Below are 288,358 nucleotides of genomic sequence, written 5' to 3' on the forward strand. Positions count from 1 at the left end.
ATAGGATTTTTTTTTTTGGGGGGGGGGGGGGGGGGGACCAGCAGTTATTTGAATACTCACATTCTTCAAAATATCTACTTTTGTGTTCATTAGAGCAACTTTTTTTAAAAAAAATTTTGGGTGAACTATCCCTTCAATGAATAATATCTAGATTTGTTTAGATGTATGAATCTAGCGCCACCCAGTGGTTATTTTCTCTACCTCTCCAGTTGCAAACCGACAAAGTGTTTTACGGTCATGTTGTTTTTTCCACATTATAATACAAAGACTCCGTGAATGGAGGAATTACACGAGAGGAATGAGAAATAGAGACTTTTGTTGCAGCACAGGTTGTCCAAAACTGTTAGAGACTCGACATACTGTAGTATATATTGCATTGCCAAGTATATTGCCAAATATGATAGATATGTATATAGTTATTTTTTTTATGTTTTTACAGTTGTAAATAAATTGCCATTGTAAAATTTTGTATATGTACAGTACACATATAAAACCCAATTTTATTCATAATTGTTTGTCTATGTTATTTTTTTCTATTATAGGCAATCTATTACAATAACAAGTAAAAGTTGTGTAACTCATCCAGTGTTGTTTGTGCTACAGACATTGATGAAACCTCTAAAATACTTGAGATTTCTCACCTGGTGGACAATAATGTAGGCTAAAAAATCATTTGGGTGACCTAGCAATGCCTTGGTATTATGTTAGAGAGTTTTGCATATAGGAATAATCTACCACTAAACCCCGGTCATGTTTTATTCAGCGTACATTGCTTTAATGTATATACTTCCTCACAGACTGGCAACTGTGGAAACTAGTGTATTCAAGACCAAACTGTGGTTCTCCTTGCTAGAACATCCATTACACAGACCCCCAGCACAAAACGCAGTTTAAGATGAAAGTCTCTTTAATACGAGGCCGGAGGACAGCCTCCAGTGGGGGATCAATATTATTAGCTGTTAACAGACTTTAGGAATCAGAGAAGTTTCTCTTCAGGAGCTGATTTATTATTGATGATGCTGTTTTGATGGATGCTGTACTTCCACATCAATATTGCAGTGTAGAGCGAGCTGCTCGGAGTAAGTCTTCAGTAAGCCGCAGTCGGTTTGTTGTGGGACTGGTTCAGGAAATCTGGTTTTCATCTGTAGCTCATTGAGTAATCACGTGATTTTTTCAGAATTGGAGCAGATGATGTAAGTATTTCTATTATAATGTACAAGCGCCCTTTTGGACACAGTAACACCATTGAAAACCAGTTAGGGAATATTGGGATGATTTTCATTAAAATAAACAGACATTTTGTTATTGTTATTAAATTAACTTACAGTTTTTTTAACATATATGTATGTGTATATATGTGTGTGTGTGTATGTTTATATGTATATATGTGTAGGCCTATATATATTTATATATGTGTATATAGATATGTGTGTGTATGTATGTTTATGTGTGTATATATATATTTGTATATATGTATATATATGCATATACATGTTTATATATATTATGTGAATATGTGTATAGATGTGTATATGAAGAGTTCAGATGCAAAAGCCTCTAAATGCCATTTGAAATTTTCTTCTTTAATGATAATTTTTATCAAACTTGTATATTTAAGTTCAGTAATTTCACTTAATTGGCAATGACAATTACCTATTAATTGTTATTTAAGTGAAATCACTGAACTTAAATATACAAGTTTGATTAAAATCATCATTGAAGAAGAAAATTTAAAATGGCATTTAGAGGCTTTTGCATCTGAACTCTTCATTTGTTTATATATTATGTGTATATATGTATATTTTTCCCATTTATTTCCTTTTTCAAAAAAGTAATATTAAAATAGTTTATTTATATGAATGAATTCAGTATTTGCCTGTAGCTAAAGCTATTAATTTACTTTTTACTATATATAAACATTTATTATAAATATTTCTGTTTTATTTTCAATGTCTTTTTGATGCATCTTGTTTTACCCTCATCACAGACAGACTTTCAGTTTTGCAATATGAAAATCCAAGAAGTTGAGCATTCTGCTGACAACGGCAAGTTTATGGGTTCAAATTCCCAGGTAATGCATGATAAAATCTGTTTAGATCGACCGCTAAGGCAATGTATGTCACTTCCGATACATTTTGCATAAATCTAAATCTATACCCATTTTTACACAGATTGCATCCCTCAGTTTAGTGCATCTTTCCATCACAGAATAAATAATAAATTGTGGGATATTGGAAATGAAATTGTGTGTTTTCAGAAAGAAATAGTTTTTTTTCCTGTGATGCATGAATTGGCCACTGTTGAAACAAAATGAAATAGTTTGTAAGTTTGTTTTCTAGAAGTACACAGTTTGCAGAAAGCCTATAGGTGCTCAAGGCGAGTCATTCTCGTATGTGTTCTCCATTCTTATCCATCCCTGTTGTGAAACCACAGCATTATGATTATGAGTAAGCAGACAACAGAGATAGAGATGTTTGTGGGAAATGGCTTGTTTGTGCTGTACTCTGTGACAGGAAATCCTGACATCAATTTGAGGCAGGGAAGCAAACCGACCATTAACAGCTCGCCTTTTCTTAAATCTAAAGCAAGCTATGAATGAGCTCTGATAGTACTTTGCTGCTCGCTTTCATAATGAACACACAGTGTTGCACTGAAGATACTGACTGCGCTGCAACTGAGATGCAAGTAATGAATGTAAACCACAGGACCTCAGATTTTCACACTGAAACTAGAGAGATAAACAAGGTTTGCATTGATGTCGGTCAACCTCGTAAACTGCTGATTCATAAATTCTTGTTCTTACTGTAAAGTGTGGACAGGTGAGGAAGGCATCCTTATTTCTTTTAGTGATAGAGTCAGTGCTGTTAAATGTGTCTTGGCACAAGTCAAACCACGAGCACCAGAATAACTCAGCGAGAAGGTTGGTGGTCAAAGGTCAGCTTCTGAAGTGAGATGTGTGAGGCCAGTGTTGGGAAATGTGGGTGCGTGACGTGAGTAAAGGTGAAAACACAATTACACTGGCATGCTTTGACAATAATAAGGACAATAATTTAGTCAGGCAGTTGACCTGTCCTTTTGCACAACGCTTGTATGGCCTACAATAATGCACGCTAACACACACACACACACACACACAATATCAGAAATAATATAAAAAAGTTAGAAAAGATTTTACATGCATTCTTTACAAAGATTACACATGCATTCTTCAAAATATCGTATTTTGTGTAAAATACGAAAAGAAGAAAGAAACTCATACAGGTTTGAAACGAGGTAAGTAAATACTCGAGCGCTTCAAAGCGGAAGTGATTCTGATTGGCTGTCATTGTTTATATCGGTCAATCGTTCTAAAAGTGATTTATGCGTGAACTATGATATTCTTTTATATTTATAATATTTTTTTTTTTTAGATCTACATCTTTATTGTTATCGTCTTTGGGCTTTAAAATACTTGTTTCTATATCTATGTTCAATATAAATGTTTCCATGGGAACATGAATTAAAAGCAAGACAAATTCTTCCATGATGTATACATACTTTTGCATTAATTGCAGTAATCTTCTTCTATCTTCTTTATACAATATTATTATTATCTCCCTGGAACAGGCTTCATGAGATTATTGTCATTATGTAAAATCGTAATGCACTTTTGCCAAGTTACACTGAGGTCTATGACAATTGTTGCGTAACAATAAACTAAATTAGTTGCTTTAAATTTTTTTGGATTGACTTTAAAATTTCTTTAAATAACTGAATACTATGTTGAACTCATTGTTTAAAAACACATTCGTGTTTTGTGTCCAATACACGCCAGCAGAGTGCGAGCAATCACCCTGATATTATCATATGCCTGTGATGAGGAAGCCGAGCTGTACCATCATAGCACCGGGAGGGATTCACCATTCATCCGTGAAAAATTTTCCTTTATACTTCACGAATCCAGCCCAGGTGAAAAACACAAATTATAAATGTGTAATATTTGTAATTTCCTTACAGCACGAGTAAAAGTCCAGACTCCAGAGAGAGATTTATTAGCGTGTCATCTATTTGTGTGTCCCCCCCCCTGCGTGGAGTTGGTTCGTTCCGTTGCTGTGCGCCTCTGGAGCGAGTTTAGAGCTTTGGGATTGTGAAGAGCTGCGCGTGCGGTCGGTCGCTTCAGCTTTGAAGGGTCTGACGTGATGAAAATGTCTAATTAAAACAACGAGTCGTTCTTCTAATTATGTGACAGTCGGTTGTTTCTAGTGTATAACGCGTCAGGACCGTTTGGGGTAAGTGAATGAACTGATAATATCATTTTTTTCAGAGGATTGAATACATGGAAAACCTGTTTACACGTCCTGCTAGCTGGCTAATTATTTAGCAGCCGGCTTTGATAAACACGAAGAAAAAATTGAAAAAGGGATAAGAAATTGTTTAAAAGCTGCTTTTTGAAACAAAACAGTGATGTTCATAACTTTCGTGAAATTGCCATGATGTAACGTTACAGAGTACAGGAGCTTTCTGATTTATATACCGCTGATTTAAATGGACTTGATAACATCCCAATTATGATTATCTTCAGTCTGGTGGCAATCTGTGTGACATTATCGTTACGATTCGAGGTGTTTCATTACCATTTGCAGATTGATTTTGATAATTTCAGTTGTTTATATTCTTAAAAATTCATTTGAAAATGTCTTATTAAAAAGTGTTTGGTGAATGAGTGACAACTTGTATAAATTAACCTGTTTAATAATGTCTTTAATTAGCCAGTAGCGTGGAAATGTCATTCTGAATAGTTTTAGAATTTTAAATGCAATATTTTTAATAACTTGATTTGTTCTTGACAAGATTATGGAATCCCAAACCTGCAAAAAATGATTAATGTAATGTCAGAATAGAAAAATAAATAAATAAAAAGAATAAAAGTAAATAAATAAAAATACAGGACTAAATCAAGTCATTTATTGTTTCATTTTCCTTTGTTCTTTTGTTATTTGATTATGTTTATTTCATTCATTCATGGATATTTCCATTAACTTACTTCATCATGCTAATTCATGTCATTTATAAAACCATGATGAAAAGGAGGCAGGATGAAGAATATCTTATATTTCCTGCCCCCTCCACAAAAGGATGAAAATAAAAAATAAACTCATCATATCAAAAAGACTCAACTTATCAAGTCCCCGTCAATACATGATGATAACTAATGAAACAAACCAGAATCCTGAAACAGATTTCCAAAGCAAAAGCGAACCATGATCAGAACCATCATCATCATCATCAAGCTATTATTATTATTATTATTATTATTATATATTTTTTCTGCCGGTTTGGACGTCCATTCAAGGTTCCTTTGTATCCTGGTTTAGTAAATGGTGACTGAGTGACAGTCTGCAAAAACGGAAAAAAAGAAAACTTTTAGAAATGAACGTGTTTAATTAGCCTGGGAATATCGTTTCCGATTGTTAAGTGAAAATGTAATTATATTTTTAATGGGCTTGATAAGGTCCTATTGAATCCTGCAGAATGAGGCCAGTAAATAATCAGATTTTCAGGCGAGTCCCTTTTAATTAAGGAATATCAACATTTTCTTGTCTAATTTCAGAAGATTTATCTGCATTCGCTCATCAATGCATGATAATTTAGGGCAGCATTTATACCTGATCTTCCGAATGTTAGACTTGGTGTACCTGTTGCAGAATCTTGCTAATCCTCTCTGTTCCTGCTTTTCCTTTTCTAGAATCCAATTCAGTTGAGGACCACCTCATTTAGGAAGCCCGTCTGGTTTATAAGCTCAGGGTTAGTGCGTCCAGCTGCCCGCACAGTGCATGACCGACCCCTCCATAGATTCAAATGGCTTGCTGTCTGAAGGACGAGCTCTTGTGTTCCATTTGTCTGAGCATTTATCAAGACCCAGTCAGTTTCGGCTGCGAGCACTACTTCTGTCGTAAGTGCATCACTGAGCACTGGAGCAGACAGGAGCGTCACAGCACACGAGACTGCCCGGAGTGCAGGAGGACCTTCACGGATCCGCTTTTGTCCCCGAGCCTCAAGCTCTCCAACATCGTGGAGAGGTACGCCGCTTTCCCTCTGGACGCCATCCTCAACGCCCAGAGGAACTCGTACCCATGCAAGGACCATGAAAAGGTCAAGCTCTTCTGCTTGAGTGACAAGAGCTTGGTGTGCTTCTTCTGTGACGAGCCCGCCTTACACGAACAGCACCAAGTCACCTCCGTCGACGAGGCCTATGAGGAAATACAGGTCTGTTTTTATTTATTTGATTATTTTTTTTAAACAAGAAGCCCTTACTGTCTTCTAGGTCACCATGAAAGCTCTTATTGTTTCCATTGCCCATTATTATGGGATGATAATCCCGCGGTTTTATGGTTTTCTTACAGGTTGAGCAATTAAAATGTAATGAAATAAACAAGGTGCCGGGCTTTAAGTTACAGTGTTTATCGCAATCAATGTTGGGTAAGTTACTCTAAAAAAGTAATGAATTACTAGTTACTAATTACCTCTTCAACAGTGTAATTAGATTACTGTACTAATTACTCTCTCTTAAAAGTATCTAATTACTTTCAAAATCCCATATCAATCTCAATCAGCTGAATAATACAGGGATAGACATGAATCTGTTTTAATTCTTTAAAAAAAATACTATAAAATTGCATGAATTATAAAATATAAATAAGATAAATAAATATAAATATATATTGGTTATAATATATATATGATAAATATAAATATAAATAAGAAATATAAAAAAACATACTTTTTAACATCAGACAATATATTTTGATGTTAAACCCACTATTGTTTTATGTCTGATCTCATGAATACATATTTTACAATAATTCATACGAATTTGTACGAGTGCGGTCGTAATATTTAGACACCTCATAAAATGCATACGAATCGCTGTAAGATCGGATTGATCCATACACAGTATTTACCTCAATTACATCAGAAGTAACTGTAATTGGATGACAGATTAAGTAAGATTGAGTAATCCCTTACTTTACATTTTCAAGGGAAAAGTAATTAAATTACAGTACGCCCAACACTGATCGCAATAAACTAAAGATGACATAATTTGAAGTGTTGAGAGTCTGAAAACCTGCTGTTGTCATTGGGTGGGTTTCTGATTTCTGTGATCAAGAATGAGGTGTGGGATTAGTGGCCTAACCCACATTGCATTTCTTTAAAAGTGTCGTAAGTCACTGATTTAGTCTTTTGTCCTTGAGTCTCATAAACGTGTTCTAAACCTCGAAATTCCAGCGGTATAAACATTGTTTGCTTTTTCTGTTCAGTTTCTCCATCTCTGTTTTGAGATACAAAGGAAAATTAGTGCAGAAATATGTTATTGCCATTTGTATAGAAGCCAGTAATATCTGTTTGTTTAATCCAAACAGCTGTTATGGTGAGATATTAATGAAGCGCGTCCCATTTATTTACTTTACGGCCTTGAAATTGCCTTGAAAATGTATTTTCCTCCCTCACTATACCAGTGTTGTAATGATTCAGTTTTTGGTTGTTTAAGAGGTTTCTTGCCTCGAATGCTTTTCATGCATCTTATTTGTCGACGCAGGCCTCTTTGTTCACCATACTTCCTGGTCTTTACAACCGAACATCGCCTACCGACCGTACGTGTATAATGTAAACACTGTTCTCAAAAGTACTATGCCTTGATAGACGGCCTTTCTATTATAAACCTTTCTATATTTTTAGTGAGTTTTTTTCTCTTTGAAGCTTAACACATCATATTTGTTCATGTGCTTTGTTGTTCTGTGCCAATGTACATGTTGAGCTGGACATTTTCATTGCACAAGTTCATTACATTCATTTCATTACACAAGTATCATGAGCTGTGCCCCTTATTACGGAGATCTACTGAATGCATAACTTTGCATTTTGATCTTTCATTATTTTTATTTTTTTTTTGTAGCACAATTAGGGGTATAATTTGATTTATGAAACATTTATATGGTCCTAATTCACATTACTGAGTGTGAGCTTTTGTGTTTTTAAATGCATGGAATAATGCATGGTTAGAGGATTGCAATAAGTTAGTAATTGCATGGCCGTTGCCTGACATAAATAGACCGGCTCTTTATCTCAACTGATAGTTTTACATATTGGTCATTCAGCACCTACTCATATTGTCTGATAACACACATCAGAGGTGGCTAAAAGTGACGCTTGTATTTAGTGCAACTTGGCCTTATCAGAATAGGACTGTTTAATTGTCTGGAAGTGAGGAAGTACTTGAGAAACAGATAGAAAACAGCAGTTACACAGATGACTTTTAAGATAAGTGAAGTGTTTGAGTGGAGCAGATTGTTAATACATGAGCTAACATAGAAAAACATTAGATGACATCATAAATAACATGGTGTATTTATTATTCGTGCCGATATCACTTTTGCAGTGCACGTTTACTTTCTTTATGTGCTGTTTTTCATGTTTTGAGTCCTTAATTGGAGTCCTATAAATGGACATTGTGTTGTAATTTCTCCCATCTAGCGGTGTAAATATATTTGCGGTTTTCCACTACACAGTACCAGCTCGACTCGGCTCGCCTTTTTTGGTTTTCCACTGTGTAAAAGTTGTACCTGTTCCTGCTTTCGGGGGCTTTTTTTCTGTATCACCTCCGGCGAGGTTCTTAGCGAGCTAAGGCGATACTAAAATGTGACCAAAACAATGCTGACTGCTGATTGGTCAGAGAGAATCGTCACCATTCACTGCGTCAGGTTGAGTATCCATTCCAGAATATCCCTGACATTTTTAAATAGTTTGTCCAGAGATAGTTACTAAACTGACTACTGTTATTATGGCAACTGGTCAAACGAGGAGGTGCAGACTTTGCTTTGTTTGTTTGGTGGCCGAACTGCTCTGCTCCTCCGCTTCTGCTGCGTTCAGTCACATGACTCTGGCTCTGAACGAAAACGTGCTGTGGAAACGCGTTGGCGTAGTACTTTTCGTCCCTCTCTGCTATTATAGTTTTTCAAGATGGCGAAACTACATGGAAGCCTCCGTGGACCGACCCGTCCCATGTATAGAGAGCCTAAGTCCCCCCCTCCGCTTCCGGCTCATGGGACCTTATTTCGGAAAAAAAAAATATGAATGGTAGTCAATGGCGAGAGACAACTTATCTTTTTATTCCGTCTGAACTGTGCCCTCAATTACACATATGATGTTTGTCAATTTAAAAGATAATTCTGAAAGTCAAAAACGGCGCAGTTTGTCATAAAACAGAAGAGTAGCATTTAGTTTTATGTGAAAATCGCTCAATGAACTACATCTCCCAGAAGCGAAACAACGAGTGAGATCCGCTGCTCATGTGGTACAAAACACTCAGGCGTGACGGCGTAACGTTACGATTATAACGTAAGACTGTAGAAACAATGACAGACGTTAGCCTCAGTAAAGTTAGCTTCATTCACTGAGAGAAAATGTGCGCCTTTGGGGTTTGTAGTCTTTGTAATTACGTATTTTCACGGTCTTATACCTCAACGGTTTTACATCAAACTGCGACTTTTGTTTCTTTAAAATGTATCTTTTAAATTTACAAACATCAAATGTGTAATTCAGGGCACAATTCAAACCAGATCAAAATATTTGTTGTCTCTCGCCATTGACTACCATTCAATATTTTTCCAAAATACGGTCCCATGGTGGTCGACCGGAAGGGAGGGACTTAGGCTCTCTATATAAAGATAAATTCTTCGTTTACGAGGATAACTCAAATAATTGTCAGAGGTATTTGTACACCATTGAGGACATACTTATGAATAAAAATATTGATTTTAAATTATAAAATACATAAAGTACACATTGTCCCTTTAACTTTCTGCAGTCAGCGGTATAGAAGAGCTTCTAAACTGCTGTTGGGGAATTAATAGGAGCAACACGCTGCGGTTGTCAGACAATTAGCAGTGGTCTCTTTAGAGACTCTCGAGGGACAGACTTTATTCCACTTCATGTCTTTTGGGACAAATACAAGACTCATCTCTCTTCGGGACTTTGCTCAGAGATACACACTGACTGAACTCCTCTGTTAATAACAATGAGATATTGCCAAGTGTGTACTTTATACGCATGTTTTTTAGCAGTTTACTCTTTAACACAACAAAGAAAATTGCCAGGGAATTCCCGGGCTGCTCTTGGGTGCAAATGAAACTGTTTATCCTCAACAAAGCCCTTTGACTAAATGAGGTAATGTGTTGGATGGGGACTCGTGGTACATGTGAATCTATAAAGCCCTTGTAAGGTTTATTTAGTTAGCACTAACATGAAAAAGCTAGTTGTGAAGCTTATTTCTTTCTGAAACACTATTTTAGTTTTGTGCTAAATTATGCATGTTGATTTAAAGTCATGCTAGTGTTTGATAGGCAATGACTAGTGTTGATTAATTGTACAAGTTAGTCATTGGTTGGGGAAATTGACAGAATTTGGTATATTTTACAGAAATAATTCACACTACATTAACAGTATACTATTATACAGTATACTACTATATACAGTATACTATTACTATTAACAGTATAACAGTATACTATTTGATACCCTTTCAATATTATTATTATTTTTTTCCCCTCTCTTTTTAAAGAACTGTTTATCTTTTATTGTTTTTAACCTGTAGCATTTTGAGATCCTTGGATGAAAAGTGCGTTATAAATAAAACGTATTATTATTATTATATCCGAATTCACAAAAAAGTAAACATCACAAATAAACATCACAATTTTTTTTTTACATTTGATATTATCTGGCCTTGTATATTATTTTTGTAAATGATTTTTTCTTTTTTCCAATAAGCTCCTTTTCCTTTTGCTCTTATGAGCTTCTGTGAAAATATAGTGCTTTTTAAGCTCATGTGTCTTTGTTGTTGTTTACGGTCTGCTGTTTCCGGCTTCCAGATGTCTCTGGTTTTATACGACACTAATTTTAGTGAGCTTGTGAATTAGAAGATTTCATGCACAGATCTGACCGTCAATCAACAAATGACTTAATAAGTCGACAATACATCTCTCTACTTATTCTGTGAGAATATAGGAAGCCTATTGTACTGAAACAGACTCAAGGGGTCATTTTTTATTTGAAGTGCCACGGTTCAGTGCTTTTATTAGATTGAATAAATAGTCGACTGTCTGCAGATGTCCGCACTGGGAGGACAGGAACATGATAATGTAGTCTCTTTTAGAGCACTTTGGTTAATTACATCATTATTAGTTTGTATGATGATATGTATAGATCTTCTCCGTTCGATTTTCTTGTTCTCATCCCCTTGTTTCTTTAGTCTCATACTTCATCATCAGTCAGGGAGACTATCTTTTGCACATTTTTTTGGTTGTTCTTATTCATGTTGTTGTAATGACACCTTTCGAGTTCGTACACCTCTGTTTCAGACAGAGATTGAGTAGAGGAATGAGGAAAATAGGCTGCTGGGAAGGGAACAAAAAATCTGTTCGGGTGTTCCTGATCCATCAGCTCCCCAGACAGGGGATAAGGAGCAGATAAGGAACAGTTATTTAGGAATGACCATGCAGGTTTCTCGTTTTATGTCATACAATTTTGACACGATGCTGCTTCTCATTGAACATTAAAGGATTAGTTCACTTTTGAAAAAACTTTTGCTGATAATTTACTCACCCCCATGTCATCCAAGATGTCGAAAAGAAATTAAGGTTTTTGATGAAAACATTCCAGGATTTTCTCCATATAATGGACTTCAATGGGGTCCAAACGAGAGTTTCAGTGCAGCTTCAAATGTCTTTAAACGACACCAGACGATGAATAAGGGTCTTATCATGTGAAACGATCGGTTATTTCAAAACTTATTCCAGAAACGTAACTTTTCAAAGGACAAATGCTAGCCTTGCTCTATTCTGTGAGGCGCGTTTGTAACGTCACGTAATACGTAATTACGTTCAAAAGGTCACGGGCGACGTAGCCGTGAGTACAGAGTCAGTGTTTACAAGTTGAACGCATAGGTTGAACGTGCAAACCAACTCAAACGCCGTTTACAAAAAAAGGAATTAAAAGGTAAAACAACAATGTCGGACGATTTTGATTCTGTACTTCCGGCTACAATTCAATTTGTTCGTTTCTTTCGCCGAATGAACCAAATGACTCTGAAAAAGATTTGTTCATTTTGATGAACGAGTTCGAACAGGAGTGCGTTACAGAACACAGAGCAAGGCTTATGAGCTTATAAAACTTAAACTTTGTTATTTATTTATAAAACGAGCGATCGTTTCGCTTGATAAGACCCTTATTCATCGTCTGGAATCGTTTAAAGCCCTTTAAACAGTTTGCAGTTTGTACTTAAAGTTTCTTTTGGAACTTGAACCGTTTGGACCCCATTGAAGTCCATTATATGGAGAAAAATCCTGGAATGATTTCATCAAAAACCTTCATTTCTTTTCGACTGAAGAAAGAAAGACATGGACATCTTGGATGACATGTGGGTGAGTAAATTATCAGCAAAAGTTTTTTCAAAAGTGAACTCCTTTAATAATACAAATAAAATAGTTAATGTCGAGATTAATGGTGCTTTCCAGTTTCATCTGGGTTCGCTTGACAAGGGTTCAGTTTGTTTTGATGAAGTGAATGCTGTTTTCTGTATACGAGTCTGCATAAAAAAGAGTGGTCTGGGGTACGATTCATGTGAACTCTGGTACGGGTCACTGCTCCAATGCAATCATACTAAATAAACTGCTACAGGGGATGGGAAGGGGATGGGCAAAAAATCCCACTTAGCGCGTTAGAGACCAAAAATGGCCACCTATTAAACATTGCCTATTGCCTAAAATAAGGTGCATTTCCACCCATAGGGAATAAATATATAGTGACGTCATCTGGTGAAATACACTATATAATGCAAATATAATGCTTTTGCTTCAAAATGAAAGGATGTTTGTGCAAAAATCATGTTTCATGTATTACTGACAGCCTCAGATTTAAACAACGTTTTAATGGGTTTCAATGGGCCATTTTTGGTCTTTATGGTGCTGAGTGTTACTATTTGATCTACACAGTGTGTGTTATACATATTTTGCAAAATGGGATCACATTTTTTACATGTATCCAAAAAGTCACAATTTTGCCAAATTTCATACCATTTGCATTAAAACAGCCAAAATGGTCAAAGAAATTAAACTGCAAAAGACCAAAAATGTCCCTAATGCAGCAGGTTAATGCTGCTTACGTGTTGTTGTTGTGCGAGTGAGCTTTTCACGCATCTAAATGATAACGATTTTGAGGAACTGGGAATGAGTTGCTTGTTTTGATTTTATTCCCACTGGAACTGTTCGTTTCATTTTATGCATGTAGAGGACCACAATGGAAATAAGCCTGCGGCTTTATTGTGTATTTTATCCTCAAGAATTGTATTTAAATGTATATGAATCGCCTTTGGCATGTTTGTATATGCTGTTTATAAACATTGTGAATAAATCAAATCAAAATCACCAAGTACGTAATCAAGGATCCTGTTGCAGGCAGGTCTAATTGGAGCGTTTTTTCGGCCAGCTCGAGCGATAAACATATGTCGGCTCTCTCTGCTTGGCCACACAAGACACACACAACGCTGCTGTGAGATTTGGATTTTGCAGTGTACGCTTGCCGCAGAATGTTTGTGTAATCTACTTAACTTCGCATGTCTCACCCCTTTGACCTATCAGACATGGCAACAGCATCTGTTGATGGACGTTTACTTTGCTCACGCCACTCTTCTCCGTCCTTTCGTTTTCCTCCCAGGTGATAATGTTATATTCCTAATGCACTTGAGCGTCGACCAGCCCAGCGGCTTCATTCAACATGCTGTGTGTGTGTGTGTGTGTGTGTGTGTGTGTGTGTGTTTTAATGCAGAGGATAGGAATGGATTTGTTTAGAGCTCTAGTGTTTGCTTTCGGAGAAAGTGGGATTTCACCGCAAACTAATGCACTCTTAGCCCCGAGGGACAAGGCTTTTCTCAATGTCCTTGATGTGGCCCGTCAACCATCGGCAGCGCTTGCGCTCTCTCGTCTGTTTCCTGTCTGTAAACCGATTATTAAACACGAGTTTTGACCTTTTGCAAATGTTTCGATTTAATCGGTAGTGTATTTCTTAAACTACTGCCTCAAAGTTTGGGTAATACAGTAAGATTGTGAAATATAATTTTCAGCATCATTACTCCAGTCTTCAGTGTCACATGATCTTTCAGAAATCATTCTAATATGCAGATTTTCTGCTCAAGAAACATTTCTTATCACTGGCGAAAGCAGTTGTGTAAAAAACATATTTGTTTTCATGATTCTCTGATGAATTGAAAGTTCAAAAGAATAGCATTTATTTGGAGTAGAAAAGCATTTATAAATGTTTTTACTGTCACTTTTGATCAATAATTTGTCCCTGTACATTAGGGATGGGCAATGATTAATCACAATATATATGTACATAATATATGTGTGTGTAGTGTGTATAATTAATTTGTATATATAAATACCCACACATGCATGTATATATTTCAGAAAAATGTGTTTATATTTATATATAATATTAATTGTGAATAAATATATATAAAATAAATACATGCACACATTTCTTAAATATATACATGCATGTGTGGGTATTTATATATACAAATTAATTATACACACATATTATGTAAACACAAACTTTTATTTTGGATGCGATTAATCGTTGCCCATCCCTACCGTATATTGACTTGGTGAATCAAAAACTACGTATGAAGCTAACTGGCATTTATTCTAAATTGCATAAATACTTCAGTGTAAAATAATTGTTATTTTTGCTTGTTAAGTCTTCTAAATTATCAGTTTGCCTTTGAGGAGGTGAGGCTGTAGTGGATTAAATTCTTTGCTCTATACAAAACAAAGTAATGCTGTGTTTCCTGCAACACTATTTCCTATAAAAACAGTATTCTGTTGGAAACACTGTTGTTATGTCACATAACCATGTCTGTTCCTGTTATCCTCATGCAGATATAGCTATATATTGTAGTTGGACTCAACATGAATTGAAAAATTTGAGATTAATAACCACACAGTATTTGAATTTCCATGCAGTTTTCCACAATAAGACACATTTTTGTGTTTTTAAATATTTAATAATATTTTTTATTTCAATTTGATGATGCTTGCCACTACCAAGAGAATTAGTTCATAGGCTCAGCTTATTTTTTTAGTGTAAATATTTTTAATCTGTACTGTAGGGGTGCACGATATATCGGCCACCATATCGGTATCGGCCGATATTTGCTCATTTTTATGTTATCGTTATCGGCCCGATAATAAAACTTGGCTGATATATTAAAGCTGATAAGGGCTGGGCATTGAGACAAATTTCACAATTCGGTTCGATTTCGATTCACAAGCTTGCAATTCAATTCGATTTTGATTACGATTTGATTCAATATCGATTATTTTGGATATGTTGGATATGTATGATATCTTTTATCATTCATGTTTATTTGGCGCTGTGACTGGTATTATTAAGCCGGAAGAGAGATCAGCGCTGCTACTTCTCCAGAGCGATCTCACGCCACAGCGCCAAAACGCTATTTATGTTTTTGAATTTCTAAAGAAAATGGACGTAATTTGAAAATTGAGACTTTGTTTCATATCAATAGTAACAAAGGACATAGATTATTGCGATTTTTTTTTTTTTTTTTTTTTTTTTTTTTTTTTTGGATGCGCGCAGCCACGATACAATGTCCCATTCATTCAAATGAAACAGGATGACTAATCGATTCTTGAGATTTAAGAATCGATATCGGTTCGTAAAAATGAGAATCGATTAATATCGAGAAATCGATATTTATTACCCAGCCCTAATTTCCTTTAACACTAGACACCTGAGACACTTAAGATGCACACTGTTCAACATGATTGATCTTAATTGCTTGAAATATGATTGGAATCAAAAAGGAATATGTAGTTTAGTGCAAAATGTGCTGTCATATCGGCTACATGAAATTATAATGAGAACATCATTATAATTGTGTTAGGGGATGGATTTTAATTGTTAGACTTGTTTTTACAATCAGGCTTTCAAAAATTATATAAAAATTGGATTTAGATTTATCGGCCAATATATCGGTTATCGGCTTTCAAATATAAAGAATTATCGGTTATCGGTATCGGCCAAAATGTTCATATCGGTGCATCTGAATAGTCCATTGTCATATGTGCTCCTAAAGAATAGTTTTTTAAATGCTTCATTTTCTTTTTTCTGCAACGGAGGAGTCTTTAATTTGGATCTCAGCTTTGAAGATGTGTGGGTTGAAAATGTTGTAAGGGAGCTGACTGTCTTACAAATATGGCTTTTACTTCTCGCTGAGGCCCTATTAAGTGAACCCTGGTGAGTCTGTTGGGGGTGGCTTAATTTGAGATGCCTATGGCAGGTCTGTTTGTTCTTTATCTTCTATAACCCTGAGGCCCTTTTTACTTCATACAATGTGTGTTTTGTAGGTGTGTGCGTGGTGCTTGCAAGCGAATGAATCTAAAAGGAGTAATAGTGAGTGAGTCATAATGGGAATCAGCTTGAAACATCAGCTTGAGGCAGTTAGTTTGTGCTCAAAACTATTTGCTGTCAAGTTCAACAGGCTCTGAATTCAGGAATTTCAGATAATCTGGACAATTCTTACATGTAGGGCTGCAACTAACGATTATTTTGATAATCGATTAATCGGACGATTATTTTTTCGATTAATCGATTAATCGGATAAAAAAATTATATTCCATTTTTTTGTTTATTATAGCAAAATAAAACCCTAAAAACCACACTCTTTTGTGTGTTAAACAATCAACTTAATACAGACAACTTCATTATAAAGAAAAACAACAAATAAAAAAATATATATGACCATAACCTATGACAAAAATGCTATTGTAAACTAGATTAGTGGATAACTCAGCAAAACTTAGCCTAGAAATATCACAAGTGCACAATAATTTTATAAAATCTGAACATTTAGTGAAAAAAAATTCCTTAGTGGGGAACAAATAAGAGACAATAAGTGTAGCACTAACTCTGGTAAAACGTACACATTGCTCTTTGTATTGTTGTTATACATTCATGAAAAACATCGTAAAAATCAGATGCACAACTGTTTTAAATGTAAAGCACAGCTGTTTAGTGAGGAAGCAAAATATAATAGATAGGACAGAACAAGAAAGGCTATTAATAAGCTTTCATTGCGCAAAAGTATTATGACATGATCATGAAAGAGCTGTGCTTATGTGCTTAAGTGCTTATGCTCATCGCGAGCGCTGAATGATGCGCTTGAAGCAACACGGAGTCACACGGCGGCGCGCAGCTCTTCAGTGTCCGCCGCATTAAAGTTAAAAGCATCAAGGAAAGAGAAAGACATATTGACTGTGTATTATACTGTATCTATGCAATAGTTTATTAAGTCTTTTCTTTTAACAGTTTTAAATTTCAGTTAGGCTACTGTGCACGTGAAGAACAATTATAGTGCGCCGAGTCTACTCTAGTGTTGTGATCTAACAGACACTCAGTAGAAAGTGATTAAGTTACAGCAATAAAAGTCTAGCAAGATAGAAAAACCATCATAGACCTTTATCTACGGATCAATTATAATAATAACATTGAATCATCTTGGAAAGAGTTTCATCATGTTAACTGTTGTAACGCGACGCGCTGTTTGAACACCGAATAGAGAATGACTGACAGCCGCAGTGGAGGGAAAAGCTTAGGTTAACTTGAATTTAATGACTTAAATATACATTTCTATCTCACATTATACTATAGTATGGCTTCATAAAGTATACACGATTAACGTAGGTCACCTATTTTGGTTTCAAAACGGCGAATTTACCGAAAGGTGACTGATTTTCGTGTATGCTGCATATTGATAGCGGTTTCCTGATGCCCGCAAATTAGTTCAAACTCACTGAATCAAGAGTGCGCATGCGAGACAGAAGATAATGTGCTCCAAACCGTCCGTGTTGCGCGCGCGAGGCAGGGTAGAGCGGCGAGGGAGAGAGACTGCATGTGCGCCTCATGAAGCGCATGTAAGAAGCGCATGTTCCATGTAAACAATCCCCGTGACGTAATCAGACCAACTAATCGATAATGACATTCGTTGACAACGATTTTCATAATCGATTATAATCGATTTAATCGATTATAATCGATTTTATCGATTAGTTGTTGCAGCCCTACTTACATGCCCGTCCAAAAAAAGAGACCAAAACTCACATCGTTGTCATACCCAAGTTGAGTGCCGGTAGGGCTAGAATAGATCATATATTGAACAATCACCCTCAATTTTTGGCCTATAGTCTATGTTGGTCAATATTAAGGTTCGTTATATTGGTGCATATAAGTATAATTTCTTGTGTTCATTTGGGGAAAATCAGTTTGGACTACTTTTAAATAAAATTTTTACTTCTTGCATTAAACATTTTGTATAAGTTTGACAGCAATGGCTGTTCATTTGAAGTTATATTTGAATGACACTTAAATATCGAGACGTTTAACGTTATTCACCAAAAATATACTGTAAAAACAAATTCTAGCTACATCATCCATCTCTAAGATCTGTTTTTGATGTTTTAGTCCCTTGCTGTCATGCAGTTTTCAGATAACCTGTGATCAACCTCGATACCTTTGCGCTTTTTCTCTTTGAACTGGCAATTTTCTCTCTCCTTCAACGGCATCTCACAACTTCCTTTTGAGAAATACCAGCTCTGTTAGTTGGTAAAAGTGTTTTTTAGTTGCTTCTGAGATTTTTACCAAGTGATTTATTCACCCTCAGGAATGCTAACGAATGAAAAGGCAGCGGGTGGTCGGTGAGGAGTTGTCACGTTCACAGTCTTCACACAGAATAGCGAACGGCAGAACGGTCATGTTGCATTAGACACATTACAGGCTTTACATGTTTGTCGGAAGGCTAATACATGGTGACAAAGCATAAAGCATAACATTCTCTCATGCTGACTGCTTTGCATGACGACAGTAGGAGAGATTGTGACCTGATGCAACCTTGAACAGAGAACAAGCTGGGGTTCGTTACATCTTTGCCTGTATTATTGGATATAAACTCAATGGGCCTCTATTGAAGTAGTTCACAAGTTCAAACTTTTGCTGATAATTTACTCACCCCCATGTCATCCAAGATAGCCATGTCTTTCTTTCTTCAGTCGAAAAGAAATTAAGGTTTTTGATGAAAACATTCCAGGATTTTTCTCCATATAATGGACTTCAATGGGAACCAAATGGTTCGAGGTCAAATGACAGTTTCAGTGCAGCTTCAAAGGGCTTTAAACGACACCAGACGATGAATAAGGGTCTTATCAAGCGAAACAATCGATCATTTCAAAAATAAATTAAAAAAACTAAGTTTTATAAGCACAAATGCTCGCCTTGCTCTGTTCCGTGATGCGTGTTCGTGACTCTCCTGTTCGAACTCGTTCATCAAAATAAACAAATCTTTTTTCGAGTCATTTGAATGAAATGGCTCGAAAAAAAGATTTGTTTATTTTGATAAACGTGTTCGAACAGGAGAGTCACGAAACACGCATCACGGAACAGAGCAAGGCGAGCATTCGTAAAAGCAACTGTAAAACCGTAAAATTTCTAATTATTGTTTTAAATGAGCGATCGTTTCGCTAGATAAGACACTTCTTCATCGTCTGGTGTCGTTTAAAGCCCTTTGGAGCTGCACTGAAACTTTCGTTTGGACCCCATTGAAGTCCATTATATGGAGAAAAATCCTGGAATGTTTTCATCAAAAACCTTCATTTCTTTTCGACTGAAGAAAGAAAGACATGGACATCTTGGATGATATGGGGGCGAGTAAATTATCAGCAAAAGTTTTTTACTACTCCTTTAAAGATAGTCCCATTTAACTCCTTTCTGCATTGCGCCATCTTAAATCACTCCATATTTGTGTGCTAATTAGATTTATAAATGATTATAAATGAATGTTTAAACTCAAGTGCATGCTTTTATTTGAGCTTCCTGTACGGGACACTGTAGCCGTCACATGGTTTAGCAGCTCAGGAAATTTCTTTGTTTGCAGTGCAACCGGATTGTTTGGAGATTCCCGTCTTACGCTTCCTGAATGAAGTGGATTTGTATGTCGTCTGAGGGAGGATGTGAAAGTGGTCTATTAAACCTCTAAACCTTTTGAAGTCTTTAAACACGTTCTTATGCTGATCCTCAGATATGGGATTGGTTCATGAGGACAGGTGCTTACGAAAACTATTACGACCTGTCACTAGTTCAGCTGAGATAAGACCACGCTTTCCCATATTAATCTTTTTATAGGGTTATCAGAATTAACGTTATCTCTCTTAATGTCATGGGACATTAACGGCACAAGATCTTCCAGCAAAAGAAATGTACTGTCTTTGCACAATAGTGATAAGCATTTTAGCTGCTAATTTATTTTATTTATTACCTATAGTTCAGGTTTTTACTTTCCCTGTAAACCAGGGATGGGCAACGATTAATCGCATCCAAAATAAAAGTTTGTGTTTACATAATATATGTTTGTGTAGTGTGTGTTATAATTAATTTGTATATATGTATATATTTAAGAAATATGTGCATGTATATATTTTATATATATTTATTCACAATTAATATTATATATAAATATTTGATATATTAATAACACATTTTTCTTAAATATATACATGCATGTGTGGGTATTTATACGTACAAATTAATTATACACACCACACACACATATATTATGTAAACACAAACTTTTATTTTGGATGCGATTAATCGTTGCCCATCCCAACTGTTAATTTTTTTTATTTTTTTTCCGTTTCAAAGCACATTTTAACATAAAACCTATTCTTAAAAAATGTGTTTTTTATTTTAATATTTATTGTCTTCATATTCAAGTTTCTAGGCTGTAAATTAGCTTATATATTATACATTGTGTATGGTTATGTATCCTCTTTTTTGTCATTACATTGAGCCCTGTTTTTAGTGTCTGTGCCCAGTGTGTCTTCGTGCATGTTTTCCTAACCCCGGATCTGTATCTCCTCACCCCTGATTGGGTTTGAGAATTAGCAGAGATTATTGACCATTGTTCTGAGGCCAGCGCTAGACTAGGATGTAATCTCCTCTAATTCCTGCCCGTGATTAGCTCCAAAGGACTCAATTAGATGGCCTGGTGATGGGCAATGTACATCAGAGCATCTCTGTGCAGACATATGTTTGCAGATTTTTGCCACGACCCTGCCTGGCAGATGGGTACTGGAATGAAGCGATGTGTGTTGCCCTCAGTAAAGGACCTTTTACTCCTCTGTTTGGGTTGGGTGAAGTGTTTTTGCCACGGGGAAATCATGCCAGACCGCCTGCGGCGAGCTACAGGCTCTGTGTGTTTCATCTGTGCCCCAGCTGCCCCCTTCATCGCTCCGCACTGGGCTCTGGCATCCATTTGGTCCGTGAGGAGCCCGAGCCTATTTTCAACTTCAGATTGAGGTGATCTGTTTAATAGCTGAAAGCCCACCGCTGAGACTCGTCTAGAGAAATGTCCCACCATTCAATAAGCATGACCTTAGTAGGAAGAAAAGGGTTGGATTGCACCTTGCGCTTTTTGCAAACGTTTACAGCATTTGAGAACCTTTTCTCATTTTACCAGCTGAGTTTGTCAAACGTTGATATGAGATCTCTAAATTTCTTCATGCTCATGTTCAGGGATTGGATTCTTGATAGAAGTTCAGTTGTTCAAGTAATCGACCTATGGCTAAGCCACGCCCCCAAACGCGATGAGCCAACCACAGTGCACACAGCTAACCCAATACACTCGGACATAATCTGCTTCCACATGCATTGGAATGCATTGCATTAGTCAGTTTTTACTTGTTTTTTCTAGGCATTTTAAGTTTAAAATGGTCAAGCGGTGGTCATGGGGTACATGCAACTCTGACACTAGGTATCCCGAGAGGCTGGGCGATGGTGTGTGTTTTTTTTTTTTTACTCTTTCCCAAGCTTTTTCCGAAGGACACATCTCAACCAAGATAAGTGTCTGCTCTGGATTAAGTAATGCAATTAAGCTGTGCAGTAGACCACAACACCAACACAACACAAACAAGGGTGTCTACATCTGTCCTAAGTCAACAATGTATTTGAACGTTATCTTTAACATCTCTAATGTAACGTTAGGCTATTAAAGGGTTAGTTCACCCAAAAATGCAAATTCTGTCAGTATTTACTCACCCTCATGTTGTTCCAACCCCGTAAGACCTTCGTTCATCTTCGCAACACAAAGTAAGATATTTAAGATATTAAGATCGCTCCTGCATATAGTCCATAGGCTTCTTGAGGGAATGACTCTTCTGGCATCGAAAAGTCATTAAAGACATCGTTAAAATAGTCCAAGTGACTACAGGGGCTCAATCTTAAGTTTATCAAACGACGAGAACACTTTTGTGCGCCAAAAATAACGACTTTATTTCAACTATTGGTTTATTTCTCCCTCTGCGCGAGTCAGGTTACTAGTTTAATAGCGTAAGCTTCTGTTATTGTACGTCACACGCATCACACACACATGACCAGCGTCGGCCAATAGTGAGCCTACGTGTGACGTAGCTTTACGCAATCACACTACGTTAACTGACTAGCGGCCCATAGAGAAGGAAGTGAATAGTTGAAATAAAGTCGTTATTTTTGTTTGTTTTTGCGCACAAAAAGTGTTCTCGTCGTTTGATAAAGTTAAAATTGAGCCACTGTAGTCACTTGGACTATTTTAACGATGTCTTTAATGACTTTTCGAGTCATTCCCTCAAGAAGCCTATGGACTAGAATGCAGGAGCGATCTTAATATCTTAAATATCTTAATTTGTGTTGCGAAGATGAACGAAGGTCTTACGGTGTTGGAACAACATGAGGGTGAGTAAATACTGACAGAATTTTCATTTTTGGGTGAACTAACCCTTTAACATTAGAAAACGTTAACGTTAGCTTCTAGCTGCGTCGTACATCATGCCACTTATCTTCATTAACGTATAGGTAAATAACCGAGATGACAAACGTTAAGAATGTTGTGCTGAATGATTCATGTAAATACATGCAATGATATGCAGTTTATCACGTTAGCCTAACGCTACGGTAGAGATTTTAAAGATAACGTTCAAATACGTTGTAGACATCCACGTTTAGTTGGTCTTGTGACTTAATCCAGAGCAGACACTTGTCTCGGTTGAGATGTGGCTTGGGAAAAGGTTAAAAAAACACACACCGTCGCCCAGCCTCTCGGGAACCTAGTGTCGGAGTTGTACATGTACCCCATACACACCGCTTGACCATTTTAAACTTTAAAATTACAAGAAAAAACTAATGAAAACTGGCTAACTGCAATGCATTTCAATGGACGTGGAAGCAGAGAATGTCTGAGTGTATTGGGTTAGCTGTGCACTGTGATTGGCTCATTACCGCGTTTGAGGGCGTGGCTTAGCCAAAACTCTCAAAAAGTTCTCAAATATACTCTTAAGCCCACAAATTGATAGTGGCTCCCAGATGCCTGCAAATTATATACCGTACAATATCGTGCTGTTAGCGTAATTCTGGTGTTGACGCAAGTCTCCTACTGGGAAATGGATTCACAGCTAAAACATTTCAAAGGCTGTTTTGATTTCAACACAGCGTGATGTTAATCCATGATGCATGACGTTAATAACTGTCCTTAAGGGTGAAGGATGTCATTTTGTTTGGTGCCGCTACTGGAGAAATTACAAGGTTCACCTTGAAGAACCAATTTAGGGTTTTTCTTCATCCCGCAAGCAGCCGTAGATGGAGCTGTTGGTGCCAAGGCTCATTGGACACATTAGAGTCTTCAGCAGCTCCGTAAACGGGAGCTGCTCGTCCATTTTGATGTTTGTTTGAGTGCTGTGTTCAACCGCCTGCCTAAAGCCATTTATTGGCAAACAGTTGTCGCTTTGTCCGCTGTAGGACCAGAATGAGATGACTCTGCTGGGAGCTGGAAGAGGACACTTGGAAACAGAGGCCATTTAAGATTGTTGAATCAAGATTGGGTTCATTGTTAATTGGTTCGGTTCTACTTGTGGCCATGTGTTAATGCGAAAAGTTAGATTAAGCTGTTCAAAGTGCTTGACGAGTGCAAATCCCACACACTTTCTCCTAAACTGAATTTATTTTTGTGTAAACAATGGGCAAATATTTTACATGTTTCAGAAATGAGTCACCAATGCACCATCCTTAAAGGGATCCTTCTAGGGCTTGGTAATAAATATCAATAACTCGTTACTCAGCTAGAAAAAATAACTCTAGACAGGAGCATTTTGCTAAATATATAAACCATATTACACTACAATTTTAATGTTTTTAAATATTTAATGCACATTTGAATAAATCTGGCAAGTTTTTGACAGCCACCTTTTAAATGTTTATATTTCATATGATCTTCTTATTATAAAAATAAATAAAAGTGTAATTTAAGTGTTTGTATAGCTACAAAACAGTTCATTATTACCTTCATATTAGGCTAATGAAGCCCAACTAGACTCTCATAGTTTACAGCATTAGTTAAGAGATTTGATTCCCTTGTGAAAATTTGCCATTTATTGTAACTGATATCCAAAATAATAAATACTGAATCGAATCAAATCGAAATCGAATCGAATTGTGAAATTTGTGTCAATACCCAGCCCTAGATATTTCACCTCCGGAAAGATGAATGTGTTTGTAAAATTGGTCATTTATGTTGAAGAAATGTGAAATTATTTGGAGCTTTCTAGACAAGCAAGAAAATTTATTTTTGGCTTATGTGGATGAAAGATTACAACTCCCAGAATGCACTTGCTTTGCTGCCCTACCGGTAATATAGCGCAATAGTCTAGGCTACTAGTGAGTCTCAATGATGAGTCTGCCCAAAAATGTGTTATAAAATATTCTTAAAAAAAATATATATATATATATATATAAATATATATATATATATATATATATAATTTTCCACTAATAATCAATGACTGTCAGTTTTTTTTATAATTGTAACATTTCATGCGATTACATCATTAGTAATAGGCCTACTTGATGAGATGCTTAGTTAATTTTCTCATTAAAGACATAAGTCTTTCACCATTTTATATATATATATATATATATATAATAGCATTGCTGCTTTTTAAATAAGCAACAAGCCGAGTATCAGAGGTTTTATTTAATCCTAAGAAGCTTTTTTTTAAGACGACGTCGACATGGTTATATATTGGGCTTTGCCATAATCTCCCCAGTAAAATATATTTTTAGTTGCAGTTTCATGCAGGCACGTGTTGCTTTAAAACAAATGATCTTTTCACAGTTACTGAGACAATTGGGGTGAAAAAAAAGCTAAAGTACCATCAGTCTGAGCCAAAAATGAATAAACCTGAGGTGTCGTCGTAATCTTGTGGACACTTTACATCCTCCCAGCTAACTACATCTCATCAGGCGAGGCGACCTCCCTTTCTCTATACTTCAGTTCCTGCCAACAGTGAAGGAAGCCTCTCCCTGTCCCTGTTCCAGTGAAGTGCTGGGATACGGCATGCATGATCTAATATAGATGGTATCTAATGTAGATGGCTTGAATACTGTCTGTGTAGTTTGACAGTACACCATGCAAGGCGACATGTGGGTTGTTCCAAACCCCTGTTGCTTTTGAATGAAGTGCCTAAGTGATTAGCTAAGTGGCTAATTTTCTGTTTTATTCCATGTTCCCTGCACAGAAAGTTCAAACCGCTTGGAGCTCTGTCTTTTTCTCGCTCTTAAAGGCCTTCGTGGCTTCAACAAGTCCTTTTGGCAGCTTTCAGCAGAAGCAGCAGGCAATACACACAGTGCCTGCCAAAACCCAGGATTCTTCCTAATGTGGCAAATCAACAAGGCTCCCCTCATACCAGATTCAGTTCTGCTTTATTGATGGATGAATGCAGGTGGGGGTGGATTTTGCTTTTTGGTAATGATATATACTATATTTATATTTATTTTTTGGCAGGAAATTCAACCTTAAAATGTTTTATATATTGCATAGTATTTTAATGACATAATGATAATATTTCTTAAATATTTAAATAATAATGAATATTTTTTAATAACATTTATACATATATTATGCATCCAAAAGTTTGTGTTTACATAACATATGCGGGTGCACTGTGTATAATTATTTTATATAAATACACACGCATGCTTGAATATATTTAAGAAATATTTTAATATATATACTATATATACATTTATATATATAATCTATATTATATATAAATATAAATAATTCTTTTTTACATAAATATTTAAAGAATATTTATATGTAAATGTAAAATAAAATATGTAAAATAAAAATTTATTTTACATATAAATAATTCTTAAATATACATGCATGTGTGTGTATTTTTATTTATATATATATATATATATATATATATATATATATATATATATATATATATATATATACAAAATAATTAAACACAGTGCACCCACATATATTATGTAAACACAAACTTTTATTTTGGATGCGATTAATCGTTTGACGACCCTAATATTATTTCATAGAAGTTCTACTTAAAAAAAAATATTGATTTATTATACACTGAGCATCTACTACATTATTTATTAATTTAATTATAAAAATTGAATTACAATATAATTGTTTTTATTTTGTGAAATATTTTTATACTTGTATACATATTTAAATTTATTCATATTATTTCAAAAATAACATCTAATTTTGTTCATTTTATTTATTTATTTATTTCTAAATTGCAGTTCTACATATTATTACTACAATTGCAATAGAATACACATTTTAATCACATTGTATATATTTTATTTTATTTATTATAGTTTTAACGATTTTTTTTTTATTTATTAAACATTGCCCGTCTAACAGTTCAGTCATGCAGTCATGCAATTGTAAAATATCCGACATCAGGCAGAAAACCTCTCCGCAAGCGAGTCCATTGGAGCAAGTTTGCAGGGTAGACTATAATGTTCGCAAAGCCATTTAAAAAATGTGCCAAGTCTTAAATCCAGGTCTCAGTCCTGCGAGGGCAAATCTCTGAGTGAAGAGCCACCTTTCTTGATACTGAAATGCCATTGCATATCCATTTTGTCATGGTCCAGACTCCATACGGAGGGATGGGGAGAGTTTGCTCACACCGTATTTAAACTCGGAAGAGGAGGTCGCTCGCTGCATTCATCATTCACACGACATGTCCTGAATTCTAACCTCTAGAGGAAACTCTGCTCGATACAACCCGCTTCCCTCATTTGCATTTGCCTGTTTCCTCAACACTGTTCCTTCTCAGTCATGACAGGGTTTTTTTACTCGATTCTGAGTAACTTGTTTACCCGCAAGGGAAATTTACGAGGTAGATTCGGCGAGGCAGCCGGCATCGAGGTGACAGTGACGGCTCGCCGATTGCTTCCTATACGATTACGCTTTAGTCCCGATTCAAATTATTATGCATTGACTGTTTTTGTGAATCTAAGCAATAATTCAAACCACTTTTGCTGCCGACCTTTCCTGGTGATCCACACAGCTGACATCCATCAAACCTGCAGCCATTCATTTTCCTCAATGCACTGGACTGAATGAATGGGAGGGCTGGATCAGCAGGAAAAAGGTCAGATTTGTTTGTTATCGGCATCTAACGTGTTGCACAAACCTTCTCAGGCTGGAAGTCATGACAGCGATAGACACCAAGTCTTTGTGCTTGACTGTATTTGTTGGTGCTTTTGAAACACAAAAGCATTCGGGCACCAGGTGCAACCACACAATCTGTACTTGCAATTGGAGTTTTGAGAAACCAGTTGAATGTATGCAAATCACGCAGACACACAACGATGCATCCTCTATAAACGATCTGCATCTCGGCTGCATTGTCATGCTGCTGCAAGCTGTGTCAGTGTGCGGTGGCAAAGATGACGTGCTTAGACTGCAGGGTACAGGCCCTCCCTCCTCTCACACAGCCGGCCGGGAGAATTCAGTCAGAAGCATTTGTGCCACAGTTTGAGCATTTTCATATGTAGAAAAGAGGATGAAAAGCTGTGAGATCTCTTTGGCTTTACTCAGCAGCCCGATTTATGCACAGGCATACTGCGGTTTTTTCTCATATTTTCTTTCTTTGGGATTGTCTGCTGAACCATTTTATTCCCCTGGTGATCTTTCCTGAGATATCACAGTAATGGACAGCATACATGGCAAGAGCAGCTATAATAAACACAAACTAGCGTTTGCAAAATTATACAGTGTGATACTGCAGCTCTGCACAAACAACAGAATTATTTAATGAAGCGCCTCCTCATGTATCTCAATCATGAGTCAGAATCCTCTCAAATGCATTTGTAAGAATTAGGGCTGGGTAATAAATATCGATTTTTCGATATTAATCGATTCTCATTTTTACGAACCGATATCGATTCTTGAATCGATTAGTCATCCTGTTTCATTTGAATGAATGGGACATTGTATCGCGGCTGCGCGCATCCAAAAAATCGCAAAAATCTTTGCCCTTTATTACTATTGATATGAAACAAAGTCTCAATTTTCAAATTACGTCCATTTTCTTTAGAAATTCAAAAACATAAATAGTGTTTTGTCGCTGTGGCGTGAGATCGCTCTGGAGAAGCAGCAGCGCTGATCTCTCTTCCGGCTTAATAATACCAGTCACAGCGCCAAATAAACATGAATGAGCATCTGAAAGTGTGTTAAAAGATCGAGTACAACTTATCCAAATCCGTATCGTCACATTGATTCGCTCAATCAGCGTTTCAACCGTGGAAAGACGTCAGTTAAACAGCTTGTAATCAATGTCATGTATCGTCATATTTACCTCGGAAAATAAACTCGTTAGTCAGCTCTAGAGAGGAGCATTTTGCTAAATAAATACACCATATTACATATGCATTATAATCTTAATGTTCTTCAATATTTAATGCACATTTGAATCAATCTGGCAAGTTTTTATGACCGTCACCATTTAAATGTTTATATTTCATATAATTTTCTGATTATAAAAATAAATAAAAGTGTAATTTAAGTGTTCATTATTACCTTCATATTAGGCTAATGAAGCCTAGTAGGGTACAACTAGACTCCCATAGTTTACAGCATTAGTTAAGAGATTTGATTTCCTTGAGAAAATTTGCCATTTATTGTAACTGATATCCAAAATAATCAATATTGAATCGAATCGTAATCGAAATCGAATCGAATTGCAAGCTTGTGAATCGAAATCAGTACCCAGCCCTAGTAAGAATAATTATGGGTCCTTTTCATTGACCGATTTCCACATTTATTAAAATTATAAATCTAGCAACGTTTTTTTGTTTTTTTTTTACGTACATATTTACATTACTATACTTTGTGACAATTTATATAGAAACATGCCACATCCTCAATCCTCAATACAACTATATAGGGAAAAATATTCCGACTCGAGCACAACCACATGTATTAAACTCGGTGGTTACGTTACAATGCAAGTCAAAGATACTTGCACCACATCTAGGCCTATTGTGTAAGAACACCCTTTTTAGTAGTAGAAGATTTCATGGTGATGGGTGTTTTTTTATTAATTCAGATATCTTGACATCAGAAACAACCAAACTGACATGTTTTGTCCTTGCGAGTTATTCATGGCGATGGCCAAATGACTCACATGTGGCCACTATGCTTATGATTCATGTTTGTTGTGTGTGGTTGAGTTGGTTTGATTGGACCCTGTTAAAGAAGGAGTGGAGATGACACATTTGCTGTCCTCTTCAGATGTGATTTACACACGAGTCCTAAAGAGGGATGACAGAACCAGCCTTGTGCACCCAGGCTGTTTATTACTTCGGATCCTGCTGCCTCGCAGAATTACGACACCAGCGCCTACAAGGTTAGGCCAAAGTGTCCTTGATCTTGCACCCTTCGGGCTGATGAATGCTGGAGTTGGATTATTTGGCACACTGTTTCCTCATGGCATCAAATTCTGCATTTTTTTGTCTTCTGAGAGACGGTGTTTTTCAGGAATCAAAAGACGTTCAATAGGGCTGGGTAATAAATATCGATTTCTCGATATTAATCAATTCTCATTTTTACGAACCGATATCGATTCTTAAATCTCAAGAATCGATTAGTCATCCTTAGGGTGACCACCCGTCCCGCGTAGCGCGTGCACGCACAGCGTTTGAAGCCCAATTCATGCGTCCCGCAAATTGAGACCGTGTCACGCATAATCAATGCTTGCTCAAAAAAAAAAAAAAAGTCGGTCAGTCTATATCCTCGAGACCCAGGCAGCCAAACGTTGTGCCTGAACACGTTCACGGTTCATGAACTTGTTCATATTTTGGGTGAACTGAACGTATTGTTTAACTGCCTGTCCTGATGAACGTGTGAACTCGTTCATTCTGGTGTCTGTGAACGCACGCTCTCTCAGTTTAACTTCGTTCAATGGGGTGCCAGATTTCTATAGAGCCTTCCAGGCGAAAACCCGGCTAAAACTCACCCTAAACAGGGCTCAATATGTAGCGAAAAAAACACCCAATCTGGCAACACAAGCCACCAGTGTCGCACCGCGGCCGCAGTCGACTAGGCGTCGTATGATAATTTAAACGGATTTTATAACGAGGTCGGTGAAGATGGGAAAAATCTTACATTTCTGTGCAAACTTTGAACTGAACTAGTTCATTTTAAAATGTGTGAACTAAACTTTGAACTAGTTCATGTAGAAAGTGAACTTCCCCAACACTGGTTGATGTCAACTTTTTCATTGTTGTCATGACAGCGCACCTTCTCGTTCCGTGAACCTCTGAAGTTGTGAGTTTAGACTTTTTTTCGACTTTTTTTAAACTGTTCCTGTGGTGTTCCTGTGAGCAACTATAATTTTATATTTTTATTTATTTAAAGTGAATTAATTGTAATAAAAAAATAAATAAAATTAAATAGCTAAAGTAAATCGTAAGTGGAAGTGCATCTGTCAATTCATTGAATGTTCAAAATATTCATCTTTATTTAGAAAAAAAATACACATTGGTTGGCCTATTCATGAGCATATATCAGCAATTACACATGTTTAGGGAATAGGGCATTATTAATGTATGTGCTAAGGTATGTGCTTTTTTTTTTTTTTTAGCAATTATTCATGTAAACAGTAAGGCAATAGAATAGTAACAATTCTAGATATGGGTAAACCACTATCAGTGAGTCTGCCCGTGGGGTGGGGGCACAGCCGCGCCAAGCAGTGTCCCACATTGTCCCTCAGAAACATACCCCTTGTCCCCCCTTGGGCTTATTAACAGGTGGTCACCCTAGTCATCCTGTTTCATTTGAATGAATGGATCATTGTATCTGCGCGCATCCAAAAAATCGCAATAATCTTTTGTTACTATTGATATGAAACAAAGTCTCAAATTTCAAATTACGTCCATTTTCTTTAGAAATTCAAAAACATAAATAGCGTTTAACATTTAAATAAACATGAATGAGCATCTGAAAGTGTGTTAAAGATCGAGTACAACTTATCCAAATCCATATCATGTCACATTGATTCGCTCAATCAGCGTTTCAACCGCGGAAAGACGTCAGTTAAACAGCTTGTAATCAATGTATCATCATATTTACCTCAGAAAACCCACATAAACTTATTAGTGTTCTTCAATATTAATGCAAATTTGAATAAATCTGGCAAGTTTTTATGACAGCCACCATTTAAATGTTTCTATTTCATATAATCTTCTTATTATAAAAATAAATAAAAGTGTAATTTGAGTGTTTGTATAGCTACGAAGCAGTTCATTATTACCTTCATATTAGGCTAGTAGGGTACAACTAGACTATGTATATAGACCATAGTTTACAGCATTTAAGAGATTTGATTCCCTTGAGAAAAATTGCCATTTATTGTAACTGATATCCAAAATAATCGATATTGAATCGAATCGTAATTGAAATCGAATCGAATTGTGAAATTTGTCTCAATACCCAGCCCTAGTTTTAAGGTTAGCTGTTGTTTTATTAATTGCAACTTGCTAAACCTGTCAAACCTAAGCCCATTCCCAATACTTTTTAACCTAAATTAATTTTTTAATTTTTCTTCTTTTACTAAAATTGACTAAACGTGACTAAAACCTTTTTGTGTTTTCGTCGACTAAAACTTGACTAAACTATTACGTTTATAAGTGACTAAAATGTGACTAAAACTTAAAAACATTTTCGTCTAAAAGACTAAGACTGAAACTAAAAGGGCTGCCAAAAACAACACTGCTTTGAATGCATTTGTTCTCAGGGTTTGAAGGGATGCATGAAGTGAAGTATCTTGAGCACGCCTGCCGAATGTCATTATTCATGCACCCTGATTATCTCCTTCAGTCTCATCAGTGGCAGCAGTTCGAACGCATCTTTAGCTCATAGCCAGGTGGTGGTTTAATGAACCTTTGAGGAAGTTTATAGAACGTAGCTGAATGGCGCTCAACAGTAGGGTTTCTGAAGCAAAAACGCAGTTTCTTTTTGTAACAACAGCTAAACTTTAGAAGATAGATGTTATATACTTCCACAAAAGTCTTTGTATTTGTTTGCTTGCTAATTTTCCAGTGCAATCCACCAGTCAGAGAGGTTTCTGTCGCAGTTGGAATGGAAATCAAAAGCGTTGCACTTAGGTTTTTGAGGTGTAGCGTGGACTGGCTTGATGACATAATCTGATTGAGAAGAAGAGAAGTTCATACATTCTTTCTTAAAGGGACAAACAGCGATCGTTTGTGGTCACCGTTCACTTTCATTACATGGTAAATAGCATCGTGAACATATTCGGTTTTTGCTCCAAGCCATAAAGGTCTGGATTGAGTAAATGATTTACATAGTTTTGTTCTGATTTTCAAATATATTTGGCTTTGTCTCATATACAATTACTTCAGAGTTGTTGGATTGGTGTAACGCCAGACCCAATTCTCGTACCCGGGTACCATCTTCAGCCTGGCCCTGATGGCCGCGGGTTCTGACGTGTGTGAAATTTCAAGAGCATGTTAAAGGGATAGTTCACTTTGAAATTAATGTTTGATATGTTTTATCTTACCTCAAGGGCATTCAAGATGTAGGTGTCTTTGTTTCCACAGTATTTTCAATTTTGACATTTTTCAGTCAAACCGTTGTTGTCTATCAGTCATATAATGGAGGTCTATGGTCACCACCTCAAAGAGCAGCACAGAGAAGTCCAAATTAAACATGATTTAATGACTCGTAAATGTAAGTACACATTGATGGCCTAAGACACGAAACGAGCGGTTTGTGTGAGAAAACCAACAGTATTTATATCGTTTTACCTCGTGTAATCACAGCCATGACAAAATGATCTGACGGCACGGGCGCTTCGGTCTGGAAGTGATCGCTCGCGCGCCGACGTCACTCTTTGTTTATACAGAGATTTGGGAAGTTTTACCTTTCACTAAACATATTTAGATAAACGGGAAACCGCAATGGAAGACGATTTCGGTATATCTAAATATGTTTAGTAAAAGGTAAAACTTCCGAAATCTCACTGTAAATATTGAGTGACGTCACACGCAAGTGATCACTCCCGGCGTAACATTGAACTGATTCAGTTCGGTTCAGTTGGACATTGAACAAATGATTCAGATCACTGTGATTACACGAGGTAAAAACGATATAAATCCTGTTCGTTTTCTCACACAAACCGCTCGTTTCGTGTCTTAGGCCATCAGTGTGTACTTACATTTACGAGTCATTAAATCATGTTTAATTTGGACTTCTCTGTGCATGCTTTTTCCCTTAGCCTCCAGTGTATGACTGATAGACAAGAACGGTTTGACTGAAAAATATCAAAATTGAAAATACTGTGGAAACAAAGACACCTACATCTTGGATGCCCTTGAGGTAAGATAAAACATATAAAAAATTCATTTCAAAGTGAACTATCCCTTTAAGGGCCCCAAAAGTGCCCGAAAAGTCGTAAAAAATAGAAAAAAATAATCCTAAGGAAAACACCCTTTCAGGGCTTGGGCCCTAATTATATAATTAAATGACGTAGACACTCGCACTTCCATTTTCTTTTGAATATGTTGCTCAAATGCAAAGATGATGAATCAGAGTGAAGTGAGTTTGTCTTGCAATCGGCCTTCAATGAACCTCTTCCCCCTGCTGTGTTGCATCCTGGGGAAATGTCATGTCAGACTTCCTCTCGCCCGCTCAGATTGATATAAACGTGGGCCGCCTCTGACCTCCGTGCTCAGCTGAAACCAGCACACTCAGTCCTTGTTTTCATGCAAATGAACCCAAGTTCATGTCTGAACAATCACAAAGACGCATTTTTTTAAAGAAGTTGTTAGTTCTCTGAATACACTTTTTAAAGGTGGAAGTAAATGGCGCATAAAAAATATATGTTGTATAATGATCCAATAATAACCATTTGCTGCTTTACTCCCGAAGTGCACCGGCTGGTTATGTTGCTTTGACTTGATCTCATCTCATCTATCAGGTATGCATACTGAAACCAGGCGGTTTGGATGCTGGGAAGGGTATTTAGATACTTGTAGAGCACAGGCAGCATTTCCCTGAAGTAATGAGCTTTATAAAGAACGTAATTGTATTCTCTGCTCCTCGTCCTGGATATAATTTAGAGCTTATTTCAATGCTCGCGTGTATTTGAGTCTAATAGCTGTCAGATAATAATAATGTTTTTTCCGAACATATTGACTTTTTAAATGTTAGTGAACTGGGTCGTTAAAATATAGTGTGAGAAATGGATTACAACAGCATTTCATAGTCATATTGTTCCTCTATCGAAACAACATGGTGCTGGAATATCAGATGAATATGTTTTTCAGGATAATCTTGTTTATAAAATGTGTGGCCTAGACTCATTGCTGTTTATTTCCCTCTGGAACAATACGAGTTTGAGTTAGTGGTGTTTCTTGAGGCTAGCATTGAGTATTGCTCACACGTATTAAACTTCATTCATTGTGTAAAGGCTCACGCCATATTAAAGAAATGACATTTGTTATTTGAATTTCATAATAAAATCGACAGATTTACAAATTCACCTAATTTTAAAAGTAACAAAGCACAAAGCTTTTTGTGATAATTAGATGGTGGGCTCGCTTAGTGACGTTTTGTTAATGCTGAGCATCTGAACGATTTTAGATTTAAGAAACCAAGTTTCCGATTAAAATCAAGAAATTAATATTATCAAGCTTGTCCACACAGCTGACATGTTTTGCATGAAACAGACACTAAACACAGTCAAAAAATAACACTCTTTTTAGCCATATTGATATGGGAATTACAATGCTATTTTTTCCTCAAATTTTGCAGCACTATATTATATATTAATATATGTATATTAATCATTAGATGAGCTCTGGTGTATTGTATAGGGGCTGGTGCATTCTGCCTCTAGGCGAGCAAACATGGCCCGTCGTCCCAGTTCTGCCACGTCCACTGCAGCAGAGACCCACTTTCCCTGACACAGACCTTTCTGGAAGCTCACTGTTTATTTATTAATTTCTGCTTTTTTGCCTGTAACTATAAAGCCACCGTTCTCTGTACCTTTCTTACAATTTGAAACTTCCAGTCTAGATCAAACTCATGCATGAAATGATTATTGTAATAGAGATTATTTCAGTCATAAAAGTTTTTTTTTTTTATGAGATTAAGTCAAATTCTCATTGTTAAAGGAGTAGTTCACTTTAAAAAAACTATTGCTGATAATTTACTCGCCCCCGTGTCATCCAAGATGTCCACGTCTTTCTTTCTTCAGTCGAAAAGTAATGAAGGTTTTTGATGAAAACATTCCATGATTTTTCTCCATATAATGGACTTCAATGGGAACCAAACGGTTCAAGGTCCAAAAGACAGTTTCAGTGCAAACTGAAAACTGTTCAAAGGGCTTTAAATGATTCCGATTCGATGAATAAGAGTTTTATCAAGCGAAATGATCAATCATTTAAAAAAATAAAGTTTAAGTTTTATAAGCTCATATGCTCGCGTTGCTTTGTACTGCGATGCATGTTCGTGAATCGTGACTCTCCTGTTCGAACTCGTTTATTAAAATGAACGAATCTTTTCCCGAGTTCATTCAATCAACCAAATGACTCAAAAAAAGACTTGTTCATTTTGATGAACGAGTTTGAACGTGAGCGTCACGAACGGGCATCACAGAACAGAGCAAGGCGACCATTTGAGCTTATAAAACTTATAATTTATTATTTATTTTTTTAAATGAGCGATCATTTCGGTTGATAAGACCCTTATTCATCGTCTTGCATCGTTTAAAGCCCTTTGAAGCTGCACTGAAACTCTCATTTGGACCTTGAACCGTTTGGACCCCATTGAAAAATCCTGGAATGTTTTCATCAAAAACCTTAATACTGTAAGAAAAGTGCACTTTCAATCTTATGTCTGAGTTGCCCAATGATTTTTATTTTGGGTGATCATCCAGTGAAGGATTGTGTGTGTTACTGCTATCAGAGTTCTGGTATCTCTCTCCGGAAGGCTTTGGATTGGTTCAGAGTAATTACTGTGGGTTAGAGGTTGCCAGATTAATGGGCAGTAATGACATGTGTTGCGCTGTGGTTTTCTTGCAGAGGGAGATGAAGGAGCAGCTGGTGTCTCTACAGGACAGTGAGAAGGGTCATACAGAGGCTTTGCAGCTACTGCAGAGACAGCTCACCGAAACCAAGGTAAACTTCAGCACATGCCTTTTATCAGTGTATATTATTCTGAAGAGAATAAAAAAAACATTTCCTTGGATGTCCATTAAAGGGGCAACCCAAGCCACATAACGATTAAAGTGAATGCTGTTTGCTACAACGCTCCTCCACTCCCTTGTAATCAGATTCACTTTATGATTTGCAGTAGTTATAGAAGTGTTTACAACTAAACGTTTTAAGCCGGAGGACCAACAGTGGTTTATATTTATCTACATATTTGGCTGGTTGATTGAAATCACCACATTGACATTTCACTTCTGAGGAGATTCAATTAAACCACATCTGGAATCAGGCCGCATAAAAATAGACAAACCGTGCATACTGCCCATTACGGATTCATGGCAGATCTCTCACTGTGTCCGTTGCTCATCTCTCTCGCTCTCGCTCTCTCTATTCTGTTGACATTGAATTCCCAACAAGCAAATTGGTTTATTGAACAGGTCTTTAATCTTGACACCTTGTTTTAATCAACGGAGAGAGACTCCACAGTCGATAATACAACTTTCTCGTCTCCCTGCTTTCTTCGCCCTCTTTTTTTTTTTTTTTTAATTAGCGTCTGTTTGGGATTGGGGACTAATGCAGAGAAAGAGCTTCGTGACACTGTGGATCTCTGGTGTCGGTCTTATTGCTTCACAATTGATCTTTAGCCTTCATTATATGCAGCACTGGTGTGTTTGTGTGTGTGAGGTATGAAATATAGATAATATAGATAATTTTTTATTTTAGTTATCCATTTTATCTGTCTGTATTTTAGTACTTTATTTTGATGTATTTATTTATCTATATATTTTATTTAAATATATATTTTATTTTCTTGATCTAAACATTTTTATTTATTTATTTTTTAAAATTGAAATTAGAGGAATTTCATCTAATTTTAATTTTCAAAAAATTGAAATTAGATTAAATCATATATATATATATATATATATATATATATATATATATATATATGAAGAGTTCAGATGCAAAAGCCTCTTCTAAATTTTCTTCTAGAATGATCATTTTTATCAAGCTTGTATATTTAAGTTCAGTGATTTCACTTAAATGGCAATGATAATTACCTATTAATTGTTATTTAAGTGAAATTACTGAACATAAATATACAAGTTTGATAAAAATCATCATTAAAGAAGAAAATTTCAAATGGCATTTAGAGGCTTTTGCATCTGAACTCTTCATATATATATATTTAAATTTTTAAATTTTCCCTTACAGGTTCAAATGATTTAATGTAATCTAATTCCTCTAATTTAAATTTTTAAAATCCCAAATATCCCAAAATATTAATGAAAATAAATATCCCAAAATACGATTTCTAATTTTAAAGTGTATAACACATAATAGACCTACTCTTCATAGTCTGATCTATTCCTAATGCACAAAAGTATTTTTTTCAATTGAATATCCTGTTTCAAATGATTTATATTACAAAGGTACAATGGATGGCAGACCCTGTTACATGTTGAGTTCAGAACAACATATTTATTCTCTTAAATCAAGTTAATCTCAGACTTGTATCCCTGTGATTGCAAACCATGTTTTCGTCTCTTTGATTTTGCAGATTGCATATTTATCTTTGAAAGTATCTTTCAGTTGTTTCCCAGTGTATCCTGTGTGGATTCATTGATGCAGTGATTTAAGATGCTTTCAAAGAGCCAGACGCTTGACATTGACATTCAGGACCATCAATGCTAAATGCCTCCTGCAGCCCTGACTTTCCTGTAGCGATAAGAGGAAGGAAGGTTATTTTACATTCGCTGTGTCACGGCAAGAGAGCTGTCACAGCACAACCTTTTGAGAAGTAGATTTATGGAGTAAACCATAAATAAAGTGGGCTCATGGCTTCTAAATGATAATAAACTGGGCCAACTTTTAACTCTTAAAAACCTGGCTAATTCAATTCTGCGTTGTTGTTGTACAACACCTTTGATCTCGTAAAGTAGCTTTATCATATCACTAGAGGTACATATAACTTATCTATTATTATTATTATTGCTCATACACTACTGAAGAGTGCAGTGTGTATTTAGTGCGCTTGTAGTGTATTTAAAGTATCTTATGCTCACCAAGGCTGCATTTATTTGATCAGAATTTTCAGTATGAATTATCTATGTTGAAAACACAATATTTGTGGAAACCAAAAGAACAGCATTAATTTTTTAACCTTTTTGTAACTTTATAAACGCCTTCACTGTCTCTTTTGGCCAATTGAATGCATCCTTGCTGAAAACCTTTTGAGCAGTCAAACCTAGGGATGGGTACCGAAACCCGGTATTAAACGGGCCCCGGTACTGAATTTTGAAAGACCGCTGTATCGATAAGCTCGGACGTTATCGGTTCTGCTGTCGGTACTGAAGAAATTAAGTAAATACACTAAAGTTGGGCTACTATATATTATTCCTATTTAGACGTTATCTTGAACATGTATATATCGCCAGCCATTTCTATATATAAACTATATTTTAATTAAACCATTTGTCTGTGATGCAAATTTGCAATTCGCAGTTCAGAAGAGAGAGAGAACAGAGAGAGCGATCTCTCACGCAAATCCACAGCACACGCACACGACAGCCCTGCTTAATGAGTGACAATGAGGACAGAACTAAACATTCAACGTGGTTGCAATTTTAGATCTGGGATATTATTCTAATATATTTTGTATTTCGGCTTCCAAAGATTATAAAAAGAAGATATTTGCGATAAAACCGTTAAAAAATGAGACGATCTGTCCAGCTTAACTTCCTTCATAGCACTGCGGAGCGCGGTCAGTTCTTCCTAAACCCAAACGTAACCGTCAGAATCAGCACGATCGGCGATTGTTGCAAAATGCTGTCTTCTACTCGTGCAAGATCAAAAGATGGCTATTAAAAACACAAAAACCTGCGCAAGAGACGCGGTGCGCGCTCCGAAACGGACTGCAACAGAAAATTAGCCTATACTTGGGCTTCGTGCGTCCTTAACTATCAAATATACATAAAAATGTCAAAATGACTAGCTCTGAGATTCACTTAAACACAGTTTATTCACTTAAACACAATTATGTCTTAAATGGACGTAAATAATAGGGAGAAAATGATGGTGCATCAGTCCCCATTATCTGCACTCGGTCTTAAAGGGGCAGCAGTCTAATAGCCTAAACCTGCTGACGATTCAGCCATTAATGCAAATCAAACAACAAAAGGCAGAGAAAATCACTCACAGCTTTTGAATGAGTAACTTTAGATTTAATAAGCATTATTCTATCTGTGATAAACTATACCGTGCTATTTTATATTTGATTACTAGGTTTCTTTTCAGACAGAAACAATTACCTGAAAAGATATGTTAGTAGACCTTCCTGAAATTAAAGCACTTTGTATATAATTTGTATCTTTGATTAATTGTATTCTTGTGTTTGGACTTGTTTTTTTCTTGTCCTTTTTGTATAAACAAAAAAAGCCTGCACACTGCTGCATAACAAAAATATATTTTTCTTCGTTTTGCTTTTTCTATTTTACATTTCAAAATATAAAGTTTAATTATGTTCTTAATTCTTAAAATACATAAATAAATAATAAAAAACACCAAAAAGAACCGATAAGAATACCGTTAAAGTACCGGATCGATAAGCGGTATCGGTAAGAGTAGTAATACCGATAAAACCTTAACGATACCCATCCCTAGTCAAACCTCTAACCCTAAAAGTTAAACTTGAGCATGTAGCAAGTCAGTGATACCGCTACACTCTTAGAAAAAAAGGTACAAAAGCTGTCACTGGGGCTATACCTTTTCAAAAGGTACACTTTTGTCCACTTTAGGTGCTAATATGTCCATTTCATGAGCTAATATGTACATTCTAGGTGGTAATATGTCAATTTTAGGTGTTAATATGTACATTTTAGGTGCTAATATGTACATTATAAGTGTTGATATGTACATTTCATGAGCTAATAGGTCCATTTTAGGTGGTAATATGTACATTTTAGGTGGTAATATGTCAATTTTAGGTGTTAATATGTACATTTTAGGTGCTAATATGTACATTATAAGTGTTAATATGTACATTTAGGTGCTAATATGTACATTTTAGATGCTAATATGTACATTTCATGAGCTAATATGTCCATTTTAGGTGGTAATATGTACATTTTAGGTGCTAATGTCCATTTCATGAGCTAATATGTGCATTTTAGGTGCTCATATGTACAATTTATGCGCTGATATGTCCATTTCATGAGCTAATATGTACATTTTAGGTGGTAATATGCCAATTTTAGGTGTTAATATGTACATTTTAGGTGCTAATATATACATTTTAAGTGTTAATATGTACATTTTAGGTGCTAATATGTCAATTTCATGAGCTAATATGTGCATTTTAGGTGCTTATATGACCATTTCATGAGCTAATATGTCCATTTTAGGTGGTAATATGTACATTTTAGGTGCTAATATGTCCATTTCATAAGCTAATATGTACATTTTAGGTGGTAATATGTCAATTTTAGGTGGTAATATGTACATTTTAGTTGATATGTACATTTTAGGTGCTAATATGTCAATTTTAGGTGTTAATATGTACATTTTAGGTGATATGTACATTTTAGGTGCTAATATGTCAATTTTAGGTGTTAATATGTACATTTTAGGTGATATGTACATTTTAGGTGCTAATATGTCAATTTTAGGTGTTAATATGTACATTTTAGGTGATATGTACATTTTAGGTGCTAATATATACATTTTATGTGTTAATATGTATATTTAGGTGCTAATATACATTTTAGGTGCTAATATGTCCATTTCATGAGCTAATATGTGCATTTTAGGTGCTCATATGTACATTTTAGGTGCTTATAAGTCCATTTCATGAGCTAATATGTACATTTCAGGTGTTAATATGGACATTTTAGGTGCTAATATGTACCACTAAGGTACCAATATGTAGCCTTTGGATACAAAAGTGTACCTTTTGAAAAGGTACAGCCCCAGTGACAGCTTTTGAGTGTAGTTCCTGTTTACCTTGTTGGTTTTTTAGTTTTTTAGCATGCTCTAGATATATCTCGGCGGCAGACCCTCTCATCTGAAGTGCCGATGTTGAATCTGAATGGAAGACCCCGGGGAAACGTGTCTGATTAGCAGATGTCGAAGCAAGCAGGCTGCTTGGAGGCCGGGTCATGCTAGGCTCATAGGAGGTGTTTACTGGCTTTATATAGACCCGATGTGAGCCAGCGCAGCCCATGGGGAGAAGGGTTTCGAGAGACCCAACACCACTTCAGCATCGCTGAGTCCAACTCGTACATCATGCGACACCAGGCGGGCTGACTCAGCCCATGCAAATAACAACAGAGCAAGACGTGATCTTAATAGGATTTCATCTTCCCAGTGGCAAGGAAATCACATTCCCTTTGGAAAGACAGAAGTGGAACAAGTCCTTTATTGAATTTGTTAGTAGGAGTAATCTTGTAATCGGTGAAGTCTATTTTTCCAGCTCTTTTTATAGGCGAAGAAAGAAATGGAAACATAACACGGTTCTGAGCTCGCCTTGTTTGTATGGACGGCCATCTTCTGCCCTGCCTCGATTAGTCCTTGAGGTTTCAGATCTGATCCGTCGACTGAACCTGATGTTCTTTACGCTTTAGTGGAGATGACCGGCTTCCTCGGAAACATCTCGTTTTATCTCTTTGACTTTTATTCTTTTCTTCACGGTCAATGACGAGGTTTGTTGGCTAGTTTCGCAATTGTCTTTTGCGTTCTGCATAATCCGCTCCGCTTTTATCTCGTTGCTCGTCTGCATGTGTAATGATGTATGCTGTCCTACAATAACCCTGAAGATTGAGGAATGAGCAACATGCCATTTCCAGTTACTATTAGACCGTGTCCCTGTCTCTAGTGATGCATTCATATTAGCAGTTTCCACTCGCTTCATAGTTCATTACATCTAACTGAGCCTCTGCAGAAATAATAATAATGATAATTATACATATAAAAATAGTACCGGTATAATTATGATGATGTGCACCAACACCTGTGAAGAGAAAGAGATTGTGTACATATAAATACATTAAATATTTGAAACGGCATGCTTTAACTTGTCACTTGCATCACTTTTTCCTCGTAGTTTCAGTTCACACTCCAGTTTAAAAATCAAATATGTTGTTTGTCTTTGTTTATGTGCCTTATGTCAGACACACTATTTCACCAAGGCTCCATGTGTTTGATCAAGAATACAGTTAAAAAAACTTACAAATATATGTTGATGAATATCCATGCAACAGGGTTTTTATGAGGATTTTTTGAACAGAAAGTTCAAAAGACAAAAAAAAATTGAATTAAATTGAATGTTTTTGTAATTTCATGTATCCTTATTTATTAATTTCTTAACCCCTTAAGTGTCACCCCCCCTTTTTTGAATATAGATGAAAATGCACATTTCGAACTTAAATGGTTGTAATTCAAGAACGCTCTGGAATATAGACGTAAAAATGGTCTCGTTTTAAAGAAGACATTTGGCAGATTTTTGTAGAAGTGAAATAAATTAAGAATGTGAAACTGAAGAAAAGTTATAGAAGTTAGAGTTCATGAAAATGTACAATATAAAAAATTTAATTATTCATATTTTATATAAAATATATATTTTCAAAACCTGGCAACTCTAAAACTGCTAAAAAATCAAAGCCAAAAATCTGAATAAGTTGTGTTTCAAATTTTAGGTTGAAATCTTAAAAAATGAGCTTTCAGTGAGATTTTGTTTGGGCGTAGTACCAAACTTTTTCACTAGGGCACAACCAGACTCCATTACTGCCCATATAAGGGCGCCTCCATTTCCATATGAAGTAATAATTATTATAATTATAAAATAATTGAATGGAGGCTTTCTTTTGATCTCTTGGCCTGAAAACAAACAGGTTTCTACCCTTCTTTCATGATTTTTCATGTTCATCACAATTTCAAAATAAAGGTTAGATTATGAGTATGAAAGTATGAAAGAGTATGAAAATATTCTTGTTGCAAATTGATAAATTACGGCTCCTCTGTAATATATTTTGAAAATCAATCACCAAATATGAAAACTAGAAATTCTAAGCTTTCAAATGATATATAGTTTGTCAAGATTAGTTTAGATTTAGTATAGGATAATACTGTTTTAAAAATGTAATGGATTTGGGCCCACCGGTGTTTTTTTTTTTTTTTTTTTTTTTCAAATGAACTTTTGAACAGTGGTGTATATGACTAGGGATGTAACGATTCACGATGCGATGCGATTCACGATACGATTTTCTCACGATTTTTTTAACAAATGAGATTTAAGATAAATTATAAATGAAAATGTGTCTCTTTTATTATTTCTCAGACAAAATGCTGCACATTTTTTTTCCATTTTGGAATATATTTGTCAAATAATAAAACTACAATTCCCTTCAAGGTTGTTTCTGTCTGTCTGGTCAAGAGACTGGACACTGGCACCTTCACACACACTTCAAACACTGACGGGCTTTTTACATTGTAATAAAGGAAAGATTTTAATTTTGTCATAATTTGTATCATTAAACTAGATAGAGTTAAAAGAAAAAACAGAACACGTTTAGCAAAATATTCCATAACCATCAACAAATTATTTAAAAATAAATAAATCCATGTACACAACATTTAGAGAAAGAGATTAAAATAAATATACAACACATGGTTGCCATGGAAACACTGACGCACCTTGTGATCTCCGTAGCTCTCAAACTTGTTGTCATACGAATGATTTTTACGTGAAAATTTACGTGATGTGCTTCTCACGGTGGTGATTATTATTAGTCTACGAAGAGTCGCTACGAAAATGCCGCCACAGCTCCGATTTGAACTAGTCGACATCTACGCTTGCCGTCGCCATGTGTTTGACAGCACGCGCACACTGGCGCGGCCTGAGCGGAGCAAACCAAGCGTTTTCAGTTCATTACTATGAGTGCTCACACAAGCTCAAGGTCCTTAGGAATGAAGTGAAAACACTCGCTAGTGTGTGCTCGCTGCTGTTGTTCCTGTAAAGCGAGGTTCACAACTTCACAGTAGGCGATTCAGTTAACGCCCCTGCTGTTTAAAACGTGTATTGCGATTCGTTTAAAATTTCAACCGACTTGAATCGACAGTCATTTTTATTAGAGCCCGAACGACCGATAAAGGATTTTGAAGGCCGATACCGATACAAATATTTTCGGGTTTTAAAATCCGATATTCCGATATATCGGCCGATATTTTTATTTATTTATTTATTTATTTATTTTTTAAACTGGACATGATAGTCACAAATTTTGTGATTTTGTACCTGATGGGGATGTTCTTTTAATTGTTATTCAAGCAATGCATGCATCGTGACAAACTCAACGAGTGTTGCCAACAGGAACGGTGTAGAGCGCCCTCTGGTGGACAAACTATACAACTCCAACACTCATGACATGGTTCAAGCGTGTTTCGTCCGTTTTTATTTTATTTTTGAAATATTCATTTATCCGCCATTACAACTGCCGATATCGGCCGATAATATCGGTCTGCCGATATATCGGTCTGGCTCTGATTTTTATCGATTGCGAGTGAATCGTTACATCCCTTGTGAAGACTCATCTCAATAAGTGCATGAACTGAACAGAGTCTAGCCTACTAAAAGTCCTAACTTTCTTCTCTACTTTATAGTCGTCAGCGAAGAGCCTTCGTGCCACGATCGGCGATGCGTTTGAGCGACTGCACCGTTTCCTGCGCGAGCGGCAGAAGAGCACGCTTGAGGAGCTGGAGGCGGATACGGCTCGCACGCTCTCCGACATCGAGCACAAGATCCAGCGCTACAGCCAGCAGCTCCGCGACGTCAAGGAAGGCATCCAGATCCTTCAGGAGCGACTCAGCGAGACCAGCCGGCACGAGTTCTTGGAAGGAATAGCCGTGACGTCAGACAGGTACTGAGGATGCGGCGTGACTCGGAGATGAGTGGATGCGCGGATGTTGCGGTAGTTTGAGATTCTCTGGTCTAAACCGTTTTGTCTTTTTTCTTGTAACCGCTGGTCAGGGAGCAAGTGATTCGTGGAGGGTATTGCTGGTGGAAGCTACCAAGGCAAGTCAGGTTATTTGACTTATGTATGTGACCATTTGCTGTATGTCACAGAAACCCAGTCAGAAAAGAGTCTAGTCTGCAGAACAAGGTTAAAGATAGCTAGGGCGTAGAGAAATCTTAAAGGGTTAGTTCACCCAAAAATGAAAATTCTGTCAGTATTTACTCACCCTCATGTTGTTCCAACCCCGTAAGACTACTGTATTTTATTTTTATCATAATTTTTATTTTTCATTATTTCTTATTTTTTATTCCAAACTGTTTTAATTATTCTGATTTCTTTTTTGGATTATTTTAATTTCTTCTATGTAAAGCACTTTGAATTGCCATTGTGTATGAAATGTGCTATATAAATAAACTTGCCTTGCCTTGCAAGACCTTCGTTCATCTTCGCAACACAAATTAAGATATTTAAGATATTAAGATCGCTCCTGCATACTAGTCCATAGGCTTCTTGAGGGAATTACAATTGATGGCCTCAAAGTCATTAAAGACATCGTTAAAATAGTCCAAGTGACTCAATTTTAACTTTATCAAATGACGAGAACACTTTTGTGCGCAAAAAAACAACAAAAATAACGACTTTATTTCAACTATTGGTTTATTTCTCCCTCTGCGCGAGTCAGGTTACTAGTTTAATAGCGTAAGCTTCTGTTATTGTACGTCACACGCATCACACACACATGACCAGCGTCGGCCAATAGTGAGCCTACGTGTGACGTAGCTCTACGCAATCACACTACGTTAACTGACTACAGGCTCATGGAGAAGGAAGTGAATAGTTGAAATAAAGTCGTTATTTTTGTTTGTTTTTGCGCACAAAGTGTTCTCGTCGTTTGATAAAGTTAAGACTGAGCCACTGTAGTCACTTGGACTATTTTAACGATGTCTTTAATGACTTTTCGAGTGTCATTCCCTCAAGAAGCCTATGGACTAGAATGCAGGAGCGATCTTAATATCTTAAATATCTTAATTTGTGTTGCGAAGATGAACGAAGGTCTTACGGGGTTGGAACAACATGAGGGTGAGTAAATACTGACAGAATTTTCATTTTTGGGTGAACTAACCCTTTAAACAGCATAAATATGTACGTTTTAGAAATGCGGCTCTCTCAGAATGGCTGTGTAGCAGTGTAGGGGAATGAGTTAGCCATATGGGAAAGGAATAGCATGATTAATGATTAGGTTGAGCTAATGAAAGTGATCTGCAGTGTTGCCCAGATTGACCTCATTCCCAAAGGCGAATTTGAGCTGTTTGTCTTTGCAGGGGCAGCACAGCGATGTAGGAAAGAGTAGGATTCGAAAATGAGTGTTTGGAAACAGGATCTAGCCATTGAGGAAGAATCGTTTGCTTGGGTTTTAATGGGTTGCCAGTGTTGAATTTGAATAATGCAGTTGTTGTCCTGTGTCTACACAGAATAAAGGGAAAGATCCATGAAACCAACCTCACCTACGAAGACTTTCCGACATCCAAATACATGGGGCCCCTACAATATACAATCTGGAAGTCCCTTTTTCTGGATATATCACCAGGTAATGTTCCATAACCAACGTTTTTATTGAGTAAAAATGACGGCAAATAAAGGAAATTACGTGTTTTCACTGTTTATACCTGGAATTATCCACATACAAAAATACTAAACAGGGTTTATGAATAATCTTGGATGGCTTAATGAGATTTCCCTTGTGAATCCTTGCTTGATCTACCAGTTTGTTTGTGTTTACAAAATACTTTCCAGCATCTCAAGGTGAATGCTAACATTATTATGTGCTTTTATTCCAAGGCAAGCGTCCCCATTAATGTTACACGTATTTGAGGTTCAGCCAAGCACACACACTATAATAGGACTGAAGTTTTGCCCTTTCTATTGAGTGAAGACACTAATTTCAATCTTATTTGCTGTCATGTTGGAGCTCATTTTACATCACTAATTGTAGACTATGTAGGTCAAAATTATGGTCGCTTGGTTTCCTTCAAGAAACTTTAAAATTAGCACAGGGCAATTAGCTTCTGTCTTGTATGCACTGGGCCTGACAAATTTAAAAAGAGGTATATTATTACTTTTCTAAGAGATCAGATTAGTGTTATATTAGTATTATTTATATACTATTTTTTTATGTATTTTGAATTAGCTTTTGTATTTTTAGATAATTTTTATTTATGTTTTAACTTCCAGTTAGTAATTTTAGTGATTAAAATATTTGCAAAGGCATTATTTATTCATTTCATTTAACTTTTTAAAAATTAAAAAAGGTTTTTTTTTTTAGCAGTTAGACAGTTTGCTAAAAAAAAATCCCATAGACTCGCATTGCAGGACGAGACTGAGTCTAGAGACCAAAATATCATTGAAACTTTTGACCTCGGGCTAAGCAATCGAATAGCAACAACCTAGCATTATGGCAGTGATTCTCATTGTGTTTAGAAAGAAATTGCATTCAATTATTAATCTCATTAAATACCCTTTTGTTTGTGCATCTGTTGTACATTAATATAGTAATCATGTCCAATGATCTAATACTTATTGTGTATTTGTTAGTGCATCCAATTAGAGATGATCTAATCAACACAAACACAACCTGCATGTTTACAGCCCTGTGAATGAGATAATATGCATCTGATTGAGATCTGTACGGCCCATTTTAATAGCTGCGACGAGAAGGCCTCCTTCATCTGTATTCCCTCTCAGGCAGAGCATTATTTAAAATAACACAGCAGGGAATATCTTGCTCTCTCAATCAATTGTCCAGCGTCTTTTACACCGACAGAAATAGGCAAGGAGCGACATGAAACGACTCCAGCACTCCCCGCCTTTTATTCTGTAATTTACTGGCGTTTAAAAAAAATATAAATATATATTATCGTTATTTGTTTTTCCTCCCAACTTGAACAGCAATATTGCCTCTTTCTGAATCCAAAGCCTGTTACTGGTGCTTGTTTTGTTTGCGTGACTCAGAGAGAGAGAGAGGAGAGGCAGAGACTGATCGAAAGCAAGGCGACAGAGGTTAAATTATTTATAGGTTACCTGAAGCGCAAACTGCCAATGTCAAAGAGTGGAAATGTCGACATCCTATCCTCCGGACTGGCTTCTGGCTCTGCCATTTGTGGCGAAGGTTTTAAATAGCCAAGATAAAAATATTTCGAAAACTTCCTCTCATGGCATGACTATCTATGGGCCTCTGGAAAACGTACGACCCTTGGAATTCACATAGCATATTATAATCACTTATTAGGCCTATATTAATTTATAGAATAGCAAAGTATGCCTAATCAATGACTGTACCACATATTCTAGATATATGAAGGCTATCGTGATCATTTTGCCAACAATGAACCATGGATTTATTTAGTTTATCATTTTTATTTTTTTTTTAGTTGAATTAATCACCCGATCAGCACGGCTATCTGTTTTCTCCTAAATAAAAGCTCAAGGGTTTATTTCTTGTAAGTGTAGAAATAGTTCAAAAAGTATTTTAATTTTCCTATATTATAGTGTAATGTTGATTAAAATATACTTTTGAAATAATATAGTAGCCTATATAGGCTATATGGATTTTACGTCATAGGAATAATTATATAAATCATTATTACATTATTATGTTGATTGTTTGGCATCCGAAAACACCATTGATAATGTAATGTAGACTGAGACTCTCACAACTAAAAAGATGTTTGAGCCCTCTTTATTGTCCTGGTACAAATCAATGCTTTATCTTTGTTTAACTGGGCTGAAGCTCTTAATTAAAGGGGCCACAAAGCAAACAAGCATGTCAGTCGTTATTTTTGCAGAAAATTGATCGATGGAAATAACTTTAAAATTATAGTGACATGTTTGCTAACGAAATAACCAAATTAAAAGCCATACGTGTGTGGTGTGGCTTGTGTGTTCATGGTTAAGTGCTATTATAATTTGCATTTTCGCTAAAAAAAAAAGTGTTCTAGCACGAAAATCTTGCCTATAAATTAGGGGTGGGGGAAAAAATCGATTCTCGATGCATCGCGATGCGGACGTGGACGATCCTGAATCGATTCACAAATGTCAAAAAATCGATTTCAAAATTTTTTTTTTTGATATGTATTTATAATAACGTAATATTGACGGAACGCGAAAGACGGAAGCGCGGAAGTGCAGTGGCGGGGGACCGTCTGTGGCGTGCACATAACAGAGACCCGATGGAACGCGAGATCCAAACACTTTCCTTGACCTTGTTAGGTTAAAAGCTGACGTGTGGAAATATTTTGGCTTCTGAAGATGAAGGGGGAAAGGAGCTGGACAAGAGCCGCACTAGTTGTACGCTTTGTGGAATAAAACCAACGACGGAAACACGACAAATATGATAAGCCATATGACACCTTTCCAGCCAGAGGAGGAAAAACACTCGGCTGCACCAGTCGTTATATTATTTATTTACTACAAGTATGCTAGTTCAAGCACACATTTATTTTCCTGGTCGTTCTTTGTAATGTTAATAAAATATATTGTGCATTAATTCTTTATGGGTCATCAATTTGTACTTTTAAAGCAAATTATTTATAGTCACACACAAAAGATTCAGATAATCGATTTGTAACATTATAAATGTCTTGTACTTTAACTTTTGATCAACTTAATTTATCCTTGATGAATAAAAGTATAGATTTCTTTTTTCTTTTGCCCAAAAAATTTAATAAAAATTCTTACCAACTCCAAACATTTGAACGGTATTGTTTAATGTTACAAAAGCTTTCTATTTCAGATAAATGCTGTTCTTTTGAATTTCTAGGTGATTCTCTGAATCGGGTGCCCTTCAAGTCCCCCAAACTTGCTTCAAATATTTTCAATTGAAGGAAATCACAAAATACATTTTAATGCTGTCAATTAATAGAACCAGATGCATTTGCATTATAATGCAACAAAATTGCTTTTGAAAAAAAAATGTAAAGTTAATAAATGTAAAGATAATGAGTTGCCTAAGTAGTAGATAACAAGCATGTTTGCATGTCCCCACTAACCATCATTATATTTTCAATGAATATCAAACAAATAAAAAGTGCAATTAATACCAAAATGTTGCTGCTGCTAATATAATCATATGTTGATCTAGTGTATTTTCGTTTACTGTTGTGAAATGGAAAATCAATAATCGGTAATCAAGAATCGTTAATAATCGAAAATCGACTGTAATCGAATCGGGACTTCAATAATCGTAATCGAATCGAATCGGGAAATCAGACAGATTAACCACCCCTACTATAAATAGTGTTGCGCGCCCTCTTATCAAATTCAAATTATCGACCTCCTCTATTTTGCATGGGAACTAATGTGGCTGGAACCAAAGTTTACAGGACCGCGTTCTCTGGGATTCTCTCAAACGGAGCACTGCTACATTCCAATTGGTTGGCTCTGACTCCAGTCCTGGTTTTGCGTCCGCGCCGTTAGAAGCTCAAACTCGCAGGCAAGATCGCTCTAGATTAGAGGATATTTTAACTAATTTGCGGTAAAACTAGTCGATCACGAGTGGAGTGGCTCAACTGGTGAGGTCTTCATTCATAGTCTGTCTGAGATATATTAGAAGATGTGTCTGTCATGCATTTGCACTGAACTGATTCTCAAAAATACGGAACAAAGTGCGTTCCGGATCAGTTCAATACGGAACAAGACTTTTATGCGACAAATACGGAACGGTTGGCAACCCAAATACAGGAGCACTAAAGAATGCACAACATAAGTGATTGCTTCAGATAAGCATTCTTTACCCTCAGCTTCATTTTCTCCCCACATGCCTTATAAACATGATATATAGTTAATCATAGCTCGGCTTTCCAGAATTATATCTTTGGCGTCCTGCATGTCGTAATGTGCTGCAACTGCTTGGCTCGGGTTTCTCTTTCAGGTCCAGGCTAGTTTGGACTCTTTTCGCTAAGTGGCATGTGTCCATTGTTTTTGAAGCTTGTTCTTTCTCCAGGGTTTGCTCTTCTCTCAGTCCATAGTTTGGCACACTTGCTCGCCATTGAACCCACGGCAAGCTGGCACCATAATGGGCACTGCAGACGGTCTGCTCCAGGCAGCGGTTGATGGATGGGTGGTTTATTTACCCTTTTTCAACAAAGTACTCAATGCCTGGCAGAAGCGCCAGTACTGAAACCCACACTGCCCTGTACGCTTATTCCGATTACTGGATGCATCTGAAAGTGTTTGCGCTTGAAATGACCTGACGGTAATGAATTAGAGGGAGTGTGTTTGTGTTTCAGACGAGTATTATTCCACCAGCTCAGGTAGTGATTGTGTCAGCGCTTTTGATTGACAAGAATGACCTCCGAAACCATTCATTTCAAGCTGCTTATTTAGCATGCATTGAGCCAGTTTCTCATTGATAAGTCTGGAAGAGAGAGAGAAAATGAAATAACAGCCCACTAAGTGCTTATGGTGTATCTCTTATGATTAAGAGATCTGTACATCTGGAAAGCTTAAAAGACCAACTATTTGGCCAGCTCACAGACCCAAACAAGTGTGTGCGGCGTGCCTGTTGTTTTGTTTCCGGTGTTCTGGCGATTCATGCTACCCATCGAGATTTGCTAGTTTCCGGTTATGTGCATGTGCATTGTGCAGACTCACATTTTTTTTATTACAAAAGGTATATTTTCCTGTTATAATGTATAAATTCCCTTTAAAGAATGCTTACTACCATATGAATATTTGTACGGTCAGCCAGCTGACAAATAATAACTGAAAGTTTCCGTTGCTATGAGGAAAGGTGTACTTTGACAAGTCAAAGATGAATATTTGATGATAATTTTTACTTTTCACACCGTTTTAAAAATAAAAACAGTAGTCTACAGTAGGGCTGGGTAATAAATATCGATTTCTCGATATTAATCGAGTCTCATTTTTACGAACCGATATCGATTCTTAAATCTCAAGAATCGATTAGTCATCCTGTTTCATTTGAATGAATGGGACATTGTATCGCGGCTGCGCGCATCAAAAAAAATCGCAATAATCTTTGTCCTTTGTTACTATTGATATGAAACAAAGTCTCAATTTTTAAATTACGTCCATTTTCTTTAGAAATTCAAAAACATAAATAGCGTTTTGTCGCTGTGGCGTGAGATCGCTCTGGAGAAGCAGCAGCGCAAATAAACATGAACGAGCATCTGAAAGTGTGTTAAAGATAGAGTACAACTTATCGAAATCCATATCATGTCACATTGATTCGCTCAATCAGCGTTTCAACCGTGGAAAGACGTCAGTTAAACAGCTTGTAATCAATGTATCGTCATATTTACCTCAGAAAACCCACATAAACTCGTTAGTCAGCTAGAAAAAAATAACTACAGAGAGGAGCATTTTGCTAAATATATAGCCACCATTTAAATGTTTATATTTCATATAATCTTCTTATTATAAAAATAAATAAAAGTGTATTTTAAGTGATTAATTCATTATTACCTTCATATTAGGCTAATGAAGCCTAGTAGGCTACAACTAGACTCCCATAGTTTACAGCATTTAAGAGATTTGATTCCGTTGAGAAAAAATGCCATTTATTGTAACTGATATCCAAAATAATCGATATTGAATCGAATCGAAATCGAATCGAATTGCAAGCTTGTGAATCGAAATCGAATCGAATTGTGAAATTTGTCTCAATACCCAGCCCTAGTCTACAGTATACAGTAGCTACTCATAACTTAGAATTGTATTATAATTGTATTTCATACGACTTTAATCGGCATTCTGTGGTCCATTCGCGCTACGGCAGCATTTTTCGACAAGGCAGCAAAAATCGACAGAACGCCGGTCTAGCTAGATCCGCTTGCGCTTTGGTCGACGAAGCAACAAAACGTCCTCGCGCGACGCAAGCCATTGAAATGAATAGGTTTCATAGCGCAGCGCCGCGTCCTGTTGCATAAGCATGTGAAAAAAACGACAAAGTTTACTAGGCCAAAAAGACGTGATAAGTTAATCGCACGATAAAAAAATTGGTTTGCGTTAACGCTAACGCATTTAACTGACATCCCTAATTTATTTTTATTATGTCTCTCATATTATTCGTTTATTTGTTTTGATGTGATGTAACAAGCTTATTGGATGCACTGATCTTCATTTCGTCTCTCCTGATGTTCACAGTGCCTGCGGCTTTAACCATGGACCCCATCACTGCTCACCAGCGCCTCATACTGTCGGACGACTGCACCATCGTCGCGTACGGGAACCTGCACCCACAGCCGCTTCAGGACTCGCCGCGCCGCTTCGACGTGGAGGTCTCGGTGCTGGGTGCCGAGGGCTTCTCCGGGGGCGTGCACTATTGGGAAGTGATGGTGTCCGAGAAAACCCAGTGGATGATCGGTGTGGCCAATGAGACGGTGAACCGCAAGGGCAGCATTCAGATCCAACCCAGCCGAGGCTTCTACTGCATCGTCATGCACGACGGTAACCAATACAGCGCCTGCACCGAGCCCTGGACGCGCCTCAACGTGAAGAGCAAGCTCGAGAAAGTGGGCGTCTACTTGGACTACCCCAAAGGTTTGCTGGTTTTTTACAACGCCGACGACATGTCCTGGCTCTACACCTACCGAGAGAAGTTTCAAGCCAAACTTTTCCCATACTTCAGTCCCGGTCAAAGTCACGCTAATGGAAAAAACGTGCAGCCCTTGCGAATTAACACCGTGCGTTTATAGATACCGAGAAGTTTTTGGGATAACTGTAACAAAACTAGGGTGTATAATAGAGTTTCTTTCTTCCAGCTCGCCTCCTAAGGCCGACGTTGTACTGAATGAGGCGATCTGACTGATGGATTGTGAACGCCTGGAGTTGGAGAGCCTTGCACTTTTCTGAGAGGTGCCTATGGGCGTTTTGTACATTCACCGTTGCTGGTCATTTGTAATCTTGCCTTGCCCGAGATTTCCCAGCTGCTCGTACACAATACCGTTCCCTCAGCCCCTGCTGGGTCCAAACGCTCCTTTCATGACTCAAGTCTGGAAAAAAGAGCGTATCTGTGCTGACGGAAACAAGAAATGATGCCTGTTTTGGGTTTGGTGTGTTTGTGGAGTGTGTCCAGCGTCAGATTTGACACTGAGGTACTGCCGTACGAACTTATTACTTAAAGGGATTTTAAATTAATGTTTGATATGTTTTATTTTACCTCAAGCGCATCCAAGATGTAGGTGTCTTTGTTTCCACAGTATTTTCAATTTTGACATTTTTCAGTCAAACCGTTCTTGTCTGTCAGTCATATAATGGAGGTCTATGGTCACCACCTCAAAGAGCAGCACAGAGAAGTCCAAATTAAACATGATTTAATGACTCGTAAATGTAAGTACACACTGATGGCCTAAGACACGAAACGAGCGGTTTGTGTGAGAACGAACAGTATTTATATTGTTTTACCTCGTGTAATCACAGCCATGACAAAATGATCTGACGGCACGGGCGCTTCGGTCTGGAAGTGATCGCTCGCGCGCCGACGTCACTCTTTGTTTATACCGAGATTTGGGAAGTTTTACCTTTCACTAAACATATTTAGATAAACGGGAAACCACAATTGAAAACGATTTCGGGATATCTAAATATGTTTAGTAAAAGGTAAAACTTCCGAAATCTCACTGTAAATATTGAGTGACGTCACACGCAAGTGATCACTCCCGGCGTAACATTGAACTGATTCAGTTCGTTTCAGTTGGACATTGAACAACTGATTCAGATCACTTGGACGTCACCGTGATTAAAAACGATATAAATACTGTTTGTTTTCTCACACAAACCGCTCGTTTCGTGTCTTAGGCCATCAGTGTGTGCTTACATGTACGAGTCATTAAATCATGTTTAATTTGGACTTCTCTGTGCATGCTCTTTGAGGTGGTGACCATAGACCTCCATTATATGACTGATAGACAAGAACGGTTTGACTGAAAAATGTCAAAATTGAAAATACTGTGGAAGCAAAGGATGCCCTTGAGGTAAGATAAAACATAAGTGAACTATCCCTTTAATTTGTTTCCCGTGTAACTGCATGAACGCCGGTGAGTGGAATATCGTGTTCCTCAGGTCATGCTTGTGCTTGTGACGGTGGTGGTGTTTGACCCCCAGCCATGTGGGTGTGTTTCACGCGTGAATGACTGGTGTACGTTTTTATTCCCTTTCAGTCGAGATTTAGGGTTCGAATGCCGCTAGCGCATCATAATAAAGGGACCATGCGCATTTGTACATATCGCAGGACAGCGGTAAAGTGCGTCCCCTGCGCCTTGCTTTTCCCTTTAGCTTGCTATGGCTTTTATTTATTCATCCCGGGACGTCTCATCAGGATGGCCGAAGTGTTAAATTGGACGCTGGGTCATCTGTCAGCTTCAAATCAGGTGTTAATAGTGCTGAGATGGTTAAAGGCATTTCCATTTGTGAGAAACTGCATCCGTTGCTCTTTATAAAAGTGTTGAGTCTGATGTATGTCTAAATGTATTTTTCCTAACGAGTCAATGGCTTTTTTTAAAGGATCTGTGTGACATACATACATACATTTTATAGTACATATAATTATGAATGGAAACACCCTGTCAGAACGCTCTCGTAAATTGTCCTTGATTGTTCAGATGTTTTTCGAGGCTCGGTTTCTGATAGCTTGTTTCTCCAACACACCAGTTTCTCTCTTCAGGTTCGGAATCCATTCCATGTTTTATTCTGTGCTTGAACTTCACTCCACTTTGGTTGTGATGTTACCTGTGTGTTCTGTCATTTTGTTGTTAAAGGATAAAGGCGTAACCGAGACCTCTATGGGGTCGGTGTTACGGCACACACACGGTCTTTGCTTGTGTTATGAGGCAGTCTGATGTTTATTATTATTATTGTTATATGATGGTGACGGGTTCTTTAAGATATATAGATATATATTGCTGAGGATTGTTGTTGTTGGTGTTGATGATGATTTGTGTGTGTGTGTGGATGAAAGCTGCTTTACACTCATTGTCTACATGCACTCTGCTGAGTCTTGAAGCTGGAGGCTCATGGAAACGTGTTTTAATGTTCAATTAAAAAAAATGGTAAAACCAAAAACATTTCTGACTCTTCATTATGTTTGAAGGATAGTCCAATAATAGTCCAACACAGGTGCCAAAATTTACACTCTCGACAAGTGCCAAATGAGACAAAAATAGTTAGATCCAGTTGTTCATGAGGATTTAGCCTTCAGGACCGTCCAACTTTAGGAGGTTTTGTTCTGTTTAAATTATTCTCCAGAACCACAGAGACACATTTTGGCCGTTAAACACACACAGACATGAATATGTGAACTGGAGCAGTGTTGTTTTAGTATTATTTATATACTGCTGTATTCATATTTTGGAAGTAGCTTTTCAGCTTATCATTTTTATTTTAATGTTTCTATTTGGCTTTAATTTATCAAATTATCAAATTATTATATGATTTTACTTTTAGTCATTTTAGTACTTCTATTTTTTTTTGTTATTTGCCAAACCGACATTTCTCATTTTTATTTAAGTATTTATATGTTATATATATTATATATTATACTATTTAAAAAAAAAATATATATATATATAGCTTAAAAGCTATGGAAGACCAGATAAAATAACTTAAATTAAATAAATATATATAAATGTTAAAATATTTAAATAAACAATAATTTCAAATACTGGAATACTTCAAATACTGTTTTTATTTAAATATTTTAACCTTTATTAATATATTTATTTAATTTAAATTATTTTATTTGGCCTTCCATTGCTTTTTTATTTTATATATTTTATATATATATATATATATATATATATATATATATTTTTTTTTTATATAAATGAAAAAAAAAAATATATATATATATAATATATATATATATATGATTTGCATTACGTCTGTTGCTCTGCAGAATGTATGTATTACTGCGAAATTCCTGTTCATACACGTCCGTGTCTTTTCCAAAGAGCAGTTGATGATGCATCACAACAAATCGCTCTTGCCATCTGAAAACAATGTGTTACAATTTGGCTGCAGAAAAATGGCTTGTGTCCGAGGAGAAGAATTGATTTTCCTTGCATTTTTAATGAAATCATTGCATCAACCTGTGTCCAACAAGACAGTGAAACTCTGGAGACTTCCAGAGGGACACTGTTTCTGTTTATGGATTTTACAATGCACAAGCTTTTTATGTTATTACACAATACCTGTCGCCTGCATCATTGCTGGATTCCAAGCAAAGAGTGTAATTGTGCAAGTATCCCTCGGGACAAGTGTCCTGTCAAACAAACCTATAGACTTACCTAAACCGAAAGAGCTTTTGTTCAATGCACCTCTACAAGAATAGATGCTGTCATACCAATATAACTACTGTAGGTGTGGGTGGTATGAGGTTTCAGTGGGGATACAGGCTTTAGTCTTAAAGAAACCTCACCATCATTTTAATGAAATGTTCACTTTCTCACACACTCGATGCGATCAATTTAATACTCAAAAGATCAGGCAACTCGATATGTTTGGAGACGCAGTCACTTGTGTATCTGATTATCTAAGTTGATCTTGATCACATGACAGATGCAAACTCATAATGAATTGTTCATCCTATCCAATATGCTGACATTTGTATAAGCCAAATTGTTATTGCTAACCATTATATTGAGATACTGAATTATTTTTTATAGTTCTGGTCCTTGATTCTGATTGGTTGAGCCGCGTTCGAAGCCGTCAACACACTTTGTTGCGGCCGCAACCTAAATTGCTTGGCGGAAGAATAAATTTGCTATTTTTTGTTGCTGGTGTTTATTTTGTGAATATTATAATTATTTTTATGAAAAATTAATCTTTTAATGAAGTAACCGTTTTATAACACATCTTGTCTATACAAACCTCATCTGTTCTAATCTAAATTCACCGTAAATCTGCTTTATTTGACGTATTTTCCATTTTCATTTAAAAAAATGTAAAATTGTGTTTTGAGTTATTCATTTTCCGCTTTAGTTTATTTATTTCAGTGCATCGTTAAACTAAATGAAAATAAGAAATAATCCTGCCATAGCAACTACACTGTAAAAAATATTTTCAAGATTTGTTATCACAACATATTTTCTTTTGTCAAATCAACTTTATAATAATTTATTTAGTTGAGATAACTTATTATTTTGAGTTTCTGATGGTTAAATTAATCTCCTTCATTGTATTAACTCACTTTTTCCAGTTCAATCGACTTAAAATTTTAAGGCAACCCAGGTTACTTACTTTTTTAAGTTAAACCAACAATATTTTTTTACAGTGTAGTAATCACAACATTTTTTCTTTTGTCAAATCAACTTAAATAATTTATTTAGTTGAGATAACATAACATTTTGAGTTTCTGATGGTTAAATTAATCTCCTTCATTGTATTAACTCAACTTAAAATTTTAAGGCAACCAGGTTATTTAATTTTTTAAGTTAAACCATAAATATTTTTTTACAGTGTAGCTTAGTGTGTGTATAGTTACTGTTTTTGTTAATTGAAATAAACATTAAAATAAGAAATTTTAATTTTAACAACCCACTGAAATTAAATAAGTTTTAAGTTTATTATTTCAGTCCAAAAAATGTTTTTATAGTTTTAGTTTAACCCTACTGCTAACCAGTGTTTTTATTAATAACCAAAACTAAGAAAATAACTTGCGTTAAATGAAGCTGATATAAACTAACACATTAGATTAAAATTAAAAATGTCACTAGCATCTAAATAGAAAAAAAATATGTTTAAGTTGAAGTGCTAAATTTACAAATAAATAAATAAAAACACTTAAAACAAACTAAAAATGTAAATACTTGTTACTATTAATCCGTTTTATCACTGTATATAAATAATGCTAAAATAACACAGTTTCAAATGCATTTGTCCCCCAGGCCTGGTGTGATCAGACTTGTTTGTGTTCACAGAGATTCAGCTGCATGTGTCTGTGCGAGTGGTTTATGGGTAGCGCTGCTTCTCCTACAAAAGCTTCTTGGGTTTCAGCATACGGTGTGAGACGCAGCGCAGGGAGACCTCTGGTGGTGAAATGTAGACTTCAAGAGCTGCAAGCCCATCCAAGAGGTTCGTCTTCTCCTTCAACTTGTGTGATTATTCTTATTTGTACATGTTCGGTCATGAAAGCGTCTTCTCTTGGCCAGGTTGCGAGGGACTTCAAGCACGTCTGTACACATAAATACTTTATTGCACATTTCATGTTAACTGTAAATGCCACTGCTCATATGTGACTATTGTTCTGTGAAGCACAGCACCCCTCGGGCCCAGTTGCTTTTTTAGGGAACCGTAAACTGGTTAGGGTTTAAAAATAACACGACTATCTCATATGAAACCAGCTGGTGCTCTCAAAATGAACCGTTTCTTTATTTTGCAAAGAAGTGCTCCTCATAAACTCATGAATTCCTCACACATCTGTTTCTGCAACCTTAAAGGAGAACTGCGGTGCAAAATATAAGGCCAAATAATGAGGGTCCCTACATGCAAAACAACATGTCCGGACCCTCATCATGTCACTGTGTTAGTGTGGGGCTATTTTGAGCCTTGTTAGTGGTATTAACTATTGGTATTCTTTTTACTTATTATATGCCCCTATATACTAGCGTTATAATATAAACATAAATAAAACTCTTTACATTTGATTATCATGAAAACAAATATCAGAGAACGGTTGACTAGGTACCGATGTTTTATTAGACCAAAGGTTCATTTTGCACCGGAGTTCTCCTGGTTATCTTCGGGGACTTTTAGGCCCGCAAATATCTTTTAAAAAATGTTCTCTTTGTCCAAATGGTATGAAAACTTCTACGCCTCTTAACACTGTCTAGATCTACCAAGAAAAAAAAATAAATAAAAAAAATAAAAATAAAAAAAAATATATATATATTTTTTTTTCATTTTTAAATATATATATATATTTTTAAATATATATATTTTTTTTTATTTTAGCGTGAAAAAAATGCAGACACTAAACAACGCAGATCACAGACAGAAATAAAGTGGCACACTTCCAACAATGCAAAAAAAAAAAATCCACAATGCACACTCTCTCTCTCTCACACACACACACACAGTAATACATTTGTAAGGCTATACTATGCATACTGCCTGCCGTGCACTGACGCATAAACACCTGCCGTGCACTGTAAACGAGACTGTATGAGATGACCAATTATTGTTTCTAGTTGTTTGATTTTTTTTTTTTCCCCATTCACTTTTTTTAACTAACTAGTTTTTTTTTTCCACTGCTTTATTTGCTCATTTGTTATTGCTGTTCAGTTCATTGCATTTTGATGTTCATGTCATGTATTTTTCCTCAATATGTAATATAACTGTTAATTTCTGTAATTACAGTTACAGTTAGTAAAATTGTAGAATTATATTAAAAACAGATGATTAAAATAAATGATAAAATCTAAAGACTCCAACATTGGGACTGGGAGTCTTGCTCAGGTTTGATTAAAAGCATAATGTAACACTATTGAAGAACTTTTGTCTGTACAAAAAAATGCTAAACTTTGACAAACTTGTGATAAAAATTATAATTGTGATTTTATAATATTTAGATATGTATCCAACTGGAAAAACTTGTGAAAAGATAAGTAGTTTGGTTAATCACATGACAAATAGCTTATGGTGGAGGTCTATGGCCATCTAGTGGTTAAAGTGAGTTATTTTATTTTAAAACCTTATCCCCCCCTCCCAAAAAAAGGGCAAATTTTGACTCTTACAATCTTACATTAAATCATTTAAAATGATCAATGTTATCCCCATAAATGAAAGTTAGAAATCTGGGTCTTTTATAAAGTAAATTTGCAGTTTTTTGCAAAAAAAAAAAAAAAGTCTATTTAAATAAATATTTATTTATTTATTTATAGAAATTTCAAAGATATCACAAATCCTCCAAAAACAGCACAAATGTAGAGTAAAAACATTAATAAACAGACTAAAATTACATTTGTGAACAAAAAAAATAAAAAATCCGTAACAAAATTAAATGTTATCGTCTAGGGTCCCTGGATGTAGACACGCATGAACATAACCCCAGGCTTCATTTGAATTTGCGTCAGATTTTGCTGCGGTACGCGTGCAAGGCGATCCATCAAATGTATTTGCATGGACAATAACATAGACATATACACTAGACCTCACCTTGGATACGGCAGTTCATTAGAACGAATGCGTCAATAGAGCCGCCATCTTGAAACAGGGGAGCCCCTCCACTTTAATGCAATGTAGTAGACACAGGTCTAACGCAAATAAAATCACCATAAATCATCATGAATGCGATTTTTCTTGTTTTTTTGGTTTGTTCCAACGGTCAGACATGTATTTATCATTGATTCCAGAAAGAAATTTTATTTATTTATTTATTTTTTTAAACATTCTTCCTAGTTCATATTTCATCCGTGAACATCATACGCTGCACAAAAGTCCGCCACCATCAATGAATTCGAAGTAAAGGCAGAGATAGCAGCGTTACCTAGCTACTTCCTATGACAAGACCCCTGTTCCAAGATGGCGGCGGTTTTGACGCATGCTTAGAACCCCCAGGTGAGGTCTAGTGTATATGTCTATGTGACAATAACAGGTCGGCCATCTCGTTCTGCAGTGTTCGGCTTCACAAACCTCATCTATCAATGTTATCCCCATAAATGAAAGTTAGAAATCTGGGTCTTTTATAAAGTAAATTTGCAGTTTTTTGCAAAAAAAAAAGTCTATTTAAAGAAATATTTCTTTATTTATTTATAGAAATTTCAAAGATATCACAAATCCTCCAAAAACAGCACAAATGTAGAGTAAAAACATTAATAAACAGACTAAAATTACATTTGTGAACAAAAAAAAAATAAAAAATCCGTAACAAAAGGGTCCCTGGATGTAGACACGCATGAACATAACCCCAGGCTTCATTTGCATTTGCGTCAGATTTTGCTGCGGTGCGCGTGCAAGGCGATCCATCAAATGAATTTGCATGGACAATAACAGGTCGGCCATCTCGTTCTGCTTCACAAACCTCATCTATAATCAGACTTACGGGAGTCTGTTGACCGAATGAGATAAAAGTTTGAATGTGTTCACCACCATGTTCTCCAAGTTTAAGATAAGGAGAATATTCCCACTGACGACTGTGGGAAAAACGCAAACCAGAGCCGTGCATACCAACCCTGTGAGCACGTTTAGCCTAAAGCGGGGACTTTCCCTTTCAGGAATACAACACCGTTTGTTAAAAACAGCCAGCGATGTGACCTCCTGTAGAAGATCGGTGTTAGACTGTGCAAACGTTGATAGGTTTGGTTTGTCTGCCAAACCGGTTTGGACATCGTTCCCTGGACAGGACCATCGTTGCTCACCGTAAACACACCCGTCCCTGTGAACGCCACAGCCGTCCTTTATCTGTGTGTTTCTACACGAGTCAGACCTGAGCCGACCCAAACTCAACAGGACCAGCATTGCCGGAAGAACCCAGGACGACCCATCCGTGTCGGGAATGCATGTAACGAGACGTCCGCCTCTTGTCAAACAGGCCTCCACAGCGAACCCTTCCAGCGTCCAGTCATGACTGCTGTAGATCCCACTCACAACCCACGCTAGCAGACATCCCAAACAGCCAATCGTCCTAGAAAGACGCTTAGATTCATTTTGCTCCGAGTGTCCCGTGGCCGTCCCGTCCAGCAGATCGACCAGCAACTCCACCGCGATCAGGAGCGGCGTCAGCAACAGCACGGCTCCGTAGGCCTGACCGAGAAACAGCAGGAATCGAAGGGCCACCACATCCGAAGACACGCTGAAAGGCGTCACCCAGATCTCCGTGAGCCAGACGGAGAGCAGAAACACTGGAGGAACACAGAAGAACAGACGTCAGATCCACGAATCAACGGAAAACCAGGAGAAGGTGTGCGTCTGCTTACGGGTGACGGCCAGGTCCGTGAATAACAGCAGGCAGCAGCAGCAAACACTGACCGCTGTGACGGCGTGTGTGACCACAGACGGACACAACAGCGCACTGAACGTCAGTTTACACACACACACACGGAGCGCAGCGTCCAGAACTCCTTCCATCTGCACGGATCAGACGTTAAAGGGTTAAAGAGTCATAATGCACATTCTCTGGGAGGAAGACGATCATAAATGCACTAGATTTTTAAAAGAAAGTCTGATTATGCAGGAGTGTGTTCAAAGCCCAAGATACGTTAAACATGTTTGTTTAAAGGAGTAGTTCACTTTTGAAAAAACTTTTGCTGATAATTTACTCGCCCCCATGTCATCCAAGATGTCCATGTCTTTCTTTCCTCAGTCGAAAAGAAATTAAGGTGTTTGATTAAAACATTCCAGGATTTTTCTCCATATAATGGACTTCAATGGGGTCCAAATGATAGTTTCAGTGCAAACTGCGAACTGTTCAAAGGGCTTTAAACGATTCCAGATGATGAATAAGGGTCTTATCAAGCGAAACGATCGCTCGTTTTATAAATAAATAACACAGTTTAAGTTTTATAAGCTCAAACGCTCGCCTTGCTCTGTTCTGTAACGCACTCCGGTTCGAACTCGTTCATCAAAATGAACAAATCTTTTTCCGAGTCATTTGGTTCATTCGGCGAAAGAAACTACCGGAAAAAGATTTGTTAATTTTGTTCGAACAGGAGAGTCACGAACGTGCACCACAGAACAGAGCAAGGCGAGCGTTTGATCTTATAAAACTTAAACTTTATTATTATTTTTTTTAAAAGAGCGATCGTTTCGCTTGATAAGGCCCTTATTTATCATCTGGAATCGTTTAAAGCCCTTTGAAGCTGCACTGAAACTGTCTTTCGGACCTTGAACCGTTTGGACCCCATTAAAGTCCATTATATGGAGAAAATCCTGGAATGTTTTCATCAAAAACCTTCATTTCTTTTCGACTGAAGAAAGAAAGACGTGGACATCTTGGATGACATGGGGGTGAGTGAATTATAAGCAAAAGTTTTTTGAAAAGTGAACTACTCCTTTAATACATGGATCTGGTCTTATTGTGGAGGATTCATAATGGCATCTGATCTTACAAATTTGAAATGTCTTAGTCATAAAAAAAGTCACTTTTTCCACTTCTGTAATGTCTTCTATAACGTGTGTGTGTGTGTGTACTTGTACAATTATCTTTGTGAGGACTGGTTTACGCATGCTTTATATTTTTGTTTTCATATTTTTATTGCCCTAATGTGGGACACCTGAGGTCAAGTCTTTGTAGGTCCCCCATAAATACACGAATGACACTGAACTGTGGGTCAATGACCCAAATGCAAACTATGATCAAAATCATATGTCCAATCATATTTGAGGGTGTAGCAATCATCAAACAGGAGACACCTTGTGTGAAGACCATCCTAAGTTTGTACATCAAAAAATAGTGTATAAACTATATATTTTATATTTTTATCAAATTTCCTAGGAGATATGGTTTCCAAATCCGGGCCTAATGTGGGACAGTATTTTTTTTTTTTTTTATAAAAATATTAATAATGTTTATATTAGAAAAATATTAAAGAAAAAATGTTTCACCTAGGCCTTTTTTCAGAATCTGTGGTCAGATATTAATACATATGTAATTCCTAATAAATACGTCAAAGAAACTCGCTTTAAAATAATAAATAGATATAATCCATGTAACAATTTTATCAGTAAGTTTAAAGAAGGGGTTTCTCCATTATGCTGTTTTGGTAAAGAGGAAACATAAACAATGCTTCCTCTTTTTTATACGAAATTATTTTGCTCTTAAGTTTATCCGTTTATTTTTTAGGTATTTTACAAATGCATCACTATAATTGATATAATAGTCTTGTTTATGGATTGTGATCTATCTAACTAAAAATGTTTCATTCATTCATACAAAGAAAATGACTAACTAAGATTTAAGAGAGAATCTAAAATAAAAATACGATTTTACTATTTTATTATTTAATTTTATCATAGATTTTTCAGTGTCTCACATTAGGAAGCTGCAGATTGTCTCAGACAACTAATAATTTCTCTTATGAATGGTTTATCTGAATTTTCTCTTAGGGCTGTAAAACGATTAATCGCATCCAAAATAAAAGTTTTTGTTTACATAATATATGTGGGTGCACTGTGTATAATTATTATATATATACAAATGCACACACATATTTAAGAAATATTTATATATATATATATACTAAATGGTATTGGGTGTGGATTTACTGTTTTGGTTGCACATCGTAATATATTCACAGAAGTCTGAAGTGCAAAAAATGTCCCACATTAGGGCAATTCGCCACATGAATCTAACAGCATAAACAACATCGAATAAAATCAAGAGCATTTGGTTAATTGCCATAATCGCAGGGCCAGTCCAAGATGATTCCTCACTCACCAGAAAGATGAAGAAATGCAGTAATGAAGCCTGTGAGATCTGAGGTTCTTCACGTGATGAAGATCAACATTAGTCAAGGCACTGAGTGAGGAGACACCTGAACACAGCAGCAGTCACTCATTCTGTGTGTGTGTGTGTGTGTGTGTGTGTGTGTGCATTTCTCTTCACCCTCCCCCAGTGGGACGTGTCTAAACAGTCGAGAGTATTCCTGTCTCACCTGGACTCAAAAGCACGTGTGTGTGTGTGTGTGTGTGTGTGTGTGTGTGTGTGTGTGCAGTGGGAGTGTTTGACTAGAACCAGTCCATCTGCTTCCTCCTCAGTGTTCAGATGTGTGTAATGTATGATGCAGATCTCGTGACACTGACAGCACACGACACGGTTCGTTGACTTTTATTCGACTGATGGGGAACACTAAAGAGCTCCTGCAAGAACACTGAAGGGTGTTTGTGTATCCACACACACTCGTTTAAAAACCCTTGAATCAAGCAGACTGTGCTCCTGCTGCCATCTAGCGTTCAGTTAACAGAACGACAAGCAAATAACGTACTAAAGAAACGAAATGCTTTACTTTAATTTCAATGTTGCGCATTATCATAAAAACCATTTAATCTGAAGGCTTGAAATTGGTTTTATAGACAATTACAGATTGAGTTCACAAATTATAAAACAGGTTGTCAACATCCTAAATTGTTAAAAAATTAAACATCAAAAATTAAAATTATCCCATAATTTACTTACCCTCGAGCCATCCTAGGTGTATACGACTTTCTTTCAGCCGAACACAATCAGAATTATATTAAAAAAATATCCTGGCTCTTCTAAGCTTTATAATGAGAGTGGATGTTACCCCCCAAAAGCGCATCCATCCATCATAAAAGTAATCCATACGACTCCAGGGGTTAAAGGTGTAGTTGACTTTTAAAAAAAACTTTTGCTGATAATTTACTCGCCCCCATGTCATCCAAGATGTCCATGTCTTTATTTCTTCAGTCGAAAAGAAATTAAGGTTTTTGATGAAAACATTCCACGATTTTCTCCATATAATGGATTTCAATGGGGTCCAAACGGTTCAAGGTTCAAACGACAGTTTCAGTGCAAACTACAAACTGTTCAAAGGGCTTTAAACGATTCCAGACGATGAATAAGGATCTTATCAAGCGAAATGATCGCTCATTTAAAAAAAAACAACTAAGTTTAAGTTTTATAACTACTAACTACTAAGTTTTAAGTTTTTTTTCTTTTTTTAAGTTTTGCTCTGTTCTGTGATGCGCGTTTGTGACTCTCCCGTTCGAACTCGTTCATCAAAATGAACGAATCTTTTCCCGAGTCGACTCTTTCATTTCGTTCGTTGAATGAACCAAATGACACAATGAGTAAATTAGCAGCAAAAGTTTTTTTAAAAGTGAACTACTCCTTTAATAAGGCCTTCTGAAGAGCAGCGATGTGTTGCGAGTCTAGTTCGGGCAGAAGAGTGACGCATGACGAGTGACCCCTGACCTGACGCATGACATATGATGTTGGAGGTGAGAATAGACGCCTCTCGTGGCTCAAACTAATAAAGCCAGGCAACAAATTCAAGCTTCTCCAAAATTTCTCTTTAAAATAATAATTTTATACTTCTAATTCCACGTTCGTCAATACATCATGTGTCGGGCCTCCACCAGAACTAGACTCCGGTACGGATGTCACTGGAAAAGCCAGTGATTCGAGTTTATAAAGTGATAAACATGGATATTTTGATTACACAAACGCTTCACTTCAGAAAGCCTGTATGCGCTAAGCTGGAAAGAGCCAGGATGTTATTTAATAAAACTCTGATTGTGTTTGACTGAGAGAAGATAGTCATGATATACACCTGTGGTTTAACGGTATAAATCATGAGATCATTTTTATTTTGGGGTGAACTGTCCCTTTAAGAAAATGTCCAGAGCTGGAAGCTCATTGCTCATTCATTTTTGTTGTTGTTTGTTTAATATATTTAGGTCACAGCATAATTCTCATAATAATGGTATTTCATAGGTCTGATGACTTTATTTAGATATTGAAAACTGCCTAAACAATAGGCTAACTAGTAAATGTGTTCCAACTTTTGCCTGGTAGTGCCTATATTGTTTTTGTTTGCGCATCCTCTCAACTCCAACCCAAACGTGTATGATATCTTGATATTAGCTACATGTATATTATGTTCTAAAAATGCATATTATATGCTGGCTCAGGCAATCCACATCTCATTGTCTTCTTTTGAACTCTATAAATCACTTCTCAGAGGAATTAACGCGAAATGTCATCGAGTCATGATTGTGTGTGTGTGTGATGTTCTGTGATCATATATGGTTCCTCTGCTCTAGCTGTGTCTGCAGCACCAGAAGTGAACGACAGGCGACCCGGAAGGTCTGAACTCCCTCCGAAGGCAAAGCCGAAACAACATCTCAACCTTTCAATAAATCTAATAAATCCGCCGTCGAGCTCTGTAAGGTAGGCGTCTGTTTGTCTCTCTTCATATTCGCGAATGCATATAATTTTTTGACGTTTGCACGATGCAGTGAAACGATGCTAGTTTACCACAGTCATTCGAGCGAGCAAAAAAGTTCAAATAAAAGAAAAAAAAAATCATAAGCAGTTGCGCTTTGCAACAATATCCCATCTGCGCGCGCCTGCATAATCGCGTCATGATAGAAATGTTGTATTTTGTCGGGAGGGATGCGCGTCTGCTTCCATTTGTGTGTGTTTTTCGCATCGCATGATTGTTGTAGGAAGTCTCTCGTTTTTTTTTTCTCCTCTCTGTTTTTTTTTTTTCTCCTCCAGCCGGGCTATTCAAACCTGCAGATCTAAGTAAACAATCATTCACACACTTAATGCAAATAATGCGGCGTTTTACGCGTCGCTCCTTTGATCTGAATTCACGCGCTTTATTTTTGTCGCTAAAAAATTTGGGATCTGCAGAATATGGCGCCCTGTCCTTATAAAAATAAGACAGGCTGCCATTTTTGTTTTCCTTTTGTCTGAAATTTTTAATAAAACTGTCTGAGAATGTGGGAGAGGCAGACACCGGGGACCTGCACTTTCCGTAGCCGCGATTTTGCGCGATTTTCCGAATCTTTTTAATTCGATGTTTGATCAAAGACGACGTCGCTTTAATTGGGAATGATTTCAAGGATGCCGATAGAATAAAAGAAAAAGTTGAGTAAGTTTTATCTCAGTTTATATCAGAGACTCGGAGGCGTGTCATTCCTCGCCAAAATGTTTATTTGATATTTACGTGCTGTTTAAAGGTGCTTATTTGAGTATGAATTAGTTTTAAATGTTATAGTCATCCTGCAACTCAAGACTTATTCCCCTCGGCGTCATTTAAATGAGATAGGAAGAAATAAGTCTTAATTGGCGATTACAAGTGTCTTTATTACAACTATAGCCTATTGAGTAATATTAAATTAGTAGAAATACGTACTACGGGGTTAGTTGCATGTAATTAAGCATAATTTATAGTTATTACTAGTACTACAATGGAAAATGAACCATTTTTATAACTATATTTGTAATACACCTCAGATTAATGCCAATCTACGTGGTATATCATTGTTTGTTTGTTATTTAGAGGACATTTAGCACCATGATATTCTCGGAAATACTTACCAGATGTGAATTTCAGTGCCACATTAGTTGAGATCTTCATAATAATTAATTATAAACTACTTTTAGTGCAGGTAAGCTATTGGTTTTTACAAAACAATTAATTCTAAGTATTCATATTTATATTATTATAACTATATTATATAATATATATATAACTAAGTATTCATATTTATATTATTATAACTTGTTATAACTAACAATCCAGCACTGTATTCACCTCAGTAATTTATTTTTCTATGGAGAAGCGGTTGCATTGAACACTGACGCTCATCCTTCCGCTCAAGCCAATCTTTACCTTTAGAAACGTTTCCATACGGTGTGATTACTTTAGGCGTATCATTTTCATACATTATGTCTGTGACACCGTGCTATGAATGTTTTGGCAGTGCTTATGGGTCTTGAGAGTGTTTGACTAAGGGGCCTTGCAGAGAAACTCATTTACCGCAGCCAAAAATAATAAAAGCGATATGTCCAAATATATGAGGCCAGGCCCTGCTGAATATTTCCTTAATGATGCTGAAAGGGTGTCTGTTTCACTTCCTGCTAAAACTGTGGGGTAGAGTTTTCACTTTTCCATATGAATCAGACGCTGCAGTTGACATTTTTAGGTTTTAACATTCAGAGACACAAATATCATCATTTTCTTTTCTTTTTGTCACAGATCGACTTAATAAAGTGCCTTTTGTTTATAAGCTTTCACTGTAAATCAATATGTTGAGGCAACAGGTTTTTATATTAGGGTACTTTAACTCATCTAAGTTAAAAGTAATACGAGACACCTTGATTTTTAAGGTCATGATTTAAGTTGAAATGACTTTAACCATTTAAGAACTGAAGTTGAAATAGGTTGAAATCTTGTGATAAGACTAACATAATCTGAACAAGTGTACACCAGCACAGCAAAGCATATTTACTAAAAACGTTTATGTATTTTGCCTTAGCAATCCAACAAGCAATACTCAATTGCATTAGGAAGTTACTTGTTTGATTTTCCCAACGTGCGTCATGTTGAGGGATTATATTATTAATCCGCTATAGGTGTGTGAACGGTGTGATTTTGCCCGAAATACTGGTTCTGTGTTGTATCATAATAATATCACTGTGTCATGAATGATATGACGCAGCAATGTACCAATGCATTTAAAGGCACAGTATACAATGAATGTGTATACTTTGTCTTCAACAAAAAGATCAATGGGAGTGATGCTTTATTATAACTCTGTACATGAAGCCAGATCATAGTGTTTGATTCAATCAGAATGGCATATTTTAACTAACCTTTAATTAAGAAAATTATTTATTTTCTTGAAAGTCCTGTTTTATTCTCAAATATGACACTCTATTGTTGTTTCTCAACTGATATCCTGTTTAATTGAATTTTTCTCCTTAGATTAGATCTGCATTTCTTATCAATATATAATCCGGAGAGGTCAGACCTAATCTATGCGATACATATTTTCCTGTTTATTTCAATCACCCTAGTTTCATTCATTCACATTCTCTTAGTATATTGTCTTTCTTCCGGTTTCACAGACAAGGCTGAAGTCTAGTCCAGAGCCGTTTCAACTGAACGCAACGTGCATTGACACATCTTGAAATATGTCACTGCCATTGTTCTCAAAATGCACACCAGTAATGTTTTTTATCTAAGGCACATTTATAAAAGCTACTTAAAGGAGTAGTTGACTTTTAAAAAAGCTTTTGCTGATAATTTACTCGCCCCCATGTCATCCAAGATGTCCATGTCTTTCTTTCTTCAGTCGAAAAGAAATTAAGGTTTTCCTCCATATAATGGACTTCAATGGGGTCCAAACGGTTCAAGGTCCAAATGAGAGTTTCAGTGCAGCTTCAAAGGGCTTTAAACGACACCAGACGATGAATAAGGGTCTTATCAAGCGAAACGATCGCTCATTTAAAAAATAAATAAAAAAGTTTAAGTTTTATAAGCACAAACACTCGCCTTGCTCTGTTCTGTGACGCAGGTTCGTGACTCTCCTGAACAGAGCAAGGCGAGCATTTGTGCTTATAAATGTAAAAAAAAAACTAATAAAACTATTTATTTTTTAAATGACCGCTCGTTTTGCTAGATAAGACCCTTATTCATCGTCTGGTGTCGTTTAAAGCCCTTTGAAGCTGCACTGAAACTCTCATTTGGACCTTGAGCCGTTTGGACCCCATTGAAGTCCATTATATGGAGAAAAATCCTGGAATGTTTTCATCAAAAACCTTATTTCTTTTCGACTGAAGAAAGAAAGATGTGGACATCTTGGATGACATGGGGGTGAGTAAATTATCAGCAAAAGTTTTGTTTTTCTAAGTAAACTACTCCTTAATGTCCTAAATGAACTAAGGTCTAATCCTGGCTCAATCTTAGTCTTGTCTGTGAAACCAGGCCATAATCTGGGAATCTCAGTAGCAACGAATCTAAATTATATATGCAATCCCAAAAAGGATCCATTTGGTTGGTTGTCATCCTAGGATTGGGCAAGTGACAGTGAATGACCTTAAATAAAGCATCATTAATCAAGCATGACTTTGTGTGTTTCAGAATGGCAGAACCTAGATTTAATAATCCATACTTCTGGCCTCCTCCGCCGTCTATTCCTGGTCAGGTAATGAAAATGAACGTGCATCAATCCCCTTTATATTTTTTTTATTTACTTTAGTTCTTCAGTAACAGATAAAAGTGCAATTACTGTATAAGATTAGAGTTTAAGATGCATCTTTTAATCAGTCAGATCTTTCGCTAGTCAGCGAATTCTCTTAAACTCATAAAGACTGACGTGTGAAAAAATAGTTAAAAATCAAATTGTTTTGAAATGGAATGGTTTATTATTGAACCTTTAGACAAAATCAAAAAAAGAAAATTAAGCATCATATTTGATACATCAGAGTTATATATGAAGCTCATAGGAGGTTTTATTCAAAGGCCCAAACTGAGCAAAAATATGCAATTGCTGATATTTACATGGCCACATTTATAAACGGTGTAAAAGACTACTTATATAAAATGCATATAAATATCATTTGCCACACACAATATGTCTTGGTAAGATGATACTTGAATGTTTAGTTTTTATCGTGGAGGGAAATATAAGGCAAAAAAAAAAAGCTTGATGATTCATATTTGATATTCACATTTTCTAATTTTCTAAACAATAATGTATGGATAATCAAGTAAACCTAAGTTTCTTCAGTCCAGTAGGTATTCATTTTAAAATATTACTAACAATATAAAAGTTATTCTTGCATTTACTTTATACGAATCAGTGAAGATTTTACAGAAATGTTTTTAGAATGATACTAAAAGTTGTTTTACCTGCTTAAATGATCGTTTAGACGATTTTTCAGCAGTTTTAATCATTTAAAGGCCTAAAGAAATGCATATCAAACATGATCCAGCAGGCTTTATAGGGCTAAACATGAGTTCTTCTCATCATGTCGGAACCATCAGGTTGATCTCACTTTTTCCCAGCTGGATAATCTCGTGCTGATTAACAAGATCAAAGAACAGCTAATGGCGGAGAAAATCAGACCTCCGCACCTGCCGCCCACTTCTGTCCCTTCCCAGCAGCCCTTGCTGGTTCCACCCACATCCACAGAAGGCGGGCAGCAGAATATATCGACGCCCAAGCTGCAGCAGATGCCAGGACTCCACGTGCACAACAGCTCTCAGCCCGACATCGCCCTGCACGCTCGACCCGCCTCCAGCTCCGTCGCAGGTAAACCCTCCAGGCATGGAGCAAAGCTGCTCACTGACACGCATGCAGACTGCTAACTGCACTCTCAACTCGGGCAGGTCGCATTCTGGGGGACGTCAACTTGAATCTGGACGATAAGGCTGCCATTAAAGCAAGGGGATTGTGGGAAGACTGGCATTTGCGGCAAATCATAGACCAGCCGTCCAGAGCGAATCATCTTTCAGGTATGTGCATGTAAAATATGCTTATTGTTTAATGCAATTATGTTTTTGCCATTATATACTAAACCCACCCCTAAACCTACCCAGCTCCACCCCTGATCCCTAAACCACCCCTAAACCTACCCAGCTCCACCCCTGATCCCTAAACCCACCCTTAAACCTACCCAGCTCCGCCCCCTGATCCCTAAACCACCCCTAAACCTACCCAGCTCCGCCCCCTGATGCCTAAACCCACCCCTAAACCTACCCAGCTCCACCCCTGATCCCTAAACCACCCCTAAACCTACCCAGCTCCACCCCCTGATCCCTAAACCCACCCCTAAACCTACCCAGCTCCACCCCCTGATCCCTAAACCACCCCTAAACCTACCCAGCTCCACCCCTGATCCCTAAACCCACCCCTAAACCTACCCAGCTCCACCCCCTGATCCCTAAACCACCCCTAAACCTACCCAGCTCCACCCCTGATCCCTAAACCACCCCTAAACCTACCCAGCTCCACCCCCTGATCCCTAAACCCACCCCTAAACCTACCCAGCTCCACCCCTGATCCCTAAACCCACCCCTAAACCTACCCAGCTCCGCCCCCTGATCCCTAAACCTACCCAGCTCCGCCCCCTGATGCCTAAACCCACCCCTAAACCTACCCAGCTCCACCCCTGATCCCTAAACCACCCCTAAACCTACCCAGCTCCACCCCTGATCCCTAAACCACCCCTAAACCTACCCAGCTCCACCCCTGATCCCTAAACCACCCCTAAACCTACCCAGCTCCACCCCTGATCCCTAAACCACCCCTAAACCTACCCAGCTCCACCCCTGATCCCTAAACCACCCCTAAACCTACCCAGCTCCACCCCTGATCCCTAAACCACCCCTAAACCTACCCAGCTCCACCCCTGATCCCTAAACCACCCCTAAACCTACCCAGCTCCGCCCCCTGATCCCTAAACCACCCCTAAACCTACCCAGCTCCACCCCTGATCCCTAAACCACCCCTAAACCTACCCAGCTCCACCCCTGATCCCTAAACCCACCCCTAAACCTACCCAGCTTCGCCCCCTGATCCCTAAACCACCCCTAAACCTACCCAGCTCCACCCCTGATCCCTAAACCCACCCCTAAACCTACCCAGCTCCGCCCCCTGATCCCTAAACCTACCCAGCTCCGCCCCCTGATGCCTAAACCCACCCCTAAACCTACCCAGCTCCGCCCCCTGATCCCTAAACCACCCCTAAACCTACCCAGCTCCACCCCCTGATCCCTAAACCACCCCTAAACCTACCCAGCTCCGCCCCCTGATCCCTAAACCCACCCCTAAACCTACCCAGCTCCGCCCCCTGATGCCTAAACCACCCCTAAACCTACCCAGCTCCGCCCCCTGATCCCTAAACCTACCCAGCTCCGCCCCCTGATGCCTAAACCCACCCCTAAACCTACCCAGCTCCACCCCTGATCCCTAAACCTACCCAGCTCCGCCCCCTGATGCCTAAACCCACCCCTAAACCTACCCAGCTCCGCCCCCTGATGCCTAAACCACCCCTAAACCTACCCAGCTCCGCCCCCTGATGCCTAAACCCACCCCTAAACCTACCCAGCTCCGCCCCCTGATGCCTAAACCACCCCTAAACCTACCCAGCTCCGCCCCCTGATCCCTAAACCTACCCAGCTCCGCCCCCTGATGCCTAAACCCACCCCTAAACCTACCCAGCTCCACCCCTGATCCCTAAACCCACCCCTAAACCTACCCAGCTCCACCCCTGATGCCTAAACCCACCCCTAAACCTACCCAGCTCCACCCCCTGATCCCTAAACCCACCCCTAAACCTAAACCTACCCAGCTCCGCCCCCTGATGCCTAAACCACCCCTAAACCTAAACCTACCCAGCTCCGCCCCCTGATCCCTAAACCACCCCTAAACAGGACAGGGAGACAGGAAGTAAACAGAGCGTTACTGACAGACTGGGAAGAGAGGAGCTGCAATAATGTCAAATATGTGAAAAGCTGTTGTAGTAGAGCCACAAACAAAACCAAGAGTTTGTAGCAGTGCATAATATGGCCTATTTAATTGAGGTATATTTTCAGGACTGTCACTGACGTCTTCTCGAAACGCATCAGACAGCGTGACTCCGACCACCCCGACCACTCCAACCACCAGCAGTCAGACTCTTTCCCCAAACCTCATCTCAGGACTGGCCGGCGGGCCCGGGATGGAGGCTTTCAAAAACAGCGGAGGACTGGCAGGACTGCTGGGTCCCCCTCCCAAGAGCATAGGACGGGGTCGCAAAAAGATCAAAGCTGAAAACTCCTCCGGGCCGCTCTTAGTCGTTCCCTACCCGATCCTGGCCTCGGGAGTCGACCAATCACCCAGCGGCATCCCTGCCAAGGAGGGCAAAACATACAGGTAGAAGTTGAAAAAATGAAACGGATGCATTTCAGGATGATTTGCATTTAAAGGAACACTTCGGCCCAAAATTAAGATATTCTCCTCCAGTATTGCTCTCGTTTATTGCATGCATTTCATTTACATAGAATTATGGTGAATCAAGACAGTGAAGGTGCAAAGTCATGGGTTTGATTCCCAGGGAATGCATGAACTGATAAATTGCTTACTTTCTATACGAACAAAATAAAATAAAAGATAAAAGCATCTGACAAATTCATAAATGTTATTTAAAGGGATAGTTCACTTTGAAATTAATTTTTGATATGTTTTATCTTACCTCAAGGACATCCAAGATGTAGGTCCACAGTATTTGTTTCCACAGTAGTTTCAATTTTGATATTTTTTGGTCGAACCGTTCGTGTCTGTCAGTCATATAATGGAGGTCTATGGTCACCACCTCAAAGAGCAGCACAGAGAAGTCCAAATTAAACATGATTTAATGACTCGTAAATGTAAGTTCACATTGATGGCCTAAGACACGAAACGAGCGGTTTGTGTGAGAAAACCAACAGTATTTATAGTAACCACAGCCACGTTCATAACAATTTTATTGCTATTTTTCAGCTAAAGTAGCGATATTAAATACTTGTCTTTTTGCACAATTCTGCCAAATAATTTGTGGTTATGAATTAATTTAAATTTAATTAATTTAAGAAAAATAATAATAAGTCTATTGTACAATACAACTGTAAAATTACAAAAATATATGGCTGTTTTAATTTCAAAAGTTAAACCGTCAAGCTTTTATTTTGTCAGAGCGATTTATACAGCTGATTTATACGTTTGGAAAGATGATTGGTGCATGTTGTGTTGCTCATGTGGATCAGCATTTACTGTGAACACACAGTGCATATATTTATTTACTGTTTACCTGATTTGATAATCAGCCATGTCGTGATTTCATTTTTCATTGCATTGATTTTTGGCTGCAAACAGCATTTGATCTCTTGCTCCAAATCTAAATTGAATTGAATTCCCTTCGCCTGCAAGCCTCTTTCCAGCGTTATATGGCTCCAAACTGCAGTATATGTCATCTATAGAGATTAGCTTCCATAAATTGCTTTTATACCATTTACAATTAGAGCCCGACCGATAAAGGATTTTGAAGGCCGATACCGATACAAATATTTTTGGGTTTTAAAATCCGATATTCCGATATATCGGCCGATATTTTATTTATTTATTTATTTATTTTTTTAAACTGGACATGATGGTCACAAATTCTGTCATGTTTATTGGAGTTCAGAGAACTGATGGGGATGTTCTTTTAATTGTTATTCAAGCAATGACCAACTCGACGAGTGTTGCCAACAGGAACGGTGTAGAGCGCCCTCTGGTGGACAAACTATACAACTCCAACACTCATGACATGGTTCAAGCGTGTTTCGTTCGTTTTTATTTTATTTTTGAAATATTCATTTATCGGCCATTATAACCGCCGATACCGATAGTTTGGAAAATGCCTAATATCGGCCGATAATATCGGTCTGGCTCTGTTTACAATAGTACTAACCACACAAACCGCTCCTGAGTCCCCCACATACCCCTATTTTCAATCGTTTTTTTTTTTCACATTTTGCAGATGTAAAGTGTGTCCGCTGACGTTCTTCTCCAAGTCGGACATGCAGATACACTCCAAATCCCACACGGAAGCAAAGCCCCACAAGTGCCCTCACTGCACCAAGTCCTTCGCCAACGCGTCCTACCTGTCTCAGCACCTGCGCATTCACCTGGGAGTGAAGCCTTATCACTGCTCCTACTGCGAGAAATCCTTCCGCCAGCTCTCCCACTTACAGCAGCACACCAGGTACTGCAAGAGCTCGTGTCCACAAGCGTGCTGTCACTGTGTCCAGGCATGGTATTACCAGGATCAAACGAGGATATTTCGAGATTGTAAGACGTTTAATCTTGTGTTTTGACGTTTTCCGTCACCTTCTGCTTGTTGTTTTGCAGAATCCACACAGGCGATCGGCCGTATAAATGTCTCCATCCAGGCTGTGAAAAGGCCTTCACGCAGCTCTCCAATCTGCAAGTAAGACCCACATATCTCTTCTCTTGTAATCGGTCAGAAAAATTCTGTCATTAATTACTCACCCTCATGTCGTTCCAAACCCATAAGATCTTTCATTTTGACGCTTCAAATAGTTCATGAAGAGATCGTAAGATATGAGGTGAGCGGTTTAGTCCAAGTTTTCTGAAGAGACTCGATCACTTTTTATGATGAACAGATTGAATTTAGGCGTTTATTCACATATAAACAGTGTTGTGCCAGTTACTTCCAAACTGTAATACATTAGGTATTACTTGTTACTGTTATTTAAAAGTAATTCATTACCTTACAATATTACTGTCCCAGAATTGTAATGCGTTACATTACTCATGTATTACTTTTGAGTTACTTTCACCAAAATAACTAAGTAGAACTTAACTTTGGGGCTGCAACGATATGCAATATGAAACCGAAATCGCGATTCGCCACACGACTCAGATCCACGAACCTACAGAATCACGACAAACCTCTTCCAACTCCAGCGTTATTCTCCTTACCGTCCAGATCCAATGCTGCCTTATCTTTAAATTAGGCTATTAGTATTGTTTGAAGTTAACATTTGAAGTTAACCATAAAACTAGTTGAGGATAAATTATTTAAAATTGGGGAAGTCCAGCATTATGGACATGACATTTGCAGTCAAAACTTGAAATAAAAATTCTCAGAAAATACATGTATTGAAGCGTATAAAGGCTTCTTCCTTAAAGGACTCCAGACATTAGACAAATATCAGTCTATGTTTTATTTTTAATATTAGGGAAAAGACACACATTCATGCGTGACAAAAAAATAGGAGGTAAAATATATTTTTTGTAATTACACTGCGCAAATCGGATGAGGAAGGGTTGGCTCTGCAGTCTCCATAGAACTTAAAATATTCATTTTATTTTAGTTTTCGTGTTCGCATTTATGAGGAAAAAACAATGTTACAGACGCGACCGCTCTGAACTGGCACTAAAAGACTGCTTTAAAACTTTCACATAGTCTGTTGCCTTTAAGAAGTAAAAGCAGACAATACACTGTAATACAACTGTAATACAAGCCTCACTGAACATGTAACGAGTAAAATATTACTGAAAATTGATTAGTAATGCCTTACAGTACTGCGTTACAGCAAAAAGTAATATGTTACAGTAATGTATTACTTTTGTAATGCGTTACTCCCAACACTGCATATAAACATTGATCAACTCTCACATCAGTTGTGGTAAACGGAAGCTCAATCATGTGGTTCATTCTCGTGTTACGCTGCACGTTTGAGCTTCAGCAAGAACCAATCAAGTTTCTATGTAAATAAATGCCTAAATTCAATGTTCATCAAATAAAGTGATTGGATCTCTTCAGAAAGTTAGTACTAAACCACTCAATTCATATTGATTAGTTTTACGATCTCTTTATGAACCTTTTGAAGCGTCAAAGTGGTAGTTGCGTAGCTGTCGATGGAGGGGATTTCATCAAAAATATCTTCATTTGTGTTCTTGCGGGTTTGAAACAACATGAGGATGAGTAAATAATGACAGAATTGTCATTTTTGGGTGAGCTATCCCTTTAACCCTGAGCTCTGTCATCTGTGTGTTGGTGAATAACAAGAGCGTTGTGTTTCTGCAGTCCCACCAGAGATCACATAATAAAGACAAGCCTTACAAGTGCTCCAACTGTTACCGCGCGTACTCTGACTCCGCCTCCCTCCAAATCCACCTATCGGCTCACGCCATCAAAAACGCCAAGGCGTACTGTTGCAGCATGTGTGGGCGCGCATACACCTCTGTGAGTACTACAGCTTTCCTCTTCCTCATCCTCTTCACTCTTCTCAGGCCAGTGGAAGATGCTCGGTGTTCTCGAACTGCCAAACCAAGAACGTATGCTCGAAAAATGTGTTTCGAAAAAAAGTCTTTTATAATTAATATTCATGCAGAATTTATGACCGACTTTACATTATTTGAGAGATTAAAAAATGCAGGATCATAAAAAAAAAAGTCTATGCATAAAGGTTATTAAAATGATGGGGGGGGGGATAAATGGTGACTAGTTACAGTACATGCATTTCATATATATATATATATGAAGAGTTCAGATGCAAAAGCCTCTAAATGCCATTTGAAATTTTCTTCTAGAATGATCATTTTTATCAAACTTGTATATTTAAGTTTAGTAATTTCACTTAAATAACAATTAATAGGTAATCTTCATTGCCATTTAAGTGAAATCACTGAACTTAAATATACAAGTTTGATAAAAATCATCATTAAAGAAGAAAATTTCAAATGGCATTCAGAGGCTTTTGCATCTGAACTCTTCATATATATATATATATATATATATTAAAATATTGATTGTAAAGCTATTTTACCAGTTTCAAAACAAATAGAAATATGATTATTTAACCCTCTGGGGTTCTTCGTTTAACAGTCACACTCGGGAACTTCGGGTCAAAATTGACCCAAAGGGTGGGATTCATATTTAAAAAAAGAAAATCATAATTTATTTTTTTTTTTACTTGTTTTTATAATATTTTTTTCTTTTCTTTTTTGGTGTTTTGAGACAATTTCAAAAATACAAAAATTTATAATTAGTATTAATGCAATAATTATGACCAAATTTTCCCCCATTGAATATAATAGAAATTTTTTTTTGAAAAAAATATTTTTTTTAATTTTTTTTAAAGCTGTATTTCATTTTGGAGTCAAGCCTAGGCCTCATAAAAGCAATTTTTGAAATTAGAGGGACGCCATCTCGTGAACAAACTGAGCTTTTTAAAAATGCAAAACACATGGATAATCTGAATTTTTTGGTGTTTTTATGTATAAAGGTGTGTGTGTTTTGCACTCTTGATGTTTTATAGATTCACCCCTTCGCTGTTGTGTGCTTTTTTTCAAGATCGTTGCTGATTTGTAGATTGTACGCACAAAAAAACTCACTATTTTTGCCAATTTCCCATTCATCTCCTATGCGGGTCATTTTTGACCCGAAGGTCCTGAGTGTGACTATTTTTTTACGACCACTTAGACTTTTCAAATCCTGTCCCCAATTGTTTTGGGTGTTCATACACCAAGTACCATTAAAGTCACCAAGTTTCGGACCATTCCGATGAAGCTACGAGTTTTAAAAAAAAATTTTATTTAAAAAAATTGTTTTATTATTATTGACCCGAAGAACCCCAGAGGGTTAAAATACAATGTGGCCATTTAAATATCTTGTTATTTATTTAAAAGATTGTTTTAAAACTTATTTCCACAGGTTGAGATACGCTGGGATGTTAACTATTTTTTTTTTAAAAAGATCCAGAATCAGAAATGTAAAATAAAAAGTGAAGCATTTTACTTTATGAATTTACTGTGTTGGAGGAACGATGATGCGATAGATTTAATGATGCACAGATAAAACCTTTTAATACATAAAATAAAATGTATTGCATTTAATGAAAAATCCCTTTGCCGTGAGAAGAGACGAAACACACGTGAGACCTTCACCTCCAATCAAATACCACCATTGGATCGATTTAGACAGTATTTTAAATATGTATTTAAATGTCCAGTACCAGTTTGAGAACAAACAGGATGTGTCATTTCCGCTCTTTTAGGATTTAGTGAACATATTCATAGTCTTTTAGCGATATTATGCAATCATTGTTTTCATGAATATCTTGGTAACACTTTACAATAAAGTTCAATAGTTAACATTAGTAAATGCATTAACTAACATGAACTGACGATGAGCAATGCATTAGTTACAGTGTTTATTCATCTTTGTTAATGTTAGTTAATACAAATCCAGCCGTTCATGTTAGTTCACAGTCCATTAACTAATACAACCTTTGATTTTAAGAACGTATTAGTAAATGTTGGAATTAATATTGTATTATTATATTATACATGTTAACTAATGAACCTTATTGTAAAGTGTTACCAATATCTTTAATCTTGTGCTATAATGTCCCTTCCCAGGAGACCTACCTTATGAAGCACATGTCCAAGCACACGGTGGTAGAACATCTGGTGAGTCAACACTCGCCGCAAAGGACCGATTCCCCCAACGTTCCCGTTCGCATTTCCCTCATCTGAGCTCCGGGTCCTGCGGTCAGTCTTTCCCAATCTTGGCATAAGCAAGCAAAATCGCCTGTTCTTGGTGGTTTGACTTTTTTTTTTTTTTTGGTGTGTGTGTGTGTGTGTGTTAGTTTGTTTAATTTTTGAGAACATTCCAAAAGGTATTAGACTGTGCGGATAGAGGCTCAAAACACAGCGGCGACTTCGGGAGGTTGAAGTTACACGCGTCACTCTTCTTGAACTCGTTGTTGGGTTCGATACGGAATAATCGGGAAATCCAAAGATGGTTTCACAGCACTTTCAGGCCACGCAGGTTTGGCTTTAAACGTTTCTGGTCTGTTATGACAATAAAGGCATTGCTCTTGGCAGCTAAACGTTTGGGACTGTAGGTATTATGCATTATAAAATCAGAAGACATACTTTGGACCAAGTCCAGTACCTCCTCTCTTATTTTTCTATGCTGTCTGGGAAAAACCCCCTTCTCTTGGGCAACTCCGAGTTGGTTTAGAGACCAATGGTCTTGTGTTTTGATAATGTTTTTCTTTCCTTGCTTGTAGGGAAATTGTATTAAAATACGTTTAGCATTCAAGTAAACTTCTCTGTTATAAACCTGCAGAGGACTTTACTGACAAATCAGCACATTTAGATGTTTTCTTAGTGCTTTACAAAAATGTTTTGTGGTCTGGTGCCAAAAATGAAATATGAAAAATGGCGTGAACACAGAATTCACACTTTAAAAAAGTGTAAACTTGCACCAACTCAAGTCAGCATGCATTTGATGTTCTCGAAACTGTCAGGAAATGTCCACAATCTTATATTTTGCATAAAGAAAATTAAGGTTTAGTTTTTTTTTTGCATTAATCCCCTTATTATTTAAATCGTAGAGTACACTTATTGTTGTATTGGTAACACTTTACAATAAGGTCTCACTAGTCAACTAACAGCGATCAATGTATTTTATTAATCTTTGTTATACTATGGGACGGTTGAATGCTTGAATCTGATTGGTTGGCACACGTTCAGGCCGAATGATTTCTGTTATTTCAAAGGTTTAGTAAATAATTATAGTAAACAATAGGATACAAACAACTGATTATGTACAGAAAGCACATATCAGATGTAATGTTTTGTTAATAAAATGTTAGTTCACAGTGCATTAACTAATGTTAACAAATGAAACCTTACTGTAAAGTGTTAGCATTGTACTAAACTTATTTCATGCTTTTATTTTAATATTAATTTGCCCAGACAGTTTTTATTACTGTATAACAGTAATGTGATTTAATTTTATTTTCCCTCCAAACCAGTAGATTTTTTTTTTTTAACGAGATTTTACGGGATATTACGAGAATTAAAATAAAAAAATACCTTAAACGGTTTCGTTTTGTTTTATTCGTATTAAAAATTCCTATTTTTCTTTTGATTTGGGGTTGAAATATAATGTGGACATGTTCTTGAAATTCAGCCATATGCCGTTTTAAATTTGACACAGGACAGGGGGGATAATATCTGGATTACAATGCAGAGTTGCCCATGAGATTTGTGTAGCTGAATTGATGTCTAGAATACCTCCTTGGCTTATTATACATGTTTATACTTATTACCATGTTTAAATATTAACAACTAACATGTTGATTTTACACATTTTAAGCCTTAACCATTTTATCACTAGTTGTTTACCATCACATTTTATATATTTTATACCATATTGGTGTTTACTTGTGTATTCAGTACTTTTTATGTAATTTTATTTCCTAGCATGAACATGCTGTAAATAAACTATACAGTACTTAAGTGTTAACCAGTTTATATAAAATGACTACATGTCTAGTTATTATAAAATATACCTTTTTAATTGTCTTGAAATGTGGTACTCGATAAGATCCGCCTTGGCTGCTAAATGCAAAGTCAAGACACGCCGATGGAACGGACTTTGTAAAAGTAAGCAAATAAATATATGAGAAAATTCTGCGTCCGTGTGTGTGTGTGTGTGTGTTTGTGCCTGCTAGGTTATCACAAATGCTTTTACCTCTGATTATGACGTTAGTGAGTCTTGCGAATAAGCAGACATGATGTCAATGTTGAAAACTAATCTTCATGTCACTTTGGATGAAGCCATCTTCTGTAAAGAGGAAAGAGGAGAAGCTCCTGTCCCATTAGAGCGGTTCACACTTCCTGTTTGTCAAATACTCTCAGGTAAGACAATTACTGACTAATAATATAAATTAATAATGCTTAGTGGTTTCTAGTATGTTGATATCCAGAGTTACACATGTGTTTTGGTGTTGGTGAAGGGGGACTTAGATTAAACAGAACAATATACACTAATTCTTAGTGTGAACGTCAATGATGAGGAAAAGTGAATGTTTTTTGAGATCATTTAGAAATTGAGATCTTTATTTAGAAATATTTATGATTATACTGAAAATAAAAGTGAAGTTTATGTAGGAAAAGTGGTTTGGTCCTCGCCCTCTATGACACGACTCTCCGTGGTGTCCTCCTGCTGTAAAATATGAACACAGATCATACACAACTTAAACTAAACCAATGTTATATTGTAAACCTGTGAATTTGACTCATACTCACATCACAATTGTTCCCGTCCAGGCGTTCGATGTGCTCGGACGTTTGCGCTGCCGTCTGTCGTAGATGACTGTTTTCTTCTTCAAGCAAATTTATCCTGACGAAGTTCAACCAGAAATGCAGTTTTGATGGATCAGAAAAACACAACGACACAACTGATCAAATGTGTGGTAAGTTCATTTGATAAAAGGCTCCCACTTTATATTAAGTGGCTTTAAAGGAGTAGTTCACTTTTAAATTGACTTTTGCTGATAATTTACTCACCCCCGTGTCATCCAAGATGTCCATGTCTTTCTTTCTTCAGTTGAAAAGAAATTAAGGTTTTTGATGAAAACATTCCAGAATTTTTCTCCATATAATGGACTTCAATGGGGTCCAAACGGGTCAAGGTCCAAAAGAAACTTCAAGTACAAACTGCAAAATTGTTCAGTTCGACCTCGTTCATCAAAATGAACGAATCTTTTTTTCGTGTCATTTGGCTCATTCAACGAACGAGTTGACTCTGGAAAAGATTTGTTCATTTTGATGAACGTGTTCGAATAGGAGAGCCATGAACGCGCATCACAGAACAGAGCAAGGCGAGCATTTGAGCTTATAAAGCTTAAACTTAGTTTTGTTTTTTGTTTTTAAATGAGTGATCGTTTCGCTTGATAAGACCCTTATTTATCGTCTGGAATCGTTTAAAGCCCTTTGAAGCTGCACTGAAACTGTCGTTTGGACCTTGAACCGTTTGGACCCCATTGAAGTCCATTATATGGAGAAAATCCTGGAATGTTTTCATCAAAAACCTTCATTTCTTTTCGACTGAAGAAATAAAGACATGGACATCTTGGATGACATGTGGGCGAGTAAATTATCAGCAAAAGTTTTTTTAAAAGTCAACTACTCCTTTAAGTACTACAGTATGTACTTGCATTGAAATTAATAATTTGATACAGTTGACTTATACATGCTTTTACACTCTATTTATATTTTGAAAATACCTTCATGTACTTAATTTATGTAATTACGTTTGTAATTACACACACCTGACCCTTACCTTACCCGTATCACACCTCAATAGCAGCAAAAGTGTTTTACAAGACATCATAAACACAACAAGTACATAGTATTTATTTTTAGCTTAAAGCCACTTAATATAAAGTGGGACTCTTAAAAAAGTCTCTTATTCTCAGCAAGGCTGCATTTATTTATTCAAAAACACAGTTAAACCTGTTAGTGTGAAATATTATTACAATTTTTAAATAACTGTTTATTCCTGTGCATCATCACTCCAGTCTTCAGTGTCACATGATCTTTCAGAAATCATTTGTGGATTCTGTGATGTTTTTTTTTTCCTTCAGAACAGTGGAAATTTTGTCTTTACTGTCACTTTAATTTCTTTAAAAAATCCTGCTGACCCCAAACTTTCCCACAAATTCAATAGTACCTAATTTGCATGGAGGAAACTGTATCCGAAGCATTTTTCTGTGCCTCTTCGAAGTCGTGCAGCTGTAAAAGAAGACCTCTCTTCTTCTGAAGCAGACTCTCATTCTCAGACGTGACCATCTTCATCATGTCCGAGGTCTGGACCATCGTCACCATGTGTGATGTCATTTAAAAGTCATACAACTTTTGAATATTTTATTAGTATTCATTTTACCTTTTCCTCCTGTTTCCTCAGAATACAAATCTCTTTCTCCAGCTCTTGTATTTTGTCGTCCCGCCACCCCGTCTCTCTCAGGTAAAGCCCTCTGGCCCGGCTCAGCTTGTTTTTGTAGTGGATTCGCTTGTCGTTGTATTTACTGGAAACGTAAAGCACATGCTAAAGAAGAGTGATTTTACTTTAAATCACTCAACAAAAAAGCATTTTAAATTCATCTTTAATGTATGGATCTTTTTGCAGCGCTGCTTTACCATCATTGAGATGCTAACTAAAATATTGTTTTCATTAATATATTAAAAGTTGTTAATTTTTAATTCATGGCCGCTAAAAAGGATGTTCTGTAGTATGAATGATATTCGGAAGTACTATGCCCTGATCACGTGACCCACCAGTGTCAGTTCATTCATAAATCCTCTCCCGTGGCCTCATGGGATAGTAAAGTGTCCATCATATGAATCTCACTGGAATAGATAGGTCATCCGGATACTCTTTTATGAGCACTATGAATTCAGAATTATTTTGTCACATGTTTGACCTACTATATATGATGTGATGCAGCCCTCTCGTCTTCTCTGATGATGTGTTTACCGACTCGAGGGCGGAGCATGAGATCCACCAATAGCAAACCACAACCATCCAATCAATTCCCCACAGACAAAATCAAGTCCCGCCGTACATTTGTTCTTGTTCGAGAAGTCGTTTCACTCAGATACAGTGGTGTGAATAAGTTTGGACAGCCATGCTAAAGTTGCCTAAAAAGAGGAATAAAAAATCATCTTTTGGATATTGATCTTAATGCCTTAATTAGGAAAATGAGGAAAACTCCAACCTTTAAGGACACCAATTTTCTTTGTGAATGAATAATGTGTCATAAATAAATAAATGTTTTTCCTTAAAATACAGGGTGCATAAGTCAGGGTTAAATTCCCATAGAGTCAGGCAGATTTTTATTTTTAAAAGCCAGTTATTTCATGGATCCAGGATAATATGCATATTAATATAAATATTAAAATATCCCCACATTGGCATGGTTTTACTTCAGTTATCCTAATAGCTGGTTTGATTTGCATTGAAAGATGATCTTATGGGAAGTACCCCATGCCAATCTCTAGGTGTGGTGGAAGGTGTGTGATGATGTGGGGATATTTTAATATTTATATTAATATGCATATTATCCAGGATAATTTTATTATATAAAAATTATAAAATAATTTTTATTTTATTTATTAATAAAAATAAAATAAAAAATAAATTTATTTATTTATGATCCATTATTCACTCACAAAGAACATTTGTGTCCTTAAAGGTTGGAGTTTTCCTCATTTTTCTAATTAAGGCATTAAGATCAATATCCAAAAGATGATTTTTTATAGGCAACTTTAGCATGGGTGTCCAAACATATTCACACCACTGTATATGCCACAATAAGGGAGAAAACGCAATCACAACTTCCGTTTAATGTCGACTGTAAGTAAAAAACCTCCTCTCAGTGTCCACGCTAACTAGAGCTAGCTGAAGCTCAGTCCTCAGAGAGTCCGCCTCCTGTTGACTGCTGGTTAGCCTGTTCTTGAAGTCACTGATGTCTTGTTGGAGCTGCTTGTACAGTAAATAAACAGATTTAGAGTTAGTAAACAACATTGCAATCTGTTGACTAAAGCAGATTTACGATTCCCTCAGCCACACAAAAGTCAGGTACCCTGAGGTTCTCCTGCTCCACGTCGCTGATGCGGTGTTGAAGTTGTGTGTTGTTTCTCCGCTGGGACAGCAGCTCTTGTTTGGTGGTGCTGAGGATCTTCTGGATGCCCTGGAGCTCCTTAAACAGCCTCTTCTGCTCCTCTGCGTCCTGCTGAAGCTGGACTTCCTGTGACTGATGCGAATAATGCCTTACATTTATATAGTGCTTTTCTAGGTATTCTCAACCACTGAAAGTGTGTGTTCAGGGTCACAGGAGGGGCCCCCAAACATTTTTGACAGTGGATTAACTTGAAGTACATCCTGAGAGCTATACTCAAAAATTCACGGTTCTCTGATGTCGGTTAATGGTCAAATTATATAAAATATTGAATCTGTTTTCAGTAAATGATTTATTTTGATTGTTTCTATTTTAAAGTTATTTAATATTTCTATATAGGGATTCACAACTTGGCCACAATAATAATAATAAAAAAAAATACAGTTATTTTGTCATGTATGGCAATTTTAACAGCGATATGATGATGAAACCAAGAAAGACTCTTTCAGGGTCTTTATTATTATTATTACCATAATTATTCATAAAAATAATAATTAGTTTTAACCCTAATTATAAAAATATATTACTATTGTAAATTACAGTTGTACTGTAAAAAAAACAACAGTTTTTGTGATAATTATAAAAATAACTATTTTATGTGTTAAATTATTCACTTTTAAACGTCCAAATCCGCTTTTAACATTTAAAATCCTCCAAAGTTTTATTTGGCAGAATAGAAGTGAAATGCTGTCCTCAGATCAGAAGTGTTGGAAATTATGCGAATGCGTAAATAAAGTGAATCAGCTAAAGTGAACGTTATTTCAACTTAAACTGCATTACCCATAATTCTGTACAGAGTCGAAAGAAGCAAACCATGCAGGAATAGCGCTTTAGCTCCTCCCATTCCTGTGACGTATACACAAATATATAATCAACATTTTTGAGTGAGTAGTTTATATGTCTTTATCGTTTTTAATTCGATTATTCTGTTCACAGTGCTTCATGGGATTGTAGTTCTTTCCATCACTAAATACGTTAAGTACACAGCCTTGTACCATTGTTCGATTTTCAATATACTTTCAAATACAAAATGTTGTGAATGAACTTGTGACTTGGTTCAAGAGGTAAAAACACTCGTTTCGTGTCTTAGGCCATCAATGTGTACTTACATTTACGACTCATTAAATCATGTTTAATTTTACTTCTCTGTGCATGCTCTTTGAGGTGGTGACCATAGACCTCCATTATATGAACGGTTTGATTTTTTCAAAATTGAAAATACTGTGGAAACAAAGACATCTACTGTATTGGATGTCCTTGAGGTAAGATAAAACATATCAAAAATGTATTTCAAAGTGAACTATCCCTTTAAGAAAGATTTTTTGAAGTCCCTGTGGGAGAAATGAATAGAAAAAATCCTTTACCTGGACCAAAGCTCTGGCCTGATGGATTTCCATCTGCGTGGTCTTTGTCAGCTGTCTGGTCTTCTCCTGCTCCTCCTGGAGGACAAACTTCAGCCGGCGAACTTCAGCGTCCTAAAAAACTCAGTGATTTAGTCCCTTCTCATAACTAATGACCAAACCAAAGTCAAATCACTCTGGTTACCTGCTTCAGGTGTTTGTCACACTGTCTTTCCACATCCCGCACCTCTAGCTCTCGCACCTTAGATACTAAATCTCTGATCTGTGAATGCACAAGACGCATGCATTGAAGCATTTGTGTGTGTGTGTGTGTGTGTGTGTGTGTGTGTGTGTTTTCCTTCTCAGTGCTCACCTCGAGCTGAAGGCTGCTGACGGTGGTCCTGTAATCGCTCGTCTGCTTCTCACAGAGGTTCTGAAAGTCTCGCACTAACTGCTCCGTCTCCGTCCTCTTCCTCTTCTGCTCTTCACACTCATCCACTGCTCTCCTCCGCAGGTCCGCCTCCATCTCAAACTCCATCCGCAGCTTCAGTGTGACCCGAGTCAGGTCCTGCAGCGTGATCAACCTGTCCTGCATCTCGTCGAGACACCTGGAAAACACCAGAGGTGTGTCCATGTTTTCTCCGCAGAATTTGCCATTGTCTTTCTTTATTCTTATAAAAAATTATGTATATAAATAAGGTCCATTAGCAGGAGTATGTTTATCCATTATATATAGGTCGAACCGTTTATGAATATCCTCTTCCTGGAGCGTCTGGGCTTCGGATGGAGAGACGGTGCTGTCAGGGGCTTCTGCCTGTTACAGTAACATAACATGATCAATTGAAGTAATATAATATGAACGTGTGTGTATATATGAAGAGTTCAGATGCAAAAGCCTCTAAATGCCATTTGAAATTTTCTTTTTTAATGATGATTTTTTGTCAAACTTGTATATTCAAGTTCAGTAATTTCACTTAAATAACAATTAATAGGTAATTACCATTGCCATTTAAGTGAATTTACTGAACTTAAATATACAAGTTTGATAAAAATCATCATTAAAGAAGAAAATTTCAAATGGCATTTAGAGGCTTTTGCATCTGAACTCTTCATATATATATAATATTCAAACGTTTTATAACTTTATTAACACTACCATGTTTAAAAAAAGGGTCTTCCCACCAAGGCTGCATTTATTTGATCAAAATAAAGTAAAAACTATTTTTTTTTTGACGTATTATTACAATTAAAAAATACTCAAATGTATTCTATTTGAGTGTATTGTAAAATGTAATTTATTCCTGTGGGAATAAATCATTACTCCAGTCTTCAGTGTCACATGATCCTTCAGAAATCACTCTGATATGATGATTTGATGCTCAAGAAACTTCTCATTATTAGTTGAAAACAGTTCTGCTGCTTAATATTTTTGTGGAAACTAATAATAAAAAATAATGTTTATTTGAAATAGAAATCTTTATAACATTATAACACTGTCACTTTTGGTCAATTTAATGCATCCTTTCTAAATAAAAGTTTCTTTCAATTCCTTAAAATAATTTTAGTGACCCCAAATTTTTGAACAGTTAGTTATGTATGTATGTTTCTGGAAGAACCATTTCTTTATGCATCTTTAAACAGATGATTATCTTACCATTTCAAGCAAATTCACACGCTCTGCCTGTAGTCTCTTCACACACACCCTAAGATAACACAGTTCTTCTTCCTGTTTCTCATTTATCTCTTTTATTTTTCGCAGTTCAGCCACTTCTAAGAAAAGCAAGTAAAACTATAGGTCAGTTCAGCTGAGAGGTTGATTCTACTAAGATGCACAAGACAGAGAAATGAGGAATAAATGATACCACAGCGTTTCAGTTTCTCCACTTCGTGTCGGAGGAATTCAACTTCCATTTGAGCTTCTTGCAGCTCTGGTTCTAAAACAAAAGCATTAATTTTGATTTATCAGTATGTTTATGAGTGCTCCCACCTTTTAATCCCTAGTGTGAGACCGGTGAAGGGATTTACCGTAAGCCTTCTGGGTCAAGAGAGCAGACTCGAGCTCATCCGTGAGTCTGCGGATCTCCTTGTGGGCCATGGAGAGCCGGGCTGAGGCTTCTTCTACATCTCGCTCCAGTTCTTGTAACGTCCATCCCTTCAGCTTGTCATCCCCACTGCACCGCATGTCAACCTCCTGCTACAAACACTCATATAAGACCACTTGACCGTGCGTATTTTGTGTATTTCATTAACCAGTGCATGCTTTGTAGGCACTGAGCGCGACAGCATCTAAGATGCTACTCCAAGAAATCCTCAACTTGGATGCTTAAGGAAAAAACATTAACAAGAAAAGGAATCAAAGTTAGTAAAAGTGTAAAGTTAGTTCAAATGCAAAGTAAAAAAAGTGTAAAGTAAATTGTAAAGGTGAAAGTAAAGGAAATCAAAGGTTAGTAAAAGTGTAGTTAGTTCAAATGGAAAGTAAAAGAAAGTGTAAAGTAAATTGTAAAGATAGTAAAGGTGAAAGTAAAAGAAATCAAAGGTTAGTAAAAGTGTAAAGTTAGTTCAAGTGTAAAGTAAACGAAAGTGTAAAGTAAATTGTAAAGATAGTAAAGGTGAAAGTAAAAGAAATCAAAGGTTAGTAAAAGTGTAAAGTTAGTTCAAATGTAAAGTAAAAGAAAGTGTAAAGTAAATTGTAAAGATTGTAAAGGTGAAAGTAAAGATATGAAATGTTATAAAAATGTAAAGTTAGTTCAAGTGTAAAGTAAACGAAAGTGTAAAGTAAATTGTAAAGATAGTAAAGGTGAAAGTAAAAGAAATCAAAGGTTAGTAAAAGTGTAAAGTTAGTTCAAATGTAAAGTAAAAGAAAGTGTAAAGTAAATTGTAAAGATTGTAAAGGTGAAAGTAAAGATATGAAATGTTATAAAAATGTAAAGTTAGTTCAAATGTAAAGTAAACGAAAGTGTAAAGTAAATTGTAAAGATAGTAAAGGTGAAAGTAAAGGAAATCAAAGGTTAGTAAAAGTGTAAAGTTAGTTCAAATGTAAAGTAAAAGAAAGTGTAAAATAAATTGTACAGGTGAAAGTAAAGGAAATCAAAGGTTTGTAATAGTGTAAAGTTAGTTCAAATGTAAAGTAAAAGAAAGTGTAAAGTAAATTGTAAAGATAGTAAAGGTGAAAGTAAAAGAAATCAAAGGTTAGTAAAAGTGTAAAGTTGGTTCAAATATAAAGTAAAAGAAAGTGTAAAGTAAATTGTAAAGATAGTAAAGGTGAAAGTAAAGATATCAAAGGTTTTAAAAGTGTAAAGTTAGTTCATGTGTAAAGTAAAAGAAAGTGTAAAGTAAATTGTAACGGATAGTAAAGGTGAAAGTAAAAGAAATCAATGGTTAGTAAAAGTGTAAAGTTAGTTCAAATGTAAAGTAAAAGAAAGTGTAAAGTAAATTGTAAAGGATAGTAAAGGTGAAAGTAAAAGAAATCAATGGTTAGTAAAAGTATAAAGTTAGTTCAAATGTAAAGTAAAAGAAAGTGTAAAGTAAATTGTAAAGATAGTAAAGGTGAAAGTAAAGATATCAAAGGTTAGTAAAAGTGGTCCTCATGTAAAATAAACATAGTATACTGTGAAAGTTGGTAAAAAGTGTGAAGTAAAGGTATAAAGTAAGTGTCAATTTAGTAAAGGGTTAGTAAAAGTGTCAAGTAAAAGAAAATGTCAAGTAAATTGTAATGATGGTAAAAGTGAAGATAAAAGAAATCAAAAGGTAGTCAAAGTGTAAATTAAAAGTGTCAGGTTAGTAAAGTGTAAAGTAAAAGAAAGTGTAAAGTAAGTACACTTTACACACAGTTGTCATAGCAATATAGAAAAGGTATTAAAAAAGTAAGGATCAAGTTAGTAAAAGTGGTGCTTGTGTAAATTAAACACAGTATACTGTAAGATTTGTCGGAATCCATCTGAATTAAGACTAATAAGAAGTGATACTAACGCCTCTTAAATGTAGTTTACGCCTCTATGCTTTTTGTTGTGCATTTCAACTACATGCATCAGGTTAATGGTTGTATAAACATACAGGCATTAATTTCTGTTTACTCTGAGCTGCCTTTCGCAGTCCTAGGAGCCGCTTCCAAGGGCTCTGGACGTGTAGTGGTGATGACACCTTGTGGAAAGACGAGGAGGTTGATTTATTAAGTCTCTAATCAGATGTTTTGCACTTTCATAAAAAACAGAAAACAAGAATTGGGTCAGGAACATATAATATAGTAAAATTGTTGTAAAATATAAACTATATTATGCTATATACAGTATCTTCACGTAAAGTAATACTATATAGCATGGTTGTATCGTTGCAAAATGTAAACTATATTTTTGTCCAGCTTCAATCTGCTAAATGTGACATAATGTTAAGATATTATAAACTCTAACATCATGAATTTTTGTAAAGCTGCTTTAAAACATGCAAATAAATAAAAATTTAACTTGACATGTAACCTGAGAACGGATTCTCTTACTTTGACCCTACTATCTTCACAACCCCGCGGCGTTTGGACACCAGGGTGGCATGTGCTCTTCACATCCACATCCTGGCTCTGTATCTTCTCCAGCAGGGATGCTCTGTCAGCGAGGAGGTAGGCCACCTGTTCACTCAAGCTGATGGGAATAATATCAGCCAGACCTTCCTGAAGTAACATCTCGGAGACCTCGCTCCTCTGAGCCTCTGTACATATAGATTTAAATGTCATATGAGTGTCCTAGAGCGAGCAGGAACTAAAGGAAGGAGAAAACAGAGAAGCGCACCTTGCTGCAGATGGACGTCGTCCAGAGAAGCACGGAGCGTTATGTTTTCTTGTTCGAGATGTAAAGCCACAGAGTCTCGGGTCTTTGTGAGACTCTTAATCTGATTGATGTATTGCTGAACCTGGGAACACACATATTCTCTTATATATATATCTACCTAAACATCTTGTTTTGTGTTCCACAGACACTCATGTGGATCTGAAACAAATACAGGTGAGTAAATGATGAGTCTTTTTTTCTTTAGCCCAACTCACCTTTTCAATCTCAGTGACACGTTCCTTCTGAAGATCTTGTAACTGTTGGTTGAGGGACTTCACAGTACTTTCACTGCTCTTGTAAAGCTGCCACAGCAAAGACAAGCGCTCATTAACGGAGGCCGATGGGTCCAAACCTTCCTCCTGCAGTCGCTGCTCCATGTCCTGCAACATCTTTCCATCCTAAACAGACATAGAGATGCATCTTATGTCTGTCTAAATGTGTATCTTTGATCTAAACATGAACTAATGTGAAATCAGTGTTTAGATGTGTACATCAAACACGTGATGTGCTCATTTTGTTTAAACCTCCTTTGACAGCTGTTGTAGGTGGTGCGCATGCGCACATCTGTTTTTCCTTTTAAACGACTTGCGGTTTTCTAGCATGAAAACTTTACTACTCTCAGTTACAGTTGTTGTTTTTTTCTACGAAAAGAGCGAAAGCAACAGATAGTACGAGGTATATTTGTATGTAACTTATAACAGACGGATATTTACCTCAAAGCCAAATCGTGATGTATTGCCCTTTAAAGAAAAAAGAGTAAAATGAGCGATTCGCCACGGAAAGGTTTACAAAATCAGATCTTACCTGTGCTGTGCACATCTCCTACCGTTATTCAAAACCATTGAAGTTACTTTTTAGTTGTTGTTAAAAGTTATTATTGTTTTAAAAGAGAGATATCGCGCGAAACTCGCACGTACGTCAGCTGACTGAAGCGTTTTTCTTTCGCATGCTAATAATAACAAACTTCCAGACGTTCAAGGTCGTCTAGAAACGCATGTTATATTATTTCACCTTCACGATTTTTCAGCGTTTACTTCAAATGTACTGTACGTTCATCAGCGACAGCAGTCTCTCTCTCCCTCTCTCTCTCTCTGTGTATCTTTGTGTGGGACGTCCTGCAAAAGAACCCCACAAACTCCGTAATAATAATAAACGATGTTCCCAAACAAGTAGGCTATATTCACTCACGAAACGAGTGCATTTTCCACTTTGAATTAGCCCATATAGCATAGACTTATTTTAAAACAATAATGCATCTTTGACAAAAGACAATTTATGCTATATGCGAACTTAGTTTTCCATTGGGTTTGTTTTTTTAAATGTTCATAATGGACACAAAATTGAGGGAAAAAAAACAAAACATTTTTTTTTTATGGAATGAGTTGTTGTGCACGAAGGTACATAAAATTCAATTACTGAACGTTCCTTTCCTCATATTAGAGTATTTAGCCTGTTTATACTAACTCTAAATAAAACCACAAATGTACAAAACAAGATAAAATAGTTCAGTTTGGTTGAGCAGAAAGATTGAAACGCTTCACAGGGGATTTGGGTCTGCGTTTCCTTCAGGAAATAATTGACCAGATTGCTCCAGGTTTTAACCTACTAAATCACACATCAATGAATTGAACAAGGTGTGAATATAATCATTAATCATCAAAGTGAAAATATCTTTGAAATTCAATATAAAAAAAATCCACGTTTTTATAGCTGAAACTACCATATAACATCATTGCATTGGGTGTTGTGTAATTATGTAAAAGACTCTCTCTGGGTTTGGGCGGACACACACTCAAGCCCATTTTTAACTAACCCAAAGAGTTTTTCCTCCTGTGAAGGAAACTCCTCCTCTAACAGAGCTCACATTCCTTGCTGGACCGTTTTTCCCCAACAGTTTGAGAGTGTGAGAGAGTGAGTGAGTGTTGAGGAGATGAGAGAAGGGGAGGAGACCATACAAACACTGGACTTCAGACGAGAGTTTTCAGAAGATTTGCTGGTACGAGCACACACAAGGTAAGCTGCATTTTAATTTCTTCAACAACAGCGAATATCCTCTCTTTAATCAATAATTCCAGACTTACAGTCTGATGGTGGTGCATAAAGAACCTATAGATCTTCACATTTACATTGTTAATGCTCATGACCCGCTGAAGAGCCTATAATAGTCAAACTATTTATTATGTTTGTTTTGTTCATATAGAACAATCCAGAAAAATCTTAGATGTAGAAAAGATTATTATCTGGTCTGTCAGAGATCCTGCGTGATGTGTTTCTGTAGCTTTTATGATTTTTTATTACAGCTTTATAATTTTAACGTCTTAGTAAAGTCTTGCTTGGCAGAGAGAGTGACTAAAGAGCCAGAACTGTCCCAATCTGTTCCAGGAACACATAATGAGCAGCTCCTGCATGTAAACATGAGAGGCGGGGCCCGATTTAATGAAAACCATGAGTTAGAGAATGTTGTCTAAATACGTAATCTTTCGGCCACCGCAAATGGCCTCTTAGTCTCTGATTTGGAAAGAGATCTGAAACGCAGTGCGAGTTATTTTCACTGCACAGTAGGGTGTGGAGTCTTGGGATCCGTGTGTGTCGTTCCCAATCTTCCTTCCCGTCACCCGTCACACAGTCCTGCTATGAATGGAGGTTTTGTTGAATTCAAGCAGAAGTCTCCATTCATCATATGGATGGAAAAATCCTGGAACGTATTGCTAGGAAACATGATGATGCAAAAGCGTCTAGCGATGAGCTGAAAATTCATTTATAGGTCTGACGCCAGTGATATATCCAATCAAAGTTCACACGCGAGTCCTACATTTTTCCCTGGAAAGATTCTGTCAGCAAATGGCATCATTTTGATTAAGTAAACTTCCTCGTGCAGTCAGCGTCACACACCAGATTTGGCATTGATCAAATTGATCACTAAAGACATTCAACATATTTCTATTTGAAAACAATGCTGTTCGTTTGAACTTTCTATTCATCTACGAATTCTGAAAACCAAGTGAATCAGTTCCCACATTGATGATAATCACAAATGTTTCTTGAGCAGCAAATCATGATGTTGAAGGATCGTGTGACACTGAAGACTGGGGTAATGATGCTGAAAATGAAAAATGCTGGGTTGTTTCAACCCAAAGTTGGGTCAAATATGGACAAACCCAAATGTTGGGTTAAAAATGTAATGTTGAAAGTTGAAGTTGGATTACAACTTTAAATTACATTTTTAACCCAACATTTCTGCTTTGTCCATATTTGACCCAGCATTTTTAGAGTGTACATTTTACAATATATTCAAACATAAAACATTTATTTTAACACTTCTACTTTATTTCTGATCATGTAAATGCAGCCTTGGTGAGCAAAGAGACTTCTTTCAAAAACCTTAAAATTTTGTAATGTAAGGATGCACATTAACATTAGATAGAACAGGAGAAAATGTATCTTTCAGTTTGTTTAATCACATTCAATGCTAGAGAACAGACTATACGGTTTACACGGCGCTCATAATGTCGGGCTTTTTTAGACCCAAACGATTCCTCAAGGTCTCAAACAGAACTTTTTCTTCTTCTACCGACAGGATCCGCCAAAATGTCTTTCCTGTTGATGTTTGTGACCGTTCTGCATTTGGTCACCCTGGCCATACTTTTCATTGCCACCATGGAGAAGGTTAGTCAGAAGTGCAATAAAGACACACTTCGGCCCTATGCTGTATAAGCAAATGCATAGTTCAGAGTTCATGCGTGTTTGTCAATCAAATCGTGCTCAAAATTGTAGTGTGAAATCATATTTCTAACAGTATTATGATGTAAATCACTGGAGATCAGGTGAAGCTCATTTTCCAAAATTGGGAAACATTTTAACAAATGTATATTTGAGAAACTCACATTTTTAAAAAGCATCTACACATCATTAGGGGCATTTACACTACACCGTTTTCAACTAACAATGGAAAACCTTGTATGCTTTTTCTAGTCCTGGTGGACTTTGGGAGACACGGGGAACTCGGATCTCTGGTATAAGTGCTCCTATGACAACGCCACAGAAACCTGGTTATGTGCATCTGTCCAGGAGAACGGTGGGTAACTAACATTCAGAAACAACGTTCATAACGCCGCCGACTTGAGCGTCAAAGAAGCTCTGGCTCTGTCAAGGACGCTTAAAGTACGGGCCGGGGAGGCTTGTTGACGCTTTGAACGCTCTGACGTTGCAGGGAGAATAGAAGTGTCACAACATGAAATGTAGTAAACATAAATAACAAGCAATACATTGACAATTAATGACAGCATTTTTATAACCGTTTTGGTCACCTTTGGTCGGGAAAAATAGTAAGCTATTATTATTATTATTATTATTATTATTTGCGGTCAAATCGGTGTAACCATGAGCAAATTAATTGCATTCCCGCTTTAAAACGAACGTTCGTAAATATTTCAAATAAAAGTTGCGCTCAGCAACGTCATGTCATAAATTATAACAAACCATTAGGAAACACAGCAGCAACTTTAATGTTTTATATTGTATGATGCGTTGGAATAATTTGGAGAATATATGTGATTTGTTGTTTCTAATGTATTAATATATAATTTTGGAAATAAAAAAAAATAAAAAAAAAAGGAAACACAGCAGCGGCGATTAGCTTCTCTTCCATTTTCTCGGAATGTTTTGGTAGGAACGAAAGTTTACATTCATGTTTCTCCCGAATCCGCCAGCGTGAAGGACGTCTATATTCCGATTGGTTGCTGGCGTTTGCCGCTACTTGTCCGTTACACTTGCCGCTGAACTTCTTTTAATTTTCTGACTGACGCTCAAAACGCCCAAAACGCGACGCTGATGGATTTGACGCTCCTTGCAGCTGAGAAAAGCCAGCTTCCATTGAAAATGAATGACATCCGGCCGCTTTGAAGCTCAAGTCGGCGGCGGTGTGAACCGAACGTACGGTAAGGCAAGGCTAGATTTTGTTTTTATTACAAACTCTTTCTCCACCAGCGTTTAAAAAAAATAAAAGTTGCCAGCCACCACCAGCATTTATCATTTTCACAAAAAATTGTATGAAGAAATGCAATATATCAAAAGAAAAGAACAGATCCTGTTTTATTCTAGCATCATGCATTCTTTTTTATTTGCTCTCTCTCTATATATATATATGAGAGAGAGATGCAAACAATAACAAGCATCGCAAATAGTGTTAGAAAAATGACACTGACATATAACTTAGCCTGACAACCATCTCATCTGACTGAATTTGTCGCGTGTTACATAAACTGCACCTGACCGAAGAGTCAACCGCGTTCACGACGCGCATGTCTTTCAAAATAAAAGTCTCACTTTAGAAAAACATTCAGAATTATGTTTATTTATTTGACTGCACACTGGGTCGCGACCCATTTTAGAGACTACATTTCAACACTGAGATTGACGAGTAATCTTTTAAAATAAATATCTATATGTGATATTCTTCTCTCAGAATGGCTGCAGTCAGTCCAGGCCCTCATGATATTATCTGTAGTGCTCTCCTCCATCTCCTTCATGGTGTTCCTCGGACAGCTCTTCACCATGTCCAAAGGAGGACTTTTCTACTTCACTGGTCTATGTCAATTTTTTGCAGGTAAGTGTTTTCATTAATTACTTATAAACTGATTATATATAATTTTTGTATTCATTAAGGCAGAACGCTGATGTCATGTTATTATTCCCTGAATACCACATGTGCTGCCCCCTTGTGGCCACCTCTATTCTCACACGATTCACCTCCTCCACACTCGCAGGTTTTGCAGCATTTGCGGCTGTCCTTATCTACACCTTTCAAAGGAGCGAGATTCTTCAAGATGTTCAGGAACTGGAAATGGGTCGTTTCGGCTACTGTTACATTCTAGCCTGGGTCTGTGTGCCCCTTTTACTTATTAGTGGTGCACTTTATGTGCATCTGCGCAAACGGGCCTGATTTTTTAACCCCACCCAACGCATGTTTAGTCTGCTACGAGAATATATATGCTTTTGGCTGTTTTTAGGTCAAATATTTCATGACCTATGGCTTATTGTTATTGTTGTAATTTATTATTATCCTACTAGTTTGTAGGTCCAAACTCCCAACACCTGCTTTGCTGCTTTTGGGAAGTTGACTCAACAAGTGCTGTATTTTGCCATAGTGTGGAAACTGCTGCTTTATAGGGGAGACTTTTGTTCATCTTTGGAACACAAATGAAGATCTTCTTGATGAAATCTGAGAGCTTTCTTGACAGCTACACAACTACCACGTCGACACTTCTAAAAGTTCGTAAAGACATCATGGTAACACTTTACAATACGGGTGCACTAATATACATTAATTCATGCTTAACTAATGCACAGATAATACTGAGTTAATGTATAACTAATGAAGAACTAAACCATTAATTAATGATTACTGCATCAGCAACTAATAAAGAGTCTATATGATTAATATATTTAGTATTACATGAATTGCTATTAATAATTCAATGCGTCATTGTGTATTAATTCCTTAATAACAAATTTTATGAACTAATAGTGTAAATTAATGTGTTAATTACCACAATTAGTCAAAGCTATGCACTTCAACTTCCAGTTGTTTGCTTTAATTAATCATTAGCTAATGATTTGCAAAGCTATCATTATGTTATGACTTTACTTGTTGGGGCACATCATTATTAACTAGTCATTTAGTAATTGTAGAAATTTGCACATGAATTTGCACTAACAATGAAGTAATTAATCATGTATTAATGCATATTAGTGTACCTGTCATATTATCTGGAAGTTGAAATACAAGGCTTTGGCTCATTCTGGTAATTAACATATTAATTGACACTATTAGTAAAAAAAATGAGTTATTATGGAATTAATCCACAATTACATATTTAATTAATAACAATTCATGTATGAACTAATACATTAACCTTACAGACTCTTAATTAGTTCCTAATGTTGTAATCATTAATGAATAGCTTAAATAATCATTACTTGCACATTAATTCAGTATTATTTGTGCATTAGTTAAGAATGAATTAATGCTTATTAGTGCACCCGTATTGTAAAGTGTTACCGATATCATAAACTAATCCAAATGAGTTGAGCGATCTAATAAAAAAAATGTAACAATTTATATGCATCAGATTGAATTTAGGCTTTCATTCACATATAAACACTCATCAACTCACACATCAGTTGTGGTGAACAGAAGCTCAATCATGAGAGCACCAATGAGGTTGAGTTTGAGCTTCAGCAAGAACCAAATGAGGTTAATTTTTGCGCAGGTTTGGTTGAGCAATAATATTAAAATCAATCTGTATCCCTTCAGAAAACTGACCGAAAATCCTTTTTAAATCACGCAAAAAGAAAACTGGAGTTTAAAAAAGTTTCTAGATCAATTCGTTGGATTACCAAAATGAAAATGTCACAACTGGAAACCTCAAACCAGTCCTTTTCTCCCCAATATTGAATGTGTATTATTATATGTTTTATGTATACAAACTCTAATAATAAAATATTTTCAAAATCACAACAATAGTTGCGTTTTTGGTTAGAGTAAACATTGCTTAGAAGAAAAAAAAAAGAAAAGCATCACAAAAATGCTGTAGTTCAAGTAGGATCACTACTGTATGAAGTTGTTTATATAGCCTAGTAGTGAGTTTGAATCAGGTAGTAACAATCTTTCAAATGCTCTCATAAATCTATTGTGTTTAACGTTAGTTGTTGTGCAGGACTTCAGCACTATACGACACACACTCTCTACTTCTAAAAGCACGATTTATACTGTCTACGAGACTATTGGCATTAGACAGATAGAAGAGGAATGTGTGCATAAATGAATGGATATCATGCAGAACCTTAAGGTGAGTTCCCCATTCTTTCTTCATTGGATTAAAACACACGTAGCTTCTCCGGATGCGTCTAAACTAGGGCTGCACAATTCATCGAATTTGTAATCGCGATCGCCACAATTATGTAAGCATTCAAAGGCACAATTATAAAAAGTCCACTTACATTATTCTATGTGCTTAAAATGTGTTTTTTACAGCTTATCTTAAGGGTTTTCCCCCATTGTTTTAATTTTAGTTAGTGTAACATTATAATTATAATTAGCATTAAAGCAACACTATCTAACATTGTTTACTTAAAATAATGTTTTCAAAATCTTATCAGTGGTTCATCAAGTCGTAACAGGGTGAAAGGCACTTCTGGGGTCTGTGTCACTTTTACTGCCGCTAAGTAACTTCGGGGTTCGGGTAGGAACCCGACCACAAAAAGAACTACAAAATTCGACTGCTTTACATCAAGCACTATAATAGTCATTATTTCGGGGGGGGGGTTTCGTTTCTGATGTCGCAATACATCATCCTTTCATGAAATCATGTAAAATAATCTACCTTGTCTGTGGACTTCGTTCATTCTAAAGCCGGTGCTGGATAAACAGCGAGCGCAGTGTTGTAGTACTCGAGATTCGGACTCGTCTCGGACTCGTCTCGAGACCATATTTTAATGGTCTTGGTCTTGTCATGGACTCGTGTGCATTTGGACTCGGAATTGACTCGTACTCGAACATTTTTTTTTTTTTAGGACTCGGAATTATTCCCGAGTCCACTCGAGTTCAATTCAAAATATTTTTCATGATTATTAATGTATGTTAATAAAATATTTCTTTAAATTGATTGACACGCCCAGTGATTGGTGATTTTCTAGTGCGCAACTGCGCATGACAAATTGTAATAAAATTACTTTTAACACCACCTACCTACTATGTGGCCTTTTTACCCTAAACTGATCATATTTTTTTAACTCTAAGTAAATTCAGTAAAATAAAAAAAAGGATTTCTCTAAGTAAATAAAAGTAAATTAGGTAATAACCCTCACTGATCTCGGTCTCGACTCGGACTCGACCGTCTCTGGTCTCGGTCTCGACTTGGACTCGACTCTCTATGGACTCGGACTCGACTTGGACTCGACTCTCTCTGGTCTCGGTCTCGACTAGGCTAAATTATTTACGACAGCGGCAATGGACAATTTCGTTTCCAACCAGTAGGGCGACCGAAGAGGAAAAGTTACTCGGTGTTACTTTAAACCATAGAAAAGCATTGAAAGTTTTTCAGGGGTTTTCAGCCGTTTTATATAACAATTTGCATGCAGTCACTTCGAACAATGGCATAAAGCTGTTCAAAACATTCAATGTAAATTGTGATAATCGTAATTAATAATCGCAATTATAATTTCAAGGCAATAATCGACAATTATGATTTTTGTCATAATCGTGCAGCCCTAGTCTGAAAAGAGACCACTAGGTGTTGAGTTCCAGCCTCGCCCCCTTTTGACTGAGAGGGAAAGAAGGTCTCAATCTCTGTTCCCTGGAGAAGACCGGCTCGGCTGGTAGAACCAGTCACGATAGCGGGTCTGCGACAGAGAGGCACTCTATGTGTTTACTAGAGACACAAAAAAGGCAGAAATCTGATATCAGCCTTACGAGAGAGAGATCGAGGGCTGATGAGTGTTTCTGAACATGTTTTGGGGATGTTAGATGACTTGCTGACTCGGTTGTGCACGATTCACGAAAGCTAAAAATGGGCCGATCGCAGCACTGACTTGTTGCTCACATTGGCTGGTGACGGGGAGTAATTCAACACCAGATTGAGAATGGGTGGAGATAGCAGAGATATGTCAGAACTTGACGCAAAGAGCCGATGGACTGAGGGTGTGTGAGAGAGAGGCACAGGCGGGTGGTAAGTCTCCACTTTTAGTACATAATCTGTTCTTGTGAATTATTACCATAAAATAGATCAATATAAATGCATGGATTTTAACGTGCACCTGTGAAAAAGAAGTATACTTTAGCATACTTTATAATGGTGCGAACTGAATCATGTGATGTTTTAATTACAATTCAATGAAAATGTTTTAATAGTTTAAATTTATAGTAAAATCAGTTGGGTGAACTTAAGATTGTTTTTTGAGCCGCTTAAGATTACGTGCATCTATTATTACTTTTATCTTTTGAAATATGCTTAGGGTGCTGTTGAATGTAATGTCAAGCATTTATTTAAGTCATTTCTATTGAAACTTGTATGTCATTTGTAGTTATGATGATGTTGCAATTTATGACATTTACAACCTACTGATTTTTTACATTACTCATTAAGAGAACAGATAACACGATGCTGTTAAAAGTATGATCATGTACTTTACAAATGCTTTGGTGTGTTGGTCAACATATCAAAATGTAAAACACTACAAAAGATTGTTAAACATGATTTAAAACGTACTAAATTGACATTATTACAAAGTGATTTTTTTAAAGCTCTCTTTAAGTACACTTAAAGGAGTAGTTCACTTTAAAAAAAATACTTTTGCTGATAATTGACTCACCCTAATATCATCCAAGATGTCCATGTCTTTCTTTCTTCAGTCGAAAAGAAATGAAGGTTTTTGATGAAAACATTCCAGGATTTTTCTCCATATAATGGACTTCAATGGGGTCCAAACGGTTCAAGGTCTAAACGAGAGTTTCAGTGCAGCTTCAAAGGGCTTTAAACGACACCAGACGATGAATAAGGGTCTTATCAAGCGAATCGATCGGTCATTTAAAAAAATAAATTAAAATTTTACGTTTTATAAGCACATATGCTCGCCTTGCTCTGTTCTGTGATGAGCGTTCGTGACTCCTGTTCGAACTCGTTCATCAAAATGAACAAATATTTTTTCGAGTCATGACTCGAAGAGTCCTAGAAAAGATCGTCTGGTGTCGTTTAAAGCCATTTGAAGCTGCACTGAAACTCTCATTTGGACCTTGAACCGTTTGGACCCCATTGAAGTCCATTATATGGAGAAAAATCCTGGAATGTTTTCATCAAAAACCATTTCTTTTCGACTGAAGAAAGAAAGATGTGGACATCCACGTGGATGACATGGCGGTGAGTAAATTATCAGCAAAAGTATTTTTTTTTTAAGTAATTTTTTTTTTAAATATACATTTAAGATTTGAAGAAGTGACAATCAAGTGCACTTCTTTTCCACAAGGGTGGTCAACAAACAAATTGATGAGTAAAACGCTGGGAATGTTCTTAAACTATTTTCTCCTCCAGACTGTATTCTAGGACGTCCTAAAGCCTCCAGGATCCACAGCAATGATTCCTCCATGGAGTATCCTGCTTTTCTGACGTATGGCGGCTAAAAAGAGTTAAATAGTTTCGAGGCATGAAGAAGAACCTCAACTATTTGAATAATTCACCGACATCCTCCTCCACGAAACTCAGAGGAGCTGACAGTTATTCTCTACACACCAACATGCACTTTGTTTGGTAGAAGAAGGATATCATTGGGTTTCAATCATGTCAAACTCTCAAGAGCAGAGCCTCAACGAGAACGCCGTCTTCGCTCCGTTGACCGAGTCCAGTCCAGACTTCTTGCACAGTGAGGAAGAGCGCTATTGTGTGGAGAGCCTGGTGAGCTCCGGTCCTGAGGCCTTCTACACCACTCTCCAGCAGGAACAAGTGGGATCGTTCTTGTCCACCGGCGAGGTCAACCAGATCTCCAGCTGGGTCGAGGACTATCGTGAGAGCGATGCGGTCCTGGAGGATGGAAACGGTGAGGTGGAGGTCGGTTCTGAGGGCGATGACTTCTCCGGACATTATTTCCCCACAGAGTCTGACACTCCGGCTCCGTGCTTGGAACTCGGATGGCCGGAAAGGTACAGCTGGATGGACATGGGTCGAGTTGAAGTGTACACCAATCCTCCTGTAGAACAGGAGGCCTCCATACGAGTAGTGCTCAGGAGACTCTTACAAGGAGCCACTAGGGTAAGTCAAGTCACCTTTATTTATATAGCAGCTGTTTCAAAGTATTATAAACAGCTTAAAGCAGCACTAAGTACGATTTTTTTTTTACCTTAACCCTCAGGTGGTCTTCGGTCACGAAAGATTTCGTGTTTTGAATTTTCGAAAAATTTTCTGTTTTGAATTTCTAAAAATCACAGCTTCATCGGAAGGTTATGAAACTTGGTGACATTTATGGCATTATGTATGTGAATACAAAAAAAAATTGAGGTCATGATCCGAGCATGCTAAGTGGTCGTAAAAAATAATAGTCACACTTGTGGTCTTCGGTCAGAAATGACCCCCATAGGAAATGAATGGGAAATTGTGGGAAATTGACAAAAAAAAAAAAAAAAAAAAATTCTCTGAATTTTTGTATGTGCAATCTACAAATCGGCCACAAAAACATCTAGAGTGCAAAACAGACAAACCCACCCACACATACAAACACACTTTCATACACGTACACGCCAATAAATTTTGATTACAAAAAGTATGTTTTGAATTTTTAAAAATCACAACTTCATCTGAATGTTACGAAACTTTGTGACTTTTATGGCATTATCTGTGAACACACACAAAAAAATTGAGGTCATGATTTGTCGTAAAAAAGTGGTCGTAAAAAAATAGTCAAACTTGTGGTCTTTGGTCAAAAATGACCCCCATAGGAAATGAATGGGAAATTGACAAAAACACAAAAAATCGTTTTTTTTTTTTTTCAAATTTTAAATTTTTTTTAATAAAAAATCGTTTTTGAGATTGTTTTAACTATATATTCAAATCCACCAAAAAAATAAATAAAAATGTGTTCATAAACAGCTGGGGAATTCACATGCCTCTCCATAGAGAGCTGTACATGCCATCTAGTGGTCACACCATGATTCTACACTTTTTTTCTATAATGTAACCAGATGGTGCTAATTTTCTTCAAAAAATATATTTTTTCTGAAGGCCTAGACTCTATATTAAACCAAAATACTGCATTCATATTTTTTGAAAAAAATAATATATATATTTTTCCATGGCAAAAATAGACCATAAATATTGCATAAATATTAATAAATAGAATCAAATTGTCTCAAAATACTAAATTACAAAGAATAAATATTATAGAACAAAAATAAATTGCATTGGTTGTACTGGGATGGAGGAAGTTGAATTTTTAGGTGTCCGGTCACTTTTGACCGGGAAGATAACAAGTGTGACTCCGAAACGAAGAGCACCTGAGGGTTAAAATAATAATAACGTTTCCAAAATCGTTTCAAAAGTCGTAACGGGGTGAAAGGCACTTCTGGATTCGCTTTGCGCTCCTATATCTGCTATAACCACACTATGTCAGATTGCCAGATCGGGTCACGTTTCTGTAGTTCTAATGACACATAAGAAAACTACAAATTTGACGTGCTCTAAGTCAAGCGTTACAATAGTCATTATTTCGTTTTTCGTCGTTTCTGATACATCATACTTTCTTGAAATCTTGTCTGTGGACATCGTTCATTTCAAAGTCGGTTCTGGATAAACAGCGAGTGTGTGTGCGACAGTTATTTACAACAGCAGTAATTCCTCTTCCAACCTGTAGGGTGACCGCAGAGGAAAAGTTACTTGGTGTTGCTTTAATCAATTATGAGGCAAATTATGCTGGTCTAAAAAGACCGTCGTGACATTATTCGGCTGATTCAGTTCAATAACTGTGTAAAGTTCAGCAATTGTGAAATGGATTCAATTGCTCTACAAGCAGAAGACAATAGTTTCGTTTTTCAGCTTGAGTCACTTCAATGTTGATTCAGTTCAGTGTTGATGTTGCAAAATGCATCAATGATGAAATAATGTCGATTCAGCTCTAAATCGCAATTATACAGTCGGATTTGATCCTGAATACCATGGATTTGATCAAAAGTGAAGAACAAATCAGCATTTAGTCTGTAAAAGCTGAAACTGACATGAAAATGTTCTTATGCATACCTCAATTGAAACTTTTTGGCCTCCTATACCGGTAATGAAATTATTTTGACATTGTTTATGAAAACACATCAGAATATGCATGGATATAATTTACTGTAATGTTTTTACTGCTTTTAATAATTGCATCCCTGAAATTAATTGATTTTCTAAAAATAATAATAATATTTACAGAAAGTGGCCCGTGCGCTCACACGTTTCGTGATTTCTTTGCACATTGATGAATGGCGTACTTCTGAACTATAAAGAGATATTTGTAGGCATTCAGTAGCTGATGTTGATGCACTTGATTTTAAAGTTGGAAGTTGATCGTTTTTTCAAAAAAAGGGAAAAAAAAGTAGATTTTGTCCATGGGGAATTGATTGGATGGTTGTGGTTTGCTATTGGTGGATCTCATAAGAGACAGGTTGCCCAAGAAAGAGATGTGATTGAAAGATTACAAGGGCACATTATATATAATTAATACAGTAATATTCATTTCGTGTCTTTCAGATGAACTGCGATTTATAAAGAGAAATGCATTAAAGGATTAGTTCACCTCAAAATGAATTTCCTCACCCCAATGCCATCCAAGATGGTCGTGTCTTTCTTTCTTCAGGGGCGTCTTACGCCTACGTCCAGCGTGACCTTTCCAGTGTGATGACGTAATGCCTGACACACACAAGACGAACAATTGTGGTTAAAGTATGTTTGTTTTTATTGATCGTTTCACTAGATAAGAACCTGTTCCTCAGCAGGGAACGTGTAGAGCCTTCTCGTTGAAGCTCTTCAAAGCCCTTTGAAACTGCATTGATTTGGACTGAAATCCTGAAATGTTTTCCTAAACAACAACAAAAAAAATTGTGTTCCACGAAGACAGAAAGACATGAACATATCGGATGGCATTGGGGTGAGTGAATTATCAGGAAATTCTTAATTTGAGGTGAACTACTGAATATTTTTGTGCATACGGATGGACAATGTATGAATCATTCGTAGGAACATTTTGGAAACTGTCATGTGTTGACATTTAGGATAATTATATATGAACCTCTTTACAAATGAGGTCCTTAACCCTCTGATGGTCCGCGGTCACTTCTGACCGAATAATTTTCTGTTTTGAATTATTAAAAATCACAGCTTCATCTGAATGTTACGAAACTTGGTGACATTTCTGGCATTAGGTATGTGAACACACAAAAAAATGGAGTTCATGATCCGAGCATGTTAAGTGGTCGTAAAAAAATTTGTCACGATTTTGGTTTTTGGTCAAAAATGACCCCCATAGGAAATGAATGGAAAATTGACAAAAACACAAAAATTCACTTTTTTTTTTTTTTTTTTTTACAAATTTTTTAATAAGAAATAGTTTTTGAGATTGTTTCAATTATATATTCAAATCCACCAAAAAAAAAAATGTGTTCATAAACAGCTGGGTAATTCACATGCCTCTCCATAGAGAGCTGTACATGCCATCACACCATGATTCTACACTTTTTCTCTATACTGTAACCAGATGGTGCTAATTTTCTTCAAAAAATATTTTTTTCTGAAGGCCTAGACTCTATATTAAACTAAAATACTGCATTAATATATATTTTTTTTAAATAATTTAAATATATAGAAAAATATATATATATTTCCATTGAAAAAATAGACCATAAATATTGCATAAATATTAATAAATTACATCAAATTGTCTCAAAATACTAATTTAAAAAGAATAAATATTATAGAACAAAAATAAATTGCATTGGTTTTACTGTGATGGAAGAAATTTCATTTTTAGGCCTCCGGTCACTTCTGACCGGGAAGGCCCAGGACGTGACTCATAAAGGAAGACCATCAGAGGGTTAAAGTTAAAATAATTTGATTGAATGCAAAAAAACTGAACTAAGCATGAAAGCATTTTTGCATTTGTGTTGGGCAGCTGATTGCCATTGTCACAGATAAATTGTCGGATAACGCGGTGATCGGTGACCTCCGAAACGCTGCATCCCGAGGGGTCCCGGTGTACATCATCCTCAACAGGAGATCCGCGGAGGAGCACTGCTCATCGCACCAGCTTCAACATCCGGTGAGTCAGTGGAAAAAAACACCAAACACTCGAGAATAAAGTCATTTTTTGTGTAACCTTTAAGCCACAAAACGTTCACGCACACCTTGACAGACTGAACTCAGGCTGTTCCTGTAGACAAAAGCCCAGACACACCTTAGTGGAGTATTCTGCATCTGTCAGCAAATGTTACTCTTCATCAGAGTTTGTATGCAAGTATGAATGAGAGGAACTCACAAAGCCACGGTGAACAGGTTCAGCTACATTCGGATGATTGGCTTGTGTGTTTGAGGAATGTTTGTGGTTTGGATAATCGCTCCACATCTCTGAAAGCTGAAAGTTTAGACTGTTGCGGAAACCAACTGCAGTCTTTATGTAGTTCAAGGGAATCTCATTTTCCAGAACATCATGGTGCGCGTTCTCGGAGGTAAAACGTTCCTGACGCGTGACACGAAGATGGTTGTCGGAGAGCTGAAGAACAACTTTGTGTTGGTGGATCTGGAGACGGTGATGATGGGGAGCTACAGGTAAATCAGTCTTTTAAAAGAGCTGTTGAAACTCATTACTGTTGAAAGACTTGCTCCAGGGAACAAGGGTGTGAACCTTCTGGGATTTGAACCAACTTTTGGGTTGCCAGCTCATGCCATTAAAGACTTTAAGCTACACCACCCCTATTATGCTGACAATTAGTGAAATCAACTCTCTGTGGGAATTTGTTTTTGTCTCTTTCACAGTTATCAAATCATACTACGGTTCAAAGGTTTTGGGTCTTAAAGGATTAGTTGACTTTTGAAAAAGCTTTTGCTGATAATTTACTCACCCTAATATCATCCAAGATGTCCATGTCTTTCTTTCTTCAGTCGAAAAGAAATTAAGGTTTTTGATGAAAACATTCCAGGATTTTTCTCCATATAATGGACTTCAATGGGGTCCAAACGGTTCAAGGTCCAAATGAGAGTTTCAGTGCAGCTTCAAAGGGCTTTAAACGATTCCAGATGATAAATAAGGGTCTTATCAAGCGAAACGATCGCTCGTTTAAAAAAAAAAATAATAAAGTTTAAGTTTTATAAGCTCAAACGCTCGCCTTGCTCTGTTCTGTGGTGCACGTTCAACAAAATGAACAAATCTTTTTCCGAATCAATTTGTTCGTTTCTTTCGCCGAAGGAACCAAATGACTCTGAAAAAGATTTGTTCATTTTGATGAACGAGTTCGAACAGGAGTGCGTTACAGAACAGAGCAAGGCGAGCGTTTGAGCTTATAAAACTTAAACTTTGATATTTATTTATAAAACGAGCGATCGTTTCGCTTGATAAGACCCTTATTCATCGTCTGGAATCGTTTAAAGCCCTTTGAACAAGTTTGCAGTTTGCACTGAAACTCTCATTTGGACCTTAACCCTTTGGACCCCATTGAAGTCCATTATATGGAGAAAAATCCTAGAATGTTTTCATCAAAAACCTTCATTTCTGAATGACATGGACATCTTGGATGACACGGGGGTGAGTAAATTATCAGCAAGTTTTTTCAAAAGTGAGCTACTCCTTTAAGTATCTTCTGCTCACCAAAGGCTGCGTTTATTTGCTCAGAAATGCAGTAAAACAGTCAAATTAGGAAATATTCATTTATTGAACTGTTTTCTATTTGAATATATTTTTAATATAATTTAAGCTGGATTTTCAGCATCATTACTCCAGTCTTCAGTGTCACATGATCCGATTTTTTTAGTAATGAGTTGTGCTGCTTAATATTTTTGTGATAATGTTTTGTAACATTATAAATGTATTCAGTGTCACTTTTGATCAATTTTTAATGCATCCTTGCTGTCTGAATAAAAATATTATTTTTTTAAAAAATTCTTAATGGCCCCAAACTTTTTAATGGTGATATACACTCCCCGAAACGAAATAAAATAAATAACGTCGCCATTTGGATTTAAAAAGGCAAAAGGTCTTGGATCATTATTGCTGTGATTATCTTTCTAGCATGTGATATTTTTGGCACCCGTTCTTCTAACCCTAATTGATGGAGCGTGTAGCTTATCATGAGTCTACAAGTGTGTGCAGGACTGTGTGTGAAATAATTCTTCAGGCTTAACCCTTCCCTGTTTGAGCCTGATGAATCTTGACATTGTCATCCAGGAATGTGAAATGTGTCTTCCTACATGGATGTTTAAGAAATGAAAAGCTACACACTCCATCAATTAGGGTTAGAAGAAGTGTTGCCAAACATATAACATGCAAAGCGAACATTGCACATATTGACTAGACTCTAAAAAATGCTGGGTTGTTTTAACCCAATTTTGGGTCAAATATGGACAAACCCAAATGTTGGGTTAAATTTATTAATTGCATTTTTTAACCCAACAGCTGGGTTTGTCCATATTTGACCCAAAATTGGGTTAAAACAACTCAGCATTTTTTTAGAGTGTAGTTTATTTTAGTTTTGTGGTGCTACTTTGCTCCTTTTTGAATTGTTCCATTTTCCGAATCCTTTATAATCTCTTAATTTGTCTTTTTTTGTCTCGGTCAGTCTAACCTGGAGCGATGCTCACCTGCATCGTCAGCTCGTCACCGTTCTGAGCGGCCCGGTTGTGGAATCTTTCGATCGAGAGTTTCGGATCCTCTATGCCGCCTCGCTTCCAATCCCGGATGCATGGAAAACTGGAAAACCAGCGACAGAACCCCGAATACATAAAAAACCCCTCAACATAAACAGCAACAAAATTGAACTTGGCGAGTTCATCTCCAATCCCCCGCCTCCTCCTATTGACAGTGTTCTGGATTGGGAGGCGATGGGGGTCATCCGGAGATTCACGGACAGTCCACCTGATGATGGGGAGTTGCAGTTCTATCATCGACCCCTCTTGGACAGACGTCAGGGAGGATGGGAGCTCCCCTACAATGACTTTAACAGCAGACTTCTGACTGGGCATCAGGAGGAGGGCAAGTAAGTACAACATGACCTCAGGTCTAATATGTGACAATTACACTGTTTCAACCCAAATTTGGGTCAGATATGGACAAACCCAAATGTTGGGTTAAAAATGTCATTCACACTTTTAACCCAACATTTTGGTTTGTCCATATTTGACCCAAATTTGGGTTGAAACAGCCCAAATTCTGGTGAAATAGAATGGTTAAAGGGATAGGCTCATTTTACCACTCTTCCAGTGTTAAACAGTTGTGTTTTACCGTTTCCAAATCCATTCAGCTGATTTTCTGGTATTTAGAAGAATATCAGTAACCAGACAGTTTCTGGTCTCATTGACTTCCATAAAAAAAAATTTTTTTTTAATATTTTTTCTATTATGTTCAATGGGGGGAAATGTTGTCATAATTATTGCATTAATACTACTTATAATTTTTTTTAATTTTTGAAATTTTCTCAAAACACCAAAAAACAAAAGAAAAAATAATATAAAAACGAGTAAATATTTTTTTAAATATGAATCCCGCCCTTTGGGTACATTTGGACCCGAACACCCCGAGTGTGACTCTGAAACGAACAACCCCAGAGGGTTAAACTCTGGAGGTTGGAGATTTAGCGGCTCCACACTAACCTCTGACCACACACACACACACTCAACTAACCTCTGACCTCTCACACTTGACACGCGTCAAATGAGCCGGAGCAACTTCACTCGTTTTACAGATATGACGAGACACACACGGGCGAGTGACGCATGTACACAATTTTCTGTGAAAACCATCCCGACAGGTCTAAAATATAAACACTTCCACATTATTGGCTTACCTTAGTGAATCAGGGTAAGACGAAAACACCATTTGGATGATACAATGACTCATTATTTCAGTTGTATAAATTTCGAACCAAAAAAAGTTACATTGTGTAACTTTTAAATAGAATAGTTATTGTAAATTGTAATGTTTTAAAAACAAAATGTTTTTAAAAAATGTAACTTTTTTTTTTTTAAATGTAACTTTTAAAAACAAACAAAAATCTCGCTAAACCCAAACTTTTATAACGGTTGTGCATATGAAAGGTGATCTCAATTAAAAATGCAAGCATAATTTGAAAATATCCATTTGCATTAATTACTTTCAGAAACCACCATCATTTATATAACTGACCCGAAAGTCTATTAATAAAAAGCTGAATTTGATTATTTATTTTGCGCTATAACTTTGTATATTGCCATAAAAAAAGATATTAAAACTATATGTTAGCTTTGTGTAACAATTATTATTATTAGTCATTATTCATGCTTTCAATTTTAATTTAATTTCATTTTATTGTTTATTTTTACAAGAACAATGCACAATTAAAAGTAATTGCACCAGAATTAGCTAATAGCTAGTTTAAATCTGCTGTCCCTGGGCAGGTAAACAAATAAAATAACATGCATTAAATATACACCACATAAAACATCACAGTACATACATATGTAGAATATAAAACTTAAAATCAGAATATAAAACAATGTGCAGAACTGTATGACATGAAAGCAAGTTTATTTATAAAGCACATTTCATACACAATGGCACTCAAAGTGCTTTACATAGAAGAAATTAAAAGAATCAAAAGAAATCAGAATGATTAAAACAGTTAATTATATAATAATTAAAATAAGATAGAGAAAACAAAGTGAAAAGACAGATGGTGTAACAGTGAAATGACATAATGAACGTATTTTGGGTTTTCATGAACAGCTTGTAGAATTGAATGTAGTTTTTTAAATGTGATGTTTGACTCCATTCTTATTTAATATACTGTATTATTATATATTATTGTGCAATGTGATCACTTTGAAGAGCACAATTCTGAAGCTGCTGCCTGTTGTATTTCAGAAAGATCTTGAACTAAACTTAAACTCATCTGCATTTTAGGTTCAATTCAATGTTTCTGTCAGACTTGAGGCATCCGGAATATCAAATACAAAGGTCAGCATATGTCAAAAGGCTTTTCATGATGTGAGGTGTATTGTTAGATATGTTTGCGCTTCCTCTTAACATGCATGTGCTTTTTCTGTTGTTTTCTTCAGGCGGCATTACTCTCCAGGAGAAACAGTGAACAGGTAAATAACCGGCCCGAAAGAGACAATCATGGAAGCAAATATTTGAATAGATGTCGGCAATCCTCTTAGAGATTTGTGGTTCTCTCTTTCACCCAAAGGCATTTGCAGATGCCTGACAGAACCACGTATCCTCTGCTGAATCCTGAAAACGAGGAGAGGTATCCTGTGTACAAATCCCGCAACATGGCATCAGAGGAAGAGATGAGACGAGAGCCTTTCCTGATAAGAGACTTGACCAATTCAGAAGGAACCACTCAAGCCAATCTGAAGGTCAGTGCTGCTGGAATACGTGAGCAATATAGGCTGATGTACGGCAGGCCCGAAGGACAGTATTAGGCACGACACAAAGCCATGATGGCCTCTCCTACATTACTGATATTCAATAAAACCCACAAAATATTCATGTTGCCACAAAAAACAAAAGCAAAGCCACTCGAGGCAGTTGTTACAGTCATTTTGTCCTTATTTCAGTCTCGTTTTCCTTCACAGAAACCATCAGATCTTTCCCGGAGCAAGACTTTCAGCACTTTGAGTGACATTCTCAAACGGGTCAACTCGCGTCGCACTTCTTTAGGACAGACGAGGACAGAAAACCCGACGCCGGGCATCAGCAAATCCACACTGGAGCTCAACGTACATCGTTCAGACACGCCGTCAAACGCTCGAACCACCGTAAGACCGATGGAGATTTATCATTTATTTATTTATTTATTATGTTTCAAATCTTCTTTATTAAATTGCTTTTAATGCATGTTGGGAAAATAATGATAATAGAATTAAATATAATATATAGAGCTGAAGTTATTCATTGATCAGCAAGGGAACGTTAGCTTGATAGATATAGCTGTCGGCAAGAGGAACAATTCATTCTAAGTTCATTTTGATATTGTTTTTGAAATGTTGATAATATCATACTTATTTTTGTAGATTTATCATTTATATGCTGTTTACTTGGTAGCTGTTGGGACAAAAAAATAAACAGACATTTATGTGTATTTTAGGGCCTAAATACAGCCCTAAAAAGCCACAAAATATAATGCTCATGTTCAATGTTTCCATGATATTTAAGGTCTTGTTCAATATTAATGGAACATGATTATTTTGAATTTGATTTCTGTGAAACACATTGTGGCATGTTGTCAATTATGACATCACTCATTTCTCAGTGTCGTTGCAATGTTTTGCAGTAAATCAAAGTACACTAGAAAAATGTGTAAAATTTCAATTTTAAAAATCTAGATTTAAAATGCACATCTGAATGTCTCAAAAAACTTTTTGTGTTGTGAATACTTGTGTTCAACAGTGTTTTCAACATAATAATGAGAGGTTTTTTATCACTGGAATAGATTACATTTAAAGTAGCTTATATTCAAGTACAGTGATTTTAAATAATAATATTTCACAATATTACTGGGGTTTTTTTTTTTTATCAAATGAATGCAGACTTGATGAGCACAAGAGACTTTAAAAAATGTAAAACTTTTACGGCCCCCAAACTTTTAAACAGTAAGCCCATCATCTGTGCAAATATCTTTATATTGTTTATGCATAATCAGAAGTGTATTGTCCTAGGAAACCAATCACAGTTTTTCTGAAGCCTATATATATATATATGTATTATATATTATATTTTATATATATTAATATATATTATATATTAATATATTTAATATATATATATTAATATAGTAATAATTTATTTTATATATATATATATATATATAAAATAAATTATATATTATATTAATATATATATATTAAATATATTAATATATAATATATAATTTTTTAATTTACACCCCATTTATTTATGCTTTGGTGTTAGGTGGTAAAGACAGCAGGGACAGTAGCAGCTTCACTTTTCATTGTTATTTTAACAATAATATATGCTATATAATAATAATATATATATATAATTGTAATTTTGTATGGATGGGACAGTTCAGTATGAAGATAAACACAATAATTATAGTAGCTCAAATGTATAAAAAAAAAAAAATTTCATTTTTTTTTTATTAAACAGTCAGTCATACATACAAACCAACATAGTGCAGTAGTGAGCAATCTTGTAATTCCATAATTCCAGAAGTGACATAAGAGTGTGTATGTTAGTGAGAGTGGGTATGTGTATGTGTGTGTGTGTCTGAAGCCTATATTTTCTACTATGACATGTATTTTACTCTGATGCATTTCAATACCTTTAAAACACTCCGAAATGCCCCTCTGCTATTGTCTTTCAGAACTGTGATAATCTGCCTCTGACTCCAGCTCTGGCACTTATGAAAAAGAGGAACGATGAAGTCAAGTCTGGACTGTTGAGGAACATGCCCAGTGTGTTTTCACCGGGATTCAGACCTTCCAGCTTCGGCCAGCAGAGGGAGCCGTGGAGGCCTCCGTTCAGGAGCCATAGGAGTGAGGAGGAGCACTGAAGTCGTGCAGGAACCCCCACACAATGACATCAACAGTATTTAAATATGTAAATGTTACTGTAATAAGCAGGGCTGCAGGTACAAAGGGAAATAATGTCACACTTGAAGAATAAGTCTATTAATATATGTGATGGACTCATGATGTATGAACTGTCATGTTTTCTCAATGAAAAGGGAATGTAAATGTCGACCATTTAATATATACCTTCATTTATAAAAATCAAATACCACAAAGAATATAAGAGACTGACTCTTTCTATTCAAAAATACTTCTTATAAGTCATAATTATTCATCATGAAATAGTTTGCAGCCCGTTTTACTTCCGTACATCCGTCAGCTGCGAAGCAAAGTTGTTTCAGAGGAGCAGGTTTTCTTTAATCCTTTGGAATAATGTGCCCTGATCAATCATTCAATATAAGATTAGGAAAGCGCATTATAAAAAAGTCAATAGGATCCAATTTAATTTCATGTTGATTTTAAATCATTAGCCCTGTCTGGATAGGCTGCTAAGAATAAACAAGATTCTTCAAGTATAAACTTGTTTTTACACTGTGTAACTTAATTAACTGTAAGCCTATTATAAGGGTTTATGGCCTGGTTTCACAAATTCACATTTAAGTAGCTTTTATAAATGTGCCTTAGATAAAAACATCACTGGTGTGCATCTTGAGATAAAACAATGGCAGTGACGTATTTCAGTTAAAACAGCTCAAACATTAGTCTGGGACTAGATTGTAGAGCTGTCGGGATGGTGAACGTGAGTGATTTCACCACATGTACCACATGAACATCTTTGTTGATCCTGGATCAACTTTCCAATCACCCAAGCTTAAAAAGTTTGGTTGGCTTAAAAAGGGTTTTTGGACACGTGGTTTTTAAGCTTAGCTTTCAAACTATTTGGATTAAAACTTTTTTTAATCCTGCACTCTCAAAACTCTGGATTCTGATAGAGGGCCATGAGACTTTGACCTGAGTGCAAATATGGAGGCTCTAGACCCTTCCAGAGCTGAGATATTGAGATCTCACGTAGCATTTATGCCATTATAAAAATAGTGGGTTCGTGGACGGTGGAATTATGGGATGGCGCTTGGTGCCACAGACTCAGGGATATAATTATCGTTACTGGTGTGAACGGGCCAAATTAAACTATAAAAGGTTTGACATTTAGGGTGAACTTTGACCTAATAAACTCAGAGATCATGAGCACAAACAATAAAGCTCTGAATGAAATCATCTTCCTCCTGATGTAGACGCACAGGTGGTTTTTGGTGAGCGGTTCCAGATCCAGTCGTTGCAGTTTAGCCTCACGCTCTTCTTTAACCGAAGATGGTGTTTTCTACGGGTGCCGTCGAGTTAGCGTGTCGCGTGATGGTCGAGTGCTGTTTCACCAAGAACCGTTTATCAGAGCTGCACTGCAGACACACACACACACACAGAAGTCTTTAACATTCTAACATATAGTTCAGAAGAAGAAATAGAAACCTTGCATTACTTTAATGAGCATCACTGATCATCATAGTTAAGGTTCTCTGAAAGTTATGAACAGTAACATTAATAGTGCAGTAATCTCTATCCTAAACTCTTATCTATACATCATTCATGGTAAGTTTTTTTCTGAAACGTTTTAATTTGTCTTTTTTTAATGTTAGTACTTGTTTCTACGGAGGCGTATTGCATTCACTTGAAGAAAAATAATCTACTCTGTTTTTCTGAATTAATTTTCATGAGAATTTTTTTTGCCGTTTTTCTGAATTAACGAGTTAATTTTTCATGAGAAATTGTTTTTGCTCTGTTTTTCTGAATTAACGAGTTAATTTTTCATTAAAAAATTTTATTGCTGTTTTTCTGAATTAATGAGTTAATTTTTCATGAGAATTTTTTTTGCTGTTTTTCTGAATTAATGAGTTAATTTTTCATGAGAATTTTTTTTGCTCTGTTTTTCTGAATTAACGAGTTAATTTTTCATGAGAATTTTTTTTTGTGCTGTTTTTCTGAATTAATGAGTTAATTTTTCATGAGAAATTTATTTTTGCTGTTTTTCTGAATTAATAAGTTAATTTTTTGTGAGAAAAAAGTTTTTGCTCTGTTTTTCTGAATTAACGAGTTAATTCAGAAAAACAGAGCAAAAAAAAAAATCCATGAAAAATTAACTCGTTAATTCAGAAAAACAGAGCAAAAACTTTTTTCTCATGAACTCATTAATTCAGAAAAACAGAGCAAAAACTTTTTTTATCATGAAAAATTAACTCATTAATTCAGAAAAACAGAGTAGATTTTTTTTCTTCAAGTGAATGCAATACGTCTCCGTATGTTTCAGATCGTTCATTCAAAAGTAACATCCCATAATGTGTGAAGAATGACACAATGGAATGTTCACTTAATCAAGAAGAAACATTGTTTCACAGTTGTTTTGAGAACATTCCAAACAAACGAAACTGGGATATTCCCTTAAAACACATTTAAACGGCTTTTATTTTGTATTATTATTGTTTAGAACATTCAGAAATAATGCTTTCATAACTAAACATATTTAGATATATCGAAATCGTCTTCCATTGTGATTTCCCGTTTATCTAAATATGTTTAGTGAAGGGTAAAACTTCCGAAATCTCCGTGTAAACAAGAGATCACTTCCGGCGTAGCGTCTGGAGACAGTTGGACATCTGATTCAGATCAATTCGACGGCTGCACGAGGTAAAGACGATATAAATCCTGTTCGTTTTCTCACACAAACCGCTCGTTTGGTGTCTTAGGGCCTAGGCCATCAATGTGTACATTTACGAGTCATTAAATCATGTTTAATTTGGACTTCTCTGTGCTGCTCTTTGAGGTGGACCTCCTAAAACTCCATTATATGACTGATAGACAACAACGGTTTGACCGAAAAATGTCAAAATTGAAAATACTGTGGAAACAAAGACACCTACATCTTGGATGCCCTTGAGGTAAGATAAAACATATCAAACATTAATTTCAACGTGAACTATCCCTTTAACCTGTCATTCTTAGAGCATATTTTTATTAGTGGGATTGTTGGCCAACGCTGAACAGTGTGTTTGTGTTTTTCTTTTAAATCGTCTCCGTTGTTCTACACTCACCATCACCAGCATGTCCTTCAGTCTCTCGATGGCTTTATGGTTCGCTCGGCGGCGGGACACATACGACGTCAGGATCACACTGGAGGAACACGGTAGTGACTAAACATTCATTAGCTATGAGAATATTCCATCACAGCTGCTCCAGATCCAGCAACACACACACACTCACACACACTTACACCTCAGCCAGTATGAGAGCGAATGCGAAGCCCTCTGATGAGATGTAGTTGATGGTGGTCTGGACCTCATCGGGCAGCGTCTTTTTACACACACTCGTCACATTAACCACAGTTGTGTCTTTAAACGGGCCGCAGCATCCCGGAGGAAACCTCAGAAGAGAACATACCACACTAATATAACACTCACAGATTATGAGTGAATACGTTTTTGGTGAATAGGTGTTTTTATCAAGGGTGACACTAACATTAACTAATTCACCATACTTGATTACTTACATTAACAATTGCAAACCAAGTTTTCTGAAATGTTATGTTTAAATATGATGAGGCATCATCTAAATAAATATGCACTAATTTGCATACATTTCCAGCATGTAAATCTAAACATTAGATCAAGCCATATTCATTATTCTTGTTTGATTTTGATGATATATTAAAGGTTTTTCCAAATGGGATTTTGATGTTTGTTTCCATAAATCAGAAAATACTGGCAACAGACAGAAAAATAAAAAAAATTCACGTTTTTAGGAATAAAATGTCCTATAAATCAGCCGAATGATATATGAACAAATCTCCAGATTACATTAGATATGAATAAAACTGTAAAGTTTGGAGTGTGTGAATCTGCTGAAGTGGCGATTTCAGATTCAAACTCAAAGTCTTTATAGATCGACAAGATCAAGTGCACTAAAATAAACACTTTTGGATGTTTTCTTTCCACTAGAATGAAGAACATTATGGAAGCAAAACAGACCAGTGCATGTATAGAGTCTTCCCTTAAACTGTATTATATTAGAAATATGTCCGCATTGACTAGTACCTGTTGATGTTGACCACTAATGTGACCACAGACATTAAGAGACCCAACAACAGCATGAAGTGGAAGAGAACAGAAGAACTGGCGGTCCGGAACATTCTCTGAGCCGGAACACAACAGCGCTGCACTGTGAACTGACAGACGGATGAGATATTTATTATTATTTAGCTGTTTCTAAATCTAAATCTGAAAGCAGGGTTGTTATTACGGAAGCCCTGACAGAAATCCGAAAAAAAAATTATATATCTAAAATTACGAGAAAAAAAGTTGTAGCATTTCGAGAATAAAGTCTTAATATTTTGAGAAGAAAGTCAAAATTACGAGAACTATTATTATGTTTAGATCCATGTCTAAAGAAGTTGGACTTCACAAGCGCATTCCTTACTTAAAAAAAAAAGAACTTCTATGGAACTTCTTTTCTTGTAATTTTGACTTTATTTTTAGAAATATTGCGACTTTATTCTCGTAATTTTATATTTTTTATGGATTTCTTTTTCGAGAATAAATTAGAAATATTTTGAAATTAAAGTTGAAATATTTCGACTTTAATGTCGAAATATTTCTAATTTATTCACAAAATATTGCAACTATATTCTCGAAATATTGCAACTTTATTCTCGGAATTTTATATTTTTTATGGATTTCTTTTTCGAGAATATAGTTGCAATATTTCGAGAATAAATCAGAAATATTTTGAAATTAAAGTTGAAATATTTCGACTTTAATATCGAAATATTTCTAATTTATTCGCAAAATATTGCAACTATATTCTCGAAATATTGCAACTTTATTCTCGTAATTTTATATTTTTTATGGATTTCTTTTTCGAGGATATAGTTGCAATATTTCGAGAATAAATCAGAAATATTTTGAAATTAAAGTTGAAACATTTCGACTTTAATATCGAATTTTTTCTAATTTATTCGCAAAATATTGCAACTATATTCTCGAAATATTGCAACTTTATTCTCGTAATTTTAGATTTCTTGTTTTTTTTACGTTGCGGGTCAGGGCTTCCTTATATTATAGTTAACTAAAAGCATAAAAAAACATTTGTGTTGCTTGAAATAAAATAGAATTTGAGAGATGAAGAGTATGAATCAGACCTTCTTGAGGTAGAAGAGGACCATCAGCCTGACGGCGCTGATGGCCGGCAGCAGGGGGCAGTAAAACACTCCCACCCATGTGACCGTCTGGCTGTTCACCAGGTCCAGCACGTTGAAGGGAATCTCAAACTGCTTCTTGCCTAGTAACCGCGCTAGCGACGAGGATGGAAACCTCTCCACCAAGAAGCTATACGTTAAATAAAGTTTATTATACACTGTATATATATATATAGTTCTGTAACGTGAATCCAAATATCAGAACAAAACATTGCATTCGCTTGCAAAACGTTTACGTTCGCTCATAAAATATGTGGCCTATGAGAAACGTTGTAAAACTTTTGCGTTACACTGAGAAACTTTACATTCGCTCTTAAAATGTCTGCGTTACGAGAACATATTTTGTTCGCAGATAAAAAAATTCCCATTTTGAGACATTTGGTGTTCGCTTGTAAAACTTTTGCGTTCTTAAAACTTTTGCGTAACGAGAAACTTTGTGTTCGCTCATAAAACCTTTGCGTTCGCTCGTAATACTTTTGGATTTGAAAATCAAAATAAAGCAATTACAAAAAGATTAAAATTTGTGTTTTACGAGCATTAACGACATCCGTGAATAAGCGAATGTGTTGTTAAATTATTGAAATGCTAACTAATAATAATAACCTGAGGGGTAAATATTGTAGCTAAACCATGTTCAATAAAGTTGAAGTAACTCACGTTCTTGGGTAAGCCACAAAAAACGCATTGAAGAAACACTCCAGGAAGTTGAAGACGACGAGTTTGTACATCTCCTTCCCGAACGCGTTCTCTCTGCAGGGCTCCTCGCATATCTGAGGCTGAGCACAGTTCAAAGGTCAAAAGAGTTCAAAAGCCCCCATTTGTCTCATGAAATCTCATTGTTGTCTAAGAGAAACAACTATGAACAAACCTCTTGCTTGTTTGGAGAGTGTATGAGGAGGAAGAACAGATAGATGCCCAAAGACGCCAACTTCAGGAAAATACTCCTGTAATATTCACATCGTTTCAAAGCAGATTAACAGAATATCGGTTAATGTTTATAATGCCTTATAGTTGCATTTAGAAGATTAGAGCTGGACGATAGTATAGATTACATTTGGCAATGATATAAACAATCAAACTGCATGTGAATATACTTTATGATTGCGGTAATTTACATTTTGCAAATTGCAATTAAATAAATCAAGTAGTTGAGATAGTGCTGTATTTAATACCACAGGAACATGTAACACACACTAGAGGTCAAAGGGCATGACCTTTCTGACCTGATCAGGGTGAGGTTGAGCTGGATGGTGAGTGAATAATCTTCAAACTCTGAGACTTTACTGAAGATGTGCGGCAGTATGTAGTTTATGGTCGCCATTGTGATTGGAGGAAGATACTCCAACATCAGAGACCAGTTCAGAACCTTACAGTGACGAGAGAGACAATCATTAGGAAACGCTTTACTAAACTCACAAGAATGACATTAATATAAAATGCTCTTTTTGTGGCTTACATCCTGAAACTATCTCACATTTATTTTGGTCTTGTGACTTCACATATAAGTTCTGGAAAGACTTTAATTCATTTATAATTGAAAATATTCTTCCTGATTTCTCCCTGTACTACAAAAATGTCATTTTTGGTTGTTTTAATGACTGTGGGAAGGACAGTAGTGCACTCTTTCTAGTAAACCTAATCTTATTTGTTGCCAAATTCCATATCCATAAGTGTAAATTCAGTAATAAAAACACTCTTTTTTCTGTGCTAAAGGCTGAAATGGAACAGTATATTTCTACTATCTCTTCTATGCAAAACAAAAAAGCTGTTAAAACTGTGGTTATTTGTTCTACTTTTAATGTGTTTATGTGATTAATTGTGTTTTTTTTTATTACTTTAACTGTACTATTGATTATTTTTCGATACTTTTTATTATTTATTATTTATTTTTGCTACTTTGATTGTAATGCTCTTTACTTTTAATAATAAAAAAAATAAAATAATATATACTTTTTTTTATATCAAACTTATTTTGTGTTGTTCAGTGTGTGATGTTGAACTCCTGAAACGCCTCCATTGTAGTCTCGAGTTTCTCCCGGGAACACGTCGCAATATTCCTCATTATAATAATTAATGCGCAGAATAAAGGGGCGGGGCCTGGTTGAGTTAGTTAGTAGTGTGTTAAACTGGTGGTTTAAAAAAACGGGGCGGGCCGCGGGACATTTACTAAACACACTTTAAGCGCTCGACCAATCACAACACGCTGCTCCAGCCGGCCAATCAGAGCACAGTGTGCTTTTCAGGAGGAGGGGCTTCATCGAGGAACTCACCGTAGCATCACTGCCAGACTGGGAAGGGCGGAGCTGCAACGACAGAAAATATGAGGAAAATAATCAACATTCAAGACTATTCGCTTTATCTTTACACATGTTCAGTACCTTCTCTTGTGACAGAACGATGCTGTAAACGATCAGAGCGAATGCGCTTCCCAGAAGAACCAGCACAATGATGTTCAGAAAGACCCGCAGGAGGATGAGTCGAACCCAGAGAGCGAGCGATCGGCGCTGGACCCTCTCGTGAAACTTCTGCTCTTCTAGATCCATCTGGAGAAGAGGTCAGAGGTCATGCACACAATTCAATTCACATTTATTTGTTTGGCGCTTTTCACAAAACCATTTATTTCAAAGCAGCTTTACAGAGAATACACGTTTATGCGTTTCAGAAATGCACATCACATATCTGACATGACAGCTCGTGTTGACCTTTCACCTTCAGTTCGTTTCTGATGAAGTTTTGTTTCAGGGTTGATGCTTGCGAGTCCTGAATACTGAAATCCCACCCACAGAAAACCTTGTAGCTCAGGTTTGAACTGAAGCGGTTTCCAGTGAGCCACGAGTGTTTGTATCCCACAACCGTCCTGAAAGAGAGAAGAGACATCAGTGACCCTAAGGGACGCGGAGATGGACACAATGATGAGGTCGGAGGAAACTTAGATTTGATCGCTTTTGCATTTGTTCATCAAACTTGCATTCAGTCTCAAAATTCAATTCAAAATTCAAACTTTTGTATTCAATAAAAAAAACACATCATTCATTCACTCACATGTTAATTAGGGCTGTGCAAAAATTAATTTCGATTAATCGCATCCAAAATAAAAGTCTGTATTTACATAATATATTTGTGTGTGCTGTATATAATTATTTTGCATATATAATTACCTATGCATGCATGTATTTATTTAAGAATTATTTACGCTTAAATTCTGTATATATATAAAAATACATAATCTATATTATATAAATATTTTATATATGAATAACACATTTTCTTAAACATATACATGCATGTGTGTGTATTTATATATACAAAATAATTATATACAGCACACACAAATATATTATATAAACACAGACTTTTATTTTGGACGCGATTAAGTAAGGGTTAATGCCCGACGAGGTGTCCATTGTCAGGTTTTAATGGACGACGGCGAGGCGTAAACCGGCCGACGCGCAGCGGAGGACGGTTGCCTCCGCCGAAGTCCATTAAAACCTGACAATGGACACCTCGGAGGGCATTAACCCGCTTATACCATGGTCACTTGCCAAATAAAACATTTTTAAAACATTAGTTTATATTTTAATTAGGCTAAATCTAGTTTTTACAAATAATAACTTGACTGACTGTTTATCTAGCAACCGGAGATATTTATAGTCCGCTTAGCTCGTATCCCTTCAGGTTCACAAATGCATTTTTTTTTTTCATGAAACACAAAGGTAGGCATAGTTTTTTTTTTATTACACCTAAAACAATTAATCAAACAACAATAAAAAAAAAACAATTAGCTCTGAGCTCCAGCGATTTGCGCTTAACGTTATAGAGGGCAATAAATTAATCAGATCAAAGAGAGGGTCATTTGCCTCAGGCTCCTTAGGCTTGAAACGCTGTAACGTTAAGCCTTCTCCTGCCTTGGTTGTCTGGACAGCTGCGTAAAACTCCCGCAGGGTCTCATTCAGGGGTGCGTTTCCCGAAAGCATCGTTATCCAACTATGGTCGCAAGTTACGTCGTTACCAATAGAGTTCAATGGAGCAGAGCAGCAGCGGTGTAATTTCCTCCGTTTTATTTAGATTTTTTCTTTCTTCAGCAGCATACCAGTCGTCAAAGTTGCCATATTCTCCATAAATGTTAAAAGAAATAGCACGAAGTCGCTCATTGTTGTATTAGGCTATAATATCTAACGTTAGATGATAGAGCATGTGACTGCCTGTTGCTATGGTTAATACTCACAGCCGTTGTAGGCAGCGCATTTATTTATTCATTTCGAATGGTAAACAGGCAGTTTCACCAGAACTACTTTACTAGGTGTCCTCTATCACTTTTTAACGGACACCCTGCAGCCAATCAGAATCGAGTATTCACCCAGACCATGGTATAATCGCAATTAATTTTTGCACAGCCCTAATATTAATGAATCCATTTACAACAATTAAAGTGAGAAACACATGTACATGTGTGTTGCCGATATGAATGTTCCCCGTTCAATAGCTGTTCAGGTCTATGCACATCATTTACAAACTGAGAGACAATTAGACGAGATGCTGTTGATTCAGTCTGTGGTTATAGCGCCACTTAGCTGTCGAGAGCAGCAAATGCATGTTTGCTGAAATTGCTGAAACTGCTGAAATTTCAATCTGTAAGCTGCACTGAAGCAGGAACATTGGTCTAATAGCTCAGGGTGAATGATCTGACCTGCGGACCACCATGATGATGCTGAGGAAGAGGACAGAGATCATGCCAAGTAGAAAGAGGAGTGGAGTGTTTAAACAGGCCAAATCAAGAGACCCGCGAGTGTAGAAACTGTGAAACACTGGAGAGTTTTCAAGAACACCCTGGAAAACACAGAGAAACGGACCACGAGAGAGAGAGAGAGAGAGAGAGAGAGAGAGAGCATGCAAAGTGTTGAAGACTGATGAAAAAACAAGACAGTGACCTTCTTTACATGCAAATAAACATAAATCTGACTCCCGTAAACCATCAAAACAATATCCTGGTTAACCCTCTGGGGTTGTTCGGCCCAAATGGACCCGAACAATTTAAACAAATTTTTTTTTTAAATCACAGCTTCCTCGGAAAGGTCCGAAATTTGGTGACTTTGTTGGTATTTGGTATTTGAACACCCCAACAAATTGGGGACAGGATGTGAGTAGTCTAAGTGGTTGTAAAAAAAATAGTCACACTTGGGGTGTTCGGGTCCAAATGGACCCGCATGGAAAACGAATGGGAAATTGGCAAAAATGTGAAAATACTGAGTTTTTTTGTGCGGACAATCTACAAATCAGCCACGATCTTGAAAAAAAGCACACAACAGTGAAGGGGTGAATCTATAAAACATCAAGAGTGCAAAACAGACACATCCAGACACACACCAAAAAATTCAGATTATACATGTTTTGCATTTTTAATGTGTTTTCCACCAGATGGCATCCATCTCATTTCAAAAATTGCTTTTATGAGGCCTAGGCTTGACTCTAAAATGAAATACAGCTTTTAAAAAAAAAAAATGTTTAAATATTTTTTCTATTATGTTCAATGGGGGAAATTGAATGAAAATGAAATTTTCTCAAAACACCAAAAAAGAAAAGAAAAAATAATATAAAAAACGAGTAAAAAAAAAAATCATGATTTTTTTTTTAAAAATGTGAATCCCGCTCTTTGGGTCCATTTGGACCCGAACACCCCTTGTGTGACTCTGAAACGAACAACCCCAGAGGGTTAACTGAAATCGCCATACCTTCATTTATATCTGTGCATATGCTAACAAAAACATTAGGCAGTTGTGAAATGTCAGGAAATAGAATAAAAACTGTTTACTAAATTAACAGAAAGGAAACATAACTCAATATAAAGACAAACCACATGACTTTTCATGAATTTTAATTTATGGTAAATGAGTTAATTAAATAAAATCTGAAAATGATGATCAGTGTGGAAATTAAAGAGTGATAACCATAAAATGACTTACTGATCCGACAAAAATGTCTTTATATCCAAAGATTTGGTTTGAATGGCCTAAAAAAATGATTCAATATGACAAATTAGGTCAGTTTTAGTGCATCACGTCCAAAGGCCTGTTCACACCAAAAATCACAACTGTAAATATTTGTATAATTATAACTACATTAGCATTCACACCAAGGACAAATTTCAAAAAAAAATTTAAAAAGAATAGCAAATTATACACAAACAATCAAAAATATCATTAGAATCACTTTCAGAACGACTTTTTCCAGCCGATGAACGATAAAACACTGACAGCCAATCAGAATCCATCCTGATTTAAAGAGCTGGAGCAGCAATTTGTGAGAAACTGTTATTTGAAATCACCAAAACAAACACGCCCCTACCCAACAGGACCACACCCCTGACGGTAAAGCCCCGCCCACAAATCCATGAACACACTATGCAACACAGGCTCCTCCTCCCTAATGCGTGGACACGCCCCTCACTGCTGATTGGCTATTGTGTTTTTGTGTTCCATTTCAAACAGCGTTTCTAATAAACAGAAAGATATTGTGCGCTGATGTGGACACTGATATAGTTATCTTTATTGGTGTGAACGAGCCTTAAAAGTGCATTGCAGTTTTGTTGTCCGCCGCTTTAAATACTTGAGCTTTTAAAGCTGGATGGATTCCAGTTTTATCGTTCATCAGCTGAAAAAACGAATCATTCTGAATGTGATTCCAACAGTATCGTTTTGAATGTATAGTTATAGTTGTGATGTGAACTCTTTTATTGCAATATACAAGAATATGCAACGTTTTTTATTACAATATGAAAGAATTGGCAAAGTTTTTTATTGTAATATGCAAGAATATGCTGTTTTTACTGCAATATGCAAGAATGTGCAACGTTTTTCATTACAATATGCAAGAATATGCAACGTTTTTCATAACAATATGCAACGTTTTTACATTTTTTTGGAAACTTTTTTTATTTTTTTTATTGCAATATGCAAGAATATGAAAAAAAAACTATTTTTGCATTATGCATAAATTGGCAACTTTTTTTATTCAATATGCAAGAATATGCAACGGGTTTTTTGCAATATTGGCAACTTTTTTTATTCAATATGCGAGAATATTGCAAATTAAAAAACTAATTCAAAGGGAACACAAGATTATTGGCAGAAAACTTTCCTTGTTTTAAGCATTAAATCACTTAATTTTGATAAACTTTTCGGTTAACAAGTATTAAAAGTCTCGAGTAGTTGCGCTTGTCCTCGGAGTGAACGGCCGGTCTTAGTGTTGGTACCTGAGTCCTTCCTGAACACCAGCGTTGGTGTCAGCACACATCCAGCGATGATCACGCAGTAAAGCAGGTTCAAGCACAGCAAGTAGCGCAGAAACACAAAGTACGCCTTCACCCCGACACCAAACTGACCTGTGGATCAGATTCAGCTAACCGGTCTAACATACTGTACATCATATACTCAACGGGCACAACATCAACACACTCGTAGAGTCATATTGATTCCAAAACATGAAGCTTCGAAACTTTTAACAATATTTTGCTCTGAATCAAACTGACTGCAGTAAACAAGGCTTCATTACGTCATAACGATTTTGTTATTTAATTATACTGTAATAATACCAATTTAACATTAGTGTAGTTGTAATAGTCTATTGGCTTGTTTAGCTGAGAACAAACAAAGCAAACCCTGACAATTGATAAAAGAACATATAGACACTTGATTATCTTACTTGAAAGAGTTTACTGTTAATAAAAATATTGCATTATATTTGTAAAAGGTGTTTTTGTGCATGTTTTTGGTTGCATTTACCCTGTTCTGACCACTAGGGGTCACCGTGGATTATTTCGAAGCCGCGACACAATACGGCACATTTGCTTCTGTTTCACGAAGCCTCGATCTGCCCGCCACTACATACTGGACACTCACCTTCGATCTTATGAATCGCGTGTCTCCATGGCAACAGTTCTGACAGGGCCCTGCCCACATGCTCCTTTAAGCGCCGCCTTGTGGTTTGCTGGCTCCGCCTCCACGAGTCCCAGTAGCCAATGCTGCGTCTCTGCAGATGCTGCCTATCTCTGATTGGCACAAACAAAACTGAAACTGTGAAACTGACCACTAGATGGCGATGTGTTTGTGTATAATTCACTCAATCCACTACTTATACTAGGCTCCCCAATATAGACTGCAATATTTCTGTATTTATGCTGTAATTATGATAAAGCTGCGAACTTTTAACTGGGAGTACTGAACTATTACATAAAACACAATTTATTTTGTGATTTCAATAGATTGAAGAAGCGTGCGCTTCAGTTCACTTGCTAAAGAAGTACTACTTTCATGTTATCACTGTGAAGCTGCTTTGATACAATCTGTATTGTGAAAAGCGCTATGTAAATAAATGTGACTTGACTTGACATACAGTAGGCTTTATGTTAAAGTCACTCTGAAGTCAATCATTGTATTCGTTAAATCTCATCTTTGATCACCAGTTTTTTCCAATCTTCATGTCTTAAAATATCTTGAATGTGACTCGACACCCTTGCCTCATTTGGTATGCGTTGTGATATGAATATGAAAATAAGCCCCGCCTCCACTCACTCACTCACTCACTTGATCTGATTGGTTACAAGGTGGTTTGTGACGTCAGAAACACCAGCGATTTCAAAGCGTGTTTTTGAGACTGCCTTGTGTAAGCCTGACTCACCTGGTGTCTCTCTTGCCCTGCAGACAGACCGGTAGAGCTCTGAGCGGGACGCTGGGGTTCCAGGAGACTCTTCCGGGATCCTGTGTGCCGGCGTCTGCGTGCGGCCGGCGATGAGCCTGTGAGCTCGGCAACAGCCCGAATATCTCCGTCTGATAGTATTCACACGAGTCGCTGGACACATCCGAGGTGCAGCTCTCATCTGCCGGACATCATTCATATCATCAGAGGATCGTTAAAAAAACAAAAACTGTTTTTCTCTCGTGAAACGTTAAAGACTTCTTGTAAAACACTACAATAATCTTCATTTTATTTACAACTGTGCAAAAATTTTTTTTTTAAATTGCAATGAAATAAATGCTAAATATTTTTCGTCTTGTCTTGTTTTTGTCATAAGCGAGAATTGGCAACGTTTTTCATTACAATACGCAAGAATATGCAACGTTTTTTTATTGCAATATGCAAGAATATGCAACGTTTTTTAATTTTTTTGGAATTTTTGTTTATTGCAATATGCGCTGTTTTTACTGCAATGTGCAAGAATATTCAACGTTTTTTATTGCAATATGCAAAAATATGCAACGTTTTTCATAACAATATGCAAGAATATGCAACGTTTTTTTTTGTTTTTTTTGGAATTTTTTTTTTATTGGAATATGCGCTGGTTTTACTGCAATATGCAAGAATATGCAACGTTTTTTCATTGCAATATGCAAGAATTGGCAAAGTTTTATAGTAATATGCAAGAATATGCTGTTTTTACTGCAATATGCAAGAATATGCAACGTTTTTCATTACAATATGCAATAATATGCAACGTTTTTTAATTTTTTGGGATTTTTTTTTATTGCAATATGCGCTGTTTTTACTGCAATGTGCAAGAATATTCAAAGTTTTTTATTGCAATATGCAAGAATATGCAACGTTTTTATTGCAATATGCAAAAATATGCAACGTTTTTCATAACAATATGCAAGAATATGCAACGGTTTTTTTTAATAATTTTTGGAAAAAAAATTTATTGGAATATGCGCTGTTTTTACTGCAATATGCAAGAATATGCAACGTTTTTTTTCATTGCAATTTGCAAGAATTGGCTTCGTTTTTTATTGTAATATGCAAGAATATGCTGTTTTTACTGCAATATGCAAGAATATGCAACGTTTTTTCATTGCAATTTGCAAGAATTGGCAACGTTTTTTATTGTAACATGCAAGAATATGCTGTTTTTACTGCAATATGCAAGAATATGCAACGTTTTTATTGCAATATCCAAAGTTTTTTATTGCAATATGCAAGAATTGCCAACAATTTCTAAATTGAATATACAAGAATATTGGAATAAAAAACCTAATTCAAAGGGAAAGCATGATTATTGTCAGATATATTTGCTTGTTTTAAGCATAAACTCACTTAATTTTGATAAACTTTTAAGTAAACAAGCCCTGAAATCTCAAGTAGTTTTGCTTGTCAAGTAAATGTATCTTGATTTTTTAACGTTTAGATATTTGTGCTGGAAATCAAGAATCGTTTTTAGTTGTTGTTTTTGCAGTGAACTTTAAAAACTCATTGTTCACAGTGCACATATACGTGCATTCAGACACATGAAGAACACTAAACATACTGTATTCTAACAATTCATGAAAGTTTTTTGTGTTTTAAAAGCTGTTTTGTTGTCATCTGGCTATAAATATAGAACAGAGGTGTGATGCATTTCTGCAAACAAACCACAGAAGAAGGAAGTCAAGTCTCCGTTGAAACTCTAAATCATCAGGAAACTGAAGAATGATTCAAACAAAAAGCCATGATGTGATATATGATGTCCCTTGATCACTGTCACACACACACACACACACACACACACACCTGATAGGAGTCTGTGGAAGTTTGCTATCTTGTCTTCTCGGTCCATCATCATCCGTCAGTGTGTCGAGGCCCTCCACACACACACACACACACGAGCAGAAGACGGAAGACCTCGACTCTTCTCAGTGTGAGAGTCGGCAGGAAGTCATGTGATGAGCGAGTGGGTGTCGTGGAATCTTGGGTGACACAGAGGCTCAGAAGGATCTGGCCGGGTCAGTACAGACGTCAGATGTGTTTCAGACTCTTATTATCAGTTTCAGTGCATCTTACAAACAAACATTTCATTGATATTATGCTTACTAAAAGCTGAGCTGTTTGGATGGTTGCTAAGTGGTCACCGGGGTGTTGCTATGCGGTTGCTAGAGTATTCTGGGTGGTTGCTAGGGTGTTCTGGGTGGTTTCTGGGCAGTTGCTAGGGGGTTCTGGGTGGTTGCAAGATTGTTCTGGATGGTTAGTTGATGGTTGTTATGCAGTTGCTAGGGTCTTCTGGATTGTTTCTATGGTGATAGGCAGTTGCTAGGTGTTCTGTTAGGTTTCTAGTATGTAGCTAGGGTGTTGTGGATTGTTTCTAGGTTGGTGCTGGGCAGTTGCTGAAGTGTTCTGAGTGGTTGCTCTGCGGGTTCAAGGGTACTCCAAATGGTTGCTAAGCAGTTGCTAGGTTCTTAAATTGTTGCTAGGGCGTTGCTAGTTGGTAGTTTTGATGTTCTGGATGGTTACTACTGTAGGTGGTAGCTATGGTGTTTTGGGTGGTTGCTTGGCATGATACCTTGAGTGCTTACTAAGCAGTTACTAGTGTTGCTAGGTGGTTGTTATGGAGTTGCTAGGGTCTTCTGGATGGTTGCTAGGTGATTGCTAGGCAGTTCCTATGGTGTTCCGGAAGGTTGGTAATTAGAGTGTTCTGGGTAGTTGCTAGGCAGTTTCTTTGGTGTTCTGGAAGGTTGCTAGGTGGTATGTTCTGGGTGGTTTCTAAGTTGATTGGGTGTTGCTAGGCATTGTACCTTGAGTGATTGCAGTTGCTAAGTTACTCTGAGAGTTGGTGGTTGCTAGGCTGCTTCTAGGGTGTTCTGGGTGATTGATAGGGTTTGATGGGTAAAAATGCACTATTTAGAAATTTCTAACTTTTATTTGAATAACACTTTCATCCAAAGCAAGGTTTATATAATAACCAGTTCATGCATCACTAGGGAATCGAACCCATGGCCTTGATGTTGCGAGCGCAATGATCTACAGTGAGCTACAGGAATGTGTAAGTGACTTTGTTATTGATTGAATGTTAATATTTCGTTCTTATCAATGATAACATTAGAATTAAAACATTTGATATAAACAAACTGATTTAAATAAATAAATATTACATTTAACAGTACAGCACAATAGTTCCAAGAATTTATATATATATATATATCTCACACAGAATAAATGAGGTATTTACTTTAACATAATTATAGTCCAGGATAGGGGTCACTGGAACACCATCTGAAGACCGAAAACCCCCACAAGCTCTTATTGTACTGTGATGATAAAATGCATTATTTTCTTAGTTGTGAGCTAGTGAGTGCTGCATATGGTACATGATTGTGGTTGATATTTAAACAGTCATTATGGAAAAGAAGCCACTTTACGTCATTACTAAAGAATCTCATGTCACATAAACTTCAGAAAGAAACCCACTTCCTCTATCAAAGCATCATAACTGTTGGGCAAGTTCAACAATAGAGAGGAAGAGATAGAGAGTGAGAGATGAGTAATAACAGAGACCGCAAACTGGCAAAGCTTTACCGGAGAGAAACGCGTCTAAACAGGCACTGAACTGAAGCTAGAACAAGTTATGTGTCTGTTTGGTCAGATTCAATTGAATGGGAGTCCTTAAAACATTCTCATAGTTCTTTATTGTGGAGGAAACCCATTTAAACCTTCGATTTATGTGGGGGAAACTTTGAAGAAGCTTCCAACGGTTTGTTTTGATGTGTTTTTGAGGCTCACAGGTCAATGGACTCTCAACAATGACTTGGCTCATACCATTTTTACATGAGATTATTCACGTGCACTTTTGATTTAATTGCTGTTCAGTCTATTATACTGTGCACATCAAATACTGATAAACAATTAATGCGATTATCAAAATAGCATAGTATAGTATTTTGATAGTTTGTACGAGAAGATCAATCATTACGCCCCCCTACGGAAATGAAAGTGACTCGGTCCTGGTAATACAAACGAATTGTTCATGTGAACCGGCTCATTTTGTTGATTCAGTTAAATCGATTCACAAAGATCGCTGAGAGTTGGTTGAAGTGTTGGAATGAACCCTCCGAGCGAACCGATTTACCAAACTGATTCGGATCTCTAAATTCAACTCATTCGGTGTCATTAGAAGTTTTCTCAACAGTCTCTCGGAGTCGGTAGTCCAACGGACGCATTCGGTGAGTTACAGCTTATTTACTTTATTTATTGATGACCAACATAATCTCGTTTGCGTTTGTTCGAGCGATAGAAAAGAAACTATCGAGATAAAGTTTAAATGAGTTTGAGAACTTGAGCGAATCAATCAGGTTGTGTTTGAGTTCGATCGGCAGGTGTAAAAACACATCATCCGGATCATGTTCGTCACGGGTCGAGCTCATTAATCAAACTTTAGATGTTTAAAGCCTGGAGATTTCAGAAGAACGGAACATCCCGTTACACATGACATGATACAGTGATTGTATGAGTGTTTTGGGTGTCAGACTCCGTCCGTATTAGAAGATTTGTGGGTTATCATCAGAGGATTTTTGATTCTCAAAACTAGCTTTTCAAACAGCCAGAAAGTCTTAACGTTAGATCACAGATTTGTCAAGTCAGCTTTATTTTACAATACAGATTGTTTCAAGGTAGCTTTACAGAGATAACAGGAACATAATGCAACAAAGTTTATTTCCAGAAGAAAATAGCATCACGGTCCAGCTTAAAGCTGCAGTCCGTACATTTTTTGGGTTAAAATTATCCAAAATATTTTAATTTAAGCAAATACATAACCAGCCAGTGTTCGAAACTCTCTGCTTGCCGTAGTTCGATTCAAAAAGCTAAAAATGTTTATAACTCCAGTACTGTGGATTTCTATGGGACATTTGAGCTTGTCTTTGCGTCATTACGTCACAAGTGTACACACACATCTGTACTGTCAAAAACAGATAAATATCTGAAGGTCTTTAAATGTAGTCACACAATGCTAATGTTGGACATTAAAAATTTGAGAACAAAGTATAATTTGCACGTGACGTGATATAATAAGCGATCGTTAGATTTAATCAGTATGATTTACTGCAATGCTGTTGGTCAGAACAGAAGTGGATGTTATTTGTTCAGATTACATTTAAGGGTGAAAATTATTACATTGGTCACTTCCAAAAAGTATAATCTGGGATTGCGAACGCCAGTAATCCACACCGGTGGTGATTGACAGCTGCACACACTCCTCAAAACATCGTATTCATCCGCGCTGTGCCGAGCCGAGGCACAACCCACGTAAAGCTGATAATGACTGCAATTGCAGATGTCGAACAAAGAGGAAAAAATGAGGACTGCAGCTTTAAGTAAGATCAGTGATTAGTTGTAAAAAAGTTATTATTTTAGTTCATTTATTATATATAGTCGCTTTGTAGTAGGGATGGGTAACGATTAATCGCGATTAATCGCATCCAAAAATAAAAGTTTGTGTTTACATAATATATGTTTGTGTAGTGTGTATATACCCACATATGCATGTATATATTTAAGAAAAATGTGTTATTAATACATCAAATATTTATATTTATATATAATATTAATTGTGAATAAATATATATAAAATATATACATGCACATATTTCTTAAATATATACATGCATGTGTGGGTATTTATATATACAAATTAATTATACACACTACACAAACATATATTATGTAAACACAAACTTTTATTTTGGATGTGATTAATCGCGACCCACACATGCATGTATATATTTAAGAAATATGTGCATGTATTTATTTTATATATATTTATTCACAATTTATATAATATATTTAAATATAAATATTTGATATATTAATAACACATTTTTCTTAAATATATACATGCATGTGTGTGTATTTATATATACAAATTAATTATACACACTACACACACATATATTATGTAAACACAAACTTTTATTTAGTATGTGATTAATCGCGATTAATCGTTGCCCATCCCTACTTTGTAGTAAACCGTGATGTCATCATCCAGCTCAGTTCCCATATAATGCTGTCTGTCAGTGCAGGAGATCAATAATAGTGTTGAATATTTAATGAAATGTCGAATAGTGAATTTGAATGGGAGTCTGACATTATGGGAATGGCATTCATCTGAATATGAACGGGTGGGATTGTGTTTCAGTTTAAGTGAATTCTGATGTGAAGTGAGTCATGCGCTGAACTGAACAAAGCCGCTGTGTCGCTGATTGACAGGAATGCTCGTTGTGTTTGGTTGAATGAATGCGAGTGGTTGTGTGTTTAGGAGTGTGTGTTCCTGTGCTGCTCTTTAACTATAGCGTAGAGAAAACCCTCTGAAACCAGAGCTCGTTCTTCAAGATGTTTCTAGTGTTTCTCCAGTTCCAGATGTGCCGGTGAAATCGGATCTCACACACACACACACACACACACACACACTGATTGCCGTTCTCACACAATGACTGTTATATAAATCTGCCTCCTTTGGGTGTGTTTCAGATTGCGTATATTAGTTCCCTAGAGGGTCTTATTCCTTTCCTTCACTACACACACACACACACACACACTCATAATCAGGATGTCGGACGGACACACACACATTGAAACAGCTGTCTTACAATTACATAAATGCATTTGGCAACAGATGCTTTTATCCAAAGTGGTTCACACACACATTTCATTGCACTTCTATAGTGGTGAGCGGGAGACGACTGCGTGTGTGTGTGTGTGTTGTAATAGTTTCTCTGAGCGTTTGAAATGTTTAGTGGAAAGGTTATGAAATATCTTCTGACCACAGGCTGATGGTGATGTCAGTGCCAGGAAAACACACACCTCTCCACCCACTGCGCACACACACACACACTCCGTTTCTCCTTTTCCTCAGTGTTTCCAACACTTTGTTTGCGCCCATTACTCATTACACACACACTCTTGCAGAGGGCAATAATAATGCAAACAGGTGTAATTATTTTCATGATTGTGATCCGTGTCTGTTAATGAAGTCTTTTAGAGCAGTGATGCGCGGGTTGATCCGAAATGAGCGGGTGCCTGCGGTCACCCGCGGTTACCCGCAGTTACGGGTCATCCAAAAATGTTTTTAATGATATTCAGGTCGCGGTCGGTCGGAGATGGTCCTCACTGCGGAACATGAAATCCATGGGGAGGAGTCGGATCCAGATCCAACTCCTCCCACCTTACATACACCTAAACCTAACCAACTCCGCCCCCTGATCCCTAAACCCAACCCTAATCCTACCCATCTCCACCCCTTGGATCGTGATCCGACTCCTCCCCGTGGATCTCATGTTCTGCATTGAGGTGCTACTGGTCGGTCGGGTCGTTTGAAAAAAGATGCCAATTAAACATTTGTATTAATATAGTACTAGACACAATGTTTGATGAAATATACAGCCCTACACATTATTGGCTGCAATAACTGGCACGAAGATAGCACACAAGCTCAGTCTAAACAGTTCTCGGTTCTATACTAGTGATTCGAGAACCGCTGTCCCTGTGCGAATCAGCTGCTCGTGCTCATCACTTCTCTCAACAGTGGCACCAACATGTCTCGGTTCAGTGAACTGTTGGAGTTACTGGAGTAAAATATTATTCTGGATATTGATTTATTTCGATTCGGAGGCGACTGTCAGGCATGTCTGAAAGTGAGTAACTTCAGTAACTTGTGGATCAGCACTGACGCAAGACGCGAACTGTTTCGAACGATTCAGTGTACTGGTTCGACCGGTTCACTAAAAAGAACCGGTTCAAAAGAACGATTCGTTCACGAACCGGCCATGATCACTACAGTCTGCAGAGAGATGGAGGCGGCAAGAGAAAAGGTGATGACTGGGGAGTGGAAGCTCCGCAAATACACAAATAGAAATGGGAGACATTTGCCGAAATAATAAAAGATGATGGCGAAAGTGCTGGCTTTGCCTTTGTTATGTGTAGGCCGACGTCTTCTTGCGATGCTGTGTTGTTACACATCTATGGCCCAATAACGCTCCGATGAGCATTTACTAATTTTTAAAAATGCGGTCAGGAAGCGGGTCGGGTACAATATTTTTTTACTTTTTTTTTTTTGCGGTCCGAGTTGCGGGCGGGTAGTTGAAAACGTCGGTCGGTTGCGGGTTGTTTATACATTGACCCGCGCATCACTGTCTCAGAGTCTTTATGAGTTTTTACCAGTTTAATATTGAAATTATGACATACTCATTCATATCAAGTCATATTAATGATATGAAAAGTCGAAATGATTAAGAAGTCAGTGTTGTGTCAGTGCTGCTCTTCAGGGAATCTGTGTGTGTTGTGAATATTTACTGATCTGTGTGTGTTATGTTCTCTGCTGAGTGTGACTGTGTGTGTGTTCAGTGACCGGAGGGCTGGTAGAGTTGATTCTGCAGACACACCTTCAGCAGTGTGTGTGTGTGTGTGTGTGTGTGTGTGTGTGTGCCAGTGATCTCAGACAGGTTTGAACACGACAGGACTCCGTCTCCTCTCTCTGACATTCCTGTGTGTGTGTGTGTGTGTGTTGTTCAGCGCAGGATGACGGGGGTCCGGGAGTTTCTTCGGGAGAGTGTGTGTGTGTGAGGGATCATGGCCGGCAGAGTCGGGTTCCACTCGGATCTGGTCACCGATATAGAGTGAGTGATTATTATTATTATTAACAGCAACAACACGACAAACAAGAGTTGTACTTGTGATTCTTTCTCAACGGATCTCATTGCGGAGCTGTTTTTGTCTTTGTGATTCAATCGTTTTAGTTTTAAGTCCGTAGTTGTTCACTCCAACTTATAGGATAGCGCCCTCTCAGGCAATGGAAACAAAAACAATTATAAGTAAATTATGAAACCAAATATAAAAGTCAAATGCGGCTCCTACTCTGAGCGTTCAGCTTTGATCACAGGAATAAATGACACTTTACTGTATATTCACATCGAGAACAGATGATCTACACTGGAGGAATATTACACTGTATTACTGTATTTTTGATCAAATAAATGCAGCTTTGAGCAGAAGAGATGAGTGTGTGTGTGTGTGTGTGTGTGTGTGTTGTGCATCAGGAGTCCCGCTGACGAAGAGGGGGTTCATGACTCCTTCTGTCAGCTGATCGAGGAACAGAGTCAGGACCATCATGATGAGATCGAGATGACCTCACTGGAGCTGGAGGAGGAGAGCAGAGGTCAGATCACACACACACACACACACTCTGTCACTCACTCACACTTACTGACTCACACAAACTCACTCAGTCAGTCACTCACTGACTCACTCTCAAACACACACACACACTCACTCACACACACAAATAAAACTGTTTGTTTATTTTATTGACTATACACTAAACTATTTACTTCTCACTTTATCTTATATTCCCTGTTTGGATTGTACCAGATCATATGTATCACCATAAAGGATCCATCAGTTATCTCTGTTATTGTATATTTGTCTGTAAATATCTATAATTTTATTGCTTTTCCGGTGTGATTGAGTATTTTGCGATTTGTTTCATTTTCTCGATTCTACGCGCAAGAAAAGCTCAGATCGGGTTAAAGACAGAAACTGCTTTTTCCACAATAAGAAAACTGGATTTAATTTAATGTGAAAGTCACAATTCTTATCCAAGAATAAAAGCCGGATAGCCTACATCATCACAAGCCTGAGCTGTCTAACTAGACCATTTCACAAGATGTAAACAACACTGGTCCAGAAGCACTTCCTGTTTCAGTTTTTTAACGCTACATAAAGGCTGGGATAAAATACAACCAACAGAACATATAAAACTGAATCAAAAAGTTAAACAAACATCTTTAAGATGTTTTCTTTACATGTGAAATAAAGAAAACAGTTACAAACTGAAACAGGAAGTGTTTCTGGACCAGTGTTGTTTACATCTTGTGAAATGGTCTATATCTAGAGATGGATCTTTTTGTACACCGCGTACAAACCACTGAAACCGGCTGATAAACTTAAACGTCATTTTTTTAGCGGCCAGTTTACTTCCTGTCTCAATGAAGCCCCTCCTTCTGAAAGCACACTGTGCTCTGATTGGTCGGCTGGATCAGTGTTGTGATTGGTCGAGCGCTTCGAATTTGTTTCGGAAATGCCCCGCCCCTTTCCATAACCGGCAGTTTAACACACTACTAACTAACTCAACTAGGCCCCGCCTCTTTATTCTGTGCATAAATTATTATAATGAGGAATATTGTGACGTGTTCCCGAGAGAAACTTGAGACTACAATGGATTTTATTCTCTTTAACACTTTGATTGTGTGTGTGTGTGTCTCAGATGACGTCATGCGTCTGGAGAGTCCGGTGTACCTTCGGTGTGACAGTGAGCAGCCGCAGCAAACGCAGCCTTTGGTTGAAGGACGCTGGTCATCTGACACACTCAAAGTCCTGTCCTCCATGCCCAGCCGCACCATCGGTCAGTCCCGTGTGTGTGTGTGTCTCTGTGATGGGATTTAGGGGTTGTGTGTGATGGGCATGTTTAGGGGTAGGGTTAGTGTGTGTGCTCGTGTGTGTGTGTGTGTGTGATGGGTAGGGTTAGTGTAAGGGGACAGAATATGCAGTTTGTACGAGATATGTCCAGCTGCCGACCCGCAGCACCACCAGTTTCAGTACCGGAAGTGAGGGAGGGGCGAGTTATTATTATTATTGCATTATAGTTATTTTAGCAAGAATGTAAGGACAAAATGGGCCTGAGAGTGAGTTCCTCATTTGATACGTTGTAAGTTAAATTTATACAAGATTGTTGTGATAAAACAGACCTAGGGTTGAATTGGTCATTTTTGTATACATTTTTATTGTTTCGTTTAAAACAATGCCGAATTTTCTCTCTCTTTTTTAGATTTTGACATTATTATTTTACACGGAAAAAAATGCGTGCTGCACGTTCTTATGAAATAAAGTATATTTTATAAAAAATACCCATGCGTTTTTTTATTTTATTAAACAATCAAAATAATCTTACAAATACATATCTTCAATTTCAAAACAGTTTAAGATTTTTGTAAACACACTAAATAGAACATAAAATATCACAGAGGTCTAATGAGTTATCGAATTTTGAAAACCTCCAATGCTTGTCTTGTTTTATATCTTTCAAAGCTTAACAAAGTTAACTCCTTCATAAAAAACAAAAAACAAAGCTCTTACCTACGTAGCCTATGTATAAACTGCTTAGCTAAAATTATTAAACTGTTATACATTAAAATGCCCATAAGTTTCAAGTATTATTTTTTCACCATCATGATGAAGTAGCCTCGATCTAATACAATGAAACGGATAACTGAAAATATATTACACAAAATCAATGTCTTAAAACGCTTAATGTAGCATCATAACATACATACGTATAGAGGTTTCATGTTTAATAAAAGCTGTTTCATGTGTAAATTACGTTAGTTGGGGTTAGGTTTCGAACATAAGCTCCGCCCCTGGTGTTGGTTAGTGCGTAACTCCGCCCCTTGCTTCCGGTTCTGGCCTGAGAACCTGAGGTTCTGAAACTGGTGTGCTGCGGGTCTGCAGCTGATACTATAGGTTTGTACGGTATAAAAACCATAATGTGTATGGAATGTCCTCACAAGTATATCAAAATAAACCTGTGTGTGTGTGTGTGTGTGTGTGTGTGTGTGTGCAGGCCGCAGTCGAGGCGCGATCATCTCTCAGTATTATAACCGGACCCTGCAGCTGCGCAGACGCAGACAGAGCCGGCCCTCCATCCAGCACTTCCCGCGCTCCGCCAGACCTAGCATCCGCGGACACCGCGTGGAGACGGACGCGGACGAGCACGAGGAGGACGGTGAGGGAGTCATTATGATATTTAAGGAGGTTGATATTTATTCAAATAAATGCAGCCTTGAGCAGAAGAGACTTCATCATTAAAGCTCTTAATTATTGTGTGTGTAGACAATAAGAGGGAGCGATTAGTGAATAATCTGCAGAATCTGTCGGCGAGTGATCGTGTGCGAATGTTGAGAGCGATGCCACTGAGTCTCGCAGAGAAGAAAGAGCTCAGGTAAATCACACACACACACACACAACAGAGCTGTGTTGATTAGGTCTCGTAGCACTACAGCAGAATAAATATGTAATCGAGAATGAAATGCAACACAAACTTACACTTCTATGTGTTTCACAGATGCTTTTATCCAAAGCGACTCACAAAAGAGGAATATTTGTAATATACAAAACAATAAATGGACACAAATGGTCTCCTATGAGCGAGTTCTGTTTCATGAAACGGTTCAAAAGACTCACTAATAATGAATCTGTTAGTGAATCACTGTTGTAAAACCAGGATTGTTTTGCTTGGTACACTGTTATTTTATCAGATTGCAAAAACTCATTAATGTTGGACACATTTCTGTTCCTGAAGTCTTGTTTCTCTTCCGATGTTGTGTGTGTGTGTGTGTGTGTGTGTGTTTCAGGATGTTGGTGTTGAATAAAGCCGAACACTCTCTGTCCCAGAGTCAGATTCCCTGCTGCAGTCAGCTCAAGTATTACATCATCATCGTGAGTCCCAACACACGCATGACATCATCATGTGTGTGTATTATTCTCCAGACACACACTCTTTTTTTATACTTTTATATTTTATATTTATATTAGGGCTGTGCAAAAATTAATTGCGATTTCAAAATAAAAGTCTGTGTTTACATTAATATATTTGTGTGTGCTGTATATAATTATTTTGTATATATAAATACACATACATGCATGTATATATTTAAGAAAATGTGTTATTCATATATAAAATATTTATATAATATAGATTATGTATTTATATATATATATACAGAATTTAAACGCAAATAATTCTTAAATATATACATGCATGCATAGGTATTTATATACAAAATAATTACATACAGCACACACAAATGTATTATGTAAACACAGACTTTTATTTTGGATGCGATTAATCGAAATTAATTTTTGCACAGCCCTAATATGTATATGCAGCAATCATGTAGCCTTTTGAGGACAATAAAGTATACTACTACTACTATCATCGTGAGCCATAACACATGCATGACATCATCATCGTGAGCCACAACACATGCATAACATCATCATCGTGTGTGTGTGTGGGAGAGAGAGAGAGAAAGGGAGTGTGTGTGTGAGAGAGAGAGAGATGGAGAGAGAAAGAAAGAAAGGAAGGAAGTGTGTGTGTTACTGTGTGTGTGCAGTCATGTAGATCAGGGTGTGTCAGCAGTCATGTGCTCTTACAGCACAGGCGTGTGTGTGTGTGTGTGTGTGTCAGCAGTCGTGTGCTCGAAGTGTGATCATGTTTGTTTTGAAGGCTTTCTTCCCTAGAAGCTAATAATACACACTCCGTTCAGTTTGAACACACAAATGAACGTTGCCATTAAACTGAGATATGGTGCAAAATAAGTTAATTTCAATATATAATGTTTAAAAAAGAACACTAAACAAAAAGGAACCAATGATGGAAGTAAATCTAATTATTATCACTAACGAGGATAAACTGTGAATATTATTGTGTCTTTCTGAGTTTCCAAGAACCGAGTGTTGTGCTTTTACTGATTATCTTCATATTATTTATCTGTCCTGAAGGTGAAAGTGCATTAGAGACTGTAGATCGCAGAGACCCCAAACTTGTCCCACTCATGCACACACACACACACACTCGTCTGACACTAGGTGGCGCTAAAAGGTCATTTGCATTTTGGATCTATCCAGATTTTTCTTAAAAACATACTTTTTGAAGTCCTAGGCCATTGGTCCAATCAGAATAGGGACGGCAACAGTTAGAGGAACTTATCAAAATATCTTTGATTCGTCAAAGCATCGCAAAGATATAAGTTGATTAACTGGTCCGGCAACACCCATTTTTACGAATTGGTCCATATCTGCTGAACGCAAACTTGACACACTAAGACAACAGGACATTCTGAGGACACACACCAAGTTTAGTACGATTCCGCCAATCAGGGTTTTTCTAAGGCATTTTTATCAATTGAAAAATTGAAATGCCTATTATTGTCACTATACACATGTAGAATGAGAATATTAAGGATATTCAGGGATATTAAGTAAAGATCATGTTCCAGGATGATATTTTGTAAATGTCCTACCGTAAATATATAGAACATGTATATTTGTGAGTGAATGCAGCAGAATCGTGAACATTAATGCACAACTTTAAAGGGGATTTCTCAATGTTTAGATTATTTTGCATCTTCAGATTAGAGCCAGACCGATATATCGGCAGCTATCGGTATCGGTGGTTATAATGGCCGATAAATTAATATTTCAAAAATAAAATAAAAACGGGCGAAACACGCTTGAACCATGTCACGAGTGTTGCAGTTGTATAGTTTGTCCACCAGAGGGCGCTCTACACCGTTCCTGTTTGCAACACTCGTTGAGTTGGTCACGAGACATACATTGCTTGAATAACAATTAAAAGAACATCCCCATCAGTTCTCTAAACTCAAATAAGCATGACAAAATTTGTGACGATCATGTCCAGTTTTGCTGCTGTTAAATAAGCCGAGAGTGAAGCGGAATTAGTAGTTGCGTAACGTTGTTTCAGTGTAGTTGACTGACTGTCCTTTTAACTTTTGACAATATGACTGAAGTATTTCTTTAATAGCACGTGAGAGTTATAGCAATGAGACGTATCATCTCTCCTCGGCCTGTTATATTGAAAATGTATGTTTTACAATTTGCAGTATGACGTTATCCACTGCTAAATTATGGCTCATCATAGACTAGCTAACCATAAAGCTAGCTAACGCCACTATCATCAATCTGTTCTGTTGTGACAATAAAAGAAACAAGTTTGCATTATCATATTATTTTAGTTAAAACTCATAAATAACTACAAATAACTAATGTTAGGGAAATCTGTTAATGTTTTTTTTTTGCGCGTTTCTGAAATAAATTTTTTTTTAAAAAAAATATCAGCCGATATATCGGATTTTAAAACCAAAAATATTTGTATCGGTATCGGCCTTCAAAATCCTTTATCGGTCGGGCTCTACTTCAGATTCCAGGTTTTTACATCATAATAGTCATATTCCAACAAAAATATTATCATATCCTGACACACCATACATCAACGGAAAGTGTATGTATTCAGCTTTCAGATGATGTATAGACCATTTCGCAAGATGTAAACAACACTGGTCCAGAAGCACTTCCTGTTTCAGTTTTTTAACACTACATAAATACTGGGATAAAATACAACCAACAGAACATATAAAACTTTAAGATGTTTTCTTTACATGTGAAATCAAGAAAACAGTTACAAACTGAAACAGGAAGTGCTTCTGGACCAGTGTTGTTTACATCTTGTAAAATGGTCTATACATCGCAATTTAAAAGATTGACCCATGTGACCGGTTTTGTGGTCCATGCTCACACACACACACGTGAGTGTGCCTCTAGGTGGCGCTATAGTAACAGCTGTGTGTGTCCGTCAGGCGGTGCGCCACGGTTGGTACGGCTGGCTGTCGTTCCTGTCCTCGCTCCAGTTGTGGCAAACGGCTCTGAAGTGTGTCGGCGGTCGCTTCGGGACGGGCGTCCTGTCGTATTTCCTCTTCCTCCGAACGCTCCTCTTCTTCAACGTCTTCCTGTTCCTGGTCACGGGTTTGTTCCTGGTGGTTCCTCAGGCCGTCGTGGCTCCGGATCGGGACCAGAACACCAGCGTCGCCAGCTTGTGGGGGCTGGAGGTGCTGACGGGCGCCGTGAGTTCAGAAACACACACGCATATACAATCTCTCAAATGTGAAACTTTAACTTGGTTATTTAACCAGTTAAATCCAACTGAGATATCGTGTGTGTGTGTGTGTTTGTGTGTGTGTGTGTGTGTGTGTCAGGGTTATTTCTCAGACTCTCTGCTGTATTACGGTTACTACAGTCATCAAACACTACAAGCGAAACGCAGGTGCTCTGGAACGGGGAACGGGACGTCGTGTGAATATGGACTGTCCTATAACGTGCCTCTGGTTTACTTCTTCACCATCGGCGCTGCGTTCTTCATCACCTGCATCATCCTCGTCTACACGTGAGTCTCCTGACAACATCAGTTTTACATTCCAACTCAAGTCGGCATGAAAGTCGTAAGTTTCTCTCCTCTATTGTGTCGAATATCGAGCGAAACGCTCCTGAAACAAAAAACTTGTGGGCGGGGCTTGACCGTGTCTGTGGGGAGTTGATTGGCTGGTTGTTATTTGCTATAGAGAGTCTAAGTCCCTCCCCCTTCCGGTCGACCACCATGGGACCTTATTTCTGAAAAATATTGAATGGCGAGAGACAACATATGATGTTTGTCAATATAAAAGATACATTTTAAAAGTAACAAAAGTCGCAGTTTGATGTGAAACTGTTGACTGTGAAAATACGTAATTACAAAGACTACAAACCCCAAAGGCGCACATTTTCTCTCAATGAATGAAGCTAACTTTACCGAGGCTAACGTCTGTCATTGTTTCTACAGTCTTAACGTTATAATCGTAACGTTACGCCGTCACGCCTGAGTGTTTTGTACCACATGAGCAGCGGATCTCACTCGTTGTTTCGCTTCTGGGAGATGTAGTTCATAGAGCGATTTTCACATAAAACTAAATGCTACTCTTCTGTTTTATGACAAACTGCGACGTTTTTGACTTTCAGAATTATCTTTTAAATTGACAAACATCATATGTGTAATTGAGGGCACAGTATTATTGAATAAAAAGATAAGTTGTCTCCCGCCATTGACTACCATTCATATTTTTTCCGAAATAAGGTCCCATGAGCCGGAAGCGGAGGGGCGGGACTTAGGCTCTCTATTGGCTAATCTCATGTGAGTGACGGGTTATAGCCCCGCCCTCGTCATCCGAGAAGAGATGCTGATTTAACATGACGATGTGCACCTGTAAATCATTCGCGGTGTGTATACTGCAAAGACTTCCTGTATTTTTGATCAAATAAATGCAGCCTTGAGCAGAAGAGACTTGTTTTATTAAAAACATTAAAGTTTTGGCCGTTAGTGTATGTAAATGCAAGTTATTTTTTCTTCCTGAAAGACTGCAAAAACCAAATGTGTTTATAGTAATACTGTACTCGCGGTTGAAGTCGCTCTGTGTGTGTGTGTGTGTGTGTGTTCCAGCATGTCCAAGTCCTTCGGCCGGAGCTTTCGCATCGATAAATCTAAAGGCCTGTTGGCCATAAAGGTGTTCAGCTCGTGGGACTTTAAAGTCAGCAAGAAAAGCTCCGTCAGACTCCAGCGAGCGAACATCGGCACACAGCTCAAGGTCAGAACACACACACACATGCCTAAACAATCTCTGTTACTGTAAAGCTGCTTTGAAACAATCTATATTGTTATAGCGCTGTATAAATGAAGGTGATGTAACGTGTGTGTGTGTGTGTGTGTGTGTGTGTGTGTGTAGGAGCTGGTGGCAGAAGTGAACCGTGAGGAGCTGAAGTTCTCGGTTCTCCAGCGTTTATTCCGGTTCTTCATCCACATGCTGGCGTGGATCATGTGTTTGGGAAGCACGCTGGCGTGTGTTCTGGCCGTCTTCTACTTCTCTGAATACATGCATAAGGTACGAGATTATTCTGCAAGCGTCTGTTATAATACATAATCTTCATAAGTTATTAGTTTATATTTAAACTAGGGCTGTCAGTTTAACGCGTTATTAACGGCGTTAACGCAAACCCATTTTAACGGCGTTCATTTTTTTATCGCACGATTAACGGTCTTTTTGTCCTAGCAAACTTTGTAGTTTTTTCACATGCTGTTGCAACAGGACGCGGCATGCGTGCTGATCCATTTCGGCGTCTCACACTCGTCATCCACTCAAAGCCGGCTCGCAAGCCCAAACGTGTGTTTTCGGCGTACGCGCCTGTTGTTTTGTTTACGGTCTAGCTTGATCCGCTTGCGCTTTGGTCAAAGAAGCAACAAAACGTCCTCGCGCGGCGCAAGCGATTGAGATGAATGGGTTTCAGAGCGTAGCGCGAGGACGTTTTGTGCCGCACACTCGTTTCGGCTTGCGAGTCGGCCAAATAGTAACGTTACGTTTTGAGTGGATGACGAGCGCGAGACGCCGAAATGGATGTCCTAAAATTCTAAATGGAAAGTTTACTTTTAAAAAAATGCCAAATTGTCCCATTGACAAGACCATGTGATCTGTGTGTTTTGTCATTCATTGTGAACTGAGCGATCATCATCGCAGCACATCCAGTCTGAAACACCAAGCAAACACACACACACACACACACACACACACACAGATGATGCGAATTCTCCACCCCCTCGTCAATATCAGGACCTCGTCAGTATTTCTTTCACCCTTTTATTGATGGACAGTGTTGCATTGTGTGAGAGATCATTTAAATATGTTAGTGTAAAATTGAACACTATTCCTAATTGAATGTTATTTTCAATAATAATAATAATAATAAAAAACATTTGCACTAAATAAGCCGATCCACTTTTCCATGTTGACGAGCATTAAAATGAGAAAAAAATAATATAACAAAAAGAAATCAAAAGACATTTAGAATAGATAAAAATGTGCGATTAATCGCGAGTTAACTATGACATTAATGCGATTAATCGCGATTAAATATTTTAATCATTTGACGGCACTAAAGTTTTGTTCAATAAAACCCATATGATATTTTTTAAGTCATTTTAAAGGCTGTTGTTCACTTGTTTTTTTTTTTACCACAAATTTGTATGGAATAATCGATAAAATACTCGATTACTAAGATGATGTATGTCTGCATATATGCATGCGCACGAGAGCTGAGATGTGTGTGGTTGCAGGAAGCCGCTAAAGGCGCGGGCTCGTCTGACGGGCTGTTGCTGAAGGAGGCGAGTCTGCTGGCCGTTCCTGTCCTCGTGTCCGCCATCAACCTGATCCTGCCGGGGTTCTTCAACGCCGTGGCCTGGATGGAGGAGTACGATTCTCCCAGCGTGCTCAACTACGTCTCCATCGGCAGGTAGACACACACACACACATGCCCGAAGCACTCCTACACGCCGTCCTGAAGCTTCATGTGTTGTTAAATGTTTTCTTATATTCATCGTGTGTGATGTGTGTCGCAGGAACCTGTTGTTGAAAGTGAGTGTGTTGGGAGTGCTGTGCCATCATTGGTTGGGTCGCGTGGCATCAGACCCCAAGACGCTGGGCTTACAGGTGAGGTTTCAACTAAAAACCTAAAACTTTTTATGTGTTTTGGCCGTTTGTTTACACGACAGTGACAGTGGTGTTTTTTGAAGACACTGTTTGAGAAGATCTTATCACTGTTCACTGGTCATGCACTGGTTGATGACTGTTTTGATGATGGTGGTGATGGTGGATTTTAGAGCCCGACCGATAAAGGATTTTGAAGGCCGATACCGATACTAATATTTTTGGGTTTTAAAATCCGATATTCCGATAAATCGGCCGATATTTTATTTTATTTTATTTTTTTAAAACTGGACATGATAGTCACAAATTTTGGTGGATTTGATGGTTTTGGTGGATTTGATGGTGGTGATAGTTTTGATGATATATTTGATGGTGATGATGATGGTTTTGATGTTGGATTTGATGGTGGTGATGATGGTTTTGGTGGATTTGATGGTGGATTTGATGGTTTTGATGGTGAATTTTATGGTTTTGGTGGATTTGATGGTGGTGATGATGGTTTTGATGGTGGATTTGATGGTTTTGATTGTGGATTTGATGGTTTTGGTGGATTTGATGGTGGATTTGATGGTTTTGAATTTGATGGTGGATTTGATGGTTTTGGTGGATTTGATGGTGGTGATTATAGTTTTGATGGTGGATTTGATGCTGTTGATGATGGTGGATTTGATGGTGGTGTGATGGTTTTGATGGTGGATTTGATGGTTTTGATGGTGGATTTGATGGTTTTGATGTTGGATTTGATGGTTTTGATGTTGGATTTGATGGTTTTGATGTTGGATTTGATGATGATGGTTTTGATGGTGGATTTGATGCTGTTGATGATGGTGGATTTGATGGTGGTGATGATGGTTTTGATGGTGGATTTGATGGTTTTGGTAGATTTGATGATGGTGGTGATGATGGTTTTGATGGTGGATTTGATGCTGTTGATGATGGTGGATTTGATGGTGGTGATGATGGTTTTGATGGTGGATTTGATGGTTTTGATGGTGGATTTGATGTTTTTGGTGGATTTGATGGTTTTGATGGATTTGATGGTGGATTTGACGGTGGATTTGATGGTTTTGGTGGATTTGATGGTTTTGATGGTGGATTTGATGGTTTTGGTGGATTTGATGATGGTGGTGATTATAGTTTTGATGGTGGTGTGATGGATTTGATGGTGGATTTGATGGTTTTGATGTTGGTTTTGATGGTGTATTTGATGGTTCTGATGGTGGTGATGATGGTTTTGATGGTGGATTTGATGGTTCTGATGGTGGTTTTGATGGTGGATTTGATGGTTCTGATGGTGGTGATGGTTCTGATGGTGGTTTTGATGGTGGATTTGATGGTTCTGATGGTGGTGATGATGGTGGTGATGGTTCTGATGGTGGATTTGATGGTTTTGATGGTGTTGATGATGGTTTTGATGATGGTTCTGATGGTGGTTTTGCTGTTTCAGTGCTGGGAGAGTTTTGTCGGTCAGGAACTGTACCGGTTCCTCCTGATGGACTTCATCTTCATGTTGCTGGACACTTTCTTTGGAGAGTTTCTGTGGAGGTGAGCAGCCGATCATATACAGTATGAGCTCATGATTGTTGCTAATAATTATAAAATGTAATAGGACTGAAATAATTTTTGTTGTGTGTTTCTCTCTGTCAGGTTGTTTTCTCAGAAAGCTCTGAAGAGGAAGAGGAAACCCGTGTTTGATATCGCGAGGAACGTTCTGGAGCTCATCTATGGACAAACTCTGGCCTGGTAAACATCCATCACTACCTGACTGTATCTGACTGTTGGTCAGTGATGCGATATAACAGCACCTGTGTGTGTGTGTGTGTGTGTGTGTGTGTGTGTGTGTAGGTTGGGCGTGTTGTTCTCTCCTCTCCTGCCTGTGGTTCAGATTATTAAACTGCTGTTTCTCTTCTACATGAAGAAGGTTGGTTTGTCTGCTCACAATCATCGACATCATTTATTGTGTTTGTTTAGACAAATAACCTGCAGGATTTTGTTTAACAATGACTCGTAAGAATCATTTGTGAACCGAATCACTCGAATTATTCAGAAGAATTATTTGAAAACCGATTCACTAGAATAATTTGTGAGCCGATTGTGGTGTGTGTGTGTGTGTGTCGCAGGTCAGTCTGATGATGAACTGTCAGGCGTCGGGGAAGCCGTGGCGAGCCTCTCAGATGACCACCATCTTCATCACACTCCTGTGCTTCCCGTCGTTCCTGGGCGCCTCCGTGTGTGTGACCTACACCATGTGGACGTGAGTGTGTATGAGTGAGAGAGGGTGTGTGTGTGTGTGTGTGTGACAGTGTGTGTGTGTATGCTGGGAATTTTTATGTGGATGTTGGCAGAAGAACACTGACATTCTGGATCCAGATGCTCCTGAAAATGTTACACTGACCTTCGACCCCATGAGAAACGGTTCCCTTCCGTATAGAGCGCACAGACACACACACGCCTTTCATCTCCAGAACTATTTTTCCATGCATTTTCCACTATGGAGATTTTACAAAAGAGAATCACAACACTACAAACTGTACCTTTAATAGTTTTTTTATTAACCACTTAACTGTCACCGTCCCACAGGTGGGACGTTTGCCACTATATTTTTAAAACAATAATATCTTAGTAAATACCTTAAATAATATTGACAAACTATATATCATTTGAAAGCTTACAATCTCTAGTTTCCATATTTGGTGACTGATTTTCAAAATATATTACAGAGGAGCCATAATTTATCAATATAAAACAAGAATATTTTCATACTCATAAGGCGTGTTCAGACCTTTATTTTAAAATAGCAGTAAACATGAAAAATCATGAAAAAATGGTAGATACCTCAGTTTGTTTTCATGCCACAAGTTCAAAAGATAGAATCCATTCAATTATTTTGGAAAAAAAGGTCTGAAAAGTTTGAAATATCAAGAAAAAAATAATAAATTCACCATTTGTGACGTGGCAGCTAGCTATGACTTACATGCGTGTTTTTTGTATGTGTTTCTAAGAGGTTCAATTCATATCAAAATCTGCCAAACTTCCCATGCTTCTTCTGAATAGGATTTCTACTTCAGAAATTGTATGAAAATTGTGAAAAATAATGGTTCATATCACTCAAAACATGAATGGAAATGCAGGCGCCCTTATATGGGCAGTAATGGAGTCTGATTGTGCCCTAGTGAAAAAGTTTGGTACTGCGCTCAAACAAAATCTTACTGAAAGCTCATTTTTTGAGATATCAACCTAAAATTTGAAACACAACTTGTTCAGATTTTTGGCTTTGATCTTTCTGCCATTTTAGAGTAGCCCAGGTTTTGAAAATATATATTTTATGTAAAATATGAATAATTAATATTTTTACATTGTACATTTCCATAAACTCAAACTTCTATAACTTTTTTTCTGTTTCACTTTCTTAATTTATTTCACTTCTACAAAAATCTGCCAAATGTCTTCTTTAAAACAAGACCAATCATATGTCTATATTCCAAAGCATTCTTGAATTACAACCATTTAAGTTCGAAATGTGCATTTTCATGTCTATTCAAAAAAGGGGGGGTGACAGTTAACAGGTTAATATGGAAATATTAAATACATTAATGACATGATCCTCTAATTAAGAAATAGGTGGGGATGAATGCCTTCATGAGTGAGTCATTCATTCATTCATTTGCTCAAACAGCCGAATCACTCCATATGTAAAGTATAATTAAATTTTTCCCAATATTTCAGTATTCGTTAACCTACATTAATCGTTATTTATGCAAATGTAACTGCAGAGTAATCTACATGTATGCGTCCTCTTACATTTACCAAGATTAGAAAAGCTCCCCTTGTAAAGCACTTCAAAATTGTGAAAGTATGAAAAGGTTATGGAAGTTTACATTTACAGTAAATCAAATATACTGTCTATTATATAAAATATATATAATTACTATAATTCCAAAGCCATATATCTAACCTAGTGTTCCAAATTTGAAGTTGATATCACAAAAATGGAAGTTCTCATGAGACTTTAATCAGGCGTAATACCAAACACAGCCACCGGGCGAGGTGCATTCTGCCTTCACAAATTAATACATTTCTGTCCAAATATCAATTCTGTCAAAACATTTGGAACCTCGAGACTTTGACCTTTTCTGACAATGTGTTTTGAAAAGGTTTTACTATGAAATATGATGATGGCAAGCCTTATACAATTATTTAGAGTATGGTTTCTATGGTAACGCAGCATATCGCCTCTTATTGGCTGTGTATGTCTGTGGTCTGACCCAGGGTGAAGCCGTCGGCCGGTTGCGGCCCGTTCCGTGGGCTGGATACCATGTTCCACGCCGGGAAGCGGTGGGTCCAGGAGCTGGCGGCGGAGAACCCCAATCTGTCCTGGCTGGCCTCGGCTCACACGTACCTGGTGGAAAACCCTCTCTTCCTGTTCCTGTGCGCCGCCGTCTTCCTGTGAGTCTGTGTTTAATCTCTGTTCTCGGCTCAGGTTCATTAGAGCATCAGCTTTGCCGCCTCGTATGGAAAGAAGAACGATGCAAACGAGTCGTCCAGTAAGAGTGAATCGTTTGAGACTCCAGCAGAACTCTCCATTTAAAGGGATAGTTCCCCAAAAAATTAAAATTAGCCCATGATTTACTCAAAATGTTAAAGGAGTAGTTCACTTTTGAAAAAACTTTTGCTGATAATTTACTCACCCCGTGTCATCCAAGATGTCCACGTCTTTCTTTCTTCAGTCGAAAAGAAATTAAGGTTTTTGATGAAAACACTCCAGGATTTTCTCCATATAATGGACTTCAATGGGAACCAAACAGTTCAAGGTCCAAATGAGAGTTTCAGTGCAGCTTCAAATGTCTTTAAACGACACCAGACGATGAATGAGGGTCTTATCATGCGAAACGATCGGTTATTTCAAAACTTATTACAAAAATGTAACTTTTCTAAGGACAAATGCTAGCCTTGCTCTATTCTGTGAGGCGCGTTTGCAACGTCACGTAATACGTAATTACGTTCAAAAGGTCACGGGCGACGTAGCCGTAAGTACAGAGTCAGTGTTTACAAGTTGAACGTGCAAAGCAACTCAAACGACGTTTACAAAAAAAGGAATTAAAAGATAAAACAACGATGTCGGACGATTTTGACTCTGTACTTCCGGCTACGTCGCCCGTGACTTTTTGAACGTAATTACGTGACGTTACAAACGCGCCTCACAGAATAGAGCAAGGCTAGCATTTGTCCTTAGAAAAGTTACGTTTTTGGAATAAGTTTTGAAATAACCGATCGTTTCGCATGATAAGACCCTTATTCATCGTCTGGTGTCGTTTAAAGACATTTGAAGCTGCACTGAAACTCTCGTTTGGACCCCATTGAAGTCCAATATATGGAGAAAAATCCTGGAATGTTTTCATCAAAAACCTTCATTTCTTTTCGACTGAGGAAAGAAAGACATGGACATCTTGGATGACACGGGGGCGAGTAAATTATCAGCAAAAGTTTTTTCAAAAGTCAACTTCTCCTTTAAAATTGTCACTTTTTGAGGGTGAACAAAAACAAGCCGTTTTTGTGTGTGTCCCTTTAAATGCAAATGAGCATCAAGAGCTTTTGTGTTAGCAGCTCTGATTACCTCACACACACTGAACATTTATGTTGAAAGCGGAGTCAAAGATGAGCGACTCTAGAAGTGCCGACATGTAGAAGCAACAGGATATTTCTGAAGGGTTAGTTGATGAGTTCATGCAGCTGATGTGGAGTTACCCATATATTATCAACCACACCTTTAAAGCGATCTGTGGTGATTTTCCTTGTTTTGTGTGTTTGTAGGATAGTGATTTACTTCCACAGTCAGGTGGTCGACGGTCAGCGGAAGATCATCGAACTCCTTCAGGAACAGATCGAGAATGTGAGACAAAAGAATCAAACAATTATGTAACGATTGAATCATCTGTCTGCAGCTGCGTGGTATGACATCACTTCCTGTTTGTGTTGATTCAGGAGGGCGGGGATAAGAAGTTTCTGATCACGCGACTGCAGGACATCCATGAGCGTAAGCGTGTCGTTTCACCTCGCCGCGTACGAGGAGCCAGCGAGGTACTGAATCACTGAAATGTTTCGAGTCAGAATCATGTGCTGAAATGAATCATTGGTTGAAGTGATTCAGTGCTAAATACGGTGTGATGAATCTGCCGGGTTTGTTATCCTTCACCAAAACTAAAGCTGTTACTGAAATTTTTTTTTTAAGAAATAAGATGAAATGAAATAAAATGATGATAGATTAAAATCGTAAAATAAACATGACAAACTGAAATTTTGAGCTAATAAAAAATAAAAATAAAAACGAAATAAGTAAAAGCTGATTCCTCTATAATGTGATAACAGCCGAGTGAGAGGACTGTAGACGTCAGTGTTTGCTCTGGATCTGATTGGTCGTCAGTGTTTGCTCTGGATCTGATTGGTCGTCAGTGTTTGCTCTGGATCTGATTGGTCGTCAGTGTTTGCTCTGGATCTGATTGGTCGTCAGTGTTTGCTCTTGATCTGATTGGTCGTCAGTGTTTGAGGGCTTGTTTGCGTCTGGTTTCAGGACTCCAGTTATTCGTGACACTCATGATGAACTGAAGGAGACGCTGAGGAGTTCCTGCTGATGACCTCGTCTCTCTCACACACACATCATCATCATCATCATCATCATCATGAAGCACATGATGAACATCAGACGGTGTGTAGATTCCCTTTACTCGTGTGGAAGCGGCTCTATTACGGTGACGGGGTTTGCTTGCCGTCTTTAGTCTCGAGACACTTTTAATTTTACTGTGAAAGATGGAAATAATTCACAAAACTGGACCTTCCGTTTTATGTACTGTGATATTTGTGAAATTTTTTAAAATAAAATGTTTTATTATTATTATTAAACTTTGCTTTCTTAATTCTTTTGATTCTGTTATGCAAGTCTGAAATAACTAGTAAACATTAATGCATATTTATATATATATATATATATATTAGTGTTGTCATGATACTTCGATGTAAACGCGGTGTGTTTTAAATGCGTGTCCGCGCTATTCTCCAACATTAACTTCACTTTTGCTATTTAACCAGAGCGAATGAGACGAGTGCGTCACGTGTGGTGTTTGTCAACGCGCCTTTGGAGAGAAGTGAAAGTGTACCGTTCAGATATTTCGGTATCGATATTTATATATATTAGGGCTGTGCAAAAATTAATTGCGATTAATCGCATCCAAAATAAAAGTCTGTGTTTACATAATATATTTGTGTGTGCTGTATATAATTATTTTGTATACATAAATACAAACACATGCATGTATATATTTAAGAAAAAGTGTTATTAATATATCAAATATTTATATAATATAGATTATGTATTTAGAAATATATACAGAATTTAAGCGCAAATAATTCTTAAATATATACATGCATGCATAGGTATTTATATATACAAAATAATTATATAAAGCACACACAAATATATTATATAAACAAAGACTTTTATTTTGGATGCAATTAATCGCAATTAATACATATATATGTGTGTGTGTGTGTATGCGTCTATATATATTAATATTTCTCTTATATATGGATATCAATCTACATCTAAGAGAAATAACTAGTAGATAAAGTAGATATCAACAAAAAGAAATTTGGCCACAATAATGACTGTTCATATTTTGTATGAAATCATTCAACAGGTATGTACACTTTACACAAAATACTTTCATCATAATCACTCATAAATATGTTTTACATAAAATAAATAACCATATAGCTAACGTTTGAACACACTCTACAAATCACAATATAACGGGAGAAGGTGAATGTCAGGAAACACGTCAAGAACACATTCATCCCAAAATAACAGAAAAATAGAAGTCATTTTATTTGCACTTAAAAGCTTATTTTTTTAGGACTATTGTGTTTTATTATTATTATTGTGATGCTTTTTGCACAAAAAAATGGTTTCTTATCGTTTTTTTTTTAACATTTGAGGCACATGTTCTTGACAGGTTTTGTGAGACTCTCAGTCAGTTTAGTTTATAGAGGAGTAGATGCTTGTGTGTGTGTGTGTGTGTGTGTTTGTCCTTCTGTTGATTTTGGTATCCAGATTCCCAGTTTTCGTTTGTGAAGTTGTTAAAGAAGAAGTGCTTCATTATGATGGGCTGAAGCGAGAGACTGAGTGTTCATCGTCGTCATCAAGAGAGGAGGTTATGGTTTAATCACACACACACACACACACACACCTTCAGATTCTGCAGCCCAGTTGATCGTCTGTCTGCTTTAATAGTACATCTTTAAAAATTACTGAAGCCCATTTACACCACATAAGAAAACAATTGTGCTCTGGTAAATCATAATTCTCAGAAAATAAGTCATTTTTCTCAGAATTATGAAACTTTTTAAGTCAGAATTTCGATTTAGTATGCCATAATTATCAGTTAGTTGATTTACCAATGTTTTTATATATTTTTATGTGGTGTAAAAAGGCTTTCATATGAAACATCATCTACGCTCATTTGTCCTCTTTCATTATTGACACGTATATAATTAATAAATTACTGTTCCTGAATTATCTTGCGTTTTTCAACGAATCGGTTGAGTCAGTGATTCAATGACTCGTTCATAAAGAATGTTCCCGACTGAATCAGTTGAGTGAATGAATCAATGACTCACTGATTAAGAAACCTACAACCGAACCTACCTTCATATTTAAAGTATAATTTAATTTTCCCCAATATTTCAGTATCCATGAATCTACATATGGATGCGTCCCCTTACATTTACCAAGTTTAGAAAAGCTGCCTTTATAAAGGTCAAAACGCAAATATCGCCTCTTAATGGAGAAAAGCACACGCTAACTGATCACAAACGTCCTCCAATGCATTGCGCACACGTCACGAGGCTCTCTGATTGGCCGTCCGCGTGTCAGGTGCCGTCACTGAGCATGCCCAGGAGTGTGTCGGGCTCCATGCCCTGCTGATGTGCCATGCGCGTCACGTCGAAGCCCAGGTGTGTGAGGAACTGGACGACGCTCATCTCCTGCCCCGTCGCGTGCTCTCGGACCCGGGGACACGAGGGGTTACAGTGGGGCCACGGACAGCTGTCGATCAAGTGCGCGGGACAGCCCCTGGGCGGAGCCTGCGTGATGCTCCCGTTGCCGTGGTTACGGAGGCTGCGGTCCCAGCACTGAAGCGCTCGGGGAAGCGAGGTACCTTTCACATGGACGTCCATCCAGTCACTGAAGCGACACACAGTGCAGGCAGCAATATGGTGAGTCACGCCTGGGTCGTTATGATGATGATGATTGGATTAATAAATGCTGTAGTATTGTTCATTACTGTAGAGTGTTCCCTTATGATCTGCATAATTACTCACTTTCTGGTGATGATCTCATGAGACAAACAGGCGGGAGCAAACAGAGCCCTGTCAATCAAACAATCACGAGCCAATCAGAGATCAGTGTGACCGGTTCAAACAGGAAGTGACACTTCACAATAACACTCAGTGAACAGCTGGATGATTATTAACTAACATTAACACAGATTAATAAATACTGTGACAGGTTTTGCTCATGTGAGTTAACACAGTAATGATCCTTATTGGAAAGTGTGAGAATCCTTACGGGACGTTTTTGAGTGTGTTCCTGAGTTCGCTGCCCAGGCTCTGGATGTACCGCCACTGGTTCTCCTGGACCGGCCGACCCGTCAGATGGACATCATCCACCATCAGCTGAGCCTCATCGAACAGCCACTGGACCACAAACACCGGGCCTGAGAGAGAGCGGGCGAGAGACATAGACACAGACAGAGAGAGTGGGCAAGAGACACAGACACACAGAGAGAGAGAGAGCGGGTGAGAGACACAGAAAGAGAGAGAGAAAGCAGGGTGAGAGACAGACACACAAAGAGAGAGAGTGGGCAAGAGACTCAGAGAGAGAGAGCGGGGCGAGACAGACAGAGAGAGAGAGTGGGCGAGAGACAGACACACACAGAGAGAGAGCGGGTGAGAGACAAGGACACAGACAGAGAGAGAGAGAAGTGTATGTAAATTAGAGCATGTTTAATTTGATGATGCCTCATTTGCATATTTAAAGACAGCACTTGTTCAGCACTGCTGTGTGTTTGTTCAGGGCACTAGAGGGCGGTGTGGGCTCACGTACTCTTCAGTGTCGGATGAACCTTATAGCCGAAGAAGCAGTTCCAGTCCTGCCCGTGATGTGCTCGACTGCAGAGCTCGGGAACCACACTGTGCCAGAACCTACACACATAATTATAACACTATTACTAATAATGAGATTTAAAAAAAATATGAAATTATGACATTACTAAATTGTCTTAATTAAAACATACTAAACGATATGAGACTTTCAAAATTATGAGAGCCAAATTTATGATAAGGTAAATATAACATTCTAAGTAATAATTATGACATAAAAAGTTAAAATCATGAGTCTTTGTCTGTTTAAAAACTTGAAATTATAAGTCGTACTATGAGTCAATTTAAAGATGAGTGTATCATCATTTTAACTTTTTATGTCAATTACGACTAAGTGATGATTACAAATATTTTCAAAATCCAGTCTAAAGTAACAATGTAAATTATGACAAAACGTAATTATAACAGTATGTCATCTTTAACTTTTTATGTCAATGACGACTTTCTCAATTTTGACAAAGTCATAAACAATGGAAATTAGGACAGTCGACTGACATAAAAATGTGAAAAGGATGACAGTCATTAGTCAATGACAGACTAAAAAGTAAATTATGACAAATCATTAACAGTTATGACATAACAAGTAAAAAATAAGAGATACATTTGCAATTGAAATACAGTCAATTGTGAGATTAAAAATTGTAAGATCATAACTGATATAAAAAGTCAACATTACAACAAACTAAATCATAATTATAACATGCTAAATCATTATTATGTATCATAAATTGTAATTATGAGATAATGAATCCGGCTGATGGGTTGTGTGTGTGTGTGTGTGTGTTTGTAGCGTCCGCTCACCGCACTCCTCTCCGGATGGCTTGTGTCGGTGCGCAGCTCATGCTGTCGCTGCAGTCGCTGTCCCGGGCCGGGCTGTGGTCCAGGAACCAGCCGGAGTCCACCAGTCCGCGGACCCGCACCGCCCCGAGACCCAGTCCCTCCAGCAGCTCCGCCACGCGGTCCACGTTCAGCAGCACACCCGTCCCGCCGGCACTGGCACACAGTATAGAGAACCACAGGACACACTCATGCTGCAGTTATGGTAAAGGGACAGTGCACACAAACATCAACACTTATGATGGACAGATGCACTTTTATGATGGACAGATGGACTTTTATGACGGACAGATGCACTTTTATGATGGACGGATGGACTTTTATGATGGACAGATGCACTTTTATGATGAACAGATGGACTTTTATGACGGACAGATGCACTTTTATGATGGACAGATGCACTTTTATGATGGACAGATGCACTTTTATGACGGACAGATGCACTTTTATGATGGACAGATGAACTTTTATGATGGACAGATGCACTTTTATGATGGACAGATGAACTTTTATGATGGACAGATGCACTTTTATGATGGACAGATGCACTTTTATGACGGACAGATGCACTTTTATGACGGACAGATGCACTTTTATGATGGACGGATGGACTTTTATGATGGACAGATGCACTTTTATGATGGACAGATGCACTTTTATGACGGACAGATGCACTTTTATGATGGACAGATGAACTTTTATGATGGACAGATGCACTTTTATGATGGACAGATGCACTTTTATGATGGACAGATGCACTTTTATGATGGACAGATGGACTTTTATGATGGACAGATGCACTTTTATGATGGACAGATGCACTTTTATGATGGACAGATGCACTTTTATGATGGACAGATGCACTTTTATGATGGATAGATGCACTTTTATGATGGACAGATGCACTTTTATGATGAACAGATGGACTTTTATGATGGATGGATGAACTTTTATGATGGATAGATGCACTTTTATGATGGACAGATGCACTTTTATGATGGACAGATGAACTTTTATGATGGACAGATGCACTTTTATGATGGACAGATGCACTTTTATGATGAACAGATGGACTTTTATGATGGATGGATGAACTTTTATGATGGATAGATGTACTTTTATGATGGACAGATGCACTTTTATGATGAACAGATGGACTTTTATGATGGATGGATGAACTTTTATGATGGATAGATGTACTTTTATGATGGACAGATGGACTTTTATGATGGACAGATGCGCTTTTATGATGGACAGATGAACTTTTATGATGGATAGATGCACTTTTATGATGGACAGATGAACTTTTATGATGGATGGATGCACTTTTATGATGGACAGATGCACTTTTATGATGGACAGATGCACTTTTATGAGTGAGTGTGTGTGTGTAGTCCCTCACCTGCTCCCGGCCAGTAGCAGGACTTTAGCGCGGTCCAGTCCTTCAGACACAAGATCCTTTATGACCTCCTGAATGATCTGAGAACCCATGAACACGTAATCACCTGAATACAGACAGGCACAGCATGTTATTCTCTCTCTCACACACGCACATACATACACACACACACACACACACACGGATGAATGTAAATGATGCAGACGTGTTTGTGTATTTTACTCTGGTCTGTCTTTGGTGATGATCCACTCCACACGTCACTAGAGCAGTACGGCACAAACCTGCAGACACACACACTTATTACTCTGATTATCTCTGTGTGTGTGTGTGTGTGTGTGTGTGAGAGAGAGAGAGTATTGCCCTCACAATTAAATAAAATCTGACTTCTCCTACATTACAAAAAAGTAAACGTACAAAAATCTAAAAATGCTACGTCAGTTTAGGAGATAGAGTACATTATTATCTCCGTATGAAGGCTGTAATCTTACACTCTGTTTGCGTTCCACCAGTGTGGATTTTCCTCCGGCTGAGGAGACAGAATCCCTGTTCCTGAAACACACACACACACACACACACAAGAGAGGTGAGAGGACAGAGGTTAGGTTCAGAGGTCAGGTTGAGAGGACAGAGGTAAGTTTGATAGGTCAGATGTCAGGTTGAGAGGTGATAGGTCAGAGGTCAGGTTGAGAGGACAGAGGTTAATTTGATAGGTCAGAGGTCAGGTTGAGAGGTCATTTTGTTAGGTCAGAGGTCAGGTGAGAGGACAGAAGTCATTTTGAGATGTCAGAGGTCAAGTTAAGAGGTCAGGTGGGCGTGACTAACCTGTCCTGGTTGAAGGCCATTTGCTGGAGCTCATGAATCGCCTCATGTTCTCGTATCTGCTGTCACAGGTCTGTTTGCTGAAGCAGTACCATCCACCTGAACAACACAAACACTGTTACAGAACATACACACACACACACACACACACACATGAACGAATTCACTCACCCTCCAGGAACATCAGCCATCTCCTGCTGCCTCGGGACTCCTTTATGTAGTAACTGAATCATAGAATGACAAACAAGCTCATGTGAGATGAATGTGCTGCTGCTGTGTTTGATCAGATTATTTAACCGCAAGTATATCGCCTTCCAAAAGAAAGAAGCGATTCTGAAACGAGTCTTCAGTAATTCCAGTCTCACTTGAACAACAACATAACAAATTCGCATCTAGATTGGGCCACCTGACCAATCAGAGCAGAGCAGTGCTCAGAGAGGCGGGGTTTAGAGAGACGAATCCTTTATCAAATCGTTTCAGACTCTGTTAAAAAAGAGCTGATGTGTTTCTTATGAGAAAATTAAAGTGTTTTTGACCTTCGATGCATTTGAACCGGTTGTAGGAGACGACAAAACTACATTAGAAGCCTTTAAATTAGCATAACTGGGGCATTTTAAGCAGACAATGTAAAGCAACTGATAAACACAAGTAGATTTGAAAAGTCATGGTAAGATTCTTTTATATATAAAACTTATATTGATTTTTAAGAATTTAAAAAGTTTTTCCGCCCAAATAAATGTTCATATAGAAGTTATGGTTTAGCGACGCCTGCGCGTGATGTCACTCTTCTCACCTGCGGCGCGTGCGCGAGAACAATGGACGTGCGCGCGCGACACACACACACCGTTATTCGCTTATTTTACGCAAACCTCCCCGAAGATTCCCAGACGAACCGAACCGCAACGATTATCCCCGGATCTTCCTCTCTTCTGTCTGGGGATGTCATGTGAGGCATTAATATCTCACCCTAATTATCCGAGATACACACACACACATACAGTCAAACCAACATTTATTCAGACACCTTCAATATTTCTCACATTATCACAGTGTATTCACTATAGTTTAGAGAAAATATGACGAATATCAGAAAACACACTTCCACAGAACATGATCAGCTCAAAGTGGAGAAATCATTTTTGCTCCCATATTTTAATAAATATCACTGATAGTCGCTGTATGAAGAATATTTAGGTATAATATGTCAGTTTTCTTTATTTTGCTCTCCTCACATAAATTAACTATTGTGTCCTACAGACACTAGTGAAATAAAATAGCAAAATTGTCTGAATTAATTTGGTTTGACAGTGTGTGTATATATATATATATATATATATATTAATCACATTCAGATCATCTTCTGCATTGATCTGAGAGTGTGTGTGAAGAACAGTATTGGGTAAGTTACTCTAAAAAAGTAATTACTAGTTACTAATTACCTCTTCAACAGTGTAATTAGATTACTGTACTAATTACTCTCCTTAAAAAGTTTTTAATTACTAATTACTTTCAAAATCCCATATCAATCTCAACCAGCTGAATAATACAAGGATAGACATGATGAATCTGTTTTAATTCTTTCAAATAAATACTATAAAATTGCATGAATTATCCTTAAACTGACCAAGGTGGAGAAGGTTACATTATAAAAACATACTTTAACATCAGACAATACATTTTGATGTTAAACCCACTATTGTTTTATGTCTGATCTCACACATTTCACACTTTTTTCATACATATTTTACAATAATTCATACGAATTTGTACGAGTGCGGTCGTACAATTTAGACACCTCATGAAATGCATACGAATCGCTGATCCATACACAGTATTTACCTCAATTACATCAGAAGTAACTGTAATTAAATTACAGATAAATTAAGAATAATCCCTTACTTTACATTTTCAAGGGAAAAGTAATTAAATTACAGTAACTAATTACTTAGTAATTAGTTAAGAACACGTCAGTGATGGACAGTGAGGTTTGAACCTGCAACCCTTCAGTGCCACACACACACAGATGAGAAGAAGCCGTCACTCACCCCGCAGGTGAGCCGTCGTTACAGGAGACCGAAGCGTTCCTCAGGAAGTGAAGCTTCATCTCGGGGTCCAGGCTCGGGGTCGAGCAGGGGTACAGGGACTGAGCCAAGCTCTTCACCTGACTCATCAAACTCTCCATGTTTCCCTGCACAGCCGTGAAGTCCAGAGGGAAGCTCTCCGGTGTGTGTGTGCGCTGGCCCCGGGCCCTCCTGCCCTCCACGGGCCCCAGCAGAACCAGCACAACCAGCACAGCTCGGATCATCTCCATGCAGATCCACTGGGAGTCATGAACACTCACGGGATCCTCCGCTCCTAAAGAACAGCCGTCTCCTGTTCACATCACCGAGTGTCTGCGGGCCGTCATGAGGGGGTTTTATAGCCGAAGTGCCAGCCAATCAGGAGGGAGGGCTGGTCAAAGGGGGCGTGGCCCAGTGACATGCATGTCCTTTTGATCTCCAGTGTGTGAAGACTTTATATTGCTCTTATTTGATTTTATATTTCGCAGTATTATGTTTATCTTTTGTATACTAACTTTGACATAAACTAAGACATATCAGCTAAGTAAAGTAAGACACACAATAAGAAAATTTGTTTTGCATTAAAGAGGTCAGACACACACACTAACACACGCTCGGAGAGGTCAGAGGTCAGACAAACTTCAAAGAGAGGAGAGAGTTTGAGGTTTATTTCCTTGGCTGATGGTCTGGATGGATAAGATGGAGCTGTTTGTTCAGAGGAGAACCTCACTGACACACACACACACACACACACGGGAGGAATTCATTCCCGGCGCTTCAAAGGGATGCCAGGCACTCAGAGCTCCGGCTCGGACCCGTCACTGATGACACTCTCTAACACACTCCTCCTGTGCATTACTTTACTAGTTACTTCAGTTGAAAAAGTAATAATAATAATAATTCATTACATTTATATAGCGCTTTTCTGGACACTCAAAGCGCTTCACATAGAAGGGGGGGGATCTCCTCAGCCACCACCAATGTGCAGCATCCACCTGGATGATGCGACGGCAGCCATATTGCGCCAGAACGCTCACCACACACCAGCTTACTGGTGGAGAGGAGACAGTGATGAAGCCAATTGGTGTATATGGGGATGATTAGGAGGCCATGATGGACAGAGGCTACTGGGCAAATTTGGCCAGGATGCCGGGGTTACACCCCTACTCTTACGAAAGACATCCTGGGATTTTTTATGACCACAGAGAGTCAAGACCTCGGTTTAACGTCTCATCCGAAGGACGGATGAGTAATCTGTAATCTGATTACTGATACACACGACACTGCTGGAAAGATCCAAACGAACTTCAGAGGTTCAGGTTCTGTCTTCAGTTCAGAGATGTGTGTGTTCATGCAGTCACACTCCACACACTTCACACTGTCTGTCTGTTGATGTCTGTGTAGCTGTTCATGGAAAACACAGGAAGATTTCACTGGATCTTCTTGTTTGTCCACTGGGATTCGACGGCCAGAAGAACCCATCCCTCTGCTCAGAGTTTGATTAGACTGGTTTCCACTTCACTTATCTGGATCCTTTTGAACTTCTCACATCAAAGAGATCCAGGGATAGATCCCGATCATCAAAGCAACAGGGTCATCAGAGAGAGAGAGAGAGAGAGACACTTCGAGGAAAGAGGGATAAAAGCTAAGAGTTTTGGCATTTAGTTTAAAACACTGTCTGTCTCTTTCTATCTATTATTTCTTTTTTATAATCTATCTATCTATCTATCTATCTATCTATCTATCTATCTATCTATCTATCTATCTATCTATCTATCTATCCTAATTTCTCTTATTTTTCAGACTTTCACTGCAACGATTTAGCACATTTTAAATGTTTAGTTTAAAACACTGTCTGTCTCTTTCTATCTATTATTTCTTTTTATAATCCATCCATCTATCCATCCATCCATCCATCCATCCTAATTTCTCTTATTTTTCAGACTTTCACTACAACGATTTAGCACATTTTAAATGTTTAGTTTAAAAACACTGTCTGTCTCTATGCATCTATTATTTCTTTTTTATAATCTATCTATCTATCTATCTATCTATCTATCTATCTATCTATCTATCTATCTATCTATCTATCCATCCATCCTAATTTCTCTTATTAAAACACTGTCTGTCTCTTTCTATCTATTATTTCTTTTTTATAATCAATCTATCCATCCATCCATACATCCAACCAAATTTCTCTTATTTTTCAGACTTTCACTACAACGATTTAGCAGTTCAAAACAACACATGTAGGAACTTCTACATTTTTGTGGCTCATCAAGAAAACACTTTGTGAATCCAGTGGTTTTCAGCCTCGTCCCGCAGATTCCTGAGAGATGGACAGTGCAGATGTTTGGAAAGGCTTTGAGGGTATTTGGGGTCAGTAATGATGAGGTGAACACGAACAGTCCATCAAACTGCAGTTTAACACAAAACTGCGGCTTAAATATCAACATTAGAGTGCAAATGACAGACAGTCATCACGGTGGAACATGAACAGACAAATGACGCATGTTAACAGTGAGAAACGCATAAAGTTTTGTCAAACAAACATCGTGACGTCACAGAGTGTCATGGCGGCGAGCGTTTCAGCTGTGTCAGTTTTAACTCCGAATGGAAGAAGACAAACTGTCAAAGTGTCTCCAAACACACCTTTATTACAGGTACGGACTCACTTACATACTCGCGAATCTGATCCTGAAGACTGTGTGTGTGTTTATACTGGCTAGACCCCTATTGAGATGCTTGCGTTTTGAGTCAGCTGCCTACCTAGTGACAGGACAGCAGTTTCGGCCAACAAAGATGCAGTGAGCTGCTATCTAGTGTACACTTTGGGGACCATAAGTCACGGTTTTAGCCATCATTAGCGCATTCCGGACTAGTGAGCTGCCTATCTAGTGCCCTAAACAGCCTTTGTTTTGGGGCTTAATGTTGATGTTGAGCTGAGCTAGTAGCTCAACCTAATATATTAGTCAACAACAAAACGTCAGTGATGATAAACGCGTACTTGCCTAATTTTAGTTGAACACTTTAATATGAATATTAAATAATGAATTCAATGTTCACAGATAAATTAATATTAAAATGTTTATTTCTGCAGGTTCTTGAGGATGTGTGTAAGAAGCACGGCTTTAATCCAGATGATCATGGACTCAAGTGAGTTTAACCTGTATGTGTGTGTGTGTGTGTGTGTGTGTGTGTGACGGCTCACTGTCTCTCTTCATCTGCAGGTTTCAGAGGAATGTTCTAGATCTGACTCTGCAGTGGAGGTTTGCTGGTCTGCCGAACAATGCCAAGCTGGAGGTGGTGGTGTGTGTACGGCAGCCGGCAGGAGCCGAGAGCGCGGTATGTGTGATCTGTGTGTGTGTGACCTGGGTGTGTATGTGCAGCCGGCGTGTGTGTGTGTGACCTGTGTTTTATTATTTTATTTTATTATAATAAATTACACAACACATCACATGTCACGAGACGACACAACTTTTTTATTTTACAATGATTTTATGTAAGGCTAAATACTTATAGCTATTAATATTAAATCAGTGAACTGAATACAATTAGTTAAACAAATCAAATAAAAGTGTTGCAGATTGAGCCTAAATGAATCGGTCCCTCAGAGTTTGTTTGGAATGAATTTGTAGTTTTATATTTTTGCTAGAACAAACATCTGTGGTGTATAAATGACCTATTTTTCCATTGCAGTTTTGATATAGTTTATAAAAGCCTCCTGGGAACGCACTTCGTTTCCACTCTCCGCTGTAATTAGGCCTGTCGATTATACGTCTGCACGTTCATGCCGTGTTTGTCAGTAAACATCCGTGCAACGCTCAGGAAAAATGAGTTTAGCTGGATTGAACATCCTCACTTATAACATATCAGAAAAATAAGCATGAATCATTCATTCGTATTGTTTACAGTGAGTGTAAATGCATCAACACACACGTGTCCTTCTTCCTGTCAGGCTGGGATTGTGCGAGGAGCTCGTTAGGTTATGACATCATCACACACACACACACACACTTATGAAACACATGTTTGGCACACGAGCACAGATCGCATCTGCTGGTTTTATGGGAATGTGTTTATAGTGCCGAATGTTTGAGCGTTTGGATGAAAGGCAAAATGAACATCACACTCTCGTTTGATTGAAAGATGATTAATGAGCGGGTCGGTCGTAAAGCATGATGGGTAATGGGTCTTCCCGCCAGCGTTTGACGGCCGTTCTGCCTCACGCTTCAGGCATGTGGAGGGAGGGGAAATGCTCGGCGTGTCCAAGTGTGTTTGTGGTTCAGATCGCACACACACACGCACGCACGCTTTACAGGGTTTATCTATCACTGGAGGCTTTCTTGAAATGATTCTGGCTCTAAAGGAGATTTCAGGGTTATTATTTTCCACACTTTCTTTGAAATGCGTTCAAGAGTTTAAGCCCGTTTGGATCAGCTCGATGAGGTTTCAGTGGTAAATGCTCCATTATTTGCTGTAATGATTTTCTGTGCTGAAGATTTATTATTGTGGTTTCGTTGACTTCTGATTACCATAAATGTGCAAAAAGTTTTACACAATTTGCGGTATAACTTCCAAAAGCCAAACATTGGTTTTGATAGAATTCAGATCATTCAGCTTTGATTGAAAATACAAAAACTAACAATCAGAAATATAGATTTTTTTTAGTTAAATGAGACTTTTAATCATCAAGGACTAATTAAATTGATCTTTTATAACAATTAATGTTATAAAAGATTCTATTTTAAATAAACTACGTTCTTTTGAACTTTCTATTTATCAGAGAATCCTGAAAAATAAGATGCATATTCCACAAAATAACTGTAACGTCGCCACAAAAATATGAATCTGTTTTCAACACTGATAATAATATTCCAGAAATCTGTTTTTAGTCTACGTTGTACTTCTGCAGAAGTCTTATTCAAGTAAAGGGCCATTTATTTTCTTTGTTTTGTGTGTGTATGGTGATGCTGAAACCACATAGAAATGTTAAATGCAATGCTGAAATATATATATTTTTTTTTTCTCTCTCTTTCCAAGATTGTACATTAGCAACATGATAATTGTTATTGATACATGTAACTGCTCTGTTAAGAATTAATAAAAAAATGTAAGTTAAAAAACAAACAAACACTGATAATAATCATAAATGATCATCAGATCCTCATATTCGAGTGATTTGTGGAGGATCATGTGACACTGAAGACTGGAGTAATGATGATAATCACAGGAATAAATGACACTTTACTGGATATTCACACAGAGAACAGATGATTTACACTGGAGGAATATTACGCTGTTTTACAGTATTTATGATGAAATAAAATCAGCTTTGGTGAGCAGAAGCGACCTTTCAAATAACTGAATTATTCCAAACTTAAGACCTGTATTGTATTCATTCGTAGTCTAACTGGTCAGTAATGCTGATAAATCGATATATTTTTCTAACACATGTTCCACCAGGTCTGATGTTGTGTGTGTTGTGTGGTTCAGGTGCGGATCGCACTGCAGATGCCGGACGGCTCTCGTCTTCAGGGCTCTTTCTCCAGTGGACAGACGTTATGGGATCTACTGACCCACTTTCCTCAAACCAGGTGTGTGTCTCGCTCAACCACTGAGATTCCACTTGAACTGCATGGAAAGTGAATATGGGTCAGTTGTTAAAACTGTAAACTGGAGTCTCATGTATATCCAGTAAATGCTCACATGTCGTGTCTCAGATCAGAGTCCAGCGTGTGTTTTTGTTTGTTCTCCTCCTGACAGATGTTTTGATCTGTTTCCTTCTCGCAGGACGTCTGATCTGGAGCCGTCCGGACACACACCAGTGTGTGTTTACATGAGAGACGAGGTGAGACCGACCGCTTGATCTCTGCGCTTCGGTACCAAACATCAAAATCACTTCATTTAAGGCCGATAACTATAATGATAACGAAATTCTAACTTATTTACAATTTTGTTGTTTTTTTAACATTATCTTTATTAGGCACAAAAATGTTATGCATGTACTTCAATCTAACAGAAATAATGGTTCAGTAATTGCTGATTTCTTAAAACTAGTGCAAAATGCCCGTGCTAAATAATTGCGCATGACACATAACGTTTATACATGCTAACGTCAGTGCCTTCTTTTAGCGGTATATTTAGCGATATCTTTTGCGTTTCTAATCCAAACAACGTCAAACTCGGCACTGCACTTACTCGTGCCCGTAGCAAGACACTTGTCAAGTTTGAGATCCATCGGACTAACGGTTCGAGAGATATGCGATTAACAGACACGCGTTCCTGTAATTTATAGATAGATAATTAATAAAAGTTCTCAATACTATGTAAAAAGTATCATATTTTTGATGATTCTGTAATCTTTTTCTCTGAAGATTTTTACTTCTGGGAATATATAATATTTTTAGGATTCTTAAATATTAGGATTCTTAAATTATTGCGTTCAGTATCATGGCCAAATTGTATAAATGTATTTTTGTAACAAATGATTATTTCATATCTAAGAAGTAACTAGGTTTTGTGTATATGGGTGTATGTTGGATTTGGATGTAGGTATGTATGAGTAGGGGTGTTGTGTTTTTAATCTTTATTTCTATTTGTGTTTAGTTTTGGAAAATGTAATGCACTGAATATTGGTGTAAAAGTTTTGTAAGCGGCATGTTGGTTTAAATCGACTCCAGGAAGAGTAGCGGCTCGTGTGCAGCTAATGGAGATCGAAATAATTAATAATAAAGGATGATTTCTTTTTGTGGATGATTAAAACACACCAGAATATTCAATTAGTGTAATTAAACAGAAAGAAGTGCACACGGTTTCATGTCTCTCTGTCCTTGTTTAGGTCAGCGGTGAGGAAGCACTGAAGACGACGACTCTGAAGTCTCTGGGCCTCACGGGAGGAAGTGCCATCATACGGTGAGCTCTCGGTGCTGATGTCACATCCCTCTCTGATTTCGTTTCATTTATTTATTTATTTATTATCATAGCAAACAGATTTTTTTTGGTGAGCTCATCCACAATTATATGATATATGAGGATATTGAAGATGTTTCTGTCTGTTAGATATGTGCTGAAAGGCTCTAGCTCCTCATGTCCTGGTGCGACAATGGATACGGTCGCCATGCCAACGGATGCTGTCGCCACGCCGATAGATGCTGATGCTACGCCAACGGACGCTGTTGCCAAGATGACCGTATCACAGCCGCCGCCTCCTCCAGAACCATCAGCCTCTGTTCCCGTGGAAACCCCACCTCCGCCCACTCAGGCTGCCGCCCCATTGAACCATCACCCTGTCCAACAGGAAGAGGAGGAGCCAAACAAGAGCCGAGAGCGAACAGTGCGGCCTAAAACTAGTGAGCATCAGGAGTCGAAGATAACGAGGGACGACGAGAGACCAGGGACGTCCCAGCAGTGCCGTGACTCCGCCCCCTCGACCACGCCCCCTCAGTCCCATAGCTCCACCTCCTCGGTCACGCCCACTGACTTCGTGCCATTTTCGGGAAGCGGACAGCGTCTGGGAGGACCTGCGGGACTGAAGAGCTCGACCTCGTGGTCCCCATGTGTGTCCGGCAGCCCTCCCAAAGCCAAAAAACCCAAAGCCAGCCACGAAATCAAGGTGTTTCTCCAAATCAGAAATGTTTTGAGTGATTTCTGTAGGGTCATGTGACACTGAAGACTGGAGGAATGATGCTGAAAATTCAGCTTTGATCTCAGGAATAAATTACATTCTAAAATGTATTACAATAGAAAACGGTCATTTGAAATTCTAATAATATTTCACAATTTTTACTGTAGTTTTGATCTGATAAATGCAGCCTTGAGCAGAAGAGACTGTTTTAGTGACATTAGAAACATCATAATTATTCCAATCTTTTGAATGGCTTTTTCATTAAAACACACACAGATCTCTCTCTCAAGCTGAAGAGTTTTTGAATGTGTTTCTCGTGTCTTTTAGAGATCGGTCAGCGCCAAACAAGCCACGAGGGATGAAGAGGAACCAGACGAATATCTGGAGGTAAAAACACACATGTCGGTCTATTTAACAGTAGCGTTCAATGGGAGGCATTTTCAGCCCTATTTAAATTCATTAAATTACACAAATAAATATGAAAACCAGATTAAATTATGCAAAATAGGTGCCAAAATTCAAAATTATATTTTATTTCATAATTTCTAATTAATGCATCATCTCCGTCAGATTGCAAAACTAAGAATACTAAAATAAAATGCAAATGTGAAAAAGAAATTGCAAATACGTTTTTGTGCAAAGCTTTTTATCAATGCACACGCAATAACAGTGACAATATTTAGTATATATTAATATATTTTTAAACACGCATTATTATATTTTCCTTATTTTCTTTTCTCTTTTATTACACTTTTTTTTTAAGTCAACTTGTATGCAAATTCTATGTAAATCAGTAGGCGGGGCTGTTTTCGCTGCTTATTGCATGTTTGTCATTAATAGATAATTCTTTATCGCAGTAACGTGTCAATAACCGTGAGTGTGTGTTGAGTTAGTTGGCACATGTTAGCGTGCTCATTGATTGTGTCTGCGTCCAGCCGATCGACAGGCAGCCGCTGGTCTTCCATCTGGACTCAGGAGCCCGTCACCATGACGACAGAGAACTGCCCGACGAGTTTTTTGAGGTCACCGTGGACGACATTCGGAAGAGATTCGCCCAGCTGAAGAGCGAGAGGTGCGAACGACACAAGTTAGACACGAAGAGGCTGTGTGTTTGACGTGTAGTGACCAAACACAACTCCTTTGTAGCAGAGTTGCTGTTGTAGATTAGTTGTTATAGAGTAGAATAGATGAGTTTTAAAGTAGTTGAAGAGTTGTTATAGGCTTGTTGTTGAGTAGAAAATAGTTGTAGAGTAGAGTTGCCATAGGGTTATTGTAGAGTAGTTGTATCTAGTAGAGTTGTCATAGGATTGTTGTAGAGTTGCCATAGAGTTGTAGAGTAGAATAGAGTTGTAGAGTTGCCATAGGGTAGTTGTAGAGTAGAGTTGCCATAGAGTTGTAGAGTAGAATAGTGTTGTAGAGTTGCTATAGGGTAGTTGTAGAGTAGAGTTGCCATAGAGTTGTAGAGTAGAATAGTGTTGTAGAGTTGCCATAGGGTAGTTGTAGAGTTGTTGTATCTAGTAGAGTTGTCATAGGATTGTTGTAGAGTAGAATAGAGTTGTAGAGTAGAATAGGGTAGTTGTAGAGTAGAGTTGCCATAGAGTTGTAGAGTAGAATAGTGTTGTAGAGTTGCTATAGGGTAGTTGTAGAGTAGAGTTGCCATAGAGTTGTAGAGTAGAATAGAGTTGTAGAGTTGCCATAGGGTAGTTGTAGAGTAGAGTTGCCATAGAGTTGTAGAGTAGAATAGTGTTGTAGAGTTGCTATAGGGTAGTTGTAGAGAAGAGTTGCCATAGAGTTGTAGAGTAGAATAGTGATGTAGAGTTGCCATAGGGTAGTTGTAGAGTAGAGTTGCCATAGAGTTGTAGAGTAGAGTTGCCATAGAGTTGTAGAGTAGAATAGTGTTGTAGAGTTGCCATAGGGTAGTTGTAGAGTAGAATAGTGTTGTAGAGTTGCCATAGGGTAGTTGTAGAGTAGAATAGTGTTGTAGAGTTGCCATAGGGTAGTTGTAGAGTAGAATAGTGTTGTAGAGTTGCCATAGGGTAGTTGTAGAGTAGAGTTGCCATAGAGTTGTAGAGTAGAGTTGCCATAGAGTTGTAGAGTAGAATAGTGTTGTAGAGTTGCCATAGGGTAGTTGTAGAGTAGAATAGTGTTGTAGAGTTGCCATAGGGTAGTTGTAGAGTAGAATAGAGTTGTAGAGTTGCCATAGAGTTGTAGAGTAGAATAGTGTTGTAGAGTTGCCATAGGGTAGTTGTAGAGTAGAATAGTGTTGTAGAGTTGCCATGGGGTAGTTGTAGAGTAGAGTTGCCATAGAGTTGTAGAGTAGAATAGTGTTGTAGAGTTGCCATAGGGTAGTTGTAGAGTAGAATAGTGTTGTAGAGTTGCCATAGGGTAGTTGTAGAGTAGAATAGAGTTGTAGAGTTGCCATAGAGTTGTAGAGTAGAATAGTGTTGTAGAGTTGCCATAGGGTAGTTGTAGAGTAGAATAGTGTAGTAGAGTTGCCATAGGGTAGTTGTAGAGTAGAGTTGCCATAGAGTTGTAGAGTAGAATAGTGTTGTAGAGTTACCATAGGGTAGTTGTAGAGTAGAATAGAGTTGTAGAGTTGCCATAGAGTTGTAGAGTAGAATAGTGTTGTAGAGTTACCATAGGGTAGTTGTAGAGTAGAATAGAGTTGTAGAGTTGCCATAGAGTTGTAGAGTAGAATAGTGTTGTAGAGTTGCCATAGGGTAGTTGTAGAGTAGAGTTGCCATAGAGTTGTAGAGTAGAGTTGCCATAGAGTTGTAGAGTAGAATAGTGTTGTAGAGTTGCCATAGGGTAGTTGTAGAGTAGAATAGAGTTGTAGAGTTGCCATTGAGTTGTAGAGTAGAATAGTGTTGTAGAGTTGCCATAGGGTAGTTGTAGAGTAGAATAGAGTTGTAGAGTTGCCATTGAGTTGTAGAGTAGAATAGTGTTGTAGAGTTGCCATAGGGTAGTTGTAGAGTAGTTGTAGCATGGGCATAGATTACGGGGATGTGCCCCCCCCCCCACTTTTAATTCAAGATAAATTCGTCCCCGCACTTTTTCACAGGGCAAGCGGAGGTTTTGGATTGTATTATGAATATTGTATATTGTCTTGTGTTTCTGGATGGATCTTCTGTGTGTTTCAGGAGGGCGTTTGAAGAAGCTCCACTCATGACGAAATCTCTCCGAGAGTCTCAGATGAAGGAGAAGTTGGACCGGTACCCGAAGGTGTGTGTGTGTGTGTGTGTGTGTGTGTGTGCGTGCATGTGTGCGTGTGCTTGCTCTGCCCAGTGCTGATCATGTGATCCGTCATGTGACTGGATTGCTACGGTTGCTCGTTCTCAGGTGGCGCTGAGGGTCCAGTTCCCGGACCGCCAGGTTCTGCAGGGCTTCTTCAGGCCTCTAGAAACAGGTCAGGTGACTCAGATCCCACTTTGGGTTTGTTTGCTTTTTAATTTTATGTTTTATATTTTAGATAATTTATATTTTATATATGTTCTGTTTTGTTAGGTTGTGTAGAATATGTTTTTTTTATTGTTTTGTATTTATAATGTTTGTATATATTTTATTCTATTAGTATTCATTCTTTATGTTGTGTTTTGTTTATTTGTATAACATATTTTAAAAAAAAATTATTGTTGTGATTTTCCTTTTTTTATGTTGCGTTGTATAAATATTTGTATTATATAATTTTATTTCTTTTCTTGATGTTGTGTGTTCACAGCAGATGTTTGTGTGTTTTCCAGTCGCTGCTCTGAGAAGTTTCATCAGATCTCTCCTGCAGGACCAACAGCTGCAGTTCTACCTGTGTGAGTTTAACACACACACACACACACACACACACACACACACACACACACACACACACACACACAGACAGTTTCATCAGATCTCTCCTGCAGGTGCACACCACTGTTGTCCTACACGATGCATGATGTGTGTTTTATCTGTGTATTTTTTGTTTTCTAGTTGTTGCTCCACCCAAAACCATCCTTGACGACCCGAATGTCACTTTATTCGAGGTGAGACTCACTGTGTCCATCAGCCTCATTCTGAACTACAGTGAGAGTGAGTGAGTGAGTCAGTGAGTGAGTGAGCGAGTCAGTGAGTGAGTGAGTCAGTGAGTGAGTGAGTGAGTCAGTCAGTGAGTGAGTGAGTGAGTGAGTGAGTCAGTCAGTGAGTGAGTGAGTGAGTGAGTGAGCGAGTCAGTGAGTGAGTGAGTGAGTCAGTCAGTGAGTGAGTGAGTGAGTGAGTCAGTCAGTGAGTGAGTGAGTGAGTCAGTCAGTGAGTCAGTGAGTGAGTGAGTGAGTCAGTCAGTGAGTGAGTGAGTGAGTGAGTGAGTGAGTGAGTGAGTGAGTGAGTGAGCGAGTCAGTGAGTGAGTGAGTCAGTCAGTGAGTGAGTGAGTGAGTGAGTCAGTCAGTGAGTGAGTGAGTGAGTCAGTCAGTGAGTGAGTGAGTGAGTGAGCGAGTCAGTCAGTGAGTGAGTGAGTGAGTGAGTCAGTCAGTGAGTGAGTGAGTGAGTGAGTGAGCGAGTCAGTGAGTGAGTGAGTGAGTCAGTCAGTGAGTGAGTGAGTGAGTGAGTCAGTCAGTGAGTGAGTGAGTGAGTGAGTCAGTCAGTGAGTGAGTGAGTGAGTCAGTCAGTGAGTGAGTGAGTGAGTGAGTGAGCGAGTCAGTGAGTGAGTGAGTGAGTCAGTCAGTGAGTGAGTGAGTGAGTGAGTGAGTCAGTCAGTGAGTGAGTGAGTGAGTGAGTCAGTCAGTAAGTGAGTGAGTGAGTGAGTGAGTGAGTCAGTCAGTGAGTCAGTGAGTGAGTGAGCGAGTCAGTGAGTCAGTGAGTGAGTGAGTGAGTGAGTGAGTCAGTCAGTGAGTGAGTGAGTGAGTGAGTGAGCGAGTCAGTGAGTGAGTGAGTGAGTCAGTCAGTGAGTGAGTGAGTGAGTGAGTCAGTCAGTGAGTGAGTGAGTGAGTGAGTCAGTCAGTAAGTGAGTGAGTGAGTGAGTGAGTGAGTCAGTCAGTGAGTCAGTGAGTGAGTGAGCGAGTCAGTGAGTCAGTGAGTGAGTGAGTGAGTGAGTGAGTGAGTCAGTCAGTGAGTGAGTGAGTGAGTCAGTGAGCGAGTCAGTGAGTGAGTCAGTCAGTCAGTGAGTGATTGAGTGAGTCAGTGAGTGAGTGAGTGAGTGAGCGAGTCAGTGAGTGAGTGAGTCAGTGAGCGAGTCAGTGAGTGAGTGAGTCAGTGAGCGAGTCAGTGAGTGAGTGATTCAGTGAGTGAGTGAGTGAGTCAGTGAGTGAATCAGTCAGTGAGTGAGTCAGTGAGTGATTCAGTGAGTCAGTGAGTGAGTGAGTGAGTCAGTGAGCGAGTCAGTGAGTGAGTGAGAGTTTGTGTGTGTGTTGCTGCCAGGTTGATGTCAGGTTGATACAGTGATGATTCCCTTCAGAGGTCAGAGGTCACAGGTGGTGTTGTGTGTAACATCTATCTCATGATCTTAAGAAGCACAAACAGGATGTTCTCGCTCACTTTCCATCATGTAATGGAAGGAATGCCCCCCCCACACACACACACATGCGTGAGCGAGCGTCTCTCGAATCGGGGTCTCTGAGGACAGACGCCCCTCGGCCCGTTCAAACACATTGTTTCCTCTTCAAAGAGTTCTAAGAATAGAAATCGGCACAGAGACGCCCATTATAGAGGCAGAGACACTCAACTGACCTGTGTGTGTGTGTGTGTGTGTGTGTGAGTATACACTACCAGTCAAAAGTTTTGGATCGGTAAGATTTTTATTGTTTTTTTTTTTTTTAAAAGCCTCTTCATCTCATCAAGGTGACATTTAATTATTGAATCAAAAACACAAAAAAATACAGTAAAACAGTGTAATATTCCTCCAGTGTAAATCATCTGTTCTCTGTGTGAATATACAGTAAAGTGTCATTTATTCCTGAATTTATCATCATTACTCAGAGTCACATTATCCTTCACAAATCACTCTAATATGAAGATCTGATGATCAACACACATTTATGATTATTATCAGTGTTTTTGGATCATTTTTACCCATCTTTGTCTCAATATGAATGTAGTAAAACAGAGAGAGACGACAGTCATTAACCTCTCTCTCTCTCTCTCTCTCTCTCAGGCGAACCTCTTCCCCGCTGCGCTCGTGTACTTTGGCTCAGACGTGACGACAGGTTTGTTAACATCTCTTTCATCAGCTGTCCAAACCAATGACATCAATTTAATCTGCCTTACTGGAAGCTCACAGTGCATTCTGGGTAACGGGGAGCCCTGTGGGTTCCAGTCACACACACACACACACACACACACACACACTGTCCAGTCAATCTATTCTGGTGTCTGAAGTTTGGTTCCAGTGTAGTTTGATGTTCTGCCGTCTGCAACTAGTGATGGGAGAAACGAAGCTTTTCGAAACTTGGAATCAATTTGAATCAAATGCTTCGCAAAATGATTCACTGTATAAATGTCCCATGCTGGCGACCCCTGCTGGCTCAAACTGTGTAACTGCAGCGAAACATTATATATTTTGGACAGAAAGTGAGCAGTAATCATGGTGTGTGTGCGTGTGTGTGTGTGTGTGTCCACAGATTGTTACCTACGCTCTGATCTTCTGGACGCCAGTGTCTCCGCCCTACAGGCTGATGAACTCATTGCAGGGTAATTATTTTACTATATTTCTGTTATTAAACTGATTTAACATTTTCCAACGAGCCATTTCAGGACAAACATCTGCAATTATAATAACAATAGGTAAAAAATAGAAGATGTGTGTGTGTATCTACAGGCAAAAGTTTGTTTATTTCAGTAATTCAACTTAAAAGCTGAAACTAATATATTATATAGACTCATTACATGCAAAGTGAGATATTTCAAGCCTTTATTTGTTATAATTGTGATGATTATGGATTACAGCTTATGAAATGGCAGATTATGGTTTTCATAAGCTGTAATCCATAATCATCACAATTATAACAAATAAAGGCTTGAGATATCTCACTGTGCATGTAATGAGTATATATAATATATTAGTTTCAGCTTTTAAGTTGAATTATTGAAATAAATTAAATAAGTGTGTGTATCAGCAGCTCGTCCAATCAGAGTTCAGAGCTGAAAACATCAGTTTCGCTATGGTTACGTTAACCTGAGCTCCAGTATGAGCCAGTGAAGCTTTAACTGGTAAATACCTATGATGTGAAACACACACACCCTCTGGGAATTCCTCTGGAATTCCTTTGAGGTTTGGTCTCGATGTGAGATTCCAGCGGCTGTTTCCACTCACATCCGCTCTAAAGATAGTGGCTGCTTTCCTAGAAACCCCTCCAGCGCACACACACACACACACACACACCTGTCTCCCGCTCTCCATCATCAACACACACACATACACACACATACACACACATCAAAGCAGACGCTGTGTCCTGCAGCTCATAGTGATGTCTTTATATAGGATACACTATCACACACACACTCACTCTCTCTCTCACACATATGCACTCACACACTCTTACACACACACACACACACTCACTCTCTCACACATACTCACTTTCAAAGCATCTTTTTCTAAGTTTGAAGAGTCGTCCAGTTATGGTGCGTACTCCTCTCACACATTAAATTGATGTGATGCTCTAATAACTCCCGAGGTCATGACCTCTGACCTCAGTCAGTCACATGAAAGGGGTCAGAACGCTTCTCTCGATCATCACACGTGTCCTTTCTGTGACCTTCAGATGCATCCCTCGCTCTTCTCCTCCACTCCCCTCCTCCGCCCCTGGCTCATGTGACTCCGCCCCCGGGTCATGTGACTCCGCCCCCGGGTCATGTGACTCCTCTGAGGCCGGCTGTGAGTCTCAGGCGCCTGCGAACAGACCCGTGAGGAACGACCCCGGGAAACTGCCAAAGTGGCTCAAGCTGTCAGGTGAGTTTGTTGCGTTTTTATTTATTCCAAAATTTTTAAAGTAAAATTTTTAGCAATCTCTTTTTTAATTTAATATTTTATTTGAGTTTTAGTGTTTAGTAGGGATGCACGATATATCGGCCACCATATCGGTATCGGACGATATTATTAATGTAGTTGTTATCGGCCTGATATAAGAGCGGCTTTTAACGGTGAGACTTTATTTAAAATAAAAATAAGACATTTTTTTATAAATTTGGATTTAGTTTTATCGGCCAATATGTCGGTTATCGATATATATAAAGAATTTTATTATTATTATTTCATATTAATTTTAGTAATTTCTTTGTAATATTATTATTATTTTAAGTTTTAGTATTTAGTAGGGATGCACGATATATGTTCAATTTTAAAATGATCGTTATCGGACTGATATAAGAATGGTTTTAACGGTGAGACTTTTATTTTTGTAATCAGTCTCTCAAAAATTGTATAAAAATTGGATTTAGATTTATGGGATACATCGGTTATCAGCTTTCAAATATAAAGAATTATCGGTATTGGAAAAACGATCTTCATATCTGTGCGTCCTTAGTGTTTAGTATTTCCAGTTAATAATTTTAATGCTTCAACATCTACTTCTTTTAGCTTTAATTAAATAAACAGAAACGTTTTTAGTAAACGGTAAACGGCAAGTGTACATAAACTCAATTGATTTTTACACAGTTTAAGGCATATTTCGCAACATTTGCTTTATTTCAGACAAACAGCATTTATTTCAGCATTTTTCTTAAACAAGACATTTATGCTTGCCAAAGCTGCATTAATTTTATTATAAATACAGTGTAATATTCCTCCAGTGTAAATCATCTGTTCTCTGTGTGAATATCCAGTAAAGTGTCATTTATTCCTGTGATTATCATCATTACTCCAGTCTTCAGTGTCACATGATCCTTCACAAATCACTCGAATATGAGGATCTGATGATCATTTATGATTATTATCAGTGTTGGAAACTGTTTATGATTCTTCAGGCTTATTTGATGAATAGAGAGTTAATCTATACTTGACTAAGTGTTTACTGAGGATGTAGATAATATTCTTTATATTAAATGTTTGTTTTTTTTAGATTTATAAAACTGTTGTTAATATTGGAAATATATATTAATCTATATATTGTATGTTTTCAGGGAAGAAGTGACATTTCAGCGCAGGAGGACGACAGTGTTTGGATTCTCCGGCTTCAATAGTTTAATAGTTCAACAATACTTCATGCGAAACTTCATCAATTAAACGTGTTAATTGCCAATGGAGTTTTTCTCTTTTTTCTGGCATCAACTGTTTCTGAGTAGTCCATGACTGCGTCTCAAATTGAATAATTTTATTGTAATGCTGTCACACTCTGTTATTTTGGTATTATTTATATACTATAGTATTTATTAAATTAGCTTTCCTTTTTATATTTTCAGTTTTCTTTTTCACGCGCATTTTAGTAATTTTGAGTGCTTTTAAGTTTTTAATATATATATATATATATATGTATATGTATATGTATATTTTTTTGTCATTTTAATAGCCTACTTAAACTTATTTATCTTTTGCAATTTCTAATTAATTTATCTTTTGCAAAATTTGTCATTTTCAACCCATGAAAATGACTAAAAGCGTTGTATTCTGCTGTCAGGCCAGTAGATGGCGATGTTCTTGTAAAGAAACACGCAACTATAGACTTAACACGTAACATGCGTGCGCACAACGTCACCGTATTCACAAAAACATTTTTGTTGTTTTCACAGACATGATAGCAGTATCGTTTTTGAAAAACTTCCACTTTGGGTTCGTTTACATGACGTACCTAAAACGGAAATGTTTTTCCTTTGTGTTTTTCACGTATAAACATTATCAAAATGATCCCGTTCACGTTGATCCACGAAAACGACTAAAGGCGTTGTATTCTGCAGTCAGGCCAGTAGATGGCGATGTTCTTTGTAAAGAAACACCTTATAGACTGAACGAATAATGCGCGTGACGTCGTGTTCATAAATTCGTTTTATGAAGTCGATAACGGTATCGTTTTCAAAAACTTGTGTAAATGAACGGCCGAAACGCATTAAAAGGTTTTCTGTTTCTAGTTGAAAACTGTGTTGAGTAAACAGCCTTTAGTTCTCAAACGAAGATTTGAGGCATTTTGCGAAGCTGGTAATGTGTAAGCGATGCTTTGATGTAAACGCTGCCCGTCTGGAGGAACTTCAAAGTGTCCGGAGGCTCTGGCACTCGTCATCGCTCCACTAGCCCCGCGCGGCCCCGTCGACTCGGCTAATGAGCTCCAGCTGCGGCGGCTCTTTGATGAAGGACCTGCTGAGGGCTAGCGGAGCCGCGCAGGTGAACTAATGCTCGCGTGAACACAGTTTAACCCGCCCAACACTGCCTTGTTCTCTTTCATCACGTTCAAAGGTAAAAGTGATCTGATGACTTCAAAAACTCCCCCTTGTGGTGAAAATCCAGCATTTAATGTTGTTTATTTGTGTGTGTGGTGTTTTTAATACGCGATGCTCCTAAATAATCATTTATCGCTCCTAAAAATAATATAAATTATTATTATCAAAGTATTATATAAAAAATAATAAAAGGCTTTGGGGGCCGGTATCTCGGGCCCCTGGGGGGCTGGGGGTGGTCTCTTTCGAAAGGTCTCGGTCCATTCTCCAATCAATAAAATTTTTCCGTCTAAATGTTGATTTTTCCACGAGATATTTGTGATTTTCTCCCGAGCTTGTGGCGCCATTTCAGAGCGTGGCCGACGGTTTTCGGCTAATATCTCCGCGAATACTCCACCAAAAATGACGAAACGCATTTGGTTTTGTTCAGTTCGGCGAGACGGTTCGAAGGAGCCCGGTGTCCGACGGAGACGTTGAGTTTTCGCAGAGATATTTGCGTTTTTCGCTTCCGGATGGGCTTTGGGGGCCTGTATCTCGGAACCCTGGGGGCCCACGAGGCTGGGGGTGGTCTCTTTCGAAAGGTCTCGACTCGAATTTTTAAATTGGGTTAGATTGAAAACCTTAAATAAAATATTTTGTTTATCTGCTGCTATATATATATATATATATATATATATGAAGAGTTCAGATGCAAAAGCCTCTAAATGCCATTTGAAATTTTCTTCTTTAATGATGATTTTTATCAAACTTGTATATTTAAGTTCAGTAATTTCACTTCAATAACAATTAATATGTAATTATCATAGCCATTTAAGTGAAATCACTGAACTTAAATATACAAGCTTGATAAAAATCATCATTAAAGAAGAAAATTTCAAATGGCATTTAGAGGCTTTTGGATCTGAACTCTTCATATATATTGCGATATAAAAACAAATTTCAAGAGATTTTTTATTTAGAGGAGTGAATCTGCATTGTAAATTATAAAGAAATTTCAAGCATAGATAAATTCAAAAGAAGAAAAATACAATTGGAATAAGTAGTGCATGATGTTTTTTTTAGGAAAATCTAATTTCTCAGGTACGGAAATTGAATTATCGAATGTAAAATAAGTCTTTACTGAGGTACAACCTCTCCCTACTCTTACAAAATGACAAACAACCAGCCTGAAAAACACATGTTGTATGAAGACTGTTTAAAACACCCCTCCTAATCCTCACAGAACATTTGCAAATGTCTACAATAGTGAGTGTAATTTCTTCAGTACCGTCAGCTGAACCGATAACATCTGAGCGATACTGCGGTCCACCTTAATTTGGCCCCAGGGCCCGTTCAATGTTTAATACCGGATTTCGGAACCTATCCTATATGGGTGAGTTTATATGGATGAAGGCCTGTTGTGTTCGGTCTCTTGGTTTGTGATAGTAGCAGCTATTGTGAAAATCACCTTCCGTCAGGGACTGAGTGTGGATGGCATCAAGATCTTGTCCTGAAGAATCACAGGGTCAAATGATTGATATCTCATCTGGTAACAAGAGCATAGCCATAACTTTAAAAACTCTAATGATATCTTTACACCCTGATAAAGTATTGCGGATATACATACAAACGTTTTAAAGGCTAAGAGCCATGAGTAAACTGGACAGATATCTGTGAAAATAACTTGTGTGCCTAAAGTTGTCGACCCCCTGAATTGAGCATTTGAAAGTAAACAGAATTTCAGTAAAAAATTCCATAAAAATACCTTTGAGTTGGACAGTATGGTGTCTGTCTCATTGGCCAACTTACTTAAAAACACACCAAGAGGAAGAAAAAAATAAAAAAATTATATATATATATATATATATATATATATATATATATACACCAATGACCACTATCCTGTTATAATATTAGTTAAATGAATTATTATAACTATGACCATTAAAGATGAGGCATCTGTCAAACATGTCACCGGACCCCAGACGATAGTACAGTTAGTGAACAGCAGGGGGCGCTGATGTCAAATATATCTTTATACAGGATTCAAACTGTTACCAGGACCTGAAAAGCGTCGGATGCGGGTAGAACAAAAATGGCGGAGAGATTAAAGTTTGATTCTGTCAGTTCTGTATGATCTCTCTGATGAGGGTTATGCTGCGTGAGGAAAGTTGCTCAGGACGTTGACATGTCAGGTCGGCTAAAAAATGTGATATAGTGGTCAATAGTTCAATGTCTACCTTCAATTTAATTGTATTAACTGCCCTTATAAACGTTAGAAAGTCATGAAAATAAAAAATGACATCACAAATTATCGTTATAAAATTAATATTTATTTTATTAAAAGTTAATAATTCAGGTTTGTTTATCAGTACCATAGCAACGCTCAACTTCCGCTGGAATTGTCGGATAGGAACCGTCCGTAGCTTTTCGCAAGAGTTCAAATTTTTGAACGCATCCGGATGACCAACGGACACGATTTTCTTCGCACCGCACTCGGTCGGACCCGTTTCGGACCCATTCGCATGCGGTCTGCGAATCTCCATAGGAAATGAATGACTTCCGGTCGTTTCGCAGCCGCATCGGAGCTGATTTCAACTGCCAGTGTGAAGTAACTATCGTTAACTACAACTAAAAACGCTTACTTGAAATGAAGTAAACATTAATTGAAAATTAATTCATATTAAATGTAATAAACGTACCTATTTGATCTTGCCTAGAAACTTTAGCTCCTCATTTTTATTTAGTATAACTTGTACTAAAATAACCAAAACTGCAATTGATGTAAAAACTTTTAGAATAATTATTTGTTTTTTTTAAAAAAAAATATACATAATAATTCAAAAATAAAACGCTAAAAAAAAAACTATCAGTCGCTGTTGAGAAGGTGGATTAAATGCTTGCCCGAACATCATGATATAAACGGAAAGTGAGTTTTAATATGTTTCCAATTTTAACTTTCCAGTATATTTGTTTCTGGTGTGATGATCAGTGTTTTTGTTGTCGTAAATTTTACAGCTGTTATAGCTGTCACAGTTGCAGCGGGATTGTTAAAAGAATGTCCGATAAAATATATTTTAATAAAAATATAAAAGCAAGTCAACTTCAACCGAAGCTAAAGTTTACCTGTCATTGTCTCTCTCATATTAATGCTTTATTTTGTCAAATTACAATGTGTGTATATGACTTTATAATAATGATTTTGCATGAATCATAGATTATCCCGTTGGTTACACTGAAGACTCACAGCCAATCACAGCAGAGGGCGGTTACATTGAATCCCACAGAGACACGCCCCTTCAAACAGAGCGTTCAAGTCAGAGGCTAAAATCAGGTTAGGAAAATGCCTTTTATTTCTCTAAAATAAATCTAAAAACACACTGACATTATAAGGGCAACTCAGAAAACATAAAATGGGAACTTTAATGCATTAAATGCTCAGGAATATGCAGAGTTCAGAGACCCGTGTTATAGCGACACTGGTGGCCCTCGGGTGGAACTGCAGCTCTTATTGCTCGCGCTCGTGAACAGTAACACACATTCAAGACACAATATACTCACAGTGAAGATCATTTAGTTCTTTACTTAGAAGTTGTAAATAGTATTAGTAGCGATATATACTGTTAACGAACATGAACCACTGCTGAGAGCGACGTTTAGATGAATATGTAAGTGCTGATATTCCTCTCAATAACAGAATAAACACAGAAATGAGAAAGCAGAAGTTCAGAAAGAGTGATGTGTGTGTTTACAGCATCATCATGTCCACAGATGACCTCATTATAATAACACTGTTATGATATATGATTATAAAGTATATTTGAGACTGTTTGAGTGAATCCATGACACACACATTAGCTTATTAGTTCAGCTTATTATCCTGAACATTGTATAAGCATTCGTTAGTTTCTTCTTAGAACGGTAGAGATATTTCTCGGCAAAAACGACTCAAGTCCTTCACATATCTAAACATCAGACGACAGAAGGAGTAATTTAAGTTTTGTTACAAGCTCTTCGCAGATCGGCAATAAAAAAGTGATTTTTAATGCATTCAAAATGATATTTGAAGTTCATGGACAAAAACGCAGGCGTTCAGAGTATCTCCTTTATTTGTTGTTTCACAGTTTTGGATCCCTCTCAGAACCACGACAAACGCTCCGTGCAACTCGATAGTCAGTAATCCTGGATATTTAACCCTTCATTCTCAAAATGCATGCTTGGAAACCCCGAGTGACTCTCTCTGTGTGTGTGTGTGTCTAAATGTGTTTATATATAGAATAACTGCGATTCCTTCACAGGTGCTTCTGCACATTCCAGCCTCACCCTCCTCGAGGAACAGAAACACCCTCAGTCTGGAGAAAGTGGACACAGATCGGGTCTTCTCTCGGAACCGGTTCTGCTGGATCTGGGAGGTAATAATGGATCTGATGGTAATGATCTCTGTGAGTCTCTGGCTATTTTGACGGTTTTGTTTTTTGACAGATAGTGAGTCACGCGCTCCAAAACAGAGTCGGAAATACTTCATGCACCCCGAGGAGAAGAACTGCCAGGAATCTGCTTCTGTGGAACTGGAAACCCAACAGGACTCGTCAGCCCGAATCACTTCAGCTGAGATGAGCAGATCCACAGAACCTGACGGACGCGAGCCTTCCTGGACCTGTTGATCTGCACATACATGCCATCATAGAACGCTATACTATAGACTACTGCTCAAAAGATTGGGGTCAGTAAGAGTTTTGAATTCTTTTATTCAGCAAGGACACATGTTACATTGTTACAAAAGATTATTTCAAATAAATGCTGTTCTTTTGAACTTTCTGTTCAAAAAAGTATCACGAATTCCACACTTTTCATTTTTAACATTTATTTATTTTATTTTTACCTAATTTCGTTTTTGTTTTACATGTTTATAATTTAAAAAGTGCTTATTTTCATATAGTTTTTATATATATTTTTTATGATTATACATTTTACTGTATTTCATTTTAAAATTATTTTAATTTCATTTGACATTTTTATGATTTATTTTAAGTTTTATTTGTTTTCATTTACATGTTTATGATTTAATACATTTTTAAGTGTTTTTTATATATTTATATTTTATGATTATTAATTTTTAGTGTTTGTCTTCAGTTAGAAATTATTTGAAATTTACATTTTTTAGAATTAAATATATTTTTAGTAAGTTTGATTTTGATTTACATATGAAGCAGCACCACTGTTTTTAACATTGATAATAAGAAAATTTAACGGAGCTGGAATAAATGACACTTTCAAATATATCCCAATAGAAAACAGTTTAAATAGCAATATTAATATTTGTATTTCTGATTAAATAGAGGCTGTCTTGGTGAGCCGTTTGACCTCTGAGCTCTAGTGTAACCAAACGTCACGACATGAGCGCCTCCGCTGGACATTATTTAAACGGTGCGGGCGTGTTTTCCCCGATCGGTGCCGCGCGTGTGTGTCAGCTAACGTTGTGCTGCGCCGTCGTCTCTCTGGTGATCCACGCCGCCGGTTATAGCGCCACCTACGGGACGTTCTGTATGGCGGTTTGGACGTCGTGCTTCTCCATCACAGCGTGTGTGTTCGTGCTGGACGTGACCCGCCTTCACGCGTGTCTCCCTGTGTCGTGGGAGAATCTGACCGTGACGTTCGCGTCTCTAGCCGTGTTGCTAACGCTAACTGCGTCTGTCATGTATCCCGTGTACTTCGTGCGTGCGAACGACTGTCCTTTCAACAACTGCGACATACGAAACTACCGTATCGCGGTGACCGTGTGCTCGTGGGCGGCGTGCGTCGCGTACGGGACTGAGGTTTTTCTGTCGCGTGCTAAACCGGGTCGTGCCGTCGGCTACATGGCGACTCCATCCGGCATCCTGAAAGTGGTGCAAATCTTCGTAGCATGCGTGATTTTTGTGATGCTAGCTAATGGGAGTGATTTCTCACGCCACGTGGCGACGGTTTACTGTGTGTCGGTGTTCGGCGTGTGTTTCGCCGTGTCGGTGCTGCTGGTGGCGCTGACGGTCTCGGGTCGGACCGCGGCGGTCCGACTGCCGTTCGAGCGGGTTGTGGTCGTCTACACGTTCGTAGCGGTGTTGCTATACTTTAGCGCTGCTGTGATCTGGCCCGTGTTTAGCTTCGACCGGAAGTACGGCGCTCCGCTACGACCGCAGGGCTGCCCGAGCGGGAAATGCTCGTGGGACGTGAAGCTCGCCGTCGCCGTGTTGTGCTTCATCAACCTCTCGCTTTACATCGCGGACCTCGTGTATTCGCAGAGGAACCGGTCGGTGGCGCAGCGTCTCGAGTCTAGCGAGAACATGCGTTGATGAAACCGGGATACTGTCCCTTACATTATGTAATAAGTTCAATATGGCGTCTAACCCATAAACTGTAAAGAAATATGCATGACGTCACCCGTAGTGTTTCTGAAAAACATTTTTGAAGCCCAAAGTGGGCGGAGCCAGCCGTCACCCTCTTGGTCGCGCGTCACTTCCGGATAAACGAAAAATGTGCAGCGAGGCGGATTAGCTGAGGTGACGTGATGCTAACACTAGCAGACAAACGTTAGCAGTGACATCAGCGGCAATCCACCTGTCACTCCTTAATTATGCAGAACTTTAAGACTTAATATAATTTAAATGGATGAGTTATAAAAATATTCACCCCCCTCACAGTCGTCATGAAGGACAAAATTAGCGATATAGACCAAAACCAGTTTTTGCACCAGACTGTGAACATGTTTATTCTGCTGTAAAGTTGGGCATTTTAACATGCGGGTCTATGGGAGTGAGTCTCTTCTGCAGCGCCTCTAGTGGCCAGTGGAGGAACTGCAGTGCCATCAAGATGTTTACGAAACAGATGCATTATGTAAGCGTGGTCAATATTGAACTGAACTGAGTCACTTTTGTCTTCTGTAACTCGTTTCATACTCTCGTATTTGAAGTTTGTATCAATTCTGTTATTTTCCTGTTATTTACTGTGAAGCTGCTTTGAAACAGTCTATGTTGTTTTAAGCGCTATAGAAATAAATCTGACTTAAGTTTGACGTCTATTGTAATCCAGTACTTGTTTCTTTCTCGTTTCGTGATGCTGAATCCACAAACAGTGTCTGGCTGGATCTTGTCACATTTTCTCACATTTTTGATTTGGACAGTCAAAAAACTCCACAAAGACACGATTCCTCTCCTCCTCTGAGCAGGTCACAGATATGAACACTTCCCATGTTTCACCCGTTCAGCAGATTAACGCTGAAATCAGAGCAAATGAGACTGGATGATTTCCCATAATGCAACATTTCCTCCATTGTACTGTTTTTATGCATGGATGAACTCATGCCTTTATCACGGTAACACTCGAATCGTCCCCAGCATGATTGAGTCCCGTGATGCCGGTGGTTTAGGCTCCGGTGTGAATGTGTGTGTGTGTGTGTGTGTGTGATGAGTTTCTCCCGTCAGCAGATCCAGATCTCCTGCAGGACTGAGACACCGAGCGGCAAACTCAGCAAATCAGCATCTGCAGACTCTCTCTCTCTCTCTCTCTGTCAGCGGGACAGATCTTTACCTGCTCCGTTTACTGTGTTTAAAGGGAATATTGCAGTTTTTTTTATTATTATTAATATATTAACTTATATGAAAATACCATATGCAAAGTTGATTTAAAATGGTTTTGCAAGACAGAAGAAGACCACAAATTTAGAATAAAACATGACGTTCCTTGACGGTTTTGTTTTTGTTTCGCATCGGTATATTACGTCACGATCGGCTCATCGTCTCATTTTCACCACAAAATCAAAAGCAAACATTTATTTTGCATAAATAAAACAAATGCCTCTTTTAGGGTCATTGATATTTTTTTAATTATTAATTTGTCATATATGTAGATTTTATATTTTATGGTTTTAATTTTGTTACATTAGATTTTTTTATATCTTATTTTTATCTTTGTTTTAAATATTTTTTATCTATGTTCTCAATTTGTGATTCTAATATTTTTAATGGATTACACTGCAGATAATACTGTAATAGTTTAAAGCACAGCACTATTATAGTGCGATGTATAAATACTTCACAGTTTTGATAATATATCATTTTAGTGCAGTACTGAGATTAAGATTACATTAGCCTATGCTGATGATAGGAATATTATTTTCATGTAATTTAACACATTTCCCCCCAAATTCTCATCCAACTGTCATTGCTTTTAGTAAACAGAATCTAATGAGAATCCCTAATAATTCATTGCAGAAAAATGTAGGTAATTGTCATTTCACCAAAAAGCCTAGAAAGATCCTAAAATATGTTTCATTTTCTTCCAGGCAAAATGTAATTTCTTATTTCTTTCTTTTAATTTTGGGATGAGATATGAGTTGGATGTGTTTCTCCTGAGTCCTGATAAAGGCAGAGACTGCGTGTGTGTGTGTGTGTGTGTGTGTGTGAGTGAGTGTGTGTGTGTTTGTGTCTCTGTGTGTGTGTGTGTGAGTGAGTGTGAATTTGTGTGTCTGAGTGTCTAAGTGTGTGTGGTCGTCCTGAAGAACATCCCCTTCTAAAGCTGCTCACTGATAACACACACACACACACACACACACAGACTGCTGACTCTGTGATGTAGATAATCACACTCATTTTTTTAAGGCTGTCGTTGATTTTTCTGCTTGGCTCTGCGCTCTCTCTCTCTCTCTCTCTCTCTCAGTTTGTTCTCGGCGAGGCCGTTACAGACAGATGGTGCGGCCCGTGCCGTGTGTGTGTGTGTGTGTGCGGCTCAGATGATGGTCCAGATATCAGTGTGTTTCTATCATCATGAGGACTTCACGTTGACGTCTGCTGGTCTTTCAGATGCGGTGCTGATTACTCTGTACAGCAGGGGTGTGTGTTCTGACTGAAATTGTGTGTGTGTGTGTGTGTGTGTGTGTGTGTGCACTCAGGGCCTCTCATGTGTCTACAGAATCAGTGTAGCCAGATGCCGCTGGGGTTTCCTCCTCCTCTTCCTCTGACCAGCATTAGATCTGGTTATGGTCGGTGCGTCTTCATCAGTGCTTGAGTGAGATCAGGAGTGACAGCTGTCAATCAGATGATGCGTCTGCAGGCTGCTGCGCTTTACTGCACAAAGAACCTTCCTGTCATGCGAGATCAGTGTAGGCCTGTGCTGTGCCGAGATGAAGCCAACAGTCCTGTCAGTGTCAGCTGATCATATCCACACACCTGTATCACCACGCATGCATTAAAACCTGTGCTGATGATTAAAGTCGTGATGCAACGGCAATAGCGACGGCTCTTCTGTATTGTGACGTGCATCCGGGTTATGGAAAAATAAAACTGTTGAGTGAGTGAGTGAGACAGTTGATGAGATGTGGGCGTGGCTCTCAGTGTATGCAGATGAGCGTGAGCTTGGGGGGCGGGGCTTAATAAGCACACTAAATGAATGGAGGATCCTGCTTATGTGACCAGAAAGAAAGTCCTTATGATGTTACTGATATTTGCTGAGTATTATTAACCTTATATTGGGATATTACCTTTAAAGAACGTTATATCGTGAGTAAAAATTAAGGTTAGGAGAATGTTGTGCTAATATTATCGTAAACGATGTTTATATGCGTTTAGTATCAATAAAACATAAAAGTGTGGTGTAATAAACACAATTATTGCTTATTAGGATATGGTTGAATTGGATCATCAAAGGCATCACTTACTAAAGTGAGATTAAAAGCATAAAATATTTGTGTAATTTAACATAGTTGCGAGTTTGCATTTCACATTTCACGTTTTTATTCATTTTGAAGAATACTGAATCTGTTTTTTTAAATGCATGTTCATATTATTTACAAAAACGATCATGTTCACACAGGAGAGCTGTCAATGAATACTTTAAAAGTCCCCCTGTGGTGAAAGTCAAGTTTTTAATGTTGTTAAAAGTGTCTGTGTGGTGTTTTAAATGTGCTTTAAGACAAATCATTTATAAATTCATAAGTTGACAGCATTGCTGAGTATTTTCACCTTAAAACTCGAAAAACACGCTTTGAAATCGCTGGTGTTTCTGACGTCACAAACGACCTTGTAACCAATCAGATCAACGTGTGATCGTCAACCAGTTTAGTGAGTGAGTGAGTGGAGGTGGGGCTCATTTGCATATTCATAGAACCACAGACATGAAGATTTATTTATTTTCAAGGAAAAAAATTATTAGCTAAATATGTCATTTTGGTAATTAATGATGGGTTTTAAGGGATAACAATTTTGACTACAATGGGACTTTAATAATAAATGTTCTCTGAACGTTTGTACTAAATATATTTTTGTGTTCAGGATAAATTGACGAAACATTCCATTTGATAATTTAGCAAACATCATGGAAATGTTCCTTTTAAATGTTCCAGGTTTACAGATTGCTAGGCAGAAGAAAAGATTTTTTGCTACTTCCGTTTCATTGCGACTTAAACTCAAAATGATTTTCGTAAATGCACCATGAGCTTTGCTGTGATGATTGCCGCATGCATATTTTGACATGCCACAGTCAAGCAGAATGAATCAATACTACCCTAATTAAAAAGTCATTAAGCACTCATCTTTTAATGAATTAGAGGTGTTGACGAATGCGGGAGGATTTTTAATAACCGGCCCATACGGTATACCGGATTAATTAGTAACGTCAGCCTATTCGTGCGACCGACATCAGAGAGACCCTCACCTCCTGACACACACACACACACACACACACACACACACATAGGACCCTCACATCACCTATACGGGCTGCTCTGAATGTCAAGAGCTTCACGGCTTTATCGCTCCTGACGCGTCTTTTGTGTAGAAGCGTTTAATCCGGTGACGCGCGGTAATTCCAGTCAGAGCGCGCGACACGAGCTGAATACAAAAGTCGACCGAACTCCTCGTGTGCGCGCCTCTCTCTCTCTCGCGCTCTCTCTTTCTCTGTCTCTGTCTCTCTCTCTGGTTTTCTCCAAATGAGCCCCTTAAGAAAAACCGTCAATCTGTGGATTTGGCATCCGTTCCTCCGTCTAATCACGGTGACAGAAATCGTCGTGCCCGCTCCGCCTGGATTCCTTTTCAGACAGAACTGATTCATGTATTTGGGTATTTTTAATAAATCTGAGGGGATTTGAGGGAGAAAGCCAATGAGTGTCGGTACGCTCCGGCGGGCACAGAGAGGAATATCGTGCCCGACGCCGCGGGACTTTAATTAACTCACTTAAAGAGGCAGACGGGCGAAGTTTGGCTCGAACTTTCTGTCGGGAAGAAACACAAGCGTGTTTCTGTGACGTCACGGGCAGACAGACAGTAAAAGTGTGCAATGAAAGCCTGTCTCGCTGCTATCATGAGTGAGACAGCAGCTGTCGACAGTATATTTAGCACACAGACACGAACACTATACACATTCCTCTCTCAGCTGCTCACTACACAAACAGGTTATGATTATTATAACATAAAGACCAAAATATGTGATATAGGCCTAGGTGTCGTCTGATTGGTCAATGCAGTGGATTTATGAAGCCATAGGCTATGTGATTTCATACATTGATATTGTTAGTAATATTTCATCAGGTTTACGTGATTATCCAGTGATCATTTAAAAAAATCAAATTTTGATCATCAGGCAAATAAACCTAAAGAAAGGTTTATTTGTTCATCTCTCAATCATCATTGTATTGCATTGCATTATGTTTTAAAATACAGATCATAAAACTAAGAATTTAAATATCATCTTAAAACATTATTAGCAGATTTTGATATTTATGCATTTTATGGCTAGGCTACTGTAAAAAAACGTTAAACTCTCATAGCTATGGTTGCCAGCAAAAATACGTTGTGAAATTAACAGCTAAATACAGTTTTGTCAGATACATCTAATACAGTTATAGATTTATCTGACAAAACGGTATTTATAGTTAATTTCAAAAACAGTAACACACCAGATTTTTAGAGTATGATGCTGCCAACCACAGCTACAGTAGTTTACCGTTTTTTTACAGTGAAGGTCTCGTTGATTTACATTAGTACAAGCATCAGAATTGCAACAATTTTTGTCCATATATAAATACAGTGTTATCAGCCTCTGAATAAAATTGAACTGTTTTTTTCATATGAGCCATAAAAACCTGATGTATGCAAAACACATTTGCAAACTTTTGTCTTATTTTCTCTAAAGGTTCATTAAACTCTTCAATTTCTTTCTGACTATTGTTTCATCAGGCTTGACAGGGTTAGCATATGTGCTTTAGTGGGAACAAAACCCTGAATTCCTTTGATATATAATTCATGAGAAAGAGGGAATTTCAAGTATCTGAAGACAAACATTCTTGATAATCCATCTTAAGCCGACGGAGGATTCTGATGAGGATGCGTCTGACAGAAATAGGACTTTGACGTTCACATGTAACCGGAGTGTCAAAGAATCCGAAAGGAATGCTCATGGAATTCCAAACATAATTTAGTCCTAATTTTAATGCAATTAAAACAAGAATCCTGTTTTGTTGCTCAAATGTATAGCCTACATATAAAATTAATTTAGAGTTATTTTTAGTGCTTTCAAATCGTTTAATTGAGATTAATTGCTGCACTATTTTTAGTATTATTCATATAGTTTTCATTCATAATTTCAATTAGCCTAGCTTTTTAAATTTAATTTGTATTTCAGTTTAATTTTTAGAATTGTGTTAGTTGTTTTGATTTGTTGTTGTTTTTTATAGGTTTAATTTATGTGTTAGTTCAGTTTTAGTTTTTATTTATTTCCAGTTTTAAGTGCTTCAGCTCAAAATTATTTCAGGTTATTGCCAAGTCAAATTTTTAAATTTCAGTTTAAGTTTTCCATATAATATTTAATATTTTAACAAACATGTTTTTAATAGTTTACGTTTTAGTACAAAAATAAAACCTGGTTCCAGTGGATTTTTTTGAAGTTGTTTTGTATCATAAAACTCAAAAACTCTTTCCATTAGGAAACTCTGAGAAGAGGATTTACATATTAGTAAAACTGATATGATCACACGACTCTAAAACTTTTTTTTTTTAAATTGGGATATAATGTCTTAAATTCAAAAAATTAATTTAATTTGACATAGGCTAACAAAACAGCCTGCAAAATCCAAACCGTGTTTTGTACAGTGTATTTAGCACATATGTAAGTATGAAGAGTAATGTGAAGTGTGTCTGTAAACACACTGATCTACATTCAGCGTTTATTCTACAGGAACTGATGCAATAAGAGCGTACAGTTACAAACCCCGCCCACATCTCATCCCGAGAGCTGATTGGTCTGACGCGAAAGCCTCTCGTCTCTCATTGGTTCCCGCGCGTGTCAGTCAGAGCGCGGTGCCGCTGCACATGGAGGGAATGGCGCCACGTTGACATCAGTCAGTGTTTTCACTCACCGCTTAATAAACTAGACCAGAATCTTCATTTCACGGTGAATAACGGTGGAGGTGAGACAATCTTCAATTTCTTGAGATGATGAAATATATATAGAATCATAATAATGATGATGTGTCAGGCTGCAGGATAAGGAATAATTAGAATATGCACTGATAACATCATAGTATATATAGCCTATATATGTTTTATGCTGTGGTGAATGACAACATTAATACTTTAGTTCTCTAATTTGACAATTATAAAAATTGGTCTGATGTTGCAATGAACCACTGTCTAATCCTTGCTACTATAATTAAAATATCTGTGATTGAAATGAAATGACTGTTATTTTACAGTGTTTTTCTGTAATGTATTATAATAATTGTCCTACAGCGTCTGAATATTATAGCTCATCTATAGCTGTCATCTACAGTGATTGTTTTGAATGCAGTGCAGGTTGCTTTAGATAAAAGTGTGTGACAGATGTATAACTGATCTGATGTGTGTGTGTGTGTGTGTGTGTGTGTGTGTGTGTGTGCAGGTGTGTGATCATCAGGATGAGTGTGGGCTTTATTGGAGCGGGTCAGCTGGCACATGCCCTGGTCAAGGGCTTCACAGCCGCGGGTAACACACACACACACACACACACACTAATAAACTTTAGTCTCTCGACTGGTCCAGTTGTTTACACATGTATCTATCTATATATCAGAATCAGAATGAGCTTCATTGGCAAGTATGTTTACACACACACACACACACACACACAAGTAATTTGTCATGGTGACCGGAGCGTCCAGTGCAGAACACACGACATGATAGTGCAGACTTACATATGAATTACACAGTAGAAATATAATATAAGAAACAGAAATGTAAACAACGCAATATAATACAGCAGTAGAAATGTACAGGAATATAAATAACTTTCAGTTAGTTGCAAAGGCAACATTTGTGATTTTCATTAGGGTTAGGCTTTAATCTGAAATTTTATTTTACTTCATTTAAAAGGGTTTTTAATAGTTTTACATTTTACATAATCAAAAATAACTGGAGGAGTCTTTAATATAAGACTGAATTCTTTACGATTTTGACATGTTGTTCAAATAATGAAATGTTTTTTTTTTTAAACTCAAATACAACTTTTATTATTTATTTTTATTTTTTATTATTTTACATGCAATAACCAGTATCTTTCTTTCTTTATTTTTTTATGAAGGGACCATGCACAATTTTTAACATAAAATTACCATTTCATGTATTGTACCGGATTTTTCATCCGTAGTCCCCCAGACAAGACAAAGCTAACAAAACATTACACAGACAATACCAATGTTCACATACAATAAATGCACACATACTGTCAAGGCCATAAAACAACATAAATAAATAAATCAGTCAACCAATCAATTTAACTACTTTTGTTTGTGTTTCAGGAGTCATTGCTGCAAACCGAATCACAGCGAGTTCTCCGGACACAGATCTGCCCACGGTCTCCGGCCTACGGGTGAGTGAACATCATCTCTGGGGTGTTTAGAGTGTAAAGTCGACATGAAACTGAAGTTGCGCTCATCTTCTCTCCTCTGTTGTGTCGTATATCGGGTGAAACGCTTCAGGAACGAGAACATGTGGGCGGGGCTTTATGTGTCTGTGGGGAGTTGATTGGATGGAACTGATTCTGATTTAACATTATTAAAACAATAATGATGATGTGCACCTGTAGATCATTTACAATAAACACACACACTCCTGCCGCTGTTATTCTAATGCAAGATTACCAGAAACATGCATTTAAAACAATAATGATGTGCACTGATAAATCATTCAGAAGAAACACTGCAATATTCTATAAAGAATAAGAGTTGGTCGCTTTAACGTTTTCTCTGATGTTCCTCAGAAAATGGGCGTCAGTTTGACGACGAGCAACAAGGAAGCGGCGCACCAGAGTGACGTCCTGTTCCTGGCGGTGAAGCCGCACATCATCCCGTTCGTTCTGGACGAGATCGGCCCGGATATCGAGGACCGACACCTGATCGTCTCCTGTGCAGCTGGAGTCACTATCAGCTCCATCGAGAAGGTGCCACACACACACACTCTCTCTCTCTCTCACTCACTCACTCATTCACTCACTCACTCACTCTAAAAGCATGCAGCTCATAAACGCTGTAATGCTCATTGTTAGTTGATGTAAACTACTGTTAACAACTGAGCGCTTACTGTAATAATAACTCTATTAATAATAGCAATAATTCCCTGTCCAGGTACATAAGATGGTGATTGAGCTGTGTGTGCGTGTGGACGTGTGTGTGTGCAGAAGCTGCTCCAGTATCGCGCGGCTCCTAAAGTGATGCGCTGCATGACGAACACGCCGGTGGTGGTGCGCGAGGGAGCGACGGTTTACGCCACCGGGACTCACGCGGATCTGGAAGACGGGAAGCTCCTGGAGACGCTCATGGGGAGCGTCGGGTTCTGCACCGAAGTGGAGGAGGATCTGATCGACGCGGTGACCGGCCTCAGCGGGAGCGGACCTGCTTATGTGAGATACTCACTCACTCACTCACACACTGATTCACTCTCTCACTGATTCTCTCATTCACTCACTCACTCACTGACTGACTGACTCACTCACTCACTCACTCACTGACTCTCAGACTCACTGACACACTCATTCATTCACTCACTCACTCACTCACTCACTGACTCTCAGACTCACTGACACTCATTCATTCACTCACTCACTCACTCACTGACTCTCAGACTCACTGACACACTCATTCATTCACTCACTCACTCACTCACTCACTCATTCACTGACTCTCAGACTCACTCACTGACTCACTCACTCACTGCTTATGTGAGATACTCACTCACACACTGATTCACTCTCTCACTGATTCTCTCATTCACTCATTCACTCACTCACTCACTCACTCACTCACTCACTCACTGACTCACTCACTCACTCACTGACACACTCACTGATTCACACATTGACTCACTCTCTCACTGACTCTCTCATTCACTCACTCACTCATTCAAATGCTGTTTTATCAGATTTGTGTGTGTGTGTGTGTGTGTGTGTGTGTGCTCTCAGGCGTTCACAGCTCTGGACGCTCTGGCCGACGGGGGGGTGAAGATGGGGTTGCCACGGAGACTGGCGGTGCGACTGGGAGCACAAGCTTTACTGGTACGTCCCGTCACATGACCTGAGCAAGATATACACACAACCAAGGCCTATTTTACTTGATGACCTTTTGACCCCCCCCCCTTTTTTTTATTGATTATTTTTATTTATTTTTTTGTATTATGTTTTAAATGTTAAATTAAATTCCAGTAATCAAAAAGCAATACAACTTAACAACAATTTATACAATTATAACAAACACAAAAATTTTAGGGCCCTATGGAATCAGTTATATTTTTAGTTCTTTTTTATCTAAATTCTAATAAAAAAAGTAATAAAGTAAAATTTTAGGGCCTTATGATTTTTTTTTTTTAAACCAAATTCAGTTTTTTTCTAGATTCTGTTTTAAATATTAATTATAATTCTAGTAATCAAAAAGAAATTCAATTTAACAACCATTAATTAAATTTTAACCTCAATGAAATCAGTAAAAAAAAAAAATCCTGAATTTATTTCTTCTCTGGATTGTGTTTTAAATGTTAAACTAAATTCTACTAATTAAAAATCATGTCTAATGAAGTGCAATCATGAAACTTATACATTTTAACAACAATGTACCTAATCAAATATTTTAACAAAAAACGAAATTTAATCAAATTAATTTGCCCCCAAATTCTGGGTTGAATTTTGAATAATGTTGACTAATTTACAGGGTGCTGCTAAAATGCTGCTGGACTCGGAGCAGCACCCGGGGCAGCTGAAGGATAACGTGTGCTCACCAGGGGGCGCCACCATCCACGCACTGCACTTCCTGGAGAGCGGAGGCTTCCGGAGTCTCCTCATCAACGCCGTGGAGGCGTCCTGCATCCGAACCCGGTGAGAGCTTACACACGCTCCGTATTAGTACCAGCCCGATTCGTCTGCATAATTAAGGGCGTGGCCACTTGAGTGACAGGTGGATTGTCACTGATGTCACTACTAGCTGGTTGTCTGCTTATGTTAGCATCACGTCACCTCAGCTAAGCACATTTTCATTTATCCAGGAGCGACACGCTGCCAATATGGCGACGGCCGGCTCCGCCCACATTGGGCTTCAAAAACACTACTGGTGACTTCACGCTCACTACGTCCATAGTTTTTTAGTCTGGTTGAAACTGACGGTTATGGAAAGGGCGGGACATTTCCCAAACACACTCGAAGCGCTCGACCAATCACAACACACTGCTCCAGCCGACCAATCTGAGCACAGTGTGCTTTTCAGAAGGAGGGGCTTCATAGATACAGGAAGTAAACAGAGCGTTATCGACAGACTGGGAAGAGAGGACGCGGAAGTGAGTTAGCATTTTAGCACTACGGTTCCCTTGCTCTAAAGTCTGTGTGATTTTTGAACGGGTTTTTGCTAAATCGCTTGAAATAAGGTCTGTGGTGAACAAACCCTCTAGATATTTTCACCTTTTGATCTATGACATAAAACACACCAGTTATAACCTGCTTGTGTTTTTTTTTTTAACTTTATAAAGGCTTTTTTTGACAAAACGTGTAGGCAAGGCAAGTTTATTTATATAGCACATTTCATACACCGTGGCAATTCAAAGTGCTTTACATAGAAGAAATTAAAATAATCCAAAGTAATCAGAATAATTAAAACAGTTTAGAATAAAAAAAAATCATCATAATAAAAATAAAATACAGTAAATAAATAAATAAATATTATTTATTTATAATATTAAGGGTCTCAACTCTTTGTTGAACACACATCTTATTTTTTGCTATTTTCCAAAAGTCTATGGGGGAAATGCTAGGGAACCCATGCGCCGCTAACTTCCCAGTTGTCCTACAAAGTGACATCATCACTTCGGCACTCTATGGAGAATATGAGGAAAATAATCAACATTCAAGTTCTAGTAGAGCCTGAAAACAACATGAATATTAATGAGATGTTCCTGCTGTCAGAGAGCTGCAGTTTCTGGCGGATCAGGAGAAGATCTCGCCGGCCGCCATCAAGAAGACGACGCTGGATAAAGTCCTGCAACAGCCGGGCGTCTCGTCCACGTCTGTGGGAACCAAGAGCAGAGTGAACCTGTTCAACAGCCGGAGCGGAAAGAAGAACTGAACATGGCGGACTCATCTCTCACGGGACGATACAAGATAATGGCATCCGTCCACACACACTCACACACACACACACACTCACTCAGACTGAAGCTGAAGCGCATCATGATGTCACACTAGTACATGTCATTACAGAGTATTTTTTTTGCTCTATTTCTAAAGGAAGTAAAACAGGTTTTATATCAAGTCACTTTACCATCATTTGCACACAAACCTTCAGATCTGTTAACAGGAAGTGATGTCACAGACTGACTTTGTTACCTCTTTCTTGAACACTTCATGGGGATTTATTGCAGATCTCGATGCCCAAGTACTATTTTATTTCTTTGTTCATTTTGAAACGTTGGCGAAAATAATGGATGTCAAACAGCCAAAGTGTTTTATAAGCGACTGTCGTGCGTGAAACGTCTTTCCGTCTGTCCGTTGTGTGTTTCTGATGCAATAAATATTGCTTACATTTAAATAAGAATCGCCTTCGGGAACTCTGTGCGAGATGATCCAGTAGTCGCCACTGGTGACTTAAGAGTGAGTGAGAGTGTGTGTGTGTGTGTGAGAGTGATACTGTGAGTGTGTGTGTGTCTGAGTGAGTGAGAGTGTGTGTGTGTGTGTGAGTGAGAGAGAGTGATACTGTGTGAGTGTGTGTGTGTCTGAGTGAGTGAGAGTGTGTGTGTGTGTGTGAGAGTGATACTGTGAGTGTGTGTGTGTGTGTCTGAGTGTGTGTGTGTGTGTGTGTGTGTGTGTGTGAGAGTGAGTGTGTGAGAGTGAATGTGTGTGTGTGCGAGAGTCTGTGTTAGAGTGATAGTGCGAGAGTGAGTGTGTGAGTCTGTCTGAGAGAATAAGTGTGTGTGTGTGTTTGTGTGAAAGTGAGTGTGTGTCTGTCTGAGTGAGACTGTGTGTGTGTGAGAGTGATAGTGAGTGAGTGTGTGTGTGTCTGTCTGAGTGGGTGTGTAAGAGTGAATGTGTGTGTGCGAAAGTGAGTGTGTGACAGTGATAGTGCGAGAGTGAGTGCGTGTGTGAGTCTGTCTGAGAGAATGAGTGAGTGTGTGTGTAAGAGTGTGAGTGTGTGTTTGGGAACGTTTCCAGTCTCCGCTGGAGGCTCGGCTATTTCTAGAGCAGAATGTTGTAGATGTTCCTCCGCTCAGCTGCACGTAGACGAGTGTGTGAAGACACGCCTGTTTTACTTCTGATCCGCTCTGACCTGCAGGTCAAAGTTCACGCTGGCGAGACCCCAGAACAGAGGAAAACAGGAGCAGAGCCACCAGAACATTTATATGTTCATCATGTAACAATTATTATGAACATTCCATTGTATCGTTCTGCAAACATCATAGAACGTTACATTGTGTGAACATTCTAAAACGAGATGTAACATTTAAAAAACGTTTAAATGTTTTTTGTGCATTATTAAAGACTGAATAAGGAAAGCTTTACGTTCCTCGTGCTCAGCTATAATGGCATTTGTTATAAAGCGCTCCATGATTGTGTTTTTCTGCATTGTAATATGTTTGATCAAATCACACGAGTCGACGTCCTCATGAAAGCTGGCTCTTAACGCACATTCTGTTCAAGTCTGACCCGAGCCGATTCCCGATACACTTCCTTAAATTACAACACAAGCGTTTTCATTTTCGGAAAGTTTCAGAGCAAGAGTTAATTTCTGCTGCTGAACCTCTTGAAGTGAGTGCTATTATGCCTTTACGTCGGCGGCGGGATTAGTTCCAGCGTTCGGTGTGTGATTAAGGACGCTGCTCTTGTGTTGTGTGTGTTCTGAGGGCCGCTGTTTATTTGTGTCTCTGATTGGAAGTCGAGGAGGCGCTAAAGAGTTCGATAATCCTCCTTTTATTGCAGAGGTCGTTCCTCGGCTGGCCCTGCGCTCTCGAACGCTGATAAGTCAAACGAATCTTACGCTCCTGTTATTCCTCTGGAAACACGCAGGAGCGCTTCACACACTGTTCATCATTTTTCTGATGATGTTCCACAAACACAATCAGTCATTTCCACCATTCTTCAGTTGCTCGTCTCGCCAAACATGTTTCTTCAAAAGAGCTTTTGCCTGATTTTGAACTACTTGGGATTATTTTTCTTCTCATGCATAAAAAGGAGAGTTCATCTAAATGTTGAAAAACAAATCTTAATTTATTCTCGTGTGTGTCGGCTGTCCCAACTAACAGGGAATGATCTCAGAGCGTTCCGGGGAGGTTCTCTCAAAGTGCAATCAAAAGTAACGTTCCCATAATGTTTGCAAAATGATAAAATGGACAGATGTTAAGAGAACATTCAGAAAAAGTTCATAACTTAATATTACTGCTGGCAAATTTATTAATCACGATTAATCGCATCTAACATACATATAGAGTGTATATATATATATATATATATATATATATATATGAAGAGTTCAGATGCAAAAGCCTCTAAGTGCCATTTGAAATTTTCTTCTTTAATGATGATTTTTATCAAGCTTGTATATTTAAGTTCAGTAATTTCACTTAAATAACAATTAATAGGTAATTATCATTGCCATTTATGTGAAATTACTGAACTTAAATATACAAGCTTGATAAAAATGGTCATTTTAGAAGAAAATTTGAAATGGCACTTAGAGGCTTTTGCATCTGAACTCTTCATATATATATATAGAGTGTGTGTATATATATATATATATATATATATATATATATATAGAGAGAGAGAGTGTATATATATATATATAAAGAAATATAAATATAAATATTAAGAATTATCGGTATCGGCCAAAATGTTCATAGATGCACCGATATTAACATTTTGGCCGATACCGATAATTCTTTATATTTGAAAGCCTATAACCGATATATTGGCCGATGAATCTAAATCCAAATTTTTACATCCTTTTTGAGAGCCTGATTAAAAAAAAAAGTCTCATCATTAAAATCCACATTCCAAACAGACCATTATAATGTTCAAGTTATAATTTTTTTATGTAGCCGATATTTTCCTGTTTTGAAGTGATTCCAATCATATTTCAAGCAATTCAAATCCATTATGTTGAACAGTGCTCATCTGAAGTGTCTCAGCTGAAGGAAATAATACATTATTTATCGGCTTTAATATTTCGGTCAAATTCTGATACCGATAACATTATAGCGGCCGATATATCGTGCATCCGTAATATATATATATATATATATATATATTTACAGTGTGTGTGCGTTTGCATACGTGTGTGTATATGTGTATATATATATATATATATATATATATATATATATATACTGCACACACACACGTGTGTGTATATATATATATATATATACACACACACATATAGTTACAAACTTTTATGTTAGATTTGATTTTTATCAGAACTTTCTTAAAACATATTTTTATTAAATATTAGTCAAATATTGAATAGAATGGAATAATAATAGAATGGCATCATGGTCTGCTCCTCATGCAAAATTATCACGATGAATATCTGCAACTTTTTTTTTGGTGCGTAAAACAGTGATTTCATAATCTGATGTAACGGACACCAGGGTTGCCAAATCTGTGGTTTTCCCTTGGAATCGGTCTGCTTTTAAACTGCTGGGTTTATCCACGCGTGGGTTCAAAGTTTGACATATTGCATAAATTGTATTTGACTGAAATGCTTGTACACCATTTAAATATGTCATATCCTACCAATGATTAAACAGCTGTAGATGTTAAGTTTTGTGATCACTACGATAAAAGCTTTCATTTTGCGTAACATTATAATAGTATCGGCAGATATATGTAAAATTTTAATGTAATCATTATCGGCCCGATAATAAAATTTGGCCAAAATATTAAAGCTTGATTAATAATGTATTATTTGCTTCAGCTGAGACACTTCCGATGCGCTCTGTTCAACATTGATGCTTTTGAATTGCTTGAAAAATTAGTATCACTTCAAAAAAGTAAAAAAATAGTCAAGTGCTATCTGTCATATCGGCTACATAAAATTATAATTTAAACATTATAATTTTGTGCTTGGGACGTGGCTTTTAATGATGAGATTTTGTTTTTGTAATCAGGCTCTCAAAAATTATTAAAAAAAATTTTGATTTAGATTTATCTGCCAACATATTGGTTATCGGCTTTCAATCTTAAAAAATATCGGTTATCAGTATTGACCTTTTCATATCAGTGCATCCTTACCACATAAAATATGTCTGTTATGTATTTTGTATTTAAAAAGTTTCAGATATGCTATTATATCTGTGCTTTGCTACTATTTGTTATTTTATCTGAACCGATATATCGGTTATCAGCTTTCAAGAATAAATAAATATCGGTTATCAGTATCGGCCAAACTCGGTGCATCCCTACTACATTAAACTTGTAATTTATTTATGGAAATGGTATATTTTTTTTAAGTTTTGATATTTGGGATATGGTCATTGGGCTATTTCTGAGTGGCCTTGTTTGATTACGCACAGCTGCAGAATCAACACTCGTCATCAATATCTGAGCAGTTTTTGCTGAGAGCTGTATGAAGTGTCCATTATACCACAAATCCATCCTGATATTTGCTCAAAACCACCTTACGCGTTGCAGATGCATTTCAGCTCCTTATTTCTGTCTTTGGCTTCCGCAGCACTGATATTCTCTGAAAAGAGGAAGGAGTGTGAACAGAGAAGTGTGTGTTTGAATAGATATGTTTTATCATTGCTGTACAGCTGGTGAATGCAGAGAGAAAGAGGAAGACGGGCTCTGGTTCTGACGGATCTTCTAAACCACAGTGATTCATCACATCAGCTTCCTCCAATGTGAACGGTTCTGACGGGAGACAATGCAGCTTCACCTGAGTTTAACATTTAAACATAGTATAGGCGAAAGTACCCAGATGACACTGTAAAAATATGACGACAACATATGCTTTAACTTTACATTGCTTTAACTTATCAAAATAAGTTAAACAATTTTCTACTTTTTTATGAGTTATACAAGATTCCATTCGTTTTTTAAAGTCACTTTTCTGTAATTTAAGTTGAAATGACTTAAACATCCAAGTTGATTAAACTTAATTTATATTATTTTACAGTGTGCTTCCGGCAAGATTCTGAAGTGTGCATTCGATAAACAATTTACTATCCTATGAAGCCATGGGAAGTTTTTTTTAATTTTTATTAATTCAATGCCATAAGAACATGAGGTTTTACATATTCACATCATCACATTAACATTATGGAAAGTATTTATGAATGTAAGTGAAGCGACGCAACTGACGCGGTGGATCACGTGATAGTGGCAACATGGCGGATATACTACCTCCGAATTTCATTCATACTATATTTATAGTTTATACTATAAATATATATTTATACTATATTTATAGTTTATACAACATAATTTTTAATGTATAATTACCTGCTCAGACACGCAATTTCGGACGCAGTGCATCAGTCCTCAGTTGTGCTTTGTGTTCAAAATGCTCAGTTCTCTTTCTAAAGATGTTGTGTTTATTGATCTTTATTGTGTTTTATTTATTTTTTTGATTTATTAAAACACAGTAGTAGACATTTATGCTACTGTTTGTGAGCGCTCAGCACGCGCGTGTTCCTTTAAGAGTCGCGCTGCCGTTGCGTAGGTCCTTCATGAATGAAACCACGTGACCAAGCCGAATCATATGACGTCTGGTTCCAGCGCGAGAGAAAGAGGATCAACACGGTCACAAATTCGCCGACAACCGCGAGAAACTCCCGCTGGATGCTCTCCGTTTCCACCGGACACCGTAATCTGCAGCTCGAGACGTTCCCGGACGCGTTCGGTAAGCGTGTCGAGGTTAAATGTGTTTATAACGGGGACGAGAGAGTCGCTCAGCTCAGACCTGTTTTGCTGAGTGTGCACGACACCGTGTGTGTGCGCGCGCGCTCGTGCGAGTGAGTGTGTATGTCAGTTTCTTTTTTTAGTGCAGAACATGAACCATTTATAAATATACAATAAGGAATTAAATAAAGAACATTCATAATAATGACACCAAAAAGAGAAAATAAGCAGTATTATTAAATTATTCATTCTGTAAGTATTTATTATGAATTCCAATTATTTAATTGAAAAATTACATGGTCAATGCCAAGGGAATAGAATAAAGGTTATGCATTTTGTATTTTTAAACGTTTTAAATATGCTGTGCTTTGCTTTTTTTGCAGCATCGCAGTATCATGCATTAATTCTAAGAGGATGTTATCTTTACTACTTTCCAAATAATAGTTATGAATATGTAATTCATAAATAATTTGAATATGTAATTAATAACCTAAATTGTTCACAAATTAATTGTAAAAAATATAATAAGAAAGGATATCACCAAAAACAACTTTTTTAAATAAAATCACACATTACTAAACTACTGGTGATAAGGAGAACTATTTATAGGCTTGTTATGAATATATAATTCCCCGTTATATTTAACTACATATAATGACCCTATGTATTTAGCTATTCCAGCAATGGTGAATAATAAAACAGTGTGAATATTACAAAAATTTATTAATATGTGTATTATTTACTATCGGTGTTCATATGCTCATATGTGTGCGCGTCACGTGACCCCGCCGCGCGCGTTGAGCGGGACGCGCGTTTTAAAGGGCTCGCCGTGCTGAATCATCACGATCGGGTCATTCCGCTTAAAACCCGACACACACATACATAGCCATGATGACAGCGACCAGACAAAGGGCTCATCGATGCACACTCTCACACCCTAATCTGTGATCAATCACCGGCTCTGATCGGTTCAGATCGTCGCTTTCGATTTGAAACATTTGCCGAAATCAGCGGGATTCGGCGTGTGTTATATTTAGAGAGAGAGAGAGAGAGAGTGTGTGTGTGTGTGTGTGTGTGTGTCAGGCAGAGGTTACACAGCAACACACTCGCGGATCTGGATCTGAATAATCGGAACCTGCTGGTTCATCAGAAGCGTCTGCGCTGGACACGATCGTCCGGGTTCGAGGTGCGTTATTCTCTCTCTTTCACGTTTTTTTGTCTATTTTACGCGAGATGAGTGAATTATTTCCACAGGTTTACACACCCTTAGTAAAAGTACTGTGGAGGTACTATGGTATCAGGTGTTAATACCGGAGTACTTTTGTTGTATGCTACTGATTCAGGTGTCGTATTTTACTCGTCCATTTACATTATTTGACGGGTATCTGTCTCGTTTCGAGCCGTTCCAACGTGTTTACAAGCCCTAGGTAGGGAACACACTAGGGTTTGAGAACAGAGAAAAGAAAAATATGATCTAAGGACGTTTTGCTAATGATTCCGTTAAGTCATGAAAACGGCATTTCTGAATGTCGTTAAAAACGTTTTTTTTTTTAAATAAAGGTGTTAAAACCGTGAGAAAACGCGGGAATATTGCCTTTCCTCTTTTTTAAACATTATGGGAACATACATTTTGAAAGTTCTATTTGCTGAGAAAATAAAACACATTTAACACGTAAATAGAAAGTAAGTACCATGGGACTTTAAAAAAATATATGATAGATATGAATGATTCTTCAAAGAATATAGGCTGTTATCTTTGTTTATCTCTGCATGGGGTTTAATTCCCTGTTTAATGCTGTGTGAGGAAACTAGTTTTGTGGAGCATTTGTTGAATTCCGTTACCCGACGCGCGCGCCCGGAATCATCACATCAGCGTGATTTCAAATCAGAGAATCATCATATCAGCGTTATTAATGGGCATCTGAGCGGGTGAAGAAGATGCTGATTCATCAATCGCTGGTATTTGTTTGACGTGAGCCCGGGCACCGGGGCGTCATGGCAACACGGCACACCGGAGCGCGCGGAACCGGCTATAGCTTTCGAGGCACGGAGAGCGCGTGCATCAATAACACCACCGCGCGTTTGATTGATGGCTTTATCAGGTGCTTTTACATTCGTTTTACAGCAATATATCAATATAGCATGCGTGTTTTTAATGCATGTTCAGCACATTTATCATAATATAATATTAGGATATGCTAGGATACACGCATATCTGCTGCTTGTTCTTGTGTATTTGCGTTACAGAGTGTTTGTTCTTGTACATTTTGTTTGTAAATCCGCTTTCATGGCTGTATTATGATTACACGATGCTCAGCATTTTTGTTCCGAATCAGCAGCATTTCTTTCCTGACCTTATTGAGATTTTGAATAAAAAGAGGTCTGATTTAGTTTTTTGATTGTTCATGGAAGAAGCGTTTTAGTTTTTTACCTTTTATATTTCGCTATTAAATCTGTTTATGAAAATATTAGCTGGCGTTAAATTACAAACAAACAAACAAATAGATCATGGGTTTGATTCCCGATGCAATGCATGAACCGATACAACATACACTAACACTTTACTTTACTATTATTAATATTACTCAGTACTTAAATATATAATTACACTGTAACATGACACCTTAAAATGAAGTGTAACCCTTTATTTTTCAGTGTCATTGTTACATATTTTATGCACTATAATGATAACTATAAATTATGCATAATTACATGCAACTAAAGTTCACGTAGTTAATATATATTACGCATAATTACACTTTAACACAGACACCTTAAAATAAAGTGTAACTGTATCTGCCAAATGCATGACAGTAAACATGTCAAAACTGCTGTCGTATGATTATCATATTCATACAAGTGCTAGTAAGTATTTGCATATTAATTTAAGATATCTACATCAGTGGTGTAGTTTCTTCTTTGGTCAGTGAGATCTTTGTAACTATGCAAATCCATTTAGGCGCTTTTAAGAGGCTGTTTACATCATTAACCGGAAATCTCCCAGTAACGACTCCAGTAATGGTGATGTGTGTGTGTGTGTGTGTGTGTGTTGCTGTAATGTGATCAGGAGACGAGTGGATCTGCTGATGGGCGAGAGCACGAGAACACGAGAGTTTGTCTTTATATTCTGTGAAAGTGCTGAGACGACTGAAGAACAGACGGTGTGTGTGTGTGTGTGTGTGTGAGACGCTGATGATGATGATGAGGATGATGTTTGCTTCGGGTTAGTCTTAAATAAAGGTGTAAAACGGTGTGATGAACGAGAGAACGGCTGATTGCTGAACTTGCAACTTTTTAAAAATGCAAGACTTGCATCAGCAGAAGAAATGTGATGTTTGCATTCACAGTGTTTTGCAACAGATCGCAGTTTCTGTTCTTCCTCTTTTTTTTTTTACACTCACAGGTAGTTTTTCTGCTTTTTCCCTTTTCTTTCTTCCCCCAGCAGAAAATAGTCTTCCTCTTTTGTTCAGAGCGATGTGTGTGTGTGTGTTGGAGGACAATGTTCATATCCACCCCATTTGTGTCTGTTTGATTGCATCAGTCTCTCTAAACACACAACCTCTTCTGTTAGACTCTTTATATTTATATAGCTTATATATCTCTATTGTTTCCAGTGTAGAAAAGTGTGTGAGTGAACACACTCGACGACAGCTGTTGACCTGTCCACACTGAGATATGCTGTGAACATTACTGTAATAAGGACACATAATCGTCAAGTAAAGAAATATAATACATAAACATTTTTTTTAACTTCACAACAATATTTTTGAATGGATTTTTCTGGTATGTGTGTGTGTGTATATATTCTATAATAATAATACATTTAGTAAATATAATTAGAAGGGAAAATGAATGTATATGTAATAATAATGAAAAAACAATTTTTAACTACAGTTTTGATTACTGTTATTGTATGAAATACACACACACACACACACACATATATATATATATATATATATATATATAAAATTCTATGGTTTTTAAAAGAATATTAAACTTGTAAAAATGTATTAAATTTTGAATATACATTTCTTTTTTTAGATTCTCGGCTTGTTTGCTCAACAGGAAGTGCAGCTGGTCTGAATTTGTCCTATTTTGTCCAAACATCTTAATTTATTACAGAAGGATATTTTTAACAGGAAGTTGTCAGTGTGAGTGATGAGTGTGTGTGTGTCTCTGTCTGTGCTGGAGGACAGGTGTCCTTCAGAAACACTCTCTCTCTCTCTCTCTCTCTCTCTCTCTCTCTCTCTCTCTCTCTCTCTCTCTCTCTCTCTCTCTCTGTTCTTCTGTTTAATAAATATCTCTCGCTCAGGCTTATGAGGACAAATAAACATTGTTCAGTATTCAGTGCAGGAGATGAGTCTGAGATTTATTACCTTCTGAGGGGAAATCGGTGACACACACACACACAGCAGCAACAGTTGTTTGATGTGTGTTTTTGCTGAATGAATTCACACACATTAGCCTTGACGTGTTTGTGTGATGAAACTCCAGGAAAGATGTTGAGCTGTGTGTGTGTGTGTGTGTGTGTTGCATCACAGGTGCTGTAAAGAGTAAACACACACACTTACTCACTCAATGATCATTAACCCACTGCTGTGTGTGTGTGTGTGTGTGATAGCGGTCATGCACAGACAGAGATGAAGGTTATTTGAGGTCAGTGTGCATCTTCATGCTCTGCCACGCAGGAAAAACTAAGTTTTTACTGAGTTAATGTTAAAAAAAGCAGAGGCAAAAGTGTGTGTTTTGAAGGAGGGGTGTGTGTGTGTGTGTGTGTGTGTGTGTAGATCAATGGAGTCTATTTTTTTTCATGGCCTCTTTGAGCGATGATGAAATCCGCTGTAAGATACAGCTCAAGTATAGTAACGCAGCGCCTCAGAACAGTGGCATAGTTTTAAAGAGAGATACCTCGGGAATTACACACACACACACACACACACACCACTGCAGTCCGAGCACTGGAGATCGGGAACACAAGCACACACACACATTGCTTGTTATGAAGAGGCAGACTGGTTGTTTAAAGCCTGTGGATGTGTGTGTCGGTGGATCTCTTAACCTGAGCATCCTCCTTTATGCACATTATGCTGTTTATGTGTGTGTATGATGGATTTGGATTGGGCTGTTTGTTTTTATTTTTATTTTTATAAGATCGACTGGGATTAAAATAGAACGCAAATTTAATGAAATGCCCTTTTAAACATGTAAAATTAGATTAAAAGCAAGTTCTTTTCCAGTGCCAACATGAAAAGACATAACAACATAGAATAATGAAATAGCAGTAAAAATAGCAACGGTGAGGTAGATTATGAAAAATATTCAATATTGGACAGTAAGTGGATAGAAGAAAGTCTGGGGTTGAGAGGTACGACTGTGAATCAGTGCATATGTGGATTCAAAATTGGAAAAAAAAAACGTTGTAAATCTGTCGGTCCTGTGTGTAATGAGGCGTTTTCTTATGCCTGGTTCAGATTACACGATTTTTTTGTCTGTTACGATAGTCACTGTGTCAGATTACGCCATTTTTACTCCTAAAATCCAGTCGTGTCGTGGACAAGACACATGTTGCTTCCTGACAGTCATCACGTGTCGTCTTTAACGGCGCGTGTGATGTCATCAAGAAGGCGAAACTAGTAGCGAGTGACTTCCGTAAACAAACAATGGATGAAGTGGTGAGTGTTGTATTCAGAAAAAAAGTAAAAAAAAGAAAGACAATGGACACGTTCCTGGATTGCTGGAAGAGGACAGTATGGGCTGTCAATCCTCCAAAGAGAACTTGATGTAAAATTTTGTTTTCTTTTATATTTTTACTTTTAGTTTTAACACCATTTTTTGAAAGTTGTGTACGGAAGAGCTTCTGTGCTCCTATTGGTCAACCTCATACATGTGACGGAACCGTCGTGGACGGCCGTTAAAAAAATTAAACATGCTAGTCTTTTTGTCGTGATGTCGTGAAGCATCGCAGATGCGACGTAGGTTGTCGCGCCTATGACACACTATACGAGATGATACGATCGAATCTTGCGTCCCGATGCCCGTTGTCGTTTACGAATCCCCACGACACCCTACGTCAAACGGATCGTGCCAAAATCCGACAAAAATTGTGTAATCTGAACATTACATTAGATGAAGAGAACATAAGATGTTCTCTTGATGCATTTACATGAAAATATGAGGTGTGTGTGTGTGTGTCACGATGCAAAGCTGTTATAAAGGGTTGTTATAGTTGTTTAGTGGTCCATTCCCCGGTCAAGATTGTCCTCGTGTGTGTGTGTGCGCTTTATCAGTTTTATAATGGATCTTAATTGGGCTGTTTTTTATTTTATTAGATTGATTGGTGTGAAAAGTTTAGATGCACTCAAATATGTGACCCTGGACCACAAAAACAGTCACATGGGTCTTTTTTTTTTAAATTGAGATTTATACATCACTGAAAGTTGAATAAATAAGCTTTCCATTGATATATGGTTTGATAGGACAATATTTGGCCGAGATCTGACTATTGAAAATTTGCAAAGATGCAAAACAATGGAAACATTGAGGAATCGCCTGTGAAGTTGTGCATTTATGTTGCCGATTGTGCAGCATTCACTCACAAAAATAGATGTTTTATATATTTACAGTGGGAAATTTACAAAAATATCATCCTGGAACGTGATCTTTACTACTTAATATCCTAATGATTTTTAGCATTAAAGAGAAAGTGATCATTTTGAGACTGGTTTAGTGATCCGGGTCTCTGATGTTGTTATTTGGTTGATTTACTGGTCAAACGATGTGATGAACACACACTTCAGATCAGCGTTTAGTCTCTCCCAGATGCTGTGAGGATGGATTTTACAAATAAAGTTTTGAAGGATAATCATCAAAGCTCGGAAAGTTTTCTTGGAAACCCATGGTGCCGCAGTGAAGTGGATATTCATGATGTGTGGTGGACTCGATGGCGCTCGATGTCTTCCCGTTGCATCATCCCGGCTGCAGCTTTTACCCGCAGTGTTGAAGTGTTGCTCGCTCTTGCAATCTCCGCACGGCAGAAGCAGTGCGATCCAGACAGGAGAGGAGGAGGAGGAGGAGGAGGAGGAGTGAGATCTACCTTTCCGGGGTGTGTCTCCTGCTTTAGGTGTTTAAATGTGTGTGAGTGTATTAATCGTCATCATCATCATCACACACTGATGTGTCTTTACACACACACAATCCTTGATGCTCATTAATGTGGACGAAACGAGTCGTTGTGAAACTCGATCTGTCTAGCGCCACCTACTGGCATCACATACAGGCTTAGAAATCCCCATCAATGACATGATGTTTTGCTCAGGGTCCAGATTTAAAAAAGGGTTCTCCATATTCTCCTCTGCTTCCCTCCATGAAGGAGCTGTAGTGTCTGGCTTACTGTTATAGCACACACACACACACACACACACACACACTAACTCCCAGTGTGTGAACGAGTATCCGTCTGTGGTTCATCATGACTCTCCGCTGCTTGTGTGAATGCGAGAGTCACATGCATGATTACTTGTGTGAGAGTGTGTGTGTGTGTGTGTGTGTGAGAGAGTATGTGTGTGAGAGTATGTGTGTGTGAGAGTATGTGTGTGAGAGTATGTGTGTGTGAGAGTGAGTGTGTGTGAGAGAGTATGTGTGTGAGTGTGTGTGAGAGAGTATGTGTGTGAGAGTATGTGTGTGTGAGAGTGAGTGTGTGTGAGAGAGTATGTGTGTGTGAGAGTGTGTGTGTGTGTGTGTGTGTGTGTGTGTGTGAGATTGAGAGTGAGAGTATGTGTGTGTGAGAGTATGTGTGTGAGAGTATGTGTGTGTGAGAGTGAGTGTGTGTGAGAGAGTATGTGTGTGTGAGAGAGTATGTGTGTGTGAGAGTGAGTGTGTGTGAGAGAGTATGTGTGTGAGAGATTGTCTGTGTGTGTGTGTGTGTGTGTTTGTGTGTGTGAGAGTGTGTGTGTGAGTGTGAGAATGAGTGTGTAAGTGTTTGAGAGAGTGTGAGAGATTTTGTGTGAGATTTTGTGTGTGTGTGCACGTGAGTGGGTGTGTGAAAGAGTGTGAGTGTCTGTGTGTGAGAGTGTCTGTGAGAGAGTGTGTGTGTGTGTGTGTGTGTGTGAGAGAGATTGTCTGTGTGAGATTGAGTGCATGTTACAGTTTGTGTGAGAGAGTGTGTGTGTGTGTGTGTGTGTGTGTGTGTGTGTGAGAGAGAGATTGTCTGTGTGAGATTGAGTGCGTGTTAGAATGTGTGTGTGTTAGAGAGAGATTGTGTGTGAAAGATTGTCAGTGTGAGAGTCAGTGTGTGTGTGTGTGTGAGAGAGAGATTGTCTGTGTGAGATTGTGTGTGTTAGCGTGTGTGTGTGTGAGTGTGTGTGTGTGTGTGTGTAAGAGAGAGATAGAAAGTTGTTGGAAAAGAAGTGACCGTCACATGCATGATTTCTAGGGCCGATTCTACATAGAGACCCGCTGGATTTCAACAAACACTCTCTCTTTCTTCACTGTGTGTGTGTGTGTGTGTGTGTGTGTGTGTGTGTGTGTGTGTGTGTGCTGACCTGCGACAGAGCAGGAGGGGAATAAGATTTCGTTAACTTATCTACGTGTGCCTCAGAGAACTAAATTAACCCACAAGTCTCTCTGCTGGAAAAAGCCCTTACTATAAAAAACAGGCCTTCCTGACGGAGCAGTTTTTCTGCTGCGCTGAGGAGATTTCTCACACACACACACACACACACACACACACACACACACACACTACCTGAGACGGGGAAGTGTTTCTCTCCTCCAGCGCCATCACTCTCTCGTCTTTCACTCGTCTAATTGCACCTTTGAGTTTTCCTGTCGCTGATGCTTTTACTCGCAGCCTCTTGTAGTTTCTTTATCTGTGTGTGTGTGTGTGTGTGTGTGTGTGTGTGTCACTCAAGACTCCCGGATCTGATGTTTCCGCCTCAAGGACACGAGATGTCTTCTGATGTTTACTGGAAAGGAAGAACTCAGACACTTTTTTATTTTTGTCTGTTTCCTCTGTAGAGTTTGTGTTGTGCTGATAGTGAGTCGACTTTGATTGATTTATTTGATTTTAATACGATCGAAACATCGAAACAGTGATTCGAAAAGGTTTAATATTTTTCATAACAATAAGTATAAAATTCTGTCTTTGTTCACTTTTTTAATAATTTGGCAAGTGTCGTCTTCCCAGTCTGTCAGTAACGCTCTGTTTACTTCCTGTCTCTGTGAAGCCCCGCCTCCTAAAAAGCACACTGTGCTCTGATTGGTCGGCTGGATCAGTGTGTTGTGATTGGTCGAGCGCTTCTGGTGTGCTAAACGTGTGAGGGCCAAAATGTATATAGTGAAATATTATCACGACCGATTAGTGAAGACATTTTCCTGGTCTTTATTAATAAAACAGGGTTATAAATAGGGATGGGCAACAATTAATCGCGATTAATCGCATCCAAAATAAAAGTTTGTGTTTACATAATATATGTTTGTGTATTGTGTATAATTAATTTGTATATATAAATACCCACACATGCATGTATATATTTAAGAAATATGTGCATGTATATATTTTATATATATTTATTCACAATTAATATTATATATAAATATAAATATTTGATATATTAATAACACATTTTTCTTAAATATATACATGCATGTGTGGGTATTTATATATACAAATTAATTATACACAATACACACACACAATGTAAACACAAACTTTTATTTTGGATGCGATTAATCGCGATTAATCGTTGCCCATCCCTAACAGAGCGTGTTTTATTTACATCTAGTGTTATGCACATGTTGGTTTATGGGTAGGGGTGTGTGTGTGTGTGTGAGCGTGTGTATTCATCAAAACACTTTCCGTGTTGCACAAGAGCGTTTACACAGGATTAACGATTCTAAAACTGGATGAACTTCGGGGAAAGGCCCCACACACACACACACACACACACACACACACACCTTTACTCACCTGTAAATCTGTTTCCTTGAATCTCAGACTGGTGCGTCGATCATGTGACACACACACACACACACACCCTCACACCCGCAGACAATCATGGCGTTCCAGACCCGAACGTTAACATCAACCTTCACACAGAAGTAGGTCGAGACGGAGACCCAGTTTCTCACCAACCATCGTGTACACACACACACACACACACACACATATATTTTCCATAGTTTTTTACACTTTTAATGATTGATTTTTAGGTAACATGTTTACATTTATTTAAAAACATCAGTCAACATGAACTAACAATTATAAATAGTTCTAAAGCACTTACTTAATGTTCATTTTAACATTTCTTAATACATTTTTAAAATATCTGACCTGAGCTGATAATAAGTACTATAACAAAAGCATTGCTCATTGTTCGTTAATGCATTTACTAATGATAATAACTTTATAGGAGCTTATTGTAAGCGAAACCTATTTATTTGCTTTGTGTTTCTTATTGTATTTAATGGAAAATATAATAATTGTGTGTATGCGTGTATATATATATATATATATATATATATAAATATTTTAATTTGATTATTTATTGACAGTTTTATAATGCTTGTTTAGTTTAATTAGATTTCATGAAACAATTTCCATTGAAATGCTTCCTTTAACAAATATACTTATTTTTCGTTTCAGCCAACAGAATAGATTCAACATGTTTAATGAAATCAGATAAATCAACAATAATAAATCAGTCTAATAACTTGTTTATTTTGCTGAATAAATGTAAAGAACCGCAGTGAAATGTAATGAGAGATTTGAAAGTCTTGATGTCATCATCAGCATTACAGCGCCACTGGTGTGTGTGTGTGTGTGTATGTTTGGTGTTCTGGCGCTCTCGCTGCAGGAGTGTGTGTGTGATCACAGGTTTGCGTGCGCCGGCTGCTGAGTTCAGGCGTTTTCGACCCCAATCCCAGCGTCCTCCTCTAAGCTCCACTAATGTGTCGAGGAGGCAGTTCTGACGAGAGATCCCAGCAACCCCTGCATCACTCGCCCGCTCCACATCTGCCTTTCTGCATCCCTCCTCTCTCTCACCAGTTCTGCATCTGTGGTGGTTTTTGACTGAAGTTTGTCTGAAACTGCACGGCATTATGGGTGGGCGATAGACCGGTAGAGATTATTTTAGAGATTTTTGCTTAGAATTTGCATGCGTTTCTAATAGGGCTATGAAACAATTAATCGCATCCAAAATAAAAGTTTGTGTTTACATAATATATGTGGGGGCACTGTGTATAATTATTTTATATATATATAAATACACACACATGCATGTAATATTTTCATGTATATAGATTATTTACATTATAAATAAATATCAATATTTAATATATAAATAAAATTTTTTCTTAAATATACATGCATGTGTGTATTCATAATATATACAAAATAATTATACACAGTGCCCCCACATATATTATGTAAACACAAACTTTTATTTTGGATGCGATTAATCGTTTGACAACCCTAGTTTCTAAGTATCGTGGTTTAAAAATGAGTGATTTAAAACATATGTTGTATATATATTTTTTTTTACATTAGTCATGGTTGTCAACTTGGCATCAGCAATTATCATTAAAAACAATATTGATATTAGTAAAACTCAATACGTGGACAGCATTGCTGAGTATTTTCACCTTAAAACTCAAAAACACGCTTTTGGTGTTTCTGACGTCACAAACGACCTTGTAACCAATCAGATCAACGTGTGATCGTCAAACAATGGAGTGAGTGAGTGGAGGCGGGGCTCATTCGCATATTCATAGAACCTTGCATACTAAATGAGGCGAGGGTGTCGAGTTGCATTCAAAATATTTTAAGACATGAAGAAGAAAAAAATATTTAAATGTAATTTTGGTGATCAAAGATGAGTTTTAAGGGATTTAATGAATGACTACAGTTTGTAAAGTATTGGGATGACCGACAGCGTGTGTGTGTGTGTGTGTGTGTGATCTGATCCTGAAAACTTCTCTGTCTTTTTTGTTCTTTGGGTCAGTGAGGAAGAATCCCTCATTACCACGGCAACAGCAGCCCTCCACACACACACACACACACACACACACTCAGAGGACAGCGTAAGTCCTTTATCAGAGCTAATGTGTTTTGTGCGTCCAGCAGCGGGTGTCCTCTCCTCTCAGATGAATATTAAACAGAGTGTGTGTGTCGTTATATTAACCTGTGTGTCCTCTGAGGAACTTCAGACGCCCTTCGTCCGTCTGAGACACACACACACACACACACACACACGTATTTAAAGCCGTGCTCACAAATCATTCAAATGTATTCCAGAACGTTTGAATCAATCTCTGTGTCCTGTGAAATCAGTGTTATTGTAAAGTGTTACTGTTTTTTTTGAGTAAAGTTGATGTGATTTATTTTTTTATGACAAAAATGTAATTTCAAATTCGGGGAAAAGTTTTTATGAGCTCAATTGATTTGATTTATGATTTATTTTTTATGACAAATTTAATTGATTTTAATTGAAATTTAATAAAAAATTAAATAGGAATAAATGGATGAAATGAAATTGAAATTCTGAAATTCTCTTTCATCCTTCAGTGAAACAATGTGAAGTCGTTTATTAGCGATGGTTCGTTGTTAATTTTAGACGCTGCTTTCGTCCATGTCTAGAATATCTGAAGCTCTTTAATGATGAGTGCGAGATCACTCTACACACTCTCTCAGGGTTTGTGTGTGTGTGTGTGTGTGATAGGTAGAGTTAGTGTAAGAGGAGAGTATATGAAGAGTTCATATGCAAAAGCCTCTAAATGCAATTTGAAATTTTCTTCTTTAATGATGATTTTTATCAAGCTTGTATATTTAAGTTCAGTAATTTCACTTAAATGGCAATGATAATTACCTATTAATTGTTATTTAAGTGAAATCACTGAACATAAATATACAAGCTTGATAAAAATCATCATTAAAGATGAAAATTTCAAATGGCATTTAGAGGCTTTTGCATCTGAACTCTTCATATACAGTTTGTACAGTATAAACACTATTACGTCTTTGGAATGTCCTCATTTAGATAGCTAAGTAAATGTGTGTGTGTTTGTGTGTGTGTGTGTGTGTGTGTGTATGTGTGTGTGTGTGTGTGTGTGTGTGTGTGAGAGAGAGAGAGAGAGTCGTTTAGCTTCCCCTGCTGATGTTGTGACTTTATGCGATTCTATTCATAACTTCAAGATTCATGACGGGGTCAGAAGATCCACTATCTCTCTCTCTCTCTCTCTCTCTCTCTCTCTCTCTCTCTCTCTCTCACTCTGAGCCCGTCTGTCTCATCACTGGTAGAAGGATTCTCTCCAAATCAACTTCCAGGAAATCCCAGACACACACACAGACACACACACATTAGGGATGGGTCAGGATGGGTAACTAGTCATTTAGTCAGGTCAGCACAGGGTTTATTTATTTTTAGTCTAATTACTTCAATAACGAAGGCTAATTTATGCGGGTCTCCTTCAGAACGAGGGGTTTGCTGTTGTTTCGACTGACGACTTTAACGATGTGTTCTGCTTTTACACAATGCTTTAGTTTCTGCTGTTGTGCAGCTCAGAAAATAAACACAATCATGTGGCATAAGTGATTTTGCTTTAATTTGAATGACTAGATGTGAATTAAAACTGAATCCAGAAAAATGTTATTGGAAAAATGGAGTTAAAACCGATTTCATAAGGTACAAATATTGATTACATTTTGAAGTTTTATGAATTCAGTTGATTTGATATGATTTCGATGACTAGAATTGAATTAAAACTGAATTTTAAATGGCAGAAGTATTTCATAAGGCACAACAATGTTAAAGTTTTAATTCAGTTCATTCGATATGATTTTATTAGCTACAATTGAATTAAAATGTGATTTTTAAATTGGAAAAAAGTGAATTGATTGATAGAGCGAGCATTAAATACATGTCTAAAGGGTCATGAAACACAATCACATGTCCTGTAAAGTGATATTATTATTCTTTCTGATTTTTCATACGGAGGAAATGTGTGTTTGAGTTGCGTTGTGTGTTTGGGTTGTGTTGTGTGTTTGAGTCGTGTTGTGTGTGAGAGAGAGTGTGTTGATAGTAGTTTCTAATGATGAGATGTGTACGAGTTTGTTGACGTAATGTTTTTTTTTTTTTGTAAAGTGTCGTGTGTGTGTGTGTGTTTTCTCTGTTGATGTGTGAGTGTGTCGAGTGTGTTGCAGATTGTGTTTGATCCTCACACTCTTTCTCTGCTTCATTACTGACGCCCCTCGTGAGTCGTGAACGAGCAGCGATATACACACACACTCCTCAGGTCAGATGTGGTTGACATTTTCTGTGACGTTCATGTCTGATCCTGGATCAGCTGGACTGGTGTGTGTGTGTGTGTGTGTGTGTGTGTAGGAATGTGCAGAATCACGCTCGCTGTATCCCATGATGCCTCTGGGCGGCAGGAACAACGACAACCCTTCATCACATAGTGTCTCCAAACGCCTCAATGGGAGTCATTGAAGACGTTTGTGTGTGTGTGTGTGTGCGTGTGAGAGTGTGTGTGTGTGAGAGAGAGTGTGTGAGTGAGAGAGAGTGCTTGTGTGTGAGCATGTGTGTGTGAGAGAGTGCATGCTTGTGTGTGTGTGTTTGTGTGAGAGTGTGAGAGAGAGAATGAGTGTGTGTGTCTATCTCCTCGTTTGCTAGTGTTGTGATTCTCCTGCTGTGTGATTGACAGGTGTCAGATCAGTGTTTGACGGGTCTGACTGTCGTTCATTAGTGTTGGTTCTGTGGAAGTGATCCCGTTCTCCTCTCTCGCCCTCGGACCCGAAACACACTCCTGCATCAGTGCTCTCCTCGTCTCGCGGGTCGTGGAACATTACGCTCCCAACCGCCTCAACCACACAGGAAGTCAGAAACAGGAAGTCGTGGGTTCACACTGATCACTTTCTCTAGTCCAGTTTGTTTTCTTCCACGTTTCATTCAGAACGGTTTTGCTTTCTGTTTCTCGTCATAAGCATCTCACACACACACACACACAGCTCTGGTCCCTCGCTGGACGTCACATGTTGTGGATGCCCATGCTGCACGACTAACGCGTGTGTGTTTTGTAGATCTGCGTGGCGTGGCTGGCGTTCCTCGTGGCATGACGACCACTAGCAAAGGAAACAAGGCCTTGAAGGTGAGCGCTCTCTTTCCCTCGGACTGATTCCATTTTAATGAACCAAAAACATGTCTAATCAATCGAGTTTTGTGTTTTCTGATTAAATATTTTTGGATTACATTTTAATGATTTAATTACATTTTAATAATCAAAAATAATGTCTAATTACATTTTTAGATGTATAATCTAATATATATATATATAGATATATATATGAAGAGTTCAGATGCAAAAGCCTCTAAGTGCCATTTGAAATTTTCTTCTAGAATGATGATTTTTATCAAGCTTGTATATTTAAGTTCAGTAATTTCACTTAAATGGCAATGATGATTACCTATTAATTGTTATTTAAGTGAAATTACTGAACTTGAATATACAAGTTTGATAAAAATCATCATTCAAGAAGAAAATTTCAAATGGCATTTAGAGGATATATATCTGAACTCTTCACATATATATATATATATATATATATATATATATTTAAATATACAAATCAAATTTTTAAATAATGTAATTTAAAAATTACATATCAGTCAATAGTTTAAATATTTTCAGAAATTCTGTATTTTCTGTTTTATTTTTTTCTGTATTACATTTAATTATAAGTAAATTAAATCAAAGTTTGATAATCAAATAATTTCTAGTTACATTTTTAATATAATTATAGAATATATTTACAAGATTATATACTATATTTATTAGATTATAATACAAATATATATATATCATTTTTTATGAATTTTGAAATGAATTTTTTTTTGCAATTTAATAATTTATTAAATGACAATAGTTTTATTTTTTTCCAGAAAATCTTTCAGTTTTTCTAAATTCCATTTTTATTGTTTAATTATATATTGATTAAAACCATGTTATATATATATATATATATATATAAACTTTAGCAATATATTTTTCCTATGGATTATTTATTTATATAAATGCAAGCTAGCTAAAGTCAGCGAATAAAACATTGATGAACAAGTAACAAGAATAACGTATGGTTTTACGGAATAATCAAGTAAACCTAATTTCTTAATTTATCTTTGTAAACAAACCTCATTGTTTAAACGTTTGCTGTCTCAGACAACGACGACATCACTTCCTTTCGGCTGGCGTAACTTCTATTGGTTGCAGTTTGCATCCTCACCACTAGATGGCGCTAAATCTTACACACTGCACCTTTAATGTTTCCCGTTGTTCTTCCTCAGGTGAAGAGGGAGCCCGGCGAGAACGGGACGAGTCTGACGGACGATGAGCTGGTGTCCATGTCGGTTCGCGAGCTCAACCAGCACCTGCGCGGCCTGTCCAAAGAAGAGATCCTGCAGCTGAAGCAGCGCCGGCGCACGCTGAAGAACCGAGGCTACGCCGCTAGCTGTCGCGTCAAGCGCGTCACTCAGAAGGAGGAGCTCGAGAGGCAGAAGGCGGAGCTTCAGCAGGAGGTGGAGAAACTGGCTTCGGAGAACGCCAGTATGAAAGTGGAGCTGGACGCGCTTCGCTCCAAATACGAGGCTCTTCAGAGCTTCGCCAGAACTGTGGCGCGAGGGCCCGTGTCTACGGCGCCCGTATCCCACCGCGGGCACTTGGCCTCCGTCATCGGGCCCCTCGTTCCCGGAAAGGTGGGAGCCACGAGTGTTATCACGATAGTCAAATCGAAAACCGACGCGAGGTCTTAGTACGCACGCAGACGAAGGGTTGGTCAGTGCATGAGGGTTTAGGTGCGGGACGCGCCGTCCTCTTCTCCGTTTCAGACAGACTGATGAAAAACGGTTCTCGCTGCGATGCTCTCTAATGTGGCTTACAAAAAGCGTGAAAGCACATCTAGGACGGTTTATTCACTTGGGCTTCCAAAAAACGAAAATCTCCAAATTACTTAAGTCTAAAAAAAAACATGCAGCCAAATTTTTCCTGGTGGATTGTGTGTGATATTGCTGTGAGATTTGTAATTTTTTGTACAAATATTGGCGACTTCGTATTGTGTTTTTCACATGGGGTCCAAGTGTTTTATTGATGTGTGATCATTCAGTGTTTTATGTTGTTGGAAATGTACTTTTTATACAGCGTTGTGTTTTTTGTTCTCTTTTTGGATATCTACTGTTTCGCCATTTTTCCGTCCTTTTGTTTACGGACTGCAGGCACAAAACACTTTAAACCGTTCAGACTTCCAAACTCTTCCACCGTCTGGAACTGAAGGAGAGAGTATCAGCCAATGAGGAACTCCCTTTACCTGAGCCTAATATATGCACTGACCAATCACTGATGGGCAGGAGGAGTGGAGGCGGAGTCAAATCAGCTAATGTTGTTCATATGGTAGCTATCAGAATATTGCCACCAGTTTATGTGCTCCAGCCGTCTGTTTCAAGACAGGAGATCATTTTTATCGGCAAGGCAATAACATGTTTATGTTGTGCGACGTTAAATGAGGTTTTGTTTGCTTTGTGTGACCTTCTCTTGTCAGTTGGTTGTGGTGCACTGCTTATTTCATGTTGTGTGACCTTCACAGCGGAGGTTAAAATGTCTCTCGTTGTTTGTAGATCTATTTATTTTTTTCCTGTGCCAGTTTTTATTTTTATTTTTTTTTTAACTAAGAATGAAAACAAACACAGAAAAAGTTTCTGTTTTTGAAAGACTGTCTGAAAGACATAAACTGGTGAAATCTCACAAGCTTTACCATAACTTTGTTGCTGTGACATTTGCGTAACGTATTCTAAGAATCTTTGTCTATATGGTGGAGTCTTGAATTTTATATATATAAAAAATGACAGAGTATCTTGCATTATTTATAAAACATTTAAAAAAAGAATTCTAAAGTTGTTTGATAGCTCTCTTTTTTGCAATTGTACCAAAAGTGGCTTAACTATTGAAGTCAGTAGCTTTTTCTAGTGACTAGGCGCGTAAAACTGTGGACTAGCGCGTGTGGTGTGATTTGTACTGGTGAGGTGGCGGTGTTGTTTACGACGTGGATGTGATGCTCTTACCTTCTGATTTCAGCTCAAGGCAGGCGACGAGCGCCGCTTACCCAGAATCCCTGCAATAGTTTGTACGCGGTTTGTGTGTTCCATGTTTAAGTGGACGGGACACAAACTGAGGAGGGGAAGTGGCCGTATCGCCTGTGTTTGAGTCCTTTTTATGTGACGTGTGATTTTTATATATTTTTGGTGTAATACGTTTCTATGGTATATTTGTTGTTGTTTTTTTCTTCTTTTTTCTGTTGTTTTCTTTAAATGCCAGGGAAGTGACTCCTTAAAACGCACTGATTTAAACAAGCGATGTGATGTACGGTTGCCCTTCAGTAATGCAAAGCTGCTCAAAATATTTATTTTCTCAACCTTTAAAACAAAGAAAGATCCGTCTCTATCCCCATTATTCTCTTTTTTTTGCCCAAATACTTTCTCCATTAGGAAAAGATGTAAAACTCAGATATGTTGTAATGCTGCGTTCATGTCTGTACTGTAATTATTAGAGATGCACCGATACTAAATTTCTCTGCGATACCGAAAGCCGATTATTAAGAATATCCAACAATAGCCGATTATTCAGAATGATATCTACCGATAGCGATTATTCAGAATGATATCTACCGATAGCGATTATTCAGAATGATATCTGCCGATACCGATAGCCGATTATTCAGAATGATATCTGCCGATACCGATAGCCGATTATTCAGAATGATATCTGCCGATACCGATAGCCGATTATTCAGAATGATATCTGCCGATACCGATAGCCGATTATTCAGAATGATATCTGCCGATAGCCGATTATTCAGAATGATATCTGCCGATACTGATAGCCGATTATTCAGAATGATTTCTGCCGAATGCCGATACCGATAGCCGATTATTCAGAATGATATCTGCCGATACCGATAGCCGATTATTCAGAATGATATCTGCCGATGCCGATAGCCGATTATTCGATATGATATCTGCCGATACCGATAGCCGATTATTCAGAATGATATCTGCCGATACCGATAGCCGATTATTCAGAATGATATCTGCCGATACCGATAGCTGATTATTCAGAATGATATCTGCCGATACCGATAGCCGATTATTCGGTATGATATCTGCCGATACTGATAGCCGATTATTCAGAATGATATCTGCCGATACCGATAGCCGATTATTCAGAATGATATCTGCCGATACCGATAGCCGATTATTCGATATGATATCTGCCGATACCGATAGCCGATTATTCAGAATGATATCTGCCGATACCGATAGCCGATTATTCGATATGATATCTGCCGATACCGATAGCCGATTATTCAGAATGATATCTGCCGATACCGATAGCCGATTATTCAGAATGATATCTGCCGATACCGATAGCCGATTATTCGGTATGATATCTGCCGATACTGATAGCTGATTATTCAGAATGATATCTGCCGATACCGATAGCCGATTATTCAGAATGATATCTGCCGATACCGATAGCCGATTATTCGATATGATATCTGCAGATACCGATAGCCGATTATTCAGAATGATATCGGCCGATAGCCGATTATTCCGAATGATATCTGCCGATACCGATAGCCGATTATTCGATATGATATCTGCAGATACCGATAGCCGATTATCCAGAATAATATCGGCCGATAGCCGATTATTCCGAATGATATCTGCCGATACCGATAGCCGATTATCCAGAATATCTGCCGATACCGATCGCTGATTATCCAGAATGGGTAATGAGTCATTGAATCATTCATTCAAAAAAACTTTTTTAACCTGTTAACTGTCACCCCCCCTTTTTTGAATAGACATGGAAATGCACATTTCGAACTTAAATGGTTGTAATTCAAGAATGCTTTGGAATATAGACATATGATTGGTCTTGTTTTAAAGAAGACATTTGGCAGATTTTTGTAGAAGTGAAATAAATTAAGAAAGTGAAACAGAAGAAAAGTTATAGAAGTTTGAGTTTATGGAAATGTACAATGCAAAAATATTAATTATTCATATTTTACATAAAATATATATTTTCAAAACCTGGGCTACTCTAAAATGGCAGAAAGATCAAAGCCAAAAATCTGAACAAGTTGTGTTTCAAATTTTAGGTTGATATCTCAAAAAATGAGCTTTCAGTAAGATTTTGTTTGAGCGCAGTACCAAACTTTTTCACTAGGGCACAATCAGACTCCATTACTGCCCATATAAGGGCGCCTGCATTTCCATTCCTGTTTTGAGTGATATGAACCATTATTTTCACAATTTTCATACAATTTCTGAAGTAGAGATCCTATTCAGAAGTAGTATGGGAAGTTTGGCAGATTTTGATATGAATTTAACCTCTAAGAAACACATACAAAGAACACGCATGTAAGTCATAGCTAGCTGCCACGTCACAAATGGTGAATTTATTATTTTTTTCTTGATATTTCAAACTTTTCAGACCTTTTTTTTTCCAAAATAATTGAATGGATTCTATCTTTTGAACTTTTGGCATGAAAACAAACTGAGGTATCTACCATTTTTTCATGAATTTTCATGTTTACTGCTATTTTAAAATAAAGGTCTGAACACGCCTTATGAGTATGAAAATATTCTTGTTTTATATTGATAAATTATGGCTCCTCTGTAATATATTTTGAAAATCAGTCACCAAATATGGAAACTAGAGATTGTAAGCTTTCAAATGATATATAGTTTGTCAATATTATTTAAGGTATTTACTAAGATATTATTGTTTTAAAAATATAGTGGCAAACGTCCCACCTGTGGGACGGTGACAGTTAAGTGGTTAAATAGTCTGCAGCAATTAACATGTTGTCAGAAGCTCTAGTGAATCACATGTTATTTTGTTTAGTTGTCAATTCAGAATTGTGATGTGAAGCTCTAACGCCACATTTGCAGAAACTTTTGGAAAGATATAAAGAACGGTTTGTACTTCTCGGTATCGTCAGTAATTGCGATATGATGTGAACGCAGTATTAACGCTTATCACTAGATTGTTTAGTCTAATCTTATGACAGAAGGCCACATCACAAGCTTTAAAGTCCCCGTGAAATCAAAATTGAACCTATTTACTTTGTTAGCGCATATTACTAGTCTTGTGGTGAACAATTAATCCGTGCAAGTAAAAATATATTTAAAAAATGTTTTACCTGGGTAATCTTTAATCAAAATCTGAAAAGTTACTTCCGGTCTGGAACGGTTTCTTTTTCTGATGACGTAGGTTTCACAACTTGGGTGGGGAAACGCTTAACCACTCCCCTCAAACCGTTAGTTTGCTATGAGCGAGAGATGGAAGAGGAGGAGCGCTAGAGTAAAACCCTGCCCTCTGTTCAATATTCCATTTCACTTGGAAATGCGTCACAGCACTGGAGAAAAATCGTTTGCAACTTCCGGTTCACGGGGACTTTAAACTTCTCTCTGATGATATAATCGTGGTTTCACCCGGTCCTGCCGCACTGATCTGGCATTTTAAGAATGGTATAGGTATATTTGTACGACAGTTTTTTTTATTTATTTAATCGATGTAAATCAACAGAAATAACTTCCTCTGACTGGCTAATCTGTGAAATCGTTTTGTAACAAAGTCTTTGCTCCATCTCGGCATTGCTTTCGTAACCAATGGTAGCGGTTTTGTGGCGTGTCCGGCATTGTATATGCGGTTTTGAAGACTAAAAAAATTCTCTCGCGTACTTCGCAAACGATGACGATGATGATGATGATAATGATGTGGTTTTCGTTGAAGTGTTCGTGTGTCAGGTAGCACTACTGCCCAATAATGACGTTCTCCGATCTCTCTTCCAGGAGGAGTGGCTTGTTGTCGTTATGGTCGTCGTGGTGACTTGTGATCCTATATGCAAATCAGCTGGTGGTAGGGAGGGGTCACGACCTCTCGGTAGGAGTTTAGATTTCTGTCCTTGAAGTTGTCGTCCGTAAAAGCGCAACATTTCTGCAAAAAAAAGAAAGGGGTCGCCGTCTAGATTTACCCAATAAGGGCTTTACAACTGAGTTTTAAACCTCTATATTCTCTTTTTTTTTTCTCCCTGTTAGAAACAGTGCCGTGTCCCAGGAGGCCGTTCACTTCCTCACAGTGAAGTAAGACAACCCTGTTTGTAGCCAAAACACACACACACACACACACACATTAGAATCTATTTAATCATCCTTCCCTCAGGTCATTTTAAAACAATTTTAAAACTGAGTGTTCATCAGATCCTATAGGGCTTTTTTCGCAGTTGAACCACAAGTACACACGAAAAAGTGAACGGATTCGAGGAGGTTTGCGGTCGAAATTTTAAAAACTCACCCCCTTAGGAATGAATGAAATCCGAGGAATGCTTTAGTTCACATAGAAAACCTAAAAATGCTCAAAATTCAAACTAAAATGCTAAAACTTTACCAAAAAATTATTGTATAATGTCTACTGAAGCTAAACTGGCTTTAGGGCCCATCGGAACAGCTCCTCTGCTCATATAGAGATATAAGCCCATCAAGATGTAAACAACACTGGTCCAGAAGCACTTCCTGTTTCAGTTTTTTAACGCTACATAAAAGCTGGGATAAAATACAACCAACAGAACATATAAAACTGAATCAAAAAGTTAAACAAACATCTTTAAGATGTTTTCTTTACATGTGAAATAAAGAAAACAGTTACAAACTGAAACAGGAAGTGTTTCTGGACCAGTGTTGTTTACATCTTGCAAAATGGTCTATATATATATATATATATATATATACACTCATGTAAGATATTTCGAGCTGAATTAAAAGGGTTATGAATGAAATAGTGAGTTATATTGAATGTAAGTTGTGAGGAATGTGCTTAAATTACTATTAATTTATTATTTATTGATCAGACTAGTAATTTAAATGTAAATTCCATAATAAAAATAATGATAAATCTCCCAAAAAAATGCATTAAAAAATAGAAACAATATTATCAAAATGAAATAATATAATCATTTTGGACAAAATAAATAGCAATAAGTCTAATTGTAGGTCTTCGGATCTTGTCGCGTCGCGAGGGAAGGATGAGGGTAATCCGGTTGCAGAGCGAGTCGTGTGTGTGTGTGTGTGTGTGTGTGTGTGTGTGTGTGTGTGTGTGTGTGTGTGTGTGTGTGTGTGTGTGTGTGTGTGTGTGTGTGTGTGTGTGGCGGTCAGAGACTCCGGCCTGTTGCTGGGTAAAGCCTGCTCTACCTGTACATCCACAGCGTTGTCCTACTTCTCCTGCAAACTCTCACACTCCACATTATCTTGACTTTTATTCGCTCTTGTCTCGGCCTGATGCGTGTCTCGGCCGCAGGGCCTCATGGGACACGCGCGTTTCATTTCAGGTGGAAGAAAAATGAGTCCAAATCCTCAAAGCGTTAATTTCTCCCGTTTGCTGTTACGGAAAGGTTTCAATCATTAACTAATTGTTTATTTTTGTTAAGCTGACTTCTCCCTGTATCTTCTCAGCACTATTACTGGCAAACGAACGCTCTCGACGAGTGATTTTAAACGCACTTGAGCTTCCTAATATTGGATTTCCCCTTTCAGCGACTCGTACAGTATCTGATGTAAACGGTCAGAAATGTCAAGCTATAAATTGCTGTGAGTTTATTACGATGGATTTTTTGTTTCTAAAAAGAAACCTTGTTTTTCTGTTTGGGGTGTGTTCAATTTAAGATATAGTTCTTATGGGAAATATAGATACCGTGAAAGTCCATTTAATTGTAAGTATTTATCAACTAAGTTATTGTACTTTTTGCAATTTGTAGATAAGGAATATAATGTATTGGTATATAATGATGAAATTAACTGTATCAGTCAGTCTGGGGCGTCCTTTAATTTATTGATGTATATACTGTATGTTTGTTGATATACAGCTTACTTTATTTTGTATATGACTAATAAATACATTTTGAAAAACACCTGCTTTGTGAGGATTTGCTTCATTTGTCTCGTTGTCGTTGAATGACCTAATTGAACATGCATAAGAAATATTCCTGAATTAAATCCTTTTTTTTTTTTTTTAGGTGTGCCATGAATAGCATCGCCAGATTTTATTTTTTTATTTTTTTCCCTGGACCCTGAAACGAGAGAGAGAGAGAGAGAGGTAGATGACCTAGTTTGATCAGCTCTCGGCGGGGGTATTTCTGGCCTGACATTAGTAAAACATGACAGACTCACGAGGGACGACATTAGACAGATCTGTGTTTACTGATGATGTCACTTCCTCTCTGGACTCTCCTCTTGATCACTGGCGTTGCTCTCCTGAGAAATGAACACTTGTTGAATTAATGCAAATGGAAAGAAACTGATTTATCGTCACATTTCCTCCAGTTTTTTGGTTCACAATTGTGACGATAAATCAGTTTATTCGGCTAATGTTTTGATGGTATAATGTGCATATTTTTATTTAGTGCTGGACAACGATTAATCACATCCAAAATAAAAGTTTGTGTTTACATAATATGTGTGTGTGTGCTGTGTATAATTATTTTGTATATATAAATACACACACTTGCATGGATATTTTTAAGAACAATGTGTTATTTATAATATTTATATATAATATAGATTATGTATAACTATATATATATGTTCAGTATATACGTAGATACAAATATTTCTTAAATACATGGATATCTGTGTATAAATACAAAATAATAATACACAGCACACACATATGTAAACACAAACTTTTATTTTGGATGCGATTAATAATCGGCAAGTACTAAAAAGGTTTTTGATTTCCAGGCCATGATAATTAATAATCCAGTTATACGCAAAAGTTCTTCCTGTATCCGACTTTTATTAATGTTTGCACAAAAAGATGATATATGTCATCCATGGTATATTTTTAACTGAGATGTTCGCCTAATGTTTTTTTTTTTATGTTACTTCAGAACATAGAAAACATGAATGAATTCAAGTGTGAACATTTACTAATTTTTCTACGAATATTTTGTCGACTGATGTACTAGATGAATATTTACAAATTGTTATTACAACACATTTTCATTTTAGCTTATCAGATTTTTGACTGATTTTAGATAAAGCATTATAATATCTGAATCTTGGCTGGTGATGAGTCAGTATTAGATCGCTTATGATTTATTTATACTGTGACTGATTTGGCGTTATCTTTTTGAGGTGAAAAATATGAAAATATCGTTATGTGAAATCACAATTTTATAGAATAACGTTTTAATTTTGCTCATTTCAATCTGAGACACACTGATTTATACAGACTGATATATCTAGTAATAACTTCTGATTATGAAACTGGCTTTGTTTGTTCAATCTTTTGTTCTGCTGTAATAATGTCGGCATCCACTCATCCGGGTCTCCAGGGGGCAGTAGAGCCTCTTTCCCGCTAATACTAGCGCTTGAATAGCGCGGCGCGCGCATCGGGACGTATGGTAAACGCGGTCTGGATTTAATTCTGCAGCGTGGTGATAAAATTATTTTTTTACTGACACATCCGAAATCTGAAATAGAATAATAGCTAATAATAAACGTGATCTGTAAGTCATACCTGGTCATACGTTGAAATGTTGTTTAGATTTAAACAGACGCTGCTTTTGTCAGTCCGGATCCAAAATTTGAGAAAATCCAGTCCAGTTTTAACGGCCGTTGCCGTGAGCGGAAGAGGTCGAGTGTAAACAAACATGCCGATAAAGATTTAACTTCACACACGCAGGTAAAACGCTTACAAATATGGTTTACCTTTAATATCTCTGCTTTATGTGGTTATAAACTTTAACAAAGCTGTTTGGTCATTTATATAGTGTACTTTAGGAGATTTTATCCGTATTTATGAGAAGAGCTGAGTCTGTTTAGTTTCATGATGTGATAGTGTCCGCTGTGTTTCAGTCATGGAGAGTTATGAGGATTTTATTCAGAGACTTTATAACAGTCATTATAATAATAATGATGATGATGATGAAGACTCGCAGAAACCCTCGTCGGTGATTGTGTTTCATGGAGCTCGTGTTCTCCCTCCTCTGGTATGAGTTTCTTCATCACATTCAGATCCTTTCATTACACACACACACACACACACACACACACACACACACACACACATATATATATAATATACATTTTTCTAAAAGTCATAATCATTTGTTAACAAACAAGTATTCATAACTTCACTGAGCTCATTATATCTGCCTTAAATTATTACATTGTATTAATAATTAATACATTTTTAGGTTACTATAATTTTGTATATGTACATTTCTGAAATACATAACTTAGACAGTTTCCTCTGATAATAGATCACTGTAAATTGTAATATGGACTCGTGCACTTTCTGTGAAGCTGCTTTGAAATTATGTGTATTGTGAAAAGTGCTACACATACATGTGAATTTAATATATTAATGTGTGTGTGTTTGTCAGCTGAATGAGCAGCAGAGAGACGAGATGAGACGACTGCGAGAAGCAGCCATGAGTTTGATGAAGAGGAGGAGCGAGGAAGAGTCTCAAATCAGCGTGAGTTTCACACACACTTCTTAGAAATGTTGACCTGATACTGATTATGTTTACGGGATTTAATGGCTAATAAATTATATATAATGGTTTATGTATGCTGCTTTTTTATTAAAGTTTCAATCTAGAAATCATACATCAGAATTTTCCTCTATTTACTTTCTTAACCCTCTGGTGCTCTTCGGCCATTTTTGATTGATTGTTTTATTTACGACACTTGGTAACTGTAACTTGGTAAAGGTTTTGGCACTTGCTGTGTGAACTCAAAAAATATCATGGACATGATTGGAACAGGTTTAACGGTCCTGTAAACAACAGTCACACTTGTGCTCCTCGCGGCCAGAAATAGTGCATTGCAAATGAGCAGGAGACGAAGTTCCTCTAGTGGAAGAGACTGGAACTGCAGCCGAACACACTCTCACTGAACGGACGCTCATTTTTTTGAGATGTCACTGCACCTTTAATTCATCTTCCAAATAAAATGATTTGTGAACATTGTTTCATAGTTTATTCAAATTCATCTTACTGTAATTTGATACTTTTGTAACATGTTATTAAAAGTCAAGTTACTTTTATATGCAGCTTAAAATAGAGCAACAAAGTTTGAGAAAAATAAACATTTATCTTATATTTATCTTATGCTCTTCCTCACATTGTGTGGCAGTTCACCGACGTGAGGCTCAGTGATGCTGAACGACACGCGCACAAGGGTGATGACATCATCACATCCGCTCCCCTCACGTCAACCGGCCGATCAGCCAATCAGCTGCGAGCTTTTCCGGATGAAAACGATCCGCTGCAAAACAGCCAGGGCGTCGGATGCAAAACGCACACACCACATGACCCACCTGACGACCAGATGATGATGATGATGTCATCAGGGTACGTGACCAATGACAACACTGATGTCACGTGTCATTCCAGCTGGATTGAAGGAGCCGTCCACTTGGATACGGCACAACGAAACACTACAGGAAGTGACATAATCAGTCACGCTCCAGTAGATGGAGCATTTTTAGAGGAAAATGAGGTGGTAAAAAATGTTACAGAACCGGAAAACCCTCAATCTGACCCGGATGAGGGTCCGTATCCAATGAGCCTTCAAAACCTACTGAAGAAATCCCAGGAGTACCGGCGGCGCCAGCGTGAAGCCCGAGCGCTCAAACCCACGCCTGACGAGCACAGCCTCTCCGATAAGGAGAACGAGGAACTCCTTCCCAAACACACGTGCAAGACAGAACCGTGGAAAACCAGGGAGAAGAGGAAGGAGAACACGGATCACATGATCAAGGCCACGTCTACGTCACTTCCTGTTAAATCCGAATCTTTGTTCGCTTCCAAACCGACTCCGGTCCGCATCTCCGGATCTAAGAGATTCACTAACATCCCGACGCCCAAGTTCTGCTTGAGTCCCGTACGCTGCGTCAAAAAATCCAGCGGGATTCCCGGTCCGGTTCGGAAAACCCTGAGCGAGTCCGAGTCGGATCCCAACATCTCGATGAATAAAGCTGGGATGATGTCGGAGCAGACGGAGCAGATCGCTCAGCTCGAGCTGAACCTGTCCAGTCTTAAAGCGCTGATCTCAGACCTGGAGTCGACGCTCACGCTCTCACAGAAACACCCCTCCACGGTCACTGTCAGTCAAACGCTCCGGCTAGAGGATTGTGGGATTGGCCAAGAGAACTCAAACTCCATCCAAACCAGTCATTCAATCGTAGGCGCCCTCAATCATTCTGGGAAAACGAGCGCAGATGAAGCAGAGAGCTCTCTGATTGGATCGTCATACGATGTCGACGCCCCCTCCGGTCTGTGGATGCAGTTGACCCCTGAGACGAGAGGTCAGGAGGTCGTGTCTCAGGTCAAACGGAGGCTCCTGATGAACGAGTGTGAAGCGTTCTCTCCGGGAAGAGACAGATCCAGCACGCCTAGAGGTGAACACACTTACACTTTTGATTTTATCTTATTTGTTCAGAATCATTTTTTTTATTTTGAGGGAATTTTATGGTACTAAGGAATATTTATGCAATTATTATGATCCATTTGTGCTTGGCGTCAATTAATCGCGTTTCCAAAAGAAAATGTTTATGTGTCTGTGTACTGTGTGTATACTGTGATTAATCGTTTCCCAGCACAAAATATGACACAATTGATTAATCCATATATAAATCCAAATTATCCATATTTTTATGTGAGTTTATCTTAGATTTATCGGCCAATATATCGGTTATCTGGTTTTTAAAATAAAGAATTATCGGTTGTTGCCATCTGCCAAAACGTTGATGTCGGTGCAGCCTTGTTAACTGTGATTTTGGCCTCAATAATCTCTTATTAATCTCTTAATTATTACTTATTAATAGTTGGTGAGGTGGTTGTTTTGTTTAGGTTAGAGATGCACCGATAATTCTGAGCCGATAACCGATGTATTGGCCGATAAATCTAATATAAACTCACATAAAAAGATGGATTATTTACATTATATATGGATTAATTCATTGTGCTGTGCAACGATTAATAAAAAGCCGATAACCGATATATTGGCCGATAAATCGAGTAGTATGAAGCTGCAGACTCGGAGACCTGCATCTACAGTCCCCCTGCACCCAGAGTCCCGCATTCTCAGACCCCTCGTTTTTCGAGACAGCGCCTCCTATCAAATTGTATCGGATAAACATGTGAAGAACAAAACATGAGTATAGGCTATCTTCAATTTTATAGCAAATCGTAGTAGCCTACTTGTTTGATTTATTTTTAATAAAACTAATTTAGCTCATCGATACAACATATGAATAGTCCATTTAATAGCTATTTGTAAAGATAGTTTGTAACAAGATTTGAGCCGTTAATGCATGTTTTTTCGCCCTCTTCCCCTCGAATATATTTAGATAGCTTACGTTTACGTTAGCCTTTAGCCTTGGACTTTTTGTAGAAATGTCTTAAATGCTGCAGTTATTTTCACTGCCCATTTTGTGCCCCCATATATTTCAAACCCACAAAGTTGTCCAAAGTTTAAAAACATCTCAACTTGAGATTCTCAAGGGACACTCCAACAGAGCAGTGCAACATGGTAACTAACATTTGCAAACATATTTTTCTTTTTTTTCTTTCTTTCTTTTTAAAACATCATAAGACATGTGCTATCGGTCCTATGGAGTTGCCCCTGCCGAATCCAGCAACATATAATTTTATGATTATGCAAAGTGACTTATAAATGAGTTTTTTTTAATGCAATTGAAGACAAAAAATTAAGTCACGAACACTGTTTTTTCTTCCTTTTTTCTTTACAGCAAGATGATGTTTAGGTGATCATTAAATGAAGTACAGAATTGTTTATTATTGGTGTTTTGTCTATTCTGATTTGTTTTGCTTCGCATTCAAAATATCAAAAAACAGATATTGTAATGTTAGCATGGTAATGTTAATTAGACCATTATAGGTTGAACTGAAAGAAAAATTGGAATTTTAATTAAAAAAAAATATTAAAAAAAAACATTGTAGCAATATAATATCACATAGCCTTACTATTTTTCTGAAGATAGTTCAATCTGCTAATTGTATCCCTTCCATCAGTAACAATTAGTTTTTTGACACATGCATTAAGCAGGGAACACAAATATTTATTGGATAATTTATTTGAAGACCGTAATATTGCATCCTATTGTTTTTAATTGCATTTGGATAATGCGCTGTACTCTGTGTGCGGGTGTTATTCGATCTTTTAAACAGCAGGAGGCGCTGTGTTCGAAAAACGAGGGGTCTGAGAATGCGGGACTCTCGGTGGGGGACTGTAGATGCAGGCTCCGAGTCTGCAGCTTCATAATATTGGATAAATCTGAATTTATTAAGTTTTTATGTAATTTTTTGTAACAAAAACAAGTCTGAAAATGTTTCCTATTGCTATTGAGTTAAAGAAACAGAACTAAAATACTTCAGTACTACTGTACTATATTTTTCAGCTCCAAAAATTCAAACCCTCAAACTTATATGGAGGAAATATCGTGTAAATGCTGTAAAGTTCTGTCCACATATATATTGGAATAAGTGAAACCAAATGCAGGTTAAACCTCACGATCGCCGTGACTGTTGCTTATGTGTTCAGTGAGGTCATCGTCAGTGCAGGAGGATCATGTGACGGCGCTGATGGAGGAAGAGCACAGACAACAACACGAACATCTACAGGTGAGAAACACACACACACATCAGAGCAGCTGCCGGCCCTTTAAAGGTGCAGTGTGTAAGTTTTAGCAGCATCTAGTGGTGAGGTTGTGAACTGCACCCAACAGAAGTTACGGTGGTCGACAGGAAGTGATGTCGTCGTCTGAGACAGCAGAAAAGCCCTTAACCAATCAGGTTTTTTACAAGGATAAATTAAGAAATTCGGTTTACTTGATTATTCAGTAACACGATGTTATTGTGAATAATATTGTGACTTGTTCATCAGTGTGTCAGTGTTTTATTCGCTGCCTTTAGCAGCTTCTTATCATGAAGAACCACACAGTGTCCGTTCAGGGCCACCGTAGAAACATGTGGATATAAGCGGACTCGCGGTGTGTGTAGAGAGAAACGCCTCATTCTAAGCTAATAAACACATAATGCTTCATTGTGTAAGATAGTTATGAATATGATATACAGATCCTCCTGAATATTAGACACTGCACCTTTAAGAGTTCTGTATGTAAACGCCATTATACATGATGTCATGTGGATATTAAGAGAAAGTGCACGAGCTTCACGGGTCCTCCTTCAGGTCCTGTAGCTGCTCGTGACACCATTAATCACCGCCTCTAATTTATGCATGGAACAGGCTTTAATGAACACGGGTGTGTGTGTGTGTGTGTTCACTGTGGGAACTGACACTGAAAATGATGATGATTGTGTTTACCTCATGAGCCGCTGCTCTGCACACACCCGTCGTTCTCTCGTTCAGGTTTTCTAAAGGGTTTTATTAGGATGACCAAAACAACAACTAGATATTAATGTTTTTGAAAGTGTCTTCTGATCACCAGATAACACTGATAATAATCATAACTGATCATCAGATCCTCATATTAGAGTGATTTGTGAAGGGTCATGTGACACTGAAGACTGGAGTAATGATGATAAATTCAGGAATAAATGACACTTTACTGTATAATCACATAGAGAACAGATGATTTATATTATAATAATATTTCACAATATTACGTTTTTTTTTTATTAAATAAATGCAGCCTTGTTCTTGAACATGTTATTGATTCTCATGTCTCAGGATCTCTCCGACTCTTATTACAGTGAAGTGTGTGTGTGTGTGTGTGTGTGTGTGATTGGTCTGTGGTTCTGTCTCTCCATCAGTCGTTAGCGGTGCGGTTCCAGTTCCTGCGGAGTGTGTCCTTCACGTGTCCCAGCGCAGGCTCACGTCTGGAGGACACGACGACCTCATCTGTCTGCACACACACTGGGCTCACACACTCACGGGTGCGACACACACACACACACACACACACATTCTCACCAGTGTTGGGTAAGTTACTCTAAAAAAGTAATTAATTAATTACTAGTTACTAATTACCTCTTCAACTGTACTAATTACGCTCTCTAAAAAATATTTAATTACTTTTAATTACTAATTACTTTCAAAATCCCATATCAGTCTCAACCAGCTGAATAATACAAGGATAGACATGAATCTGTTTTAATTCTTTCAAATAAATACTATAAAATTGCATGAATTATCCTTAAACTGACCAAGGTGGAGAAGGTTACATTATAAAAACATACTTTAACATCAGACAATACATTTAGATGTTAAACCCACTATTGTTTTACGTCTGATCTCATTAATACATATTTTACAATAATTCATACGAATTTGTACGAGTGCGGTCGTAATATTTAGACACCTCATGAAATGCAAACGAATTGCTGATCCATACACAGTATTTACCTCAATTACATCAGAAGTAACTGTAATTAAATTACAGATAAATGAAGAGTAATCCCTTACTTTACATTTTCAAGGGAAAAGTAATTAAATTACAGTAACCAATTACTTAGTAATTAGTTACACCCAACACTGATTCTCACACACACACTCACTCACTCACTCATACACGCATGTGCTCAGACACACACTCATGCAAGCACACACTTTCTCTCACACACACATTCACTCACTCACTCACACACACTGGTGCTCATCTCTCTCTCTCTCTCCGCAGGGTTGTGTGTGTGTGTGTCTGCCGGCGCTGGCGAGGGGTTTCCTGACCCGGAGACTCCTGCGCACAGAGCGTGTGTCACGCATCATCACCACCATCAAGGTGCGTCTTTTACAATCACATGTTCGCTTTTACCTGTCATGTTTCTGTCGATACAATAATACTCACACACACATCATTGTTTTGGGGAGGAGTTTCTTAGTTTTTTGTTGTTCCTTCTGGATAATATCTACAAATCCCATGAAGAGTTTTGATTCGAGGTTGCGTGTAAAGCCGCGTGTGTGTGTGTGTGTTTCTCCCAGGACACACAGATGTTCCTGCTGGCGTTTCCGCGGCAGACGGCCGGCGCCGGTCGACTCGACCTCATGTTGCAGGAGCGCGTCACACTGCAGGTCAGACGTCTCTCTGAACACAACACGGTCACATGACGGTCACGTGACGCCACATGACTCTCTTTCTCCCCAGCTGCGAGCGGCGCGTCACGAGCTGCACCAGATCTGCTTCAGCTCGAGTGTGTGTGAACGCATGCTGATGATCCGCTGCGACCGCGAGCTGAGCCGCGACCGACCAATCAGAACACACGTGAGTAACTCCAGCACACACACACACACACACAGCACTATATCCCCGAACACACACTCCGCTTCTTATAAAGTTAATATTTCAATTCCTTTGTGAGCATTTCAGTATGACATGTAACTAGCTATGAATATTAATTAGTGTGTAACTATATTTTGCGAGTCTTAAAGGGACAGCGCTAGTATTCCTGCAGCCGTCTCTATAATAACTCTAATCACACAACTGAAGACTAAAAGAAAATTCACTCGTTCTTCACTGCATAACTGTAACTGTATTATTAATGTATATATTATTAATAAAGTGTAGCGCTATTGTACATTTGATTACAGTTTCTGAACTTGAAAATCTTAAACACTTTTATTTCATTTTATTTCTCTTTTATTTCAAAAATATTGTTTATTTCAATCATATTAGTTGCAATATTAATTGAAAGAACAAATAAAAAATTAGCAGTGTGTTTATTGTCTTTAATAAAGCTTGAAGTCTATATATTTATATTGTCTATGTTCATATATAAGTTGGGTTAGTTGTTCTTTTATGGTGCGTCTGTCGGCTTATTAGATATTCTTTTATCTATTTTTGATTAGAATTAATTTCTTGATTTTTATAATCACTGGTGTTTTACAGAAGAGGATTAGGGCCATCTCCAGATTACACTCATAATGCCAGATTAAACACGTCACATTTCCAGAAAATTAATCAAAGTACAATATTGAGAATAAACGCATTCAATATCGAGAAAAAACTCACAATAAAATATTGAGAACAAATTCAGTACATTTCGAGAATGAATTTCGAGATCAATTTGAGATGATCTATAAAGGCTGTAATATAGATATTATTCATGCGTTCATAAACGGTCCATGAGCGAACCCTGCTTACAGAACACACTTCACTTACACTTCATTATCAACGTTTCATTTACACTTTTTTCTCAAAATTTAACAACAAAAATTCTCAATTAATTTTTTCTCCAAATTTAACTTTTTTTTTTTCCTCGAACCACAACAACTTTATTCTTGAAATTTAATGAGTTTATTCTCAACATTGGATTTCAACATTTTTCCTGGAAATGTAGCAAGTTTAATCTCGCATTATAATGACTTTAATCTCGAGATGGTTTTATTTATTTTTTATTGAAGCTTGGCCCCTTATCCTCTTCGTTACTTTTTGGAGAATGGAGGGTGATTAGATTTTTAATTTTTTTAAATAAAATAAAGTGTGTGACTATCCATTTTGTGGTGGGAGCGAATAATATTTTTTGTGTGTGTGATTTAAACTGCATTCTAAACTGCAATTTTTTTTTTATATTTGTTATTAAAATAAAGAGAGGGTGATTTTTGATTTTGTTTTTTTTTATGAAATAAAGCGTATGACTTTTATACATTTTCTGGTGGGAGCAAATAAATTTTTTTTGTGTGTGTGTGATTTTAACTTTTTTAAAACGTTTTTTTTTTTAATATTTGTTGTTATTAAAATAAAGAGAGGGTGATTTTTGAATTTTTTTTTTTATAAAATAAAGTGTATGACTTATAAATTTTCTGGTGGGAGCAAATAATATTTTTTTGTGTTCTTCTTCTTCTTATTATTTTTTTAAATATGAGTTATTATGAATATGAAGAGTGTGTTGTGTGTGTGTCAGGATCAGCACGCGCAGGGATTCCTCTCGGCCGCCACCAGGAAAGCTTTAGAACGCAAGAAGAGGCTCATGTGAGTGAACCTGCAGAACACACACTTCACATGACTGATGAGCGCACTGATAACGTGTGTGTGTGTGTGTGTGTCGTCAGGCTACAGAGGTCAGCTGACCGGAAGAAGGTCTCTCCGTCTGCAGAGAAGGAATGGAATCTTGTGCCAAAGATGTGTCGTGTGTCGAGGCGAGTCAATGCGCGATGATCAGTGACACACTCTTACACTTATGTGTTTGTGTTATTGTGTTCAAGCATTTGCCAACTTTTTAGTGTGTGGTTTTATTGATGTTTCCTCTGCGGTGCTGAAGTTCATTTACTGCTGGATTTCTGTCTTTGTACACTTGAATAAATTATTAATAATAATTGTTGGATTTTGTCATTTCCTCAAACCAAGATCTAAAAGTTTTGGATTTACCAGATTTTTAAATTTTTTTTGGATGCTTTTTTGTTAAATGATCATCTACTTTTATTTTTGGGAAGATAATTTTTTGGTTCGAATTTTTTAATTGTTAACTTTTTTTCATTAATAATTTTTTTTATAACTTTTTTTATGATTGCTTTATTTTTAAAAAATGATGTTGATTTTATGCGAGTTATGGTGCGTTCTATTATACCCAACGAACCGTCTCGGACCTCGGATTTGACGTCACGTCCACACTTCAAGCGTTCTATTATGTTTTGCGTGTCCGAGTCGGAGAAAAAAATGGACGCCACCCGGAAAGCTGTTATAATTGTAGCACTGGCCGAGTAACAGGCACTAACATTAAGAAAATATATATTATGACTACACCTTATCAAAACGCAGCCATTTGAACTTGAAAATGTTCACTTTATTTAATGTTTTTCATGTTAACCTTCTATTAGCAACGCTAGCAACGTTAGTAATTGCACTCACAACAACTAATTCTCATACCTACAGGGGACGCAGTAATACGAGTGATTATAATCGTCATTTAAAATACCAAAGCGGTTCAAAAACAATGAAAACAATTCATTCTTACAAGTCACAGGGCGCAGCCATCTTGAATTCCGAAACGGAATTCTTGCTCGGTGTCCTCACGGTTGTCTGACGTCCGAGAGGAGAAATCCGAGGAAAGGGGGCGTGTTGCTATGCAACATCTGTCGCCCGATTCGGATCTCCGAGACGAATGAATAATAGAACGCACCATTAGACCTGAGTGCAAAAATGGAGGCTCTAGACCCTTCCAGAGCTGAGATATTGAGATCCCACGTAGCATTAATGCCATTATAAGTATCTCAATATCTCAGCTCTGGAAGGGTCTAGAGCCTCCATATTTGCACTCAGGTTTAAGTCTCATGGCCCTCTATCAGAATCCAGAGTTTTGAGAAGATTGGGGAAACTTCATTTTTTGCCCCCCCCCAAAAAACGTAAGGGGTAACACTGTCGTTTTTTTTCCGGGTCGAATTTTTGAGTTTCGATATCTCAGCTCTGGAAGGGTCTAGAGCCTCCATTTTTGCACTCAGGTTTAAGTCTCATGGCCCTCTATTAGAATCCAGAGTTTTGAGAAGATTGGGGAAACTTAATTTTTTGCCCCCAAAAAAAAAACGTAAGGGGTAACACTGTCGTTTTTTTTTCGGGTCGAATTTTTGAGTTTCGATATCTCAGCTCTGGAAGGGTCTAGAGCCTCCATTTTTGCACTCAGGTTTAAGTCTCATGGCCCTCTATTAGAATCCAGAGTTTTGAGAAAATTGGGGAAACTTAATTTTTTGTCAAAAAAAAAAAACGTAAGGGGTAACACTGTCGTTTTTTTTTCGGGTCGAATTTTTGAGTTTCGATATCTCAGCTCTGGAAGGGTCTAGAGCCTCCATTTTTGCACTCAGGTTTAAGTCTCATGGCCCTCTATTAGAATCCAGAGTTTTGAGAAGATTGGGGATACTTAATTTTTTGTCAAAAAAAAAAAAACGTAAGGGGTAAAACTGTCGTTTTTTTTCGGGTCGAATTTTTGAGTTTCGATATCTCAGCTCTGGAAGGGTCTAGAGCCTCCATTTTTGCACTCAGGTTTAAGTCTCATGGCCCTCTATCAGAATCCAGAGTTTTGAGAAGATTGGGGAAACTTTTCCCCCCCCCCCCCCCCCCAAAAAAAACGTAAGGGGTAACACTGTCGTTTTTTTTCCGGGTCGAATTTTTGAGTTTCGATATCTCAGCTCTGGAAGGGTCTAGAGCCTCCATTTTTGCACTCAGGTTTAAGTCGCATGGCCCTCTATCAGAATCCAGAGTTTTGAGAAGATTGGAGAAACTTCATTTTTCGCCCAAAACACAAAAAAACAAAAGGGGTACCACTGTCGTTTTTTTTTTGGGTCGAATTTTTGAGTTTCGATATCTCAGCTCTGGAAGGGTCTAGAGCCTCCATTTTTGCACTCAGGTTTAAGTCTCATGGCCCTCTATTAGAATCCAGAGTTTTGAGAAGATTGGGGAAACTTAATTTTTTGCCCAAAAAAAAAAACGTAAGGGGTAACACTGTCGTTTTTTTTTTAGGTCGAATTTTTGAGTTTCGATATCTCAGCTCTGGAAGGGTCTAGAGCCTCCATTTTTGCACTCAGGTCAAAGTCTCATGGCCCTCTATCAGAATGCAGAGTTTTGAGAAGATTGGGGAAACTTTATTTTTTGCCCAAAAAAAAAACGTAAGGGGTAACACTGTCGGTTTTTTTTCAGGTCGAATTTTTGAGTTTCGATATCTCAGCTCTGGAAGGGTCTAGAGCCTCCATTTTTGCACTCAGGTTTAAGTCTCATGGCCCTCTATCAGAATCCAGAGTTTTGAGAAGATTGGGGAAACTTTCCCCCCCCCCCCCAAAAAAAAACGTAAGGGGTAACACTGTCGTTTTTTTTCCGGGTCGAATTTTTGAGTTTCGATATCTCAGCTCTGGAAGGGTCTAGAGCCTCCATTTTTGCACTCAGGTTTAAGTCGCATGGCCCTCTATCAGAATCCAGAGTTTTGAGAAGATTGGAGAAACTTCATTTTTCGCCCAAAACACAAAAAAACAAAAGGGGTACCACTGTCGTTTTTTTTTTGGGTCGAATTTTTGAGTTTCGATATCTCAGCTCTGGAAGGGTCTAGAGCCTCCATTTTTGCACTCAGGTTTAAGTCTCATGGCCCTCTATTAGAATCCAGAGTTTTGAGAAGATTGGGGAAACTTAATTTTTTGCCCAAAAAAAAAAACGTAAGGGGTAACACTGTCGTTTTTTTTTTAGGTCGAATTTTTGAGTTTCGATATCTCAGCTCTGGAAGGGTCTAGAGCCTCCATTTTTGCACTCAGGTCAAAGTCTCATGGCCCTCTATCAGAATGCAGAGTTTTGAGAAGATTGGGGAAACTTTATTTTTTGCCCAAAAAAAAAACGTAAGGGGTAACACTGTCGGTTTTTTTTCAGGTCGAATTTTTGAGTTTCGATATCTCAGCTCTGGAAGGGTCTAGAGCCTCCATATTTGCACTCAGGTTTAAGTCTCATGGCCCTCTATAAGAATCCAGAGTTTTGAGAAGATTGGAGAAACTTAATTTTTTGCCCAAAAAAACTTTTTTTTTCGCCCCCCCCCCCAAAAAAACGTAAGGGGTAACACTGTCGTTTTTTTTTTGGAGTCGAATTTTTGAGTTTCGATACCTCAGCTCTGGAAGGGTCTAGAGCCTCCATTTTTGCACTCAGGTTTAAGTCTCATGGCCCTCTATCAGAATCCAGAGTTTTGAGAAGATTGGGGAAACTTAATTTTTTGCCCCAAAAAAAAAACGTAAGGGGTACCACTGTCGTTTTTTTTTTTCGGGTCGAATTTTTGAGTTTCGATATCTCAGCTCTGGAAGGGTCTAGAGCCTCCATTTTTGCACTCAGGTTTAAGTCTCATGGCCCTCTATCAGAATCCAGAGTTTTGAGAAGATTGGGGAAACTTAATTTTTTGCCCAAAAAAAAAACCGTAAGGGGTAACACTGTCGTTTTTTTTTCGGGTCGAATTTTTGAGTTTCGATATCTCAGCTCTGGAAAGGTCTAGAGCCTCCATTTTTGCACTCAGGTCAAAGTCTCATGGCCCTCTATCAGAATCCAGAGTTTTGAGAAGATTGGGGAAACTTCATTTTTTGCCCCCCCCAAAAAAACGTAAGGGTTAACACTGTCGTTTTTTTTCCGGGTCGAATTTTTGAGTTTCGATATCTCAGCTCTGGAAGGGTCTAGAGCCTCCATTTTTGCACTCAGGTTTAAGTCTCATGGCCCTCTATTAGAATCCAGAGTTTTGGGAAGATTGGGGAAACTTAATTTTTTGCCCCAAAAAAAAAACGTAAGGGGTAACACTGTCGTTTTTTTTTCGGGTCGAATTTTTGAGTTTCGATATCTCAGCTCTGGAAGGGTCTAGAGCCTCCATTTTTGCACTCAGGTTTAAGTCTCATGGCCCTCTATTAGAATCCAGAGTTTTGAGAAGATTGGGGAAACTTAATTTTTTGTCAAAAAAAAAAAAACGTAAGGGGTAACACTGTCGTTTTTTTTTCGGGTCGAATTTTTGAGTTTCGATATCTCAGCTCTGGAAGGGTCTAGAGCCTCCATTTTTGCACTCAGGTTTAAGTCTCATGGCCCTCTATTAGAATCCAGAGTTTTGAGAAGATTGGGGATACTTAATTTTTTGTCAAAAAAAAAACGTAAGGGGTAAAACTGTCATTTTTTTTTCGGGTCGAATTTTTGAGTTTCGATATCTCAGCTCTGGAAGGGTCTAGAGCCTCCATTTTTGCACTCAGGTTTAAGTCTCATGGCCCTCTATTAGAATCCAGAGTTTTGAGAAGATTGGGGAAACTTAATTTTTTGCCAAAAAAAAAAAACGTAAGGGGTAACACTGTCGTTTTTTTTTTCGGGTCGAATTTTTGAGTTTCGATATCTCAGCTCTGGAAGGGTCTAGAGCCTCAATTTTTGCACTCAGGTCAAAGTCTCATGGCCCTCTATCAGCATGCAGAGTTTTGAGAAGATTGGGGAAACTTTTTTTTCGCCCCCCCCAAAAAAAACGTAAGGGGTAACACTGTCGTTTTTTTTTCGGGTCGAATTTTTGAGTTTCGATATCTCAGCACTGGAAGGGTCTAGAGCCTCCATATTTGCACTCAGGGTTAAGTCTCATGGCCCTCTATCAGAATCCAGAGTTTTGAGAAGATTGGGGAAACTTTTTTTTCGCCCCCCAAAAAAAACGTAAGGGGTAACACTGTCGGTTTTTTTCCGGGTCGAATTTTTGAGTTTCGATATTTCAGCTCTGGAAGGGTCTAGAGCCTCCATTTTTGCACTCAGGTTTAAGTCTCATGGCCCTCTACTAGAATCCAGAGTTTTGAGAAGATTGGGGAAACTTAATTTTTTGCTCAAAAAAAAAAAACGTAAGGGGTAACACTGTCGTTTTTTTTTCGGGTCGAATTTTGGAGTTTCGATATCTCAGCGCTGGAAGGGTCTAGAGCCTCCATTTTTTCACTCAGGTTTAAGTCTCATGGCCCTCTATCAGAATCCAGAGTTTTGAGAAGATTGGGGAAACTTCATTTTTTGCCCCCCCCAAAAAAACGTAAGGGGTAACACTGTCGTTTTTTTTCCGGGTCGAATTTTTGAGTTTCGATATCTCAGCTCTGGAAGGGTCTAGAGCCTCCATTTTTGCACTCAGGTTTAAGTCTCATGGCCCTCTATTAGAATCCAGAGTTTTGAGAAGATTGGGGAAACTTAATTTTTTGCCCCAAAAAAAAAACGTAAGGGGTAACACTGTCGTTTTTTTTTCGGGTCGAATTTTTGAGTTTCGATATCTCAGCTCTGGAAGGGTCTAGAGCCTCCATTTTTGCACTCAGGTTTAAGTCTCATGGCCCTCTATTAGAATCCAGAGTTTTGAGAAGATTGGGGAAACTTAATTTTTTGTCAAAAAAAAAAAAACGTAAGGGGTAACACTGTCGTTTTTTTTTCGGGTCGAATTTTTGAGTTTCGATATCTCAGCTCTGGAAGGGTCTAGAGCCTCCATTTTTGCACTCAGGTTTAAGTCTCATGGCCCTCTATTAGAATCCAGAGTTTTGAGAAGATTGGGGATACTTAATTTTTTGTCAAAAAAAAAACGTAAGGGGTAAAACTGTCATTTTTTTTTCGGGTCGAATTTTTGAGTTTCGATATCTCAGCTCTGGAAGGGTCTAGAGCCTCCATTTTTGCACTCAGGTCAAAGTCTCATGGCCCTCTATCAGCATGCAGAGTTTTGAGAAGATTGGGGAAACTTTTTTTTCGCCCCCCCCAAAAAAAACGTAAGGGGTAACACTGTCGTTTTTTTTTCGGGTCGAATTTTTGAGTTTCGATATCTCAGCACTGGAAGGGTCTAGAGCCTCCATATTTGCACTCAGGGTTAAGTCTCATGGCCCTCTATCAGAATCCAGAGTTTTGAGAAGATTGGGGAAACTTTTTTTTCGCCCCCCAAAAAAAACGTAAGGGGTAACACTGTCGGTTTTTTTCCGGGTCGAATTTTTGAGTTTCGATATTTCAGCTCTGGAAGGGTCTAGAGCCTCCATTTTTGCACTCAGGTTTAAGTCTCATGGCCCTCTACTAGAATCCAGAGTTTTGAGAAGATTGGGGAAACTTAATTTTTTGCCCAAAAAAAAAAACGTAAGGGGTAACACTGTCGTTTTTTTTTTCGGGTCGAATTTTTGAGTTTCGATATCTCAGCTCTGGAAGGGTCTAGAGCCTCCATTTTTGCACTCAGGTCAAAGTCTCATGGCCTTCTATCAGAATCCAGAGTTTTGAGAAGATTGGGGAAACTTAATTTTTTGTCAAAAAAAAAAAACGTAAGGGGTAACACTGTCGTTTTTTTTCCGGGTCGAATTTTTGAGTTTCGATATCTCAGCTCTGGAAGGGTCTAGAGCCTCCATTTTTGCACTCAGGTTTAAGTCTCATGGCCCTCTATAAGAATCCAGAGTTTTGAGAAGATTGGGGAAACTTAATTTTTTGCCCAAAAAAAAAACGTAAGGGGTAACACTGTCGTTTTTTTTTTTGGGTCGAATTTTTGAGTTTCGATATCTCAGCTCTGGAAGGGTCTAGAGCCTCCATTTTTGCACTCAGGTTTAAGTCTCATGGCCCTCTATCAGAATCCAGAGTTTTGAGAAGATTGGAGAAACTTAATTTTTCGCCCAAAACACAAAAAAACAAAAGGGGTACCACTGTCGTTTTTTTTTTGGGTCGAATTTTTGAGTTTCGATATCTCAGCTCTGGAAGAGTCTAGAGCCTCCATTTTTGCACTCAGGTTTAAGTCGCATGGCCCTCTATCAGAATCCAGAGTTTTGAGAAGATTGGAGAAACTTCATTTTTCACCCAAAACACAAAAAAACAAAAGGGGTACCACTGTCGTTTTTTTTTTTTGGTCGAATTTTTGAGTTTTGATATCTCAGCTCTGGAAGGGTCTAGAGCCTTCATTTTTGCACTCAGGTTTAAGTCTCATGGCCCTCTATCAGAATCCAGAGTTTTGAGAAGATTGGAGAAACTTAATTTTTCGCCCAAAACACAAAAAAACAAAAGGGGTACCACTGTCGTTTTTTTTTTTTGGTCTAATTTTTGAGTTTCAATATCTCAGCTCTGGAAGGGTCTAGAGCCTCCATTTTTGCACTCAGGTTTAAGTCTCATGGCCCTCTATCAGAATCCAGAGTTTTGAGAAGATTGGGGAAACTTCATTTTTCGCCCAAAAAAAAAAACGTAAGGGGTAACACTGTCGTTTTTTTTTTAGGTCGAATTTTTGAGTTTCGATATCTCAGCTCTGGAAGGGTCTAGAGCCTCCATTTTTGCACTCAGGTTTAAGTCTCATGGCCCTCTATCAGAATGCAGAGTTTTGAGAAGATTGGGGAAACTTTATTTTTTGCCCAAAAAAAAAACGTAAGGGGTAACACTGTCGTTTTTTTTTCGGGTCGAATTTTTGAGTTTCGATATCTCAGCTCTGGAAGGGTCTAGAGCCTCCATTTTTGCACTCAGGTTTAAGTCTCATGGCCCTCTATCAGAATCCAGAGTTTTGAGAAGATTGGGGAAACTTTATTTTTTGCCCAAAAAAAAAAACGTAAGGGGTAACACTGTCGTTTTTTTTTCGGGTCGAATTTTTTAGTTTCGATATCTCAGCTCTAGAGGAGTCCAGAGTCTCCATTTTTGCACTCAGGTTTAAGATTCATGGCCCTCTATCAGAATCCAGAGTTTTGAGAAGATTGGGGAAACTTCATTTTTCGCCCCCCCCCCCAAAAAAAACGTAAGGGGTAACACTGTCGTTTTTTTTTTGGGGTCGAATTTTTGAGTTTCGATATCTCAGCTCTGGAAGGGTCTAGAGCCTCCATTTTTGCACTCAGGTTTAAGTCGCATGGCCCTCTATCAGAATCCAGAGTTTTGAGAAGATTGGAGAAACTTCATTTTTCGCCCAAAACACAAAAAAACAAAAGGGGTACCACTGTCGTTTTTTTTTTGGTCGAATTTTTGAGTTTTGATATCTCAGCTCTGGAAGGGTCTAGAGCCTTCATTTTTGCACTCAGGTTTAAGTCTCATGGCCCTCTATCAGAATCCAGAGTTTTGAGAAGATTGGGGAAACTTAATTTTTTGCCCAAAACACAAAAAAACAAAAGGGGTACCACTGTCGTTTTTTTTTGGGGTCGAATTTTTGAGTTTCGATATCTCAGCTCTGGAAGGGTCTAGAGCCTCCATTTTTGCACTCAGGTTTAAGTCTCATGGCCCTCTATCAGAATCCAGAGTTTTGAGAAGATTGGGGAAACTTCATTTTTTGCCCCCCCCAAAAAAACGTAAGGGGTAACACTGTCGTTTTTTTTCCGGGTCGAATTTTTGAGTTTCGATATCTCAGCTCTGGAAGGGTCTAGAGCCTCCATTTTTGCACTCAGGTTTAAGTCTCATGGCCCTCTATTAGAATCCAGAGTTTTGAGAAGATTGGGGAAACTTAATTTTTTGCCCCAAAAAAAAAACGTAAGGGGTAACACTGTCGTTTTTTTTTCGGGTCGAATTTTTGAGTTTCGATATCTCAGCTCTGGAAGGGTCTAGAGCCTCCATTTTTGCACTCAGGTTTAAGTCTCATGGCCCTCTATTAGAATCCAGAGTTTTGAGAAGATTGGGGAAACTTAATTTTTTGTCAAAAAAAAAAAAACGTAAGGGGTAAAACTGTCATTTTTTTTTCGGGTCGAATTTTTGAGTTTCGATATCTCAGCTCTGGAAGGGTCTAGAGCCTCCATTTTTGCACTCAGGTTTAAGTCTCATGGCCCTCTATTAGAATCCAGAGTTTTGAGAAGATTGGGGAAACTTAATTTTTTGCCAAAAAAAAAAACGTAAGGGGTAACACTGTCGTTTTTTTTTCGGGTCGAATTTTTGAGTTTCGATATCTCAGCTCTGGAAGGGTCTAGAGCCTCCATTTTTGCACTCAGGTCAAAGTCTCATGGCCCTCTATCAGCATGCAGAGTTTTGAGAAGATTGGGGAAACTTTTTTTTCGCCCCCCCCAAAAAAAACGTAAGGGGTAACACTGTCGTTTTTTTTTCGGGTCGAATTTTTGAGTTTCGATATCTCAGCACTGGAAGGGTCTAGAGCCTCCATATTTGCACTCAGGTTTAAGTCTCATGGCCCTCTATCAGAATCCAGAGTTTTGAGAAGATTGGGGAAACTTAATTTTTTGCCCAAAAAAAAAACGTAAGGGGTAACACTGTCGTTTTTTTTTTTCGGGTCGAATTTTTGAGTTTCGATATCTCAGCTCTGGAAGGGTCTAGAGCCTCCATTTTTGCACTCATGTTTAAGTCTCATGGCCCTCTATTAGAATCCAGAGTTTTGAGAAGATTGGGGATACTTAATTTTTTGTCAAAAAAAAAAAAACGTAAGGGGTAAAACTGTCGTTTTTTTTCGGGTCGAATTTTTGAGTTTCGATATCTCAGCTCTGGAAGGGTCTAGAGCCTCCATTTTTGCACTCAGGTTTAAGTCGCATGGCCCTCTATCAGAATCCAGAGTTTTGAGAAGATTGGAGAAACTTCATTTTTCGCCCAAAACACAAAAAAACAAAAGGGGTACCACTGTCGTTTTTTTTTTGGGTCGAATTTTTGAGTTTCGATATCTCAGCTCTGGAAGGGTCTAGAGCCTCCATTTTTGCACTCAGGTTTAAGTCTCATGGCCCTCTATTAGAATCCAGAGTTTTGAGAAGATTGGGGAAACTTAATTTTTTGCCCAAAAAAAAAAACGTAAGGGGTAACACTGTCGTTTTTTTTTTAGGTCGAATTTTTGAGTTTCGATATCTCAGCTCTGGAAGGGTCTAGAGCCTCCATTTTTGCACTCAGGTCAAAGTCTCATGGCCCTCTATCAGAATGCAGAGTTTTGAGAAGATTGGGGAAACTTTATTTTTTGCCCAAAAAAAAAACGTAAGGGGTAACACTGTCGGTTTTTTTTCAGGTCGAATTTTTGAGTTTCGATATCTCAGCTCTGGAAGGGTCTAGAGCCTCCATATTTGCACTCAGGTTTAAGTCTCATGGCCCTCTATAAGAATCCAGAGTTTTGAGAAGATTGGAGAAACTTAATTTTTTGCCCAAAAAAACTTTTTTTTTCGCCCCCCCCCCCAAAAAAACGTAAGGGGTAACACTGTCGTTTTTTTTTTGGAGTCGAATTTTTGAGTTTCGATACCTCAGCTCTGGAAGGGTCTAGAGCCTCCATTTTTGCACTCAGGTTTAAGTCTCATGGCCCTCTATCAGAATCCAGAGTTTTGAGAAGATTGGGGAAACTTAATTTTTTGCCCCAAAAAAAAAACGTAAGGGGTACCACTGTCGTTTTTTTTTTTCGGGTCGAATTTTTGAGTTTCGATATCTCAGCTCTGGAAGGGTCTAGAGCCTCCATTTTTGCACTCAGGTTTAAGTCTCATGGCCCTCTATCAGAATCCAGAGTTTTGAGAAGATTGGGGAAACTTAATTTTTTGCCCAAAAAAAAAACCGTAAGGGGTAACACTGTCGTTTTTTTTTCGGGTCGAATTTTTGAGTTTCGATATCTCAGCTCTGGAAAGGTCTAGAGCCTCCATTTTTGCACTCAGGTCAAAGTCTCATGGCCCTCTATCAGAATCCAGAGTTTTGAGAAGATTGGGGAAACTTCATTTTTTGCCCCCCCCAAAAAAACGTAAGGGTTAACACTGTCGTTTTTTTTCCGGGTCGAATTTTTGAGTTTCGATATCTCAGCTCTGGAAGGGTCTAGAGCCTCCATTTTTGCACTCAGGTTTAAGTCTCATGGCCCTCTATTAGAATCCAGAGTTTTGGGAAGATTGGGGAAACTTAATTTTTTGCCCCAAAAAAAAAACGTAAGGGGTAACACTGTCGTTTTTTTTTCGGGTCGAATTTTTGAGTTTCGATATCTCAGCTCTGGAAGGGTCTAGAGCCTCCATTTTTGCACTCAGGTTTAAGTCTCATGGCCCTCTATTAGAATCCAGAGTTTTGAGAAGATTGGGGAAACTTAATTTTTTGTCAAAAAAAAAAAAACGTAAGGGGTAACACTGTCGTTTTTTTTTCGGGTCGAATTTTTGAGTTTCGATATCTCAGCTCTGGAAGGGTCTAGAGCCTCCATTTTTGCACTCAGGTTTAAGTCTCATGGCCCTCTATTAGAATCCAGAGTTTTGAGAAGATTGGGGATACTTAATTTTTTGTCAAAAAAAAAACGTAAGGGGTAAAACTGTCATTTTTTTTTCGGGTCGAATTTTTGAGTTTCGATATCTCAGCTCTGGAAGGGTCTAGAGCCTCCATTTTTGCACTCAGGTTTAAGTCTCATGGCCCTCTATTAGAATCCAGAGTTTTGAGAAGATTGGGGAAACTTAATTTTTTGCCAAAAAAAAAAAACGTAAGGGGTAACACTGTCGTTTTTTTTTTCGGGTCGAATTTTTGAGTTTCGATATCTCAGCTCTGGAAGGGTCTAGAGCCTCAATTTTTGCACTCAGGTCAAAGTCTCATGGCCCTCTATCAGCATGCAGAGTTTTGAGAAGATTGGGGAAACTTTTTTTTCGCCCCCCCCAAAAAAAACGTAAGGGGTAACACTGTCGTTTTTTTTTCGGGTCGAATTTTTGAGTTTCGATATCTCAGCACTGGAAGGGTCTAGAGCCTCCATATTTGCACTCAGGGTTAAGTCGCATGGCCCTCTATCAGAATCCAGAGTTTTGAGAAGATTGGGGAAACTTTTTTTTCGCCCCCCAAAAAAAACGTAAGGGGTAACACTGTCGGTTTTTTTCCGGGTCGAATTTTTGAGTTTCGATATTTCAGCTCTGGAAGGGTCTAGAGCCTCCATTTTTGCACTCAGGTTTAAGTCTCATGGCCCTCTACTAGAATCCAGAGTTTTGAGAAGATTGGGGAAACTTAATTTTTTGCTCAAAAAAAAAAAACGTAAGGGGTAACACTGTCGTTTTTTTTTCGGGTCGAATTTTGGAGTTTCGATATCTCAGCGCTGGAAGGGTCTAGAGCCTCCATTTTTTCACTCAGGTTTAAGTCTCATGGCCCTCTATCAGAATCCAGAGTTTTGAGAAGATTGGGGAAACTTCATTTTTTGCCCCCCCCAAAAAAACGTAAGGGGTAACACTGTCGTTTTTTTTCCGGGTCGAATTTTTGAGTTTCGATATCTCAGCTCTGGAAGGGTCTAGAGCCTCCATTTTTGCACTCAGGTTTAAGTCTCATGGCCCTCTATTAGAATCCAGAGTTTTGAGAAGATTGGGGAAACTTAATTTTTTGCCCCAAAAAAAAAACGTAAGGGGTAACACTGTCGTTTTTTTTTCGGGTCGAATTTTTGAGTTTCGATATCTCAGCTCTGGAAGGGTCTAGAGCCTCCATTTTTGCACTCAGGTTTAAGTCTCATGGCCCTCTATTAGAATCCAGAGTTTTGAGAAGATTGGGGAAACTTAATTTTTTGTCAAAAAAAAAAAAAACGTAAGGGGTAACACTGTCGTTTTTTTTTCGGGTCGAATTTTTGAGTTTCGATATCTCAGCTCTGGAAGGGTCTAGAGCCTCCATTTTTGCACTCAGGTTTAAGTCTCATGGCCCTCTATTAGAATCCAGAGTTTTGAGAAGATTGGGGATACTTAATTTTTTGTCAAAAAAAAAACGTAAGGGGTAAAACTGTCATTTTTTTTTCGGGTCGAATTTTTGAGTTTCGATATCTCAGCTCTGGAAGGGTCTAGAGCCTCCATTTTTGCACTCAGGTCAAAGTCTCATGGCCCTCTATCAGCATGCAGAGTTTTGAGAAGATTGGGGAAACTTTTTTTTCGCCCCCCCCAAAAAAAACGTAAGGGGTAACACTGTCGGTTTTTTTTCGGGTCGAATTTTTGAGTTTCGATATCTCAGCACTGGAAGGGTCTAGAGCCTCCATATTTGCACTCAGGGTTAAGTCTCATGGCCCTCTATCAGAATCCAGAGTTTTGAGAAGATTGGGGAAACTTTTTTTTCGCCCCCCAAAAAAAACGTAAGGGGTAACACTGTCGGTTTTTTTCCGGGTCGAATTTTTGAGTTTCGATATTTCAGCTCTGGAAGGGTCTAGAGCCTCCATTTTTGCACTCAGGTTTAAGTCTCATGGCCCTCTACTAGAATCCAGAGTTTTGAGAAGATTGGGGAAACTTAATTTTTTGCCCAAAAAAAAAAACGTAAGGGGTAACACTGTCGTTTTTTTTTTCGGGTCGAATTTTTGAGTTTCGATATCTCAGCTCTGGAAGGGTCTAGAGCCTCCATTTTTGCACTCAGGTCAAAGTCTCATGGCCTTCTATCAGAATCCAGAGTTTTGAGAAGATTGGGGAAACTTAATTTTTTGTCAAAAAAAAAAAACGTAAGGGGTAACACTGTCGTTTTTTTTCCGGGTCGAATTTTTGAGTTTCGATATCTCAGCTCTGGAAGGGTCTAGAGCCTCCATTTTTGCACTCAGGTTTAAGTCTCATGGCCCTCTATAAGAATCCAGAGTTTTGAGAAGATTGGGGAAACTTAATTTTTTGCCCAAAAAAAAAACGTAAGGGGTAACACTGTCGTTTTTTTTTTTGGGTCGAATTTTTGAGTTTCGATATCTCAGCTCTGGAAGGGTCTAGAGCCTCCATTTTTGCACTCAGGTTTAAGTCTCATGGCCCTCTATCAGAATCCAGAGTTTTGAGAAGATTGGAGAAACTTAATTTTTCGCCCAAAACACAAAAAAACAAAAGGGGTACCACTGTCGTTTTTTTTTTGGGTCGAATTTTTGAGTTTCGATATCTCAGCTCTGGAAGAGTCTAGAGCCTCCATTTTTGCACTCAGGTTTAAGTCGCATGGCCCTCTATCAGAATCCAGAGTTTTGAGAAGATTGGAGAAACTTCATTTTTCACCCAAAACACAAAAAAACAAAAGGGGTACCACTGTCGTTTTTTTTTTTTGGTCGAATTTTTGAGTTTTGATATCTCAGCTCTGGAAGGGTCTAGAGCCTTCATTTTTGCACTCAGGTTTAAGTCTCATGGCCCTCTATCAGAATCCAGAGTTTTGAGAAGATTGGAGAAACTTAATTTTTCGCCCAAAACACAAAAAAACAAAAGGGGTACCACTGTCGTTTTTTTTTTTTGGTCTAATTTTTGAGTTTCAATATCTCAGCTCTGGAAGGGTCTAGAGCCTCCATTTTTGCACTCAGGTTTAAGTCTCATGGCCCTCTATCAGAATCCAGAGTTTTGAGAAGATTGGGGAAACTTCATTTTTCGCCCAAAAAAAAAAACGTAAGGGGTAACACTGTCGTTTTTTTTTTAGGTCGAATTTTTGAGTTTCGATATCTCAGCTCTGGAAGGGTCTAGAGCCTCCATTTTTGCACTCAGGTTTAAGTCTCATGGCCCTCTATCAGAATGCAGAGTTTTGAGAAGATTGGGGAAACTTTATTTTTTGCCCAAAAAAAAAACGTAAGGGGTAACACTGTCGTTTTTTTTTCGGGTCGAATTTTTGAGTTTCGATATCTCAGCTCTGGAAGGGTCTAGAGCCTCCATTTTTGCACTCAGGTTTAAGTCTCATGGCCCTCTATCAGAATCCAGAGTTTTGAGAAGATTGGGGAAACTTTATTTTTTGCCCAAAAAAAAAAACGTAAGGGGTAACACTGTCGTTTTTTTTTCGGGTCGAATTTTTTAGTTTCGATATCTCAGCTCTAGAGGAGTCCAGAGTCTCCATTTTTGCACTCAGGTTTAAGATTCATGGCCCTCTATCAGAATCCAGAGTTTTGAGAAGATTGGGGAAACTTCATTTTTCGCCCCCCCCCCCAAAAAAAACGTAAGGGGTAACACTGTCGTTTTTTTTTTGGGGTCGAATTTTTGAGTTTCGATATCTCAGCTCTGGAAGGGTCTAGAGCCTCCATTTTTGCACTCAGGTTTAAGTCGCATGGCCCTCTATCAGAATCCAGAGTTTTGAGAAGATTGGAGAAACTTCATTTTTCGCCCAAAACACAAAAAAACAAAAGGGGTACCACTGTCGTTTTTTTTTTGGTCGAATTTTTGAGTTTTGATATCTCAGCTCTGGAAGGGTCTAGAGCCTTCATTTTTGCACTCAGGTTTAAGTCTCATGGCCCTCTATCAGAATCCAGAGTTTTGAGAAGATTGGGGAAACTTAATTTTTTGCCCAAAACACAAAAAAACAAAAGGGGTACCACTGTCGTTTTTTTTTGGGGTCGAATTTTTGAGTTTCGATATCTCAGCTCTGGAAGGGTCTAGAGCCTCCATTTTTGCACTCAGGTTTAAGTCTCATGGCCCTCTATCAGAATCCAGAGTTTTGAGAAGATTGGGGAAACTTCATTTTTTGCCCCCCCCAAAAAAACGTAAGGGGTAACACTGTCGTTTTTTTTCCGGGTCGAATTTTTGAGTTTCGATATCTCAGCTCTGGAAGGGTCTAGAGCCTCCATTTTTGCACTCAGGTTTAAGTCTCATGGCCCTCTATTAGAATCCAGAGTTTTGAGAAGATTGGGGAAACTTAATTTTTTGCCCCAAAAAAAAAACGTAAGGGGTAACACTGTCGTTTTTTTTTCGGGTCGAATTTTTGAGTTTCGATATCTCAGCTCTGGAAGGGTCTAGAGCCTCCATTTTTGCACTCAGGTTTAAGTCTCATGGCCCTCTATTAGAATCCAGAGTTTTGAGAAGATTGGGGAAACTTAATTTTTTGTCAAAAAAAAAAAACGTAAGGGGTAACACTGTCGTTTTTTTTTCGGGTCGAATTTTTGAGTTTCGATATCTCAGCTCTGGAAGGGTCTAGAGCCTCCATTTTTGCACTCAGGTTTAAGTCTCATGGCCCTCTATTAGAATCTAGAGTTTTGAGAAGATTGGGGATACTTAATTTTTTGTCAAAAAAAAAACGTAAGGGGTAAAACTGTCATTTTTTTTTCGGGTCGAATTTTTGAGTTTCGATATCTCAGCTCTGGAAGGGTCTAGAGCCTCCATTTTTGCACTCAGGTTTAAGTCTCATGGCCCTCTATTAGAATCCAGAGTTTTGAGAAGATTGGGGAAACTTAATTTTTTGCCAAAAAAAAAAACGTAAGGGGTAACACTGTCGTTTTTTTTTCGGGTCGAATTTTTGAGTTTCGATATCTCAGCTCTGGAAGGGTCTAGAGCCTCCATTTTTGCACTCAGGTCAAAGTCTCATGGCCCTCTATCAGCATGCAGAGTTTTGAGAAGATTGGGGAAACTTTTTTTTCGCCCCCCCCAAAAAAAACGTAAGGGGTAACACTGTCGTTTTTTTTTCGGGTCGAATTTTTGAGTTTCGATATCTCAGCACTGGAAGGGTCTAGAGCCTCCATATTTGCACTCAGGTTTAAGTCTCATGGCCCTCTATCAGAATCCAGAGTTTTGAGAAGATTGGGGAAACTTAATTTTTTGCCCAAAAAAAAAACGTAAGGGGTAACACTGTCGTTTTTTTTTTTCGGGTCGAATTTTTGAGTTTCGATATCTCAGCTCTGGAAGGGTCTAGAGCCTCCATTTTTGCACTCATGTTTAAGTCTCATGGCCCTCTATTAGAATCCAGAGTTTTGAGAAGATTGGGGATACTTAATTTTTTGTCAAAAAAAAAAAAACGTAAGGGGTAAAACTGTCGTTTTTTTTCGGGTCGAATTTTTGAGTTTCGATATCTCAGCTCTGGAAGGGTCTAGAGCCTCCATTTTTGCACTCAGGTTTAAGTCTCATGGCCCTCTATCAGAATCCAGAGTTTTGAGAAGATTGGGGAAACTTTCCCCCCCCCCCCAAAAAAAAAACGTAAGGGGTAACACTGTCGTTTTTTTTCCGGGTCGAATTTTTGAGTTTCGATATCTCAGCTCTGTAAGGGTCTAGAGCCTCCATTTTTGCACTCAGGTTTAAGTCTCATGGCCCTCTATAAGAATCCAGAGTTTTGAGAAGATTGGGGAAACTTAATTTTTTGCCCAAAAAAAAAAACGTAAGGGGTAACACTGTCGTTTTTTTTTTTGGGTCGAATTTTTGAGTTTCGATATCTCAGCTCTGGAAGGGTCTAGAGCCTCCATTTTTGCACTCAGGTTTAAGTCTCATGGCCCTCTATCAGAATCCAGAGTTTTGAGAAGATTGGAGAAACTTAATTTTTCGCCCAAAACACAAAAAAACAAAAGGGGTACCACTGTCGTTTTTTTTTTGGGTCGAATTTTTGAGTTTCGATATCTCAGCTCTGGAAGAGTCTAGAGCCTCCATTTTTGCACTCAGGTTTAAGTCGCATGGCCCTCTATCAGAATCCAGAGTTTTGAGAAGATTGGAGAAACTTAATTTTTCGCCCAAAACACAAAAAAACAAAAGGGGTACCACTGTCGTTTTTTTTTTTGGTCGAATTTTTGAGTTTTGATATCTCAGCTCTGGAAGGGTCTAGAGTCTTCATTTTTGCACTCAGGTTTAAGTCTCATGGCCCTCTATCAGAATCCAGAGTTTTGAGAAGATTGGAGAAACTTCATTTTTCACCCAAAACACAAAAAAACAAAAGGGGTACCACTGTCGTTTTTTTTTTTGGTCTAATTTTTGAGTTTCAATATCTCAGCTCTGGAAGGGTCTAGAGCCTCCATTTTTGCACTCAGGTTTAAGTTGCATGGCCCTCTATCAGAATCTAGAGTTTTGAGAAGATTGGAGAAACTTCATTTTTCGCCCAAAACACAAAAAAACAAAAGGGGTACCACTGTCGTTTTTTTTTTGGGTCGAATTTTTGAGTTTCGATATCTCAGCTCTGGAAGGGTCTAGAGCCTCCATTTTTGCACTCAGGTTTAAGTCTCATGGCCCTCTATCAGAATCCAGAGTTTTGAGAAGATTGGGGAAACTTCATTTTTCGCCCAAAAAAAAAAACGTAAGGGGTAACACTGTCGTTTTTTTTTTAGGTCGAATTTTTGAGTTTCGATATCTCAGCTCTGGAAGGGTCTAGAGCCTCCATTTTTGCACTCAGGTTTAAGTCTCATGGCCCTCTATCAGAATGCAGAGTTTTGAGAAGATTGGGGAAACTTTATTTTTTGCCCAAAAAAAAAAACGTAAGGGGTAACACTGTCGTTTTTTTTTTCGGGTCGAATTTTTGAGTTTCGATATCTCAGCTCTGGAAGGGTCTAGAGCCTCCATTTTTGCACTCAGGTTTAAGTCTCATGGCCCTCTATCAGAATCCAGAGTTTTGAGAAGATTGGGGAAACTTTATTTTTTGCCCCAAAAAAAAAACGTAAGGGGTAACACTGTCGTTTTTTTTTCGGGTCGAATTTTTGAGTTTCGATATCTCAGCTCTAGAGGAGTCCAGAGTCTCCATTTTTGCACTCAGGTTTAAGATTCATGGCCCTCTATCAGAATCCAGAGTTTTGAGAAGATTGGGGAAACTTCATTTTTCGCCCCCCCCCCCAAAAAAAACGTAAGGGGTAACACTGTCGTTTTTTTTTTGGGGTCGAATTTTTGAGTTTCGATATCTCAGCTCTGGAAGGGTCTAGAGCCTCCATTTTTGCACTCAGGTTTAAGTCGCATGGCCCTCTATCAGAATCCAGAGTTTTGAGAAGATTGGAGAAACTTCATTTTTCGCCCAAAACACAAAAAAACAAAAGGGGTACCACTGTCGTTTTTTTTTTGGTCGAATTTTTGAGTTTTGATATCTCAGCTCTGGAAGGGTCTAGAGCCTTCATTTTTGCACTCAGGTTTAAGTCTCATGGCCCTCTATCAGAATCCAGAGTTTTGAGAAGATTGGGGAAACTTAATTTTTTGCCCAAAACACAAAAAAACAAAAGGGGTACCACTGTCGTTTTTTTTTGGGGTCGAATTTTTGAGTTTCGATATCTCAGCTCTGGAAGGGTCTAGAGCCTCCATTTTTGCACTCAGGTTTAAGTCTCATGGCCCTCTATCAGAATCCAGAGTTTTGAGAAGATTGGGGAAACTTCATTTTTTGCCCCCCCCAAAAAAACGTAAGGGGTAACACTGTCGTTTTTTTTCCGGGTCGAATTTTTGAGTTTCGATATCTCAGCTCTGGAAGGGTCTAGAGCCTCCATTTTTGCACTCAGGTTTAAGTCTCATGGCCCTCTATTAGAATCCAGAGTTTTGAGAAGATTGGGGAAACTTAATTTTTTGCCCCAAAAAAAAAACGTAAGGGGTAACACTGTCGTTTTTTTTTCGGGTCGAATTTTTGAGTTTCGATATCTCAGCTCTGGAAGGGTCTAGAGCCTCCATTTTTGCACTCAGGTTTAAGTCTCATGGCCCTCTATTAGAATCCAGAGTTTTGAGAAGATTGGGGAAACTTAATTTTTTGTCAAAAAAAAAAAAACGTAAGGGGTAACACTGTCGTTTTTTTTTCGGGTCGAATTTTTGAGTTTCGATATCTCAGCTCTGGAAGGGTCTAGAGCCTCCATTTTTGCACTCAGGTTTAAGTCTCATGGCCCTCTATTAGAATCTAGAGTTTTGAGAAGATTGGGGATACTTAATTTTTTGTCAAAAAAAAAACGTAAGGGGTAAAACTGTCATTTTTTTTTCGGGTCGAATTTTTGAGTTTCGATATCTCAGCTCTGGAAGGGTCTAGAGCCTCCATTTTTGCACTCAGGTTTAAGTCTCATGGCCCTCTATTAGAATCCAGAGTTTTGAGAAGATTGGGGAAACTTAATTTTTTGCCAAAAAAAAAAACGTAAGGGGTAACACTGTCGTTTTTTTTTCGGGTCGAATTTTTGAGTTTCGATATCTCAGCTCTGGAAGGGTCTAGAGCCTCCATTTTTGCACTCAGGTCAAAGTCTCATGGCCCTCTATCAGCATGCAGAGTTTTGAGAAGATTGGGGAAACTTTTTTTTCGCCCCCCCCAAAAAAAACGTAAGGGGTAACACTGTCGTTTTTTTTTCGGGTCGAATTTTTGAGTTTCGATATCTCAGCACTGGAAGGGTCTAGAGCCTCCATATTTGCACTCAGGTTTAAGTCTCATGGCCCTCTATCAGAATCCAGAGTTTTGAGAAGATTGGGGAAACTTAATTTTTTGCCCAAAAAAAAAACGTAAGGGGTAACACTGTCGTTTTTTTTTTTCGGGTCGAATTTTTGAGTTTCGATATCTCAGCTCTGGAAGGGTCTAGAGCCTCCATTTTTGCACTCATGTTTAAGTCTCATGGCCCTCTATTAGAATCCAGAGTTTTGAGAAGATTGGGGATACTTAATTTTTTGTCAAAAAAAAAAAAACGTAAGGGGTAAAACTGTCGTTTTTTTTCGGGTCGAATTTTTGAGTTTCGATATCTCAGCTCTGGAAGGGTCTAGAGCCTCCATTTTTGCACTCAGGTTTAAGTCGCATGGCCCTCTATCAGAATCCAGAGTTTTGAGAAGATTGGAGAAACTTCATTTTTCGCCCAAAACACAAAAAAACAAAAGGGGTACCACTGTCGTTTTTTTTTTGGGTCGAATTTTTGAGTTTCGATATCTCAGCTCTGGAAGGGTCTAGAGCCTCCATTTTTGCACTCAGGTTTAAGTCTCATGGCCCTCTATTAGAATCCAGAGTTTTGAGAAGATTGGGGAAACTTAATTTTTTGCCCAAAAAAAAAAACGTAAGGGGTAACACTGTCGTTTTTTTTTTAGGTCGAATTTTTGAGTTTCGATATCTCAGCTCTGGAAGGGTCTAGAGCCTCCATTTTTGCACTCAGGTCAAAGTCTCATGGCCCTCTATCAGAATGCAGAGTTTTGAGAAGATTGGGGAAACTTTATTTTTTGCCCAAAAAAAAAACGTAAGGGGTAACACTGTCGGTTTTTTTTCAGGTCGAATTTTTGAGTTTCGATATCTCAGCTCTGGAAGGGTCTAGAGCCTCCATATTTGCACTCAGGTTTAAGTCTCATGGCCCTCTATAAGAATCCAGAGTTTTGAGAAGATTGGAGAAACTTAATTTTTTGCCCAAAAAAACTTTTTTTTTCGCCCCCCCCCCAAAAAAAACGTAAGGGGTAACACTGTCGTTTTTTTTTTGGAGTCGAATTTTTGAGTTTCGATACCTCAGCTCTGGAAGGGTCTAGAGCCTCCATTTTTGCACTCAGGTTTAAGTCTCATGGCCCTCTATCAGAATCCAGAGTTTTGAGAAGATTGGGGAAACTTAATTTTTTGCCCCAAAAAAAAAACGTAAGGGGTACCACTGTCGTTTTTTTTTTTCGGGTCGAATTTTTGAGTTTCGATATCTCAGCTCTGGAAGGGTCTAGAGCCTCCATTTTTGCACTCAGGTTTAAGTCTCATGGCCCTCTATCAGAATCCAGAGTTTTGAGAAGATTGGGGAAACTTAATTTTTTGCCCAAAAAAAAAACCGTAAGGGGTAACACTGTCGTTTTTTTTTCGGGTCGAATTTTTGAGTTTCGATATCTCAGCTCTGGAAAGGTCTAGAGCCTCCATTTTTGCACTCAGGTCAAAGTCTCATGGCCCTCTATCAGAATCCAGAGTTTTGAGAAGATTGGGGAAACTTCATTTTTTGCCCCCCCCAAAAAAACGTAAGGGTTAACACTGTCGTTTTTTTTCCGGGTCGAATTTTTGAGTTTCGATATCTCAGCTCTGGAAGGGTCTAGAGCCTCCATTTTTGCACTCAGGTTTAAGTCTCATGGCCCTCTATTAGAATCCAGAGTTTTGGGAAGATTGGGGAAACTTAATTTTTTGCCCCAAAAAAAAAACGTAAGGGGTAACACTGTTGTTTTTTTTTCGGGTCGAATTTTTGAGTTTCGATATCTCAGCTCTGGAAGGGTCTAGAGCCTCCATTTTTGCACTCAGGTTTAAGTCTCATGGCCCTCTATTAGAATCCAGAGTTTTGAGAAGATTGGGGAAACTTAATTTTTTGTCAAAAAAAAAAAAACGTAAGGGGTAACACTGTCGTTTTTTTTTCGGGTCGAATTTTTGAGTTTCGATATCTCAGCTCTGGAAGGGTCTAGAGCCTCCATTTTTGCACTCAGGTTTAAGTCTCATGGCCCTCTATTAGAATCCAGAGTTTTGAGAAGATTGGGGATACTTAATTTTTTGTCAAAAAAAAAACGTAAGGGGTAAAACTGTCATTTTTTTTTCGGGTCGAATTTTTGAGTTTCGATATCTCAGCTCTGGAAGGGTCTAGAGCCTCCATTTTTGCACTCAGGTTTAAGTCTCATGGCCCTCTATTAGAATCCAGAGTTTTGAGAAGATTGGGGAAACTTAATTTTTTGCCAAAAAAAAAAAACGTAAGGGGTAACACTGTCGTTTTTTTTTTCGGGTCGAATTTTTGAGTTTCGATATCTCAGCTCTGGAAGGGTCTAGAGCCTCAATTTTTGCACTCAGGTCAAAGTCTCATGGCCCTCTATCAGCATGCAGAGTTTTGAGAAGATTGGGGAAACTTTTTTTTCGCCCCCCCCAAAAAAAACGTAAGGGGTAACACTGTCGTTTTTTTTTCGGGTCGAATTTTTGAGTTTCGATATCTCAGCACTGGAAGGGTCTAGAGCCTCCATATTTGCACTCAGGGTTAAGTCTCATGGCCCTCTATCAGAATCCAGAGTTTTGAGAAGATTGGGGAAACTTTTTTTTCGCCCCCCAAAAAAAACGTAAGGGGTAACACTGTCGGTTTTTTTCCGGGTCGAATTTTTGAGTTTCGATATTTCAGCTCTGGAAGGGTCTAGAGCCTCCATTTTTGCACTCAGGTTTAAGTCTCATGGCCCTCTACTAGAATCCAGAGTTTTGAGAAGATTGGGGAAACTTAATTTTTTGCTCAAAAAAAAAAAACGTAAGGGGTAACACTGTCGTTTTTTTTTCGGGTCGAATTTTGGAGTTTCGATATCTCAGCGCTGGAAGGGTCTAGAGCCTCCATTTTTTCACTCAGGTTTAAGTCTCATGGCCCTCTATCAGAATCCAGAGTTTTGAGAAGATTGGGGAAACTTCATTTTTTGCCCCCCCCAAAAAAACGTAAGGGGTAACACTGTCGTTTTTTTTCCGGGTCGAATTTTTGAGTTTCGATATCTCAGCTCTGGAAGGGTCTAGAGCCTCCATTTTTGCACTCAGGTTTAAGTCTCATGGCCCTCTATTAGAATCCAGAGTTTTGAGAAGATTGGGGAAACTTAATTTTTTGCCCCAAAAAAAAAACGTAAGGGGTAACACTGTCGTTTTTTTTTCGGGTCGAATTTTTGAGTTTCGATATCTCAGCTCTGGAAGGGTCTAGAGCCTCCATTTTTGCACTCAGGTTTAAGTCTCATGGCCCTCTATTAGAATCCAGAGTTTTGAGAAGATTGGGGAAACTTAATTTTTTGTCAAAAAAAAAAAAACGTAAGGGGTAACACTGTCGTTTTTTTTTCGGGTCGAATTTTTGAGTTTCGATATCTCAGCTCTGGAAGGGTCTAGAGCCTCCATTTTTGCACTCAGGTTTAAGTCTCATGGCCCTCTATTAGAATCCAGAGTTTTGAGAAGATTGGGGATACTTAATTTTTTGTCAAAAAAAAACGTAAGGGGTAAAACTGTCATTTTTTTTTCGGGTCGAATTTTTGAGTTTCGATATCTCAGCTCTGGAAGGGTCTAGAGCCTCCATTTTTGCACTCAGGTCAAAGTCTCATGGCCCTCTATCAGCATGCAGAGTTTTGAGAAGATTGGGGAAACTTTTTTTTCGCCCCCCCCAAAAAAAACGTAAGGGGTAACACTGTCGTTTTTTTTTCGGGTCGAATTTTTGAGTTTCGATATCTCAGCACTGGAAGGGTCTAGAGCCTCCATATTTGCACTCAGGGTTAAGTCTCATGGCCCTCTATCAGAATCCAGAGTTTTGAGAAGATTGGGGAAACTTTTTTTTCGCCCCCCAAAAAAAACGTAAGGGGTAACACTGTCGGTTTTTTTCCGGGTCGAATTTTTGAGTTTCGATATTTCAGCTCTGGAAGGGTCTAGAGCCTCCATTTTTGCACTCAGGTTTAAGTCTCATGGCCCTCTACTAGAATCCAGAGTTTTGAGAAGATTGGGGAAACTTAATTTTTTGCCCAAAAAAAAAAACGTAAGGGGTAACACTGTCGTTTTTTTTTTCGGGTCGAATTTTTGAGTTTCGATATCTCAGCTCTGGAAGGGTCTAGAGCCTCCATTTTTGCACTCAGGTCAAAGTCTCATGGCCTTCTATCAGAATCCAGAGTTTTGAGAAGATTGGGGAAACTTAATTTTTTGTCAAAAAAAAAAAACGTAAGGGGTAACACTGTCGTTTTTTTTCCGGGTCGAATTTTTGAGTTTCGATATCTCAGCTCTGGAAGGGTCTAGAGCCTCCATTTTTGCACTCAGGTTTAAGTCTCATGGCCCTCTATAAGAATCCAGAGTTTTGAGAAGATTGGGGAAACTTAATTTTTTGCCCAAAAAAAAAACGTAAGGGGTAACACTGTCGTTTTTTTTTTTGGGTCGAATTTTTGAGTTTCGATATCTCAGCTCTGGAAGGGTCTAGAGCCTCCATTTTTGCACTCAGGTTTAAGTCTCATGGCCCTCTATCAGAATCCAGAGTTTTGAGAAGATTGGAGAAACTTAATTTTTCGCCCAAAACACAAAAAAACAAAAGGGGTACCACTGTCGTTTTTTTTTTGGGTCGAATTTTTGAGTTTCGATATCTCAGCTCTGGAAGAGTCTAGAGCCTCCATTTTTGCACTCAGGTTTAAGTCGCATGGCCCTCTATCAGAATCCAGAGTTTTGAGAAGATTGGAGAAACTTCATTTTTCACCCAAAACACAAAAAAACAAAAGGGGTACCACTGTCGTTTTTTTTTTTTGGTCGAATTTTTGAGTTTTGATATCTCAGCTCTGGAAGGGTCTAGAGCCTTCATTTTTGCACTCAGGTTTAAGTCTCATGGCCCTCTATCAGAATCCAGAGTTTTGAGAAGATTGGAGAAACTTAATTTTTCGCCCAAAACACAAAAAAACAAAAGGGGTACCACTGTCGTTTTTTTTTTTTGGTCTAATTTTTGAGTTTCAATATCTCAGCTCTGGAAGGGTCTAGAGCCTCCATTTTTGCACTCAGGTTTAAGTCTCATGGCCCTCTATCAGAATCCAGAGTTTTGAGAAGATTGGGGAAACTTCATTTTTCGCCCAAAAAAAAAAACGTAAGGGGTAACACTGTCGTTTTTTTTTTAGGTCGAATTTTTGAGTTTCGATATCTCAGCTCTGGAAGGGTCTAGAGCCTCCATTTTTGCACTCAGGTTTAAGTCTCATGGCCCTCTATCAGAATGCAGAGTTTTGAGAAGATTGGGGAAACTTTATTTTTTGCCCAAAAAAAAAACGTAAGGGGTAACACTGTCGTTTTTTTTTCGGGTCGAATTTTTGAGTTTCGATATCTCAGCTCTGGAAGGGTCTAGAGCCTCCATTTTTGCACTCAGGTTTAAGTCTCATGGCCCTCTATCAGAATCCAGAGTTTTGAGAAGATTGGGGAAACTTTATTTTTTGCCCAAAAAAAAAAACGTAAGGGGTAACACTGTCGTTTTTTTTTCGGGTCGAATTTTTTAGTTTCGATATCTCAGCTCTAGAGGAGTCCAGAGTCTCCATTTTTGCACTCAGGTTTAAGATTCATGGCCCTCTATCAGAATCCAGAGTTTTGAGAAGATTGGGGAAACTTCATTTTTCGCCCCCCCCCCCAAAAAAAACGTAAGGGGTAACACTGTCGTTTTTTTTTTGGGGTCGAATTTTTGAGTTTCGATATCTCAGCTCTGGAAGGGTCTAGAGCCTCCATTTTTGCACTCAGGTTTAAGTCGCATGGCCCTCTATCAGAATCCAGAGTTTTGAGAAGATTGGAGAAACTTCATTTTTCGCCCAAAACACAAAAAAACAAAAGGGGTACCACTGTCGTTTTTTTTTTGGTCGAATTTTTGAGTTTTGATATCTCAGCTCTGGAAGGGTCTAGAGCCTTCATTTTTGCACTCAGGTTTAAGTCTCATGGCCCTCTATCAGAATCCAGAGTTTTGAGAAGATTGGGGAAACTTAATTTTTTGCCCAAAACACAAAAAAACAAAAGGGGTACCACTGTCGTTTTTTTTTGGGGTCGAATTTTTGAGTTTCGATATCTCAGCTCTGGAAGGGTCTAGAGCCTCCATTTTTGCACTCAGGTTTAAGTCTCATTGCCCTCTATCAGAATCCAGAGTTTTGAGAAGATTGGGGAAACTTCATTTTTTGCCCCCCCCAAAAAAACGTAAGGGGTAACACTGTCGTTTTTTTTCCGGGTCGAATTTTTGAGTTTCGATATCTCAGCTCTGGAAGGGTCTAGAGCCTCCATTTTTGCACTCAGGTTTAAGTCTCATGGCCCTCTATTAGAATCCAGAGTTTTGAGAAGATTGGGGAAACTTAATTTTTTGCCCCAAAAAAAAAACGTAAGGGGTAACACTGTCGTTTTTTTTTCGGGTCGAATTTTTGAGTTTCGATATCTCAGCTCTGGAAGGGTCTAGAGCCTCCATTTTTGCACTCAGGTTTAAGTCTCATGGCCCTCTATTAGAATCCAGAGTTTTGAGAAGATTGGGGAAACTTAATTTTTTGTCAAAAAAAAAAAACGTAAGGGGTAACACTGTCGTTTTTTTTTCGGGTCGAATTTTTGAGTTTCGATATCTCAGCTCTGGAAGGGTCTAGAGCCTCCATTTTTGCACTCAGGTTTAAGTCTCATGGCCCTCTATTAGAATCTAGAGTTTTGAGAAGATTGGGGATACTTAATTTTTTGTCAAAAAAAAAACGTAAGGGGTAAAACTGTCATTTTTTTTTCGGGTCGAATTTTTGAGTTTCGATATCTCAGCTCTGGAAGGGTCTAGAGCCTCCATTTTTGCACTCAGGTTTAAGTCTCATGGCCCTCTATTAGAATCCAGAGTTTTGAGAAGATTGGGGAAACTTAATTTTTTGCCAAAAAAAAAAACGTAAGGGGTAACACTGTCGTTTTTTTTTCGGGTCGAATTTTTGAGTTTCGATATCTCAGCTCTGGAAGGGTCTAGAGCCTCCATTTTTGCACTCAGGTCAAAGTCTCATGGCCCTCTATCAGCATGCAGAGTTTTGAGAAGATTGGGGAAACTTTTTTTTCGCCCCCCCCAAAAAAAACGTAAGGGGTAACACTGTCGTTTTTTTTTCGGGTCGAATTTTTGAGTTTCGATATCTCAGCACTGGAAGGGTCTAGAGCCTCCATATTTGCACTCAGGTTTAAGTCTCATGGCCCTCTATCAGAATCCAGAGTTTTGAGAAGATTGGGGAAACTTAATTTTTTGCCCAAAAAAAAAACGTAAGGGGTAACACTGTCGTTTTTTTTTTTCGGGTCGAATTTTTGAGTTTCGATATCTCAGCTCTGGAAGGGTCTAGAGCCTCCATTTTTGCACTCATGTTTAAGTCTCATGGCCCTCTATTAGAATCCAGAGTTTTGAGAAGATTGGGGATACTTAATTTTTTGTCAAAAAAAAAAAAACGTAAGGGGTAAAACTGTCGTTTTTTTTCGGGTCGAATTTTTGAGTTTCGATATCTCAGCTCTGGAAGGGTCTAGAGCCTCCATTTTTGCACTCAGGTTTAAGTCTCATGGCCCTCTATCAGAATCCAGAGTTTTGAGAAGATTGGGGAAACTTTCCCCCCCCCCCAAAAAAAAAACGTAAGGGGTAACACTGTCGTTTTTTTTCCGGGTCGAATTTTTGAGTTTCGATATCTCAGCTCTGTAAGGGTCTAGAGCCTCCATTTTTGCACTCAGGTTTAAGTCTCATGGCCCTCTATAAGAATCCAGAGTTTTGAGAAGATTGGGGAAACTTAATTTTTTGCCCAAAAAAAAAAACGTAAGGGGTAACACTGTCGTTTTTTTTTTTGGGTCGAATTTTTGAGTTTCGATATCTCAGCTCTGGAAGGGTCTAGAGCCTCCATTTTTGCACTCAGGTTTAAGTCTCATGGCCCTCTATCAGAATCCAGAGTTTTGAGAAGATTGGAGAAACTTAATTTTTCGCCCAAAACACAAAAAAACAAAAGGGGTACCACTGTCGTTTTTTTTTTGGGTCGAATTTTTGAGTTTCGATATCTCAGCTCTGGAAGAGTCTAGAGCCTCCATTTTTGCACTCAGGTTTAAGTCGCATGGCCCTCTATCAGAATCCAGAGTTTTGAGAAGATTGGAGAAACTTAATTTTTCGCCCAAAACACAAAAAAACAAAAGGGGTACCACTGTCGTTTTTTTTTTTGGTCGAATTTTTGAGTTTTGATATCTCAGCTCTGGAAGGGTCTAGAGTCTTCATTTTTGCACTCAGGTTTAAGTCTCATGGCCCTCTATCAGAATCCAGAGTTTTGAGAAGATTGGAGAAACTTCATTTTTCACCCAAAACACAAAAAAACAAAAGGGGTACCACTGTCGTTTTTTTTTTTGGTCTAATTTTTGAGTTTCAATATCTCAGCTCTGGAAGGGTCTAGAGCCTCCATTTTTGCACTCAGGTTTAAGTTGCATGGCCCTCTATCAGAATCTAGAGTTTTGAGAAGATTGGAGAAACTTCATTTTTCGCCCAAAACACAAAAAAACAAAAGGGGTACCACTGTCGTTTTTTTTTTGGGTCGAATTTTTGAGTTTCGATATCTCAGCTCTGGAAGGGTCTAGAGCCTCCATTTTTGCACTCAGGTTTAAGTCTCATGGCCCTCTATCAGAATCCAGAGTTTTGAGAAGATTGGGGAAACTTCATTTTTCGCCCAAAAAAAAAAACGTAAGGGGTAACACTGTCGTTTTTTTTTTAGGTCGAATTTTTGAGTTTCGATATCTCAGCTCTGGAAGGGTCTAGAGCCTCCATTTTTGCACTCAGGTTTAAGTCTCATGGCCCTCTATCAGAATGCAGAGTTTTGAGAAGATTGGGGAAACTTTATTTTTTGCCCAAAAAAAAAAACGTAAGGGGTAACACTGTCGTTTTTTTTTTCGGGTCGAATTTTTGAGTTTCGATATCTCAGCTCTGGAAGGGTCTAGAGCCTCCATTTTTGCACTCAGGTTTAAGTCTCATGGCCCTCTATCAGAATCCAGAGTTTTGAGAAGATTGGGGAAACTTTATTTTTTGCCCCAAAAAAAAAACGTAAGGGGTAACACTGTCGTTTTTTTTTCGGGTCGAATTTTTGAGTTTCGATATCTCAGCTCTAGAGGAGTCCAGAGTCTCCATTTTTGCACTCAGGTTTAAGATTCATGGCCCTCTATCAGAATCCAGAGTTTTGAGAAGATTGGGGAAACTTCATTTTTCGCCCCCCCCCCCAAAAAAAACGTAAGGGGTAACACTGTCGTTTTTTTTTTGGGGTCGAATTTTTGAGTTTCGATATCTCAGCTCTGGAAGGGTCTAGAGCCTCCATTTTTGCACTCAGGTCAAAGTCTCATGGCCCTCTATCAGAATGCAGAGTTTTGAGAAGATTGGGGAAACTTTTTTTTTGTACCAAAAAAAAACGAAAGGGGTACATACCACTGTCGTTTTTTTGGGGGGTCGAATTTTTGAGTTTCTCTGATCTTCTTGAAACTGGATTCTGATAGAGGGCCATGGGACTTAGACCTGAGTGCAAAAATGGAGGCTCTAGACCCTTTGTTTTATGGTATTAGATCTATCCTAGTTATAAATCATTTACCTTCTACCTTATTTTGTTTATTCTCAGGTAAGGTAAAGATGGTCAAATTCTACGTTAGAAATTAAGTACACAAATTCATACTTACACCCCAGTAGAAAGACCCCTCCGTGGCTAAGTTCTTTACTGCAAGCAGAGACTCTTGGCAGGCAAACTTCTTTTATCTATTATTTGTATTTTTATTGTATAGAGTTTTCCAAAGTTTTTCTTTCAGACAGTTTAACAAAATTAGTTCAATAAATGCAGTTCACAAGTTACACCAGCAGGTGTCAGGCTTGGATCATCAAACAATGGAGAGTCTGGTCCAGTTTCCAGAGTCAAACCCCATACATTTCAATGTACATTTTATACTACATTTACATGTCACACCTCTCTCTTACATAATCAAGTCATATGCACAATCTGTCCAAACCTAGTCCTGGATCCAAGTTTAACTCTTTTAATCCCTTCAACAATCTCCTATAAAAGGCCTTCTTTATCTTCCTTCTCCTCGCATGGTTTCTCAGCCTCCTTCTCCTTTTAGTCTAGAACACAACATTAAGGTAATACATTTTTCCTTTATTACTCACATGAATAATAATACTGGTTACATTGTATTAATAAAGTATTTTGTTACAATACATTTGTGTCTTTCTTATAAAACCAATAAACATTTGTTAGAATATGTTTCTGTGTCTTTCTTATAAAACCAATAAACATTGTTACAATATGTTTCTGTTTTTCTTATAAACAATTTACGTATAAAAACTCTATAACACAAGACTATCTATAATGCCTTTACATATGTTTTTATAAAAGCTGTTCTACATGAAAGACTGTTTATAAAGTCTTTACAAGCAGTTTACATATTTTTTCATATAAAAGCTGTTTTACATAAAAGACTGTTTATAAACTTTTACAAGCAGTTTACATATGGTTATCATAAAATAAATTGCATCATTTCGCACAACACCTTCGAGCGGTTGAGATATTGAGATCCCATTTATGCCATTATAAATATCTCAATATCTCAGCTCTGGAAGGGTCTAGAGCCTCCATATTTGCACTCAGGTTTAAGTCTCATGGCCCTCTATCAGAATGCAGAGTTTTGAGAAGATTGGGGAAACTTTTTTTTCGCGCCCCCCCAAAAAAAACGTAAGGGGTAACACTGTCGTTTTTTTTTTCAGGTCGAAATTTTGAGTTTCGCTGATCTTCTTAAAATTCTGGATTCTGATAGAGGGCCATGAGACTTTGACCTGAGTGCAAAAATGGAGGCTCTAGACCCTTCCAGAGCTGAGATATCGAAACTCAAAAATTCGACCCGAAAAAAAAACGACAGTGTTACCCCTTACGTTTTTTTTGGGGGGGGGGGGCGAAAAAAACGTTTCCCCAATCTCCTCAAAACTCTGCATTCTGATAGAGGGCCATGAGACTTAAACCTGAGTGCAAAAATGGAGGCTCTAGACCCTTCCAGAGCTGAGATATCGAAATTCAAAATTTCGACCCGGAAAAAAAACGACAGTGTTACCCCTTTCGTTTTTTTTCATTTTTGGGCGAAAAATGAAATTTCTCCAATCTTCTCAAAACTCTGGATTCTGATAGAGGGGCGCGAGACTTTGACCTGAGTGCAAAAATGGAGGCTCTAGACCCTTCCAGAGCTGAGATATCGAAATTCAAAATTTCGACCAGAAAAAAAAACGACAGTGTTACCCCTTTCGTTTTTTTTCATTTTTTGGCGAAAAATTAAGTTTCTCCAATCTTCTCAAAACTCTGGATTCTGATAGAGGGGCGCGAGACTTTGACCTGAGTGCAAAAATGGAGGCTCTAGACCCTTCCAGAGCTGAGATATCGAAATTAAAAATTTCGACCCGAAAAAAAAACGACAGTGTTACCCCTTTCGTTTTTTTTCATTTTCGGGCGAAAAATGAAATTTCTCCAATCTTCTCAAAACTCTGGATTCTGATAGAGGGGCGCGAAACTTTGACCTGAGTGCAAAAATGGAGGCTCTAGACCCTCACAGAGCTGAGATATCGAATTTCAAAATTTCGACCCGAAAAAAAAACGACAGTGTTACCCCTTTCGTTTTTTTTCATTTTCGGGCGAAAAATGAAATTTCTCCAATCTTCTCAAAACTCTGGATTCTGATAGAGGGGCGCGAAACTTTGACCTGAGTGCAAAAATGGAGGCTCTAGACCCTCCCAGAGCTGAGATATCGAAATTCAAAATTTCGACCCGAAAAAAAAACGACAGTGTTACCCCTTTCGTTTTTTTTCATTTTTGGGCGAAAAATGAAGTTTCTCCAATCTTCTCAAAACTCTGGATTCTGATAGAGGGACGCGAGACTTTGACCTGAGTGCAAAAATGGAGGCTCTAGACCCTTCCAGAGCTGAGATATCGAAATAAAAAATTTCGACCCGAAAAAAAAAAACGACAGTGTTACCCCTTTCGTTTTTTTTCATTTTTGGGCGAAAAATGAAATTTCTCCAATCTTCTCAAAACTCTGGATTCTGATAGAGGGGCGCGAAACTTTGACCTGAGTGCAAAAATGGAGGCTCTAGACCCTCCCAGAGCTGAGATATCGAAATTCAAAATTTCGACCCGAAAAAAAAACGACAGTGTTACCCCTTTCGTTTTTTTTCATTTTTGGGCGAAAAATGAAGTTTCTCCAATCTTCTCAAAACTCTGGATTCTGATAGAGGGACGCGAGACTTTGACCTGAGTGCAAAAATGGAGGCTCTAGACCCTTCCAGAGCTGAGATATCGAAATAAAAAATTTCGACCCGAAAAAAAAAACGACAGTGTTACCCCTTTCGTTTTTTTTCATTTTTGGGCGAAAAATGAAATTTCTCCAATCTTCTCAAAACTCTGGATTCTGATAGAGGGGCGCGAGACTTTGACCTGAGTGCAAAAATGGAGGCTCTAGACCCTCCCAGAGCTGAGATATCGAAATTCAAAATTTCGACCCGAAAAAAAAACGACAGTGTTACCCCTTTCGTTTTTTTTCATTTTTGGGCGAAAAATGAAATTTCTCCAATCTTCTCAAAACTCTGGATTCTGATAGAGGGGCGCAAGACTTTGACCTGAGTGCAAAAATGGAGGCTCTAGACCCTTCCAGAGCTGAGATATCGAAATTCAAAATTTCGACCAGAAAAAAAAACGACAGTGTTACCCCTTTCGTTTTTTTTCATTTTTTGGCGAAAAATTAAGTTTCTCCAATCTTCTCAAAACTCTGGATTCTGATAGAGGGGCGTGAGACTTTGACCTGAGTGCAAAAATGGAGGCTCTAGACCCTTCCAGAGCTGAGATATCGAAATTAAAAATTTCGACCCGAAAAAAAAAACGACAGTGTTACCCCTTTCGTTTTTTTTCATTTTTGGGCGAAAAATGAAATTTCTCCAATCTTCTCAAAACTCTGGATTCTGATAGAGGGGCGCGAAACTTTGACCTGAGTGCAAAAATGGAGGCTCTAGACCCTCACAGAGCTGAGATATCGAATTTCAAAATTTCGACCCGAAAAAAAACAACAGTGTTACCCCTTTCGTTTTTTTTCATTTTTGGGCGAAAAATGAAGTTTCTCCAATCTTCTCAAAACTCTGGATTCTGATAGAGGGGCGCAAGACTTTGACCTGAGTGCAAAAATGGAGGCTCTAGACCCTTCCAGAGCTGAGATATCGAAATTCAAAATTTCGACCAGAAAAAAAAACGACAGTGTTACCCCTTTCGTTTTTTTTCATTTTTTGGCGAAAAATTAAGTTTCTCCAATCTTCTCAAAACTCTGGATTCTGATAGAGGGGCGCGAGACTTTGACCTGAGTGCAAAAATGGAGGCTCTAGACCCTTCCAGAGCTGAGATATCGAAATTAAAAATTTCGACCCGAAAAAAAAACGACAGTGTTACCCCTTTCGTTTTTTTTTCATTTTCGGGCGAAAAATGAAATTTCTCCAATCTTCTCAAAACTCTGGATTCTGATAGAGGGGCGCGAAACTTTGACCTGAGTGCAAAAATGGAGGCTCTAGACCCTCACAGAGCTGAGATATCGAATTTCAAAATTTCGACCCGAAAAAAAAACGACAGTGTTACCCCTTTCGTTTTTTTTCATTTTCGGGCGAAAAATGAAATTTCTCCAATCTTCTCAAAACTCTGGATTCTGATAGAGGGGCGCGAAACTTTGACCTGAGTGCAAAAATGGAGGCTCTAGACCCTCCCAGAGCTGAGATATCAAAATTCAAAATTTCGAACCGAAAAAAAAACGACAGTGTTACCCCTTTCGTTTTTTTTTCATTTTCGGGCGAAAAATGAAATTTCTCCAATCTTCTCAAAACTCTGGATTCTGATAGAGGGGCGCGAAACTTTGACCTGAGTGCAAAAATGGAGGCTCTAGACCCTCACAGAGCTGAGATATCGAATTTCAAAATTTCGACCCGAAAAAAAAACGACAGTGTTACCCCTTTCGTTTTTTTTCATTTTCGGGCGAAAAATGAAATTTCTCCAATCTTCTCAAAACTCTGGATTCTGATAGAGGGGCGCGAAACTTTGACCTGAGTGCAAAAATGGAGGCTCTAGACCCTCCCAGAGCTGAGATATCAAAATTCAAAATTTCGAACCGAAAAAAAAAAACGACAGTGTTACCCCTTTTGTTTTTTTTCATTTTTTGGCGAAAAATTAAGTTTCTCCAATCTTCTCAAAACTCTGGATTCTGATAGAGGGACGCGAGACTTTGACCTGAGTGCAAAAATGGAGGCTCTAGACCCTTCCAGAGCTGAGATATTGAAACTCAAAAATTCGACCCGAAAAAAAAACGACAGTGTTACCCCTTTCGTTTTTTTTCATTTTTGGGCGAAAAATGAAATTTCTCCAATCTTCTCAAAACTCTGGATTCTGATAGAGGGGCGCAAGACTTTGACCTGAGTGCAAAAATGGAGGCTCTAGACCCTTCCAGAGCTGAGATATCGAAATTCAAAATTTCGACCAGAAAAAAAAACGACAGTGTTACCCCTTTCGTTTTTTTTCATTTTTTGGCGAAAAATTAAGTTTCTCCAATCTTCTCAAAACTCTGGATTCTGATAGAGGGGCGTGAGACTTTGACCTGAGTGCAAAAATGGAGGCTCTAGACCCTTCCAGAGCTGAGATATCGAAATTAAAAATTTCGACCCGAAAAAAAAACGACAGTGTTACCCCTTTCGTTTTTTTTCATTTTTGGGCGAAAAATGAAATTTCTCCAATCTTCTCAAAACTCTGGATTCTGATAGAGGGGCGCGAAACTTTGACCTGAGTGCAAAAATGGAGGCTCTAGACCCTCACAGAGCTGAGATATCGAATTTAAAAATTTCGACCCGAAAAAAAACAACAGTGTTACCCCTTTCGTTTTTTTTCATTTTTGGGCGAAAAATGAAGTTTCTCCAATCTTCTCAAAACTCTGGATTCTGATAGAGGGGCGCAAGACTTTGACCTGAGTGCAAAAATGGAGGCTCTAGACCCTTCCAGAGCTGAGATATCGAAATTCAAAATTTCGACCAGAAAAAAAAACGACAGTGTTACCCCTTTCGTTTTTTTTCATTTTTTGGCGAAAAATTAAGTTTCTCCAATCTTCTCAAAACTCTGGATTCTGATAGAGGGGCGCGAGACTTTGACCTGAGTGCAAAAATGGAGGCTCTAGACCCTTCCAGAGCTGAGATATCGAAATTAAAAATTTCGACCCGAAAAAAAAACGACAGTGTTACCCCTTTCGTTTTTTTTTCATTTTCGGGCGAAAAATGAAATTTCTCCAATCTTCTCAAAACTCTGGATTCTGATAGAGGGGCGCGAAACTTTGACCTGAGTGCAAAAATGGAGGCTCTAGACCCTCACAGAGCTGAGATATCGAATTTCAAAATTTCGACCCGAAAAAAAAACGACAGTGTTACCCCTTTCGTTTTTTTTCATTTTCGGGCGAAAAATGAAATTTCTCCAATCTTCTCAAAACTCTGGATTCTGATAGAGGGGCGCGAAACTTTGACCTGAGTGCAAAAATGGAGGCTCTAGACCCTCCCAGAGCTGAGATATCAAAATTCAAAATTTCGAACCGAAAAAAAAACGACAGTGTTACCCCTTTCGTTTTTTTTTCATTTTCGGGCGAAAAATGAAATTTCTCCAATCTTCTCAAAACTCTGGATTCTGATAGAGGGGCGCGAAACTTTGACCTGAGTGCAAAAATGGAGGCTCTAGACCCTCACAGAGCTGAGATATCGAATTTCAAAATTTCGACCCGAAAAAAAAACGACAGTGTTACCCCTTTCGTTTTTTTTCATTTTCGGGCGAAAAATGAAATTTCTCCAATCTTCTCAAAACTCTGGATTCTGATAGAGGGGCGCGAAACTTTGACCTGAGTGCAAAAATGGAGGCTCTAGACCCTCCCAGAGCTGAGATATCAAAATTCAAAATTTCGAACCGAAAAAAAAAAACGACAGTGTTACCCCTTTTGTTTTTTTTCATTTTTTGGCGAAAAATTAAGTTTCTCCAATCTTCTCAAAACTCTGGATTCTGATAGAGGGACGCGAGACTTTGACCTGAGTGCAAAAATGGAGGCTCTAGACCCTTCCAGAGCTGAGATATCGAAATTAAAAATTTCGACCCGAAAAAAAAACGACAGTGTTACCCCTTTCGTTTTTTTTCATTTTTGGGCGAAAAATGAAGTTTCTCCAATCTTCTCAAAACTCTGGATTCTGATAGAGGGACGCGAGACTTTGACCTGAGTGCAAAAATGGAGGCTCTAGACCCTTCCAGAGCTGAGATATCAAAATTCAAAATTTCGAACCGAAAAAAAAAACGACAGTGTTACCCCTTTTGTTTTTTTTCATTTTTTGGCGAAAAATTAAGTTTCTCCAATCTTCTCAAAACTCTGGATTCTGATAGAGGGGCGCGAGACTTTGACCTGAGTGCAAAAATGGAGGCTCTAGACCCTTCCAGAGCTGAGATATCGAAATTAAAAATTTCGACCCGAAAAAAAAACGACAGTGTTACACCTTTCGTTTTTTTTTCATTTTTGGGCGAAAAATGAAATTTCTCCAATCTTCTCAAAACTCTGGATTCTGATAGAGGGGCGCGAGACTTTGACCTGAGCGCAAAAATGGAGGCTCTAGACCCTCCCAGAGCTGAGATATCGAAATTCAAAATTTCGACCCGAAAAAAAAACGACAGGGTTACCCCTTTCGTTTTTTTTTTCATTTTTGGGCGAAAAATGAAGTTTCTCCAATCTTCTCAAAACTCTGGATTCTGATAGAGGGACGCGAGACTTTGACCTGAGTGCAAAAATGGAGGCTCTAGACCCTTCCAGAGCTGAGATATCGAAATAAAAAATTTCGACCCGAAAAAAAAAACGACAGTGTTACCCCTTTCGTTTTTTTTCATTTTTGGGCGAAAAATGAAATTTCTCCAATCTTCTCAAAACTCTGGATTCTGATAGAGGGGCGCGAGACTTTGACCTGAGTGCAAAAATGGAGGCTCTAGACCCTTCCAGAGCTGAGATATCAAAATTCAAAATTTCGACCCGAAAAAAAAACCGACAGTGTTACCCCTTTCGTTTTTTTTCATTTTTGGGCGAAAAATGAAATTTCTCCAATCTTCTCAAAACTCTGGATTCTGATAGAGGGGCGCGAAACTTTGACCTGAGTGCAAAAATGGAGGCTCTAGACCCTCACAGAGCTGAGATATCGAATTTCAAAATTTCGACCCGAAAAAAAACAACAGTGTTACCCCTTTCGTTTTTTTTCATTTTTGGGCGAAAAATGAAGTTTCTCCAATCTTCTCAAAACTCTGGATTCTGATAGAGGGGCGCAAGACTTTGACCTGAGTGCAAAAATGGAGGCTCTAGACCCTTCCAGAGCTGAGATATCGAAATTCAAAATTTCGACCAGAAAAAAAAACGACAGTGTTACCCCTTTCGTTTTTTTTCATTTTTTGGCGAAAAATTAAGTTTCTCCAATCTTCTCAAAACTCTGGATTCTGATAGAGGGGCGCGAGACTTTGACCTGAGTGCAAAAATGGAGGCTCTAGACCCTTCCAGAGCTGAGATATCGAAATTAAAAATTTCGACCCGAAAAAAAAACGACAGTGTTACCCCTTTCGTTTTTTTTTCATTTTCGGGCGAAAAATGAAATTTCTCCAATCTTCTCAAAACTCTGGATTCTGATAGAGGGGCGCGAAACTTTGACCTGAGTGCAAAAATGGAGGCTCTAGACCCTCACAGAGCTGAGATATCGAATTTCAAAATTTCGACCCGAAAAAAAAACGACAGTGTTACCCCTTTCGTTTTTTTTCATTTTCGGGCGAAAAATGAAATTTCTCCAATCTTCTCAAAACTCTGGATTCTGATAGAGGGGCGCGAAACTTTGACCTGAGTGCAAAAATGGAGGCTCTAGACCCTCCCAGAGCTGAGATATCAAAATTCAAAATTTCGAACCGAAAAAAAAACGACAGTGTTACCCCTTTCGTTTTTTTTTCATTTTCGGGCGAAAAATGAAATTTCTCCAATCTTCTCAAAACTCTGGATTCTGATAGAGGGGCGCGAAACTTTGACCTGAGTGCAAAAATGGAGGCTCTAGACCCTCACAGAGCTGAGATATCGAATTTCAAAATTTCGACCCGAAAAAAAAACGACAGTGTTACCCCTTTCGTTTTTTTTCATTTTCGGGCGAAAAATGAAATTTCTCCAATCTTCTCAAAACTCTGGATTCTGATAGAGGGGCGCGAAACTTTGACCTGAGTGCAAAAATGGAGGCTCTAGACCCTCCCAGAGCTGAGATATCAAAATTCAAAATTTCGAACCGAAAAAAAAAAACGACAGTGTTACCCCTTTTGTTTTTTTTCATTTTTTGGCGAAAAATTAAGTTTCTCCAATCTTCTCAAAACTCTGGATTCTGATAGAGGGACGCGAGACTTTGACCTGAGTGCAAAAATGGAGGCTCTAGACCCTTCCAGAGCTGAGATATCGAAATTAAAAATTTCGACCCGAAAAAAAAACGACAGTGTTACCCCTTTCGTTTTTTTTCATTTTTGGGCGAAAAATGAAGTTTCTCCAATCTTCTCAAAACTCTGGATTCTGATAGAGGGACGCGAGACTTTGACCTGAGTGCAAAAATGGAGGCTCTAGACCCTTCCAGAGCTGAGATATCAAAATTCAAAATTTCGAACCGAAAAAAAAAAACGACAGTGTTACCCCTTTTGTTTTTTTTCATTTTTTGGCGAAAAATTAAGTTTCTCCAATCTTCTCAAAACTCTGGATTCTGATAGAGGGGCGCGAGACTTTGACCTGAGTGCAAAAATGGAGGCTCTAGACCCTTCCAGAGCTGAGATATCGAAATTAAAAATTTCGACCCGAAAAAAAAACGACAGTGTTACACCTTTCGTTTTTTTTTCATTTTTGGGCGAAAAATGAAATTTCTCCAATCTTCTCAAAACTCTGGATTCTGATAGAGGGGCGCGAGACTTTGACCTGAGCGCAAAAATGGAGGCTCTAGACCCTCCCAGAGCTGAGATATCGAAATTCAAAATTTCGACCCGAAAAAAAACGACAGTGTTACCCCTTTCGTTTTTTTTTTCATTTTTGGGCGAAAAATGAAGTTTCTCCAATCTTCTCAAAACTCTGGATTCTGATAGAGGGACGCGAGACTTTGACCTGAGTGCAAAAATGGAGGCTCTAGACCCTTCCAGAGCTGAGATATCGAAATAAAAAATTTCGACCCGAAAAAAAAAACGACAGTGTTACCCCTTTCGTTTTTTTTCATTTTTGGGCGAAAAATGAAATTTCTCCAATCTTCTCAAAACTCTGGATTCTGATAGAGGGGCGCGAGACTTTGACCTGAGTGCAAAAATGGAGGCTCTAGACCCTTCCAGAGCTGAGATATCAAAATTCAAAATTTCGACCCGAAAAAAAACCCGACAGTGTTACCCCTTTCGTTTTTTTTCATTTTTGGGCGAAAAATGAAATTTCTCCAATCTTCTCAAAACTCTGGATTCTGATAGAGGGGCGCGAAACTTTGACCTGAGTGCAAAAATGGAGGCTCTAGACCCTCACAGAGCTGAGATATCGAATTTCAAAATTTCGACCCGAAAAAAAAACGACAGTGTTACCCCTTTCGTTTTTTTTCATTTTCGGGCGAAAAATGAAATTTCTCCAATCTTCTCAAAACTCTGGATTCTGATAGAGGGGCGCGAAACTTTGACCTGAGTGCAAAAATGGAGGCTCTAGACCCTCCCAGAGCTGAGATATCGAAATTCAAAATTTCGACCCGAAAAAAAAACGACAGTGTTACCCCTTTCGTTTTTTTTTCATTTTTGGGCGAAAAATGAAGTTTCTCCAATCTTCTCAAAACTCTGGATTCTGATAGAGGGACGCGAGACTTTGACCTGAGTGCAAAAATGGAGGCTCTAGACCCTTCCAGAGCTGAGATATCAAAATTCAAAATTTCGAACCGAAAAAAAAAAACGACAGTGTTACCCCTTTCGTTTTTTTTTCATTTTTGGGCGAAAAATGAAATTTCTCCAATCTTCTCAAAACTCTGGATTCTGATAGAGGGGCGCGAGACTTTGACCTGAGTGCAAAAATGGAGGCTCTAGACCCTCCCAGAGCTGAGATATCGAAATTCAAAATTTCGACCCGAAAAAAAAAACGACAGTGTTATCCCTTTCGTTTTTTTTCATTTTTGGGCGAAAAATGAAATTTCTCCAATCTTCTCAAAACTCTGGATTCTGATAGAGGGGCGCGAGACTTTGACCTGAGTGCAAAAATGGAGGCTCCAGACCCTTCCAGAGCTGAGATATCGAAATTCAAAATTTCGACCCGAAAAAAAAAACGACAGTGTTACCCCTTTCGTTTTTTTTCATTTTTTGGCGAAAAGTTAAGTTTCTCCAATCTTCTCAAAACTCTGGATTCTGATAGAGGGGCGCGAAACTTTGACCTGAGTGCAAAAATGGAGGCTGTAGACCCTTCCAGAGCTGAGATATCGAAATTAAAAATTTCGACCCGAAAAAAAAACGACAGTGTTACCCCTTTCGTTTTTTTTCATTTTCGGGCGAAAAATGAAATTTCTCCAATCTTCTCAAAACTCTGGATTCTGATAGAGGGGCGCGAAACTTTGACCTGAGTGCAAAAATGGAGGCTCTAGACCCTCACAGAGCTGAGATATCGAATTTCAAAATTTCGACCCGAAAAAAAAACGACAGTGTTACCCCTTTCGTTTTTTTTCATTTTCGGGCGAAAAATGAAATTTCTCCAATCTTCTCAAAACTCTGGATTCTGATAGAGGGGCGCGAAACTTTGACCTGAGTGCAAAAATGGAGGCTCTAGACCCTCACAGAGCTGAGATATCGAATTTCAAAATTTCGACCCGAAAAAAAACAACAGTGTTACCCCTTTCGTTTTTTTTCATTTTTGGGCGAAAAATGAAGTTTCTCCAATCTTCTCAAAACTCTGGATTCTGATAGAGGGGCGCAAGACTTTGACCTGAGTGCAAAAATGGAGGCTCTAGACCCTTCCAGAGCTGAGATATCGAAATTCAAAATTTCGACCAGAAAAAAAAACGACAGTGTTACCCCTTTCGTTTTTTTTCATTTTTTGGCGAAAAATTAAGTTTCTCCAATCTTCTCAAAACTCTGGATTCTGATAGAGGGGCGCGAGACTTTGACCTGAGTGCAAAAATGGAGGCTCTAGACCCTTCCAGAGCTGAGATATCGAAATTAAAAATTTCGACCCGAAAAAAAAACGACAGTGTTACCCCTTTCGTTTTTTTTTCATTTTCGGGCGAAAAATGAAATTTCTCCAATCTTCTCAAAACTCTGGATTCTGATAGAGGGGCGCGAAACTTTGACCTGAGTGCAAAAATGGAGGCTCTAGACCCTCACAGAGCTGAGATATCGAATTTCAAAATTTCGACCCGAAAAAAAAACGACAGTGTTACCCCTTTCGTTTTTTTTCATTTTCGGGCGAAAAATGAAATTTCTCCAATCTTCTCAAAACTCTGGATTCTGATAGAGGGGCGCGAAACTTTGACCTGAGTGCAAAAATGGAGGCTCTAGACCCTCCCAGAGCTGAGATATCGAAATTCAAAATTTCGACCCGAAAAAAAAACGACAGTGTTACCCCTTTCGTTTTTTTTCATTTTTGGGCGAAAAATGAAGTTTCTCCAATCTTCTCAAAACTCTGGATTCTGATAGAGGGACGCGAGACTTTGACCTGAGTGCAAAAATGGAGGCTCTAGACCCTTCCAGAGCTGAGATATCAAAATTCAAAATTTCGAACCGAAAAAAAAAAACGACAGTGTTACCCCTTTTGTTTTTTTTGATTTTTTGGCGAAAAATTAAGTTTCTCCAATCTTCTCAAAACTCTGGATTCTGATAGAGGGACGCGAGACTTTGACCTGAGTGCAAAAATGGAGGCTCTAGACCCTTCCAGAGCTGAGATATCGAAATTAAAAATTTCGACCCGAAAAAAAAACGACAGTGTTACACCTTTCGTTTTTTTTTCATTTTTGGGCGAAAAATGAAATTTCTCCAATCTTCTCAAAACTCTGGATTCTGATAGAGGGGCGCGAGACTTTGACCTGAGCGCAAAAATGGAGGCTCTAGACCCTGCCAGAGCTGAGATATCGAAATTCAAAATTTCGACCCGAAAAAAAAACGACAGTGTTACCCCTTTCTTTTTTTTTTCATTTTTGGGCGAAAAATGAAGTTTCTCCAATCTTCTCAAAACTCTGGATTCTGATAGAGGGACGCGAGACTTTGACCTGAGTGCAAAAATGGAGGCTCTAGACCCTTCCAGAGCTGAGATATCGAAATAAAAAATTTCGACCCGAAAAAAAAAACGACAGTGTTACCCCTTTCGTTTTTTTTCATTTTTGGGCGAAAAATGAAATTTCTCCAATCTTCTCAAAACTCTGGATTCTGATAGAGGGGCGCGAGACTTTGACCTGAGTGCAAAAATGGAGGCTCTAGACCCTTCCAGAGCTGAGATATCAAAATTCAAAATTTCGACCCGAAAAAAAAACCGACAGTGTTACCCCTTTCGTTTTTTTTCATTTTTGGGCGAAAAATGAAATTTCTCCAATCTTCTCAAAACTCTGGATTCTGATAGAGGGGCGCGAAACTTTGACCTGAGTGCAAAAATGGAGGCTCTAGACCCTCCCAGAGCTGAGATATCGAAATTCAAAATTTCGACCCGAAAAAAAAACGACAGTGTTACCCCTTTCGTTTTTTTTCATTTTTGGGCGAAAAATGAAGTTTCTCCAATCTTCTCAAAACTCTGGATTCTGATAGAGGGACGCGAGACTTTGACCTGAGTGCAAAAATGGAGGCTCTAGACCCTTCCAGAGCTGAGATATCGAAATTCAAAATTTCGACCCGAAAAAAAAACGACAGTGTTACCCCTTTCGTTTTTTTTCATTTTTGGGCGAAAAATGAAGTTTCTCCAATCTTCTCAAAACTCTGGATTCTGATAGAGGGACGCGAGACTTTGACCTGAGTGCAAAAATGGAGGCTCTAGACCCTTCCAGAGCTGAGATATCGAAATAAAAAATTTCGACCCGAAAAAAAAAACGACAGTGTTACCCCTTTCGTTTTTTTTCATTTTTGGGCGAAAAATGAAATTTCTCCAATCTTCTCAAAACTCTGGATTCTGATAGAGGGGCGCGAGACTTTGACCTGAGTGCAAAAATGGAGGCTCTAGACCCTCCCAGAGCTGAGATATCGAAATTCAAAATTTCGACCCGAAAAAAAAACGACAGTGTTACCCCTTTCGTTTTTTTTCATTTTTGGGCGAAAAATGAAATTTCTCCAATCTTCTCAAAACTCTGGATTCTGATAGAGGGGCGCAAGACTTTGACCTGAGTGCAAAAATGGAGGCTCTAGACCCTTCCAGAGCTGAGATATCGAAATTCAAAATTTCGACCAGAAAAAAAAACGACAGTGTTACCCCTTTCGTTTTTTTTCATTTTTTGGCGAAAAATTAAGTTTCTCCAATCTTCTCAAAACTCTGGATTCTGATAGAGGGGCGTGAGACTTTGACCTGAGTGCAAAAATGGAGGCTCTAGACCCTTCCAGAGCTGAGATATCGAAATTAAAAATTTCGACCCGAAAAAAAAACGACAGTGTTACCCCTTTCGTTTTTTTTCATTTTTGGGCGAAAAATGAAATTTCTCCAATCTTCTCAAAACTCTGGATTCTGATAGAGGGGCGCGAAACTTTGACCTGAGTGCAAAAATGGAGGCTCTAGACCCTCACAGAGCTGAGATATCGAATTTCAAAATTTCGACCCGAAAAAAAACAACAGTGTTACCCCTTTCGTTTTTTTTCATTTTTGGGCGAAAAATGAAGTTTCTCCAATCTTCTCAAAACTCTGGATTCTGATAGAGGGGCGCAAGACTTTGACCTGAGTGCAAAAATGGAGGCTCCAGACCCTTCCAGAGCTGAGATATCGAAATTCAAAATTTCGACCAGAAAAAAAAACGACAGTGTTACCCCTTTCGTTTTTTTTCATTTTTTGGCGAAAAATTAAGTTTCTCCAATCTTCTCAAAACTCTGGATTCTGATAGAGGGTTGCGAGACTTTGACCTCAGTGCAAAAATGGAGGCTCTAGACCCTTCCAGAGCTGAGATATCGAAATTAAAAATTTCGACCCGAAAAAAAAACGACAGTGTTACCCCTTTCGTTTTTTTTTCATTTTCGGGCGAAAAATGAAATTTCTCCAATCTTCTCAAAACTCTGGATTCTGATAGAGGGGCGCGAAACTTTGACCTGAGTGCAAAAATGGAGGCTCTAGACCCTCACAGAGCTGAGATATCGAATTTCAAAATTTCGACCCGAAAAAAAAACGACAGTGTTACCCCTTTCGTTTTTTTTCATTTTCGGGCGAAAAATGAAATTTCTCCAATCTTCTCAAAACTCTGGATTCTGATAGAGGGGCGCGAAACTTTGACCTGAGTGCAAAAATGGAGGCTCTAGACCCTCCCAGAGCT

The 288,358-nt window shown here is 38.0% G+C and overlaps 14 protein-coding genes and 1 long non-coding RNA gene across 35 annotated transcripts; 11 read left to right on the top strand and 4 right to left on the bottom strand.

Moving 5' to 3' along the window:
- The first annotated feature begins 4,131 nt into the window (after window positions 1-4,131).
- Window positions 4,132-54,422, top strand: trim62.1 (tripartite motif containing 62, tandem duplicate 1). Of its 2 annotated transcripts, XM_039674255.2 has the most exons (7): window positions 4,132-4,268; window positions 5,726-6,246; window positions 36,562-36,657; window positions 45,346-45,602; window positions 45,713-45,757; window positions 47,171-47,286; window positions 53,862-54,422. In XM_039674255.2, the coding sequence occupies exons 2-7, from the start codon at window positions 5,839-5,841 to the stop codon at window positions 54,410-54,412; spliced, it is 1,473 nt and encodes a 490-aa protein (XP_039530189.1). In that variant the 5' UTR covers window positions 4,132-4,268; window positions 5,726-5,838; the 3' UTR covers window positions 54,413-54,422. The 2 variants fall into 2 exon arrangements, with proteins under 2 accessions (XP_039530189.1, XP_039530190.1); XM_039674256.2 differs by lacking the exon at window positions 45,713-45,757.
- An 8,238-nt stretch (window positions 54,423-62,660) lies between these two features.
- LOC120480638 (uncharacterized) lies at window positions 62,661-66,173 on the bottom strand. Of its 2 annotated transcripts, XM_039673915.2 has the most exons (3): window positions 66,088-66,173; window positions 63,629-63,779; window positions 62,661-63,553 (listed from the first exon to the last, which is right to left on the bottom strand). In XM_039673915.2, the coding sequence occupies exons 2-3, from the start codon at window positions 63,777-63,779 to the stop codon at window positions 62,751-62,753; spliced, it is 954 nt and encodes a 317-aa protein (XP_039529849.2). In that variant the 5' UTR covers window positions 66,088-66,173; the 3' UTR covers window positions 62,661-62,750. The 2 variants fall into 2 exon arrangements, with proteins under 2 accessions (XP_039529849.2, XP_039529850.2); XM_039673916.2 differs by lacking the exon at window positions 66,088-66,173 and having other exon boundaries at window positions 63,629-63,864.
- Window positions 66,174-68,412: 2,239 nt separating this feature from the next.
- Window positions 68,413-84,152, top strand: znf362a (zinc finger protein 362a). Of its 6 annotated transcripts, none has more exons than XM_089125058.1 (9): window positions 68,413-68,562; window positions 72,269-72,332; window positions 73,175-73,442; window positions 73,520-73,645; window positions 75,728-76,046; window positions 77,671-77,895; window positions 78,042-78,120; window positions 79,747-79,905; window positions 82,083-84,152. In XM_089125058.1, exons 2-9 carry the CDS (start codon window positions 72,270-72,272, stop codon window positions 82,197-82,199), a joined length of 1,356 nt encoding a protein of 451 aa, XP_088981184.1. In that variant the 5' UTR covers window positions 68,413-68,562; window position 72,269; the 3' UTR covers window positions 82,200-84,152. The 6 variants fall into 6 exon arrangements, with proteins under 6 accessions (XP_088981184.1, XP_039529848.2, XP_088981185.1 ...); XM_039673914.2 differs by having other exon boundaries at window positions 73,196-73,442; XM_089125059.1 differs by lacking the exon at window positions 68,413-68,562 and adding an exon at window positions 68,886-69,271.
- Window positions 84,153-84,568: 416 nt separating this feature from the next.
- Window positions 84,569-95,460, bottom strand: LOC120480852 (coiled-coil domain-containing protein 30). 5 transcript variants are annotated; one of them, XM_089125001.1, is made up of 18 exons: window positions 95,163-95,460; window positions 94,574-94,756; window positions 94,320-94,440; window positions 94,034-94,239; window positions 93,595-93,681; window positions 91,567-91,735; window positions 91,404-91,475; window positions 91,196-91,311; window positions 90,285-90,355; window positions 89,915-90,149; window positions 89,747-89,824; window positions 89,566-89,676; window positions 88,106-88,276; window positions 87,890-88,002; window positions 86,407-86,548; window positions 86,194-86,330; window positions 84,768-84,861; window positions 84,569-84,681 (listed from the first exon to the last, which is right to left on the bottom strand). In XM_089125001.1, the coding sequence occupies exons 1-18, from the start codon at window positions 95,175-95,177 to the stop codon at window positions 84,622-84,624; spliced, it is 2,181 nt and encodes a 726-aa protein (XP_088981127.1). In that variant the 5' UTR covers window positions 95,178-95,460; the 3' UTR covers window positions 84,569-84,621. The 5 variants fall into 5 exon arrangements, with proteins under 5 accessions (XP_088981127.1, XP_039530224.2, XP_039530227.2 ...); XM_039674290.2 differs by having other exon boundaries at window positions 84,569-84,684; XM_039674293.2 differs by having other exon boundaries at window positions 87,890-88,005.
- Window positions 95,461-96,215: 755 nt separating this feature from the next.
- Window positions 96,216-101,871, top strand: emp3a (epithelial membrane protein 3 (MAM blood group) a). The gene is made up of 5 exons (XM_039674298.2): window positions 96,216-96,371; window positions 97,936-98,024; window positions 98,331-98,433; window positions 99,823-99,963; window positions 100,124-101,871. Exons 2-5 carry the CDS (start codon window positions 97,947-97,949, stop codon window positions 100,297-100,299), a joined length of 498 nt encoding a protein of 165 aa, XP_039530232.2. The 5' UTR covers window positions 96,216-96,371; window positions 97,936-97,946; the 3' UTR covers window positions 100,300-101,871.
- A 1,462-nt stretch (window positions 101,872-103,333) lies between these two features.
- On the top strand, window positions 103,334-117,885 carry sack1e (scaffolding CK1 anchoring protein E). 2 transcript variants are annotated; one of them, XM_039673593.2, is made up of 10 exons: window positions 103,334-104,086; window positions 105,446-106,159; window positions 110,043-110,189; window positions 110,571-110,695; window positions 112,699-113,115; window positions 115,017-115,070; window positions 115,172-115,204; window positions 115,303-115,474; window positions 115,694-115,876; window positions 117,445-117,885. In XM_039673593.2, the coding sequence occupies exons 2-10, from the start codon at window positions 105,692-105,694 to the stop codon at window positions 117,631-117,633; spliced, it is 1,788 nt and encodes a 595-aa protein (XP_039529527.2). In that variant the 5' UTR covers window positions 103,334-104,086; window positions 105,446-105,691; the 3' UTR covers window positions 117,634-117,885. The 2 variants fall into 2 exon arrangements, with proteins under 2 accessions (XP_039529527.2, XP_088981023.1); XM_089124897.1 differs by lacking the exon at window positions 103,334-104,086 and having other exon boundaries at window positions 105,322-106,159.
- tmc8 (transmembrane channel-like 8) lies at window positions 117,814-133,537 on the bottom strand. 2 transcript variants are annotated; one of them, XM_039673595.2, is made up of 17 exons: window positions 133,428-133,537; window positions 131,565-131,763; window positions 130,787-130,935; window positions 130,141-130,269; window positions 128,852-128,898; window positions 127,579-127,718; window positions 125,601-125,748; window positions 125,270-125,434; window positions 125,162-125,194; window positions 124,115-124,257; window positions 123,760-123,835; window positions 123,549-123,667; window positions 122,835-123,021; window positions 121,732-121,862; window positions 120,912-121,061; window positions 120,733-120,811; window positions 117,814-119,041 (listed from the first exon to the last, which is right to left on the bottom strand). In XM_039673595.2, the coding sequence occupies exons 1-17, from the start codon at window positions 133,477-133,479 to the stop codon at window positions 119,036-119,038; spliced, it is 1,953 nt and encodes a 650-aa protein (XP_039529529.2). In that variant the 5' UTR covers window positions 133,480-133,537; the 3' UTR covers window positions 117,814-119,035. The 2 variants fall into 2 exon arrangements, with proteins under 2 accessions (XP_039529529.2, XP_039529528.2); XM_039673594.2 differs by having other exon boundaries at window positions 117,814-119,046.
- Window positions 120,702-122,105, top strand: LOC148970498 (uncharacterized). The gene is made up of 2 exons (XR_016148394.1): window positions 120,702-120,824; window positions 121,636-122,105. It is a non-coding gene; the product is annotated as an uncharacterized LOC148970498 (long non-coding RNA).
- Window positions 133,538-135,686: 2,149 nt separating the features above from the next.
- Window positions 135,687-157,711, top strand: tmc6b (transmembrane channel-like 6b). Of its 3 annotated transcripts, none has more exons than XM_039673708.2 (21): window positions 135,687-135,850; window positions 140,193-140,296; window positions 140,717-140,835; window positions 141,943-142,080; window positions 143,296-143,457; window positions 143,565-143,673; window positions 144,086-144,170; window positions 147,110-147,373; window positions 147,506-147,693; window positions 148,780-148,924; window positions 149,063-149,218; window positions 150,445-150,620; window positions 150,727-150,817; window positions 152,262-152,359; window positions 152,462-152,557; window positions 152,660-152,735; window positions 152,935-153,068; window positions 155,084-155,260; window positions 156,626-156,704; window positions 156,797-156,892; window positions 157,383-157,711. In XM_039673708.2, exons 2-21 carry the CDS (start codon window positions 140,250-140,252, stop codon window positions 157,398-157,400), a joined length of 2,454 nt encoding a protein of 817 aa, XP_039529642.2. In that variant the 5' UTR covers window positions 135,687-135,850; window positions 140,193-140,249; the 3' UTR covers window positions 157,401-157,711. The 3 variants fall into 3 exon arrangements, with proteins under 3 accessions (XP_039529642.2, XP_039529643.2, XP_039529645.2); XM_039673709.2 differs by having other exon boundaries at window positions 135,729-135,850; window positions 140,198-140,296; XM_039673711.2 differs by lacking the exon at window positions 135,687-135,850 and adding an exon at window positions 139,447-139,492.
- Window positions 157,712-158,368: 657 nt separating this feature from the next.
- Window positions 158,369-166,457, bottom strand: notum1b (notum, palmitoleoyl-protein carboxylesterase b). The gene is made up of 11 exons (XM_039673582.2): window positions 166,127-166,457; window positions 164,253-164,305; window positions 164,085-164,180; window positions 163,751-163,811; window positions 163,485-163,543; window positions 163,266-163,368; window positions 161,828-162,019; window positions 160,971-161,068; window positions 160,434-160,581; window positions 160,187-160,234; window positions 158,369-160,049 (listed from the first exon to the last, which is right to left on the bottom strand). The coding sequence occupies exons 1-11, from the start codon at window positions 166,390-166,392 to the stop codon at window positions 159,737-159,739; spliced, it is 1,437 nt and encodes a 478-aa protein (XP_039529516.2). The 5' UTR covers window positions 166,393-166,457; the 3' UTR covers window positions 158,369-159,736.
- Window positions 166,458-168,645: 2,188 nt separating this feature from the next.
- aspscr1 (ASPSCR1 tether for SLC2A4, UBX domain containing) lies at window positions 168,646-182,972 on the top strand. 3 transcript variants are annotated; one of them, XM_089124892.1, is made up of 17 exons: window positions 168,647-168,804; window positions 169,242-169,297; window positions 169,372-169,486; window positions 171,638-171,738; window positions 171,908-171,992; window positions 172,983-173,056; window positions 173,204-173,756; window positions 174,096-174,155; window positions 174,704-174,840; window positions 176,909-176,990; window positions 177,108-177,174; window positions 177,509-177,571; window positions 177,732-177,784; window positions 179,885-179,936; window positions 180,351-180,420; window positions 181,497-181,684; window positions 182,854-182,972. In XM_089124892.1, exons 1-17 carry the CDS (start codon window positions 168,715-168,717, stop codon window positions 182,862-182,864), a joined length of 1,857 nt encoding a protein of 618 aa, XP_088981018.1. In that variant the 5' UTR covers window positions 168,647-168,714; the 3' UTR covers window positions 182,865-182,972. The 3 variants fall into 3 exon arrangements, 2 of the variants coding, with proteins under 2 accessions (XP_088981018.1, XP_039529515.2); XM_039673581.2 differs by having other exon boundaries at window positions 171,935-171,992; XR_016148392.1 differs by lacking the exons at window positions 181,497-181,684; window positions 182,854-182,972 and having other exon boundaries at window positions 168,646-168,804; window positions 177,490-177,571.
- Window positions 182,973-186,149: 3,177 nt separating this feature from the next.
- On the top strand, window positions 186,150-191,129 carry LOC120480435 (myeloid-associated differentiation marker-like protein 2). 3 transcript variants are annotated; one of them, XM_089125161.1, is made up of 3 exons: window positions 186,150-187,411; window positions 188,376-188,489; window positions 188,560-191,129. In XM_089125161.1, the coding sequence occupies exon 3, from the start codon at window positions 189,474-189,476 to the stop codon at window positions 190,404-190,406; it is 933 nt and encodes a 310-aa protein (XP_088981287.1). In that variant the 5' UTR covers window positions 186,150-187,411; window positions 188,376-188,489; window positions 188,560-189,473; the 3' UTR covers window positions 190,407-191,129. The 3 variants fall into 3 exon arrangements, with proteins under 3 accessions (XP_088981287.1, XP_088981288.1, XP_039529518.2); XM_089125162.1 differs by having other exon boundaries at window positions 188,564-191,129; XM_039673584.2 differs by lacking the exon at window positions 186,150-187,411 and having other exon boundaries at window positions 188,009-188,489.
- A 6,232-nt stretch (window positions 191,130-197,361) lies between these two features.
- On the top strand, window positions 197,362-203,305 carry pycr1b (pyrroline-5-carboxylate reductase 1b). The gene is made up of 8 exons (XM_039673583.2): window positions 197,362-197,509; window positions 197,980-198,062; window positions 198,875-198,945; window positions 199,336-199,515; window positions 199,753-199,974; window positions 200,533-200,625; window positions 201,275-201,438; window positions 202,516-203,305. The coding sequence occupies exons 2-8, from the start codon at window positions 197,996-197,998 to the stop codon at window positions 202,673-202,675; spliced, it is 957 nt and encodes a 318-aa protein (XP_039529517.1). The 5' UTR covers window positions 197,362-197,509; window positions 197,980-197,995; the 3' UTR covers window positions 202,676-203,305.
- Window positions 203,306-208,263: 4,958 nt separating this feature from the next.
- Window positions 208,264-228,316, top strand: mafgb (MAF bZIP transcription factor Gb). 2 transcript variants are annotated; one of them, XM_039673793.2, is made up of 3 exons: window positions 208,264-208,447; window positions 223,526-223,593; window positions 224,787-228,316. In XM_039673793.2, exons 1-3 carry the CDS (start codon window positions 208,279-208,281, stop codon window positions 225,249-225,251), a joined length of 702 nt encoding a protein of 233 aa, XP_039529727.1. In that variant the 5' UTR covers window positions 208,264-208,278; the 3' UTR covers window positions 225,252-228,316. The 2 variants fall into 2 exon arrangements, with proteins under 2 accessions (XP_039529727.1, XP_039529728.1); XM_039673794.2 differs by lacking the exon at window positions 208,264-208,447 and adding an exon at window positions 209,201-209,632.
- A 5,619-nt stretch (window positions 228,317-233,935) lies between these two features.
- Window positions 233,936-243,854, top strand: cp110 (centriolar coiled-coil protein 110). The gene is made up of 11 exons (XM_039674148.2): window positions 233,936-234,237; window positions 234,411-234,544; window positions 234,941-235,033; window positions 235,695-236,961; window positions 239,127-239,206; window positions 240,359-240,481; window positions 241,225-241,323; window positions 241,524-241,613; window positions 241,687-241,803; window positions 243,443-243,510; window positions 243,591-243,854. Exons 2-11 carry the CDS (start codon window positions 234,413-234,415, stop codon window positions 243,694-243,696), a joined length of 2,175 nt encoding a protein of 724 aa, XP_039530082.2. The 5' UTR covers window positions 233,936-234,237; window positions 234,411-234,412; the 3' UTR covers window positions 243,697-243,854.
- The last annotated feature ends 44,504 nt before the right edge of the window (window positions 243,855-288,358 follow it).

This window comes from Pimephales promelas, chromosome 21 (genome assembly GCF_988280905.1).
Source record: "Pimephales promelas chromosome 21, fPimPro1.hap1.1, whole genome shotgun sequence".
Classification (NCBI taxonomy): Eukaryota; Metazoa; Chordata; class Actinopteri; order Cypriniformes; family Leuciscidae; genus Pimephales; species Pimephales promelas.

Bases quoted from the DNA above. Each gene is read 5' to 3' on its own strand.
- pycr1b (XM_039673583.2), top strand. From the start codon at position 197,996: ATGAGTGTGGGCTTTATTGGAGCGGGTCAGCTGGCACATGCCCTGGTC. The intron at 198,946-199,335 runs GTGAGTGAACAT...GATGTTCCTCAG, and splicing joins CCACGGTCTCCGGCCTACGG to AAAATGGGCGTCAGTTTGAC. The intron at 199,516-199,752 runs GTGCCACACACA...GTGTGTGTGCAG, and splicing joins CTATCAGCTCCATCGAGAAG to AAGCTGCTCCAGTATCGCGC.
- notum1b (XM_039673582.2), bottom strand. From the start codon at position 166,392: ATGGAGATGATCCGAGCTGTGCTGGTTGTGCTGGTTCTGCTGGGGCCC. The intron at 164,306-166,126 runs GTGAGTGACGGC...TCTATGATTCAG, and splicing joins AACGACGGCTCACCTGCGGG to TTACTACATAAAGGAGTCCC. The intron at 160,235-160,433 runs GTAAGGATTCTC...TTTGATTGACAG, and splicing joins AACACACTCAAAAACGTCCC to GGCTCTGTTTGCTCCCGCCT.
- tmc6b (XM_039673708.2), top strand. From the start codon at position 140,250: ATGGCCGGCAGAGTCGGGTTCCACTCGGATCTGGTCACCGATATAGA. The intron at 150,621-150,726 runs GTAGACACACAC...TGTGTGTCGCAG, and splicing joins AACTACGTCTCCATCGGCAG to GAACCTGTTGTTGAAAGTGA. The intron at 150,818-152,261 runs GTGAGGTTTCAA...TTGCTGTTTCAG, and splicing joins CCAAGACGCTGGGCTTACAG to TGCTGGGAGAGTTTTGTCGG.
- LOC120480852 (XM_039674289.2), bottom strand. The intron at 91,476-91,566 runs GTAAATCCCTTC...CTTTTGTTTTAG, and splicing joins CTTGACCCAGAAGGCTTACG to AACCAGAGCTGCAAGAAGCT. The intron at 90,150-90,284 runs GTTCGACCTATA...GGTGTTTTCCAG, and splicing joins GAAGAGGATATTCATAAACG to GTGTCTCGACGAGATGCAGG.
- sack1e (XM_039673593.2), top strand. From the start codon at position 105,692: ATGTCAAACTCTCAAGAGCAGAGCCTCAACGAGAACGCCGTCTTCGCT. The intron at 106,160-110,042 runs GTAAGTCAAGTC...TGTGTTGGGCAG, and splicing joins TCTTACAAGGAGCCACTAGG to CTGATTGCCATTGTCACAGA. The intron at 115,877-117,444 runs GTAAGACCGATG...ATTGTCTTTCAG, and splicing joins CGTCAAACGCTCGAACCACC to AACTGTGATAATCTGCCTCT.
- trim62.1 (XM_039674255.2), top strand. From the start codon at position 5,839: ATGGCTTGCTGTCTGAAGGACGAGCTCTTGTGTTCCATTTGTCTGAGC. The intron at 36,658-45,345 runs GTAAACTTCAGC...TCTACTTTATAG, and splicing joins GACAGCTCACCGAAACCAAG to TCGTCAGCGAAGAGCCTTCG. The intron at 45,603-45,712 runs GTACTGAGGATG...ACCGCTGGTCAG, and splicing joins ATAGCCGTGACGTCAGACAG to GGAGCAAGTGATTCGTGGAG.
- LOC120480638 (XM_039673915.2), bottom strand. From the start codon at position 63,779: ATGGAAGGAGTTCTGGACGCTGCGCTCCGTGTGTGTGTGTGTAAACTG. The intron at 63,554-63,628 runs GTAAGCAGACGC...GTGTTCCTCCAG, and splicing joins CACGGACCTGGCCGTCACCC to TGTTTCTGCTCTCCGTCTGG.
- aspscr1 (XM_089124892.1), top strand. From the start codon at position 168,715: ATGGCGGCGAGCGTTTCAGCTGTGTCAGTTTTAACTCCGAATGGAAGA. The intron at 173,057-173,203 runs GTGAGCTCTCGG...TCTGTCTGTTAG, and splicing joins GGAGGAAGTGCCATCATACG to ATATGTGCTGAAAGGCTCTA. The intron at 174,841-176,908 runs GTGCGAACGACA...TGTGTGTTTCAG, and splicing joins GCCCAGCTGAAGAGCGAGAG to GAGGGCGTTTGAAGAAGCTC.
- emp3a (XM_039674298.2), top strand. From the start codon at position 97,947: ATGTCTTTCCTGTTGATGTTTGTGACCGTTCTGCATTTGGTCACCCTG. The intron at 98,025-98,330 runs GTTAGTCAGAAG...TGCTTTTTCTAG, and splicing joins TCATTGCCACCATGGAGAAG to TCCTGGTGGACTTTGGGAGA. The intron at 98,434-99,822 runs GTGGGTAACTAA...TTCTTCTCTCAG, and splicing joins TGCATCTGTCCAGGAGAACG to AATGGCTGCAGTCAGTCCAG.
- mafgb (XM_039673793.2), top strand. From the start codon at position 208,279: ATGAAACCACGTGACCAAGCCGAATCATATGACGTCTGGTTCCAGCGC. The intron at 208,448-223,525 runs GTAAGCGTGTCG...TGTGTTTTGTAG, and splicing joins GACGTTCCCGGACGCGTTCG to ATCTGCGTGGCGTGGCTGGC. The intron at 223,594-224,786 runs GTGAGCGCTCTC...GTTCTTCCTCAG, and splicing joins AAGGAAACAAGGCCTTGAAG to GTGAAGAGGGAGCCCGGCGA.
- znf362a (XM_089125058.1), top strand. From the start codon at position 72,270: ATGGCAGAACCTAGATTTAATAATCCATACTTCTGGCCTCCTCCGCCG. The intron at 76,047-77,670 runs GTAGAAGTTGAA...CACATTTTGCAG, and splicing joins AAGGAGGGCAAAACATACAG to ATGTAAAGTGTGTCCGCTGA. The intron at 77,896-78,041 runs GTACTGCAAGAG...GTTGTTTTGCAG, and splicing joins CACTTACAGCAGCACACCAG to AATCCACACAGGCGATCGGC.
- cp110 (XM_039674148.2), top strand. From the start codon at position 234,413: ATGGAGAGTTATGAGGATTTTATTCAGAGACTTTATAACAGTCATTAT. The intron at 235,034-235,694 runs GTGAGTTTCACA...ATTGTGTGGCAG, and splicing joins AGGAAGAGTCTCAAATCAGC to TTCACCGACGTGAGGCTCAG. The intron at 241,804-243,442 runs GTGAGTAACTCC...TGTGTGTGTCAG, and splicing joins ACCGACCAATCAGAACACAC to GATCAGCACGCGCAGGGATT.
- tmc8 (XM_039673594.2), bottom strand. From the start codon at position 133,479: ATGATGATGGACCGAGAAGACAAGATAGCAAACTTCCACAGACTCCTA. The intron at 125,749-127,578 runs GTCAGATCATTC...TCTCTCTTTCAG, and splicing joins ATCATCATGGTGGTCCGCAG to GACGGTTGTGGGATACAAAC. The intron at 121,062-121,731 runs GTACTAGTCAAT...TTCTCTTCTGAG, and splicing joins TTAGTGGTCAACATCAACAG to GTTTCCTCCGGGATGCTGCG.
- LOC120480435 (XM_089125161.1), top strand. From the start codon at position 189,474: ATGAGCGCCTCCGCTGGACATTATTTAAACGGTGCGGGCGTGTTTTCC.